Source organism: Homo sapiens, chromosome 10 (genome assembly GCF_000001405.40).
Source record: "Homo sapiens chromosome 10, GRCh38.p14 Primary Assembly".
NCBI classification, from domain to species: domain Eukaryota; kingdom Metazoa; phylum Chordata; class Mammalia; order Primates; family Hominidae; genus Homo; species Homo sapiens.
In genome coordinates, this window is record NC_000010.11 from 122929988 (window position 1) to 123200679 (window position 270692).

The following is a 270692-nucleotide window of genomic DNA, read 5'->3' on the forward strand; positions in this document are numbered from 1 at the left end:
CATTTGAGGTCAGGAGTTCAAGACCAGATTGACCAACAGTATTTTGTACTAAAAATACAAAAATTAGCCAGGCATGGTGGTCTGCACCTGTAATCCCAGCTACTCGGGAGGCTGAGGTAGGAGAATTGCTTGAACCAGGAGGCAGAGGTTGAAGTGAGATGAGATCGCACCACTGCACTCCAGCCTGGGCTACAGAGTGAAACTCTGTCTCAAAATAAATAAATAAATAAATAAATAAAAACAAATACTTTCAGGGATATTTTGTCTTTGATTTTTAACATAAACACTAAGCTAATTCCAATAACAGTTCCTCTGTTATGCTGGCACTGTTCCAAATAACAAATGCAGAGTATGTAGAGAAATCACATATTTATCAAATTTCAAATTGCCAAATATTACTCTTTAAGATGATTGTGATCTTGCTTCCCAATTACTTCATCATCAGATACATGCAGAAGGAACTCAGAATTGGCCTTTGTACTGTCTGCCCCTAACTTCATTCATCATCCTTGCTTGGAATACAGTAATTGCTACCACATCATAGTGAGGCACTTTGTGAATCAATGAACAGACCACAACTACCAGAAGATGCAGGACTATTAACTAATGCAGGACTATTAACTAACAGATTCAAACTTGAGACAGACTTCTCAATGAGAACAGAGATACTATCTAATATATGTTATGAATGTCCCATAAATAATGGCCCTTCAAGGACTATCAAAAGGGATATGCAAATCCTGACATTACTATGGTCACAGTTTGTTCCATATACTGTGTCACCTTTGTAGTATGATAAAAATGAACAAACAACATATAAATTAGCCCTCCTTTTGTTACCAACAAAGCTGGTCCTCCAAAAGATGGGGTCTTTCCCTGATGGGTGTCACAAAGCCAATACGTGAAACCAAAAAAGAGTGACAAACACTGCAGGTTTTATTCAATCGCCACTGAATTGAGAAGCAGGAGTATGGCTCACAAATCAACTTTTCAACTAATGAGGAGTGAGGGGGTTAAAATATAATTTTTCTAATAAAGGTGTTTCACATTCAAGCAAAGGGAGGAATATTCCTGGATTTTTCAGAAATGGGCAGTGAACTTCCTAAAACCAGAGTGCTGCCTTCCTTTTTGTCCTTTCATGGCTTCTTCTGGTCACTGTCATGGCGATTGTCAACTGTCATGGAGCTAGCAGGAGCGTTATTTAGCACAGAAATAAGATTATAAAAAGGCTGAGGTCTTTTTAAAGTCGTTTGGTCAGCTATCGTGGTTGTAACCAGTCTCCTCTGGACTGGTTACAAAAGGAACTTTTCATCACAGGCATCCTGTTTCTTAAAGATAAGCAGAGTTAGGGCAGGGTAAAAATTCAGCTATGTCACGCAGGAATTACATCAGGTAACATTTTTAAAGAAGAAATTTGCCAAAATATTAAATGAGTATGAGATACCCTTTTTCTAAAAAATAAGACATTTGAAGTAAAGATTAGTTGAAATAAAACAGTTCTACTAACTAAAGACAAGTAGTTCCCAGAGCAGGTGCATTTATTTTTATATGCAAATATATCACCCTTCAATGCATATACAATAGTTATAAGGTCTGAAAACTAAGTCTATCAGAGAGAATTGCAATCCCTTGACTCATATGTGTTCATCCTTCCATGGAGAGCCTCATTATTTCATACAATAAACATGCCAGAAAAGGATTCTGGGGAAAAAACCTGTATCAGCTCAAAAGGAGAGGTTTTCTTAAACTGTCTGGGGTTACTGAGGTCAAACAAGATGACTGCATCTGTTTTACAGGAAAAATCAAATCCAAAGTACTAATCGTAACAAGGACTAGGCTAGTTCTGATGTTTACTTTCCTACCTACAGCTACTCTGTAATGAAACAAATAATATTAACAACCCCAGAGTGAACTAAGTTTACACATGCCAAATATCACATCTTATTCATTATCTCACACAAGCAATACAAAATGTAAACTGGTAATCTGAAGTAAAGGCTCCAAGTCTTAAGTATCCAATTTTCCAAGATAATTAGAAAAAGAAAAAAATCAAATACTCTTAAGCATTATTTTTCATACTTCTAAGACTATAAGATCTTTGTATAAATAAAAATTATACTTAAACACATATACAATACAAACTAATGAACTGTATTAGAAATCCTCAAGCATTTTAAACTCTTAACACAAATATACATACATTTCTGTAAGACTGAAAAATATCGTGAGCAAAAATAATTTGACTGTATCATATTAACTCAGTGTACAGTACTGGATTTAAAATAACAAGTGTAGTAAAAACGAAAACTGAGGTCACTTTGTGTAAGACAATGATCCCTCAAAGGACATTAAATACTTGCTTTTTATAAATATTTTTGGGTTTTGGCTTTGTAATAAATATGTAATAAATATCTGCAGTACACTGTTTATGTTGAGAGCTTATCTTTCTCCATTTGAAAGTCTTTCTCCAGAGTCATAATGTCTTAGAGGTATCCCAGTGGGCGGGGAGTTAGGATTTTGCAGCAAATCCAGTAACAAAGCAATCTTATCATCAATGTGCTCCTGGAGTTCATGTATTCGCTGATCAATGTAATCCATAAGTTTCTTTTCCATCAGTTCCATATTTTTAGAAAGAATCTTTTCCAAGTAGGAGCAAATAGATTGCTCTTCCATTCTAAAAATACATTTTTAAAAATGTGTAAATTTTCCCTAATAACAAAAACAACCAAGCTTATAAAACAAGCAGCCAACATATATTGCTGAGATTTGTCTCCACAACTGTGCTCTGTCTTCTTACAATGCATTTCTAGGTCCTAATACACATCCACAATAGGCAACCACAGCCCTAAATGCCCAACACATTATTAATTCTTTTTTAGTATACAATTGAACAGAAATGTAAAAGTGAAAAGGAACCCTCAAAGAGCAAGTCTTTAGAAAGGGTCTTTTTGATTTTGAGGTCCAAATCAAAACTGATCTGGCCCAATTTTCTTCTAAAGTCAACATGCATATTTTCAAATACTTCCCCAACCAACTCTATAAAGTTTTTCTTCCTTCATACAAACAACCTTACTAAACTACTAGAAGGTTCTTTTTTTTAACCTGGTATAAAAACACTTCAGAATTTAACTAGAATGGGCAAACTAACAAAATAAATAAAAAGCACACCAATTTCTAACGTTCACAATGAACATTAGAACAGTAAGTCTCAGGGCAGGCACGGTGGCTCACGCCTGTAATCCCAGCACTTTGGGAGGCTGAGGTGAGTGGATCACTTGAGGTCAGGAGTTCGAGACCAGCCTGGCCAACATGGTGAAACTCTTGTCTCTTACTAAAAGTACAAAAATTAGCTGGGTATGGTGGTGGGCGCCTGTAGTCCCAGCTACCTGGGAGGATTGCTTGAACCCGGGAGACAGAGGCTGCAGTGAGCTGAGATTGCGCAACTGCACTCCAGCCTGGGTGATAAGACTCCGTCTCAAAACAAGAACAGTAACTCTCAGAATGTGGTCCACAGAACCTTGGGGTCTCCATGATTCTTTTGGGAATTCACTGAGGTCAGAAGTATGTTTATACTAAGATGTTATTCGACTTTCTCATCCTCATACTCATGAATTTTCCAGAGGCTACAAAATCTATGTTATTGCCCTGATGACTAACAGAATCTGTAGTTGTGTATTCTTCTTTCCTAAAATTTCAAGGTAGTAGAGATTTAGTGTATAAATATATGCTTTTTCAGAGATTAATCCACTCTGTTCTCAGTATTCCTACTGTGCTCTTACTAGCTATATTTCACTATACATGCTATAATTCAATATACATGATAATGCAGCCAAAAGCTATTATGTATAGATTCATGTACATTTAAAATAATACTATTCTCAATAAAATTTTAAAAGAAAATCTGGCTTTTTTTCATAAAGACTGTTATTTATGTTAATATACAGTGGGTTTATTGTTATTTTTAAACAAATATTTTTATGTAGCCTACATAAGTTTATTGGAGTCCTCAATTAAGAGTGTAAAGACCAAAAGTCTGAGAGCCACTACTCTAGAATACACCAAAGACAGTTTTTAAGAAACTCTGTATTTTGAAATAATTATGGATTCACAGGAAGTTGCAAAGATATTAGTTTCTCAGTGCCCTTTATCCAATCCTCCCAATGGTCACATCTTATCTACCTATAATCCAATATCAAAACCAGGAAATTGATATTAATATGATGTGTGTGTATAGTTCTATGCCATTTTATCATATGTACACATATTTATTTAAACACCACCATAATCAAAAGGCAGAACCATTCTTTAACTGCAATGATCTCCTCCCTGCTACCCCTCTATTGTCATACCTACTCCCCTAAAGTCTTCTTTCCCTAATACCTGGTAACCATCAATATGTTGTTCATCTCTACAGTTTTATTATTTTGAAAATATTATAAAGTGAGATCATACAGTATGTGACCTTTTGAGATTCTCTTTTGTCACTCAGCAAAATGCCTTTGAGAGATGTCCAAGTTGTTTTTTACTGCTCATCAGCACTGCGTGATATGGAGGTACCATAGTTTAACCATTCACCTATTGCTAAGACATTTTAGTTGGGACTTCTGGGATATTACAAAGAAAGCTTTTATTAATAACTGTGTACAAGTTTCTGTGTGGACCTGAGCTTTCATTTCTCTGGGATGTCCAGGAGTATAATTGCTGGGTTGTACGGTAACTGTATGTTTAGTTTTTAAGATATTGCCAAAATATTTTTTAGAGTGACTGTACCATTTTATATTCCTACCAACAATGTATGAGAGATCCAGTTCCCAAACATCTTTGTCAGCATTTGGTATTGTTACCATTTTTAAATTTTAGCCATCCAAATATGTAGTGATATATTGTGGTTTTAATATGCATTTCCCTAATAGTCACTAAGTCAATGTTGATCAACTTTCCTTGTGCTTATTTGCTATTTGTATATCCTGTCTGTTGAAATGACTATTCTTTTGCCCATGGTTTAAATTGGATTGTTAGGTTTTATTTTTATTTGCTTTTAACATAGAGTTTTGAGAGTTCTTTATGTACTTCAGAGACAGGTCATTTGCTGGATTTGTAATTTGCAAAGAATTTCTCCCAGTCTGTATTTTAATTCCCCTAACAGTGTCTTTCATAAACAAAAGTTTTACATTTTGATGGGGCCCAATAAATCAGTTTTTTATTTTATGGATCACGCTTTTGATGTCATATCTGAGAACTCATTTCCTAGTCCTAGGTCCCTAGAGTTTCTCCTGTAGAAAAGCTTTATAGTTTTATATTTTACATTTTAATCTATAAGTAATTTTGTGTTAATTTTTGCATAAAGTATAAGATTTAAGTCACAATTCATTTTTTGCCTGTGGATATCCAACTGTTCCAGCACAGGTTAAAAAGACAATTCTACCTGTATTGAATTATTTTTGCATTGTCAAACGTCAGTTGGTGTACTTGTGCAGAGTTATTTCTGTGCTATCCATCTATAAGTCTATGCCTCTGACAATAACACAGTCTTGAATACTGTGGCTATGTCTTGAAATCAAGTAGTGATTTCTCTTACACTTTTTCAAAATTTTTTATAGTTCCTTTATTTTTCCATTTTAAAAAATTCTCCATTTCTAAATTTTAGAATCATCTCATTCATATTTATAAAAAATCATGCTCGATTTTTCATAGGAATTACATTAAATTTATATATCAACTAGGAGAGAATTGACGTTTTTACTATGCTGTGTCTTCAAATCCATGAATATGGTATGTCTCTCCAGTTTTTAGGGCTTTTCTTTTCCTTTGTCAGTATTTTATAATTTTCATTTCACATATCCTTATATATTTTGTTAGGTTTATAAATTTTTTCATATATTTTATAAGTATTTTTTATAGATTTACATATTTTACATATATTTACATGCATTTTTGTGTATTTTAATTTTGGGGGGCAATCTAGTTTGGTGTCAGGCTAATACTGACTTCACAGAATGAGTTGGAACATCTTCCCTCCTCTTCTAGTTTTTAAAAGCATGTAAAATTGATGTTCTTTAAATGTTCAGTGGAAACCTTCAGTGTAGCCATCTGGGCCTGGATATTTCTTTTTCATGAGCTTTCCAATCATTAATCAAATATTTTTAGTGGTTATAGGACTATTTTATTACTTATTTCATGTTGGCTGAGTTTGGTTGGTAGTTTGTGGTTTTGGGGAAATTAATCCATTTCTCCTAAGTTGTCAAATTTATGAGCATAAATTTGTTTGTAATATTCCCTCCCTTGTTATCTTTTAACGGCCTTAGGATCAGTAGTGACATCTCATTACATTCCGGATACTGATGATTGCATCTTCTTTTTATCTTTTGATAGTCTTGTTTGAAGTGTATCAATTTTATTGAAATTTTCAAAGAACTGGCTTTTGGCTTCATTGATTTTGTTTGCTTGTTTTCAGTTACACTGATTTCTGTTATTATTTCCTTCTTTCTGCTTGCTTTAAGATCAGTTTGCTTGGCTTTAAAATTGTAAATTCAATTTCTTTAATGGTTATAGGACTATTCAGATTATTTTATTTTGGTTGAGCTGTAGCTTTACGCTACTGATTTAAGAACAATCCTCTTTTCTAATGTAATCATTTAGTGCTATAAATATCCTTATCAATACTTCTTTAACTGCATCCCACAAATTTTGATGTGTTGTATTTTCATTCATTTCTGTGTAATAGGTTTAATTTCTGTCAAGACTTTTTCTTGAACCATAAATTTAAGAATGCTGTGTAATTCCCAAAAATCTGGAAATTTTGTTGTCTTTTATTGGTTTCTAGTTAGATTCATTTATGGTCAGAAAACACACATTGTATTATTTCAATCCTCTTGAATTTGGTCAGATTTGCTTTGTGACTCAAGATATAATCTATCTTTGCAAATCTTCCATAGATGCTTGAAAAAAGTGTATATTCTGCTATTGTTGGTAGAGTTCTCTATAAATGTCAACTCAATCCTGTTGGTTGGTGGTGGCGTTTAGTTACAAAATCATCCAACTACCTCATTTTCAAATAAAATCTCTTAGGCTAAAGAATACTAAACAGTGTGGCAACATGTTTAAGCCAAAACCACACCTAGAGTCCTGAATTCTAGTCTAGAACACCATTTTGACATACTATATCTACTTAAGCAATTAGGAACATAATACTTAGCTATCTCTTAATCAAATATGTACTGCCAAAATAAGGGATTAAGAGACTGGGGATAATAGCTTGTAAACTACAAGTGATTATTATCCTAATATAGTTTTTTAATAATCAGGAATTTGCCTAGACCAAACATAATCTTCAAGGAAAATGTCACAATGACATGCTTAACATACCCAGGCACAAAATAGTACAAATATATAAAAACAACATAAAGATTATAATTCCCACAGCTCCTTTCCATTCATGCAAATCACTTTCTATTCCAACTGTGAACTAATACTTGTGACCCTTCCACAAAATGCCTGGGAAGTGTGCAAAACCTCCAGTTATAGGGACTTCTTTCAAAGTAATCCATTCTACTCTGCAGTTATCCCCTTTAAGTGTATTAATGGTAAAATGTAAAAGTTGCTAAAATTTTCTCTGGAAACAAATTTTAGGCAGTACTCATTGAGACAAATCTGTTTCCTTTCATCTGATTCTTCCACCTACCAAATCGAAACTCGTATGTCTTAAAATAATACTTACCCAACACCAAGAATGCGTTCACCATGCTTGGTGATGTTTTCCTGACACTCGGTCTTATTTCCCACATGGAGATGATTAACTTGACTACATAAATTCTGGAGAAAAGGCAGCAACTCGGAGTTGGGTATATTTGAGTTGTCACTTACTTTCTTTGGTAAGAAAGAGGCCATTGCATTTTTAAGATCATTTTCAAGAAAGGAATGGTTTTGAGGCATAACTTTACACTCATCAAGCTTGGTAGAATTCTCTCCACCAGGCAGTTGTGTACTTTTATCAATGTAAGTTTGTAAGTTTTCAGTCACGTTCCCAGATGTCAATCCAGTTCTAAAAGGAAAAGGTGTGGAGGACGACTTGTTTAAGGTTCCTAAGGTAGATGAGGATTGTAGTCCAATCATATGCTTGTATCCAGAATTGCCCAACACCGACTGAAGCTGCTCTCCAATGGGAATACAATTCTAAACAAGGTAAACAAGTAAATGTTAATATTAATAACACTGACAGCTAACTTTTGGAGTAATTACTATGAGTCAGGCACTGTGCATTGTTTCATCCAATCCTCAAAACATCCTTATAAAGTAGGCCACTAATACTATCCCAATATTAAGCTGAGGAGACCAAGGCTAAAGGTACCTAGCCAAGGTAACCAGCCAGTAAGTGGCAGAACTGGAACATGAACGCAGGTCACTTAACTCCACAGTCATGACTTTCAATCATTTCATTGTAGTTTTTCCCAAAAGAAATTAAATAAATACTAGCATGAATAGTCAAACTGCACTGACACTAATGTTTCCACTACAAATGTCTCTTTATGATAATAAAATGTACTACTCTCAACTGAGTCACAAGAACCGGTAAGTTTCTTAAAATTCAATTATATCATTCCCAACTGTCAAAATACGGTAAGTTACTCACTTTCATCTAGTAATATCTTTTGCAATGAATTTTTCCTGGAAACTACACAGATAGGTATGCTATTTAAAGTTAGATGCTCTATGGGTACATTTGTGACATTTTCAATGACTGAAATTAGCTACTTCTGGCTGTGTTTGCTCTAAGAATTTCCAGGATAATGAGAGTTGTTTTGCAGCCTCAATTCAACTGGTTATGCAGTATTATTTCCTGAGAAGATTCTGGCTTACCTTGAAGGGATGATTACAGTATCTCCCTTTTATGCTCTTTAATTTTTCCATTGGATAAAAGAAAATATCTCTAGCCTAAGTCTTAAGGCATATGGCTCCACTCTAAATTCAAAACATAAAAGTCTACTATAGATTCTTATCAGGGGTTATCATCCCACACTTATTGCTGTTCAACAGCTGGTGAAACAGACTGAAAAAGCAATATGTAAATTAGCTGAAGAAACTCAGTTCATATACTTATAGATATTCTAAAAAGTTATTACTAGACTAAGCCGGAACAACATTAATTTATTCAACAAATATTTACCAGGAATCTACTCTGTGCTAGTATTGTTTCAAGCACTGGAAATACAGCAGCGAACAAAATAAATTAAAATCCCTGACCTCACAGAGCCTATATGACAGGGGAGCAAGGAGACACAAACTACAAAAGAAAAGAAGGAAAAAGGGGAAAGAAAAGAAAAAGAGAAAGTAAGGGAAAGAGAAAAGAAGTGAAGAAGGAAGAAGAGAAAAAAGTCAAGAAAAGAAAAGAAAGGAAAAAATGTATCATGAAATGGAGATGGTGATAAATACTTTAGGGAAAAATAAAGTGAGAAAGGAGAATAATAAGGGCCAGGGAAGCTGGGGGAAGATTTGTAATGTCATGTCCCCATCTAACTTTTTACCAAACTGCACTTTGGAAAAGTGCTCTTTATAGAGAAATGTTAACCTACTGTAAGTTTATCTTGTTTTATAAAATGCAAGTTTTGAATAAACTTGAATATTTAAATATTCCTGGAATAAGATGAATTATGTAAAATTATATTTATAAAATGTTAACATTGGACAACTCCCCATAAGCTCAAAGAAAGTTACTCAGTCATAACAGGAAAGCCCATTTATTTCTCTATGACATTTCAAAACAAAATGTACAGTGGAAAACTACATTAAGAGTAATAATATTTACACTACAGTCAATGTCAAAAGTATGGGTGAACATTAAGTAGGCAGAACATTTAAACAGAAAAATCTAAATGTAAAGGTATTTGCTATGTAAATTTTTCCTTTCTGACATATAATATTCTGTTTATAAGAATTCACTGATTATGAAAATTAGTCATTGGTTAAGAATGTAAAATAGTATAGCAGTGATGAAAAACAGTATGGAGGCTCCTCAAAAAATTAAAAATAGAACTACCATATGATCTAACAATCCCACTTCTGGGCATATATCCAAAATAACTGAAACTGGGATCTCAAAAAGATTATCTGCACTCCCATGTTCACTGCAGCAGTACTCACAACCGCCAAGATACAGAAACAACCTAAATGTCCATTGACTGATGTATTGATAAAGAAAATGAAATGAAATATCATTGAATGAATATCATACAATGAAATACCATTCAGCCTTTGAGAAGAAGGATATTTTGTCATGTGACAATATGATCAATCTGGAAGACATGCTAAGTGAAATAAGCCAGGCACAGAAGAATAAATAATGGATGATTCCATTAACATGACATATCTAAAATAGTTAAACTCAGAAACAGAGAGTAGAATGGTGGTTGCTAGGAGATGGGGGGAAGGAGAAATGAATTGCTATTCAATAGGTATAAAGTTACAGCTTTACAAGATGAATCTGTTTTAGAGATCTTCTGTACAACAGTGTCTATAGTTAACAACACCATATTGTACATTTAAAAATTTGTTAAGAGGGTAGATCTCATGTTAAGTATTCTTACCACAATTTAAAAAAGGTCACATTTTCTGAGATGAGAGCTCTTTAGATGATCTTTTCTCTTTGGAATAAATATCAAGAAATTCAGATATGTCTACATGCCACTATAGGAAATGAAGAAATCTCAGGTGCCTGGTAGCTAATCCTTTATTTCTCTTTATGTGAGCCTCCACTGTTAACATGCTATTAAAAATTTTGAAGAAACTTAAATATCCATGAATAGGTAACTGCATAATATTCATAAAACCATAGAAAGCTGTATTTATTGATATCCTTTCAAGTGAAAAATGTTCCTGAGCAACATATGCAGTATGAAAGCATTTAGAGAGAACTGTGTCCATATACTTACAAAGATATGTGTATGTGTATATGTATAACTACATATATTCTGTATACACACAATAGAGATTTCTGAAAAAATAATAGTTTATCTTTAAATATATTGTAGGATTTAGGAAAGTATGAATTTCCTATACCTTTTTGCTTTTTAATTTTTTTGTATCACCTTTAATAATCAGAAAGAAATTAAATAATAAAGTCATTTTTATTTTGAAGGAGAAAAAAGCAAGAGTATAACTCCTAAATAACTGAATATGTTTTCTTTGAGAAAATGGGTCATATCCTTTCATTCAGATAACATTAAATGACAATCATATGCTACACCCTTTGATATAGAATTCCTATTCAAGAATTCTAAATTGCTAAAGCAAAAGCAAATCAAAGCCAGCAAACTGAACTTCAAATAGAAGGAAATAAAAAATAATCTTAATACTTATTGAGAAATCACAAAGGTTTGGATTGCATTTCAGACTCACAAAACTTGGCGTGTTGAACTTTAATCAAACTTTCGAGAAAACAAGTAATTCCAAGGCACAGGTAAGCCAGAGAGAAGCCAAAACTTCTGAGGTCCTTCCTTTCCCCCAAGAGAAGTCCTGCCCAAACAACATGTGTGATCACACCACTTACACGGAAGGAGTTGATTTGGTCATGAAACATTCCCATTTTATGTGCAGAAAGTTACACAGCTTATATGACATTCTCTATGCCTTAGAATGTATAGATGCCTAGTTTGTCATCAATAAGCAATCCTAGAGAACCAGGTACATCCTGTAAGAATCACTCCATAAATAAGGACTTTTCTTACTAGGAAGGAAGTCTTCCATTAGCATGTTTAAAAGGACACAGAACTGTTTATCACCTTCTTTCTTCCCCAGGGTGTCCCAGAAATGTCCCTGCATTAGTGGTGAGAAGAAAGTAAGTTATTGTACAGTGTACATAGCAGTAACCCATGAGTGTTGGCTGAGGGTGGGGTGGCATGGGGGAGAGCCTTCTGTGTTGCTACATGCATAAAAAAACTCTACAAGGATACACGCCAAACTGTTAGCTGTGTATCCTCTGGGGTATAGAATGACAGCTGGAAAACATTTTTAATTTTTACCTAACACTTCTGTATTGGTTAAAATTCATGGCAAAGAAAAATTATTTATAAATAAAACTATAAAAATTTAAAGACACAGCCAAAATAAAAATATATCTAGTTTCATTTTTTCCTAGTGTCAAGATTTTAAAATAATCAGACAGTAAACTAATTAATATCCTCTAATCGTTACCAAAATTTGTTCACAAACAATTGCTTCCTTTTTAAAATCTTCCATTAAAAGAGTTATTATCATGTAATCCAGCACATAAACAGAACCAAAGACAAAAACCACATGATTATCTCAATAGATGCAGAAAAGGCCTTTGACAAAATTCAACAACCCTTCATGCTAAAAACTCTCAATAAATTAGGTATTGATAGGACATATCTCAAAATAATAAGAGCTATCTATGACAAACCCACAGCCAATATCATACTGAATGGACAAAAACTGGAAGCATTCCCTTTGAAAACTGGCACAAGATAGGGATGCCCTCTCTCACCACTCCTATTCAACATAGTGTTGGAAGTTCTGGCCAGGGCAATTAGGCAGGAGAAGGAAATAAAGGGTATTCAATTAGGAAAAGAGGAAGTCAAATTGTCCCTGTTTGCAGATGACATGATTGTATATCTAGAAAACCCCATCGTCTCAGCCCAAAATCTCCTTAAGCTGATAAGCAACTTCAGCAAAGTCTCAGGATACAAAATCAATGTACAAAAATCACAAGCATTCTTATACACTAACAACAGACAAACAGAGAGCCAAATCATGAGTGAACTCCCATTCACAATTGCTTCAAAGAGAATAAAATACCTAGGAATCCAGCTTACAAGGGATGTGAAGGACCTCTTCAAGGAGAACTACAAACCACTGCTCAAGGAAATAAAAGAGGATACAAACAAATGGAAGAACATTCCATGCTCATGGGTAGGAAGAATCAATATCGTGAAAATGGCCATACTGCCCAAGGTAATTTACAGATTCAATGCCATCCCCATCAAGCTACCAATGACTTTCTTCACAGAATTGGAAAAACTATTTTAAAGTTCATATGGAACCAAAAAAGAGCCCGCATCGCCAAGTCAATCCTAAGCCAAAAGAACAAAGCTGGAGGCATCACACTGCCTGACTTCAAACTATACTACAAGGCTACAGTAACCAAAACAGCATGGTACTGGTACCAAAACAGAGATATAGATCAATGGAACAGAACAGAGCCCTCAGAAATAACGCCGCATATCTACAACTATCTGATCTTTGACAAACCTGAGAAAAACAAGCAATGGGGAAAGGATTCCCTATTTAATAAATGGTGCTGGGAAAACTGGCTAGCCATATGTAGAAAGCTGAAACTGGATCCCTTCCTTACACCTTATACAAAAATCAACTCAAGATGGATTAAAGACTTAAACGTTAGACCTAAAACCATAAAAACCCTAGAAGAAAACCTAGGCATTACCATTCAGGACATAGGCATGGGCAAGGACTTCATGTCTAAAACACCAAAAGCAATGGCAACAAAAGCCAAAATTGACAAATGGGATCTAATTAAACTAAACAGCTTCTGCACAGCAAAAGAAACTACCATCAGAGTGAACAGGCAACCTACAGAATGGGAGAAAATTTTTGCAACCTACTCATCTGACAAAGGGCTAATATCCAGAATCTGCAATGAACTCAAACAAATTTACAAGAAAAAAACAAACAACCCCATCAAAAAGTAGGCAAAGGACATGAACAGACACTTCTCAAAAGAAGACATTTATGCAGCCAAAAAACACATGAAAAAATGCTCACCATCACTGGCCATCAGAGAAACGCAAATCAAAACCACAATGAGATACCATTTCACACCAGTTAGAATGGCAATCATTAAAAAGTCAGGAAACAGCAGGTGCTGGAGAGAATGTGGAGAAATAGGAACACTTTTACACTGTTGGTGGGACTGTAAACTAGTTCAACCATTGTGGAAGTCAGTGTGGCGATTCCTCAGGGATCTAGAACTAGAAATACCATTTGACCCAGCCATCCCATTACTGGGTATATACCCAAAGGATTATAAATCATGCTGCTCTAAAGACACATGCACACATATATTTATTGTGGCATTATTCACAATAGCAAAGACTTGGAACCAACCCAAATGTCCAACAATGATAGACTGGATTAAGAAAATGTGGCACATATACACCATGGAATACTATGCAGCCATAAAAAATGGTGAGTTCATGTCCTTTGTAGGGACATGGATGAAATTGGAAACCATCATTCTCAGTAAACTCTCACAAGAACAAAAAACCAAACACCGCATATTCTCACTCATAGGTGGGAATTGAACAATGAGAACACATGGACACAGGAAGGGGAACATCACACTCTGGGGACTGTTGTGGGGTGGGGGGAGGGGGGAGGGATAGCATTGGGAGATATACCTAATGCTAGATAACGAGTTAGTGGGTGCAGCGCACCAGCATGGCACATGTATACATATGTAACAAACCTGCACATTGTGCACATGTACCCTAAAACTTAAAGTATAATAATAATTAAAAAAAAGAGTTATTATCAAATCACAATGTACATAAAACTCACTTAGACATGACTGTTTAAAACACTGATTCCTGGACCCCACCCTCTGGGATTGAGTAGATAGTGAGGGCCAGGAATCTGCATTTTGAAGACCTTCCAAAGGATTCTGACACAGGTGTTCAATGGAGTGTACTTGAAAAAATACACTGCCCTAAATAAATTCTTAATAAAGCTCAAATCTCACAAGCTTTTCAAATTCCTTATTTATCTTCAATATTCCTTTACACAAGTATCTAATTTCCTCTTTATCTCTAAACTTGAAAAAAAAAAACCTGTGTGCACTTAGTAACTCCACATCCCAAATACCCAGTTACTACCTAATCCCTCACAATTTGGTTTACATCTCATCACTATTCAAACTTACTCCCTGAGGATCTCCAAGAAATAGCTGATCAATCCAATAGGTGTGTGTGTATATATATGTGTATATATATATATGTATATAGATATATGCGTGTATATATGTGTATATATATATGTATATAGATATATGCATGTATATATACGTATATATATATGTATGTATAGATAGATATATGTATGTGTCACATTACAATGTTTTGGTCCACAATGGACCCACATATGACAGTGGTCCCATAAGATTACAATGGAGCTAAAAAATTCCAGTCCCCAAGTGGTATCATAGTAACACATTACTCACATGTTTGTGGCAATGTTGGTGTAAACCAACCGATTGCACACTGCCAGTCATATAAAAGTATAGCATGTACAATTATGTATACTGTATACTACTTAGTAATAATAATCAATGACTATGTTGCTGGTTTATGTATTTACTATACCATATTTTTAGTCTTAAAGTATATTCCTTCTGCTTATATGTTTTAAAAGTTAACTGTAAAACCACCTCAGGCAGGTCCTTCAGGAGGTCTTCCAGAAGAAGGCATTATTATTATACAAGATGACAGCTCCATGGGTATTACTGTCCCTGAAGACCTTCCAGTGGGACAAGATATGGAGGTGGGAGACAGTGATACTTATGATCCTGACCCTCTGTAGGCCTAGGGTAATGTGTATGTTTGTGTCTTTGTTTTAAGCAAAAAAGTTTAAAACTTAAAAAAAAATTAAATACAAAAAAAGCTTAATAGAAAAAGGATATAAAGAAACCAAATATATTTGTACAGCTATACAATGAGTTTGTGTTTTAAGCTCTTTACTACAAAAGAGTCAAAAAGTTTTTTAAAATTTAAGTATATAAAGTTAAAAAGTTACGATAGGCTGGGCATGGTGGTTCACGCCTGTAATCCCACCCAGTACTTTGGGAGGCCAAGGCAGGTGATCACCTGAGAACCTGGAGTTCGAGACCAGCCTGGCCAACATGGTGAAACACCGTATCTACTAAAAATAAAAAAATTAGTCTGGTGTGGTGGCATGCGCCTGTAATCCAGCTACTCAGGGGCCTGAGGTAGGAGAATTGCTTGAACCCAGGAGGCAGAGGTTGCAGTGAGCTGAGATCATACCACTGCACTCCAGCCCAGATGACAGAGGAAGACTCTGTCGCAAAAAATAAAAAAAAAAAAGTTACAATAAGCTAAGCTTAATTTATTATTGAAAAATAAAAAATGTTTAAAGAAATTTAGCATAGCCTAAATGTGCAGTGTTTATAAAGTCTACAGTAGTGTACAGTAATGTTCTAGGCCTTCATATTCAGTTACTGACTTACCTAGAGTAACTTCTAGTCCTGCAAGTTCAGTTCATGGTAAGTGCCCTATACAGGCGTGCCATTTTTCATCTTGTATACTATATTTTTACAGTACCTCTTCTATGTTTAGATACACAAATCCTTACCATTATAACTGCCTAGAGTATTCTGTAAAGTAACATGCTATACAGGTTCGTAACCTAGGTACGTAGTAGGCTATATGATCTAGGATTCTGCAAGTACATACCATGATGGTTTCATAACCATGAAATCCCCTAATCACCTTTGTTCTCAGAACATATCCCCACTGTGAATTGATGCATGACTGTGTATAATACTTGGAGCCATAAACAAGACAGATAAGTCTTGTTTACATGAAGCTTGTCTTTTAGTGAGATAAACATGCAACCAATACAAAAACAACAACAAAGTGGTCAAAAGGGCACTGATGAAACTGATACGGATTTGGAGGTACATGCTACTTTACACTGGTTGGCTAAGAAAGGTGTCATTAAAGATGTAACATTAAAATGAGATCTGAATAAGAAAAATGCAGATACAGAAGTATCACAGGGAGGGAGTTCTGGCCACAGAGAACAGTTATGAGTGCAAAGGTCTGGAGGTGGGAACATATCTAGATATTTACGGAATACACATATCAGAATGTCTGGAGCAAGCTGCCCAAGGAAACATGGCAGGAGATGAGGTTGAGAAGGCAAGCAGGGCCTACATTTTAGAGATTAAGGTAAGGAATCAGGATTAATTCTAAGTACAAAGGGAGGCAAGCAGTCAGGGGGCTTTGCACAGGAGAAGGATGAGATCCAATTATCCTTTGAGGTCATTCTCGGTACATTGTGGAAAACAGATTGTAGCAGGACAGGTGGGCCAGTTAGGAATCTCCTGAGGTATCCAGGTGAGAACATGGTGTGGGAGGAAGAAAAGTATACATTTCCATCTTTTTTGAAATTCTTCTTTCTGTGGTTTCCATAATCTTCAGCTCTCCTGGTTCTCTTAACTCAGCCCATATTATAATACTGGTACTACATTAATATTTGTGAACCACACAACATCTACAAGGAGTTCTTTACTTGCATTACTTATTTTAAATTTTCACATCAATTCTGTGATCCTTACAGTGTTATCATTTAGATTTTGTACATGAGGAATTCATATTGAAAAAAATATTAATTAACTTGCCATAGGATGCAGAACTAAGAAGAGGCAGGACAAGAGTTTGAAGTCACTTTACCTGACATCAAATCGTTTCTCTTGCTACTCTATCACACTGCTGCCTTCTATGTTTCTGGTTCCTTTTTCCTCTCCCTTCACCACCCTCCGTCAGCTACTGTGGGTACACCCCTAAACTTCCCTTCCAGCCACTGAAGGTTCATTCCATTTCTCCTAATCCTCTGTTTCCAGATGTTTGCAACATCCTTCCAGGGAATGTCTTATTCACAGCTAAAAGTCAATGTTCCCAAAATTAAATTCCTTTTTCCTCCAAGCATCCTCCTCCTTTGGGCTGCATTTATATTATTAGTATCACCATCTTCAAAGCCTCAATTTCATGTTTAACTTGATTTTTCTATCATAATACCAATATTAAGTTAGCTGTCAAGTCCCAATGGCTCCATCATTTTAGCATCATTTAGCATCCAGCATTATGTTACTACGTCCAATCTTAGACCTCATTCACTCTCATCTGGACGAGGGGAATGACGTGCAGCTCATCTTCTCCTTGTAGTCTCACTTTCTTCAGATTCACCTTACACTTGACAGTGGCTTAAAATTTCTTGAAACATAAGTCAAAAACATCTACAAATTTAAACCAGCATCCCAAGCTGTTTATGATCTAGCTGAAATCTACTTTAAACTTTGCCTATTACTTTTTTGCTTCAGAGAAATGAACTACCATTCATTTCCCAGCTATATCAAATTCTTCTAGCATTGAAGATTTTATTCACCTTATTTTTTGTCTGAAATGGCCTTCTTCCAAATTTACTTGTCTAATCCCACCCTACATTTTAAAGGCCTAGATAAAATACCACTTCTTTTAGTGAGCCTTTCCTTAGTGTTTTCATCATTCCCCACTTACATGCTCCAGAATGTAAAAATTCTTAAAGACTACAGATTAACTGACCATCTTCGCACACTCAAAATTGCTCAAACCAGTGCCTTGTTTACTGCAAGAAAAAAATCTTGCTGAATGAATGAATGCATTCATAAAAAGTGTGAAAATGTGTAGTCAAAACACTTTGTAGAAGGGCAAATCTAACAAATGTTAACTTCTACAAAACTAAAAGATAACAGTTAAATCAGTATGAAAGAAAAATTTTAAGTCACTACATTTCTTTACTAAAAGCAATGGTTTTGAAATCATTAATGTTATCTGGAAAGAAATCCATTTCTACTTACCCGCTGCTGACACCTAACCATATCCATCAACTGCTGAGCTCCAGGAGATAACTTTGACCCCATGGACTCCATTATGGTTTGGACCTTGTCAAGGTCTATCCTTGATCCTAGAGCAGGAGAGCTTGTTGAAGAATTTGCAAAAACTGATCTCATGTGTACCACAACTTTACTGATGAACACACACTGCCTTTCGCCAAAGGAGAGCAACTATTATAAAACAAAAGTTCCAGAAAAGAATGATATTAAAAACAATAATCATTTAATGTAACTTCTTGGTATGACCTAAACAAGAGTGAAGTATTCAAGAATCTAAAAATTAACTTCAAGTATATTTTAAACTTTTCTCTAGAACAGCAATAGTCAGGAAAAATTCCAATTTATCATGAGGCTCAGATGAACTATTTAAATAAGAGTCCTTTCAAAAATTAAGACTTCATGTAAAATAACAAATGAGGTGATTAAATAAATGTTTACCTATTTAAAGAACTAAAAATAAACTATAGTAGTTCCTCTTTATCTGTGGAGAATGTGTTCTAAGACCTCCAGTGGCTCCCTGAAATTGCATATAGTACCAACCCCTATATTTTTTCCTATACATACATACCTATGATAAAGTTTAATTTATAAATTAGGTATAGTAAGAGTTTAACAATAGAGTAATTTTGACAACATAATAAAAGTTATGTGAATATGGTCTCCTCTCTCTAAATCTTACTGTGCAATACTTACCCTTCCTGTAATGACGTGACATGATAAAATGCCTACATAATGAGATGAAGTGAGGTGAATGACACAGGCATTGTAATACAGGATTAGGCTACTACTGACCTTCTGATGATACATTTGGCTAGTAAGTGGCTAATGGGCAGTAACATATACAGCAGGGACATACTAGACAAAAGGATGATTCATGTTCCAGACAGGACTGAGCAGGATGGCAGGAGATTCGATCACACTACGCTGAATGAAGCACAATTTAAAACTTATGAATTGTTTATTTCTGAAATTTTCCATTTAATATTTTTGGACCTCAGTTGACTGTGGGTAATGGAAACTGTGGAAAGTGAAACTGCAGATAAAGGAGAACTGCTATATACCAATCTGAGACCTTAACACACCACAACTTGCTACTTAACACAAAATAAGTCTGTCCAAATGCTCATGTAAAACGTTTACTGAAATAAGTAAAATGCAATCCTTTCAAATTCAGAACTATAAGAGAATATCAAAATGATGTAATATAGCTTGCTGGATTACACATAGAAATGATGACTTCAAGGGTGATTTTTCTAACTTGTTAAAGGACACTCAATTAGTAAAGAACCAGCTTGAAACCTATCTCTTCTGGCTTCTATCCCTGTAGTTTATCCAACATTTTATCCTGTCCATATTTCTGAAACGAGACATTTCATGTATGGTACAGACAACAGAGTAGCAAAATGGAAAGGGAACGGACTTTAGAATCAGACAAACCTAAGTTTAACTTACGACTCTGGTACTTAACAACCTGTGTGACCCTGGGCAAATGCTAAATCTGAGTCAGGATAAAAATGAGAGAAGACAGTAGCAATGATTTCACATAGTTGTTGCGAGGATTATATGTTAAAATTTCCAGTAGCTACCAGTAAGTAAGTGCTCAAAAACCTGTATAAGTAACCATTTTTTTATTTGAACTTCCATATACTATTGCCTCAGAACAAGCTTTCATATCAATCCTAGAGCTTCCCTGAAATAACCCTTTGCACTCCCATGTACCTCCATTGAACAGTTAAAAAAACATTCACCTTCAGAGAGACACACAGGTCCACATGTCAAACAAGGACATAGGTCAATACAGACTCATGATCCAAGAACTCTTAAGTGTTGAACCAAAGATGTGACTGTCTTCAACATTTTAAGGAAACACTCTTATTAACCTCCTACCTCTCAACCTCTCTATTATCCCCCTTTCTCTTTTTAACCCCATAGCCTTTTTCACCATTAAATATAGTATTTATTTTACTCATTGAGTCTCCTTATTGTCTGTCTTGCCCACTAGAATACAAGCAACATAAGTTCAGGCATTTCAGTTTATTTTCTTATTGCTAATTCCTAAATGACTGGTATAGTACCTGACATTAAGAGGCACTCAAATCTTTGTTGAATGAAGAAATTACTTTATTCAAATGGTTTTAGAAGCTATTTAATATATACTATCCAAAACAACATCTTGGGATAATCAGTCCTGTGAGTTTGCTATCTGCCTGTAAAAATCACTTATTTTTTCTTATTGTAAAAATAGGTTTCAATCTTCTATAAGTAATGATAATAAGTACAGAAGTTTAGAGATAAAAAGAATCCAAGAATTTTCTTCAGCTCTCTAATTTTACCCATGAGATAGGTCCAAAATCTGCCCAAGACTAATCCACTAGTCAGGACAGAACTGAATTAGCATTCAGGGCTTAAGACTTCCAATCCATTACCTTATCCCTAGACTCTGAAGACATAACTAACAGTTACCTTAACAATATTTTTCATGCTGAAGACAACAGTCCAATCCCTTTAACTTATTGGTTCTCTTGCTTGAAACTTCTCTAATTTTGTTCTTTTATAAATGGGTTTTTGCCATCACAGTTTATATAGTTTTTAAAAATGTTTTTTGCTCAATTTCCCAACACTTCAAAATACACAGCACTACCATATTAACAATACATTATCCAAGGTTAATAAATAGTCAAATTTTATTTTTATTATTTTTTTAGTGAGATGGGGTTTCACTCTGTTGCCCAGGTTGGTCTTGAACTCCTGGGCTTGAGCAATCCTCCCACCTCAGCCTCCTGAGTAACTGGGATTATAAACATGTACCACTGCACGTGGCTCATGGTTAAATTTTAAGAGAAAAAGTCTACTCACTGGTCACCGGGTGAAAAATTTAAAAAAAAAAAAATTTCTTAATTCAATGTTAAAAAGGGCTGATAATTTTTTAGAAAAGTAATTTCTTTGTACATGTTTACTAAGTATTTCTGAGCCTCATCTCTACTAAAAATTTAAAAAATTTGCCAGGCATGGTGGTGTATGCCTGTAGTCCCAGCTACTTGGGAGGCTGAGGTAGGAAGTTAGCTTGAGCTGGGAGATGACGTTGCAGTGAGCCATGATTGTCCCACTGCACTCCAGCCTGGGCAACAGAGCAAGATACTGTCTTGAAAAGAAAAAAAAAAGCAAGCAAGCAAGTTGGACTAATTGTATTACTAATCCAAAAGAAAACAAGCATACACAGAGTACAAAAACAACTTAGTTGTCAAATTAGTTTACAACTGACAACTTACCTTTATTTTACAAGCATGTGTGGAGGACTCCAATTTTAGATTTTTTTTATACAAAATGATCTTTTCATGTTCACTAAAAATAAAAAAGAATTAATTTTTTTTACTTACATATATTGTCACTTTTAATAGTTACACTTAAAAATAAATGTTTCCAGAACAATATTGAAATCCTAAGATTCAGTTTTCCTGGTGAGGCATGAAGAGTTGGGCTCCATAACTGAAGCACACTGCCTATGATTACATCTACCACTTACTAGGCTCAATGAGAAAATTACATTATATAACATATGTACAACCATGTAGCCAGACTGTATTTTAAAGCTCAATAAACACAGCAATTGTTTCCAACATGCAGGATATAAAACAGTTCATATTTTGTGTTAAAGACAGATTGGAGAAAAATCTTCGTAAGAAAAAAAATCACAAGTTGCGTTACAGGTTAATAAATAGGTTTATGTAGCACAGTCTTAGATCCCTCCACCATTTCTAATAGGCTTCCAAGAAGAAAATGTATTCAAAGTTCCAGACTGACTACCAAATTAACTTTCGGAAGACAGACTGCTGTGAGTTTAAGGAAAGAGACACACTTCTCAAAATTTCATTCTAATAAAACTCTTCCACTAACTAGCTATGACCTCCTACCAATTCACCTTGATTGTTAGTTCTAAATTTCAACATTTATAAAAATAACTAGGCTGATCTACACTGTCTTTTAAGATCTCTAAAGTTGTAAACTTCTATGCCTACTGGCACATTTTTATCTTCTCTCCCATAACATATGGTATCAATATCAGAGAATCAATAATTATTGCAAAAAGTGAGAAAAATCAAAACACTACTTCAGAAGAACACTTTCCCGTGTACAAGTCACACACCTGTCATCCAGGACAGTACAAACATTCTTGCCCCTACTGGTTCCACAGTACTCCTCTCCTAAGTACACTTCCATATTTCTTGCTGAACTTAAAATGCCAATAGAAGCGATTTCTTCACCTCCATCAGGGCCACACCTCAGGTAAAGGAAGCAGGGGTTTTCATCTTTGTTGTTGTGGTTTCTCTTCAAAATCACCAGATCCTGACTGAGAAGAAAATTGGTGAAAACATCACACAGTATAGTTCTCTGAACATGACTCTTCTTTTTTGAGACGGAGTCTGGCTCTGTCGCCCAGGCTGGAATGCAGTGGCTCCATCTCGGCTCACTGCACGCTCCGCCTTCCGGGTTCACGCCATTCTCCTGCCTCAGCCTCCCAAGCAGCTGGGACTACAGGCACCCGCCACCGCGCCCGGCTAATTTTTTGTATTTTTCGTAGAGACGGGGTTTCGCCGTGTTAGCCAGGATGGTCTTGATCTCCTGACGTCGTGATCCGCCCGCCTCGGCCTCCCAAAGTGCTGGGATTACAGGTGTGAGCCACCGTGCCCGGCCGGGGCTTCTTTCTTCTAACTCACTTCCACTTGCCCTTGAGGTCCAAGCACCTTCCCAAGCATCCAAGAAGCGCTCAACACAGAATTCATACGGAAATGAAGGTGTCACACATCAGGGCTTTCCCAAACTCTATTTTTTCCTCAATCAACATTCTACTCAATCCCCTGCAATTGACTCTCGGATAATTACATAAATCACTGGGCACCTACTGGGTGCAGGGCACAATGAAAGACAAAAGTGTATCTTTTTCGAAATTAAGTCGACAGCGATCATCTATAGCTGGACTTTTTACACAGCCTGTTTTGGTGGACAGGAGGTGTCTTGTTTGAGGGTAGAGGGGCGGACTGACTTTGACAGCAGCCCTGAGGGGCTATCACGCCTGATGGGGACGTTATATGAAATTCCGAGTCCGGGTCACCTTCCCCCTCTCACGCCCAGGAGCCTCGGCCCCTTCCCGGCCGGACCCACCCCCCTCCGCCCACCCCGGACGACCTCGCAGCTCCCCTCCCCAACTAGAGACCTGGTACCAACTGCTCTCCCGGATCCCGGGCTCAGACCCTCTCGCCTCCCCTCACAGCTCCCCTAGAAGCGCGGCAGTTGCCGAGCATAGCGACCCCGTCCCCGTCGGCCCGGCGCACCCTGGAGCAGGCGGTGCCAGCAGCTCCTCCCAGTCGAAGTCACCGGGGCCGAGACCGGCCCGGGTGAGGAGGAGGCTGTGGGTCAGGGCCCCGCCTGCAACATCCCAAGAAGAGGCCAGCGTGGGGCGGCGGGTGAGGCCCCCGTCCTCGGTCCGCGTCTCCATTCCGCCGCCTTCAGTCAGGCCAGCCCAGCCCCGGAACCTCTCTTCCAGTGCTTGAATTTCCGCCGGTACAGCGTGGAAATGGGCAGGCAAAGCGACTTCCGGCTCACTCCGCTTCAAGTACCCGCCGCTTCTTGCTTTGGTGGGGAGAGCAGGCACCAGAGACACGCATGCGCATGTGCCAGCTGGCCTCAGGCGCGGCGTTCAAAGTGTGCGGGGAGGAGGTCGAGAGCGGAGCATGCGCACTGGCAGACCCTTGCTCTTTCGCTGGAGACTATGCGCAGGCGCGGTGCACTGCGCGCCGGCACGAGGGTGTTTTCGACGTTGGCTGTGGGGAAACAGCAAGCGGCGTGGACGACCGTTGCTGAGCTGGTGTGGAACGTCTGTGATCAGGTAGGTGTAGTCTCGTCGCTCTACGCTGCGTGCAAGACCGACTCCTGACCTCGTTCTTTCCCAAGGGGACGCCAGGGCCTTTTCTGCTTCCATTCCGTCGGATCTGCAGCATTTGTGGCAGCTAGCGCGGCGGACGCGCTGCCGATTCGGGTTATTTTTACTTCGAATTCTCCTAGCCTCCCTCACACATATTCTCGCTTTAGAGGGGGGCTGAAGCGGATGATGGGGTTTTGGGGTTGAAGGGCATCTGTGATGGGCATTGAGCCACGCTGGCCTTCGCCGGGTGCTGTCTCAGCTGACGCCCCCTGACCCCATGTGCAACCCTCAGGCCGCAGGAACCCGGGCATCCAGGGCTGGACGCTCTAGGTGACAGAAATTTGAAATGCAAGAAAGACCCAGACACCGAAGGCAGGGGCTGCCCCATGAGATCGCTCCTCATGGCACTGGAAACAGCGAGTGGAAAGGGGGGGTCTCAGAACTCTGTTGAAGTAGAATATGAACTCAGTCTTGAAGGAACTTAAGGCTACGGATGCAGAACAGTGGGAGCAGATGGAACTTTCTAGATGCCCCACGGGATGGGACTGTATATAGTGTGCCCCCTCATCCTCCTCCTGTAGAGGCTTGTGCAGATTATTTTTCTGTCTTTTGAAAAAAGCAAACTCTGAAATTCCACTTGTCTATAATCTAGAGTTCCAAAGTTGTGTTTAAGGTGGTATCCTCTCTAGGAAATAACGTTTTTGCTCACCCATACTCTAATTTTCTTTCAGAGCTGTCTATTCTGGGTTCATGACTCAGTGCGCATTACTTTAATCTTTTTGCTTATGTTTTCGTTTGAGTTTATGTACTAGGACTTGTGCCCTCTAGCTAAAAATGAGAATAAACTTTGCATTCTGTTTACCTGTGTCAAAGCAAGAAAAATGATGACCAAATGTATTTTTCTATAAGTAATCACCAGAATGTACGTATGGTAGGTGAATTCACCAAGATTGAAAGAGAGAAATGTCACCAAAGGTCTATCATAGCAGAATTGTAAAGTCCTCGTTTGCAAAGATTTTTTTAATATTTCAGACTCATTCTAAGTTGTCCTTGTCATTATTTTTGTCCTGTATGTCCTGCTTCCTGTGGTTGTAAGTTAACTTTGATCCACATTAATACATGTGGACAATCCGAAGGAAAATAGGCTCTTCAGAAACTAATCTGCAATTTCATGAGCAATAGCAATATTATAAACTGGATTTTGACTTCCTTAAATAAAGCTGAATGTCCAGGAATCAGAAAACAAAAGATTCCTATGGTCTATCCTTTCCTTTATTTCCATACAGCCAATAAACCACCAAGTCTTCATTTTCTTAAAGAAAAATTTTCCTATCTCTGCTTCTTCTGTTTCCAAGCACTAGCTTTATCTGAACAATTCCAGGAGTTTGTCAGTAGCTTTCATTTTGATTCCTTCCATTTCAGTCTTTGCACTGCCCTCTTCTCCTTCTGGTGATCAATGTTCCTGACTGAATCAACACCTTCACTCCTTAGCATAGCATGCAGAGTCCTTTGTACTTTGAACCCTGCCTACCTTCCAGTTTCCTCTACCTAGAATGCCATTTTTTTCAATAGTAGGAAAAATCCTATTTATCATGCGAAACCAAGCTTACTTCATCCTGCTACAGAATTAAACAAATTCCTCTGTGCTACAATTACCACTTTTTTAGGTAGTATAATTCTCCTTTGATGTCAGACTTTGCCTGTTTATATATCTGTGTTCCCTACTATCTGCATGCTTGCTGAGATAGACATTATGTTGAGTACAGGTTTGTTGTATGGAATTGATAGGTTGGTGACAGCTTTTATCACATAAACTAAGAGCAGCAGAAAAAGGAAAATTAGTACATTCAATCTTAAGCTTTTTTCCAAAGCCAGGATGGTTATGGTTCAAAGCTGACTTCAATCTTAATATGATACATTATTCTTGTCATGAATTACAAGTGAGTTTTTTGCTTTACTTTTCTCTTTGAAGTAAATCAGAAAATATAGTTGGTGATATGGTTGGCTGTGTCCCCACCCAAATGTCATCTTGAATTGTGGCTCCCATAATTCCCACTTGTTGTGGGAGGGACCCCGTGGGAGATAACTGAATGGTGGGGGCAGTTTCCCCCATACTGTTCTCGTGGTAGTGAATAAGTCTTGGGAGATCTGATGGTTTTATAAGGGGAAGCGCCTTTCGCTTCGCTCTCATTCTCTCTTTCCTCTGCCTTGCTCTTCTGCCATGATTGTGAGGCCTCCCCAACCAACCACATGGAACTGTGAGTCCATTAAACCTTGTCTTTATAAATTACCCAGTATCAGGTATGTCTTTATCAGCAGCGTGAAGATGGCTAATACAGTTGGAAATTTCCCACCAGTAATGATATGCAAGAACTCAATATTTAGGAGCATATTTCAAATCTGTTTTCAGAATATGAGCCAACGCACATTTGAAAGGTACATTTTAGAAAAAAGTAACTTAGGATACTAATTTTCTTGAGCACATTCATTTAGTAATGCCACAGTTTAGATGTTTTGACTATCTTAAGTAGATTGAGTTCTTACTATATATGCCCTGCCTTTTACACAGGAGTATACTTCCCAGCAAGGTGGTTATAGGAACTTAACTTCCTTCTCAGGACCACTTGAGTTGTACCTTCTCTCCTCCTTTCCCTCTCTTCTGGTCCTTGCAGGTCCCACAGTTGCCAGGAATTCCTTCTCACCCTGCCTCAATACAGGGCCTGCAATTTTAACAGAGTGGAAAAGAACAACCTTCCTATCTTTTTCTCCCAACTTCATTTATAGCTGCTTTCTACCTCATTTTAACTAGAACCTCTGTTCTAGTTAGAAACATTGTTAGACTGTATATCATTTTCAATACAACCTTTCTGAGGAAATGTAGAAATGCTGCAGAAGCTCTCGAACTAGAGCTGAATCTGTGCCCGCATCCATGATTATCACCTGTATGACGCTTTCTTATCCTAAAACTCTTATGCAATAGTCGATGGCCATACCACCCTGAACATGCCCAATCTTGTCTAAAACTGTTATGCAATAAAGGGTTAACTCAGGAAGTCTGGGAGGTTCAAACCCTGCAGCTTCCAAAGAAGTTGGCTCTTGACCAGCTCTGGGAAGATGACCGCTAACCTATTGGAATGTCCTGCCTGATAAGAGTGTCTTTGTATACCTAGCTAGCTTATATCAACAGTGTGATTTATATAGTAAGGCCACACTTGAGACACACTCTGTCAGTTTGATCTCTGGAGCTCAATTTTAAATAATTATTTAAAATTAAATAAATAATACTCTATACCTATCTAGATACAAAGAAAGGTTTTTCAGGGTGAGGTAGGTGGGAATCACATAACCATATCTTGCTGCTAACTGTGGGCTTTATAACAGAGTTCCTTAACACTTCGGTTTCAGAACCCTTTTACACCTTTATAGCTTTCTAATTAAAAAATCAACAACATTGTTCTTGAGTCTGTAGTAACGTACACTAATAGGAATGAGTACTTAAAGAATGGATTGAAAAGATAACCACTGGGTCCCTCCCACAACAAGTGGGAATTATGGGAGCTACAATTCAAGATGACATTTGGGTGGGGACATAGCCAAACCATATCACCAACTATATTTTATGGTTTATTTAAAAGGGAAAAAGGAAAAATCCACTCCAGCTTCAGGACACCTGGCTTAAAATAAACTTTCTTAATGGACCCATTTCGTAAAAATGGTTTTATCCTGTTTCCTTGGGAACTTGGCAATAACTTAGAGGGTTTTAGAGTCTTAAAGGAAGGTCTGGGTGAATAAACTCTTTTTTTATGTTAACAAAGGAAAATAGCATCCAAGCTAAATCAGCTGTAGGATTTGTTATGTTTCGTTATGCATTCATGGCACTTGCACCTTCAGAAGAAGTAACTCATCAAAAATTCTGCATAATATGCTGTCAACTCATTTGTAATATTGCACGTTTCCTACAGAAATAATCCATCTTTGTGCAGAATGATAGAATTTTGAGGTAAGTTTATTAACATCCCTTCAGGAATATGTTGTACTGTTGGGTTGCAGGTTAAGGGGAAGCCACAGAATCCTTTTTACCAGTTTTACTTTTGATAGCCGTGCTTTTGTATACAACATACTATGATGTAGTGTAAATACACCTGACAGCAATAACTTAAGCATACCCTTAGAATGACCCTCTATGGCAGATGTACCTGAATGTGTGTTCTGAGCTAGGGAATCCAGGGCATGGCCATCTTGGGGATTCGTTTCTTATCTATGATAAACATCTGATGCCCCAGACTTTCCCGTAGAACTTGGGCAGCACAGGAGATTGAGGCCCTGAGTTTTGAGTTAGATGAAGGTTGCCAGGTAGAGGTCATTATGGGGAGATTGTTAAGTGAAAATGCTATATAAACTGCATGCTCTTTGCAGGCAGTTGTAGTTTTCATGCCCAGCCCCTGCCACTGGGCTGTGCAATTATGTTGTCTAGTCTGCCGCCACTGGACTCTCCCATTTGTAAGCCCCTAATAAAACCCATGTCTCGTTTGCTGGCTCTCGGTTTCTTCTTTAGCTTCTTGAACCTGATGCCTTCTCTAGTGAGGTTAATGGGGCTTCTGCACAACATATGAACAGCCAAATGTAAGTTTTATTAATTTTTAATTATATTTTTCTTTACTTATTGTGGACATTTTACTTTCCTCACTTTCTCTCTTCAAATCAAGTATGAGCTTTTTAAATAGCAGCAGCTGTCTTTAGTTACATGTGAATCCCCAGCATTTAATGCATTGTCTGGTACACAAATATAAAGTGAATATTGAATAAGTAACAGCCTTAAAATACAAGGCCCTCTTATTAAACTGTTAAATTGTTTATAATTACTTTATAAATTATAATAATTTATAATTATACATTTATCTTTATAATTACTTTAAACATATAACAGTGGTAGGAAGTAAGAACACAGTGAGGAAGACCAGTGGAAATCTGTGGGAACTGCTTTTTTCCAAAGTTGTGTTGAAAGCTTCAGAAACCAAGGAATTGAAACCTATTTCATCATTGTTTCTAAATAGCAGGGATTGATAATATGCAGATCCTCCATTAGCAGAGATGGATCTTGTAGCTTTGTTCTTTCCTCAGACATTTTGGTGGTTCTTAGGGTTACTGAGATTGATGATTCTTCTAGGTCTACCCGCTTTCAGCGGATTTCATAATTGCTTTTAACCTCACAATACCAGGAACAGAGTAATCTTGGGGAAATAAACACTAGATATTGTCAGATTAGTTAAAGATATAGTAATGTTTGAGTATCTGGCTCACATTTTAGGATACCTTTATTACGTTTTTATAAAAATTCAATAAGAAGATCAGACTGGTGACTTGAAAATGACATTGATGTTGAGTTTTAAAAAAAAGGAGCCAATTGGCTTATAAATTTTATATGGACCTGTATTTTGTAGGAGGAGTTGTTGAAATGGGTGTAAACAATACCTCACTGGAGAGTAAAATAGGAAAGTTCATTTTCACAGGCCCGTGAATTTTTGGCGGCCAAGGGGACAAACATTTATTAAATGTCTACTAAGGTATAAATAACATGTTTTAGACCATCTCAGCAACTAGAAGTGAGATTTTTGCAGAGGTTGTGAATAAGTCGTGCTGGCAAAGCAAAGGTGAAACAGTTCGAGGTAATTTTTTTTTTTTTTTAAACAGAGTCTAGCTCTGTCGCCCAGGCTAGAGTGCAGTGGCGCGATCTTGGTTCATTGCAACCTCTGCCTGCTGGGTTCCAGTGATTCTCGTGCCTCAGCCTCCCGAGTAGCTGGGGCTACAGGCATGCACTACCATTCCTGGCTAATTTTTGTATTTTTAGTAGAGATGGGGTTTTGCCATGTTGCCCAGGCTGGTCTCAAACTCCTGGCCTCAAGTGATCCACCCACCTGGGCCTTCCACAGTGCCTGGATTACAGGCGTGAGCCACTGTGCCTGGCCATCCAAGGTATCTTTAAAGGTGAAATTCTTTTTGTAACTAGAGTTTCAGAAAGCTTAGCTCTATAAATTAGTAAAGAAGGGAAAAGATGGGCAAAAGTAGTGAGGGGTGGAGTTTTACTTGCCATTGCTGTGATTAAGAAAATCTGGGCTTCGGCAGCTAGACTGTTAGCAATTTCTGTTACCAATTACAGAACCCAATTGCTGAGTTGGTAGAATACTATGAAAGAAACTAGAGGAGAAAGCCTTCTTCTAAAGATACTGGGGATGGCAGAGGTGGAATCTCAGATTTTCTAAGATGTCTGAGTGTCCTTTTGAGGATGTCATTCATTATAGATATCAGGGTATTTAGACTCAGAGTTGTCTGTCACCTTGCTGTTTCTGCTCACTTATTCCCGGATGAATACAATTCCCCTTAAGGACAATTAACATGTTTGGAACAGGAATCTGGATCAAAGTGAATTGAAAGCTGTCTTAGGAACAGCATGGGAAAATTTAGCTGAGGCTGAAATTGGAAGTAGGTGCTGGGTACTTCCTGCAGCGTATGCGGTAGTCAGAAGACCTAATAGGTAAGGCAAGAACCTCATGCATTGCCCAGGGCTCTAAGTGACAGCACTGAAAGAACAGCCAGTAAGGTGAGGTGGGTCAAGTAGCCCTACCCTGAGTTCAAAGCAGAATGACTATTCCAGCATGAAGCATTACTACCAACATCATTGCTTCTCTGAGGATCAGAAGGGACAGAGTGATGACAACTGAAGCTGAACTTATTCAGTGACAATGCCTATGTGACTTAACCAATCTAATATAATTGTGATTTAAATCAACTTTAACAACAAATCTTTAATAGGAGTGATCTGTGCCCCTTCAGGTTATATGTTTGTATGTGAGGAAAGTTGGCCTCATCTCCACTGGGGATGAGGATTGCTTTTTGGCTCATTTATTGCCCCCTATAATTAATGGCAATGACACCAAAGACCAGGTTAGTCCAAACATGAGTACTTGTACCCAACAGAGTGATAAAAGTTTGAATCCCTTTTCTCTGCAAAGTTCCTTAGCATACTCAATTTTTTCCTTAAAGCAGCTGAGGTTTAGGTAAAGGGAGAGGCAAAAGGCTGCACAAAGGGGCAGAGTCACTCAGTGCCAGGAAGCAAGATTTACTTTAAGATTCAGGCTGGGCATGGTGGCTCATACCTGTAGTTCCATCACTTTGGGAGGCTGAGCCAGGCAGATTGCTTGAACCCAGGAGTTGGAGACCAGCCTGTGCAACATGGTGAAACCTCATCTCTCCAAAAATACAAAAATTAGCCGGCATGGTGGTGTGTGCCTGTGGTCCCAGCTAGGAGGATCTCTTAAGCCCAGGTGGAGGTTGTGGTAAGCCAAGATCGTTCCACAGCACTTCAGCCTGAGTGACACAGTGAAACCGTGTCTGAAAAAAAAAAAAAAAAAAAAAAAAAAAGCAGCAAGCAACTGCCTGCTCAGGCACACAAAATGAACTGCTTTACCTCTGCCCAAGCTGTATATCTTCATTGATAACACCACTTATTTGAGCTTTGGGCACTCCATGGCACAGTAGCCACAACCACATTGCCTATCAGCTGGGGTAAATAGGGATTGCTGTCCCTTTGTCCTGATAACATTCCTTCCTCTTCCCACTCAAAGAAGCAACAACCAAGTTGCCATTTAGGCACCTTGTTTCAATCCTGCCTCTTACCACTCAGCCAATATAAATTTAACAGATAGCATGCTGGTGGACTTTTACCCTTCACCTACCTACGACTTGGACAAAAGCATTTGCTTCTAGGTCTTGGGTAGTTTTGAATCTTCTAGCTTGGCCCTCAGGACCTTTTGTTCTTTCTTTTCTAGAAAGCAACTGCATTCTGTCTTCATCATCATCATCACCAAAACTGTCATGAACTATATAAGCTCTGAGATTTTACCCTATATACTTAGCTTACTCACAAGCTAATCAGCTAGAAGCTGTTACTCTTTCATGATTAGTGGCAGAAGATAAAAGACTCCTGGGTCAGAGACTAAGGACTTTATTACTCACAGCAAAGCAATAACCACAGCTTCATGTCGGCTTTTTCTATTTCCCATTCCTTTACTCCCACAGTGATGACACACGGGGCCAGTGATGGGTACCTATACACTCAGGGAGTTGTACTGCAAAACAGGAACACTGTTTTTTTGCAAGATCCACTGCGTTTGTAGCAAACAGAAGCAAGCTTGCTTTCTGTCTGGAGGAAGACATGATTTCATTTCTGAAAATTGCTCACTGCACTTCATCTTTCAAGATTGCTGATTGAAACATAATCCTAAGAAATAACTTAGGTAAAGAGCAGTCAGCATTTTATTATTGCCATACTATGGGCAAAGGGACACTAAGGGCAAAGGGACACCAAGGGCACATGGAAAATTGCTTCAATCAGCAGGTATAATCTTTAATGGAGGGGAATTTGGCAATATCTAACAAAACTACATATGCATTGGCCTTTTGACTCTGCTCCTATTTCTTAAGATTTTAACCTGAAGATATGGGTTAAGTAATACAGAAATATAAACACTCAATATTTTTTATTTCAGAATCATTTTAAAATGTTGGAAACCTAAATGTCCAGACATAGGAGAGTGGTTGAATTAAATATTGTACGTCCACACAATAGAGTACTATGCTGCCACAAAAAAGAATGAAGATTTCTATGAAGTGATACAGAGTGATTTTCAGGATATACTTTATGAAGGGGAAAAAAAAGTAAAGTGAAAAAAATTTATGTAATGCTACCTTTGTATAAAAAGGAAAGGGAAGGTTAAATACACATGCCTATTTTGTTTTGTTTTTGAGATAGGATCTCGCTCTGTTGCCAAGGCTGGAGTGCAGTGGCACAATCACAGCTCATTGCAGCCTTGACTTTCAGGCTCAAGTGATCCTCCCACTTTAGCCTCCCAAGTTGCTGGGACTACAGGGATGTACCGTCATGTCTATATATTTAAAAAAAAAATTGTAGAGACAGGGGTCTTGCTGTGATTTCAGAGTTGGTCTCAAACTCTTGGGCTCAACCAGTCCTCCTGCTTTGACCTCCCAAAGTGCTGTGATTATAGGTGTGAGTCACCACACCTGGCCTCACATGCCTATATTTGCAAAAAGAAATACAGGAAAGAAATGAAAATCAAATGTGATTGGTTACCTACAAGAATTGGGTAGGAATGGCACAGATAAGATGGAAGGTAACCATGTTAATGTTTTGTGTACTCAAATATAATAAAAATCAACAAATATAAGGAGAAAAAATAGCCCAGGGAACTTCTGAAGGCACTGTTTTGAGCATCAAGCCATGCATGCATGGGGGAGACATTTCAGCCAAAATAAATTAACTGAAATTTGAACAACTGCTCATTGCAGGTAAGACAGAGTGAGTTTTTAGTTTTATTTCTGCCAGGTTAACTGTTATCTTTAAAAAAAAAAATCAATTTAAAAAGTCCAGAATCTCTACAGCATATCATCCACAATGTTGAGAACATAATCCAAAATTACTTGGTACACAAAATGCAAGAAAATGTGGCCCATTCTTAAGCAAAAAGACAATCAATGGAGAAAAGTGAGAAGACAAGGGCTGTGGTTTGAATGTGTTCCCCAAAGTTCATGTGTTGAAAACATGATCCCCAATGTGACACTATTAAGAGATGGGGTCTTTAAGATATGATTCGTGAGGCAGATCCCTCATGAATGAATTAATGTTATTATTGCAAGAGTGAGCTATCACAGGAATGGGCTCCTACTGAAAGAATGTTTGGCCCACTATTCTCTGTCTCACATGTTTGCTTCCTCCTTCTGCCATAGGATTACCCTCTCCAGATGCTGGTGCCATGCTCTTGGACTTCCCAGCCTCCTAGAACTGTGAGAAAAAAAATTTAAAGAATTAACAGGAGGTGGCCAAGATGGTCAACTAGAAGTAGCTAGTGTTTGTGGCTCTCACAGAAACAAATGGAAGGAGAGAGTAAATAACAGCACCTTCAACTGAAACATGCCGGTAGTCACTTTGGGAATAATCAAGGAAACAACCCACAAAGAACAGAGAAAAGCAAGGCAGGAAAATGGCCCATCTGGAAGCAGCACAGAGCCAAGGGAGCCTCCCCTGCCCAGGGAAGTGGTGAATGAGTGTGTCACCCCGGGAACCCACACTTCTCTCACAGATCTTTGCAACCCTTGGGTTGGGAGATCCTGTCGTGAACCCATTTCACCAGGGCTTTCAGTCTGACTGACACACAGAGCTACAGGGAGTCTCAGCAGAGGCCCCACAAAGGGACACATGGAGACTTGGGAGCCTTAGATACTAGATGGCTTTCTGGGCATCCCAGCAAAAGCAGATGCAACTCCAGCAAACTGGGAGATGAGACACCCCACCCCGTACATACCCCTAGGAAAGAGGCTGAATCCAGAGGGCTGAGCAGCAACAGTCTACAGGCCCCACTTCCAAGGCACCTCACAGGATAAGACCCACTGGCTTGGAATTCCAGCCAGCCACCGGTAGCCAAGTTGGAGCTCCTGGGGGAGGGGAAGGGCACCATCTTTGCTGTTTGGGCAACTTAACCATACCAGCCTTTGGGCTTTGGAAAGTCCAAGCCAACCAGGGGTGGAAGGGATTCCCCAGCATAGCACAGCTGCTCTACAAAAACATGGCCAGACTTTTTGCAAAGATCTGTGAGAGAAGTGTGGGTTTCCAATCCTGTTTCTCCTTTCTGGGTGGGACCTCCCAGCTGGGGTCTCCAGCCACCCCTGCCAGTCAGAGTTTTGAAACCTCCCTGGGACTAAGCTTCCAGAAGGAAGGGCAAGCTGCCATCTTTGCTGTTTAGGTGACTTAGCCATTCCAGCCTTCATGCCAACCACAGGGTAGAAGCGGTACCCAAGCAGAGCACAGCTGCTGTATGAAAATGTGGCCAGACTGCTTCTTTAAGTAGGTCTCTGATTCTGTTCTTCCTCATGGGGCAGGACCTCCCAACTGGGGCCTCCAGCCACCCCTGCTGGCGTTCTCTGGCCATGAACACCTGCAGGGAGACAGGCACCCCCATATCCACTAGCACTCTGCTGCAGCTGCCACGCCACAGCACTTCCCAGCACAGTGGACCGTAAACCACGAGGAGCCACGGGACAATGGCAGGGTTCAATATGAGTCCCCCAGAGTTAGAGAACGCAGTCCAGGAGTTGGAATCTGAGCTTTGGCCCCCTAAAATCTCTCAAAAATGAAGCCAGTTGACAGAATTCACCTTATACCACAATCAAACCCTCAAGGTCATCAAATAGGATAAAACAAACAAACAAAAAAACCAAAGGTCAGCAACCTCAAAGATTGAAGATCAGCGCAAGAATGATGAAAACTCAAAAAGCCAGAGTGCCTTCTTCCCTCCAAAGGACTGCATCACCTCCAGTAAAGGTTCAGAACTGGGCTGAAGCTGAGAAGGCTGAAATGACAGAAGTAGAATTCAGAGTATGGATAGGTACAGAGTTCATTGAACTACAGGTATATGTTGTAACCCAATACAAGGAAGCTAAAAATCATAATAAAACATTGTAGGAGCTGACAGACAAAATAGCCAGTATAGAGAAGAACATAACTTAGCTGATAGAGCTGAAAAACACATTACAAGAATTTCATAATGCAGTCACAAATATTAATAGTAGAATAGACCAAGCAGAGGAAAGAATCTCAGAGCTTAGGGACTAGCTTTATGAAATAAGGCAGACAAGAATAGAGAAAAAAGAATAAAAAGGAAATGACAAAACCTTCAAAAAATATGGGATTATGGAAAGAGACCAAATCTATAACCAATTGGTGCACCTGAAAGAGATATGAATAAAACCAACTTGGAAAACATATTTCAGGATGGCATTCATGAGGACTTCCTTAACCTAGCTAGAGAGGCCAACATTCAAATTCAGGAAATGCAGAGAAGCCCCAGTAAGATACTTCACAAGAAGATCATCCCAAGGACATATAATCATCAGATTCTCCAAGGTCAAGATGAAAGAAAAAATGTTAAAGGCAGAGAAGAAAGGCCAGGTCACATATGAAGGGAAGCCCATCTTACTAATGGTGGACTTCTCAACTGAAACCCTACAACCCAGAAGATATTGGGGGCCAATATTCAACATTCTTAAATGCCAACCCAGAATTTCATATCTGGCCAAACTAAGTTTCATAAGCAAAGGAGAAATAAGATCCTTTTCAGACAAGCAAATGCTCAGGGAATTTGTTACCACCAGACCTGCCTTACAAGAGCTCCTAAAGGAAGCACTAAATATTGAAAGGAAAGACTATTTACCAGCCACTTCAAAAACATGCTGAAGTACACAGACCAGTGACACTATAAAGGAGCCACATGTAAAAAGTCTGCAAAATATCCAGCTAACATCATGATGACAAGATGAAGTCCACACATATCAACACTAACCTTAAATGTAAATTGACTAAATGCCCCCAATTAAAGGACACAGAGTGGCAAGCTGGATAAAGAGCCAAGACCCACTGGTATGCTGACTTCAAGATACCCATCTCACATGCAGTGACACACACAGGCTCAAAATAAAGGGATGAAGAAAAATCTACCAGGCAAATGCAAAACAGGAAAAAGCAGGGGTTTCAATCCTAGTTTCTGACAAAACAGACTTTAAACCAACAAAGATTAAAAAAAAAGAGAAGGGCATTATATAATGTTAAAGGGTTCAATATAACAAGGAGACCTAACTATCTGAAATACATATGCACCCAACACAGAAGCACCCAGATTCATAAAGCAAGTTCTTGGAGGCCTTCAAAGAGACATAGACTCCCACACAATAATAGTGGGAGACTTTAACACCCTACTGACAATATTAGATCGAGACAGAAAATTAACAAAGATATTCAGGACCTGAACTCAGCACTAGATCAAGTGCTCCTGATGGATATCTACAGAACTCTCCGCACCAAAACAGTAGAATATACATTCTTCTCATCGATGCATGGCACATACTCTAAAATTGATCACATAAACGTTAGCAAAACACTCCTCAGCAAATGCAAAGAACTGAAATCATAACAGTCTCTTGGACCACAGTGCAATTAAATGAGAAATCAGGACTAGGAAATTCACTCAAAACCATACAATTATGTGGAAATTGAATAACCTGCACTTGAATGACCTTTGGGTGAATAATGAAATTGTATTGGAATTCCTAGCCAGGGCAGTCAGGTAAAAGAAAGAAAGAAAAGGCAGGAAGAGAGGAAGTCAAACTATCCCTATTTGCCGACAACTTGGTCCTGTATCTAGAAACCCCCATAGTCTCAGCCCAAAAGCTTCTTAAACTGATAACTCAAGCTCAGTCTCAGGATGCAAAACCGATGTGTAAAAATAACTAGCATTTCTATGCACCAACAGCAGGCAAGCCTAGAGCCAAATCAGAAATGAACTCCCATTCACAACTGCCACAAAAAGAATAAAATACATAGGAATACAGCCAACCAGGGAGGTGAAAGAGCTCTACAAGAACTGCAAACCGCTGCTCAAAGAAATCAGAGATGACACAAACATGAAAAAACATTCCATGTTTATGTATACAAAGAATCAGTGTCATGAAAATGGCCATACTGCCAAAAGCAATTTATACATTCAATGCTATTCCTTTTAAATTACCATTGAAATTCTTCACAGAACTGGACAAAAACTATTTTAAAATTCATATGGAACCAAAAAGCTCGAATAGCCAATGCAATTCTAAGCAAAAAGAACAAAGCTGGAGGCATCACACTACCTTACTTTAAAATATACTACAGGTCTACAGTAACCAAAACAGAATGGTTCTGGTACAAAAACAGACATGCAGACCAATGGAACAGAATAGAGAACCCAGCAATAAGACTGCACACCTACAACTATCTGATCCTCAACAAACCTGACAAAAACAAGCAATGGGAAAAGGTTCCCCTATTCAATAAATGGTGCTGGGATAACTGGCTGGCCATATGCAGAAGATCAATACTGGACCCCTTTCTTATACCATATACAAAAATTAATATGGAGTAAAGATTTAAATGTAAAACCCAAAGCTATAAAGATTCTGGAAGACAACCTAGGCAATACCATTCAGGACATAGGCATGACAAAGATTTTTGACAGACACCAAAGGCAATTGCAACAAAGGCAAAAATGGACAAATGGGATCTAATTAAACTAAAAGAGCTTCTTCACAGCAAAAGAAACTATCAACGGAGTAAACAGACAATCTACAGAATGGGAGAAAAGGGAAGTGCTACACACTTTAAAACAACCAGATCTCGTGAGAAGTCACTGTCATGAGTACAGCAAGGGGAAGTCCACCTGCATGATCCAGTCACCTCTCATCAGGCCCCTCCTCCAACAATGAGGATTACAACGACATGAGATTTGGGTTGGGACATAGAGCTAAACCATATCAGACATGAACACTTTTCAAAAAAAGATATACATGCAGCCAACAATCATATGAAAACAAGGTCAACATCACTCATCATTAGAGAAATGCAAATCAAAACCATAGTGAAATACCATCTCACACCAGTCAGAATGGCTGCTACTAGAAATAACATGCTGGTGAGGCTGCAGAGAGAAAGGAATGTTTATACACTGTTAATGGGAGTGTAATTAGTTCAACCATTGTGGTAGACAGTGTGAAAATTCCTCAAAGACCTAGAGACAGAAATACCATTTGACTGAGCAATCTCATTACTGGGTATATAGCCAAAGGAATATAAATTGTTCTACTGTAGAGAAACATGCATGCATGTTTGTTGCAGCACTATTCACAAGAGCAAACACATGGAATCAACTTAAAGGCCCTTTAATTATAGACTGAATAAAGAAAATGTACATATACACCATGGAATACTATGCAGCCATAAAAAAGAACAAGATCATTCTTTTTCTTGCAGGACATGGATGGAGCTGGAAGCCATTATCCTTAGCAAACTAATGCATGAATAGAAAACCAATTACTGCTTGTTCTCACTTGTAAGTGGGAGCTAAATGAGAACACATGGACACATAGAGAAGAACAACACACACTATCAGAAGGGTCCTATCAGAAGGTGGAAGGTGGGAGGAGGAAGAGGATCAGGAAAAATAACTAATGGGTAGTAGGCTTAATAACTAGCTGATTAAATAATCTGTACAACAAACCTCCATGACACAAGTTTATCTATGTACAAACCTGCACACATACCTCTGAACTTAAAAGTTTTTTTAAAAAAATATAAAAGGTTGGCCGGGTGCGAGTGGCTCACGCCTGTAATCCCAGCACTTTGGGAGTCCAAGGCAGGTGGATCACAAGGTCAGGAGTTCAAGACCAGCCTGGCCAATATGGTCTCTACTAAAAATACAAAAAAAAAAAAAAAATTAGCCCGGTGTGGTGGCAGGCGCCTGTAATCCCAGCTTCTCAGGAGGCTGAGGCAGGAGAATCACTTGAACCTGGGGGGTGGAGGTTGCAGTGAGCTGAGATCGCGTCACTGTACTCCAGCCTGGGCAACAGAGTGAAACTCCTTCTCAAAAAAATAAATAATAAAATAAAAAGTTACCAAGTCTGTGGTTTTCTGTTATAGCAGCAGAAAATAGACTAAGACAGAAAATTGGCACAAAGAACTGGGCATCATTGGTCAAGCCTGTAGTCCCAGCTACTTGGGAGGCTCAGTAGGCTTGAGGCCCTGGAGTTCGAGGCTCTAGTGTGTCATGTTCTTGCTTATGAATAACCACTGCACTTCAGCCTAGGCAATGTAGCAAGATCTCTTCTCCATTTAAGTAAATAATTTTTTTGTGACAAAAAAATGGTACCTAGAAATGGGGCTCTTGCTGTAACAAATACCTGAATATGTGGAAGTGGCTTTGAAACTAAAGTAATAGGCAGAGGCTGGAAGAGTTTGGAAGAGCAGCCTAGAAAAATGACCGTATTGCCATGAATGGAGCATTAGGGGCAATTGTAATGATTGTTTAAAAGAGGCAAGCTATAGGGGAAGTCTGAATCTTCTTTTAGATTACTTACATGGTTGTGACTGGCATGTTGGTAGAAATGTGGACTGTAGAGGCCATTCTGATGAGGTCTCAGACAGAAATGAGAAGGTATTGAAAACTGGAGTAAAGGCCATCCTGTTACAAAGTTGCAAAGACCTTGACTAGGTTATGTCCATACCCTAGGGCTTTATGAAATGGAGAATTTAAAAGCAATGAATTAGGATATCTGGCAGAAGAAACATCTAAGCAGCAAAGCACTCAGCCTGCTGTGTGGCTACTTTTAACTGCATTCAGTGAGATGTGAGAGCAAAGCCATGATTAAAGACAGAATTTACAATTAAAAGGAAAGTAAAGCAGAAAGATTTGGAAAACTCAGAGTCCAGCTATTACAGAGTGAACTTCACAGACTGGAAAACTTTGGGAGAGATTACTAAGCGTGTGGGCCAAGTGCTGTTTGCTAAAGAGATGACTGCTATAAGGGAGCCAGATATTCATCAAGATCATGGGGGAAAAGACTCAAAGGTATTTCAGAGATCTTTGAGGCTTCCCCTTCTACCACAGTCCCAGAGCTCTAGGAGGGAAGGATGTTTCTGGAGGCAGACCTGGGACATCTTCCACAGGCTCACTCTTCAGAGCTGCCTTGGGCCCCTGCTCCCCACATTTCATTGCAGCACCTCTTGGCCACCCCAGCTGTGGCTCAAGCAGGCCCAGGTGTGGCTCATGATACCATTCTGGAGGTTACAAACTGTAAACTTTGGTGGCATCTACATGGTACTAATTCTGCAGGTACACAGAATGTAAGAACTGTGGAGACATGTCTTCCTTCACCAAGACCTCAAAGGAAGGCATGGACAGCCTGGGTGCCCAGGCAGAGATGTATCACCAGGGTGGAGCCACTCAGAGGCTCACCAGGGCAGTGCCTAGTGGAGCTGTGGAAGTGGGGCCACCCCTAAGATCCTGGAACTTTAGGGACACCAGTCTGCAACTCCAGCCCAAGAGAACTGAAGCATGGACTGAGCCCTGCAAAGCCATAGGAACAGACCTGCCCAAGGTTTTGGGGGCCCAACCCCTCACCCCCAACAAGTTATAAGCTGTGTCCAGCATACAGGACATGGAGTCAAAGGAGATTATTCTCTGGTTTTAAGATTTAATGCTGTTTTTACTGTTGAGTTTTGAACTTAGGACCAGTTACCCCTTTCTTTTTGCTTATATCTCTATTTTGGAATGGGAATGTCTATCCTGTGTCTGTCCCACTATTGTGTTTTGGAAGTAGATAACTTGTTTTGATTTCACAAACTTAGAGCTGGAGGGAGTTTGCCCCAGGTGAATCAGGCCTTGAGTCTCAACCATATCTGATTTAGATGAGACTTCAGACTTTTGAGTTGATGCTGGAACAAGTTAAGACTCTGAGGCTATTGGGATGTAATCACTGTATTTTACATTGTGAAGACATAAATTTTGGGGGTTGGGGAAAAATGCTACAGTTTGTATGTATGCCCCAGAAGTTCATATGTTGAAAACAATTAATCTTCGATGTAACAGTATTAGGAATGGGGCTTTTAAGAGGTGATTAAGACATGAGGGCTCTTCCCTTATGAATGGATGAATGCTTTTATCATGGAAGTGGGTTAGTTACAGTGAGAGTGTGCAAAATACATTGAAATACATTGAGCATTTCACAGGAGAGTAAATATACACAGCCAAAAAACTGAAGGAACAAGTGAAGAGGTGTTCAACATTGTTAGTGATTAGGGAAATGCAAAGCAAGACCACAATGATACTTTATGTCCATTAGATTGGTAAAAATAAAAATCAAATGTTAAAGAAGATGTAGGTCTACTGGATTTTTAAAATGTTAATAGGAATGTAGATTGATGGAATCATTTTGAAAAATAGTTTGATATTATCTCCAAAACTTCAAGTCTAGCAGTTTTACACCTAAACATATACACAATAGTAATTGATGCATACATACAACTGGGGACATACACAAGAATGTTTATTGTAGCACCATTCACAATAGCAAAATCTTGAAACAACCATAATGCCCACCAACAAGATGAATAAATTATGATATATTTACATAATGAAATATTCAGCAGTCAAAATTAATGAACTACATCAATATACAGTACTATGGGTGACTCCCATTAATAAAAGTGAAAAAAGTTACATCCTAAAAGGTTACAAATAGCATACCATTTTTGTAATTTGTTTTAAACATAAAATTTTTCAGGACTATAAGTACAAAAAGAGGATGAACATGGGATTTCAAATGATGGTTATTTGGGGTGGATGAAAATGCATAAATTTCATTGCAGAAATATTAATTTATTTGATTACTAATATATGTATTATGTATTAATGTATTTTTATTAGACACCCACTGAGCATGTAATGTATTATATGTATTGCCTACTAAACTCCAAAATATTACTAATTTCAAACTACATCTGGATACAGTGGTTTCAGTTAAGAGCTTGTGAATCTGTAGAGGCCTGGAATGAAAGGCAGAAATGGAGATATATTTTGAAGATAAAATGGAGGAGACTTGCAGATAAACTTGATTTGGGGGTGAAGAAGAGGGAAGGATCGAGGATGACTGCTAGGTTAGCTGGGCTAAAGGTAGTGTCCTTTCTTGAAATGGGGAATGGGAATGTGGACTACATAGGTTTGGGAGGGTAATCACATTGATCTGGTATTAATAAATGCTTAAATCCGTAACAGTTGCAGTTTGACTGACCTTGATGTAATTTTCAAATACTATTTCCCTGTACATTCCTTCTCAGCTGCCCTGACTCTGGGAGATGGCTGTCAATCTCTGGTCCATTTTCCCTCTGTGGATAAATAGAGTTTCTAATTCCTGGCTCAGTTGATTCTTTTGTTCCACACAGGCTCTCTTGGTAGGGAGTAGGTTGTCACTAGCCTCTTCCACAGTCACTCAATTTCTGTTGTTTTCACTTAATTTTCCCACCAGGCTTTCTTCTGACATAAAGGTTTTTTGGAAGTGTCAGTCCACCAAACATATACTGAGCTCAGAGGGAACAATGGAAGCTACGACAGTTGCTGGCCTGGGAAAAAGACCTCTGCCAACAAGGGGTGATGGAGATGTCTTGACCCATTTAATTTTGCTATAGACAATACCTGAGGCTGGTTAGTTTACAAAGAGGCTTATATGGCTCATGATTCTGTGGATTGTGCAAGAAGCATAGAGCCAGCATTTGCTCCTGTTAATGGCCTCAGGCTGCTTCTACTTGTCATGGAAAGTGGAGAGCCTGCATGTGCAGAGATCATATGGTGAGAGAGGAAGCAAGAGGGGAGACACCAGGCCCCTAACAACCAGGTCTCATGGGAACTAATAGAGCAAGAACTCACTTCTCCCTCCCCAGGAAGGGAATTACTCTATTCCTGAAGGATTCATCCTTGATGTAGTTTGAATATATGTCCCCACTAAATCTCATGTTGAATTGTAATCCTCAATGTTGGATGTGGGGCCTGGTGGGAGGTGTTTGGGTCATGGGTGCAGATCACTCATGACTTGGTGCTGTCCTCATGATAATGAGTTCTCACAAGATCTAGTTGTTTAAGTGTGTTTCACTTCCCGCTCAACTCTCTCATGCTCCTGCTTTCACCATGTGACATGCCTGCTCCTGCTTGGCTGTCTGCCATGAGTAAAAGCTCCCAGAAGCTGAACACATGCCGGTGCCATGCTTCCCGTACAGCCTGCAGAACTGTGAGCCAATTAAACCTCTTTTCTTTATAAATTACCCATTCTCTGGTATTTCTTTGTAGCAATGAAAGAATGGCCTAACAACGCCCGACTCAGATACCTCTCACTAGGCCACATCTCCAACATTGGGGATCAAATTTCAACATGAGATTTGGAGAGAACAAATATCCAAACAATAATGGGGATGACCATTTTTACATGATAAAGAAGAATTTTTCCCATATAACTCTTCTCATCCTAAACTACACAGAACACCCAGCCTTGACCCCAGTGCATGCAGGGACAAGTGAGTAGACTACAGAAGGCAGCCACGCTGAATATGCAGAAGGATGATTTCTGGGGCATCCCAAGCTAGAGTGAAAGGAGCTTGAAATGCAGCCAAGAGTAGCTCCCCTTCCAGAAGGGGGAAGTGGGCAACCCTGGGGCTAAGAGAAGGAGGGAGTATGCAAAATGGGACCTAAGTTCACATCCCCAATTGCTCTGGGCCCCATTGTTGGTCCCACATCCACCCACCTAGACCCTGTATCAATCTCCAGTAGTAATGTGATGATGTCATGTTGCTAATTATTTTTGTAGAGGTGGGGTCTCGCTTTGTTGCCCAAGCTGTTCTAGAGCTCCTGGCCTGAAGTGATCCTCACACCTCGGCCTCCCAAAGTGCTAGGATTACAGGCATGAGCCACCATGCCTGGCTACACCCTGCTGATTTAAGAGAATCATATATCCAGTAAATATGTAATCACACTATTGTCCTTTTCTGAGCCTCAGGTGAGATTGAGGTCTGTAAAGGAAAGCTTTACAAATTTAAGAGCAAACTATAATTAAGGCTATATGTCAATGTCACATGCTTATATTTGAACCTATTATTGGGAAGCATGTCTTTTTAGATAGTAGACACCTAACTTTGAAGTTACAATAGTTCATTTTGGAATTCTGAAATACAAAGCATTATGTTTTTACAAAAAACTTTAAAAATGGTTTTTCCAAAATAGATTATTGGAAAGTTAATTGAGGTTAGATTGATAACCTGGCAAATTCTACAAAACATTTGAGGAAATTATACCAATTCTCTACAATCTCTTCCAGATGGTAGAAGCAAAAGGAATACTTTCTAACTTGTTTTATGAGTCCAACATGACCCAGATGTCAAAAACAAAGACATTACAAGAAAAGAACACTACAGACCAATACTTCTCTTGGACCTAGAACTATCTGTTTTGTATCTATATAGATGCCAAAATCCTTAACAAAATATTAGCAAATTGAATTTTAAAATGTATAAAAATTATACACAACAACCAAGTGGGTTTTATTCCAAGCATGCAAAGCTGGTTCAATGTTTGAAAACCAGTTAATGTAATCCATCATATCAAGACATTAATTAAATCACATAATCATATCAATCGATGCAAAAAAAGCATTTGACAAAATTCCACAGACATTCATGATACAAACCCTCAGCAAAGTAGGAATAGAGGAGTGCTTCCTCAACCTGATAACTATCTACAAAACACCTATAGCTTACATTATACTTAATGGTGACCAACTAGAGACTTTTCCATTAAGATCAGTAACAAGGCAAGAATGTCCTCTCTCACCACTTTTTCCACATTATACTGGAAGTCCTAGCTAATATAATAAGACACAGAAAATAAAAGGTATACATGTTGGGAAGGAAGAAATAAGACTGTCTGCAGATGACATGATTGTCTATGTAGAAATCCAAAAGAATCCATAACAAAAAATCTGGAACTAATACATGATTATTGCAAAGTTTTAGGATACAAGGTCAAGACATAAAAATCAACCACTTTCTTAATTCCAGCAATGAACAAGTGAAATTTCAAATTAGAAACACAATACCATTACATGAACACCCCCCAAAATGAAATACTTAAATTTAAAGCTTCTTTTTATTGGGTATAAAATTTTTAAAATATGCATGAAATCTACATGATGATAACTACAAAACTCTGTTGAAAGAAATAAACTAAAATATTTCGTGTTCATGAATAGAAATAATATTGTCAAGATGTCATTTCTTCCCAACTTGATCTATAGATTCAACACAGTCTCAACCCCAGCAAGCTGTTTTGTGGATATCAACAAAGTGATTCTAAAGTTTATGTGGCAAGGCAAAGGATCTAGGCTAGCCAGCACAATATTAAAGAAGGAGCAAAACTAGAAGACTGACAGTAGCCAACTGCAAGACTTACTATAAAGCTATAATAATAAAGATAGTGTCATATTGGCAAAAGAATAGACAAATAGATCAATGAACAGAATAGAGAGCCCACATAAATACAGTCAACTGATCTTTGACAAAGGAGCAAAGGCAATGCTATGGACAAAAAAATAGTCTTTTCAACAACTGGTGCTGAAACTAGATATCTACACACAGACTTTACCTCCTTCACAAGAATTAACTCAAAATGGATCATAGAACAAAATGTAAATCCCAAAACTATAAGACTAAAGGATAACAGAGAATCTAGAAGACTGGGCTTGGTGACGATATTTTTGATAAAACACCAAAGGTATGATGCATGAAAGAAGTCATTGGTAAACTGGGCTTCATTAAAATTAAAAACTTCTCTCCAAAAGACACTGTGACAAGAATGAAAAGATAAACCACAGACTGGGAGAAAATGTTTGCCAAAGGGATCTTGTAAAAAGGACTGTTGTCCAATATATACAAACAACGCTTAAAACTGAACAACAAGAAAACAACCCAATTTAAATATGGGCAAAAAGAAGCTAGGCATAATGGTGCATGCCTGTAACCCCAGCTACTCAGGTGGGGGACTGCTCAAGCCCAGGAGTTTGGGACCAGCATGGGCAATGTAGTGAGACCCCATCTCAAAAATGGTAAATAAAATAGGCAAAAAGATCTGAACAGGCACCTCACCAAAGAAGATGTACAGATGGCAAATAAGCATATGAAAAGATGTTTGGCTGTGCATAGTGGCTCACGCCTGTAATCCTAGCACTTTGGAAGGCTGAGGCATGAGGTTTGAGCCCAGGAGTTTGAGACCAGCCTGGGCAACATAGGGAGACCTCATCTCTACAAAAATGAAAATTAGCCAGGCATGGTGGTGCAGAGGTTTGTTTGAGCCCAGCAGTTTGAGACCAGCCTGGGCAACATAGGGAGACCTCATCTCTACAAAAATAAAAATAAAAATTAGCCAGGCATGGTGGTGCATGCCTGTAGTCCCAGCTGCTCACGAGGCTGAAGCAGCAGGATTGCTTTGAGCCTGGGAGGTTGAGGCTGTAGTGAACCATGATCTGCCTCCAGCCTGAGTGACAGAGCAAGATTCTGTCTCACAAAAAAAAAAAAAAAAGAAAAAAGATGTTTAACATCATATGTCAGTAAGGAAATGCAAACTAAAAGAACAGTGAGATACCACTACACACTTACTAGAATGACGAAAATCCAAAACATTGACAACACCAAATATGAGGGAGGATGTGGAGCAGTAAGAAGTCTCATTCATTGCTGACTGGAATGCAAAATGGTACAGCCACTTTGGAAGACAGTTTGGCAGTTTCTTACAAAACTAAACACTCTTACTGTATGATATAGCAGTCACGCTTCTTGGTATGATATTTACCCAAATGAGTTGAAAATTTACGTCCACACAAAAACCTGCACATGGATGTTTATAGCAGCTTTATTCATAATTGCCAAATCTTGGAAGCAACCAAGATGTCCTTCAGTAGGTGAGTGGAAAACTAAACTGTGGTACCTCTAGACATTGGAATATTATTCATGGCTAAAAAGAAATGCACTGTCAAGCCATAAAAAGACATAGAGGAGCCTTAAATGCATATTACTAAGTAAAAGAAGCAAATTAAAATTGTGTGATTACAATTATATAATTGTATGTTATTCCGGACAAGGCAAAACTACAGAGACACACACACAAAAATCAATGGTGTCAGGGGTTAGAGGAGAGGGAGGATAAACAGATGGAGCACAGAGGATGTTTGTGCTCTGTGCTCTGAGGATGTTTGGGCTGTGAAACTATTCTGTACTGATGGATATGTGTCATTATACATAGCCAAAACCTACAGAATGTACACCAAGAGTAAACCCCAATACCAATAGTAAACTATTTTACACCAATAGTAAACTATGGCCTTTAGGTGATAATGATGTGTCAATGTAGGTTCATTGATTATTGATTGTAACAAATGTATCACTCTGGTGAAGGATGTTGATAGTGGGGGAGGTTATGAATGAGGAGGGGAAGGAGTATATGAGAACTCTACTTTCTGCTCAGTTTAGCTGTGAACCTAAAACTGCTTTAAAAAATAAAGCCTATTTAAAAAAAATACATAACCAAAACAAAAATAACTATGATAAAAAGAAAAAAAAAACCGGTTGCCTGCAGGGGTTAAATGGGTGTGGATGTGGAGGATGGGAGATAAAAGACAGTGGAGCCAGGCTCAATGGCACATGCCTATAGTCCCAGCTACTCAGGAGGCTGAGATAGGAGGATTGCTTGAGCCTAGAAATTCGAGGTTACAATGAGCTATGGTTCCACTCCAGCTTGGGTGACAAAGCAAAACCCTGTCTCTTAAAAAAGTGGGGGAGGGGCAAATTAAGGAGAGGGACCTTATACTGGACCAATAATGATAAAATGTCATGAAATAAAGAGTTTAACTCATTGCTCTTCACTTTCAGTCCAAAGGAAAATGAGATTATTTGTAAGTGCTTCATACAAATTATATCAGCTTTAGCAGGTTACTCGTCATATTTTGACACAGTATACACTGATTTTGTCCTTACGTCTTCACATTTTGAACATACCCTTTACAGGTAAGAAGGAATTATCCCCTAAAATATAAGGATAAAAGAATCTGGAATCTAGGCCCGACGCGGTGGCTCACGCCTGTAATACCAGCACTTTGGGAAGCCGAGGCGGGTGGATCATTTGCGGTCAGTTCAAGACCAGCCTGTCCAACATGAGGAAACCCCGTTCTTACTGAAAATACAAAAATTAATTGGGCAGTAGTGGTGTTCGCCTGTAATCCCAGCTACTCGGGAGGCTGAGGCAGGAGAATCCCTCGAGCCTGAGAGGCGGAGGTTGCGGTGAGCCGAGATCGGACCACTGCACTCCAGTCCGGGCGAGAGAGTGAGACGCTGTCTCAAAAAACAAAAAACTGTAATCTGAATTCAATTTTTCTACAACACACCCCCAGACAAAAAAAACTTGGCCAGCCGCGGTGGCTTGCGCCTGTAATCTTTGGGAGGCCGAGGCGGGCGGATCACAAGGTCAGGAAATCGAGACCATCCTGGCTAACATGGTGAAACCCCGTCTCCACTAAAAATACAAAAAGTTAGCTGGGCCTGGTGGCAAGCGCCTGTATTCCCAGCTACTCGGAGGCTGAGGCAGGAGAATGGCGTGAACCCAGGAGGCGGAGGTTGCAGAGGTTGCAGTGAGCCGAGATTGCGCCACTGCACTCCAGCCTGGGCGACAGAGCGAGACTCCGTCTTAAAAACAAACAAAAAACAAAAACTTGTTTTGTACCTCTCCATAGCTTAGTATTACTTTTTAACACAAACACCTATTGTTCTCTGTCTGCATGCACTGGAATTGAGGTCTGTGGATGTGCCTTTCCTGACAATATTTCTTCACGCTTGCTGCCCACTGGTGCTGTGAGGGCACAATAACGAATGTTTACTTTGCCCTTGCACTCTTCACATCTGGGAACCGCAAAGGAGCGCGGTGGTCGGACTGTCAGCCTCGCCTTCTATTCTTTGATTTCCAGTAACTTATTTTCGAAAGATTGCTGGAGGGAAAGGCTCAACGTCTCTTTTGGGATTTTCCTAAGCAGAAAGACCTCATCCTAACAAAACTGAGGCGCCAATCCTACTGGCTGGCAACTTTCGGCAGGGAGGGTGATTCTATTTGAAGATCAATCCTAACTCTGGGACCCCTTGGGAATGTCCAGGAGCTAGGAACGCAGCGCCGCGGTCTCTCCAGCCTCTGGTCCCTGGGAGCAAGCAGGGCACCGGTGGAGCAGGTGCCTCTGGGGCCGCACGGAAACCCAGCTAGGCCAGTTCCTCCACTGCGCCGGTAGGCGGCGGAGACGCTGCGCGTGCGCGCAGGGCAGACGGTAGAGCGGAGACGACGCTCCCAGACTCCTCCGGTCTCCCCGGGCAGCATGAAGACCGCCGAGAACATCAGAGGAACCGGCAGCGACGGGCCGCGGAAACGAGGCCTCTGCGTCCTCTGTGGCCTCCCCGCGGCAGGAAAATCGACTTTCGCGCGCGCCCTCGCCCACCGGCTGCAGCAGGAGCAGGGTTGGGCCATCGGTGTTGTCGCGTATGATGACGTCATGCCCGACGCGTTTCTCGCCGGGGCAAGAGCGCGACCGGCGGTCAGCACGGAGGGGCGGGGCCTGGGCCGCGGGGCGGGGCGGGGCGGGGCGGGGCGGGGCGGGGACACTCGCGTCCACGCGGTCCTGGGTGATTTGCCATGAGCGCCCATTGCTTGGTGTGGGAGGTGAAGTTCGAGAAAAGTGGAGCTGGGTTAACATAGTTACTGCAGAGGGTGAATGCGTTGGCTGTAGAAAGTGGTTACAAAGCCAACTGTTAGAACGATGCATTTTAGATGCTTATCTGTATATTTGATGCATGTATATGTTGTATATTCTATACAGTTGAGTCTTCAGACAGGGTCAGGTTCTCAAGTCAGCGTGCAAGGTGGAAAGCCCCTATAGTCAAATGCACTGTCGAAAATCCCTTAGGAAGTTTCTCCTTAGGAGAGGGAAAGAAGTTCTAAAACTTGAACGTCTAGCTACGGGTGGATTCAGGTTTTGTAATTTGAGGAATCCTCTTTAAGAAAAGGAATAAAAACTATAAGTAACAAAATTTCTGGGGTCCCTCAGAACGATAGAAAGAGGCTGTACAAATGCATTATCAGACCTATGAAGCTTAATCTTTGTTCATCTCAAAGTAAATCTGCCTCTGCCAGCTTTGGGAAGGATGGCTGTTTCTTAGTTGACCACCAGAGGAAGTAATGGGTTTGTATTTACGGAAAAACTTGTATGTTCCAAATACATCTCTTTAAGCCCTCCTCATCTCACACTCAGCACAGTGAGATACATCCTCTTGGAGAAGCATGTGGAAACTGAGACCACTGGGGGAAGAGTAGATTACATTCGTGTTTCTCATGCTCACTCTTGAGTAAATACTCTTTGAAATATTCTGAAATGTTAACATTATTATTTTTGTTGTTTAATGCCTAATGTAGATGAATTTACAGAAATCAAATGCAAATGTTATGTGACTCTACTTTCTAAGTATATATACAAAAATACAGTACATTTGGTGCATGGGCTCTCCAGCAAGGTGTATCTACTTTCTCATTCTTGGTTAATTGTGAAGTAAGTGCAGTGTCAGGATAGCGCAGGATTGACCTGGATGATAGTATTTTCAACACTTCGGAGAAAGCTGAAAGTTGTCGATAGGGATTGTTGTATTTGCTGGCTTTCCCTTCACTTGTATTATGTTGTTTTTTCCACGCTTTTCCTATGGACAAAGACTGTGGGACTCATCTGCTCACTTAGGAAGTGATATGTGTTTCCAATTTAGTGGGTTTAGCTGATGTGTTTGTTGTATGTAGTGTAATCTCAGTGGTGGTAAGGCATGGGCAGGCAAGTGAGAGTTCTCACTCCCCTGTCCTCGTGTTTTCCCTCCAGCTTAGATTTCTTAACTATGTCAGGATTCTCCACAGCCCTTGACCAGCACAAGATTACTTGTATTCTCAAGCTGTTTATTCCCCTCAGTTTGTTTCCTCCATCTTTCCCCATCCCATATCAACTCATTTGTTAGCCTGAGGTCTTTTCTTCTTGACCCAGAGACTTTTCACCTGATCTTTTTGCTGTCTACTACCTTTCCCATTTCAGGGGAAAACCTGCATTATTATATCTTAGCCAGACTATTTTGACTCCACCTTTCTCTTGGATGATAAATAAGTTCTTTCATTTATTCACTTATTCAGTCAGTCATCCATTTAATATACATTTCTGGAGCACCGACCCTCTGCTGGAGGCTGAGTATGCAATGGACAGTGATCTAGCAGAGAGAGAAGTGTAAACAAATGCTTAAACTGTGTAAGCACTGCTAGAGTGGAGATATATGTATAGAATGGGGTTTCATGATGGGCAAGGGAGAGGCTGAGCTGCCTTCTGCATGGTTGAGTCTGAGAAAGCTTTACACAGCACTAGTAACATTAGTTTTCCAGGCAGAAGGAATGGTATATATGGAGTCATGTGAAACCAGGTGTGTTAGAGAACTACAGATGGTTCCGTATTGTGAGCTGAAATTTTCATATGGGGCAGGGTGGCAGTGAGGCCAGATGACTGACCACCCTAGTGGCCTAATATGAATTGCAATTCTTTGGTCTCTTGTAGCCATCCCAATGGAAATTGCTTCGACAGGAACTGTTGAAGTACCTGGAATACTTCTTGATGGCTGTCATTAATGGGTGTCAGATGTCTGTCCCACCCAACAGGACTGAAGCCATGTGGGAAGATTTTATAACCTGCTTAAAGGATCAAGATCTGATATTTTCTGCAGCATTTGAGGCCCAGTCTTGCTACCTCTTAACAAAAACTGCTGTTTCTAGACCTTTGTTTTTGGTTTTGGATGACAATTTTTATTATCAGAGTATGAGATATGAAGTCTACCAGCTGGCTCGGAAATGTAATTAAAACTTTTTTTTTCTTACACATGGAGATACTTATTCACGTATCAAAAACACTATTGTCTTCAATGAGAATTTAACTTGATTAGGAGGTTATGTAGATTTACTTAATTTTAAAAGCTAGATGTTCAGTATTGCAAACGGAGTTTTTCCTACTATAATTGTCATAATTTGTCTAATATATGTTTATTTCATATTTTGGAAAAAGAGTATACCAGTAATTCTATCATTTTAAACTGTTTTCAGATTCGTTGGGCTTTTGCCAGCTCTTTTTAGATTGTCCTCTTGAGACCTGTTTACAGAGGAATGGCCAGAGGCCACAGGCACTGCCTCCTGAGACCATCCACCTGATGGGAAGAAAGCTAGAAAAGCCCAACCCTGAGAAAAATGCTTGGGAACACAACAGCCTCACAATTCCGAGTCCAGCATGTGCTTCGGAGGCCAGGTATTCCACTCAATCATCCCTCCCTGGATGCTCCCCTGTGCCAGGTATCATGGTCAGTGCTTTGTCTATGTTGGTTTAGTTAGTCCTCACACAGGCATTGGAGAGACATTATTCCCCACTTTGTGTGGAAGCTAAAAGTGAAATGGGAAAATTTAGTTTGTCCAGAAAGATTTGAACCCAAGTTTATTTGCAAATGTCTGCTCATAACTGTTACGATTATACTGTCTTCCAGTAGTTGGAGCAGGGAATTCAGAGAACACATCTTTGATTCTCTTGCTAAAATAGATAGTCTAAATAGGTTGCCTGGTAGTTTTCTTATAGAAAGAGATCTGTGAAAGAGTGCAACAGGTACTGGGTCCTATTTGCCTTAGAGCTCACCATAGTTACACTGCTTTTGCATATGTGAGGCTTGTAGGCTATGCTGTCTAATGCATTTCATTCATTACGTATGTCTTGAGAGTTCTAGAGCAGCATATTTCTAGCAGAAACTTCGCTGGCGATGGAAATGTTCTATATTTGCACTAATATGGTAGCTGCTAGCCACATTTGACTATTGAGCCCTTAAAAGTAGCTAGTGTAACTGATGACCTGAATTTTTTTGTTTAACTTATTGATTTAAACTTAAGTAGCCTCATGTGGCCAGTGGCTATTTATTGGACAGCGCAGTTCCAGAGGTATATTGCCCACACTTCCTTAGTTCCTGCATATTGTCCACGAGGGATCGGTATCAGCTCACTGCAGGCTTGACCTCCTGGGCTCAAGCAGTTCTCCTGTCTCAGTCCCCTAAGTAACTGGAACTACAGGCCCACACTGCCAAGCCCAGCTAATTTTTTAATTTGTTGTAGTGACAGGGTCTCACTATGTTGCCCAGGCTGGTCTGAAACTCGTGGCCTCAAGCAATTCTTCCAACTTGACCTCCCAAATTGCTGGGATTACGAGCATGAGCTATCACCCCCGGCTAATATTTTCTTAAATTTTGGGTTACATTGGGAACAGTGTCTATAATTCCTTTTGAAATTCTTTTTAGGAATCTTATCTTAAGGTTATAGTTCCCTTAAAAAAATATTTGCTATGCTTTACCTCTTTTAAGACTGTAAACAAACTGGGTGCAGTGGCTCACACCTGTGATCCCAGCACTTGGGAGGCCAAGAAGGGAGGATCACTTGAACCCAAGAGTTTGAGGTTGCAGTTGAGCTATGATAATGCCACTGCACTCCAGCCTGGGTGACAGTGAAACCCTGTCTCTAAACAAACAGACTAAATAGAACAAAAGGGCATGGGTATGAAAATTAGCTAGTGATCACTGGCTGAATAGTCACTAAAACTCAAATTCTCTCCCAGTTCTGAACACTTTATATATATGGTCTCATTCAGTCCTCACAACCACCCTTTAAGGGTAGAAACTACTATCCCCATTTTATAGATGGGATAACTGAGGCCCAGATAAGTAAAGTAATATACCCAGGTAGGAAGTGGCAGAGCCAAGATCTGGACCCAGTGAGATCGCACTCACTCCAGAACCTGGGCTCTTTTCAGTGTGAGGAAGATCATCTTGAGGTTGAGCTTTAACTTGATGAGCTCACTCGCTTAAAACTTTTTAGTGCCACTCCCATAATCTGAGTAAAATTCAAACTCCTTACCCTAACTTAGGTGATCTAACCCAGATTAATTCTCCAACTTCATATTCTGCCACTCTCCTCCTGGCTTCTTTTCAGCCTTTCTCTTGCACGAACACAAGGAGCATGTTCTTGCCCTGGGGCCCTTGTACTTGCTGCCCCTCTGCCCTTCCCACATTCTTATACTTGACTGCCTTCACTGACCATCCTAACTAAAGCAAAGAACATTAGTTGGGCTACCCTGTCACTCTTATCATTGTCACTTTATTGTCTTTGCTCACTTATCTACTTACCACCATCTGAAATTATTTTTTGCTTTATTTAACTGTTTATCTGTCTCTATTACATTATCAGCCTTGGCAAACGCAAGGATCTTGCTACACCCCCAGCTCAGCATGTGGTTGTACAGTATTTTTCATATAAGACGTTCAATACATATTTGTTAAATCAATGAATGAATTCTACCTGAAACCTTCATGGACCTTTGCTCAGTGAGAAACTTTGCTCATCCATATCCAGTAAATAAGCGGGAGCCAGAAAGTAAAGACCAGGCATCTTTCCATAGAGAATAAAGTTGAGCTCTTGTGGCCCCCGGTTCAGCCTTAAGAGGGGAAAAGAGAATGACTTTTCAAAGCTTATTGACATGAGTCTTAGGAAATTGGTATTTTTTAATGAGGGGTCCTTAGCTTATCATTTGTTTTGAGCTACTGCATTTGGATTGTCTACATGGAAGCTAGCTTCTAAATCATTTAGTTTTTTTCCTTTTGTTAAGAATCTTGGGTTATAGCAGTTTCATTCCTCTAGAATTCAGTTTAATATTCATAAATACAAGTTCCTTAAAAGTCAGATGTTGGCTGGGCATGGTGGCTCACGCCTGTAATCCCAGCACTTTGGGAGGCTGAGGCAGGTGGATCACGAGGTCAGGAGATCTAGACCATCCTGGCTAACACGGTGAAACCCCATCTCTACTAAAAAATACAAAAAATTAGCTGGGCGTGGTGGTGGGCGCCTGTAGTCCCAGCTACTCGGGAGGCTGAGGCAGGAGAATGGCGCAAATCCGGGAAGCAGAGCTTGCAGTGAGCAGAGATCACGCCGCTGCACTCCAGCCTGGGTGACAGAGCAAGACTCCAGGACTCCATCTCAAAAAAAAAAAAAAAAAAAGTCAGATGTTGGATATAAGGATCTATTGTATTTTATCCCATTTTCTCTGTAGCCTGGAAGTGACTGATTTATTGCTCACTGCTTTGGAAAATCCAGTAAAATATGCTGAGGACAATATGGAACAAAAGGTAAACTTCCAGTGTAAATTTAATGTAAATGAGAAGGAACAACTTTTTGTAGGAAGATCTTTTGAGCCGAATATAAAATGTGAGTGAAACGGGAGATGCGTTGTCATTGGCTTGGCCTCTCACCAGCACTCACTGCTGACAGCTCATGCCGGCTGGGCAAAGCCGATTGTTAAACTTTCAAAAGTGTTGGAGCCTGTTGATGGTTTGTTGGTAGGAATGTTTACATCACAGAAATTGGCAAACACTACAGATAGGTCTGGGGTTTTTTTCTGGGAGAGTCAATTATTAGACATTCACCAGCATATCACCGCCTAGCTGGAACCCAGTTTACCACTGGATCTGATTTGGTTGGACTCTCTTGTAGGGAAGAATAACAAACAGAAAAGCCGCTTAAACTTTTCTTTTAGTCCTTTCAAATACATGTGACCTATTCTTTAGCCATTTATTTTATAAAACTATGTGACTTCTAATAACAATGTCTGTATTAACATAGGACACAGACAGAATTATTTGTTCAACTAACATTCTTCATAAAACTGATCAGACACTCCGAAGGATTGTATCTCAGACAATGAAGGAAGCAAAAGGTATGATGTGTCAGTTATGTGTTGAGTTGGTATGATTGTGACTTTCTACTGCTACTGTTATTCCCGACACTCAGAGTTTATTAGTTTTCAGTCATAAAAGTTCACATCATGTTTTCAATTTAATTATGCAATTTGACTAAATGTAACTAAAAATTCTACCTCTGGAACTGAGTGTTCATCCATCCAACAAATTTTTACTGAGTTGCCTTACTGTACTAGGCCTTACTCTAGATGCTGGGGAATCGGCAGGGAGCAGAACATTCTAATGAGGAGACAGACAAAACATGATTACATGAGTATATGCCCATGCTCTGAAGAAAATTTAAGTAAGGTAAGGCAGTGTAGTGATGGGAGGATTTATTTTTAAAAAGGTAATCAGGAAGCCTTCTCAGAGATGACATTTAAGCAAAGATGGGTAAGAGCGAACCATGCAGCTATCTGGAGGATCATTCTAGGCAATGAACACATCAAGTGCAGAAGCGCAAAGGTTGGCTGGTTGCAGTGTTGCAGAATCGAGAAGAGGCCATTGAGCACGGGGTGAGGTAAGAAGGGGGGAAAGGTAGTCAGGGGCCAGGTGTAAGATCAGCATGGAATTTGAGTAAAGTCAATGTATTATAAATCTGAATTTATATAATAGATGAAATATGTGGTAACTAGAGTTTTACACAGTAATTCCATTAGGTTTTGAATACTGTATTGCTATATTTAAAATTGTACCTTTAAAAACCAGCAATGAACATTTTTTGAGCACCTTTCTATACGTTAAGCGCTTTACAAATACTGTTTCTAATCTTCACAGTCCTATAAGGTAGGTGTAATTTTACAAATGGGGAAATGGAAGTTCATAGAGGAACAAGTAACTTGTCCAAGACTGAACAGCTACTAAATATTTGGGTAACCTGGGGTCCAGAATTACATCCAGTTCCAGTCTGTGCTTCCCATTCTGCTCCCCTGCATCACCATCATTTATTACCTTTACAAAAGCTTAGAACACTGGAAAAGGAAACAATATACCAGCCATACTGTTTTTGAATTTGTATAAAACTATGATCTACCAGTTGATTTTATATTGTAACCCAGGGTATAACCCAGTACACGAACTCATGTGTGGAAACAAGTTTCACAAAACACCTTCACATGTTTAATGAACTCTGTGTTCTACTTGATTTCATTTTAGAAAAATACCGATTGCCACTTATTAATGGGTAACATTAATAAGTTTGAGAAACAGAGGACCGGAACAGAAATGGCATCATAAATAAAATAAGACAAAAAATAGTTCCAGGAGTTCTCACTCAACCATTTGCCTTTCTTCTTTTCTGTCTATAAAATGAAGCAAGGTCCTGGGGGATTGTGGGGGGTAGGGTTATGCCCAAATCACTCTTATATCCCACCTATTTAAAAACATACAGATAGAGAGAGAGCCATATATATATACATATATTATATATATTTTTTGGGGTCAGGGGAGGTAGTAGTAGTTTTTAATTTGTGCTTAATTAAAAATTCAGTTCCTCTACCATCAGGAAAGTGAAAAGACAACCCATAGATGGGAAAAAGTATTTGCAGACATATATCTCATAAGGGACTTGTATCCAAAATATATAAAGAACTCTTACCACTCAATAATAAACACAACCCAATTTTTAAAAGGGCAAAGGATCTGAGTAGACATGCTCAACATGATTAGTCATTGGGGAAATACAAATCAAAACCATAAGATAGCACTTCACACCCACTAGGAGGTCTAGAATTAAAACGTCCAAGTGTTGAGGATGTGTAGAAATGTTAGGAATGTCAGATGGTACAGCTGCTTTGGAAAACAGCTAGCAGTCCCTCAAACATACCGTTAGCACATGACCCAACAATTCCATTCTCAGGTGTATACCCAAGAGAGATGAAAACATGTTCACATAAAAACTTGTACATGTATGTTAATGGCAGCATTATTCCTAATAGCCAAAATATGAAAATAACCCACATGTCCGTCAGCTGACCAACAAAATTTGGTGTATCCATACAACAAAATATTATTCAGCCATAAAAAGGAATGAAATGCTGATATGTGCTATACAATGTGGAATAACCTTGAAAACATGATGCAAAGTGCAAGAAGTCAGTCCCAAAGACCAAGTGTATGTATACTTCCAGTCATACGAAATGTCCTGAACAGGGAAATCTTGAGATAGACAGTGGATGTGTGGTTGCTTAGAGATGGGGGGCGGGGGGTGGGCGGGGTGGGCAGAAGGGAAGGTGGTAAGGAGGATGATAGCTAAAGGATATGGGTTTTTGTTTTGCTTTGTTTTTGAGATGGAGTCTTGCTCTGTTGCCCAGGCTGGAGTACAATGGCACGATCTTGGCTCACTGCAACCTCCACCTCCCGGGTTCAAGTGATTCTCCTGCCTCAGCCTCCCGAGTAGCTGGGATTACAGGGATGTGCCACCATGCCCCGCTAATTTTTGTATTTTTAGTAGAGGAGGGGTTTCACCATGTTGGCCAGTCTGGTCTCGAACGCCCGACCTCAGGTGATCCGCCCACCTCGGCCACCCACAGTGCTGGGATTACAGGCTTGAGCCACCAGGATATGGGTTTTTGAGATGATGAAAATGTTCTAAAATTAACTGGTGATGGTTGCACATATCTGTGAGTATATAAAAAAAACACTGTATCATACAGATTAAATGGGTAAACTGTATGTGAATTATGTCCTAATAAAGCTAACAGAAAAATAAAGTTCAGCTTCTCAGTAACACTGCCCACGTGTGGCTATTGGCTGCTGTATTGAATAAAGCAGATATAGAACAGGTCCATCACTGCAGAAAGTTATGTTGGACAACTACTGTTCTAGATATTATTTATCAGGTTCAAAACTAAATTGTCATCTATTTCTGCTTTTTTGCCTTTCTGCTTAATTCAGTAAGGTAGTAAGTCAGCTGTCTTGAGTTTTCTTGGCAACAACAACAAAAAGTCCCTTTCAGGTTAGTCTTTTCTGCTCACACGTTTCCTAACAAGTTATTTAAATTCTTTGACGTGTTTCAGATGATTTTTGAGTATCACATTGAGACCTTTTTTCTATATATTACACTAACTCAATTGTGATTGTTTATAGAATCTAACTGGTTTGTTTAATCAAATTAATTTCCTAATGTCATTAGACACCCCGGATTACTTTAATTTACACCAGTAATTTGAGAATATCTTTTTATTTTAGATGAACAAGTGCTTCCTCACAACTTGAAGCTTCTAGCAGAAGAACTTAACAAGCTCAAAGCAGAGTTTTTGGAAGACCTAAAACAAGGAAACAAAAAATATCTGTGCTTTCAGCAAACCATTGACATACCAGATGTCATTTCTTTTTTTCATTATGAGAAAGATAATATTGTACAGAAGTATTTTTCAAAGCAGCATTAAAATTTCTGAACTGCCAATCAAATGTCTCATTTTGGTAAGCTTTTACAAATTTGTTAAAACAACGGTGTTGTATTACGATGTTTTCTAGGCTAGTAATGCCAGAGTGAGTCAGTCACTTGTCAGATGTGATGTGGATAATTAAGCACAGAGGCAGCCTTCCTCATGTGCCAGGGCACTTAGGGTAGGGCTTGGGGGACGGGAGTCAAGTTAAATGGATCTTGAATAAAGAGAAGAAACTAGGAGGGGGACAAGTTGCGGATGTATGGAGCTGTTTTGTTTTTTAACTCGTGATAAATCTTCTCAGGTAAGGTATTTTAGAAATTCAAAGCAGTGTAGTCATAAAATCTATTTCTTTCATTAACTTAACATTTCACTAGTGGAAAATTACTAAAACACTAATTTGATCTTATTTTCCAAAAAAGAAAAACCAAGGTCATTAGAAAGTCTTATTTATTTATTACAAAAGCAAAGCTTCATTCACAATATGAACTGCATACTAGATATAGTTATTTCTGCATTAAACTGCTTTCCGGAATCCCTAAACAATATAGTGTATTGTACAACCATAATGCAAGTTATGTTTTGCATACAAAATATGTTCTTTACATCAAAGCACATGTTAACAAAAACAAGTTCTAGAAAGCATATACCCTCTAAGACTAATGAAAACGTCTTTAGCAGGGAATTAAAAAAAAATTAACATTCATTTGATAAATATTTTGTAGAACTTGAAATGAGGATTTTATCTCTGAGTATTTTTTGTAGTATTCCCCTTGTCCAGTTTTTGCAGAAGAATGGCAAACACTTATTTCTAAAATGAAATAGCCCTGGAAACACCCAGTGGAATTTTTTCAAAGTAAATGTCTAGCCTTAACTTGAAGTTCAAGAAGTTGTAGCTACATACTACATTAGTAAAATCTGAAATAAAATTATTCCCAGTTAATCTCTTCACAGTTTCTTAAAAAAATATTAGTGGAGATAAATTATCTACCAACTTTAAAAATCTAAACTTATGTTCACTGAACAAAAATAAATTTAGTTTCAGAACATTGCCTGTTAACGGCAAAGTACTATAAATAGTGCATGTTAAACTCTTCCCAACAACTCATTTCTATAAAATATTTGATTAAAAATAAAATGAGTGAAACATTCAATACAGAGGGGAAGACACGAACATCTTTTCAAATACAGAATAACTCACAGGAAATTTAAATAAAATCTAAATATTTTAAAAAATACCATACCAAAAAAGCCTCTAAGGTAGATTTGCCTCAAACATTTTAGTGCATTTAGAATAACTGTAGCTTCTTAGCATCAAAACCTTTGGGATATCAACTGTGCTCTTTAAGTCATGGCAAAATTATAATTTTACATTCTAGTATGTAATTATGAAAAAAATCTTTTCCATGTTTAAATTAAAATGCACCTTCACAACATCCATGGTCAGTTGTTAGAAAAAAATGCATTTGACAGAATACAGAGTTAATAAGCTGGTTTTAACAAGGGAGTTCTCTTTGTTTCATGAAAATTTTCATTTTCTATTTTGGGGTACTGCTTTTATCTGAAGAATAAAAATGGGAAAAAATAACCACAAAAACTTCCAAATGACAACCTGTTTCTTTCTGGCAACTGATAAATACTAAAGCCAAGTTACACACTTGGAAACTACTGCAGTAAAATGGATCTGAGCAGTCTGTGATTTAAACAACAATGTAACAGAATTGTAGAATTTTAAAGTACAAGATTTGACAAAGAAGAGAGTTCCAGTTTGGAGAAAGTGTCCTTGATGCTGCTCTTTAAACAATGCAGTAGCTTAGACTGGATGCTAAACTGCAAGAACTCATTACAGTGGCTTTCTAGCATCTGAAAGGGAAAGCAGAGATTCCATTAACTTGGCACTTGGGGGTTTTGTGGGTACATACCACCAATATTTCCCTTTCCTTTACTATTAGAGTTCTTTTTTGGTTAATAGATGCTTACTATTCTCTTTAAGATGCCAATTAGGGGCACATTCAACATATGAACAAAATTAAAAATAGAATTTTTGCAAAGTACACAGAAAAGAAACCAAGTTAGTAACAATGTATTTTATTGTTTGACCAAGCTCTCTTCAGAGTACGTGAGTTATTACACAATATAAAAACAATAGCCTCCTATTCAAAATGAATTACTCTATATTTAGTAAGTCTTATTTTTATAAACAAATTAAATGTCATGTTTAGATGCATTTTATATTCACTTCCACACCTTTTTATCCTTTCTTACTAAAGCGATGATTTAGTTTCTACACAGTTTCGTCACTGTACATGAAGACTGGTAAAACTGCAAATAAGAATTACAATTTGAAGTCACAGAAAATATTTTAAATGGCTAATTCTGAAGAGGAGACAAGAATCCATTTTGGACATGTTCTCAGTTTTGTAAATATGACTTCACTATCACATTCTCTCATGTGTTTCCATACCCACCTTTTCTTGGAAATTATGGGCAGAAAATGGATAGAAGGAAGGAAAAGGAATCTTGAGAAATTTGTTTGGAGGCTGCATTTTAATAATAAGGATGACTTCACTTTATCTCTTTGGTCATCAAAGGAATAGGAAGAATAAGAGATTCTCATTATAGTTATCCACCTCACCTAACAGTAATGATATCAGAATGAAGGATTTAAATGAAAGTCAAACTGACAGGGGAAAAAGGCATCTAGCACTCTAGTGTATTTACCTGTGAAAATAAAAATCCAGTGGAAAACTGACATGTGTTTAGACATTGAATAAACAAGTTATTTTAAATATTAAAAGAATTTTCAATTTCAAGTCTTAACTGTTTTACATTTCCTCTTGTGGAAAAAAGAAAATTTTTACTAAACTGAAATAGCTTTACTATTATCAGTTGAAATGAAACTACCGATTCAACTTAAGGAATGTGAACTAAATGATATTTCAATTAATAGCAATTTTTAAGGCAATTTCTGTACTAAACACTGAAATGAGTAGTAATAAATTCTGTAATTTATTCTACCATTTTGAAATATGGCAGAAATAACATCCAGTTCAATGCATATTGAAACATCAAAAGTATGGATAAGCCTTGAAGTTTTTATGGACCATAAATGTGAGAAATTCAAATGAACATCTTGTAAGATTATGACTGCACTCCAATTCTCCAATGTCGAAAGGAAAGGAAAAAAGAGACACCAATGTGTCTAACTGTTCTAATATATAAATGACCCTGACCAGATTTTTATGAAAAAAAGGGGAAATTTTATTCCACTGACAAATTTATATTCTATAAATATAATGTATAAGCCTTGAATTAGCAGACACTTTATTAGGGATGACCAAAACAAAAAACAAAAAAAACCAAACCACAAAAACAGCAAAACTAAGTAAAATATGACTATTTTCAATCAATGTTGGTTATGTTGCCCTCTTGCAAAATGACAGGCAAAATCATACTTGTTTTTACATTTGCATCCACATATATTACACTGAAAAGGATTTTCATACCCATGACATCCCATATGAATAGTGTAAAGGATGTTGTCTGCAAAGTACATATCACAGTGCTGGCAGTGGTGCAGAAGCTGAGGGTCCTGGACCGGCAGGGCTGGGGCTGGGGTGCTTGGCTGGCTGTTTCCTATGCTGGGAGTGCTCGTGTGGGCACTTGGCTCACTGCTTGGACCTGCCACTGGACTATAGTTCCTTTGACTATGGGATGGCCGAGGTTCTGGGCTTGTGGGAGAGGAGCTCTGAGGAATACTTGCTGATACGGCAGAAACTACTGCTTGGGTAGAGGGCTGCTGAATCATGAAAGGCTTTTCATCAGGGCAGGGAACTACATCAGGGGATGCAGGGTTTTGGTTTTCGGGTGGCAGACTGGACAACTGCCCTGCTAGAGTCGAGAGCTGATTCAAAGGGTTATCAACCATGAGTTCTTGGGGGTCCCTTGGAAGGCCACCAGTTGGTGTGGTTTTTGCCATACTTTCATAGGAGTCAGTCTGGATATTTGGGATTTCGTGGGTAAAATCGTTAAGGTAGTCTGGTTTCTGAACCACCATGGAAGGTGGACTTAAGTTGATTAGTGCTCTTCTGCTATAGCCCAGATTGCTTGTTTTCTTCTGTAAAACCCCCCACATTTTCTTGCTGCTTAAGGAAGACCTAGTACCTTTAATTGGTACCATTTTATGCTTGCGCCTTCGATGATGGGACAAGTTACTTCGATCACTGCAGCGGAAGGAACATAATTCACATTTGTATGGTTTTTCTCCAGTATGAGAACGCATATGGGCTTCCAGATGACGCTCATAAGCAGATGCAAATGGACAAAGATGACATCGATGAGGTTTTTCACCTGTTTCAAAAGAAAAATGATGGAGAAACTACAAGAGTAGTTCATTTATGGAAAGTTTTGCTTGTCCATTCATTGGACAACTGGAAATTGATCAAAAAGAAAATGCTTTCAGAAAGTCATATTTGCATAGCATATGAGATTGTTAAAATTTGTAAATAAACCCACAAATTGAAATAAAGCTTAAGAACTCATCAGCAACAACCTGAAATATGCATTGATGTTGTATTAGTCAATACAGTATAAAAACTGTTATGGCTTCGAATGCATTTAGAGAGAAGAAACAGTACAATTGAAATATTCTAGTAATAGTCTTACATAATAATGAGTTTATCAAAAGTATGTCTCAGTTATATATTCATGTATACATTTATATACATTCATATTCACACACACACATATGCATACCCTTTGCTCACAGAAAAAAAAATACAAAAAAAGCTTTTTTTAAAGTCCTTATATGAAATAGAAAGCTCAGAATTGAAATGGGCTTGCTAGTCTGAGTTATGCAAAGCATCCCTTCAAAATTGCTAGTGCTTCTCCTCCATCTTCCTACTCTTCAGCTGCCAGAAGGAACAACTATAGTTAATGTTGTTAACTGAAGACTGCCCAATTATGTGAAATAAACATTTGGAATATGAGATTTAGAGTCATTCATCTAGTAAGTATGTGTCACATGCCCTCCTAGGCTCTGGGGGTACAAAGATGGTCTTGTCACAATTGCCCTGTCCTCAAGAGGCTCTCAGGCTACAATGATGTGATGAATGAGCACAGGATGCATGAAGCACACAGGAAGGACGTCTGACCTGGTCTTGGGCAGAGGGCAGATGTAGTTGGGAAAGTTTCTCAGAAGGGACAGCTAAAGTGAGATCTGGGATTAGCAGTACCATCTGCAACTGTATACTTTCTGAAACCTTTCCCCCTTTCGGCAAATGAAACGTAATAGGATAAAGATTAAAACATTTTATCACATCGCAGTGCTTTAGCATTATTCCTTCCCAATCTGAGAGGCAGGCAGATGTTGAGAGATTATTTGGATCAAGAGGGAAACACGGCTAAGGAAGGAGAGGATCTACAAAGGGCATCACTTCTGACCTGTTTGTATGTTGTTATGTTGTTGCTTTGAAAAATGGAGTAACTTTCCCATTTATTCGAACTTTACATAAACCTTCATTTTTGAATATTAAAACTATTTCTATGACAAACCAACCTGCCCCCCTTGGCCCCTCTCCTGCCCTCACAGAAATGCTTTTTCCAGCTGTCTTTCCATTACCTGTGTGGATTCTGATGTGTTCAATAAGCCGGGCTGTTCCTTTGCTGGCATAGTTGCAGTACCGACACTTAAGCTTCCCATCAAAGGTCCTTTCAAACCCGTCTACTAACATTCCTGAGTTTTCATCCAAGGAAACTTCAACAGATGGGTGATCAAGTCCATTTTGATCACCATCTGTTCCAGCTATAAACAAAGTACCGCAAAAGAAATTATGCATCTCAGAATCAACTCAATTTAGCATTTCAGTTTTAAGTGGTTGAAAAATCTTATAAATTGACAGTTCACTTCTCACAAAAGTTAAGTCCATTTTATAACAGACTTTCTGAACTGAGGCTAATTTTATACAAAAGCAGTAATACATTCTGTATTATATTCTGAGAACCTTTTATTGGGGGATCTCAAATTATTTACACAAGGCCAGTGCAGTGGCTCATACCTGTAATCCCAGAACTTTGGGAGGCAGAGGTGGGGGGATAGCTTGAGGCCAGGAGTTAGAGACCAGCCTAGCCAACATGGCAAAACCCTGTCTCTACTTAAAAAAAAAAAAAAAAATTACAAAAATTAGCTGGGCATGGTGGTGCACACCTGTAGTCCCAGCTACTCAGGAGGCTGAGGCATGAGAATCGCTGGAATCCAGGAGGCAGAGGTTGCAGTGAGCCAAGATTGTGCCACTGTACTCCAGCCTGGGCGACAGAGCAAGACTGTGTCTCAAAAACAAAGAAAACAAAATTACTTACACACACATTGTACTGGTCCTTAACATGTTTTTGAAGAAGTGAACAGGTGAGGAGGGAGGGGAATAAAGAGATTCACTGGAGAGTGATGGCACAGTTACACACAGGTGTTTAGCACCCTCGCTATTTCTACAACTGAAACTGGCAGTCAAAGAATCTCCAAAACCCTAACTCTATTTATTTTAGTCTGAAGCAGTGAATAAGTTTTCCACATCCCAGTGTTTATATGTACGTTCTAGATCTCTGTTCCATTTAGGATCTTAAAATTCTAATTAAGCCCATAAAGGAAAGTATCGTCCCTGATACCTCTGAAGGTTAAGGTTTTAAGAATCTCAGAGATAAAACATGTTTGGCTGTTTGCTTTTAATCTAATCTGACTACTTTTTTGTAGAAAGAAACTGAAGAGACCTGATGCTCATAATCAGGAAAATCGGCAAATGGCTGGGACTACAACCCTGGTCTCTTGAATCCTGTTTGGAAATCTGTGCGTTAGGAGGGAAATTTCCATTCCTACAGCTTCATGGGAAAAGGTCTACTCCATTTCAGGAGGTAACAGTCCTGGCATGCACAATTCAAGCCCCCTGCTTCACCGGTTCCTCACTCCTCACTAGGAGAAGTGATTCTGCTGGTTGAGACAAGACCAATATCCAAGAGGGCTACACTGCATTCGAGGGACAAGGCTCAGTGTCTTCCTCTCTCCCACTGCTTTCCCAAGCCAGTCACTATCACATTTTAATGTGTATGTGAATTACTTGGGGGATCTTATTAAAACACAGATTATAATTCAGTAGATCTGGGGTGGTGTCTGGTGTTTTGTATTTTTAACAAGCTCCCGGGTGATGCCTGGTCCCTGCTGCTAGTCCCTGCATTATAAGGCCGTACCCAGACTATCTAGGTCAGGGGTCAGCAAACTTTTTCTATAGGCATGAAATAGTAAATACTTCAGGCTTTGTGGGCCATATGGTCTCTACCACAACTGCTCAACTCTGCTGTTTTAGCAAAACAAACAAAAACAGCTACAGAAAATATGTAAACAAATGAGCATATCTGTGTTCCAATTAAATTTTACTTATGTGGACTCAAGTTTGAACTTCACAGAATTTTCATGTATCATTACATTATTCTCCTTTTGACACTTTTAAAACCATCTTTAAATGTAAAAACCATTCTTAGCTTGCAGGCCATACAAAAACAGCAGTCCAGATGGGGCCCACGGGCTATAGTTTGCTGACCTCCGAGCTAGGTTAGGAATAAATTCCAGTTTTTTGTGGCAAGCAAATTAGACAAAATTTACCTCTAGCAGGCTCAAGGAGGTCACCACTTTCTCTATTTTCATTTCTCTTCTTGGATAGGTAAACATGGTCAGCCCTTTCTTCATTTTAAGAGAGAAGAAACTGAAACCCCTATTTTTATCTCAGGTCGAATCCAGATTTCCTGATGGCCTAATGGTTTGTATAGTGAAGCTGATATTCCAATCCCCTTTGGGTTCTTTGTGTCTAATGGTAGCTCATAAAAACTGGAGGACAGGAAGGGTATTTGGAGCCCCTAACCTTCCAACAAGACCATAATGCATCTCCAGACCATGTTAAGTACTCTCCAGCAGAAGTCTGATATGTTTAAAAAAGGGGGAAAAAATGCCCTGTATCTTTCTAGAAAAAACAGAATGATTCACATTAATGCGCAGTGGTCTTCACAGTAACAGCTACACGCAATCATAGTACGTGTATAAAAAGTGAATTACTTAGTAGTATTAAAATGAGTCTACCTCCCTGAAGAGCCTCTGCTTCTTTGTCCCCACTAACTGATCCAGAAATCATGTTCACGTGATGGGTCTGCTGAGTCAGGTATTCCTGAAAATCTTTCACGAAGTCCAAAGGCTCTGGTTTTTTTTCACCCATCTTTGCTTTTTTAACATTTACAGTTTGTTAGACCTAGAAAACAAAACTGAAACAATTTTACACTATTTAGGGAGATCTAGTACATAGCAAACAAATGACAAAAGCTATTTTGTGCAAGACACTATATAAAGCAAGAGAAAACACAGTGCCTGCCTTTCAGCATCTTATAATCTTACTGGTGAACTAAAGACATACACAAAATGGTAAAAAATCAATATATTTAATAATTAAATATAAATACGGATTCAAACTTAGTCACAGAGGATGGGAAGAAATTTCAAAGGCAGAAAAAAAGAGAAAACAAGTTCAGATTAAATAAATAAGAACACAAGCAGAGATTATTGATGAAGAAGACAAGAAACCAAGGAGACCGGAGACCAACATAGGGAGAACTTGTCCCTACAAAAAAAAGTGTTTTTAATTAGCTGAGTGGTGGCACATGCTGATGGTCCCAGCTACTCAGGAGGCTGAGGCAGGAGAATTGCTTGGGTCTGAGTGGTCAAGGCTGCAGTGAGCCGTGATTGCACCACTGGACTCCAACCTGGTTGACAAAAGGAGACTATTTTCTGGATGATGGACATGTTTCTTATCTGTGCTATTCCTACGCAGTTGCTACTAGCCACATATAGCTACTGAGGCACTTGAAATTTGGCTAATACATATGACCTGAGTTTTTAATGTTATTAATTTAAATAGAAATAGCTGCATGCAGCTAGTAACTACCAGCAAAGGCTCTTAAGACATAGTGTTCACATGAATGAGTAGTCTGCAAATAAGTGGTCTAGAACTAGGGGTTGCAAAGTTTTTATGAAGGGCCAGTTAGTAAATATTTTAGGCTTTGCAAGCCATGCTCATCTTTGCTGCAATTACTCAACTGTGTCACGGTAAGAAGCCACAGACAATAGGCAGCCACAGACAGTATGTAAACAAATGGGTGGGGCTATGTTCCAATTAGACTTTATAACAACAGGCGTTGAGCCAGATTTGGCCTACAGGCCTTAGCTTCCCAACCCCTGCTCTAGAAATATCCAAATCACCACCTCTACTACCTATCATCCTATCCACTCCAAGACTAGGGAAAAATAAAAAAGTAAAAGAAAATCCCTGACCGTAGTGTAGAAAGGGAAAGTCTCTTGTGTGTTCTGCAATCACAAGCTGGTCTTCACATAGGTTTATGGCCCAAATTCACAAATAAAATAGCCAAAAAAGTTTTCTAGTAAGAATAAGATGAAGTCTAGCACCTGGGATAAAAAAGGTCTTTTCTTCCAGGAAAAACAATTTTTATGCAAATAAGTACAATTCTCTGGTAAATATACCTTATAAAATCTTCTTTTTCTAAACTCAAACTATTTAATGAATAATTTTCCATCTAAACAAGCTTCCATCTTTAGTAGCCAGTGGTAGACAAAAAATTACTCACTTTCAGCATATATGCTTAACTTTTTGTTGAAGTCTTGTACATATATAGAAAAGCACATAAATCATAAGAGCAGAGCTCAATGAATTGTCACAAAATGAACACATTCATAAAATCAGCACCACAATCAAGAAACAGAAGGATGCCGGCATCCCAGAAACCCCCCTCGTGTACCCTTCCAATGCTAGGACCCTCTGCCCTGACAAGGGTTACAGCCATCCTGACTTCTGACTCTGTAGATTAGTTTTGTCTGTTCTTCAGCTTTATGTAAATGGAATCACACACTATGAACCTTTGTCTGGCTTCTGTCACTCAACATTGTAATTGTAAGATTCATCCATATTGTTGCATGCAACTGAAGTTTGCTCAAATTTACTGCTGGAGTCTGTTGTATGACCATGCCACAACTCATTTATCTCTTATACTGTTTTTAGATCATTTGGGTAATTTCCAGTAATTGGCTGCTGTGAATAAAGTTTCTATGAACATATTACTACACGTTTTTTGATTACGTACATATTTCTGTTGGTTGTATAGAAGTGAAACTGCTGGATCAAAGGCATGCATATATTCAGTTTTAGATAATGTCAAATAGGTTTTCAAAGTGATTATAGCAATTTACACTCCCACTAGCAGTAAACAAAACTGCTGCTGCTCCACATCCTTGACAATACTTGGGCATGTTTTGCCTTTTTCGTTTTAGCCGTTCTGGTGGGTGTCTAGTGGTATCACATTACTTTTAATTTACATTCCTTGGTGACTAATGAAGATGTAAACTTTTTAATATATACTAATTAACCACTTAGATACCCTCTGTTGTATAATGTCTGCTCATACCTTTTGCTTATTTTTCTATTGTGTTGTCTTTTTCTAATATGGAAGAATGCTTTATAATGAGTCCTTTATTAGGATATGTGCATCTTAAGTATCTCCCACTGTGGTTGCCTTTTCGTTTTCTCTTCTTTTCTTTTCTTTTTTTTTTTTTGAAACAGAATCTCACTCTGTCGCCCAGGCTGGGGTGCAGTGCCGTGATCTCGGCTCACTGCAAGCTCCACCTCCCAGGTTCACGCCACCTGCCTCAGCCTCCCGAGTAGCTGGGACTACAGGTGTCCGCCACCACGCCCAGTTAATTTTTTTGTATTTTTAGTAGAGATGTGGTTTCACCGTGTTAGCCAGGATGGTCTCGATCTCCCGACCTTGTGATCTGCCCACCTCGGCCTCCCAAAGGGCTGGGATTACAGACGTGAGCCACTGCGCCCGGCCTTCACTTTCTTAATGGTAATTTTTGATGAACAGAAGTTCTTAATATAGTACAATTTACCCATTTTTATCCTTTACATTTAGAGTTGTTTGTGTCCTAGTTAAGAAATCCTTGCCTACATCTTACTTGAAGATGTTCTCCTATACTTTCTTCTAAATGCTTTTTATTTTACCTTTCATATTTTTATCTGGACTTGAGTTTTGTGTATGGTGTGAGATAAGAGTCAAAGCATACTTTTTTCCAAAGAGATATCCAACTGTCCCAGCAATGTGTACCTAACAGATCGGCCTTTCTCTACTAAGCTCTGATGTCTTCTTTTTAAATCAAATGGTTATATGCACGTATGTGGCTCTGCTTCTGGATTCTCTGTTCTGTTCCACTAGCCTATCTGTCCTTGCTGCCATACCAGATACTCTTAATAATAAGTCTTGCTATCACAGTAATTTAAGTCCCCCTGCTTTGTTTTTCTTCTTCAAGAATAGGCTGTTCTTGGGCCTTTTCAGCCTAAGTTTTTAAATAGTAGAACTGTAGGGTTGAGGAATGAGGGGGTTCTGCAAAAGCAGATTTTCCAATTTACAAAAATATGACCAACTTTTTAAGAATCAAAACTTCTTCTTTGACTTAACTCGAAATCTACTGGAAATAGACCAACATTTGACATACCATTAATATGAATTATTGTACTTTACAACCACTCAGTAACAGGGCTGTTTTTGTTTTCCCTGTTTCCTGGCTTCAGACTGATCTATCTTATTTTCGTACTTCTTGTCTTCTCTCTTCACATCTAGTCTCTTCTTTGTTCCAAACATATTTAGCCAAATAAGGACTTACAGGTAACTGAATTCTCTTTTCTTAATTCAATACTTGTGAATCGTTCCTTTCCTCCCTTTTTAGAAGCTACGGTAGTTCTAGGGGCTTTTAAAAATTATTAGTGGCCGGGCGCAGTGGCTCACGCTTGTAATCCCAGCACTTTGGGAGGCCGAGGTGGGTGGATCACGAGGTCAAGAGATGGAGACCATGCTGGCCAACATGGTGAAACCCCATCTCTACTAAAAATACCAAAAAAATTAGCCGGGCATGGCAGCAGGCGCCTGTAATCCCTGCTTTTCGGTAGGCTGAGGCAGGAGAATCGCTTGAACCCGGGAGGCAGAGGTTGCAGTGAGCCCAGATCGCACCACTGCACTCCAGCCTGGCGACAGAGCAAAATTCTGTCTCCAAAAAAAAAAAAAAAATTATTAGTGCCAGGCACGGTGGCTCATATCTGTAATTCCAGCACTTTGGGAGGCCGAGGCAGGCAGGTCACGAGGTCAGGAGTTCGAGACCAGCCTGGCCAGCATGGTGAAACCCCGTCTCTACTAAAAATACAAAAAAATTAGCCAGGCGTGGTGGCAGAAGAATTGATTGAACCCAGGAGGTGGAGGCTGCAGTAAGCTGAGATTGTGCCACTGCACTCCAGCCTGGAAGACAGAGCAAGACTCCGTCTAAAAAAAAAAAAAAAAAACCAAAACATTATTAGTATTACTACCCCTTTTCAGGTAGAAAAGCCTATTTTTTAGAAAATTGTCTAGGAAGTTGAGACTACTGAAAGTTTATCCTCTGGACAAGTAGAGTATAGTCAACTCTATATCCACAGGTTCTGTTATCTGTTGATTCAACCAACTGCAAAACAAGATTATTTGGAAAAAATGGATGGTTGCATCTATATTAAACACGTACAGACTTTTTCTTTTCTTTTTTTTTTTTTGAGACGGAGTTTCGTTCTTGTTGCCCAGGCTGGAGTGCAATGGCGTGATCTCGGCTCACTGCAACCTCTGCCTCCCAGGTTCAAGCAATTCTCCTGCCTTAGCCTCCAGAGTAGCTGGGATTACAGGTGCCCGCTACCACACCCGGCTGATATTTTTTGTATTTTTAGTAGAGAGGGGGTTTCACCAGACTTTTGTGGGGGGGGGGGTCATAATTCCCTAAACAATACAGTGTAACTATTTACATAGCATTTACATTGTATTAGGTATTATAAATAATCTAGAGCTTAAAGTATGCAAGAGGATGAGATTGTGAGTTATATGCAAATACTAAGCCATTTTATATAAAGGACTGGAGCACCCGCAAATTTTGCTATCTACAGGGGTCCTGGAACCAGTACCTACCAGATATGGAGGGACAACTTTAAGACTATGAACAGGGACCTCTCTCAGCCTTAGTTTCCTATTTTGTAAAATGGAATCATAATCCAACTTGCAGTGCTATCTTAAGTTTTATAGGTAAGTATACATAAAGCATATTGTGACATGTATCACATATGGTAGGCTATCAGAAAATGGCGGCTATTTTTCTAATAATTATTTTTGTAGCAAATAGAAAAAATGGTTATAACTTAGATTTTAAAATTCTCACCACCCCTGATTCCGTTATTCCCCTTTTTCTATGGGTTCATCAACGTGGTTGAAAAATATACTGAGCATCTGTTTCTTAGTTACAACGAAACAAACATGTTCCACCTTAGTCTCAAGTAATTCCAATTTGCAATTTTTCAAATCACTTTGCAATTTCTCAAACAGATCTTTGCTTATTTTACTTATAGGCCACCTCTTTAAATCACTTGCTTTAGTCTGGCTCAGCTTTCTGAATCTTAAGGATTATTGTTGGCTTTTGAACACATTTGTTTCCGTTGTTTTTTTCCCCATCTTATCATGTTTATTTGAACTAGTTCTCTGTTTCTTTATCATTGTGTTACTATTTGTTTTGTGACTACAGTTGATTGTGCTGATTATCTGTCCTTTAAATTTGCTCTTGGTGGGAAAATGTAAGCTAGTCAGCTCCAGTGAAAAAGACTATCAAGAATAAGATCTGGGAAAATATTTTTTTAATTTGTAAAAGCTGTATAGCCCTACAGATTGTCTGCGTTCTAATTATAAAAGCTATAATTAAGAAAGAAATCCCAGTATTTACATTGTAACTTAGCATCACTTCTTGCCAATCAGTTCACATGAAAACTATACATTTCTCCTGGAAAATGTCTGAATATACTTTGACAGGCTTCTGGAAGCAAGATAATCCTTACCAAATCTTGATTAGAAAGCATAACGTTGCTACAGTACAACGTGACAGTGCAGTAAAAACACACAAGACTGCCAGAAAGCAAGCAGAAGAAAATGATATTTTTATACATGCATCTCAAGTTTAAGAACACAAATGAGCCTAATTACAGAGGATGGCTGGCATATTTTGACAGTCTTGGCTATTATCACATTGTCACATTATAAACTTCACTGTGTTCCTTGCCATAAATTGTGTGCTGCTTTTCAACCACAATGCATGATAAACTTAAAAAAAAAAAAAGCATGTCTATGAAATAGAGAACACTGTAACATTGCAAACATGAAGAAAAACTCTTCTTAAATTAGAATTTTAAATATATTAGTATGCTTTATAACCTTAAACATCCTGTCATGATTTAAAAATTAGGTGTCATTTCGTCCCTAAGCATTTTTGTGCCCACTTGACCTGTATGGCCTCTATCCCATATATCCATATACACAGGGTATGACAGGTGCTTGCAAAGCCCTAGTCTATAGTAGAGACATATATGAATGAAAGGTGCCTAAAGTGAAGTAGAGTCTTCGGCTCAAAACTCAGCTTTCTACATCTCAAGTCAATATTTCTAAGCATAATAAATTGAAAAATAGTAATAATTCTGAAACTGGGCTGGACATGGTGGCTTATGACTACAATCCCAGCACTTTCAGAGGCTAAGGTGGGAGGACTGCCTGAGCTCAGGAGTTCAAGACCAGTCCAGGCAACAGAGCGAGACCTCATCTCTAATTTTTAAAAGAAAAAAAAAATTTCTGGAACTACAAAAGACTTCCTCTTATAGAAAGAAAATAAAGGTTTTCTATCTGAGCCATTTTCCTGTCTTTGATGTAATTATCATCAGTCTCAAGTCTCAAAGTTTAATCTAGGAACTCCACAAATTAACTGATACCCAGAGATGCCTCTAAGGCATTGATAAATTTTAAAACCTTTGCAAACATAACAAAATATACTTTAGAAAATCCACAAGCTATAATTTTTTTAGTGGTATCTTTCCTATACTGGACATGAACTCAATACCTTGGTGTTTGTTAGCCAAAAAATTACTTACTTAACACAAAATTTCAATGTATGATATCATGTCATCTGAACAAGAAATATACTTAAGTATTCTCCAGTATTATTACAGATGTGGGTGGTGTTATTACAACTCAGATGTACTCTTTCTGCTGGTATCGTCATGGACTGAATGTTTATGTCCCCAAAAGCTGATATGTTGAAATTCTAACCCCCAATTTGATGGCATCTGGAGTGGGGCCTTTGAGAAATAATTGGGTTGTAAAGGTGAAGTCCTCTAAATGGGATTAGTGCCTTGTGAAGAGATCCAGAGATCTTGCTTCCTCTCTGCTCTTTGCCATGAGAGGATACAATCAGAAAGCAAGCCCTCCCCAGATACCTGATCTGCTGGCACCTTCATATTAAGATTTCCCAGCCTCCAGAACTGTGAGAAATAAATGTTTGTTTAAACCACTCAGTCTATGGTAATTCGTTACAGCAACCTGAACTAAGATATCTAATCATATCAACCAAAGAGAACAATATCCCCATACTTTATGATGATTGTTCCTTATGATATAGCAAAATTCCCAAATCCTTCCTGTGATTATTCTGATTAAAGTTAAGTTGAATATAGTATGGAATTCCATGGGGTGTAGGTGGATATCTATATAGAAACTGGCTAGGGTATACCTAAAGTATTGTCATGCCAGTAGCGTCCCCCAATTTATTATTCAAGGCTCAAAATCAATGCTTTCAGAAAACAACCAGAGGCTATGCAAGCCGGTAGGGGGAAAAGAGGTATAAGAGAATTAAGCTTTGATATCCCAAAGAACAGGAAAACCTCTACCTCAAGTAGGTAATTTAGGCTAATTTCCGATCTTCCTTGGTTTCTGATAAAGGATTTATTTTGTATGAAGTCGTCTGATCTTTCTTCTTCAGTCTCATAAATGGGAAGCTGTTGATCAATGCAAGCATATATACAAGCACACACACACAATTACATGTGTGTATATATGTGCACCCCCCCCAGCCTCTTAACCAGTAGCTAATAATTTAAAACACAGGCACTGAAATGCAAATTAGAAGGCATTCACAACTATGAAACAACCAGAGAAGAAGCTCTCTAACCTATCTTCCTTCTTCCTTCTATCTTTTTTATAAACTGTGGGAGAATTTTGAGAACATGATTAGGGAACAGCAGGATATGTTTCGTTCACCTAGCATTCATGAGAAGTCTTACTTCTCATAGGTAACCATAAGGAAGAATACAATATTAGCAACTAATTTACTTACATAATAATTTATGGGTAAGGCAGGCCTATACACATAAAGTGATTACAGTTCAATAGATGTGTTTACCCTCCATAGCCTAATAATTATGGTCACTGAGATTTACTCTGCTATAGAACACATATAAACAGACAACGTTGACAAATAAGGATTGGTTTCTATGGAGTAACATGGGCCTTCCAAAATAATTGGAACACAATTCCTGATTTCAGAACTGTCAAAAACTCTTGAAGGCAAAAAAAGAAATTATGAGGCTCTGAGAAATCAGAAATCAAAACATAAAAATAAAACATAAGTAAAACCATGTTGAAAGAAATCCAGAAGAGAAATTATACAATCTAACCTTTTCACCCCAAATCTGTTCCTCCTTTTTCTTGCCACTCCAACATTGATGAAATGTAGAGTAATTGAAATTTACTTCGGAGATACAGCAAGGGACTCCAAAAGGCCATGGAGAGAGAATTTCAACTAAAATTGAAAAGCCATACAGAGGTCTGCATAAAAAACAAACAGCACACCACAAATCAAAACCTTTAAGATAAAAACTTAATTAGCATCTACAGGTTGAATGAGCTAGTAACTTATGCCAATCTTATCATTACATTAGCTGAAAAGAAAACGAACTGACAGATTAATCAAAGAACAAAGCAGTAGCTTCACTTCAGCAAAAGCTCCATAGGATCACCAAAGAATAACTGGTGTGACTACCGTTTTCTCACTGGTGGATTAGTTTTTGGCAAGATTTTTAATGTCTAAATTTAAGTTAAACTTCAGTTTAAAGAAATTAAGATTAACTTCATTTAGTCACAGCACACTTCCAAAACGGTCAAGCTTAGTACTGCTGAACAGCTGTAGTTGCATAAAAACAACGCATAGTCCTAAGTAGGGAAATGGGAAAGGGCTTTAAATACAAAAACAAAAAAAACATGCACACCCGATAAGGGCACATCTGAATCCCATCCTTCTTATCCTATCATAACACAAAACAGCTACGGTTTTCTGGGAAACATCCTGGACCGCTAGGGGAAAATAACACCAGACATTTCAATTCACTGTAACGAACTCTCATCAATAATAATAACCTTTAGCTGTTGTGACAACACGACATAAATCAAAATTAAATTGAATTTTTAAAATTGTTAGTTCCTACGTTTAAAAAAAAGTTGTTTTAAATACATTCTGTTCTTTCAAAACTGAATTTCCTCAGATCACACAATTTAAGACGCCTTTATGTCTTCTTCCGCTTGTCACACGTCTTTCGGGTTCTGACCAGCACATCAAGGGGACTCTAAGCAGGCCACGTGGTTAGTGTTTGCTAGAACTTGTTTAGCTTCAGATCCAGTCATCGAGCATGCTAGGCTTGGCTACTCGCGCTCCACACAGTTTATCCAAAGATCTAAACCCCGAATGAACCTGAATAGTTATTTGCTACAATGTCTTTCTCAAATCTCACATGTTCCTAAAATAAGGGTGCCCATGCAGTAGAGACGGATCCGGGCAGGATCATTAGATAAAATACGAAGGCTTTAAACGTCCTTCTCCCAACAATCAGCCTGGGACCGGCGTCGGGGCAGCAGCCTCACCAAGATTCGGAGCGACATCCTCGCCAGGATTCGAAACACCTAGGAGACCCGCGCCCGGCTGACTCCCAGCCCCTGGGACCCCGTGAAGACGCAAACCTCGGGACGCCTCCCGCAGAACCACCTGTCAGAGCCAAGCAACAGTCCCCGCCCCGGAGCCTCCGAGCTCCTGCTCGAAGGCAATGACAGCAGGAGACCCCGCTCCCTCGGGGTTCTCGCGGCCATAGGCGCCGCAGTCCACTGCCCTCCGGCTAAAGAGGTCCCGGGCCATCACCTGCCCGCCTACCGACCACGCCCGACCCTCCACTGAACTGAGTCTCCGTCCGGATCAGCCGGCCCGCCACGAACCCAGCTCCAGTCTCCGGCCGCTCCTTCTTATCCGCCCTGTCCTGCCGCGTCGCCGCCGTCCGAGCCGGCAGCCTGCTACTTACCTCCTGACAACTGCATGGAGTAAACCACACCGCCTTGTTAAATGCCGTCGCCGCCGCCGCCGTCTTCGTCACCGTCACAGTCGCCGCCGCCATCTTTGTTGTGTCTCCGACTCCCTTCCCGCCCCCCTGCCTTGCTCAAGTCTCGCGTGAGCAGGATGGAGGGCGAAAGCGAGGAGGGGCCTGTTTGTCTCTCTTGGGGTTCCGTAGGCAGCAGGGGGCAGGGATTAAGGGGGGGTGTGTGCGGGGCGGGTACTGAGTGGGCGGGGCCTTGCTCGGGTAACTCCCAGGGGCTGGCTAGAGACCCAGAGGCGCAGAGCGGAGAGGCCTGCGGCGAGGATGGAGGGCCTGGCAGTGCGGTTGCTGCGCGGCAGCAGGCTGGTGAGTGCGTTCGAGGCTGGCGTCCTGGGGGCCCAGGGCGACCTTGGCCCCTGGAATCGCAGCTGGCAGAGCCTTCTAACGGGCCTCGGGGCGCCGGCCTGAGCCCCGCTCCACGTCCTGGGTCCCCAGACTCTTTACCCGCGGGCAGTCTATGACCCCGACCCCCTTCAGGCCTCTGGTGGAGGCAGCTGGTGGCAAGGGGGTCGGGGCTGTCTAGAAGCTGCTTTGGCGGAGCAAGTACCTTGAGTGGAGTCGGAGGGTCGCGTCCGCAAGATGTCCTTTGCAGGCCGTTGCGTCCTGAGAGCCACCGAGTCTGGATCTCTGGATCTCTGGATGCATTTTGCACAGATGTCACCTCCCTGATGCCCTAACGCACCTTTCCCGAGTGATTACATTTCACACCCCCTCCCCCAAAAAAGATAGTTAAAATATAGGCCCAGTCTCATTCTGAGCAGGTGTCTCCCTGTCCTTCCTTCCGCGGCCCCGCTCAAAGGTAGTAAGGGACTTCGGAGTTGTTCGGGCTTCCCGGCCAGGGACAGAGTTCCCTCTGCCCCTTATCTCATGTCTGGAGCCTGGGTATCTTCCGTGGATAGACTCACCGCCGCCCAGGGGAGCCGGAGCCGGTGCCGGTCCCTCTTCCATGAACTTAAGCTGAAACCAGCCTCTTGTTGTGCTTAATTCTTATCTGTGCACCCACACAAACTGTTAACAGCCCCTGTGTTAACATCCTATGCTCTTCACCCCTTGGACCTATTATATAGCATGCTTTTCAGAACATACACATTTGGATACACTTGTATTTGTCAGTACACTTCACTGGGAATTTTCCCACTGCTTACGTGTGCTTTTAATGTTTCCTTTGCATTTGCTTTAATGAGTTAGGCTTTCCAACTGCTGCTTCAGTCTTATGCCCAGAGGCAGAACTCTGACCCTTTTTCTTATTAGAGATAATTAATGTTATTTGACTGTTTTACAGGCCTGAAGTGCAATAAAAAACAGTAAGTGATTATTGTTTAATACTGTTTATAATTGTTGGTTAATAACTTAGCAAAGAAAATTTCTTTGGTTTTACAATTTGACTCTGTTTTAGAGCCAAAATTTATTGACCGCATACTCTGTGGTAGGCACGTTCTCGTTCTACCTGAGTCATCTCAATTCTCACAACCATCTTAACAAGTAGTTTAATCTTGCAGATGCTGAAAAAGAATAATAGCTTGCCCACAGATAGAAAGGGATAGAGCTGGTGGTATTCGAACTCTGGTCTGATTCTAAACTTAACCTTCATATACTACTGTCTCCCCGTCCTTAGAGATATCAAAAACCTATTTTGTTTGAACTTTTGGTTTATTGTGGCTTATAGTCCTTTATAGTTTTTGAAGCTCTTTTACATAAATTAGCTAAATTGATTGAACATCGACTGTAGCATAGTGGTTAAGAACGTAGGTTCTGTAGCTAGGCTGCTTGGATCTGAACCCAGGCCCTCTCACTTCCTAGTGGTATAACCTTGGACAGGTTATGCTTTGGGTCTCAGTTTCCTGGTCTGTAAATGGAGAGAATAATTGTGCGTATTCCAAAATTGTTGTGAAAATTAAATGAGCTCATATGTTCATGTAAGGCACTTAGAATAGTGCTCGGAATGTAGTCAGCTCTCGGTAAATATCAGCTCTTACTGCCATGCACGAAGCATTGTGTGCTATGCCAGATGTAATAATGAATAAAATACTCTACCTCCAAGAAGTTTATCTTTTAGAGGAAAGGTTAGAACTATGTGCAACTAACCCCATGTCATGTAGGTGTGGAACAAATCCTAAGGGGCTACAGTCTGCGTGCAGATTCAGAAGATAGAAATGACTAGGACCATTGGGGAAGTGATAGGCTCTTTGGAAGCTGGGTTAGAGTTTAGGAGGGGAAAGGAGTGGTCAGAAAACTGCAACAAAAGGGGACTGAGGCCACTTTAGGGAATTGGGGGTTGATCCTTTTGGATTGTTAGGAGCCATTGAAGGTCAAGAGCTTTGGAGTTTCCTCATGCCACAGTGTAGGTAGATGGCTGTGGACACAAGTGGCATGGAGTGGGGAGAAATGCAAGGTAGGGCTAATTTTGGTTTCTATCCAGAGGCAAATGGAAAGCTAGCATTTACTCACTTATTGTAGACCAGGGACAGCATTTTACACCCACTACCCTATTTACTCTTCCTGTAAACCTCTGAAGTAGGTATATTAGTGGCTTCATCTTGCAAATGAGGAACTCGGAGGCAATAACCAGTGTTCCCAAGTCACATAACAATCAGATTGCAATGCTGACCTTCAGCCTACCCCTGCCTTCTCAGAAGGTCTCTCCTAGTCCTGCAGATGGATTAGAACTGTCCTGCCCATTTGGTCTAAGCAACCCAATTAGTGGAGAATTGGACCTTGTAGTTAACCTGTGGTTCCAAAGCATTTTAATGTAGCTTGATATCTTTTTTTTTTTTTTTTTGAGACGGAGTCTTACTCTGTCGCCCAGGTTGGAGTGCTGTGGTGCGATCTCAGTTCACTGTAACCTATGCCACCCGGATTCGAGCGATTCTCCTGCCTCAGCCTCCCGAGTAACTGGGATTACAGGCGCCTGCCACCTTGCCTGGCTAATTTTTGTAGTTTTAGTACAGATGGGGTTTCACCATCTTGGTCAGCAAGATGGAAATGGTCTCAAACTCCTAACTTCATGATCCACCCGCCATGGCCTCCCAAAATGCTGGGATTACAGGCGTGAGCCACCACACCAGGCCGCTTGATGTCTTTTAAGAGATGATTTTTTTTTTTTTTAGACAAGTTTTCACTCTCTTGCCCAGGCTGGAGTGTAGTGGCGTGATCATAGCTCACCGTAACCTTGAACTCCTGGCTCAAGTGATTCTCTGACCTCAGCTCCCCGGGAGCTAGGACCACAGGCATGTGTCACTGCACCTGGCTAATTTTTAAAGTGTTTTGTAGAGATGAGGTCTCACTGTGTTGGCCAGGCTGGTCTGGAACTCCTGGCCTCAAGCGATCCTCCCACCTCACCCTCCAAAATGCTGGGATTACAGGCATGAGCCATTGCACCCAGCCAAGAGGTGATTCTTGACAAATATCCTTGACGTGAATTCTTGTTCAGTTAATTCTCTGGACATCTGCCAGACAGCAGCTGCCAAAATACATATAATTCTTGTTGTTTAACTTTTTGCTCTTCAACAAAACCAGAAGTATTTTTTCTGGACATATATTTGGCATCCAGGTAGAGAGAACACAAATGGTTTGAATGTGTCCCCCAAAATTCATGTGTTGGAAGCTTGATCCCCAGTGCGGAGGTTTTGAGTGGTGGGGCCTAATGGGAAGTGTTTGGGTCATAGTGTGTCCAGAATTGGTGGGTTCTTGGTCTCACTGACTTCAAGAATGAAGCCACGGACCCTCGCGGTGAGTGCTACAGTTCTTAAAGGCGGTGTGTCTGGAGTTTGTTCCTTCTGATGTTCGGATGTGTTCGGAGTTTCTTCCTTCTGGTGGGTTTGTGGTGTCACCGGCTCAGGAGTGAAGCTGCAGACCTTCACGGTGAGTGTTACAGCTCTTAAGGCGGCACATCTGGAGTTGTTCGCTCCTCCCGGTGGGCTTGTGGCCTCGCTGGCTTCAGGAGTGAAGCTGCAGACCTTCGCGGTGAGTGTTACAGCTCATAAAGGCAGTGTGGACTCAAAGATTGAGCAGCGGCAAGATTTATTGCAAAGAGCTAAAGAACAAAGCTTCCACAGTGTGGAAGGGGACCCGATTGGATTGCCACTGCTGGCTCGGCAGCCTGATTGGTCTGTTTTACAGACAGCTGATTGGATTGGTCTGTTTTGACAGGGTGCTGATTGGTGCATTTACAATCCCTGAGCTAGACACAAAAGTTCTCCACCTCCCCACTAGATTAGCTAGATACAGAGTGCTGATTGGTGTATTTACAAACCCTGAACTAGACACAGAGTGCGGATTGGTGCATTTACAAACCTTGAGCTTGATACAGAGTGCTGATTGGTGTATTTACAATCACTTAGCTAGACATAAAGATTCTTCAAGTCCCCACCAGATTAGCTAGATACAGAGTACCGATTGGTGCATCCACAAACCCTGAGCTTGATACAGAGTGCTGATTGGTGTATTTACAATCCCTTAGCTAGACATAAAGATTCTTCAAGTCACCACCAGATTAGCTAGATACAGAGTACCGATTGGTGCATCCACAAACCCTGAGCTAGACACAGGGTGCTGATTGGTGTGTTCACAAACCTTGAGCTAGACACTGAGTGCTGATTGGTGCACTCACAATCCCTTAGCTAGACACAAAGGTTCTCCAAGTCCCCACTAGACTCAGGAGCCCAGCTGGCCTCACCCAGTGGATCTTGCACCAGTGCCGCAGGTGGAGCTGCCTGCCAGTCTCGCGCCTCGTGCCTGCACTCCTCAGCCCTTGGGCGGTTGATGGGACTGGGTGCAGTGGAGCAGGGGGTGGCGCTCGTCGGGGAGGCTCAGGCCGTGCAGGAGCCCACTGGCGGTGGCGGGGAGACTCAGGCATGGTGGGCTGCAGGTCCCGGGGCCTGCCCCGCGGAGAGGCAGCTAAGGCCTGGCTAGAAATCGAGCGCGGCGCCGGTGGGCCAGCACTGCTGGGGGACCCGGCGCACCCTCCACAGCTGCTGGCCTGGGTGCTAAGCCCCTCACTGCCCGGGGCCGCAGGGCCTGCCGGCCGCTCCGAGTGCAGGGCCTGCCAAGCCCACGCCCACCCGGAACTCTAGCTGGCCCACAAGCGCCACGCAGCCCTGGTTCCCGCCCATGCCTCTCCCTCCACACCTCCCCGCAAGCCGAGGGAGCTGGCTCCAGCCTTGGCCAGCCTAGAGAAGGGCTCCCACGGTGCAGCGGTGGGCTGAAGGGCTCCTCAAGCGTGGCCAGAATGGGCGCCGAGGCCGAGGAGGCGAGGCACCGAGAGCAAGCGAGGGCTGCCAGCATGCTGTCACCTCTAAATAGGGGAACTGGCCTCGTAAATTATTAATGCTGTTTTTGAGAGAATGAGTTCCTCATTAAAGGACAACTTTGGCCTTCTCTTGCTCTCTCTTTCTCTCCCCTCATTTCTCACTCTCACCTTCTCTCACCCTCTTGCCTTTCTCTTTGGAATGACACATCTCTTAACCTGAGAACTTGGAACAGCTGACTCATAATAAATGTTCTTAAGTACTTAGAGCAGCTGACTCATTATAAATAATCAGTAAACATTAGCTATTTTTAAAATTAATTAATTAAGTTAGTTTTTTAGAGACAGGATCTTGTTCTGTCACCCAGGCTGGAGTGCAGTGATACAGATCATGGCTCACTGAAGCTTCAAAATCCTGGACTCAAGTGATCCTCCCGCCTTGGCCTCCCAAAGTGCTGGGATTGCAGGCATGAGCCACTGTGCCTGGACAACACTAGCTATTAATGTAGGCAGAACACATTACCAATAACTTTGATAGGATGTTTTAGGGTATCATTGCCTTACGCAAAGTACACAGGTAAGTTTTGGGGATCTGTAGGTTTACAACAGGGTTCTTGACATCAAAAAAAATTACATTTTTAATTGGGGAGGTAGGGTATCTGTTTTAAAAATGAATTTTAGAACAGTAGAAGATAGCATGTTGCTAATGCTAAATAAATAATATGGGCAGATATGCTTATAGGAGATGGGGCTTCAAGTGACCATTCAAAGGAGCAGTTTTAGGTAAAGCAGCAGAGGGGTGCGGATTCCAGGGCAAGGAAATGTGCACGCAAAGGTGTAGAGGTAGGAATATGCTCAGCTTGTTTAAGAAATAATATGCCACTATAGGTGATGTAACAGTTTTGCAGAAGGGTGGAATGGGTTCAGATGGTAACTGCCTAAGGGTTAAGTTTATCCTTGATCTCAAAGCAGTGAGGAGCTGATAGCTGCCAAGCAGTTTTGGCTTCTCCAATCTAGGAAGCTAGAAAGAATCACAGAGTGAAGCAAGCCTGGATTTCTTCTGCCAGTTCCTACATGGGTGTTGCCCAGACAGGGTTGCCCACAGTCCTGGAGAAGAGCCCTTTTATTTACCAAAACACAAGAATTTATAATGTTTACTACTCAACACAGAAATGGCAGTTACTTTGCACATGCAAATATATCTTTGTCTTCCGTTGATCTCTCTCTGGTGCTAGGAAGACTAAGTAACCATAAAGACACTCTCCCTGGCAACCATCAAAGAGTCTTTCTCCTTTCTCTCGGGATCCTCACACACTTGCCCTGTCTTGGGCCTACATTGTCGTTTTTGTTGTTGTTGTTCCTCATGCCACCTTGTCTAAGAAGGCCCACATTATCTTGACTCATTCTCTGTAAGGGCTAGACCAGGTTTTCTGTGTTTTGTAGGATGCTAAGCAGTATCCCTGGCCTCTACTCATAAGAGGCCAATAGCTTGCCTGAGCTATGACAACCCAAAATGTCTCCATCCATGGCCAAATGTCCCGTGGGGGCAAAATTACTGGACTGAGAACCACGGATGTAGACCTGTGTAACAGTGTACTCCATGAAGGAGGGGAAAGGTGGCCTTTCTCCTTATAACCTGGTAGGGAACTTTCTCTCTAAAACTATTTGCCATACTCAGTTTGTTGGCTATAGAAATTGATCTACAGTTTCAAAGATTTTTGTTGAAAGATTTCAATAGCAGCCATTGAGATTTTAAGGTGCTGTTTGCAAAGGAGTTTACAAGATAAAACAGTCAGCAGCTCACAAAAGGAACTCATCACGTGAGACTCTGAAGCCACATCCCACTTAGACCATTTCACAAGTCCACTTTTAGAGTAACAAGGCCCTCAATGAGGGTGATAGCACCGATGATCAGAAAGGAAGACATGTTAATAAAAGAAGACTTGAGAAGATGTGGGAATTATCTTGAAATGGAGGAATTAGATGGACTACACATTTTCTAAATGAAATAGCTTAGTGATAGGCAAAGATTGGGACATCTGGAGAAAAAGTAATTTAGGGTGACAGAAGAAAGGTAATTCTGTTTTAGACACGTTTTAGGTATTAATAAAACTTACAACTGAAAGTGTCTTAGAAGCTGGTCAGAAATGGGTCTAGAAAGTGGACCAGTGCTAAAGCTATGGTAAAAGGAAAACTTCATCTGAATTAAATTTAAAGGAGTTTAATTGAGCAGCAAATTGGGCAGCCCCCAGAACCACAGCAGATTTGGAGAGACTCCAGGGATGCCTTGTGGTCATAACAAATTTATAGACAAATGAAGGGAAGTGACAAATCGGAAGTGAGGTACACAGTGGCTGGATTGGTTACAGATTTGCAATTGTCTTATTTGAACACAGTTAGAACACTCAGCAGTCCATGAGTGGTTGAAGGATGGCTGCTGGGATTGCCCAAGACGCAGCTACTGTTACAGGCGCATACTCCTAAGTTAGGCTTTCAATCTTGTCTACCTATTAAGCTAGGTTACAGTTCATCCACAAGGACTCAAATATAGACATACGGAGTCCTTCTCAGGCAATATTTAGTTTGCTTTAAGAGCTATAAATGCTAGCCAAAACCATAAATGGGTATGGGGCATCGGAAGGATAGTGAAGAAACAGGAGTGGACAAGTCAGCCTTTGGGGTACAGTTCAGACCATCCTGGGTAAATGTTGAGAAGCAAAGAAGCAAAAGGAGACTTAGTAGGATATCAGAGGAAATTCTGTGACATATGTGTTTTATTCAGAATTGGAGCAAAAGAAGGAAAAGGATATTTAAAAGCAAACATACAGAATTTGTGTCACATAAAAAAAACAAACCTGTGAGAGCAGAAGCGGTGTGTTTTGAGAAGTGCAAGACATGGCAGGGCCAGCTAATGGAGCTGGTGGAATGCATACTGAGGAGGTTGTGAACGTGGTTCATGCTCCCTTCACTCAATTTGGTAACCCCCTGTCCCCAGCCAGTGTTGAATATGCAACCCCTGATATGGAACTCTGGTCTTTTGGCATCTATTTAAGTGTTTCTTCTGACTATCTTCCCTGAAAAAGAGGGTGAGTTGAAGAAATTCCCAATGCCTGTTAAGTTGTTGGACCCAAGTAATTATGTGATTAAAAAAAAATTTAAACTCCATAATAGTCCTATCTTTTAAAATTTCTTTGAAAATAGAAGTGAGTGTCTTGTTTCATTTTTGTCCACTGGTAATTTGGGAAAGAGAAATTGTTGACTTGGCTAAGGTCACAATAAAGGCAAGCCCAACTCCTTTACCTTATATTTATTTATTTATTTTTTTGAGACAGAGTTTCATTCTTGTTGCCTAGGCTGGAGTGCAATGCGTGATCTCAGCTCACTGCAACCTCCTCTTCCCGGGTTCAAGTGATTCTCCTGCCTCAGCCTCCCAAGCAGCTGGGATTATAGGCACCTACCACCATGCCCGGCTAATTTTTGTATTTTTAGTAGAGACAGGATTTTACCATCTTGGTCAGGCTGGTCTGGAACTCCTGACCTCACGTGATCCATCCACCTAGGCCTCCCTAAGTGCTGGGATTACAGGTGTGAGCCACCTCACCGGGTGGACACAGTTTCTAATGGCCGGCATTTGCATGTCTAAGCTTGCTGTCCCAGCTTGAAGAGCCGGGCTTTCCTGCTAGACAAGAAACGTTCCTGGAGCTGCTTTAAAAGAAACAAAAACTTCCCAAGGACACCTTTTCCTCTCTATAGGCCTAAAATAATTTTTTAATAACTCCCATAATGAAAGTCGGGGGTGGCTTCCAGGCTATAGGTAAATTTAAACATTTTCTGGTTGACAATTGGTTGAGTTGGGCTAAAAACCTGGGGTGAATAGAAAGGAATGTCTGGGTTGTGATAAGAAGTTGTAGAGACCAAAGTTTAATCATGCAGATGAAGCCTCCAGGTAGCCGACTTCAGAGAGAATGGATTGAAATGCTTCTTATTAGGCCTAAAGTTCTGTGTTGATGTTCATGCTGGTGAGGTATAATGAGGTATGTTCGACCCCCACTTCCCATCATGGCCTGAAACAGTCTCTCAGGTGAAATTTTAAGACCCCTGGCTAGGGAGGAAGTCTGTTCAGCTGGTTTGGGGGGCCTTAGAATCTTATTTTTGGTTTACACATGATTAAAAAATACTTTAGCTCCATAATAATCCTATCTTTTAAAATTTCTTTGAAAATAGAAGTGAGTGTCTGGTTTCATTTTTGTCCACTGGTAATTTGGGAAAGAGAAATTGTTGACTTGGCCAAGGTCACACTACAGGCAAACCCATTTCCTTTGTGTTGATTCCCTTGCCTTGTGTCTTGTCTTGGCTTATTTAACCCTCTTTTGAGGGAATCACTATAATTCTTAAAAGGGCAAGGCATTGTTAGGAACTCCTAAAGACTAGAATGAAGAATCAGAGACTGGTAGATGGGAAAGGTTGCGTTTTTAGCAGTTTTGGAGAATACCTAGAACAGAAGCTATTATTTATGGAGAAAGCAAGCAGAGGTTGGACAGATTCTGGTATAGAAGTTTTGGCTTGGGGATATAAAATTGGGATCAACTTAAAATCTAATCCATTGGTACACTGCTAATAAAGGCATACCCAAGACTGGGTAATTTATAAAGAAAAAGAGATTTAATGGATTCGCAGTTCCACGTGGCTGACGAGGCCCCACAATTGTGGTGAGGAAGGTGAGGGAGGAGCAAAGGCACGTCTTACATAGCAGCAGGCAAGAGAGAAGTGCAGGGGAACTGCCCTTTATAAAACGATCAGATCTTGTGAGACTTATTCACTATCACGAGAACAACACAGGAACAACCCGCCCCCATGATTCAGTTACCTCCCACTGGGTCCCTCCCATGACACATGGGGATTATGGGAGCTACAATTCAAGATGAGATTTGGGTGGGGACACAGCCAAACCATATCAAGCAGGTATGAACAATTTGGCTTAGGAAATCAAAATCAAAACTGAATATAGTGTTAAGTATTTTTTCATTAAATTCTAATAAATTGTTGACACAATTCTCATAAGCCGTATCAATTCCTGTAATTTTAAAGCCCATAAAGTAGTTTAATTTTCCTTTGGGGGTGGTGAGAGAATTTGTTTAAACTTCATTTCAGATAATTGTAGATTCTTATGCAGTTATAAAAAGAAATACAGATAGATCCTGCATCTTGTTATCTGATTTGCCCCTGTGTAACACTTTACCAACCTATAGTACAATATCACAACCAGGAAATTGACATTGATACTGTCAACCTAAATAACAGAGAGAGGCTCTCTGAAAGAAAAGATGCTTCTTTGGGAATAGAGCATTGCCATGGAAATACACGTGCCATAGGATTACATAATTGTTTTAAAATAATTATAGTTGGCTACAAGATCAATAACAAGGATGACGCCAGTCCAGGATTGAACAGGCAGTTACTGGGGCAGATAGGCCTTGCAGAAGCATTTTTTCTGTAAGATTGTGATGGCCTTTGTGCAATATTTTGGTGTTTGCAGTCTTTGGTGATAGTTTTTTATCAGGCTTACAAATATGAGAACCCTTTTTTCATGGCCTTGCCTCGCTCTATTTGTCAAGGTTTGTTTGTTTGTTTTACATTACTGACTCCATTTTGATTCTGACAACTTTTACAATATGATACAGCAAGCTTTTTCAGATATTCCCAGTTTTACATGTATATGTGTGTGTAGGACTGTGCAGTTCTATCACATATGTTTGTGTATCCACTGCTATAGTCAAGCTACAAGACAGTTCCAACAGCATAAGGATCCCTTGTGTTGTTTGTCCTCTTATAACCACTCGCTACCCCTAACCTCCTGTCCTGGTCTCTAATCCTCGGTAAACACTAGTCTCTAGCTTTATAAATTTGTCATTTCAAGAATATTAGATAAATAGAATCATCCAGTCTTTTTTTTGTTTTTTTGCTGAATAGAATTTATTGTGAGGGAAGGAAAAAAATTTTCATCCACCCTCTTAGGTTCAGTGACTGGGGCTTGGAAATTAAATAACAAAAGACAGATTAACAGTAGTAAAAGGTTTATTTCCTATGCATAATGAGCAAGTACCTGGCTCATTAAATAGTTAAAGGGTTTTGTTTATATACCTACCTTAGGTATATAAAGGAAGGGGGAGAAAGGGCCTCTATAGGAAAAACAAATAGGTCTCTTTGGGAAAGACAAACAGGTAGTAAGAAATTGTGTAATGATATTTGCCTATTCATCTTCAGGGCCAAAAACTCCCCAGGAGGGGGAATTTCTAATAGCCTCATTTCCCAGAGGTTGCTGCTTTAGTCAGTTAAGGGAAGCTCCTAGAAGGCTTTTCCTCCACTTGTTGAATCTCAGATGTCTTCAGCTTAAAAGAAGCATTATGCCAACTCTGGGATTCCAAATGGGTCGCTGCACCATGATAGGGATGTACCACAGATGTTTAACCATTCACCCACTGAAGGACATCTGGATTGTTTCCAGTTTTTTACTACTGTGGCTAAAGCTGCTGTGGACATTTGTGTGCAGATCTTTGAACTTCTGTTGTTACTTCTCTTGAATAAATATAAAAGAGTACAACTGCTGGGTCATATGATAATTGCATAAGAAACAGCTAAACTGTTTTCCAGAGTGACTGTACCATTTTACATTCTCAAAAACAATGTATGAGAGATCCATTTGCTCATCTCCCTTGCCAGTGCAGCAAATCAAAATATTTTACCCCAAAATGTACTTTGACATATTTTGAAATGGTTGCCATAGTGCCAGCAGACCAGGCTGACCAACATGGTGAAACCCCGTCTCTACTAAAAATACAAAAATTAGCTGGGTGTGATGGCACGCGGCTGTAATCCTAGCTACTCAGGAGGCTGAGGCAGGAGACTCGCTTGAACCCGGGAGGCAGAGGTTGCAGTGAGCCAAGATCGTGCAACTGCACTCCAGCCTGGGTGACAGAGCAAAACTCCGTCTCAATAAATAAATAAATAAATACATACATAAGAAGACTTAGCTTTCCAAACAATCTGTCTCCTGTCTTCTTCTTCTATTTGGTAGTTTATTTGCAAGGCAAACAAGCATCTTTCATTATCCTTTACAATTAAATGAAAATTGTGTTCAAGGGAGAGAAAGCCAAATTTCACCCCTGCATTAGTCCACCATTAATATTAACCCCAGTATTTTATTTTTAAAATGAAACCTTATAGACAAATCCATTCAATCTTAATCAGTTTGACTATAAGATGGGATTCTCATAATCCCTTTACAAATTTTTGTTAAAGAGTACATCAGTGCCTTAAGAAAACCTTGTGCTTTTATTCCAATGCTCAATTTATGGAAAAATCAAATAATACCCTTTTGAATGTAGTCAATATGTTCACACAGAGAATTTCTTTTACAAGATTAATTTTTACAAACCTTCCACAACTTGTTCAAACCTTTAGCTTTATCTTACTTAACTGAAAACAATCCTTTAACCCTCTAAACTAGGCAAATATTTACATTCCCATGGCTTCTTATAATCTTTTACCAAAAACATATTTTACTTTCTTTACACACCTTGCATGTCTTTTTTATATAAACATCACACGCATAACACATATATAACTACACAGATAGACAAAACGTGCAGTAGTTGTAAGATTTTTCATTTGCCAATCTGCTAATTGGATTACTGGCCTCAGGGTGGAGCTCTTCACGCAACAGGGCCAGGAAAACATGCAGTTTCTATGACTTAATAAGCAGATATAGCTGGAAGACAAGAATAGATTTTGAGAGGGATCTATCATAGCACTTTTAATTCTTGGGGTTCTGAGGAAAACAGGGTTTTTCTCCCAAAATAGGGTCCTTGGTGACTTTTCTGTTTTTCCCAAAGAGTCCCATGCTCTCAGAAGTGATCTTAGGGCCTCTCATGTGTGCATTAAGAGTGGCAAGACAAAATGGAGAAAAATAACTCAGTCAACTGTGAAGAGAATTAAAAAAAGCTTCTTTCCAGCAAAACAAGATTCAAGAAGAGAAAAAAAATACATAAAGGCCTTTTAAGTATACATATAGCTTGGATATCCACTTTTAATTAGGCTTTTAACCATAATGCTCTTTAAAAACAAATTCTTTTAAATCTCCTATTACCCAACTCTAGCCATGCCAAGTGGCCAATATTTCTGGCTTTGAACTTTACCAAAGGTAACCTCCCAGGTTCTCAGAGAAAGGAATATTTGAAACAGTTCATGGAGGGGAAGAGAATCAGCAAATGGTAAATGTCACACAGATATCAAACCAGAAAGGACTCATTCCCCAAGCCAAGATTGAACCTATGACACCATTGTAAAATGATGAAGCCACAGCTACTGAGCCACTGCATTGGACAATCTCCACTGCCCCTCCCAGAAGGAGTCTAGAGTAGTTAATTTTGAGCTTGCAAAGACTTCCAACTACTTAAGATTATTTTAGAGCTAACTATGACATGAACCCCAAAATTCCTGGTCTGGGTAGTGGAGACTAAGAGAAAGTACCGCACGTGGTTATAAGGGAACCTTTTCAAATCTGTGATTTGAGCTAACTTTTAGATAACTTCTGAATTACACAAAATTATACTTTTTCTCACTAATAACACAAGCCTTTCTGGCATATTCTGTATTCAGAATTATGTGTTAATTCGAATTCTTATCCTTAGTAACCCAAGGATATCCTTAGTAACCTAAAACTTTAATGAAACCATAAAGAACAAGAAATCCTGAAGTATCAGATATGGGCATTTATACATAAGAACATTTGGACAATTTTAGAAACATATTTCCCCATATCACAACCCTTTCTTAATTGAAAATGAGTCAGATAGTAAATGAGCATCAAAATTAACTTTAAGATTTTAATTTACACAAAAAATTTACCTAAAACATTTATCCCATTTACTGTACTCAATTCCTTCATTTTCAACAGTTTATCTAGATTACTTCTGCAAACTGAGATATTAGACACTATAATTGTTTTTAATAGCCAGTGAACATCCAGTGCTCACCTAAACCTAAGTAAGAGCCTTAAAGTTAAATACACAGATATTTTTACCGATAACTCAGAAGACTTGGCTAACAACATTAAATTACTCTCATTTGTCAAAACAAACAAACAAAAAGGCATGCAAACGAAGATCATTTTGTTTTGGCTGGGTTTATAGTTTTATAACCTTCTATGCCAAACCCTGACACCTCAAAATATCTAGCAGAGACAAATATAAAATCCAGACAAAAATGTATGTTGACAATTCTGAAGGCATTTCTATTTTTGTTTTATCAATAGTTTTAAAACCAGCTTGTTTATACTTAAGTCATGTGAACTTGAAATTTGCTTAGACTTATGTACTTAATTTATGAGCACTCTTTTACTTAAAAGCCAATTTGGTAGAAACAACATATAATAGTAAGTATACATACAAATAAACACATCTAGACAGGTATACACACACACACACAAACAAAGATCCAGTAGCTTTTACCTTGGAACTCTAGCCATGAGATAGCAATACAGGCTCACCAGTTTTACTTTGTATGCCCCAATAGATAATCCAATGAAGGCTGTGAACCAAAACTGCGGGTAAAGCAGTTTCCATGGCAGTTTGGTTTTTAAAGGCCAAACCTCCCCAGGCTCCAAAGAACACTGGGGCCAAACAGCACTAAAGGAGAGCATCCCTCGCTAACCAGGCCCCCTGCTTAGAACAGCAGCACAAAAGCCTGGGTACATGCAATTCCATCCCACTTTCCCATTCAGCAGCAAACTCCAGATTCCAAACAATATTGGGACCAAACAGTATTGCAAAATTTCCCATTGTCATCTGTGAAAGAAAATTCTAAGGAGGGCTTAGTACTGGACCTCAGAACCTCTGCCTAGGGTGTCCCCTTTGGAGAGGTTGAAGTCTGGAGTTCGATCCCCTGAGGTGTCCCCCTTTGGGGTCCAGTCTTAGAGTGTCAGACATCTCTGACCTTAGGTGGGCACCAATCCCACTTTGCATGTTTTCCCTCCAGAGGCAATGGCCTACTATGAGCTTTCCTTTGGTTCCTGGATGTAATCCCCAACTTTTAGCATCCTCATAATTTGATAAGGCCACGCTTTCCCATGCTTCCCATTCCACTAAAGTGATAGCCATGAATGGTAATGATAGGAGCTGGAGGCTGAGTGGGTTTCTTTTGTCCTTAGCCAGTCAAATAGAGGAAGGGAAGAATTTAGTATAAGAAAAGAAGGTTTAAGTTAACTGAAACATGTTCGAGTTCTCTCCAGATTAGCTGCGCCACATGTAGGGATTAGGGACCATAGCCGGAAATGATAGAAGAGTCCTTACCTCTTCCAGGGAGGGCAGCTATCCTCAGTCACTCCTTGGCCTTCAGGCAACACTGGAGAGTGGCCCTGGCCAGAAACCTGCAGTTGCCTCCGTGTTTAGGTGCTGCCCACCAAGGATCCTGAGTTGGAAAGGAAAAGAGAGAGAGATTCCCCTGGATGGAGCAGAAAGGAAAAGGTGAAAAATAAACCCCAAACTTTGGGCTTACCACCTGGCTGGCTAACCAAACTATGCTACCAGTGTAGGGTGTCCAGGTTCTTGGCATTTTGAACAAAGAGTTGGACAAAATGCACAAACAAAGGAAGAAAAGAATGAAGCAACAAAAGCAAAGATGTATTGAAAATGAAAGCACACCTAACAGGGTGGGGCCGGGCCCAAGCAAGCAGCTCGTGGGGCTGGGCCCAAGCAGGCAGCTCAAGGGCCCAGTTACAGAATTTTCTGGGGTTCAAATACACTCTAGAGGTTTCCCATTGGTTACTTGGTATATGATGTTTCCTGCCATAGCTGAAGTATAGTTACAAAATTATTTACTTGGCTTTAGAAGGTTAGAGGCTTTCCATTTAATTTAGTTCTAGGAAACCCTTAGGTTCCCTGCCTCCAGACCCTATTTCCTGCCTCAGTCCCAGCTATCCTGGAGGCTGAGGTGGGAGGATCACCTGACCCTGGGAAGTTGAGGTTCCAGTGAGCAGTGGGCGTGCCACTGCCCTCATGCCTGGGCGACAGAGTGAGACTGTCATGAAAACAAAAAGAAAACAAAACAAATGTTAAACCAGATCACCCTGAAGAAAAAGTAATTAATGAAAATAAAAGGCTTTTAGGCCAGGCACAGTCGCTCATGTCTGCAATCACTGCACTTTGCGGGGGCCTAGCCACAAGGATCGCTTGAATCTAGGAGTTTGACATCAGCCTGGGCAACATAGCGAGACCTCGTCTCTGCAACAACAAGAACAACAACAAAAAATTAGCTGGGAATGGTGTGCACGTATAGTCCCAGCTACTTGGAAGGCTGAGGTGGGAGGATCATCTGAGTCCGGGAGGTCAAGACTGCAGTCAGCTGTGATCACATCACTGCACTCCAGCCTGGGTGACAAAGTGAGACCCTGTCACGAAAAATAAATAAATAAATAAATAAATAAAATAATGTGTTTGCATGGCAAAATACCCAAAACTATAAGCGAAGTCAAAAGACAAATCACAAACTGGCTTTTTTAAAAGTTGTAATTCCTGCCATCAAAGAGCTAATTTCCCTAATTTGTATAAAGCTCCTGGAAATCAATGGGAACAGAAAAAGAAATTGAATAGAAAAATGGGCAAAGAACATGAATAAGCTGTATGCAGAAAAAGAAATACAAATGGTTTGTAGACATATGAAAACATGCTCAAATGCATAGGAAGAGAAGCACAAATATAAGAATGCCTGGCCCAGTGTGGTGGTGGCTCACGCCTGTAATCCCAGCACTTTTGGAGGCAGAGGCGGGCAGATCACCTGAGGTCAGGAGTTGGAGACCAGCCTGGCCAACGTGGTGAAACCCTGTCTCTACTAAAAATACAAAAATTAGCCAGGCGTGGTGGTGTGCACCTGTAATCCCAGCTACGCAGGAGGCTGAATCAGGAGAATTGCTTGAACCCAAGCAGTTCTTGGGGGGAGGTTGCAGTGAGCCAAGATGGCGCCACTGCACTCCAGCCTGGGAGACAGAGTGAGACTCTGTCTCACAACAAAAAAACAAACAAAAAAGAGAATGCCTTGTGATACAATTTTTCACCTATCAGATGGGCACAAAAATTTAAATATTAAAACAGCATACTGTTTTGGCCAAGGCTCTGAAAAACAGAACTAATAATAGTCCACCAAAGTATTATGAAAATTTTAAACTGAAAACATCCAATCAGTAGCCACAGGGAAAAACATTATTTAAACTTAAACCGAGCCTTCTGAAAATACAACTGCCTGTGTAAATAAACCTTGTCTCTACTATTGTTAATCTGTCTATAGTTAGTTCAGAGCCCCTCTATCATCACCATTTAACCTGGTTGGTTAGAGAAGTATGTAAATGTATCATTCTTTGGTATTTTATCACGTGTAGATTTGCATAACCACCACTACCATCTAGATGCTCACAAAGATCTCCCTCATTTCAGTTTACTTACAACAAAAGGAGTTTTGTTGTACCTTCCCCAGCCTACCCTACCCCCAGAGGTAATGACTTTTATTAGATTTCTATGCAGTCTAAGGTGGAGCCTAGTTCTAAAAACAAAAACCTTGGTACTTGTACACAGTGGACTATTTTGCAACTATTTAAATTTTAAAAAGGAGTGAAAAAGCTCTCTAAGTCTTAATATGCAAATATCTCTTGAATATATTGCTAAATGAAAAAAAAAAAGGAAGGCACAGAATAGGATACATAGTATGCTACATTTTTGAAAGGACAGGGAGAAAAATAAGAACGTGTATTCCTATTTGCTTATATTTGTTTTAAGAGAACACTAGAAGGATACGTAAGAAACTAATTTAAAAAAAAAAGAAACAGGTTGCCTATGGGAGAGGTTGAGAAGTGGGCTGGATGAGGATGTGATAACAGAGCTTTTTTGAGCCTTGTTTGTATGTTACCTATTAAAACCAGAAGAAAATATTAAAGCCAACTGGAGAAGGGATGTCATGGGGTAGGGCACGTTCATAGATTATTACTTGAACTCTAATAAGTTCAAGATTATTACTTGAACTCTAATAACCAAGCCATAAGTGAATGGTTTGGTTTTTGAAAATCATAAGATGGGTTGAATTTTCAGTCTCCAAAGTCAGGCATGTAAACCACAAATTCCAGCACAAGCTGCACAACAGAATGACCTGGGGTGCTTTTTAGCAGTAAGGATGCCCAGGGCAGAGTCTACTCTTGAATCACAATCTTAGATGTTGTGGCTATGATAGCTCTTTTTTAAGTTCTCCAAGTGATACAGCTATGCAGCTGATATGATTTGGCTGTGTCGCCACCCAAATCTCAACTTGAATTGTATCTGCTAGAATTCTCGCATGTTGTGGGAGGGACACAGGGAAGTAATTTAATTGTGAGGGCCAGTATTTCCCGTGCTATTCTTGTGATAATGAATAAGTCTCATGAGATCTGATGTGTTTATCAGGGTTTCCACTTTTGCTTCTTTCTCATTTTCTGCTGCTGCTATGTAAGAAGTGCCTTTTGCCTCCTGCCATGGTTCAGAGGCCCTCCCAGCCATATGGAACTGTAAGTCCAGTTAAACCTCTTTTTCTTCCCAGTCGCAGGTATGTCTTTATCCACAGTGTGAAAATGGACTAATACAGCAGCCAACATGGTAACCCCTTGTTCCCATACAACGGGTGTGTATGGCCCCTTGGCAGATATCAATCCAGTGTCCACAACTAGGGAGGATTTAGCAAGGGGATTTTATTACTTGTAACAAGTTAAGGAGAACACTGGGATTATTCCCACAACAGTGTCTTCCCTGAGCTTGGGGCTGGATCAGGTTTTGTAAGCATGGGGTAATGAGGTGTGATCTGATTTGATCCTGCAATGAGTTGATGCCAGGAGGCATGATCTGACCAGATCCTGCCAGGGTGTGACCCAGGAGCTCATCTGATTAGATCCTTGATCCTGCCATAAAGTGTCCACTTCTTATAATAATTAAGTCCTTACTCCTCAGTCCCAGCACTTAGGTTCTCTTTGTGGTTGCATGCTTGATTCATCTGGGTATGCCCAGTTTTATGTAACCTGAGGTCCATGACAACTGAAAAACAACTCACCACTTTGTTACATAAAAATGGAATCAGATTGGCCTGGGGAGGCTACACACTGATTTAAATCTCAGGGACATTCTTTCTCAGACACTAATAGATTAGTTGGTAAATGTTACTGTAATAAACTAGTTTAATTATTGTAACAATATTCAGCAGTTAGGATCTTATCCTTAAAATTGTTCTGTGTCATACTAAACACATTATCTAAAACCTACTCCTAGCTTTTAAAAGCAAGCCTACTTTGAATCCCTTTGAAAACAGGCTGGGCATGGTAGCTCAGGCCTATAATCCCAGCACTTTGGGAAGCCAAGGCAGAAGGATCACTTGAGGCCCAGAGTTTGAAACTAGCCTGGGTAACATAGCAAGACTGTCTCTACAAAAAGTTAAAAAATTATCTGGGTGTGGTGTCGCACACCTGGAGTCATAGCTAGTCAGAAAGCTGAGCCAGGAGGATTGCTTGAACCTAGGAGGTAGAGGCCACAGTGAGCCATGGTCCTGCCATTGCACTCCATCCTTAGTGACAAAGCAAGACCCTATCTCAAAAAAATAAAATAATAAAATGAAAATGAAATCCCAAAGCATACGTGGTTCAGGCAATTGTACATACTTTTAAGTCTTAAAATTTTTGCTGGGCATAATGGCTTACAATTGTAATCTCAGCACTTTGGGAGGCTAAGACAGGAGGATCACTTGAGGCCAGGAGTTCAAGGCCAGCCTGGGCAACATAGCAAGACCCCATCTCTATTTCTAAAACAGAAAGAAAAAACTATGTAAAGTTTCTTAATTAAAGTTTTTTCTTGTTAAATATTTCTAATATACAGAAAAGTCCAAAAACTAATATAACTGATACCCATATACACACAACCCACCTTTGCTACAGATTTGTTTTAAAGGTTAGTCAAGTGAAGCAATATTACATATTTTTTCAAAAGAAATAAAACAGACCAGTCATGGTGGCTCATGCTTGTAATCCCAGCACTTTGGGAGGCCAAGGTGGGCAGATTGCTTGAGGCCAGGAGTTCGAGATCAGCCTGGCTAACATGGTGAAACCCCGTCTCTACTAAAAATACAAAAATTAGCTGGGCATGGTGGCATATACCTGTAGACCCAGCTACTTGGAGACTGAGGCACAAGAATCACTTAAACCCAGGAGGTGCAGTTTGTAGTGAGCTGAAACCACGACACTGCACTCCAGCCTGGGTGATAAAGCAAGATTCTGTCTCAAAAAAAAAGAGAAGAAAAAAAAAAAAGAAAGAAAACAATGCTAACACAGAACTCACACTTCCACCCTCTCCTCAGATACAACCTCCATCCTGAAGCTCATCTGTATGCTTCCTGTTTGTGTTTTTAAACTTTTACTATATCTTTATGTCCTCATAAGAATATGTACTATCATTTGGTGTTTTAAAGTGTACATAAATGCTGTCATCCTGAACAAATCCTCTCGCTAACTGCATCTTTAACTCTATACTATATTTTCAAGATTTGTCCATGTTGATCCACGTAGCTCCCTAGTTCCCTTTAACTGCTATAAGATATTCTGTTGCATCAATATATGACAATTTATGCATGCTTTGTTGACAGGTAATTGGATTTTTAGTGTTTTGCCTTTACAAAAATCACTGCATCTTTTGCACATGTCTACTTGTGCATATGAACTGAGGTAAAATTGCTGGGCCTTACTGTAAATATGTTGTTTTAATTCACTTTGCGCTGCTGTAACAGAATACCATAGACTGGGTGCTTATAAAGAAAAGAAATTTATTTCTCATAGTTCTGGAGAATGGGAATTCCAAGATCCATTCACAGGTTCGGTTGTCTGGGGAAGACTTTCTTCACACATCCTCACTTGGCAGAACGGAAGGGCCTGGGTTGATGCTGTGTGAAACCTCTTTTATAAGGGCCTTAGTCTCATTCCCAAGGAGGAGCTCTCATAACCTAATCACCTCTTAAAGGCCCCCCACTCAATACTATGACATTGAATTTCAACATCTGAATTTTAGAGGGGACACATGCAAACCATGTCATATGTCTTTATCTTTACTATCACTAAATTGTCCAAAGTGATTGCAACAGTGATTTATATACTCAACCCACAGAGTATAAGAATTTCTCCTTTCTAGCTGGGCACGGTGGCTCACGCCAGTAATCCCAGCACTCTGGGAGGCCGAGATGGGCGGATCACTTGAGGCCAGGAGTTCAAGACCAGCCTGGCCAACACAGTGAAACCCCATCTCTACTAAAAATAGAAAAAATTAGCTAGCTATGGTGGCGCACACCTGTAATCCTAGCTATTTGGGAGGCTGAGGCAAGAGAATTGCTTGAACCTGGGAGGCTGAGGTAGCAGTGAACTGAGATCGTACCATTGCACTCCAGCCTGGGTGACAGAGCGAGACTCTGTCTCAAAAAAAAAAAAAAAAAGAAAAGAAAAAAAATTTTCTTCTTTCTCCCCACAACCTTTCCTAACTCTTAAGGGTCAAGTAGTTGGGGAGAAGCTTCAGGAGACAACACAATATCTCTGATATGTCTTCCTTTGCCTTTCATATATTGTGAAAGCTTCTAGGTTTAAAGCACTTTAAGAATGTTTAGAGCAATACTTCATTATGCTGGAGCATAGCGGAGGAAGGGAACTAACTCAATTCTTTTGGGTTTCACAAATGAGCCTTTACCAGAACATTCCACAGTCAGGAGTTCTTAACCTTCTTTGTGTCTTGAATGAAGAGTAAACCACAAGATTAAACAACAATGTAGTAAAGTTTATAGACCTTTTCTCAAGGATTCAAAATGCATAAAATATAGAGGGTTACAAAGGAAATCAATCTATTTTTTTCCCCAAAGACGCTAGATATAAAAATACTTTTTAATTGTGATATAGTAATGTGTGTTTGTTAATTAAATAAGATATAGCAGTAGTTCTATTCACAGATAACTGCTGTGAATTTGAAGTAGTGAAGAGCACAAATAATATTTCAAGATATTTGCACCAAATCAATGTGATATAAAAGTATCTGTAATTTCTTTTGATGACAGAGTCACAGATACTGCTAAAACTACTGTAACTTGTTGCTTACATTCATAATAGAAGGAAATGCTGTATTTTAGTTAGAGGTTAGTGAAATGAGGATGTAATTTTACCCACATCCAAGTTCATGGACTTTATTATTCTGTCCACGAGGCCCAGATTTGATCATCAACACTTCTAAGTGCAACAGAACTCTGGTCAGTTGAGTAAGAAACAGATCAGACTCAAGCTCTGGAAAGTATTTGGCAAGGCATAAATAGCCATTATTCCATTCAAGTAGCAATTGCTGTTCTATACAAAAAAATGTGATGATGTGGTACAATGGGTTATAACTGTGGAAAATCATTTTGATGGAGAGGACACCAAAGCTGCAAAGGCTGAGGTCAACACTGAAGGGCAGGGGACATTAGAAAATCAACATCAAAACATCAGGCTGTGCAGTCAAAGGCCAGGAAAAGAAAAGCTTCTTTTATTAAAGACTGTCATAGTATTAATAAATGGAAAATTTTTTCTGCCGAAAAATGTTAGGTAATATCTCTCAATGCTTTGGTTAAAAATGGATTCCATTCACTTAGCATATGTCACTGTATTTTATGAAGAGCATCTTCAATAATTTTACCCTGTGATCCTATACCATTTCTAACCTTTTTAAGTACAATTGTCTCTGTTATTGTGTCTATGAATCTAAAATCACTGCTATGTTTTGAATGGTCCTATACTTTGTCAGTAGCAATACTGAAATCAAGAGGCTCACAGTTGTGTCCGTGGGAAAAATAGGTATTAATGTAAGATCCACTGGCTTTTAAGTTTCTCAGTAGTGAGCTTTCTTTTCTTTTCTTTTTCTTTTTTTTTTAAGATGGAGTCTCACTTTGTCGCCCAGGCTGGAGTGCAGTGGTGTGATCTTGGCTCACTGCAACCTCTGCCGCTGGGGTTCAAGCAATTCTCCTGCCTCAGCCTCCCGAGTAGCTGGGATTACAGTTGCCTGCCACCGCACCTAGCTAATTTTTGTAGTTTTTAGCAGAGATGGGGTTTCACCATCTTGGCCAGGGTGGTCTTGAACTCCTGACCTATTGATCCACCTGCCTCGGCCTCCCAAAGTGCTCGGACTACAGGTGTGAGCCACTGCACCCGGCCTCGTGAGCTTTCTTTTAAAGATAAACTTAGGTACAAAGGTGATATATTAACTAACAGACACATAGAATTCTGTCACAGGTTTAGTGAAGTAAATAATCTCCCTTAGAAATAAGAAATGTGGGCAATGTATTATAGTTTTTGAAATGTAATAGGTAAGTTTCATGAGCATTTTGTGAAGAAGCCTAGTTGACACATTCTTTCATTCATTCAAATATATATCAAGAACCCCATTCAAGGCTCCACCACCAGCCAGTGAGCGGACTTGGCCCCCATGCTTACTTCTCTTCCTTCTCCAATTTCCATTCTTTTTTTTTTTTTTTTTTTTTTTGAGACGGAGTTTCGCTCTTGTTGCCCAGGCTGGAGTGCAGTCATGTAATCTAGGCTCACCGCAACCTCCGCCTCCTGGGTTCAAGTGATTCTCCTGCCTCCACCTCCCGAGTAGCTGGGATTACAGGCATGTGCCACCATGCCCGGCTAATTTTGTATTTTTAGTAGAGATGGGGTTTCTCCATGTTGGTCAGGCAGGCCTTGAACTCCCGACCTCAGATGATCCGCCCGCCTGGGCCTCCCAAAGTGCTGGGATTACAGGCGTGAGCCACCATGCCTGGCCTCCAATTTCCATTCTTTCCCCCCTTTCTTCCTTCTTTCTTCGTGCCAGCTGCCACTGACCATTCTCTCCTGCTGCTGCTAGCAGCGTTCTTCCCCTTCTTGAGCCCCTTTGCACTTCGATTCTTACCTCACTTCTCCTTTACCCTTCTTTTTAATTCTTCCTGTCCATCTCATCAAGGAGAAAATACCTTATGTCCCCTTTGTCCTCCTTTCTAGCCCAAAGTTTTCCTGTCCCAACTCTGTCTTTAATGAGAAAAAATGTTCCGTGCAACTTTGCCCCAAACTGACTCCTACTTCTGAAAACAAAACAAAACAATTAGCTAGGAAAATTGAGACGCATACCACTTTTCTTCTAACTGGCCAGTGTTTCTTGTTCCCGGGTGAATCCAGAGCAGAGTATGTCTGCTCCTAGGCACATAGTTGCAAAGAGTGACCAACATGCAGCAAAGATTGACAGTGGTTTCAAACGTAGTGACTCGTCCACAGTTTCTCTTTTTCTTGACTTTTCAGCGTGTAATCAAAACTACTCAGAAAACATATTTCAGTATTTTACTGCATTTGTTAAAGGATTTGGGACACTACAACAGGAAGGCACTCTCATGGCAAGCAATGATGGCTGGCAGTTTAACTAGATCGTTACTGCTGCTGTTTCTGTGATGACAACCTCCACTTCTGTGTTCTTAGCAGTTGTGTAGAAATAGTCATTACAGCGTATTGAGCTCTTTACTATATGCTCAGCCCTTTTATGGATGGTCTTACTAATCCTCACAAAACTCCAAGAGGTTGGTACCTGCATTTTACAGGTAAGGAAACTGAGACTCTGAGAGGTTTTAACTGAGAGGTTAAAAATCACTTGCCCAAGACCACATAAATTAAATATCAGAAGCTAGGATTTGAAACTAGTTCTTTCAGACTTCAGAGGTTATTTTCTTAATTTTTATGCTGCCTGTAAGATGCTGAAAAAAAAAATTAGCCACGGAAATTACAAAAGCCCAGCTGCCTGGGCTCTCTCAGCACAGGGCAGGTAGCTCTATGTCCTCCCCAGCTCCCTGGGCCCACTCAGGGCAGGGAAGGGCAGGTAGCTCTGTGCCCTCACAAGAGAAGGCTCTTGATAATGGTGAGTTTTAGACATCAGTGGTGCTATAGTTCCAGTTTCCCCTTCTAAAATGTCAGTGAAATGTGAAATACATTGGAGAATGAAATTTTTTGAGAAAGTTCTGTCTCCTTGATTGGTAAAAGTTAGTTATCTGGGAAATTTGTTTATTTAAAACAGCTCATAGCTGGATAAAGAAGGTATCACATCATGTTAACAACTAATTTGTGTTATGTTTAAAAGACTGAATTTAAAAATGCGCTAGGTTAAGTTTCCTTATTTTGGTGACATGAAATATAAGAATGGGTTATAAAGTCATTCCCAAAGAAAATGATATTCAAGTACCTTTCTTTCATGTGTGTATGTTCCCTACAGCTAAGAAGAAATTTCCTGACTTGTTTGTCTTCTTGGAAGATTCCTCCTCATGTCTCAAAATCTTCCCAGTCAGAAGCTCTACTCAATATAACAAATAATGGAATACACTTTGCTCCCCTGCAAACATTTACAGATGAGGAAATGATGATAAAGAGTTCAGGTAAGTAAATTTATCAGTGTCACCTTTTTCTCCCCAGACAGGATCTCTGGAGCATAGTGGTGCAATCATGGCTCACTGCAGCCCCACCTCTGGGCTCAAGCTATCCTGCTTCAGCCTCCTGAATAGCTGGAAAAATATCACCTTATTATTCCTCTGGTCATGAATTGGGTCTACAATATGAAGTCACATATGACAGGATTGAAAGATATGTTCATCTAAATTTGTGATGAAGAAAAGCAATGCATATCCAATATTAAAACAACAGAATAAAAGGCTATGTAGTTAAAAGTGAAGACTCTCCCACCCATGTTCTCTAGTTCCCCAGTTCTTGCCACCTTGTTACCAGTTTCTTATATAGCCTTGCAGAGTTAGAAGTACATTTATATTCCACTTTTCTTTAGATAGTGGGTTTTCTTTTTCTTTCTTTCTTTCTTTTTTTTCTTTTTTTTTTTGAGATGGAGTCTCACTCTGACACCCAGGCTGGAGTGCAGTGGCGCAATCTCGGCTCACAGCAACCTTTGCCTCCTGGGTTCAAGCAATTCTCCTGCCTCAGCCTCCTGAGTAGCTGGGACTACAGGCACGTGCCACCACGCCTGGCTAGTTTTTTTGTATTTTGTTTTTTAGTACAGACGTGGTTTCACCGTGTTAGTCAGGATGGTCTCGATCTCCTGACCTCATGATCTGCCCTCCTTGGCCTCCCAAAGTGCTGGGATTACAGGCGTGAGCCACCATGCCCAGCCTAGATAGTGGGTTTTCATACTTTACGTGGAATTTCAATTTTACCTTTATCTATGAAACACCTGTGGTTGAAACACGGAGCCCAAATGAAGCAGAAGTTGTATACCACTAAACCTTAAAGCAGTTTGCATTCATTTATTTATGGGTATAGATATAGGTGTAAAATTATGATATATTTAAAAATCCATAGCAGAACATCAGAATGTTGTTCTTAGAGAATATGGATGTTAAGTGTATTCGTTTTCTATTGCTTGGTATTGAATCACTACAAACTTAACAAGTTAAAACAGCACCGGTGTAGTGGCTCACAGTTCTGTAGGCCAGAAGTCCAGCTGGAGCAAGTCCAGGCGCAGGGTCTCAGAAGGTCAACATCAGTGTGTCAGTTGGGCTGTGTTTTCGTCCAGAGCTCAGGGTCCTTCCAAGCTCCCGTGGTTGTGTCAGTACGCAGTTCTTTGCTGTTGCAGGGCTGAGGTCTTGTTGCCCAGCTGGCTGTCAGCCAGAGGTTGTCCCCAACTCCTGGAGGCCTCTGTATTCCTTGCCATGTGGCTCCCTCCATCTTCAAAACCAGTAACTCTCCCTCCCAGCATCGAGTCTCTCTCATCCTTAAAACCTGTTTCACCAGAAAGAGCCCCACCTTTTTTAAGGGCTCACCTGATTAGGTCAGGCCCACCAATCTCCATGTTTTAAGTTCAGCTGATTTGGAAGCTTAATTGTAAAATCCCTTCACAGCAGCACTTAGATTCATGTTTGAATAACTGAGAGAGGACATGTATACACCAGCGGCTGGGAATCTTGGCACTGTCTTAGAACTCTGTCACAATAAGTAAATTTCTTTTCTTTCTTTTTTTTTTGAAAGGGAGTTTTGCTCTTTTTGCCCATGTTGGAATGCAATGGCACTATCTCGGCTCACTGCAACCTCTGCCTCCTGGGTTCAAGCAATTCTCCTGCCTCAGCCTCCCAAGTAGCTGAGATTACAGGCGTGTGCCACCACGCCCAGCTAATTTTGTACTTTTAGTAGACATAGGGTTTCACCATGTTAGCCAGGCTGGTCTCGAACTCCTGACCTCAGGTGATCCACCAACCTCGGCCTCTCAAAGTGTTGGGATTACAGGCATGAGCCACTGCGCCCAGCTAGTAAATTTCTTTTCCTTTGCTCCCTCGCCTTTTAGATATGGTCTCAGGGAAGTGAGTTTGGGATAGCTAAGGAAAAACAAGAGTGAGTGGTTAGTTTACATAAATCAAAGAATTTGCTTAGAGTATCTTGATTCTCTGTCTTCAGTCTTATTTATTTCTTTAGTATCCACCTAGTCTAAGCACAGAAGCAATAAAGATGGGCAAGAAAAAAATCACTGCTTTTAAGGAACTCAGAATCTAGTGGCAAAGACAGTCGAATAAAGGAAATAGTTTCAGAATAACATGGTAAATGTCATGGAGGTATTTGGGGAACAAAGCAGAGAACACCTAGACTTTGCTAGGCGTGGCAGAAGTGGGCTAAGGAAGCAGTCAGGAAAGGCTTCCCAGAGAGTGTGGAGCTTGAGCTGTACCATGAAGGACAAAGTGCAGTTGGCCAGCTGGACAAGGGAAGGGAAGAGATTCTACATAATGAGAGTCGCGTGTGCAGAAACGAAGGAATACTGAAGCAAGCCACATGCACTGAACCCGGTTGCCTTCTCTACCGACTTGGTATTACATTGGTAGTAAACTTAAGAAGGTGTTTTCATCAAAATGATTTATAAATGCATCTAAGTCTTAAAAACATTAAAAAATGAAACAGCGGTTTTCAGTGGGGGCAAGTTTGCCCCCAGCGGACATTTAGCAACATTTAGAGACATTTTTGATTGCCACAACTTAGAAGTAGGGGACGCTCCTGGCAGCTAGTGGGGCCGTGGCCGGGCTGCTGCTCAACATCCTGCAATGCACAGGACAGCCCCACAACAAAGACTCACCTGCCCCAAAATGTCAATAGTGCCAAGGTGGGGAAACCCTGTTCTGTATGACCAAGCAGCTATGAAAACGACCAGGTTAGATGGGATATGCTGACATAGAAAGATCATCAAGATATAGTTGAGGGGAAGCAAGGCACACACCAGTGTGTATCTCATGATTCCTTTGTGTGAACATGTATGTGTACAGTTAAGTATAGATGATTTTCAAAGAAAAGTTTTCAGAAAGAATACATAATAAATTTAAAATTAGTCACCTTTGGGTAGAGTGGAAATGGCTTTCATTTTTCATTTTGTGCTTTCTTTATTGCTTGTGTTTTTGCACCATCTACACATATCATTTATTTTGTGAGGTCATCAAGAGTTACAAAGGGATATGGGAAACTACACCTTTCTATGTTAAAAAGAAAACTTTATAAATTCTATTTTAAAAATATAAGAAGGGTACCTGTGTATATTTTAACTTAGTTAAAATGTAAAATTTTGTCAGCAAACTATTAATGTGACTGTCACTTTAACATAGACTTATCAGTAATTCTTTTTCCTACAGTTAAAAAATTTGCTCAGGAACAAATTGCACCTTTGGTTTCAACCATGGATGAAAATTCGAAAATGGAGAAATCAGTAATACAAGGATTATTTCAACAAGGGGTACATTTCATAATTCTTCCACTTTCAAGCTTCTATAATTAAATTCAGGGACTGTAATGATAGCATAATGAACCCTGCATTTCCCAGTCAAAATTATCTGTTTTCTTTTTTTGGTTGAAATCCTACTTGATATTTATGTACTTAAAAGTTCTTAAAAATGGAATTAACATTTTTTAATTTGAAATACTGTATATTTTAAGGAAAAGTTTGGAAGTAAGATGGTAATTTATTTGTATCTTTAGACCAGCGGTTCTCAAATGGGGGCAGTTTTGCCCTCCAGGGGACATTGGGCAACGTCTAGGGACATCTTTGGTTGCCACAGCTAAGGCGTGCTACTGGCATCTAGTGGGATAGAGACAAGGGATGCCACTCAACATCCTGTAGTGCACAGGACAACTGCCACAACAAAGAATTATCCAACCCAATGCCACCATGAAGAAACCCTACTTTAGATAGTGAAACTTCATAGCATAGTTTATATTCTACCTGAAGCTCTATATAAGTGATAAACTTAGAAGCAGAGGTGATACATGAATTCCACATAAACCGGGCAACAGATTCCCATCTTCTCAAGTCACATAGCTCTTTAATGGAAATACAACGTATGAAATAGATACAAGTAAAACCGCTCTCACTGTGAGTAGGGGGAGGGGCTATTAGCATAGGGGCTTCTAGAAGAACATTTTAAAAATCACTGCACGCATCATTTCTCACTTCCGCAGAGGTATAAAATATATTTTTTTTAATTTTTAATACTAAAGATGTCCCAGAACAAGTGGCTGCTATTCAGAGCCATTGGCCTAAATCTTGTCTGCCATCTGGTTTGAAAAATAACCATTGCCACTTAGCTAGATAGTTTTATTTATTTCTGTTTTAAAGCAACCAGCTTTTTTATACCGTGTGTAGTAGTGATTCTTCCATCTTTCTTTTAGCAGTCAAACTCTTAGGAAACTGGAATCTTATGTGGAACCATAGTGGTCAAACAGGAGGCCGATGTGGAGAACAGATGGACTCTGTGAGTCCATTTCTCAGCCAGGTTTTATTTCTATTGCTTGCAGACCCTCTAGGCTTCTGGGAGCAGTCTCACGGTTTCACAGTGTGAGATCTCCCCCGCGGTGGTCGTTCCTGCAGCGGGGCTGTCTGCAGAGTGATGCATTGCCTGCACCCTGCTACTCATCTCCACAAACCACTCCTGTGCAGATGCAGCCTCACCTGCCTCCTCACTCCCATTGTCCTGGGTTTTTGGCATAATGGCTTGCAAAAACACTATTTCCACGTTGGGAGAGATTAGTGACTTTTTTAGAGAAGCAATGTCTCTGATATCTGTTCGAGTCATTGTAATGAGGTTTCCGGAGTGCCCTCCTCAGTTCTCAGGCAAACCCAGATCCTTCCGTTCTTCCTCGTTTCTGGTTTTCTCACCATTCAGTCGCTCGCATTTCTGGTTCCCTTTTCCTGTTGTAGCCCAAAATGTAACAGCCACAGCCCTGACTGCAGCATAGTGTGACTCCAGGAATGTCTAGAGAGAGACTAAGAGAATTATCCTTCTGTTAGCAGCTGTGGGTTTTGAATTACACATGCACACATTCTCTTTGTGAAATTGAGAGTACTATGTGAGTTTCAGTAACGATGGAACTGGGTCGTTGGAAAGGCTTGGCTGGCACTGGTCGTGTTTACCAGGCCCTCGTGCTTTGGCTAGTGTGGCTCTAGCAAACACCACCACATGTTCTCTGCTAACCATCCTGAACTTATGAAGTGGCGTAAAAGGAATGGTCATTCAATTATTAACTTGGCTGAAAAAGTCAAGGTGAAAGAGCCTGACTAGAAGAAACTTTGCCAAATGAAACTATAGACATCCCATTGAGGAGTAGGTTATTTTCTTCTGTTTCCTTATTACATTGAAATCAGCATAAGGTGGGTAGGGCATGTTGAAAAATCAAAACCCCACCTACCTGCTTTAAGCAGGCAACAACAGTTCTTAGCAAGAAAGGTCATCTAAGTATATAAGATATTTTCTCATTCCATTAAGCTACCCTTTAAAGCATTTTACCTCTCATTATTTTTTGAATCCCAAAAGGAAGCAAATGATAGCATATAATTTTATCCTTTTCAAATATACAGTTTCTGTTACAGATTTTTTTGTTACTTATGGCAAAATTGCTATACCAAATTAAAATAAAATATAAATACAAAATTTTAAAATTAAGAATAATTATGGTGGCTGGGTACAGTCGCTCACGCCTGTAATCCCAACACTTTGAGAGGTTGAGGTGGGTGGATCACCTGAGGTCAGGGGTTCGAGACCAGACTGGCCAACATGGCGAAACCCCATCTCTACTAAAAAAAAAAAAAAAAAATTAGCTGGGTGTGATGGTGGGCACCTGTAATCCCAGTGACTTGGGAGGCTGAGGCAGGAGAATTGCTTGAACCCAGGAGGTGGAGGTTGCAGTGAGCTGAGATTGCGCCATTGCACTCCAGCCTGGGAGACGGAGCAAGACTGTCTCAAAAAAAAAATAATAATAATAAATATGGTTACAGTTTATTTTTTAACTTGTTCATGCAAGAAATTTCCCCATATAAAAATAGCTTTCTTAATCTATGTTGCCTTGTTTTTTCTTTAGTTGATGGGTATTGAAGTTGACCCAGAATATGGAGGCACAGGAGCTTCATTTTTATCCACTGTGCTCGTGATAGAGGAATTAGCCAAAGTTGATGCATCTGTGGCTGTCTTTTGTGAGATCCAGAACACATTAATTAACACACTGATTAGAAAACATGGAACAGAAGAACAAAAGGCCACCTATTTGCCTCAGCTCACTACAGAAAAAGTGAGTTGAGATGAATTGTTGATCTAATGGATCTAATCTTTAGTAAGTTTACAATATTTTCAGGAAAAAAGTAGCTGCAATGTCGACTTTACTATCCAAGACCACAATGCGGTATCATTAATTCAAGCAATGCTTGATAAATTAATGCTGCTGGAAAAGTACACTCTACCTCTTATTTGCCAGTTGGAAATTTAGAAAATAATCATCAGATAATAAAATTATTTCTTTTTGTCCTGATTATATTTTCTAATACGTTTGTTGATGGTTTCATTTACGTTGTGATGTCTTTCTGCTGTAATTATTCAAATCAATTTCAATGAGTATGTGTTCGTGAGTCTTTAAATTTGTCTTGGACAAATAGGGTATATTTTTTGGAAAATAATACTTTCAGAATACCATTGCTATTTTCATAAATATAGGCTTTTTAAAAAAGCAGCTAAAGATTTGATTTACAAATGTCCATTTTTCCATAAGTATTTGTTATACAGAGTATAAATACAGTTATTAATTTGGACATTTTTTTCTCCCATATGTAGGTAGGAAGTTTCTGCCTTTCAGAGGCTGGAGCAGGTAGTGACTCATTTGCTTTGAAGACCAGAGCTGATAAAGAGGGAGATTATTATGTCCTCAATGGATCAAAGATGTGGATCAGCAGTGCTGAGCACGCAGGGCTCTTTCTGGTGATGGCAAATGTAGACCCTACCATTGTAAGTTTGAAAACGAAATTTCTTTCTTTTTCCAAACCCCTTCTTTTCTCTTTCTTTATCTTTTCCTCCTTCTGTTTCCTTTTTAGGACTTCATCTTGAACTCTTTAGTCTTCTCAGTACTGAAAATGTCAGACTTGAGCTGGCATTTTTTCACTTCGTTAATCTCCTAAAGTAAATATTGTTGACAAAATTATTAATTAGAATTGGCCCACCATATCTGTGGATTCAACCAACTCTGGATTGAAAATATTTGATTAAAAAAAAATTCTGCAAAGTTCCAAAAAGTAAAACTTGAATTTGCTTTGTGCCAACTACCATATTGAATTCACGTGAATAAAGTGACATGCATGTATTATGTTAGGTATCAGATAATCTAGAGATGATTTAGAGTCTACCGGAGCATGTGCATAGGTTATATGCAAATATTACACCATTTTATGTAAGGTACTTGAGCACTGTCAGATTTTGGTATCCATGGGGGTCCTGGAACCACTCCGCCACAGATATGGAGGGATGACTGTTTGTGGAGGACCAACTGTTACTTAGCTCCTAATGGGTTATGTAGGAAGCTAATCTTTTTTCTTTTCTTTTTTTTTTTTTTTTTAATATGGAGTCTCGCTGTATCTCCTAGGCTGGAGTGCAGTGGTGTGATCTCACCTCACTGCAACCTCCTCCTCCTGAGTTCAAGCGATTCTCCTGCCTCAGCCTCCCAAGTATATGAGACTACAGGTGTGCACCACCACGCACAGCTAATTTTTGCATTTTTTGTAGAGACAGAGTTTCGCCATGTTGGCCAGGCTGGTCTCAAACTCCTGACGTCGGATGATCTGCCTGCCTCGGCCTCCCAAATTGCTGGGATTATAGGCGTGAACCACTGCACCTGGCCCTAATCTTTAATTTTGTTGAATTTCCAATTTCTGTTTAGTAATGAAGAATTTAAGTACCTATTTAGTACATTTATTTTTAAGAATATTTTATTCAGTTGGAAAATAGACATATAGCAAAATAATAAATACATTTTTTCACCAGTAAATACAGTATTTTCACTAATGTAACAATTGAATTAAATTGTTAAAACTTTTTTTTTTTTTTTTTTTTGAGACGGAGTTTCGCTCTAGTTGCCTAGACTGGAGTGCAAGGCTGTGATCCCAGCTCACTGCAACCTCCGCCTTCTGGGTTCAAGCAATTCTCCTGCTTCAGCCTCCTGACGGGTGCCTGCCACCACACCCAGCTAATTTTTGTATTTTTAGTAGAGACGTTTTTTCACCATGTTGGCCAGGCTGGTTTCAAACCCCTGACCTCAGGTAATCCGCCCGACTCAGCCTCCGAAAGTGCTGGGATTACAGGCATGAGCCACCGCACCTGGCCTAAAACTTTATATAGTAAAATTAAATTGAGAACATGACATTCTCATGATTATATAATAGTGTAATAATAATTTTAATATTTATGATGGTCTCTGAAAAAGTGAAACAAATGGTAAGGTTCTATAGTTTGGATCTAATGTCCTCTAGCTGCTCTCGTTTCATAATGCCCATGTTGCAATTCTGAGTCCATTAGTATTTATTACCAAAGTCCATTTTTAGTTTTCTTTTTACTTAAACTCTTCAGAAACAAGGCGTTTTATAAATCCAAGTGGTAATAGCGTTTTAATTCTTCTTTTTAGGGATATAAGGGAATTACCTCCTTCTTAGTAGATCGTGATACTCCGGGCCTTCATATAGGGAAACCTGAAAACAAATTGGGGCTCAGAGCTTCTTCCACCTGCCCGTTAACATTCGAAAATGTCAAGGTGGGTATCGTAGACTAATCAGTAAAAGACTGATGCGAAATAAGCCTTGCATGGAACCACAGGAGGTGTGCAAGACAGGTGTCAAAATACTAAGTGGCTATAAGCACACGCAGGAGAGTATTTTGTAAAACCCTGAACAGCGCTCTTTAGTCATGACCAGATAAATGTACTTTTCACAAAAGTGGAAACCTTTCTGCCAAGAAGCTGTCCTGGGAAGCAAGTGCCAAGAATTCATCCCATTTATGTTTTATAACTTATGTGCTTCTGACCACGTATACTTTATAAGCTTGAGACTTGTGAACCAAATGGGGCCGCAGAGAAGGAAGTCTGGTGTCAGTGCACTAAAGGCCACAAGATGGGGGTGTTGCTCAGTGAGAGCGGAAACAGCCAGGCTATTAAACGTGAGCAGCAGAAGATCCAGATAGTTAGTGCTGATGCTGGAGAACTCCCTGTAGGTGGGGCAGGTGGTGTCGGCTTTTCCACCACTCATCACAGAGCTTGATCTTTTTTTTGCATGGCTGTGGGGAGTGAGGGGGAGGATGTCTTTACAGATGTCACTGGGGCCTCATTACTTCACCCCAACTGTTTTCCTCATTCTTACTTTCCCATTTCTTTCTCCATTCTTCCCTGCTCTCTCCCCCAACTACCCATATTACAAAACTAAGTATAGTTTTTTATTATTCTTAATTCTTTATTTTTTTAAAGTATGAATAAGCATTTTAGTCTGTTTCTTCTCTCTTCCTCTTTCTTGTGCATACACCTGTGTACACACATGCACACACACATATACCCCACCGTTGATTTTTATGAGGGTGAATGGTCTCAACAGCAGAAAGGCTTACTACACTTGTTTTTGCAAGTATTTGCAGATCTTTGTAGTTCCTAATATGTTATCTCACACTGTAGCCTACAGATAAGAATTGGGGGGGAAAAGTATTAATTTATGTTATTGATGAATTCTATGAGATTCCCTTACTCTAGATTCACTCATCCATTCAATACCTGTGCAAGGCTCTGGAGGATGCAATCATGAACAGCATGGACTTGAGTCCTTTTCCTCAGAGAGCTGTGGAAAAACAGCGTAGAGGGAGACACAGATGCCGGCAAGTTCTGTGAGAGGGCTAGCACACGAATTGAGAGTCTATGTGTACTTACAAATATATAATCAAAATGAATCATGGAAAATGAAACTGAGAAATAAGTGCACATTTGTATTTTCAGGTTCCAGAAGCCAATATCTTGGGACAAATTGGACATGGCTATAAGTATGCCATAGGGAGTCTCAATGAAGGTAGAATAGGAATTGCTGCACAGGTAAGTCAGATTTAAACTCTTCCATGATGTGAGTCAATTAAACTGTGAAAAGAAAAAAATGCAATGAGACCAATGAATATTTGGAAGCTTATGGACACAAGATGGCACCGTTCCCTTACATGAGGGATAGAATGGCTTATTATTTCTTTCAAATTCCCTTTTGGTCAATTATGTAAGTGTCCATAGAACCAAACAATGGCTTGGTGGTAACAGTGTTTCTGCTTTGAGAACATTAAAGTATTATCTAATACCTGAACCGATAGCTTTTCAAATGTATTGTAAATTAAATATGGCACTTTAAAAAAAATCAACTTTTCAAAGCATGAAATTCATTCTGGAAGGAATTTTTTACATTAAGAATAAATAATATTCCTTCCACTGTGTAGTAAAGATATCTATAGTTAATAAAAGATTTGTTGCTTACTGTTTTGCATGTGAAAACTGGGCAAGTTTTTTGGCGGCACATGAAATAAAATAGCCACAGTTAAGTAGATACATAAAATGAGAACTATTCAAAATTTTTTTTTACCAAATTTGGCTTTTATAATGCATATTGCATTTTTCTATTAAGTAATATCAGTTATTTTCCAGATTAACAAAATGAATAAGGTCTTTGGCTTTACTTTAGTGTCAGTTTTGTAGAGTGTATATATATATATATATATATATATATATATATATATATATTTTTTTTTTTTTTTTTTTTTTTTTGAGATGGAGTCTTGCTCTGTTGCCCAGGCCGGAGTGCAGTGGTGCGATCTCGGCTCACTGCAAGCTCCGCCTCCTGGGTTCATGCCATTCTCCTGCCTCAGCCTCCCGAGTAGCTGGGACTACAGGCGCCCGCCACCACGCCCAGCCAATTTTTTTTGTATTTTTAGTAGAGATGAGGTTTCACCATGTTAGCCAGGATGGTCTCAATCTCCTGACCTCGTGATCCACCCGCCTCGGCCTCCCAAAGTGCTGGGATTACAGGCGTGAGCCACCGCGCCCGGCGTTTGTAGAGTATATTTTTAATCAGTGATTATACAAAACTCAAGAACTTAGAGCTTTTCAGTTTTGAAGATGTTACATATAAGCTATTGGAATAAATATTAGATTATTACTCTAGATTTTTTTCTGCTGCTGTTACTTTGCTAACTATTTTTAGACCAAAACTTAGTCTAGTTTTCCTACAATGCTTGACAGTGTGTCACTAAAGAATATTGTTTTATCAGTTCTCTTAAAAGTTTTTCTGTGATTCAACTTAGACATGACATTAGAAACTGCAATACTAGAGCTCATTTTTTTCAGACATATAAATAATATAGATGTTCTGGCAATAAAATACACAGCCTGGGCTTCAGTTTAATTACTCCAAGTTATATAATAACCTAATTAAAAGTTAAGATCAGGTAGTTACTATCTCAGTGGATACCTTTGAGAGGAAGAGGCACACGGAGTATAACAGTGAACTGAAGGCATCTGTCCTCGAAACCTTGCAGGCAGAGAGAATTCAGTTTTTCAGTGTTTGTAGTAGAAACATTTTACTGAGGTAGAAAAGCCCATTTTGATGGATAACTGATTATTTCAGTCTTCGTGTCAATATAGGGTATTATTTATGTACAAATTTTAGCTGTAAGGGTATAGTGACATCATCTTATCTCACAGCCAAGAGTGCAGTGAGTCTGCTGCCTCATTTGAATTTGGGGTTTGTGGTTTTCTTGTGCCTTTAATTTTTAACATATTATTCTGTTCTCTAGAGAGTTCAGAATAAAAGACTAAAAGAAAATGTGAATGAATACTAATGAAATAAATTGATAAGTCTGCTGGGCATTTCCCCCAAAAGCTTTAGCTATTGATTTTCTAAAACCATAATTTGACATAATTACTGATTTAGTGGCTACCTAATGTTGAAATTTAGAAACGATTTCTAAGCTTGAATCATATAATAGATATGAAAGTTGGTTAGCAGTGAGACAGTTCAGCTAAAATTGTCACCACGTCCTGTGTAAATTAATGTTTTTACTAGATGCTTTCTATCCATTGTTCTCAACCCTAGCTGTGTATTAAGTCACTAAGGAGTTTTACAGAGTTGAGGTTTAGGTCACACTCCTTCACCTACTCTACTCCCAAGATTTGGATTCAGTCATTAGGCCTGGGTATCAGTATTGTTTTAAATCAGATTCCCCAAATGATTCTATGGTACAGCTCGGATTCAGAACCACTGCTCTCTTATGTTCTAATGCCCTCCCATTGAAGCTCTCATTAATCCTAATCATATACAAAATAGACGGAAAGGTAGAAAGTTAAGAAGTGACCTTCCATATTTTACTTCTAGAAGAACTGGAGGGCCTTCCTCTATAGCCTTCAAGGCCAGTTCTGAGCAAAACTTCTATGGCTCATTTTATACCTGGAGAATCAAAGCTTAAGGAAGATTCCTAAAGAGTAATCTTAACCTAAAAAGGTTGTGTGAACACAGCCTTGCTGGGAGATTTACCTCTGCTAGAATTAAATGTGCTCATATTCACATGAAATCACTCAAAATTTTCTCCCAATTATTGGAAGTTCAGTTCTACAAATGCGGTGGGTGAGGATGTGTTATTAACACACACCTCACCACCTCAGCATCTCCAGTTCTTCCCCTGCCCCAATCATTCAATTTATGTTTAGAGGGAATTCACAACTTGGATAATTAAACTTATAACAAAATAAGAAATTCTGATCTTATTTTTTTGTTTTAACAGATGCTGGGACTGGCGCAAGGATGTTTTGACTACACTATTCCATATATTAAAGAAAGGATACAATTTGGCAAAAGACTATTTGATTTTCAGGTATGTAATTATTAGGGTCTTTCTGCTGTGTTAGACTTCCCCAGCTTCCTGTTAATGAAGGGCTGTGTTGAAATCCATGGAGGGAATCCCTTCAGGGGGATTTTAATGGGAGATGGGTAGGGGAGGAAAGAATAGGTCTCAGGGAGTGTACTTGTGAATGCCTTGATCTTTGCCAAGGGCAGAGCAGTAGTCCTTGAGGCCCAGCTATGGCATGATTCAGGATATCTCGGTGAGCACCGTGAAGCTGTCTCCTCACTGCTTCAGAAGCTCAGGGCAGGGGGTCTGGAGTCAGACTTCCTGGATTCAAATCCTGGTTCTTTCACTTACCAGCTTTAGGCCTTAGGCAAGTGACCTCATTCTAGTCTTAAACTGCCTCATCTGTAAAATAAAGGTAAAACTACTTACTTACCCCGGTTTAAATGAGGTATGTGTAAAGTGTTTCACACACTGCATTGGTATAGCATGTGCTCAGTAAATGGTAACACTTGTTATGGGTCCCCTATTCAGACCAGAACCATGTGGTAATCCTCAGAGGACTGTACTTTGACACCTACGTCTCATGGAAGATACAGTTTGCTGCATTAAATACAAATGAGGTGCAGTCAGCCAAGCACTTGGGTAATACTGATTTGGTCCAGTGCTGTGGCTTCTCAGAGCTCACCAGGCAATCTGGGGATTCCTTGGTGGCAGTGGTATTCTTCCTGCCCTCCTTGAGATCTTGCCAGGGTGGGGGCAGCCTGGAGTGGCAGCTTACCAAACCTTTTAGGCAACCTGAAGGCATGTCACCTAAAATTCCAGAATAATTACTTTACATGGTTGCAAAACCTCCCCTTAAGCAGCTCTGGGCTCCAAGTACAATTTATGATTGCATTGCCAACTGCATGTTGCATTGTCTTCAGGTTTATAATAATGACTAGGCATCCTACGAGCACACTCAGATTGCACATGTGTAGAGATACGAGGCTGTGGACATGCACAGTCAGTTCAAGACCCAGAAGGACTGAGAGTGGCAGGCCTGGCCAGTGCCTACCACAGCCCATGCTGTCATTCCCATCTTATGCCTAGGAACCTGAAGCACACGGAGGCTGAGTTCCCAAGGTCATAAAGCTAATATGGGGCCAAAAGTAGAGGTTTTTTTTTTGTCTTGGCTTCTAGTCGAATTTTCATTATACTAGAGTACTTTCTCAGCCAGCTACCACAAAGATTGCAGTGAAAGAGACAGAATGTAAAGGTTGTTTTGAAGGGAGGCTTTTGATCTTCTTTATGCACAGGAAACTATGTTCTTGTGCATATAGATAGATAGATCAATAGACAGAAGGGGTCAGGTATACTAACAGGTATAATCATAATGACATCTTTAGAGATGCCTAGTATGGATAGTTAGAAGAACACTTAGATTTTTAAAATTTATGTATTTATTTATTTATTTATTTTTATTTATTTATTTTGAGACAGAGTCTCGCTCTGTCACCCAGGCTGGAGTGCAGGGGCGCTATCTTGGCTCACTGCAAGCTCTGCCTCCCAGGTTCACACCATTCTCCTGCCTCAGGCTCCTGAGTAGCTGGGACTACAGGCACCCGCCACCACGCCCAGCTAATTTTTTGTATTTGTAGTAGAGACGGGGTTTAACCGTGGTCTTGATCTCCTGACCTCGTGATCTGCCCGCTTCGGCCTCCCAAAGTGCTGGGATTACAGGCGTGAGCCACTGCGCCCAGCCTAATTTATTTTTTAAAAATTTTGTGGGTACACAGGTACCCATAAACATTTATGAAGTACATGAGATGTTTTGATAGAGACATGCTATGTGAAATAAGCACATCAAGGAGAAGAAATTTTGATCTTAAAAAGCAACATTATTATAGCTGTATAATGCTTTGATTAAAGTTAGTGGAGTTTTTTCTAACACATTATCTTATGTTTGCTTTGCATGCATTCGTTCATATCTTTCTGACCTCAAGACTACATGGTCCTTGAGGGTAGAGACCAGCCTATTCATCTTTATTAATTTCAATTGTTTATTCAGTATAGATTTATTTAGCATGTTCTCCATGCCAGGCCTTGTGTTCACAATGTAGTTAGGGAACGAGTATTCAGCAATGGTGAGTTCTTGTAGAGGAGGAGACATGCCTCAGTCACTTTCCTGCCTCTCTCAGTACTTAATGTGGCAAAGGGAATAGACAGCATGGATGGTGACTGTAAGTTTAATTGAACTGAATGTAGTTTGCAAAAATAATCAGAATCTCTGAGTTCCACATAAAAAGCCAAATTCCTAGAACAGTGATACTTGTATAGAAACAGACAAATTCACTGATGGAACAAAACAGAAAAGCCAGAAATAGACCCATGCATGCAGCAGATTTGATGTATGATAGAAATGGCATTACAGATCACTGAGTGGGAACATTCTTTCTACGTGAGAAAATAATGAAACTGTATTCCTACCTCACACCATACATACAAAATAGATGTCAGATGTAAAGACGTGATCTTAAAAGCAAAACTTTAAAGATTTTAGGAGAAAACAGAGAATATCTTTATAACCTCATGGTAGGAAAGGTTTTTGTAAACAGACACAAAAAGGACTAATCCTAAAGATAAGATGGGTGGTAAGATTGGTAAGTTTTTTTCCTTGAAATATACCATAAAGTGAAAAGATAAATCACAGGGGAGAAGATATTGACTCTGCACATAGGTTTGTGGGTGTTTAACTTACTATTATGCTTTATAGCCTACATATACGGAACATCGTCTCTTTTTGTACATACGAAATTGTTGTGTGTATCACATATTTCAGAAAGAGAAAGAGAAGAATCTGTAGGGTATTAACAAACAGTGCTGTTTTTCTCCAACTTTTCCCTCCCTTTTGTTTAAGAAAGGCCATTCCTGGGATTCGTGTGTGATTGACTTAATCAAGGTTCACTGTCTTAATATTCATCACACATTATTATAATTATTTAATTGTCTGTTCTTCCTGCTGGACTATGTATTATAAATCATGAGAACAAGGAACTCTGGCTGTAATGTTCAGTGTGCTGCCTCTGTCACTCAGGGCGGTGCCTGCCATCTCAGAGGTGCCCAATAACTATCTGGGTGGATGGATAGGTTAGGCATGAGAAACATTTCAGTTTGTAGTAAACATCTGTGCCTGTTATTTGCAGGAAATTGTTTATAAATGTTAATGTTTGTATTCTGGCTCACTAAGTTAACTGTTGTTTCTTTCATTGGCAAACATTTAGTATGGACCTAATCACCCTCTAAAATTTCAGGGTGGTAGTAATTGGTGCTTCAAATATTCTTCATTACTTTGTAGCTAACATTTTTTAATGCCTGGAAGCCATATGAAAAATCAAAATTTTCTTAACTCAAGCAAATAAAGAATATATTCAAAGTTTTGCTGTGCCAGGATTTCATTTAAGCTCAATTTTGATCAAAAGAGAGTTGAAATAATTATTAAATATAACAGTCAAGTTTTTAAACCTAACTTTGTTATACTTTACTATTTAAATCTTGAAAATCATGAAGACTTACATGAACTTTGAAGTTTTTCTAGGAAAAGAGGATTTAACAATACTTATAGTGTCACATTTCATTTTAGATTACTCATTTTAAAGTATTTAAAAGACGTGAATGTAAATTTCCTTTGGGGTGTATTTTGAGTCTGTCAGTGTTGTGTATCTAGGCAGGACTTTGAGGTTGAGGTGCTTGCTTTTTTGAAATCATAATTCTCTAACTTGGGCCTGACTGTTACAGGGCCTCCAACACCAAGTGGCTCACGTGGCCACCCAGCTGGAAGCTGCAAGATTACTAACATACAATGCTGCTAGGCTTTTAGAAGCTGGAAAGCCATTCATAAAAGAAGCGTCAATGGCCAAATACTATGCATCAGAGGTAAAAAAAAAAAAAAAAAAAAAAAAGGAAAAAGTAATTCAGCCTTTTTTTTTTCAGATATATACTTATTAACATTTTCTCTTGGGAATGTTGATTGTACTTTGGTTGTTTTTCAAGTTAAGATAACATGGACTTTTATTTCTTATAATAGAAAAGCAAAAAAGGAAAACTGCCATAGGAAAACACTTGAATTCTGTGAGGTCTCAATGTTTCGTTGAGTAGCCCAGCTCAGCTAGACCACCCATCTCAAACTGCCATAGGAAAACCTTCAGTTCTGTGAGGTCTCCATGTTTCGTGAGTAGCCCAGCTCAGATAGACCACCCATCTCAAATCCATGGCTGAGCCTCCTCTGAATGAGGGTGTCATGCCTATGGTGTCAAGTTCGGGCAAAGTGAATGCCGTGGAAGATGATGGGTCCATCATGTGAACAAATCAGATTTAAAACACCAAGAAAAGATTGTCTAAAACTTTCTACTCATACATTTGCTTTCTAGAGCTAACACATTAGACTGAGGCTAGAGAATTTAGCCAAATCACTGGGCAGCTGTTTCGTAGCCTCAGCAGTATCTTATTCATTCCATGGCTTTAAATTCTCATTTAACCTCTCCAGCCCATAAATTAAATATCCTACCTCAACTTCTTTCTGAATTCCAGACTAACATGTCCAACTTCTGCTTCACCATCAGAACCTGAGCGTCATCTTGGCACCCTGCTTTCCCTCACCCCCCACATTGAGTCCAGCATCATTTCCTATGATTCTACCCCTAAAAGATTCCTTAAATGGTGTGTTTGTCTCCCTCTCCACTGCCACCTCTGTACTTCAGTCACCTCACTGCCCTCCTGGTCCCTGGTGCTTCCTCCCATCCAGCCTCTCTCCTTTTTCAAAGTGGCAGTGAGGCCATGTCACCTTCCAGCTTTAACCCTTCAGTGGCTTCTCACAACAAATGGAGCTCTATCTGTACTAGATTCCAATTGCTGCTATAACAAATTACCAAAAAGTCGGGGACCTAAAACAACGCAGTTTCATTTTCTGTCACTTCTAGAGGTCAGAAATCTGAAATGGGTCTCACTGGAATACAGGGGCTGCCTTTCTGTGGTTCTGGCAGACAGTTGTTTCCAGCTTCTAGGGGCTGCTCACATTCCTTGACTCGTAGCCCCTTCCTCCATCTTCAAAGCCAACAATGTGGCATGTTCAGATCTCTCTCTGACTCTGCTTCCTGTCTCCATGGTCACGTCACCTTCCATGACTAACTCTCCTGCCTCCTCCTTTTCCTTATAAGGATCCCTGTGATTATATCACAGCCACCCAGATAATTCAGGGTAATCTCTCCATCTCGTGTCCTTACCCACATCTGCAGAGTCCCTATTGCCATGGAAGGCAGCATATTCACAGCTCTGAGGGCTAGGATGTGGACGTCCTTGAGGGGCCATTCTGCAGGGTCTCTCGCTCCTCCATTCTCTTTTCACATTTCACCCCGATCCCAGCCCACTGGCTGTCTCAGGGGCTGGAAGTTGAAGAGCTCATTCTCCCCTTGGAGGATTTCGACGTGTTGGTCCTCAGCTTGAAATGTCCCTTAGCTCGTCCGTTAGGCCCCCAGTAAACATTTCCTGAATAAATGATATCTCTCAGCATGCAGATTCATGTGAACAATGCTCTAATTTCTTAAGAAAATGGGGATTCTGTGAATTAATAGGATGTTTTACAGAAATGGTATGGAGAATGGGACTGAAGAGACAATGCTAGTTTAGAAGATAACTTTAGTCCTTCCAGTGCCACTAACAGTAAATCCATGTTGCTGAAAATGTTACCCAGAAGTGTTTATCATGTATAAGTTATGTGGTTTCAGTGTGTGATTTGCACTTGCTTTTGGTAGATTGCAGGACAAACAACGAGTAAATGTATCGAGTGGATGGGGGGAGTAGGCTACACCAAAGATTACCCTGTGGAGAAATACTTCCGAGATGCAAAGATTGGTAAATAGATTTTTTTTTTTTACATTTTATTTTGTTTTATTTGCCTCTGTAGGTATTTTGGCTGTTTTATTTGTCGTTTTTTTCCTAGGTAAAAGCAATTTTAATTTCTTCAGTATATGTTTGGTGGCTCTATTTATGTGGCTGGATTTTTTTCTTACCTCGTCCTTCAAAAAAAATTGTTCTATATTTTTAAAAAATATCAAATTGCCTTTTTAAATGCCTCAACAGGCTTTTTAGTAAAACTGCCACAAATAACAGTCTGAGCTTATGCATCAATTGTTGAAGAATCAAAATCTTCAACTTTTGTTTACACCTTTAGTCAGTTTAATACTGATCCTGGACATCGAGAAACCAAATGGAAAATTGTCATCTCTTAGTCAAAATTACTGTGAAATAGTACCATATTCAGGGGACATGAAGTGATGTGACTAGTAACTGTTTTATAGCAAGCGCAGAGGTGATGTTTATAGAGCTATTTCTTGTCTTAACCATGCGCCAACTCCTCATTGTTCCTTCTGCTTCCTTTTGCTTAAGGTACGATATATGAAGGAGCTTCCAACATCCAGTTGAACACCATTGCAAAGCATATCGATGCAGAATACTGACGTCTATAGGAGTGGGACCCCTCCCTGGTGTCACTGCTGTAAAATTTTAAACGGTTGTGTCTTGTTGGGAGTAAGTGCCTTGCGTGGGAATAAACTTCCACAGCATTCGAATATTTTAATGAAGCCCTTAGTCAGGGTCCTGGTGTTGGCCTTTTTGGTTTTCTCTTTTCAGGCTGTTTAACTTAGGCACAGGAGATCCACTTTTAAACTTGGGAAATAAGCACCTGTATTTTTTTCCAAAACTGTTTTTAAAGCTGTATACGCATACATATATATATTTTTACTCTGTCTTACTCTGTCACCCAGGCTAGAGTGCAGTGGCGCGATCTCAGCTCACTGCAGCCTTGACCTCCTGGGTTCCAGTGATTCTCATGCCTCATCCTCCCAAGTAGCTGGAACTACAGGTGTGCACCACCATGCCTGGTTCATTTTTGTGTTTTTAGTAGAGATGGGGTTTTACCATATTGCCCAGGCTGGTCTTCTGGCTTCTGGATATCGCCCACCTTGGCCTCCCAAAGTGCTGGGATTACAGGGATGAGCCACCGTGCCTGGCTGGGTATTTATATTATCATTCTAGTTTCAGAGTATACAGAAGTTTCATCCCATCATTTGGAAAAATAAAGGCATCTGAAGTACAATATTACTTATAGAAATAGTTTATATTCCTATTAAATCTTAATCTTGTGGCATCAGGGAAATATTTGTTACATAGTAGGCAATTTTTATCCAGTACTTTATAGATTCAACTCTAAGTTGCAAGCGAAGTCAAAACTGATGAAAATTTATTTAGAAAAATCTAAAAATTCTGGTTTTAAATATGAGAATCAGTGGAAAATAAGGGTATAATTTTGTAGGTCATATGATTGAAGAAAATATTATTTTAACAATGTAAAGCAATATGATTTGTTACTATAATTAACCTGTATAAAAGATACATTTTATGGTGGTTTCAGTAGGTCATTTTAAAAACCAATGTGCATTAGTTTTCAAGTATAAGGTTTAAGTAATTTGGTTTAATAATCAGAAAATATTCAATACAGTGTTGGATATTCTGTCATGCACTATTTTTCAGTTGACAATTTCTGTATTTTAATTGAATACTGTTTCTTCAGTCATGGTTATTGCACTTTATCCTGAATAATAATTCAGAAATTGGGTTTTGGTTCAGTGATTCTCAAGAAAAAGATCTCTTGCCCATTAAGAAGTGTATCAAAATCTCATAAGGAATGAGGGAGAGAAGGGGGCTGTAGAGTTTGAAAAAGCATATTCAATATTAAAATAGTTTTATATTTGGGAAGGCAAAAATGAATCTATTGTTTTGCAATATAGGTTATAAACAGGCAAAATGCAATAAAATATATATCTGGTTGTATTAGTCTGTTTTCACGCTGCTGATAAAGACATACCTGAGACCAGGAAGAAAAAGAGGTTTAATTGGACTTACAGTTCCACATGACTGGGGAGGCCTCAGAATCATGGTGGGAGGCAAAAAGCACTTCTTACATGGCGGCAGCAAGAGAAAATGAGAAAGAAGCAAAAGTGGAAACCCCTAATAAACCTATCAGATCTTGTGAGACTTACTATCACGAGAATAGCACAGGAAAGACTGGCCCCCATGATTCAATTACCTCCCCCGGGTCCCTCCCACAACACATGGGAATTCTGAGAGATACCATTTAAGTTGAGATTTCAGTGGGGACACAGCCAAACCATATCATTCTACCCCTGGCACCTCCAAATCTCATGTCCTCACATTTCAAAACCAATCATGCCTTCCCAACAGTCCCCCAAAGTCTTAACTCATTTCAGCATTAACCCAAAAGTCCGCAGTCCAAAGTTTCATCTGAGACAAGGCAAGTCCCTTCCACTTATGAACCTGTAAAATCAAAAGTAAACTAGTTACTTCCTAGATACAATGGGGGTACAGGTATTGGGTAAATACAGCCATTCCAAATGGGAGAAATTGGCCAACACAAAAGGGTAACAGGGCCCATGCAAGTCCAAAATTCAGCAGGGCAGTCAAATTTTAAACCTCCAAAATGATCACCTTTGACTCCACGTCTCACAATCATCTCTCTCAAGTTCGAAGTTCCACAAATCTCTAAGGCAAGGGAAAGATGCTGCCAGTCTCTTTGCTAAAACACAGCAAGAGTCACCTTTACTCCAGTTCCCAAAAAGTTTTTCATCTCCATCTGAGACCACCTCAGCCTGAATTTTATTGTCAATATTGCTATCAGCATTTTGGGCAAAGCCATTCAGCAAGTATCTAGGAAGTTCCAAACTTTCCCACATTTTCCTGTCTTCTTCTGAGCCCTTCAAACTGTTCCAACCTCTGCCTGTTACCCAGTTCCAAACTTGCTTTCATATTTTTGGCTATCTTTTCAGCAATGCCCCACTCTACTGTTAGCAGTTTACTGTATTAGTCTGTTTTCACACTGCTGATAAAGACATTCCTCAAGATTGTGAAGAAAAAGAGGTTTAATTGGACTTACAGTTCCACATGGCCGGGGAGGCCTCAGAATCATGGCGGGAGGTGAAAAGCACTTCGTACATGGTGGTGGCAAGAGAAAATGAAGAAGAAGCAAAAGTGGAAACCCCTGATAAACCCATCAGATCTCATGAGACTTACTATCATGAGAATAGCACAGGAAAGACTGGCCCCCCTGATTCGATGACCTCCCCCTGGGTCCCTCCCACAACATGTGGGAATTCCAGAAGATAAATTCAAGTTGCAATTTCAGTGGGGACATAGCCAAACCATATCACTGGTGATGCCACTTCTTCAGTATTAGGGATTCTCAGTCAGAAGAGACCCCCTGTGTGGCCTGAGTCCCCTCAGGAGGAAGGTGGACAACAGAGAAATGAGAGTTTTGATATTTTCTGAAAGAGGAACATGTGTTAGAGATGAAGAATCTTCCAAGGCTCATGCAGTTGCTTAGAATAATCATTACTGTTATATGAGAAACATTTTAGTAATTTAATAAAAGGATAATGTTTATTTAAAAAACCTGACTTTTCCAGAGTAATTTTGTTTTGCACATTCATGTTTATTGAAGTGGACTAATTTCTATAATGCAAATCAGAGTTAAATATTAAAAATTGTGTAAATACAATTGACATAGGAATTACATTAAAATATTAGGAAGAAACAAGGACAAATTTAGACCTTGAATCCGAAGAGATAAAGCTTACTTGACTTTCAAATGGAGAGATGATGAAAACCCACTCATTCACTCTTTCAGAACAAAAAGACAGTCATCTGATAAGAGTATGACATGGATGAAATGCCCTACAGGGGCCTTGGACATCTTTAATTTCTGCGATTATGTGAAAGAGGTGGACTTTACAGATAATGGAGCAGAAGCCAACATTAGTAAAAGGAATCCCAACTTCTTCCCATAGAATTAGAAACATGTGAAAGTACAATAAACTTCTTGTTCAAATTACCAGCATCAGAGAGCTTCCCATTTGCATCTAGACCTTGAATTTATATTTATTGATCAAGTTCTAATTTGTATGTATATTTTGTGCATATTCACCAATAACAGTTAAAATTAATTATGTGTTATAGTTAATATATGCACCTACCTTCTTCCGTTAGTGCATCAGTAAATGTGTTATTTTGTCATTTTTCCAAAGAGAGTGTTGTAGGTTTTCCCTGTAGTTCTTCCTTTATAGCTTTTCTTCTGATAACCATGACTTCAGGAGCTTTAAAACTATCTATCTTGCATTTGTGTCTGGCGGAGAACTAGCCATCAGCCTCCTGAAGCCTGCCATCATTGTTAATTTGAGGACTGGGCTGTCTTGGGGCTCAGAAGATAAAGAACTATTTGAGCAGATGTGTGTGGGTGGCACTGGATTCCACCCAACTGCCAAGTTAGTATTGTTAGAGATTTCATTTTACAACACAAAAATAAGCCTGTGTCAAAGATTTTAAAATCATGGAAAGTTAAAATCTAGAAAGACCTTAGAGAACCAGCCAACCAACTCTCTCATTTTAAAAGTGAAGGATTCATAGCACAGATTACTTGCCTAAGATCATCCAGGAACGAAGACAAGAATCCAAATGTACTTGGGGACAAGAATTAGTCCCCAAATTCAGTGTTCTTCCTAGTATTAAACATTGCCCCTTTCGACAAATTTTGGATTTCATTCTTGTTATATTTCAGTACTCTTGCTGATTTATTTTAGGTTTAACTGGTAAAGAATGAACATTTCAGAAGTGTTAGGATTAGTCAGTGTCATCGCTTATGTATATGAATCACTTGCCAAAGACACTGGCTCTCCTCAGCTGTAACCAGCATGTCAAATGTGAAGATTATTGTGTGGGATCCTTTGGTTTCATTGTTATGATGTATTTTATAAATGTACTAGTTATATCCTTGTTTATGTATTTTTGCTGATCTTTCATAAAGCAGAATGGTATGTATCGGATTGTTTTAATGTTATATATTGGATTGTATTCGATGTTACAAAACCAATATTCTATGGAGAATGAAAAAAATAAAGGACTAAATTAACTGGAGATTTTTGGTACTCTTATAAAGCAAAATTGTTTGTTATACATACAGATGAAATAAGAAAATAATGTAATCTTTCTGTAAGATATATACATCTTTGTTTACCAAACCAATAGCTTGCCTCTCACATAAGCCAATTTTGTTTGTTTTCAGAGAAGAGGTCTTATAATGTAGACTGAGTTTAAATTCATGATACTAAAGAAAATGTTGCCAGAGGACCCTTTTTTTTAAATGGCAAAATAAGCAGCTCTTCAGTAGAGAGTTCACCTCTTTTGAGCGTATCCTTGCTGTACAGATATTATCTGGCTGATATGTATGCCTGTGCTTTATAGTGTTACTTTTAGAAAATGTATATTATTGCACTTTTTACTCAGTGGTACACTGTAGCCTAAGGCTATAGGAAATTTCAACTTATCTTCTCCCCATTATCCTCTACATCATTTTAGAAATCTAGGTATTAGTCCCTTTTTTTTTTCCTTTGTCATTCAGCAACATGTAGTGAGTGGTCGCTATGTCCAAAGTGCTGTGGACGCTGAGCCACCATGCAAACATGAATAAGAACAGCTCCTTGTTTAAATGTGCGCCCATTCAGGTGTCTTTTCTATTCATCACAGAAAGATTGAGTAGAAAGCTACCAAGGTCACCCCTATAAAGAAATATTTCTTTACATCCATTAGAATGATAACAGTAAGCGCTGACATCTCTTGAGCTCCTACCATGTGCTAGCCATGATTCTAGACTCTTGACACATATTAACTCACAACAGCCCTATGAGGGAGGTGCTCTTTGTTATCTCATTTCATAGGCAAGGACACTGAGGCATAGAGGTGTTAGATAAGATGCTTATTCATAGATGGCAGAAATGGAACTCAAACTCCAGCAGTCTTGCTGATGAAGGCCCTCCTAGATTTATTCTTTTGGGTCTAAGTCTTGTTTATCTTCAGGAGCCTTCCAGTAAAATACCACCACCAACTAGTCCTTTATTCATTAATAATTCTTCATGAATGAGTTTCAGATACTTTGAGGCAGAGAAACTAGCTGAGAATGGGACCTTCGAGACGAACGGGTGTGGTGGAAACGTGTGTTTGGAGAGAAGACCTGGCAGAGTAGGTAAAGCAATGGGAAGATGCAGTTAGAAGGATGAGAAAAGCACTGAAAAGAAAACTAAGGAAATACCAAATAATCTCACTCTAGAGTTTTGCCTGGGATTTGCTATGTGCCATGTTTGATTCTTGATCTTAAAAAGATAAAAATAAGTAATTTCTTGAGCCCAGGAAATTTGAGACCAGCCTGGGCAATGTGGCAAGACCCCTTTTCTACACAAAAACACAAAAATTAGCCAGGCATGGTAGCACATACCTGTAGCCGCTGCTACTCGGAGGCTGAGGTGAGAGGATCGCCTGAGTCTGGGAAGTCGAGGTTACATTTAGGTGTAATTGCATTCCAGCCTGGGAGACAGAGTGAGATCCTGTCTCAAGAAAAAAAGAAAAAGAAAGGAAAAAAAAAAAAGTAAAGACTCAAAGTTACCCTAGGGTGGGGAGAATGACAAAAAATCATGATAGAAATCTGAGTGGTGGCTACGCAATTATTTATACAGATAGCTCACAATATAAGGAAAAAACCTTATTTTTTTTAAAAGAAATCAAGGTAAGTAGAAAATAAGACGGGAAGATAGGCAAACATAGTATTATTTGTAGTTGCAAATGGGTTAAACTCAGATGTTCAGATGGTGCAAACGAAAAATTTAAATCCCAGCTACATAAAGTTAGAAACACCTAAAACAAAACAGCACAATAAAGTTGAAATAAAGAGATGGAAAAAGGCCATACAAATGCTACAAAAAGGAAAGCATGAATAGCAATGTTGATATCTAACAAAACGGAATTAAAGGCAAAAATAATTTTAAAGGATATGTCATAAAAAGGAAGAGTTCACCAAAAAAGTCCAGCAGTCACAAACTTTATGTCCCTAACAACATAACTGGGAACTACATAGAGCAAAGCGAATAGAAATACAATGAAAAAAATTGACAAAGCCATAATCATAGTTGCTGACTTAGAAATCACCAAGTCAAGTGGAAGGTAAGAACAGATGTAGAGGATTTGGGTGGCGTAATTAACAGGTTTGATAGAACTTTTTTGTTTCTTTTCAAATGCAAATGAATGATCATTAGAATTTTGTCTCAAAATTTCTACAAATTCCAAAAAGATAAATTTTACAGGCGGCACTCACTGTACACAATGATAAGTAAATATATAAACAAAAAAGATAGGATATAAAAAAGCTAACCACGCCGGGCATGGTGGCTCATGCCTGTAATCCCAGCACTTTGGGAGGCTGAGGTGGGCGGATCGCCTGAGGTCAGGAGTTCGAGACCAGTCTGACCAACATGGTGAAACCCCGTCCCTACTAAAAATACAAAAATTAGCTGGGCGTGGTGGCGTGCCCCTGTAATCCCGCTAGCTACTCGGGAGGCTAAGGCAGGAGAACCTGGAGGCGGAGGTTGCAGTGAGCCAAGATTGCACCACTGCATTCCAGCCTGGGCGACCGAACGAGACTCCATCTCAAAAACAAACAAAAAACTAACCCTAGACTTTAAATAACCTGGATTAATTAATAAATAAAAATATAAAATACAAATTGTTGGCCGAGCATGGTGGCTTACGCCTGTAATCCAAGCACTTTGGGAGGCCAATGCGGGTGGATCTTTTGAGATCATGAGTTCGAGACCAGCCTGGGTGGCGAAACCCTGCCTCTACTAAGTAAAATACAAAAATTAGCCAGGCGTGGTGGCTCGTGCCTGTAATCCAAGCTACTCAGGAGGCTGACGCAGGAGGATTGCTTGACCCTGGGAGGCAAAGGTTGCAGTGAGTTGAGATCACAGCACTGCACTCCAGCCTGAGTGAAAGAGCAAGACTCCATCTCAAAAACAAACAAACAAACAAACAAAAAACAAATATTGACAATGATGTGACAAGCCCAGGTCTCTTGAATCTTCAGTGCTTCTGGGAGGGGGTGCAAGAAGGCATGTCAGGGACATCCAGGGCAGCATGGTTTGTAGTAGTGAAAAGTTAGAAATGGCTGAGTAGGAGAATAAATAGGTAAATCATCGAAAACGCACACAAAAGCCGTTTAAAAAAAATAAGGAAGATCCGTGTATGGAGATGAAATCATCAAGTCATATTGTTTAAGGAGATAATAAGTCACGCAGTATTTGTGCAGAACAATACAAAGCTACATATATTTCTGTAAATACAAAGGTGTATAAATTCTTAGAAAAAAAACTTGGAAATTAGCCAGGCACAGTGGTGCACACCTGTAGTCCTAGCTACTCCAGAGGCTAAGGCGGGAGGATCACTTGAGCCAAGGAGTTCAAGGCTGCAGTGAGCTATGATCATGCCACTACACTCTAGCCTGAGCAAGAGAGTGAGACCTCATCTCTTAAAATATAATAAAATAAAATACAGAAAAAAGTGGAAAGTGTACTGCCACACCAATAACTGCATTTAACTCTGGGGGCCTGTGCTGGCACTGGAGGTCATTAGCATCATCTATACTATTTGAATTTTTATATTAGGAATATATTCTTGTATTACTTGTGTAATAGGAAATATAAAATTAAAACAACCTACTAGGCTACTGATATCTTTTACTTTTGTGCATCATTCTCCCTTTAACTGATTTTTCTACTTTTCTCAAATAGCCACAGTGAAATCGGCAGCTCTATTCAGCCTCACGGGAGAGTAGACTCTGACATAGAGAGCACAGAAAAGAGATCTGAAACCTATGAAGGTTTGACCTCCCTAGGTAAATAGCACTGTTCAGGTTTAAATGCTTGTCCTAAGCAAAGCAATGCATGGCTTGCTTTGCCAAGCAGAACTTCACAGAGAGGGCTTTTTGCTTTCAGGTATAAATTGGGCCATTTGCACTGGCTTGGGATTGGGATCTTGTCTTTAGTTGTGATTTGATTTTCTATGATTTGACCCAGAGTATTCAAATGTAATATTTCCTTGAACATGAAGCATTTGCATTAAGGAAAAAGGAAAAATTCAAAACTTCTACTCAAGTCAAAGGACACAGGTCCTTTGTTTAAATTGGATGGACAAAGTATGGCCCATGGGCCAAATCCAAGCCACTGCCTATTTTCGTTATGGCCTACAAGCTAAGAATGTGTTTTTATGTTTTAAATGTTATATAGTTATGTACAGTATCCTCAATTTTGCCACTTTCCCACAAAGCCTAAAATGTTTACTCTCTAGCACCTTTAGGAAAAAGTTTTCCAACCCCTGATTAAATGATTGCCTCTAAATCAAATTTTGACTGAAAAGGTTGGTCAGTCTGTCTTGATGTCATACCGAAAGAAGAGAAAGAGAGAAGACTTCCCCTAGGAACTTGAGCCATTATTCTCTCTTGATTTTCTTTGTAGACTTTCTAGCCCTATGGGCTCCCTGCTACAACCTACAAACATGATTGTCTTCCCTTACCCGCAGTTTCAGTTACCTGCATCAACTGTGATCTGAAAATATTAAACAAAACTCCAGAAACAAACAACATACAAGTTTTAAATTGCACGTCGTTCTGAGTAGCATGATGAAATCTTGCACAATTCTGCTCCGTCCCAATAAGAACGTGAATCATCCCTTTGTCCAGCGTATCCATGTTGTCTGCTCTACCCCCTTCTTGGTCATCAACACTGTCTGCTCTTGACATCCCGCCATCTTCATTGTCATGCTTGGTGATCTAGGATCACACAAAGCAGAGGCTCCATCTTCTGAGACGTTGTCAGAAGGTCGATAGTGGCTGAATCACTAGTAGGCACATCACAGTGCCTACGCCATTCACACAACTTCATCCTATCCCATACACATTTTACCATCTCACACCATCACAAGAAGGGTGAGTATGACAATGAGACAATGAGAAAGAGAGAGACCACGTTCATATAACTTTTCTCTTTCTCTTTAGAACCAAAACAATGTTCTCAAAAGCCATCTTTTTACCTTTAATTGGTGGCCTATTATATTTGTCCCAATTTATATAGTTTCAGACACCCCTCATCTTCCTACAGGCTCTGCTCCTTTGACAAAGCACCTCCTCTTTTTCACTGACTCTTCGTTGGCTTCTTTGGCCTTAAATGGAAATTTTTTTATCAAGACTCTGCTATTGTGCCTCTTCATTCTCTATACAATTGGTTCTAAACCTCACTGTGCTTTTAGAATAACTCCAAGAGACCTCAAAGTGCACACTGTGGAATACTATTCCCAGAGTGTTCCAGTCATTGGCTATAGTGTTTATTTTTAGATCTATCTAGCAGGCTTTGGAAATTTATATTTATTTATTTATTTACTTTTGAGATGGAGTCTCACTCTGTCGCCCAGGCTGGAGTGCAGTGGTGCGATCTCGACTCACTGCAACCCCCACCTCCCAGGTTCAAGCAATTCTCCTGCCTCAGCCTCCTGAGTAGCTGGGATTACAGGTGCCCACCACCACGCCTGGCTAATTTTTGTATTTTTAGTAGAGATGGAGTTTCACCATGTTGGTCAGGCTGGTCTCGAACTCCTGACCTCATGATCCATCCGCCTCAGCCTCCCAAAGTGCTGGGATTACAGGCGTGAGCCACCGCACCTGGCTGGCTTTGGAAATTTATGTCTAAAATGCAGGTGAAGGATGAGAGTAGGAGACAGAGATCAGGAAGTCTTACGTAAGTCTGGTAGTATAAAGGTCAGATGAAGTACTCAGGAAGGACTGGTCATCTCCTGGGCTTTCTGCCCCCAGATCACTTGAGATGTCTGTAGAAAGGCACATTTCCTGACCTATGAGTCTTATCTTTGGGGCTGGGGCCTAGGAATCTGCATGTTTAGTAACCTGCCAAGGGATTTTCATCGCACACTAAGACTTGAGTAGTTGCTCAAAATGATTCCATCCCCAAAGTCCACGTTCCTTTCCAACTTCTCCCCAGCACCCCAGTCCAGCAGGACCAACGAGGTAAACCCCAAGCTCCCTAGAGACCCACCTGCTTAGTGAAGAAGCAGAAGGGGAGCAGGCGAGCCCCTTCCCTCCATCCTCCTGAGGTCAGAGGTCCTTGCGGATCCCCATTCACTCTCCCAGTGTGAGGCAGAGAAGCCAGGCACCAACTGTTCTCCGAGTTCGGTGGAACCAAAAGCAATTTAGGGCAATGTGTTCACAGTTCTCCACCCCAAAATAGGAGCCTCCATGGGGCTTGCTTTAATGAGATTTTACTTTATTAGTTCAAGAGTTAATGAAGAAACTGCTGATAAGATAAATCACCTTAGGTGCGGTGTTTTGAAATCTAACCATTTCTCTTAGAAATTGATTTTTTTTCCTTTTGGATATGCAAACTAATGATGAAGTCATAGTAGGGATGTAAGTTTTGGTGCCTTTGGAGGGTCAGGACGTCTGAAGGGAGAACATCTGGCTGAGTGGACAGCTCTTCGAGCCTTACCTTATTTTACATTCTGTCTATAACAGAAACCCATCGCTGTAAAATGTACATACAGTTCCTTTACGCATTAATACTCCATTGTACCAACCCTATTGATTTTTCCAAGTAGACAAAGGCTAAGGATATGTTTATTGATTGTTGCTCAGTGCATTTTAAGTGTATTTTGTAATAAAGAGCATTTTGAGACTGAAACAAACTTTCCCTTAACCAATGGGCAAGTTGAAATTTTAATTAAATGTTACTAAATATTTTTTGTAAAAAATAAGACTATTCACAATTCTACATTCAATGTCCATCAGCTAATGTAGAGAATTACAATCACGTGCCATGCATGTTACAACTAGACCTATGGAGTTAATATAATGTAGGAGTAATGGGAATTACTAATATTGCAAAATGTTGCTCAGGCACCATGTGAAACTGTTGGAAAGACAAGCCAACTCATGGAACTTCTGGAACTGACCATTGGAACACAAAAAGACAGAAGGAGGGAAGAGAAGCCAAACCCTGAAGAGCTTTGGTGGAATTACCTAATTTGGGGTAAAATAGAAAGAACCTTCTCTTTCCCCAGCCCCTTTCTGGAGCAGCCTCCAAAAAGGCTGAGAGTAGGTGCTGAGAAAACATATCTGTCAGACGGATGGCCAGATAGGAAGCCCTGTTTGGTTAGTGCTTTTTCTTTAAAGAGTAGCTGCATAATAATGATTTCTCTTTTCGTTTACTCATTGTCTTTATTCGAGTGGGGGCAGCTAAGATTTGCTTGGGGACATTAAAACATCATTTGGAAAATCAACCTTTGGTATTTGCCAGCTCATATTAGTGGATTTGCAGTTTGATAAACCACTTGGATAGAGGGGGTGCCATCCTTGTCTCAGGTACCTCACGTGGCTTGAAACGGTGTCCACACTGGAAGAAGACATGTCCTCCATCAAGGGCATCCATGAAAATTAATGAGTGGTCCAAAACAATTCGTAAGGAGGGTGAGTCGGTTTAACTCCAAATGTGGTTTCAGAGTGGAGTGTGGCACCTGGGTCCCAGTCACCAGTGGGCTGCCACCACTGGTTCCACCTCCAAAGTAATTTTTAAATCTGTCCAGTCTTTATTCTCCACTAACACCATAGTCTGATCTAAGATATGACTTCTCACTCAGAACAGCACAATAAGCCTCTCAACTGGCTTCCAGCTTCCACTATTCCCACTGTTCGATCCACTTTCTATCTAACAGCCTGAGACATTCTTTCAAATGTAAGCTGGATTATACTCCTCTTCCATCATTTCTCTAGAAATGTGCTGTTCAATACAATGGCCACCAGCCAGCCATGTGTGTCTATTTAAGTTATTTTTTGGTCTTTTGCTATTTTATTCGGAGGATTATTGCATATATATTCATAATGAGAGTCATCTATTCTTCTTCTTTATGCTTTTAATCAGATGTTGGTTTTGTATTGTATTTCTTTATAAAACAATTTGAGAAATTATCTATATTTTTATGATTTCAAATACCTATCTAAATTTAAATGAGTTAAAATTTTTAAAAATGAACAATCCTTTCCTTGGTTATACTAGCCATGTTTCAAGTGCTCATTAGTCACATGTGGCCAGTGGCGACCATGTTGGGCAGCACAGACATCTAGCATTTTTGTTTTACCTGAAAGTTCTGTCCATCTGTACTGCTCTTGAAGATGCAGCAGTTTCTCCCTCAAAGTAGTAGGTGGTGCCCAGAGCTCCTGACCAAGCAAGCTGTATGGTCTCTAAGAACTTTGGGCTTTGAAGGAGTATGGCAAGCTTAATTTGGGGAGCTACTACTTTTTTTTCCCTTTTCTCTTCTCCCTATTCAAGCGGGCTCCAACGATTCTTGCCTCCATTGAGGTTGGTGGCAGCACCTCCTGACTTTTGTCTAAAAGTCTAAATCCATAGAGAAGGACAAGGTTTGAAAGGAAAGGAGGAAATTAAGTCCCATGTGAAGAATAAGGCCTGAGGAGAGAAGAATTTTCCCCAAATTAAAGAGAAATTTCCCTAGGTTGGGGAAAGAGAGAGAGAGATGATCAGGTCCCATAAGTAGCCTAGACTAGCACCCCAAGGAAGTGCATCAGAGGGCAAGAGGGAATGGCATGGGGGACACCAGGAAGCTGGGTCCTGGGCAGAGCCCTCCAGCCTCGCGAAAGATGTTGGACCTCAGGCACATCCCAAAGAAAGCAGAGAAGCTCGCCTGAAGAAAGCATCTGGGCCAGGAGAAGGGACCTCTCTCTCAAGGAGGTAAGGAGCATAGGAGGTGATGGAGGCTCAAGAGGCTCCTTTACACCATGGCCCTGGGCAAGGCCCCAGAACCCAGATAGAACTCCTGGGGGAAAGAGCCCTCACAGAGTTAGGTATTCCATGGAATTATTGGGTTGAGGGCTCAGAGTTGGTGCCACACTGATTGAGGGTGTAAAAGGATGTAGGGTGTGAATTTTACTCTTTCACAGAACTAGAGCTAGAGTTCAGAGCTGCTTATGGATCAGGCGGCCTTAGTCTTAGTATCCTTGGACAGTCCCCGCCTGTTATTCTTAAGATTTGCTTGCTACCCTCTTATTTTGTGTAGAAGGCATCTGAGCCCAGAGAGGCAAAGGCCCTTGCTCCCAAGTTCCCACAGCAGATGACTAAGAGCTTAGGCATTGACATCAGACTGCTGGAGTTTGGCTGTCTGCGCCACCACCTCTTAAGTGTACAACCTGCAGTGGGTGTCTCATGGCTGCCATGACAAAATACCTTATACTGGGCAACTTACAAGCAATAGAAATGTATTGCTCACAGTTCTGGAGGCTGGGAAGTCCAAGGTGCAGGGAGATAGGAATCTATCTGGTGGGGGCTCACTCCGCTTCATAGATGCTACTTTTTCACTGCTTCCTCCCATGGCAAAGGGGCCCACAAGCTCCCTCAGACTTCTTTTCTAAAGACACCAGTCCCATTGATGAGGGTGGATTCCTCACTGAGGCTCCACCTCTTACTACCACCACATTGGGAATTAGGTTTCAACATAGGGATTTGGGAGGAGGGGGACAAAAACATTCTGACCAAGATTGTGGTTATTTGACCTCTGTAAGGTTTTGTTTTCTTAAGGGTGAATGGGACATGATCATGACACTAATGCCCACTTTGAAAGGCTGCTGTAAGGTATAAGTTACACAGTGTGTATGAGCCTCAGCAGACTACTGAGTCGTTCCATAAATTACCAGCTGGGGCCACAGGCTGGCTCTCCTGGCTCCTCATTCAACATTCCTGCCTCATAATAAAGTCAAAGCAACTGCTAATGAGCAGATCAGAAAGTAAAGTTGTAAAACTTCTGAAGTCCCACTTTTTCTCAAATTACAGCAACTCCTTTAGCCAAGGGTAAAATACCCTGACCCACTTGGTTAGAGGTTTGCCATCAAGGCCACTGCCGCGTCTAGCTGTGCAGCCAGCAGAAAATGCGAAACCGTCCAAGCACTTTGGCTTCCACTCCAAGATGATCTGCATGACATTTGGGTCAATCAATCTAGAGATAATGATTCCTGCTGCAGAGCTGTGTGTGTCCAATCACACACACAAAATAAGGGTTCCCAATTGATTTTTGTGAACTGGTTTCATTTTCTCGGAAAGCATTTCAGGTCAATGGTGAAGCTAGGGTGCTGAGAGGAGGTGGCGTGTCTCCACCTAATTTTGCCCAGGAATGTCTGGCTCTCACTGTGCTCTGTGGAATAAAATTGGAATCATCAAGCCCTTTGAGGAATTACAAGGACATTTTAAAGCAGGACTTTTAATGCGGGGGAATAAGCATAGAGCATCTGCCTGGAGGAGATACACACATACACACACACATACACACACATACACATACATACACACACATACACACACACATACACACACACACACATACACACACATACACACACATACACATACATACACATACACACACGTACACACACACGCATACACACACACATACACACATGCCTACGTATACATATATATTCACATAGGTTTGTCTTTCCAGAATAAGTTTCTCACAGCAGCACAGTGACAGTTAGGAATCTGTGGGTACTCTTTTCCTGGGCTATTTTTCCACTTTAATGTGTGAACTTCATTTATAATATCCTCAAAATTAAAGCACAAGGAAACCTAAATGAATAGTTAAAGGGGTAATTAAAAATAGGCAACTGTCCTTGTTTCTCTCCTAAACTGGTTGATTTATGCCTTGTTGTGGTTTTTTTTTTTTTGAGAACACAAAACTATTAATTTATGTGTGAAAAGAACAGTGAATTAATCCTAAAGAGCCCTGCAGCCTTTAAAGACCTGAATCATATGTTGAGCTCATTTAAAACTTGCATAGGAAATTAAGGTAGAATAAAGCCCTTTAATTTGAAAAGTGCATCTATAGTTGCCATCCCTAGGATATCTGCAGGGTCATTATTCAGAAAGGTTAAGGAGGACTTTATTTTTTTATATTCACTATGTATTTCCCAGTTACAGCTCACCATGGTGCATTTCAACTTATAAAGAGAAGGAGATAAAAGGGGGGAGGGGAGCTTTTTATTCACTTTCCACTTAATTTCCTTGCCGCCACGCCAGTCCCAGCTTAATGAATGTAATTGCTACCTTTGATGAAAATACTATTATCAAGATCACACATTACATTGGAAAACAGTTTTTCTTTAAACACAGCTACTGCAGTCTCTAATTATGCATGTAACAAGTGTCTCCCAAACAAAAGAGCATGTTGTCTACAATTGCTAGGAATTGGAGCAAGGCAAATTCGAACAAAGGACAGATTAGATTTGCTCCCCGCTCCACAAAGCCCGTCCCTCTGATTAATTTCCTGCAAAAACTAAAACAATTCTCTTAAAAGGCGCTCGCCCCCTTCTTCAGAATGATCCATATGCCATTTGGGTCTTTCTATAGGATGATAATGGCCTCTGATTTGAACCCGTGTTAGAAAATAAGAAAGGGCTTTTATGAACTTCCTCTTTCATATGCAAATGGACAGCACAAGATCTTGAGGGATAATAAGCCCCCCAAAAAGTGACTTTTTAGTGGCTATAAAAGAGCTCATGGTAGGGGAAAGTCTGCATTGAGCCTGTTCAACCCAGTTATTTTATCAGCTTCAAGAAATGAGGCATCTCTGAGAAAATACCTCTGTGCCTGTTGAGACAGTGGCAACAGCTTTTCTGGGGTGGCCTTTCCTAAAAGACAGTTTCTTGACTTAGGAATAGAATTTTAAAAATGGATTCTGATTAAACAGCAAGTATGCTTGTTAAAGTCTTGTCTTAGGAGACCCTAGGTTTTAATTGCGCTTTGCTATTCATTTGGGAGACTGCATTGGGCAAGTTATCAGGCAAGTTGGGCATGATGTCCTGGGTCTTCATTTCTTTCACTTACCCAGTGTGAGAGGGGAGCGAGATGATCCTGAATGTGCAACTGCCACAATGTCCCCATTCTACCCCCAGCACTATTCAAACCCAGAAGGAAAAAACCAGCTTAGTCCCCAAAACAATATTAGTTATGAGGATGAGGTCTAGAGTCAGACAGCCTGGGTTCAAATCTCAGTTCATAATTTACCTCCTGTGTGACCTGGAAAACAATCATCTTTCTATGTCTTTATTTCCTTGACTTTATTTATTTATTTTTGGTGTTTCCTTTATTGTTTGTATTTATTTATATGTATCTCAACTTTTTTTTAGATTCATGGAGTACATATGCAGGTTTGTCACATGGGTATGTCGTGTGATGCTGAGGTTTGGGGTACAACTGATCCCATCACACAGGAAGTGAGCAGAGTATCCAAGAGTTAGCTTTTCAACCCTTGCCCCATTGCCCCCATTCCCCTCTAATAGTCCTCAGTTTCTACTATTATCATCTTTTTTTTTTTCTTTTTTTGAGATGGAGTCTTCCTCTGTCACCCAGGCTGGAGTGTGGTGATACAATCTTGGCTCACTGCAACCTCCGCCTTCCAGTTTCAAGCAATTCTTCTGCCTCAGCCTCCCGAGTAGCTGGGACTACAGGTGTAAGCCACCACACCTGGTTAATTTTCAGTAGAGATGGGGTTTCACCATATTGACCAGGCTGGTCTTGAACTCCTGACCTCATGATCCACCCACCTCAGCCTCCCAAAGTGCTGGGATTATAGGTGTGAGCCACTGCACACGGCCTATTGTTATCATCTCTACCTCCATGTTTACCCAATATTTAGCTCCCACTTGTAAGTGAAAACATGTGGTGTTTGCTTTTCTGTTCCCATGTTAATTTGATTATATTTCCTCAACTTTAAAATGAAATTAACACCAAAAGGACAGTGAGAATTAAATAAAAGCATACTTGTAAAATGTTTCCAACAATACCCAGTACCTAGGAAGTATTCAAGGAAGGAAGTATTCAATCAATTTTACTTGTTACTCTTATTATTTAAGACCTGGAAGACCACTGGTGCTTGATGAAATGAATTTCCCAAAGTACTGCCCGCTGTCTCCTTGAGGCCTGGGGAAATGGCAAAAGGGAAGTGTCATCTTGGATTGAACCTTATGTCTATCCAATAATGGGAAGGCTACCAGAACTCAATTTAAGGAGGTCGCAGTTAGGTCTGGAGCTGTTTTGGTAAAGCTCTACTGCATTAGACGTGAGTTGATTCTTTTCAGAGGCTCCTGCCAGATATGGTCCAGAGAGAATCAGCAGAGCAAACGCCAAATGAAGCAGGCTACCTGCACTGCTCTTTCTCATAGGAAAGAGGCTCTGGATGCATAAAAAGAGAAACACCACACTCCTGGCTCCTCATTATCTTAGGATTCATTACCTGCATCCAGATCATTTCCTTAGGGCAGTGAAAGCCATCATAAAGCTATGCTCACTAAAGAACCGAGTACCTATGAAAGTAGCACCCACCGGAATGTCCCCTTCTGCTGAACTCTAGCTGTCTTTGCTCAACCCTGATCATCTTTACTATCTGTCTCACTAATTGTCAGATGTTCCAACAATACTTTGCAAAGCCCATATAAATTGATGGCAAAACGAAACTGCAAATTGTGCCACAGTTGCAGGATTTCTTGGAGTTGTGAAAATGACGCTGGAGAGCCATTAGAATTCTATGAAAAGCCATTGACAAATGAGGATCTGGCCATTCTTGAGTTAAAGAAAAAAATGGGCAAGAGGGATGACACAGTCGACACTCAAAAGAGAATGATTTGAGTGCTGTGGGTGAAGATATGCCCTTGTGAAAATGCATGAAGCCTTTGGATAATTTTGCAAAAATGACACTCTAAGACCATGCTGTGAAAATCAACCACAAAGAATGGCCCACAGAGTGAGCCATCATACAATTTTGTACTGAAAAACGTATGCCCCCCTCCCAATTAACATTCGATTCATTCTTTGTTCAGTCTAAGATTATAGGTGCAATTATAGCCTTAGTCTAAAAATGAGATACATCTTTTTTCATAAATTTTAAGGCAAATTGTAAGTTTCAAGACGAACTCTACATCAAACCTCTTTTGTTTCCACCATTTATTACGAGAGGGTCCATATTTTAAAGAGATTTGTTTAAAGTGGAATTTTTCCTGCACCAATTTGCTAGTTCAGCAAGGACTTCATGTACCGTAGGTGATATCTTGGGAGCCGCAGGAGACAGTGCACACCCTTTTACATTAAGGCCTCAATGCTGCAGAGCTCCATCCCTTACATACTTTGATCAGTGTGAGCAGGACACACACACGCGCGCGCGCACACACACACACACACACACTTCACCTGCAGATTCCACACGAAGTCAGGCTCTCCAGGCCTGTGTTATCCTGGTAGGGAGGGCTTTCCCAGTTCAGGCGGCTTTCCCATAGCACAGGACTCTATGACTAGTGATCAGAAGGAAAGGGGCCAGGAGCACATCACAGAATATGAAGACCAACCTCCGCAAATCCCACCCTCGCCCACTGCCCCATGAGTCATAGAGAGAGTGATGGGGCTGAGAGTCAGCAGAGAGTCCAGAAATGCCCATTTGCATCCACAATTCTGTTCTCTCAGGAGTCTTCTGGCCCTCGAAGCTGTGTACCTGCCACCTGGTCCCGGCCACAGCCCTGGAGGAGGCCCCGGAGCACAGCAATCTCAATTTCTCAGAAGCAGAAGTGGAGGTGCTGGGACCAGCCCAAGGGTACCCAGTGCATGCAGAGAACCAGGGCAGCCTGAGCACAGATGGAGGGCTCCTCAAAGTACTCCCCGGAAAGCCCCACACATCCATCACTCTTCCCATTCCTCATGCTGCCTGGAACTCTGGAAATTGGCTGCTGAGATCGCTCTAAGGAGCCTCAATGGGGACACGGCATTACAGACAAGAGAGCTTTAAGGCGGCATCTCTGAGTCTCGATGGTCTCACAAATGACCGGCCATTTCCTGGTCCACTGGTCAGAGAATTAGCATACTGTGCATGGGAGCTGCCTCCATCTGTCTTCTGTGCTCCTCATTACCAGTGGCAAGGTGGAATCGGCACCTAACCTTTGAATCCATGAAGGGTAATGCCCCAAACACTCCTGAGTAGATGCACTCCCCTGTGACGGCCACATCGAGGGACTCTGGAACGTCCTCCGTGGGCCCATGCAGGCCACATCTGTGTCTGAGGCCCAGGGAGCAGGTGGACTCCACGAAGAGCAAGGGGTTGAGGAAGGAGCCCTGGCCTCTGCTGGTTCCATGCACTGTTTGTGGGGGACTCAGGCTGTTTGCTTGTCTTACCTGGCCTCATCAGTAAATCAGGGGTCTTCCTGGCAGGTCTGAGAGGTCTTCTGAGCTCCAGCTCCAGGGCTGCCTTCCCTAGAAGCCTTTTTTAACCCAGTCCTCACCTTCTCCCAGTCCTGGAAAACCAGCCACGACTCCATCAACTCCCCTCTGGCCTCTCACAGGCTCTGACCCAGCTCCCCCTGCCCTTAGCTGCATTCTCTGGCTCAGTTTCAGCAGCTTCCCCTGTTCACTCAGTGGGAGAAAGTGACCCTGGCTTCTTCCCTGTATTTGCTTCTGGCCACAGCTGCAGTCTGGGTTGGAGGACAGAATCTCCAGGGGAAGGAAAGGAAGATAAGGCTGAGAGAAGGCAGGGTCCCTAGGATGCCCTGTCTGCCAGAGGGCACCTTCTGACATTGGCTGGCTCCTGGAGCTGTGGCCTCTATCCTGCAAGGTGGCTGGTGTTTGTTGACAATGCAAACTGAGCCACCTGCGGCTCCCACCCTGGACAGGACTGGGGTCTGTGCAAAAGGACATTAGACCACTGCTGGGTGCCCCAAACAATTGGTTGCAAGGTGCTCTTTATAAATCTACCGGGTATGGTTTTTTATTGTAGATTGCACAGAAAGGCCCCATGGTGGGCCAGGAAGGCCAGGGCTCAAACAGAGCTGGGCTGGACCACGCTGTGGGATGTCACCTTGGACAAGTTCTTTCTAGAATTCAAAGCTCAGTTCATTCATCGGTTAAATGGGTGGTTGTACCAGATCGTGGCTACGAAACTTCCCAGCCCTGACCGTCCAGAGGACTCCAAAAATGCTGGAAGGGACTGGAGAATGTGCCAACTCAGGGGCTTTCCAGCCTTGTTTTGCAGAGTGGTAAGTTTTGGACTAAAGAAACTGGGCCATGTGATTCAAATGCCCAGCAGCTTGGGGCTGTCACAGTGAGGGTGTGACTGCAGCCTGACCAGAGGCCAGGAAACGCCATCTGGCTCCCAGGCAGCTCTGTCCACCCTGTGGGGATGCTGAAGGCTCCCTACATCTGACCTTCTCTCTATAGGGAGGAGAAGGGGGCCCATGGTTGAGGCAGGCCAAGGAAGGGGCAGCCTCATTGCTTAGTTAATTTCATCTACTTGTCCATCCATCCACGGCTGCATTCACGTCTTGCGCGCTCAGGGAGCTCCTGCTTTTCCCTCAAGACTCCACTCTGTTTTTGCCCTGCTGTCCCCCTGCCCATCCCCAGGAATAATGAGGCCCACCTCCCCCTGCCTGAACCACCATCGTCACACAGGCCATCCCTCTACAGTGGCACTTGGAAGGCTTCACGAATGACAGTGAGTCTGTAGACCCCCGGAGGCAGGGCTTTCCGTCCCCCAGCACTTGGCATAGCAGGTGCTTAATCAAGGTTTGCGGAATGAATTAATGAATGAGGGGAAGAAGTGAGATGAGGAGGCATGGAGATGACATTCCAGGGGGAGGGGCAGTGGAGGCAAAGGCCAGTGGAGGGAAACAACTCAGTGTCCAGGGACCTGGGATTAATCAGCACTGATGAACATGGGGACACCCTAATGCCCCATTTTGTTCCTCATCTCACAGGTACTTGGGTATTTGCCTTAATATCTGTATTATTCATTGGACTGCGAGTCCCATAAGCCCATCTGACTATCCCCAGGGTTTTGCCTGTGACCTAGCACATAGTAGGCACTTAATAAGTGATCCTTAAATGGATTAATTGGATAAGGTAGGAGGGCAAAAAGATGGAAACTACAGGGCCCGTATGGCAGCTCCACAACCATCAGAGACCCCATGGCACGGCAGGTGCTTAACCAAGTTTTGCTGAATGAATTAATGAATGAGAGGAAGAAGTGAGATAAGCATATGTGGTGAGCAGGTGTGATGAGCAGATGGGCCCCTTAAAGGGTTGCTATAAGAAAGGCAGGATGCTCAGTTAAACTAGAATTTCAGATAAGCAATAAAAAGTTGTGTTTCTTTTTTGTTTTTTTTTTTGTTTTGTTTTCATTTTTGTTTTGAGACAGGGTCTTGCTTTGTCACCCAGGCTGGAGTGCAGTGGCGCAATCTTGGCTCACTGCAGCCTCGACCTCCCAGGTTCAAGCGATCCTCCCACCTCAGCCCCCCAAGTAGCTGGGACTATAGGCATGTACCACCACTCCTGGCTAATTTTTGTATTTTTTGTAAAGATGGGGTTTTGCCATGTTGCCCAGGCTGGTCTGGAACTCCTGGGCTCAAGTGATCCACCCACCTCAGCATCCCAAAATGCTGGGATTACAGGCATGAGCCACCGCATCCAACCAATAATGAATAAGTCTTTGATAACTATGTCCCAAATATTGCACAGGACGTATTTATTAAAAAATTATTCATTGTGTTCTGAAACTCAAACTCATGTTTTTGGTGTTTTTATTTATTTGCATATTTGTTTTTTGTATCTTATTTTTAAAGTTTGTTTCTTTGTTTATTTTTTACTAATCTGGCAACCTACCATTCCCTCTTTTCACTTAGCCATAATCATCCCTGGCTTTTATCATCAGTATGACTGTGACCTCAGAGTCACAAGATGGCTGCTGGAGCGCCAGCCTTCATGCTTGCGATTTAGGAAAGCAGAAGGATAAAAGGAGAAGGGACGAAAGGACACCTCTCTCCCATCTGAGTCAGCTCTCTGTAAGAGATTTCCTCCACTAAATATGGGTTTGTGCTAGATTTGTTCTTTGATAATAATAAGAAATTATTGTTTATTTTGTTAGATGTAAAAGGTATTATGGATATATGAGAAAATGTTCTACCTTTTTGGAGATGCATCCTAAAATATTTAAAGATAAGATACGATGTCTGTAATGTATTTTTAATTATTTTCCGGAAAAAAGGAAGCAAATATGGCAAAAAGTTAACAACTATTAAATCTGTATGAGGGGTATATATGATGCCAATTACCCTTGTCTCTGGACCTTTTTTATGCTTGAAAATTTTCTTTGTGGGTTTTTTGTTTTTTGTTTTTTTTTAGATGTAGTCTCACTCTGTTGCCCAGGCTGGAGTGCACTGGTGCGATCTTGGCTCATTGCAACCTCTGCCACCCGGTTCAAGTGATTCTCCTGCCTCAGCCTCCAGAGTAGCTGGGATTACAGATGTCCACCACCACGCCTGGCTAATTTTTGTATCTTTTTAAGTAGAGACGGGGTTTTGCCATGTTAGCCAGGCTGGTCTCGAACTCCTGACCTCAAGCAATCCGCCCACCTCAGCCTCCCAAACATTCTCTAATAGAAAGTTTTGAGCTGGGCACAGTGGCTCACATCTGTAATCCCTGCACTTTGGGAGGACAAGGTGGGAGGATCACTTGAGCCCCGGAACTTCAAGCTACAGTGAGCTATAATCGCACCACTGCACTCCAGCCTGGGAGACAAAAGAAGACTCCAACTCTTAAAAAAACAAAAAACAAAAATAAACAAAAAATAGTTTTCGTTTTGTTCTTTTTAAAAATTATTTTATTTATTTATTTATTTATTTATTTATTTATTTATTTATTTATGTTTTGAGACAGAGTCTTGCTCTGTCACCCAGGCTGGAGTGCAGTGGTGCGATCTTGGCTCACTGCAACCTCCACCTCCTGGGTTCAAGCGATTCTCCCACCTCAGCCCCCTGAGTAGCTGGGATTACAGGCACATGCCACCATGACCAGCTAATTTTTGTATTTTTAGTAGAGACGGGGTTTCGTCCTATTGGTCAGGCTGGTCTTGAACTCCTGTCCTCAGGTGATCCACCCACCTCAGCCTCCCAAAGTGCTGGGATTACAGGGTTGAGCCACCTCGCCCAGCCTGTTCTTGTTTTTTAAAGGACAGATTACCCATAATCTTGCCCAACATTTGATTTCTTCTCATTCCCTTACAGAATGGGAGGCTGGGAAAGGAAGTCTTTGGGCTGGGTATACTGATGCCTGATACAATCAACATTCAGTCAGTGAGGAGGAAGGGCAGAATGGTTGTCAGGCAGGAGCTCACAGCCTCGGCCCAGGGCTCAATTTCTCAACCCCTCTGCACAGAGGAGCAGGGGCCACGGTGCCTGAAGCGCTGCCTTGCCTTCCTTGTTGGAACCAGCCCCTCCTGATCTCACCCAAACTCCTAGAGAATTTCTTCCCTTAGTACGGTGACTAAGGCACAACCAACCCCTCACCCCAGGGAGAGGAGACTTGCTGAGCTCCCAGTCTGTGCATGGTACAGCTTGTATGATCTCTGTGTCATACAGGTACCCTGTATGATCTTTGCCAGGGTAATTTAACCTCCTTGGAGCCCTGTGATCACCTCTCTAAAGAATACACAGCCCAGCCCCTTCCTTCCCTCATTAGATGGAGTTTAATTTCCCAGCTTACTGGCTGGGGCTACTGTCAGGGAGAAAAATCCTTGAACAGAGATCCTGAGCTGCTGTGTCAGGTGAGGCAGCCTATGCCACTTGCTTTCCTTTCTGCCTTGATGCCCTAGTTGTCACCTGCCGGAAACTGATAGTACCTGGCGTAGTGTTCAGTGTATAGAGGAAGACCTTGAAGCCATGGATACATATACGTGTTATTGCACTCTACATATGTGGCACGTAGTAGGCCTGCTATGAAGATATGTGGGGAGAGCAGGTCCACTGGTCTGTCAACTGACTGATGAACGGATAGATGAAATGTGGCACATCCATGCAATGGTATATTACTCGGCCATAAAGAGGAATAAAGTACTGATTCATGCTACACAAAGATGAACCTTGAAAACAGCGTGCTAAGTGATAGGAGTCAGTCACGAAGGAGCACATACTGTTTGATTCCATTTAGATGAAATGTCCAGAAGGGCAAATCTATAGAGACAGAAAGTAGATTAGCGCTTGCCTAGAGTCAGTTGCAGGATGGAGGAGAAATGGGGAGTGATTGCTAATGGGTATGGGGTTTCTTTTTGGCGTGATAAAAATATTCTGAAATTGACTGTGGGGATGGTTGCACATATCTGCAAATATATGAAAACCAATTGAATTGTACACCTTGCATAGGTGAATTGTATGGTATGTGAATTAGAGCTCAATAAAGCTTTTTTTTTTTTTTTTTTTTTTTTTTTTTTTTTGAGACAGAGTCTTGCTCTGTTGCCCAGGCTGGAGTGCAGTGGTACGATCTTGGCTCACTGCAATCTCCACCTTTTGGGTTCAAGCGATTCTCGTGCCTCAGCTTCCTGAGTAGCTGGGACTACAGGTGCACCCAAAACACTGGGCTAATTTTTGTATTTTTAGTAGAGACAGGATTTCGCCATGCTGGCCAGGCTGGTCTCCAACTCCTGGCCTCAAGTGATCCACCCTCCTCGGCCTCCCAAAGTGCTGGGATTACAGGTGTGAGCCACCAGGCCCAGTCAATAAAGCAGTTTTTTAAAATGAAAAAATCCTGGCATGGTGGCTCACAACTCTAATCCCAACACGTTAGGAAGGCCAAGGTGGGCACATTGCTTGAGCCCAGGAGTTTGAGACAGCCTGGGCAACATGGTGAAACCTCGTCTCTATAGAGAATATGAAAATTAGCCTGGTGTGGTGACGCACACCTGTAGTCTCAGGTACTTGGGAGGCTGAGGTAGGAGGATCACCAGAGCCCAGGAGGCGGAGGCTGCATTGAACCATGGTCACACTGCTGCAGTCCAGCCTGGACAACAGAGCAAAAGCCTGTCTCAAATAAATAAATAAATAATAAAAGTTAAAAAATGGGAGATGTTTATATCCATAGCAACAATATGTTGCCCAGGAGGCCCTGTGGCCACTAGCGACCTGGAAAATTCCCAGCGGCAGCCGGAATTCCAGAAGCCAAGTCCAGCTAGAACCATGGGTAGGGAGCTGGGGGAAGAGCCCTGTGTGGCTTCTGCCAGCGGTGAATGACTCGAGCTAATGTGCCTCCACTTACATGTATTGATCGTTTACCTCCCTCTGTTCCCCACGCTAGATCTATGAGCAAGGAGAAAGGAAAAAGGAGTTCAGGTTTAAACTCTTATCACTAAAGTGAGTCTCCTTCTACATTAAAAAACTATCCAGACCCTGTGGCAGGAATGGGCTCTGTTCTTGGGGCATAAATTTGTGTGTGTGGAAAAAAGACTTATTGGTGAACTTAGCAGTATTTTTCGTTGAACTGGCAGTTGCTAACCATTACACCAGTATTTATTTGATTCTTAAAGAGTACAAAACCATGGACCACAAATAAAGAAGATGGAGTAATAGTTTGTGGCTGGGCCACTAGCTTTAAACTTGAAATGAAGTGTCCAGTTTTGAGTTACTGTGTCCAACCACCATTTGTACAGTTTGAAAAGTGGGGGCATTTTTCCAGCCTGTCAGTGTGACTGTAGTTCATTCCCATGAATGATATCGCTGAAGGAGCAGTTGTTCTGCTATGAGCACCTCACTCATGACCAGAATATATTAAGTGTATTAATCTGTGCCTCCCGGCGTAATTTAGGAAGGCCCTCTATTTGACACATTCCTGTACATCCTTGTTTTATTGCCTGCTCCCGCAGGTAACAATGTCTCAAAAGTCTTGCTCCTGAATGAAGTTAAAATTACATGTCACCCAATAGCATATGCAGTTTTGTGGCTTATTTTGCTGTCAAAATTACCACCGTGCAACAACATGAGGCGTTAATGGGGACGTAGCGTGATTTACCTCTCGGGCTCTGGGCTCGGTGGTGAGGGAGGACTCCTTCGTCCACGTGGCCACATGCGAAGGGAAGCCCTGGTCACCTCTGCCCTTCCAATCTGCCTTCAGTACCCAAATTGTGTCTCTGACCATGGCAGGTCTTTCCAGAGATGAAAATAAGAGGTACTTGAGATTCTCTGCCAAATAATTGCTAAGCTTGTTTTAAGTCATGAAGGGAAAACTGCAAATTTCAAGCAGGTTAGTCTTCCACCAACAAACAGCATTCATAACTTGTTTCCCAGTTAGACTGGTGACTACTATCCGTTAAGAATGTGCCCAAGACTTAATGCAGAAATGTCTTAATTTTAAGGCTAATGGGAACAGCTCTGACTTACAATTTGACGCAATGTTTTTCTACCCTGCCAAGCCTATGTCTTTGGAATGTTTATTATTTTAGGTAACAAGAAAGCCACAAAGCCAGGTTGCATCTTTTAGTGAGATTATGGATTCCCCATCCAGGAAGAGTATGGAATGTAGCTTAAGCCAGCCTGCGAGCCTGGACTAGAGGCTGCGCTAGGAGGTTAATGAGTCCTAGGTACTTTTGCTTGTGTGGGTCCCTTCCTCCATAAGAAAAAATATATATATTTTATAACTTCTTGGGTATCAAGACAAATATAATCAATTGGGCATGGTGGCTCATGCCTAAAATCCCAGCACTTTAGGAGGTCAAGGCAGGAGGATCACCTGAGGCCAAGAGTTTGAAACCACTCTGGACAACATAGCGAGACCGTGTCTCTTTAAAAAAATAAAATTATTGTTTAAAAACGATATATTTTCCAAGTGGGAGAACAGAAAAAAATAAAAAATACAAAAATAAAAATAAAACAAAAAGATGGATATAATCTAGGCTGGACTTATTATTATATAGACATTACTATTATATTCATTTTTAATTTCTGATTTTAAAAGAAATGAAAATGAAAACATTTCTGTGGGCCCTAGGCACTGTGCCTGCTGTGCCTGATGGGTATGGCTGCCCTGACCTGTGCTGCAGGATTGAAGTTTCCAATCTTTCCCCGGGAGTTTATTTCAAGGCCAGGACAATCTGGCCAGGGCACCTCATGGAGGGACTCAGCCAAAAGGCATCCCACTTCCCCAACTCGGCACACAGTGTTTGCCAGGCCTCCCCCAGGGGCGACCCCAGGGCCTCTTCTTTCCCTCTCTCGTTGATTTGTCTTTATTTTAAATAAATAGGCCAAGGCCTCTGCTATGGATTTTCCCATGCATTTGAGAGCTGGGGACAATTCATGAATGTGAGAGCAGAACGCTCCACCTGCGGGTGTGGCTGGCCACGATGATGGGAAACGCGTTAGTAATGGGCCACCATGGCTGACCCCCGACCTCATCGACCGCCGCCCCTCTCCCCAGCCAGGTTCTGCTGTCCAGGCAGCTGCAGAGGAGTTTAAAGGGCAGCCATGGTCCCTGGTCAGCCAGCCTGCCATTAATAACGTTTGCATCTGTGACAATGACAAACCTGCAGTACTTGAGGAGAGTTTATTAAGGTCAGTCTATAAATAAGAATTAAAAATTTTAAAAAATCGGTTGACACAGATGAACAGACAGATGAAGAAAGTGATTAGGTGAAACAATAAATATAAAAGTGGATAAGGAGCTCCCAGAGCTGGCCTGGAAATCAGAGCCCAGCCCAGTCTTCCTCCGACCTCGCCTGAAGTTTAGATTTCATGAAGACACTCAGAACTTGTAGGTTTTGTGAATCTAGGCCCTGGCTAATATTTTGTCATTTAATGCCTGTTCTCTCAGCTAATAAAAAGAATTGCAGCCATTTCTCTATGTCAAGCCCATAACTGAGAGCTGGTAAAATTTAAATGTCTCATCTGTCCTCCAGCTTGCATGCAGATGCCCTTCCCCGGGAGCTTGGCTCCAGGCCTGTGGGCTAGTGACAGTCCCCCGGCTTGCCCAGCTGGCTCTTGCTGTCTCGGGATGGACTGCCTGAGCAAACTGGCCAGGGGGATTGGAAGCAAGAAGTGTGTCTTCCTGTAGCTTTGTCCCCCATCTCAGAGAGTGGGATTCTCCCCCGCAGTCCACAGGTCTTTGGGGTTTTGGTGCATACCATCCCAGTCCACTTTCTCAACGAAGTGGCTCCTGCTCTGTAGGCCTTTTCAACGATCGTGGTGATTTTTAATCGTATATTTAAGCAACTCTTTTCAAAGTTATTTTGCCTCCGTTAGCTCATTTGGCCCTCACAAGAAGCCCAGGAGAGACTCAGAGCAAATTTGATTATCTCATTTGGAAGATATACGGGGCACAGAGAGGTCAGGTTAGTCTGAGGTCGCTCCGCGTGTAGGTGCAGAACCAGGTCACTGTCCACTAAATGTACGAAGAGAGGGAAAGAAAGCAGTGGGTAGGAAGTCCAAGTGCTGCAAAGAAATGAAACTTAGCCAGCTTTCCACCCACCAGGAATGCATATTAGCATGAAAGTTAACTTGTCCTCACTTCAGTGACAACCAGGGAGCACTATGGTAGCTCTGCAGGGCTGTCAGGCCAGAAACAACCTTCAGAATCATCATATTATTAGGATGTGGTGCTTTATTCCAAATAAAGGAGTAAATGTCACTGTGTCTCATCCTTCAGAAAAGACAATTAGATGGAAATACTCAACTCATTCTCAGTTAAGCAGAATTATCAACAAGCCAGAATGTCACAATAAGAAAGCAGGCAGTAGACAGGATGGAGAGTTCTCCTAAATGCTCTGCCCTCTGTTAGTCCTTAGATTCCCCATGACTCAATTCAAGCTTGAGGGTCTTAGGGGTGCAACACAGATTGGGAGCTGTACAGAGCTCAGAACCACAGGCAAGAAAGAAGGAAGACTTCAGAGCTGGAGTCTAAAAGAGAGGATTCTGCCATTCAATTCCGCTTATCAAATGTCTGGTATTATGTCCCCCAAGCCAGACCCCAGACCAGGAGCACCAGAGTGGGGACAGAGTGAAGTGACCCCAGTCCCTGAGCTTCAGGTGGAGGACAGGCAAGTATGTGACTAATTGTGAGATGCAATGTGAGAACTGTGTCAGTAGTGTAGACACCATTCTGCCATGAAGATCTCTACCACAGGAAAGGAATTCTAGGAAGGCTTCACAGAGCAGGTGTCCCAAAAGAACTAAGCTTGAAGGAAAAGTGGGAAAATCCCATATGGGAAAGGAAATGGCATGCCAGGTGCTATAGGCTGTGTCCCCTCAAAATTCATATGTTGAAGCCGTTACCCCCAGAACCTCAGAATATGACTGTATTGGGAGGTAGGGTCTTTAAAGAGGTGATAAAATTAAAATGAGGTCATTAGGGTGGGCCCCAAGATAATCTGACTGATGTCCTTATCAAAACAGAAGATTAGAACACAGATGGGTACATAGGAAAGACCTTGTGAAGACCCAGAGAAGACGGCCACCTACAAGCCAAGGAAGGAGGCCTCAGAAGGAACAACCCTGCTGACACCTTGATCTTGGACTTCCAGCCTCCAGAACTGTGAGGGAATAAATTTCTGTCATTTAGGACACCTAGTTGGCAGTTATGTTTTACAGCCACCCTAGCAAACTAATAACACCAGGAAAGCAAAGAGCCGGGCACAGTTCTGGGAGTGGGAATGTGTCTGAGTGTTTAAAGCATGGCGGTGCTTTGAGGAGTCCAGGTGGCCAGAAGGGGACAGAACGTGCTTGCTGGAGGCACCAGGACGCCAGAGTTCTTGACTCATTACCAACCGTTGTCCTCATGGGAGTGCCACGGCAGCCTTTCCTGGCTGTGCCCTGCTCCACTCCTGTCTCCCAGGGGAAGGTGGGCACTCATATCCTTTGCTTTGCTTTAGTGCAAACTTAAAGGCAGCTTCCAGCTCAGAATCTCCAACTCCTTCCCTGGGGTCTCCCCAGTGGCAACCACGTGCCTCCCACATGTTTGTGGAGGACGGAGCCAACAGACACCTGTGTGAGTTCAGGGTTGCCTGCTCTCTTCCAACACCCTTGGCTTGCTAGCTTTCCACCCTAGGAGCTTCCCAGATCTCCCCTAGTAGATGGCTGCTGAGGGAAACCACTCAACTCAAAGCCACGGCCAGCTGGAAGATGTTTTGGAAACTCTCAGCTGACATTGCAGCCTCTGTGGTGTGGGAGAATGTGGTAGGCTGAATAATGGCCCCTCAAAAATATCAGGCCCTAATCCCTGGAACCTATAAAATTTTCATATACAGAGAATCTTTGCAGATGTGATCTTGACATGTGGGATTATCCTGGATTCTCACAGTGGGCCCTAAATGCAATCACATGTATCCTTATAGGAGGGAGGGAGAGGGAGATTTTATACACACAGAGGAGAAGGCACTGGGAAGACAGAGCCAAGAGACTTGAAGATGCTGGCCTTGAAGACAGTGTGATGCAGCCACAAACCGAGGAAAGCCAGCAGCTACGAGAAGCTGGGAGCGGCAAGGAAGACTTCTCCCCAGAGTCTCCGAGGGAACAAGGCCTTACCCACACCTTGATTTGATACTCATTTCAAACTTCTGGCCTTGGTAATGGTGAGAGAATAATCCTGTTTTAAGCCACCACATTCCTGGTCTTCTGTTACAGCAGCACAGGAAGCTCATGCAGAATGGCAGGCCAGGGATCCAGGTGGGGCTCTGACACCTGCTGGTTCCAGGCACTTTATGCTTTCTCCGATCTCAGTTTCCTCCCCTGAGCTCCCATTGTGTAATGCATCATTGCCATTGTGACAGCCAATCCTGGCCTGCCTGCATATGCATCCAGGTCAAGGGGCACCCACAGCACTCTAACCAGGCCTGGCAACTGCAGCGTTGCCCCACACGCAGCAGAATATCATGAACTTCGGCCTTGCTATCTGAGAGTCTGAGCAGCCCAGATCATGGGTGTTCGCCTCGACGTTCCCATTTGTTGCACCCAATCTGATGATAAACGTGGAGACCCCAGGAACACTGGCCTGGAAAGGCCCTGAAAACTGAGAGATGTAGCTGAGGCAAGAGGAAAGAAAGGAAATGGCATTTTCCCTCCAAAAGGCCTAGGCCTTCTTGAATGAGCCATAGCCAGGGAGCCCCAGTGTGTGCCTGGGAGGTGTCCACCAGCAGTAATCCCAGAGGCCATTGCCCCTGGTTTCACCCACAGCAATGGGCAGCAGTGATGGGGGCCAAGTCACTGAAAAAGAAAGGGAAAGTGGAAGTGGGGCTAGGGGTAGGAAACGTGTACATCTGGGTGGGTTTGCCAGGAGATGGGGAGGCTTCATGTTTGAAGGGAACGTCCAGATGCCACCTGCTCAGGGGAGCAGGCTGCTCTGGAGCCCTTACTGCAAGCCTGGGAATGGGTCCTGGCCAGAAAACATGCAGGTGTTGCAACCAGGTGCAGGGAAATCTTCCTACAGACACACCTGTGCTTCCTGGCAGCACATCCTCTTGGGGTCCTCATCTGGCTCGCAGCCACCCTCCTCCTTGATCTCACTAACTGCCAAGTCACCCTCTATGATATCATCCTCACTCTTCTTCACTGCTCCTAACCCAGTCTGAAATCGTGTACTTTGTCGTGATTTATTGTCGATCTCTCCTCATAAGAATTTAAGTGCCTGGGCCAGGCACGGTGGCTCCTGCCTATAATCCCAGCACTTTGGGAGGACGAGGTAGGCAAATCATGAGGTCAAGAGATCGAGACCATCCTGGCCAACATGGTGAAACCCTGTCTCTACTAAAAATACAAAAATTAGCTGAGCATGGTGGTGCATGCCTGTAGTCTCAGCTGCTTGGGAGGCTGAGGCAGGAAAATCACTTGAACCATGGAGGCAGAGGTTGCAGTGTGCCAAGATCATGCCATTGCACTCCAGCCTGGGTGACAGAGCGAGACTCCGTCTCAAAAAAAAAAAAAATTTTAAGTTCCTGGATAGACCAGGCTGTGACTTCAGTGCCTCGTCTCTGCCACAGAGAACTCACTCAGGAAATATTGAACGAACGGGTGAATGAGTGAGTGAATGAGTTGATGAATGAGTGAGTGAATGAATGAATGAGAGAGTGACGCATGAATGAGTGAATGGATGAGTGAGCAAATGGATGAATGAGTGTATGATGGATGAATGAGCAAATGAATGAATGAGTGACTGAGTGATAAATGAATAAGTGAATGGGTGAATAAGTGAGTGAATGGATGAATTAATGAATGGATGGGTGAATGACCGAATGGGTGAATGAGCGAATGGTGAATGAGCGAATGGGTGAATGAGTGAGTGAATGGATGAATTAATGAGTGAGAGAATGGATGAGTGAGTGAGTGAGTGAGTGAATGGATGAATAAATGAGTGGGTGAATGGATGAATGAATGAGTGACTGAATAAATGAATGAGAGAGTGGATGAATGCGTGAATGAATTAATGAGTGATCAATGAATGAGTGAATGGATGAATTAGTGAATGGACGGATGAATGAGTGAATGTGTGAGTGAGTGAGTGAATGGGTGAGTGAGTGAGTGAGTGAGTGAACGGGTGAATGAGTGACTGAGTGAATAAATGAATGAGTGAGCGAATGGATAAATTAGTGCATGAGTGAATGAGAGGGGGCACTCAAGCCCCCACACCGATATTCACAGATATTCCAGAAGCTCCACGGAGCCTCTGGGAGCTCAGAGGAGTGAGGGAGGTTCCTGTCCTCCTCTCTCTGATCTCCACCCTGAGGTCCAGGGCCAGGGAGACTCATCAGCTGCCATCGTACCACAGGCAGGTTATGGTGATGGCCGTGCCTGGGGGCCAGACAGGGTCACGGAGGTGGAGGTGGGAGAGATGGCCCTGGGGGACTGGGGTTCAGTGGTTTCTCACAGTGTTCAAATCAAAGCCCAAAGGCAAGGACTTGGGCTTCTTTCAAAGAATGGGAGCCTTATTTAATCCATAATCCCACCATAGCTGATGATGCCTGCAGACCCCACTCTCAGCTCCACGTGGCTGCCCCCCTCTCTCTCGTGGAGCCAGATGTCCCACGGTCCCACCCACCTCAGGGGCATGAAGGTGCCCCTTTCATTTCTTCTCTACATTCCACTCTCTCAGTGACGTTTTAATCCATTCAAACTGGAAGGAAATCTTTGCTAATCACCCTCTGAAAATCTTTAGTTGTTAAAATTCTTTTTGTTGTTGTTGTTGCTGCTTAAAGTTTCATTATTTTTAAACAATCCAATTTTACGGGCATTGCATCCTTAATGTGCCCTAATTATGGGGGATGTTTTGGTAAAGCAGTGGGATGCTTCATTCTGGAAGTTTCACCTTCTCCAGGAAGGGGCTGCTGAGGGTTTTTGGGGATTCCTACATCGTAATACATCATAATTGTGCATATTTTTACTAGGGGCTGTGAAGATGCTTTGTTACAAATAATTAAATTCAGCACAACCGGAACTGCACCCAGAAAACGCAAACCTTGCATAAAAGCAATAAAATTAGCAGCTTCCGATGAATCTTCAGAACTACCTGTGTTAGAATCCAACCAATCCCTTCTCTTCAGTCAGTCCCCAAGAAGGAGCAGAAGAATGCAACTCCCATGGCTCCATGTGTGTGGGATGGAGTCAGGAAACCTATGTTTGACTTCTGGCTCTGCTTTTTAACCAGAACTGTGGCCTTGGGTGAGTTCTTTTCTCCCTGAGCTTTGGATTTCTTATCTGTAAAACGGAGAAAATAGCAATGCAAGCTGTGAGAGTCCAATGAGATAATAGATCTAAACATGCCTTAGAAACTATGAAGGGCCAGATATACTACTCAGAGACCCAGCCTCTCCTGAAGAATGAATCGGAGGAACTGGAGGCCTTCTTACCCAAAACTGCTGCCTGCCAGCCAAGCCAGATTGTTCCATCCACCACAGGCACTCTGTCCCGCCCTTGGCCCTAAACAAACCTAACATTCCTGCTGCTATTTTGGGGCCCCCACTACCCTCAGGGCCCCAAGGTCAAACAAGCTGGCATCTCTATTTTCACTCCTGTTAGGAATTGGAGAGCCATAAAATGGATATTTCAGAAAGCCCAGTGCATGGGTCATGGGGCCAATACCAGCACTAGCAAGCTTCTTTAATTTTACTTAAAGGTAAAATTCAGTCACATAATGGGTGATTCTTTGAAATCCACCACTAATGTTTTTGGTGAATTCTTTTATGAAATAATCGCATAATTTCAGCAGGTTGCCCAGGGTCTAGAAAATAAATAAATAAATAAATAGTCATATAAGCCTTCGATCCACATTTCTTAAATAAAATGATTGACCGGAGGCATTTAAAAAACACAGTTTGAGAGTATCCATGGAGATTTGGTTGGAAAATCTTAAACTACAAATTCTACAAATGGCTCCTCCTTCCTTAAACCTGAGCCTGGTCTCTGTTCAAGCAAGAAGGCAGGATCTCAGCGTCTGCACTGCAAGCAGTCCGAATACCTGAGTGGGGACTCTGTCAACTGGCCCATTCTCCATGTGTCATGGAATTCTCAGCCCGTGCGGATTTATCCTCAGCCTCAGACAGGGCGTTTTGGGTTTAAATATGCATATGCATATTGACAGGGCCACTTTCCTTAAAGAAGGGGAGGGCACAGAACAGGCCATAGCCATCTTTGCCATCTATGGGTGCCCATGTGCCCGCCATCTGGAGTCATACTGGAGCCATGGTCACCTGGGCATACTGGCAGATTGTAGAAACACATGTTCCACTGCTTTCTTTCGATAGTACCTGCCGCTTGTTTATTCTTTGGTGTGAATAAAGATAACTTTTGTTCAGAGAGTGAGACAACTTACCAGAGCCCCCTTCAGATGCCATGAGACGGGCCTGGGGCCTTCTGGAACAATGAGGGGACACAGGCCATCGTCCTGTTGAACACTCTGGGGAGCCACTCTGGGGAAATGCTGCTGTTGGAATATGACCAGGGCCCACCGAGAGAAGCCTTGATGCTGAAAGCAAGAGTTACTCCTGCCATCAGGAGGGCAGATGGAATGGACAGGGTGGGCTCTGGGGTGGGGGTTCTGCTGAGGGGTTTCCTGCCCTGGCTGCTGTACTCGGCCAGTGGATGCCATTGCCAGATCTCCTGCTCCAGAAGCAGCAGCTTTCCCCCATGGTAGAGTTGGTTCCCAATTCCCTCAAGACAAAAGGCACTATGGCAACTAGACATGATTGTTGCGATTAATCACTCCTGACGTCTAAAGGGTTTTGCTCCTGAGGTCATCTGGCACAGTGGCAAAGCACACAGACCCGAGGGACAGCACTGCCACCTTCTTCTAGCTGGGGGAGATTGGGGACATCACTGTCATCTCTAAAACAGGAACAGCAATAATGATAATTACAATGGTAATTATATCATAGGGTCATCATCAAGATTAAATGGGATCATCTGTGTCAATTACCAAGCAAACACTAAGTGTTCAATATATTTTTTTATAACTTGCACTTATGTTAATCACATTTTATCCTCATGGTAATTTTGTAAGTTTGTAATTATTATGACTATTTTACTGGTAAGGAAATTGGTGCTCTGAGAGGTCCCATGACTTTCTTGTGGTCACTGAGCAGCAGGAAGTGGAGGTGGAGACAGTCCCAACATCCTCACGTGAAGCCCCCATCACTAGCGGAACCACCTTGAATCTTTCATGCATACCAGCACTTCATTTCCCCACCAAACCACCCCCAGAGCCCAGCAAACCAATCAACATGATCATCTAGACCAGTGCTGTCAATATGATGCTGTCAGTATACTGGATCCCAGTCCAATATAAGATTGTTCTTGCAATTAGAGCTCATCAGGGGATGAGCTCTCTGAGGAGGTAATGAGATCCTTGTCCCTGGAAGTGTTTAGGCAGAGGCCAGATGCCATGGGTCAGGTATTTCCCCACTAGTTGAGAAATTGGACAAGATGACGCTAAGGTACTACTATCAGGTTCTATGATACGAAGACATCAAAGCTTATCCTCAAGGAACCATTTCCAGTGGTGAGCTTTCAGACAATTAGTGGGCTAAATAATAATCTAATTATTGTTATGTGTGGCCACTTTTAATTAAAATTAAATCAAATTAAAAATTCCCTCCTCAGTTGCACCAGCTACTTGTGGCTGGGGGCTACCGCATTGGATAATGCCCCATTTGCATCACCTCTGCAGGGTCTCTTGGATGATGCTGATCTCTCCTCTCAGCTCTGCCTTTTTCTCCATGTACAAAAAACTTTATTTGGGTCCAAAGCAGAGCCTGTTTCATCAGCACCAGCCAACTGGGAGATAGGAGTGCTTCTCAAGCTGCATCCAATCTGACAGCAAAGACAGAAATGTTCCAATTTTGACCAGAAGGAAAAAAATCCTGCCAGGGCAAAAGGGAAAATTCACTCATCAAGTATTGTTTAAATTATTTGAAAATATACTGCATCTGTTTAATGTTTAAAGCAAAAGAAAGTGGCAAAGTAACCGAGCATGAGATAGCTTTCAATAAATAATCACGGAATAAATAGGAATATTCGCATGGGAGCCCTGGAAATGCACGAGTAGTTTGGTACCAATAAAATGCAAAGGATAAAAATAAAATACAATACAGCGGCAAAAGTATTTATATAAATCATGAAAATGTAGGAAAGAAAAAGAGCCAGCTGCTCCAGCTCACATTTGGAACAAGGTAATATGAGAAATATAAGTCTGCCACCAAAGACTGTATTAGAAGCTGGGAAATAACGAACATGATTGCATTGTAGTTTTTCCAAGGGTGAAATTTACAAACGATTTACTGTAAATGTTTACCCAGTGTACAATAGAGAAATGTGATCAGAGATAATTTATCTTAAAATTTTCACCACATTCTTATGTATTCCACTTGAGAAAGGGGCATAAGGTTTTTAAATGCGCTATTGTATATTCACCTCCTCCAGCTTCCCACCCTCTTTATTTATTTATTTTTCTTTTTGGCTTACCTTAAGCTACTGGACAAAGTTGTCTCTTTGATCCTCTGCTAAGAAAGTCAAGAATTGTGGCCTGCAGTGAGGTGCTAATTGATGACCAATCAGATCAATGCCTATTTCATTAATCAAGAGTTTCAGAGCAAAATCCACATGAAGGAAAGAAACTTTCCTCTCGTTCCCTCTATGGAAACAGAAGCTTGACTGATGGATTCCCCTCCATGAGTTTGCTTCCACTGAATATGGTCCAAACTCTCATTTGCTGGACAAACTATTCTGCAGCCCAGTTCAAATTAAAGGCAAAGTCTTTGGAGCTGGAAGACAGAGGTTCAAGTTCAGCTTCCCCAAGTTGTACAATGTCTTTGTCAATAAAATGGGGCCAATGAATGCAGTTTTTGGAAGCTCTTTTCTATCATGAAGCACTAGGTGAGGGTCAGGTTATTATTGTGACAGATTTTGCTGGGCATGGACCCCCAATTCCCTTATCTTCATCCTACCCACCGCCTCTCCAACCTTCTCCCCAAATGACCATTGCTGGAGAGGAAATCACATGCTCAACAAATCACTGCGACATGTTGGTGACTCCATATGTCACTCTTTCCAGTCCCACAAAAAAAGAGAAAATTATTGAAGGAATTGTCTAGTTGTCTCGTCTAGAGAAGAGAAGACTTGGGGAGCTTTGTTGATGCCTTCCAACACTGACATGGCTCCTGTGGGGCAGCCTGAGTAGGCCTGTTCTAGGTAGCTCCAGGAAACAGAACCAGGATCTATCGGGTGGAACAGATCCCAGTCCAGTATAAGATTGTTCTTGCAATTGGAACTCCTCAGCGGACGGGCTGTCTTGGAAGGTAATGAGATCCTCATCCCTGGAAGTGTTTAGGCAGAGGCCAGATGCCATGGGTCAGGGATTTCCTCACTAGTTGAGAAGCTGGACAAGATGACGCTAAGGTACGACTATCAGGTTCTATTCTATGAAGGCGTCAAAGCTTATCCTCAGGGATCCATTTCTAGTGGTGAGCTTTCAGACAATGAGTGGGCTGATATTTCTCAGCAAGTCACCTCCAGGAAACACTGAAAGCCTACATGTAGGTGACAGAGGCTCAACCTACACCCCATGTCCCCAACCTCATTAAGCACAGCCTCAACAACAACATGCTTTTCTGCAGGAAGATGTAGGTGGAAGCGTACAGGGAGCCTTTTCCCAGCTTGAAGCACCACTGGGGCAAAGGAGCTGTTCATCTTCCACCAGGGTCTGAGTGGAAGGGTCCCCTGAATACAACAGCCTTTCTTCTCTGAAGGTTATCTGCTAAGCACCAAACTTTGAGAGCTGCCAGCCATGACTGCCCCAGCGAGGGCAGACACAGGCCCAACCGCGATGGAAAGGGAGGCCGAGTTCTATTTTATCTCTGGCTGCGTCAGCCCCTTTAAATGTCCTCAATTCCCCTACTTGGAAAGTCCCTGGATAACACGTTATTTAAATGAACCTATTCCACATCTTCCATGGTTACTTACTTTTCTCAATGACGAATCTTAAAACGGATTGTCTGTAAAAGATCATCTGTACTTTACCAATATCCAGGCTCCCCCTCCCCAAAAAAACTGTCAGAGGTACACCACGTGTGTGAAACTAGTCGATTTCCTTAATTCATCCCTGGAGAATGGATAAGTCTATCAATCTATTAAATTGGAAAGCCATTAGGAGGCCTGGTTTATGCGTTTCAAGCTGTTAACTAGAAGTTGATTGATTGTTGTTCCTCTGATAGGATATGCTGATCTAATCTCACTGTGCTCCAGTTTGCAATAAATTACACAATTCATTTCCTCCATTTAGAGAGAGAAAATCACACCTCCAGGCATGCCTGCTTCAGAGGCAAAGAGCAGGAAGCCTATTTTATGGTGCCATTTAGCCTGCAAGCTTTCAGCAATCCTTGCCTCCAAAAAATCGAAGCATAATCAAGGTGTATGTTTGGAAAATTTATTGTTATAATTTTCCCCAAGTAATCTCCTCCATTTTCCAGGCGCTCCAACGGCATAAGTCATCATCTAAAAGAGAAAATGAATAGCAGTTTAAAATTTATCGGTCTTTGATTCTCAATTATACGTGTTTATGACTTCATCTGTCTTCAGTGACTTCAACCTTTTCCATTATGGTGGAATATTATTTGTACGGGATCCATTAAATTCACAATCCAGCCCTAATGGTAGGCTGTAGCGTTTCCAGAAGAAAATTTTTGAAAGGTGGTTTGCAGAAAGCGAAGCTGTTATGACACTAGAAATTGCTTTATTGATAGCCTCGCCTCTCGCCTGAACATTTTGCAATTTGTAACCTGGCCCATATCTATATTTCAGGCTGACGTTGATAAGAACCCTTCTGCCCCCCACACCAGATTACACTTTGTAATGACATGGAGAATGCAGGGTGGGGAGGGGGACCGAGAAGGGCAGCCACCTTCTTCCTCCTCCCTGTCCCCAGCTGTCCTCCTCCTCCTCTCCATTGAGAAGGAAGATGGTGGAAGGGGATTGTGTCTTGCTGTGCTCCTGGTCTTTGCTGGCCTTGATCCCCATGATGCCTCAGGCTCAGCCTCTCCATGAATGTCGACCAGGGAGTCTCTTGTAATGGAGGTCTCTTGGGCCCGACCCTGTCCAGCACCCGACCCTGTCCAGCACCATGGTCCTGAACCTCTGACACGGGGAGAGCCTGGGCCTTTTCTGGTGGAGTGGAAAGAATTGAGCTAGAGATGTCCAGTAGGCTGGACACTTCTCTCTGGATCTGATCTTTTGGTGACAGAATATACTTTGGGGAGAAGCAAGTTCAAGTTAAATTCAGGCTTAAGCCCCAATCTTGGCCTCTCCTCACACACATGCAGACTCAATGTGCTCCCTGCCTTCCCTGGCAACTTGTTCTTTGAGGGGAAAGATCCAATTCTTAGAAAGAATCTCCCAGCTGAGTCCAAATGCACCATGATTGGCTCTGAGCCAGACCTCAGCAGTTCCCCCCATGGCTTGCATTCAGCAGGGGTGTAACTCTCCTCACATGCCAGCGCCCCAGCTCTGAGCACTCTCCACCGTTCCCACGTCCTTCACAAGCAGCAATCAGAACAACTGCCACGCCATGCTCACGAATCCACCTGCAGCTTTGCAAAGAGTACATCATGCTTTCTGTTAAAGATGAAACACCGAGGCTCGGAAAGGGCACAGCCGTTCCTCGAGATCATGCAGCTACAGCCAGGGCTTAAGTGCAGGTCTGCTGACAACCAAGTTCTTGCCCTCTCTACACTGAACTCCTTGTTCAGTATCTACTTAAAGTCAGTTCTTCTTTCCTTATTTTTCTCCCTCCCTCCTTCCTTCCTTTCCTTCTCCCCTCCCTGTTCTCTTTCTCTTCCTCCCTCCTTCCCTCCCTCTCTTTCTCTTCCTCTCTCCTTCTTATCTTTCTCCCTCCCTCCCATATTTGTTGAGCATTTACCTCAGCCCAGAAAGTCACAAAGGTAAGAAAGGTTACAAAGCCCAGAAGGCTACAAAGCAGCTGCTCTTGAAGACCTTGTAAACAAATGAGACAGACAGACACAAAATTAAGTGCTGGGGGCAGCAAGGCAAGCCCCGTAATCATGGGGCAAACAGAGGGCCTGGAGGACCAGGCCATGGTTCCTTCTGCTGAGGCTGCTATGAAAAGCTTCACAGAGGAGGCCAAGTTTGGGTCGGGCACTGGGGGATGGGCAGCCACTTGCCAAGAGAAGGGTAGAAAGGCAGTCAGGTCAAAGGAAGAGGGGAGCAGAGACGTCAGCTTTCCCTGGGAGGAAACAGTGAGGAAGATTCTCCATGCCCTGCAATTTGACTTTATGTGCTTGGGGGTAGAGTCGTTAGGAAGCAGGAACACAGGCCACAGAGATAGAGCCCTGGGCTCTACAAGCCCATCAGGGAGGGGCTGGGGTCTGGCTCCCAACCCAAACCCAGTGCCGGGCTGGGGAACAGTGTGTGGCTCCTCTTGCCACAAGCACTACTTTGGGGTTTGACCTTTCACCATGCTTCCAAGTCCCCACCGGCTGGAATGCTCAGAATACATTCTGTCAGAGCTTGGTCCCAATTGCTCATGAATGTTTTCCAGGAAACACAGGCCCCACCTCAAACCTGCAGAATCAGGATCTCTGAGGTTGATACCAAGGGGCAAGCCCAACGCTTTCTACCAGCTCTGCCGCTGTTCCATGTTACAAAAGAGAATGACAGTCCTCGGTGTCCCCACACCCCCCTCTGCCAGCAGCCCAATGGTACCTTCTCCCAAGGAGTTGCTATTTCTAGTTAATAGTTCCAAGAAATTTGCATTTTGTTCCATTGAATTACAGAAAAAAAAAGTTTCCAAGAAAATCCAAGTATGAGAATCTGCATAACGCTAATGTTAGAGTGTTAGAACTGAAACAGACCCCACACACCACGTAACTTCAAGCCAGTTACACTCTACAAATATAGAAAAGGAGGCTCAGAAAGGTTGGTTGACTTGCCGAGGGTCACACAGTAAGCAGAAGAGCCAAAGCTAGAAGTCAGAACTTATCCTGAGTTTTGCAGTTATCAAGGACGACGTGCATTGAGGAAAAAAGCCCTAGAAACACAGCAATGTTCTTATTAATGACCCTAGAAAAGGGCCTGGTGCAGTGGTTCACAACTGTAATCCCAGCACTTAGGGAGGCCAAGGCAGGAGGATCACTTGAACCCAGAAATTCGAGATCAGCCTGAGCAACATACTGAGGGTCCATCTTTACAAAAAATTAAAAAATTGTGGCCAGGCGTGGTGGCTCATGCCTGTAATCCCAGCACTTTGGGAGGCCGAGGCGGGCAGATCATCTGAGGTCAGGAGTTCGAGACCAGCCTGGCTAACATGGTGAAACCCCATTTCTACTAAAAATACAAAAAATTAGCCGGGTGTGGTGGAGCCCACCTGTAATCCCAGCTACTCAGGAGACTGAGGCAGGAGAATCGCTTGAACCCAGGAGGTGGAGGTTGCAGTGAGCCGAGATCGCACCATTGCACTCCAGCTTGGGCAACAAGAGCAAAACTCCATCTGAAAAAGAAAAAAAAATTATCTGGGTGTGGTTGCACACCCCTGTAGTCCCCGATACACAAGAGGCTGAAGTGAGAGGATGGCTTGGGCCCAGGAAATCAAGGCTGCAGTGAGCCGTGATTGCACCACTGTACTTCAGCCTCGGCAACAGAGTGAGATCCTGTCTCAGAAAACAAACCAAAATGAAACAAAACAAAGAGCCTAGAAAGGGGCTGCCAGTGATGTAAGCAAAGGAGTTAATTATAGATGGCACCTAAATATTGGACCACAAAGGTCCACTTGGGGTTTCCAGTAACCCATAAAATCTAGTAGAAATGAGACAATTTGTGGGTTAACTGAAACAGTAGGGACGCCCCACATGGATCACGAAGACCAGCCAACCCTCTGCAGGGCTGGCCTGATAGCATCTCTTCACCATTGATGCTATTAGGTGGACTGCTGTGGCATTGCCATTGGCTCTGTGTTTCAGAGACCCGGCAGTCCCAGAGCCACTGGGAGCACAGCCACCATTCCCCAACGTGACCTGTGTGTGAGGTGAGGAAGCTTAGGGCCATTGCCAGCTCCTCCCTCTCTTGGCTCTTTGAGAGTGTTACACTTGGACATGCAGCCAAGGTCCTCAGTCTCTTCCAGCCTAGTGGAGATGAGGGGGAACTGGCTGCCCTCACATATGGGCGAGACTCAAAACTCGTGACAGTGACTTTTAGTTCAGCCTTGCAGATAATCACATGCAGACCGATCTACTGTTTATAACACACCTGCTTCTGCCACAGAAAGTAGTACATCATTGAGAATAAATAGATGGATAGGGAAATAATGTCTACAAACATATACAGAAAGTCAGCCTTCCCATTTTGGATTCATTGTCAAGTAACTGGCTAAAGGCTGGACCTGGCTGTTCTGAGAAAAAGGTGAGACCCACGGAGTTTTGGCGGAAAAAGAAAGGAGCCGCAGGATAGCCCATCACGTGTAAGGTCTCCTCCCTAGGTCTCTGTGTGAGGTGAGGGATCTATTTTAAGGTCCTTGTTGAGGCTCTCTAGGGTGCTCTACTGCTTCATCCCTCTCCAGGAGAACTGCCCATCCATGCCTTCATGGGGACACCCCTGCAGCTGCCTTCGTGCTGTTTACACAGTTAGCAGGTGCTCTTTCGCTGCTGACCGGACTTTGGGTGAATGCCTGACCCAGTGGGCGCCTCTCTATTGGCTGGCGTGGACCAATCAGAATCTCTGTTGTAGGTATCTGGAATTGGGACATTGTCAGCCTAGAGGTGATGTAGGATTTCTTTCCCTCAGATGCATAGAAAGCAGAGACATTCGGGGTGTTGGCAGAGCAAAGAATGACCAAGTTGGGTTTAGAGAGGTGGAAATGAGCGGCCACGGGGCCCCAGGAATGCAGAGAGCCTTGGCTTCCTGGTTTCTGGCCATCATGAGGACAATCAGACTCTTAACCCAGCAGGCTTGGTGGATTTCTCTGTTTAATAAATCCCTCGTTATTGAAGCTAAGTCTGAGTGAGCTTTGCTCCTGGCAATAAAGCCATCCTTAAGAGGGCTCCGATTTGCTACCGATAGTGTTTAAGATGTCAGGAGAATGGCTGTGGGAGGTGGAGGAAGGGGCATGGGAACAAGGAGGAAGTAAGGGAAGTTCTCCTGTTCATTCTCCTTCCTTGGACAGCCACACCTAGGAGGCAGACACTGGGTGTATTCTTAAGGAGGAACACATTGTTTTTCAGAGGACAAGAGTGTCTCTTGGGGCAGTCATTTTTTAAATGGACCTGGAAAAAAAACTGTGAAGCCAGTAAAGCTTTCCTGCACTCCCCAGGACCCTCCACTTCTGTCTTTCTGTGCCCTACTTTGTGATCCCTTCCTCTCCCACCAATGACAGGGATAGTGGGTTGGATAGTGTCCCTCCAAATTTCATGGCCACCAGAACCCCAGAATTGGGCTTTTTTTAAACATTGGGTCTCTGCAGATGTAACTGGTTAAGATGAAGTCATATTGGAGTAGGGCAGGCCCTCAATCTAATCACTGGTGTTCTTGTATGCAGGGGAGAAGATACACAGATACATGGAGGAAAGAAGGCTGTGGAGCCATCCAGTCAGACTGGAGGGATGCAGCTGCAAGCCCAGGGACGCCAAGGATTGCCAGCAATCCCCAGAAACCAGGACAGAGGCAGGGCACAGACTCCCCCTTGGAGCCTCCAGAAGGGACCAACCCTGCTGACACTCTGATTTCAGAATTCTGGCCTCCTGAACTGGAAGAGAATAAATTTCTGTTGTTTAAGTCGCCCCGTTTATGGTAATTTGCTATGGCAGCCTGAGGAAATGAACACAACAGGGAAAAGGACTGAGGGTCTCCCTGTAATGTTGGCATTTTTTTAGGTGACAATAGAGAAGAGGGCAGAGTTTCATACCAACGTATGAATTACTAATATCGACTCTTTATGCTCCACTGAGAAAGCAATTTTGGAATAAGTGTAATCAAAATGCAAACAAGTAAGCCTGCCTGTTCTGTTTACACTTATGTACGCTTTTGACAAAAGGAAACATATATTTATTTGGCACCCAATACGTGCTAGGCAATGCGATAGGTGCTTTCATATCTAACATTTCACTTAATTTTCACAATAATTCCGACCCTGTGAGGGAGGAATTACTATGCCCATTTTGCTGTTCAGGAAACTGAGGCTCAGAGAGCATGAACAACTGACTACCAGGCACAGAGCTATGGGGGCAAAAGTGGCTGCGCAGAGTGTAAGTGCAGGAGTCCCAGGGGTGGAGCTGAAACAGCCAACCTTTCTGTCGGCCTGAGCCCTCTACCTTGGAGTCCTTCACGTCTTCATGCGTCTCCCTGGGCTCGGCAAGGCTGTGCCGGTGAAGGATGCTAAGATCATTGCCACTCTGGAGGAGCAAGACATCTGACCCACTGTCACATGGCAGGGGCCCTGGCAGAGGGGCATGGTAGCCTTTCTCAGGGAGAGGGATGTGGCAAGGCAGCCCCTGGTGGTGAACCTTGCAGGGGTGGTGCCCGGAAATGACCCATTTACCTGTGCCTCTCTTCACAGCATGCCACGCCCTCCCACACATACTTTCTAACGTGACCCTGATACTTCCCTGGATGATGTGAACAGCCCCACTGAACAAATAGCCGAGGACAGAGCAGATCAGAGAGGATGAAGGCCTTGTCCCTGGTTGCACAGCTAAGAGCCTCATGACAAGGCCAGGCACAGTGGCTCACACCTGTAATCCCAAAACTTTGGGAGGCTGAGGCGGGAGGATCACTTGAGGTCAGGAGTTCGAGACCAGCCTGGCCAAAATGGTGAAACCCCGTCTCTACTGAAAATACAAAAATTCACCAGATGTGGTGGCACATGCCTGTAATCCCAGCTACTCAGGAGGCTGAGACAGGAGAATCACTTGAACCGGGGAGGCAGAGGTTGAAGTGAGCCGAGATTGAGCCACTGCACTCCAGCTTCCAGCCTGGGCAACAAGAGCGAAACTCCGTCTCACAAAAAAAAAACAACAAAAAAAACCAAAACAAACAAACAAAACACACACACACACACACAAAGCTTCAGGACAGGCCGGGCGCGGTGGCTCACGCCTGTAATCCCAGCACTTTGGGAGGCCGAGACGGGCGGATCACGAGGTCAGGAGATCGAGACCATCCTGGCTAACACGGTGAAACCCCGTCTCTACTAAAAATACAAAAATTAGCCGGGCATGGTGGCGCGTGCCTGTAGTCCCAGCTACACAGGAGGCTGAGGCAGGAGAATGGCGTGAACCCGGGAGGCGGAGCTTGCAGTGAGTCGAGATCGCGCCACTGCACTCCAGCCTGGGCGACAGAGCGAAACTCCGTCTCAAAAAAAAAAAAAACAAAAAAAAAACAAAACAAAAAAAAAACAAAGCTTCAGGACAGGCCTCCTTCTCACGTGATACTTTACTCCACTGCCAGGGGAAAAGCCAAATGATCTGTTAGCAAAATACTTCCTACCTCAACAAAACTCAAAAAGTTTAGAATAAATCAGTTAAGGGACAACTGCTGTGTGGGGCCATTGATTTTGGCTGCTCAGACCCCTTCTCTTCCCACAGCCAGAGGGGAGTGGCTGGCCAATCAGCGGGCCCCATCTGCTTGGCCACTATGATTGGGTGAGGAAGTGGCTACTTGACCCAAGCTGGGCCAATCACAGGTCATTAGTTTTCGGCTGGTGCTGGGAGTGGGTGGGGATTGGCTCTTGACAACGTAGAGAGAAAAGCTGACCCCAGAGCACGAAACTGGGTGGGCAGTGGGTAGGGGAGACCTTCTTCCTGGATCCACCTGTGGCTGAGACCAACCCATCAGAATCCTACCTATTACCTGGGCAGCAAATTCCTTTTATTCCCGAGCTGGTTTGAGTTGCATTTCTGAAAGAATTGCAATGAATACAGGCATTCTCCCACAGAACTGGACCACATACTTCTGGGTATTAGTTGAGATAAACTAACAGACCCAAAAATGAGTCATGGCCCCAACAAACAAGCTGATTTCACATTCATGTAAATAGTGCAGAGCAGTTCGGGTGGATGGTGGGGTAGCAGTTAAGGGAGGGAAGTCAAGGCTTTGTTCCCCACCATCACTGGGACAGAGGGCAGAGACCCTCACAATCTTGATGTGTGACCTGTCTGGAAAGACTTGACCGCTGAGGCATGTCCTGAGAGTAGGTCTCCAGGGCCTTCTGGGAGTAGTTCTGTGAAAGCCCCTCGAGAGAGAAAGAGCCCTCTCCACTCATTCTCCTGCAGGTCATCTCTGCCCAGCCTGCTCCAGCCCTCTCTCACTGCAGCACCTTGAGGAGTTCACCTAGGTGGTCTGGGACAATGGCAGGCTGGTGGGCATCCCCAGATCACCACCATACAGTCTGAGGCTTTTGTGCTTTTCTTGGTTCAGCATATTGAGTGCAAGGCTGAGCTTTGGGGCTCTGGGATGCCCACTCATCTCCAACAGCCTCCCTGAGCCCCGTGGAAAGTGCCTGGGGACCAGCCTTCCTCCCTTGGGTTGCTTTGAGGGCCTGTGGCTTTGCAGACTCGAAACAGTCAATCTTATGTGCAGAGCCTGCTGTCCCTCTCTACTTCCCACCAGGCCAGGAAGTTTTGACCAGGCCCTTTCTATCCAACAAGGAAGACCGTTTCCCATGATGCCTGTCATTTGCCTCCTGGCCCTGGCATGAGCACCAGACCTCCACCCCCAAAGCCACAAGAAGCAGATGGCTATGATCTCGTGTTGAAACCACCGGGACCCTCACCAGCAAGAACCCTGGATGCCAGAATATTGTGGCTTATCTCTCAGCCTGGCGGCACAGTGCTTTATCAGCATCATCCTCTTGGTTAAATATCTACAACATTAATTATTACAATTTATTAAATCTGGGGAAATAAAGTCTTACTGCAATCCCCTTGCCACTTCCCCATGCCCCCACCAAAATGGAGTATCTTATTTTGCTAACTGCTTAAACATAAAACTCCAGAAGAAAAAAATTGTCCCCACAGCTCATATTTTTCATCATTTGGTCATTAAATAGTGATGGATATAAACCTATAAAGAACCTAAACTGAACCTTTTAACAATCCATGAGCAATACTATCATTTCTTTAATAGAACCTGCTGACGGTGCCGCGCGCAGACACCATTTGTCATTTTCAGCACGCAATAATCAATAAGTTGGCTTGAAAATAAATAATATAACAGTCACAATATATTATCTTTCAGACTGGCCTTATACTAACCATAAAATGGGACTAAAACAAGACAGAAACTTTTACATGAATGTTAAAAAGTTAGAGACATCACAGTGAGGACTAATGCATGAATTAGACCCATGCCAAGGTCCCAAATTTGCTGTGAGTTCTGTTGAGCCAGGCTTCTGCTGCCGCCCACTGCCTGCAGTTAGAGTAAGGACGCAGCAGCCAGGTGGCGAAGTCACAGTCAGCACAGTGCATGGGGGCCAAAGGTGACAGCGTTCTGTCACAGGCTATATTACCCAGGTGCAGACTTCCCGACGTCATTCCAGGTACCCCAGAGCATGGCTTCAAACAGAACCACCTGACGGGTCATGCACCCAGTGCCAGGGCTGGGTAGAGGTTTGCTTAGTTCCAAGAGGAGGCCATAGCCCAGATTCAGCTTCAGAGATTTTCATTCCGTGGGAGAGAAAAACGCCACAAAGAATCCAGGCCAGCAGGTGACATTGGTGGAGAGTGGGTTCCGGAAGCAGCAAGGTAATGGCTGCAGATCACAGTGAGCTTGCCGTTATCTGGGATAGGGTGACCCTTAGCAGCCCTCAGCAACTCAGCTTTGAGTCTGCTGGCCATCTGGTGCTGCTCTTCAAGAGCAACAGAAAACCCCCTAGTTTGTTCATTTGTTCTTTCATCCATTAATTCATTCATGCATCCATTCATTCATTTAACAAAAAAGGTATTGAGAGCTTACGTAAGTTCCAGGCGCTGTGCTAGGTGCCAGGAACACAGCAATGAAGCAGACAAAATTCCCTCTGCTCCCCTCCCAGAGCTTATGTGCTAGTTGGCGCACTACAATAGACAGGATATGTAAATCCATCTCAGGGGGGTGGTCAGTGCTAGGGAGGACTGACCCCCTAGTGTAAAGCAGGGCAAAGGGACAAGGTCAAGTGTGTGCCCTTCAGAGCAGGTCTCTCCTGGTTCCCAGGTGCCCAGGCCTTCACTCAGAGTGCCCCATCCAGCCTCACACCTGCCTTTGGCTCCCTAGCTTCTCTGGTAACCAGTCTCCATGGCGTCCTGGTGACACCCTATGCTGCCACCAGAAACCATTGTATGGGAGGAGCCCCATGCCCTGCTGTGAGGCAGGCAGCGCCATCCCCACTGCACAGCTGGGAGCCCAAGGCTCAGAGGCAGCATGTCTTTGGTAAGCAGGTTGACCAAATGTCCCTGTTTGCCTGGGAATTTCAGTGCTTAAACCAGCACAGTCCCAGGCAAGCTGGGATGGTTGGTCATCCTCAAGCAAGTGGTAGAGCTGGATCTCAATCTCACCTGGGTCAAAGGACTTTCCACCACCCCTTGGGGGCCATCTCCTCACTAAGGCTGATGCACTCCTGGGAAATTCTCATAGCAATTTGGTTTCTTCTCTCATTTTTATTTATTTATTTTTGAGCCTCGCTCTGTCGCCCAGGCTGGAGTGCAGTGGCACGATCTTGGCTTACGGCAACCTCCGTCTTCCAGGTTCAAGCGACTCTCCTGCCTCAGCCTCTGGAGTAGCTGGACTATAGGCATGAACCACCATGTCTGGCTAATTTTTTTTTTTTTTTTTTTTTTTTAGTGGAGATGGGGTTTCACCATGTTGGCCAGGCTGGTCTCAAATTCCTGACCTCAAGTGATCCACCCGCCTCAGCCTCCCAAAGTGCTGGGATTAAAGGTATCAGCCACCGCGCCTGGCCTCTCATAGCAACTTAAAACAGCAACTGTCCCTAAAAGTTCTTAGATGATTTGGGCTTATCTGCACCGAATTTGGAGTCAAAGAGACCTAGGATTCCATCCCAATTTGGGCATTCAATAGCTGGGTGGCCTTAGTCAGGCTACTTAAACTCTGAGCCTCATCTGAAAATGAAGGTAAATATGCATATTTCAGCAGGGTCTTGATGCAAATTTGACATCTTGCAAATGACCTAGCCCATGGTAGGTATTCCATAAGTGGTGGTGTTATTAATACCTAGAGGGTTTTATCCCAGGAACTAAAGGAAAGAACTCCTATTCCTAGGGGAGGTGTGGAGGTAGAAACGAGTGCTGCCACATTTATTATGAATCAGCTAGCTATATGGAGCCAAAAATACTCTCCTTGGGTAGCGTCTCTGTGACTGATATTAAAAATGACTGATTTAAGAGAAAGTGCTTCACCCTTGTTGCAAACTAAGGAGGTAGGTCTGGAGTATTCTCAGCCTTAAATGCTGCCAGTATTTCATCTTTGGGTAGTCATAAAGTTAAAGGTTAATAGGCTGTACAAATGACAGAGTTTAAAGGGAAAGATGGGGAGGGGCCGGGGAGCTCCGGGCAGCTGCGGGCATGTTGGAGACAGGTGGCGACTCACCTGCAGGCAGGAAATACGGAGGTGGGGCTGAGCCAGCCTTCTCAGCCCCTTCTCATTCCTGCTCCCATATGGAAACTCCTTATTCCAAGAGCTCTTTTCCTCTACAGGGATTTCTTTCCTGGTAGGACCGGAGGGCACAAGGCCTTGGAGACGCAGGCTGGGCAGCGTCGTGAAAGCCAGTGCTTGATTTAGTGTCCTGAGAAAGAGTGCCAGGAAGCAAGGGGACTGAGCCCCTTGGAGGCATGAGAAGAAGGCAGAAGGGCTCAAATGGAATTGCAGTGAGCCCCACTTTCATGAGGCTGACCCTGGGGTCAGAGTTTTGGTTCTCAAATTTGGGAGCACATCAGGATCACCAGGAAGCTTGTTCCTCAAATGCAGATTCCTGGACTCCAGCCTGGAGATGGAGTTGGGGCCTGGGCATCTGTATTTTAGTAAATTCTTACCCATCTCCCGGGGTGACTGTAATGTGGCTCTAAGACAGATGGTCCATGGGCATGCCTTGAGAAATCCTGAATCAGTCAATGCACTGGAGTCTAGTTCTAGATCCAGATTCCTGGACCTTCAGTAATGAGGGTCTTTGGGGATTATTGAGCCACAAGCTGCACTCAAATCAGCCAGGCGCTGTTGAATCTGAGTCCCCACTGGGACTTCATTGACCACACAGAATCTCGAAGGTGCGAACAAGCGGCCAGGGGTGGGGACCTCTGCCTCCCACATGTTACCAATGGGGAAGCAGAGGCAATGCCCAGGAATGACCTGTCCAAGGTCAACCACATAACAGGGGAGCCAGCACTTGGACTCCCCAGTCTAGGGCTCTTTCTACTGCGCCACAGGCCTCTTCTTGCCATTGGCAGGGGCTTGCGCTCGCTTCACCAACCACTGCCATGGAGCCTGGTTTCGACCATTCCCGCTTTCTACACATACGGAGCCAGCTTTCTCCTGCACTCTGTCGGGACTGACAAAGGGTGTGTGTGAAAATATCCTGACTGCAAGTGCACACATAGAGCTCCTTAGAATTCACTGTTTACCTCCAGTCTGAGGTTCTAGATGAAGCAGGAACAGAGCTGTCTGTGAACACAAACTAGTTTGAGGAGGGGAAAAATGTTAAATTCAGTGAAGCAGAATCCTTGGCAGAATCCAGACCCTTCCAGAAAAGACCTTTTAACTTCAAATGCACCAAAATTATCTTTTCTTGCTAAGGAAATTAACAGATTACAAAGTGCGTTTATTGCTCCATCTCCTGAGATCCTTATAAAAACACCATGAGGTAGCGGGTACTGCTCCACTTTAAGGATAAAGAAACTGAGGCCCACAAAGGCCAAATGACTTGCCCAAGGTAACTGTGTAAGCAGAATAATGGCTTCTGAAAATGTTCACACACTAATCCTCTAAAGTGGTGAATATGTTACTTCCATGGCAAAAGGGACTTTGCGCACGTGACTAAGTTAGGTATGTTAAGACAGGGAGATTGTCCTGGATAACCCTTGTGATGACAAGAGTTTTTTTTGTTTTTTTGTTTTTTTTGAGACAGAGTCTCTCTGTGTCCCCCAGGCTGGAGTGCAGTGGCGCCATCTCAGCTCACTGCAAGCTCCGCCTCTCCTGGGTTCACACCATTCTCCTGCCTCAGCCTCCCGAGTAGCTGGGACTACAGGCGCCCGTCAACACGCCCGGCTAATTTTTTGTATTTTTAGTAGAAATGGGGTTTCACCGTTTTAGCCAAGATGGTCTCGATCTCCTGACCTCGTGATCCGCCCATCTCGGCCTCCCGAAGTACTGGGATTACAGGCGTGAGCCACCGCGCCCGGCCGACAAGAGTTTTTATAGGAGAAAGAGAGAGGCAGCAGAGTTTGTGATTGATGTGAAAAATACTCGACCCTTCTTGCTGGCTTTGAAGATGCAGGATGGACACTGTGAGGCAAGGAGTGTGAGCAGCCTCTGGTAGCTGGAAAAGGCAAAGACACGGAGTGTTCCCTAGAGCTTCTAGAAGCTCAGCCCTGCCAACACCTTGATCTTAACCCAGTGAGACCCACTTTGGACTTCTAACCTGCTAAACTGTAACATAATGCAATTGTGTTGTTTTAAGCCCCTAAATTTGTGGTACTTTGTTTAGAATAGCAACAGGAAACTGAAAGAAAGAAAACACACAGAAAGAAAACAGCAGAATTGAACCCAATTCTGTAGGCTCAGTCCAAGACCTCTCTATTGCAGGGACCAGTCAGGAGGTGTAGACACAGGGGAGGGGAAATATTTTGTGATGCCCAGTTACTGTTACCCTCTGGGAGCTAGGGATCACAGCAATGGGATGGTAATTATTCAAACGCCAGCTAAAGTCCGAAGCAGGGAGAAGTTACGTCCTCTCTCTTCTCTTCTCAGTCAGTCCTGAGCTCTCTGCTCCACAACCCCAGCCTCCATTGTGTCACTGTCTATAGGACGCAACTTGGAGGCTCAGACTTGCCCAAACCCCACATAGAGACACTGATCCCTTCCTCTTGTCCCAAAGCAGGCCTGATGGGGACCAACGCAGTGTAAAAATCCCGAGCAACCAGTGGCTCTCTGTCCTGTCTCCATCTAGGCCAGGGCAGTGGGTGGCCCCTCCCCTGGTCCGTCCTGGGTCTGGGGCCCTGGTTGATCCCCCAGTCCTGTGTCAGCCTCTCACCTCGAGGCTCCAGGACTGTCCTGGAAAGGAGCTTCTTACGATCAATCTTACCACAGTCTCCATGAATTTTAAATAATAGCGGCTTTGCTCTTTCTTGCTCACTCCCTGGGTGCGTCAGACTGCAGCTTTTACAAGATCATATTTCTTCACATTTTCATACAATTATTTTAAATGGACAAGATAATGTTGAAATTCTTATTTAAAATGTATGCAGGTAGAGAATGAACCTTCCTGCTTTTTATATTTAACACCAGACGGAGCAATAGAAGGGAATTTTAACAACAGAACTGAAGTGGAAGTGTCTTATGCGTTCATGATGGACTATGGTTTTAAGCAGCTGGTTTTCTTTGATGAATAAATAATTACACCCAAAATAGACAGGTTGGCCATTATTAATCTCATTTTAGACTGTGCACATTTTATTGATTCTTAAGTACAAGAATTTTGCCATTTTCACCAAAGGGTGACTTTCCTAATTAAAATGTAAGTTAAAAAAAAAAAAAAGCTTCAGCAGTCTTGTCAGAGCCAGGGTGGCAGAGAGCCTGGTTTCTTCCAGAATGAATCCTTTCCAGACTAATGACCCCCAGAGATACTTCACACAGCCAGCCCATCTCCTGAGCAGCCAATGAGAGCAGCAGAGACCCAGCCAAAATGGGGCACCAAGACACACGACCCAGCCTGGGTCCATTAGCCTTCTGTTTGGTTTCTGTGTAAGTGACCCCAGAAAATAGGGGTGCTTGACCTTCCCCCTTCCCCAGTTCACCTACTCATATGGGTGTCTCTTATACAAACATTGGGGCAATTATCTTTTGTTTTTTAATTTTAGAAAATTGTTTTACTTTCTTACTTCTTAGACATAGGGTCTCACTATATTGGTCAGGGTGGTCTTGAACTCCTGGCCTCAATCCTTCTGCCTCGACCTCCCAAACTGCTGGGATTACAGATGTGAGCCACTGTGCCTGGCCTCTTTTGTTTTTTAAATGCTTATTAGGATTTTATAAATAGAGAACATCATAAGGAAGAAAATTAGATAATCTTATTGCACAGTGATTTGGTTTGGCTCTGTGTCCCCACCCAAATCTCATCTCAAATTGTAACCACTATGCGTCAAGGGAGGGAGGTGATCAGATCATGGGCGCAGTTTCCCTCATGCTGTTCTCATGATAGTGAGTTCTCACAAGATCTGATGATTTTATAAGTGGCTCTTCCCCTCTTTGCTTTCCCCTCCCCCTTCCCGCCATGTAAGAAGTGCTTGCTTCCCTCTCTGCCATGATTGTAAGTTTCCTGAGGCCTCCCCAGCCATGGGGAACTGTGAGTCAATTAAACCTCTTTCCTTTATAAATTACCCAGTCTCAGGTAGTATCTTTATAGCAGTGCGAAAATGGACTAATATACACAGATAATACATATTGACCTTCTTTAAATAAATGGAGGAAGTACACTTAGAAAGTTCAAGAAGAGAGAGAGAAGTAGCTAATATTTATAGAGCACTCACTATGGTTTTAAGTATACAAAAATTGTGTAAGACAGACAAAGTTATTACCCTGGCTTTATGGATAAGAACACGGATGCACAGGGAAACTCAACATGGCCGAGATCACCCAGGTCAGAAGGGGCAGTGCTGGGATTTGAACCCCGCCTCTAGTGGAACAACTATGCCCTACTGCCTCTTACATAAAAGGATATTTTTAAAAATTATTAATTTTTTTATTGAGATGGAGTCTTGCTCTGTCACCCAGACTGGAGTGTAGTGGCTCCATCTTATCTCATTGCAACATCTGCCTCCTAGGTTCAAGTAATTATCCTGCCTCAGCCTCCTGAGTAGTTGGGATTACAGGTTCCCGCCACCACACCTGGCTAATTTTTGTATTTTTAGTAGAGACAGGGGTTTCACCATGTTGGCCAGGCTGGTCTCAAACTCCTGACTTCAGGTGATCTGCCTGTCCTGGCCTCCCAAAGTGCTGGGATTACAGGCTTCAGCCAAGGCCCCACCAGGATTTTTTTTGAAAAGCCACTCACTTCTCCACCCCATCCCACAGAAGGAATCACTGTCAACAGTTTCTGGTAATTTCTTCCAGAAAAAAATAAATGCTTGCAATTGTATCGTGTTCTGCTTACAGGCATCAGAAATGTGAAGCTGCCAGCATGTTTTCTCATCAGCAAAATGGTGAGTTTGTTACAAACTTCACCCACAGCCCAGCTTCCCTGGGGCAGCTCTCTGGTCTGTTTCATGGGTTGTGGTTCTGTGTATCTGTTTGTGAAGACGAGTCTCATTGCTAAGGGAAGCAGCTGAGTAATCATCTGCGAGGGTCATTTCCAGGCCCAATGCCTACTTTCTAGAAACATAACATTACCCAAATACAGAGCTGGGCCCTAGTTGCAGCTAGAGGAGATGGAGGCAAGAAGGGGATCTGTGTCCATTGGGGAGGCTCCAGCCAAGGCCAGATTTGAGCTGGACCTGCAAATTAGTGAGGGCAGAAGAGCGCGGTAACCGCCAGGAATGAGTGTGGTGCAAAGTGACAAAATCACTCTGGAAATTTCTTTAAATCAGCCTCAAGTGCAGATCCCTGCCATGTTTATTTGCCACGTAGAACACTGGCATGTCATCTCCCAGCAGGCCCAGCTCAGGTGTAGAGGATTTCCTTGGGCAGGGGAGCAGAGCACCATCATGAAATAGCTGACATTTAGGGGCCGGGTGGTAGGAAGAAGACAAAACTTGAAATCCGAGAGTCACATTCAACTTCGGTGTGATTCTCACACTCAGAGAGGGCCCCAGAAACAATACTTCGGAGGGAAGAACAGGATCAGGTCCTGGGTCCCACCCTCACCCCAGGGCATACACTCAGACAGAACCAATTTCCCTCACTGTCTGTCTCTTGCGGCATGTACTTATGTTGACCTTATACATGATGCAATTCCTCTGTGATGGAAAATAACCGCAGGTCATCAGGAGGCCGGGCCTCCTTGGGAGCCACCTACTTGTCACAATTCAACTTTTAAGAATTCTAATGGGTCACCAGATTTGCCATTAGTAATGATGACAATCCTTTGGTGAGCCTTCCTAATGCCAAATGTATCTGCCTAACTTATTTGCTATACCAGCAACCAGTGAGAAAATGGAGCACATATTCAGAGTTTTCCTTGATGTGTCAGCCACCTAGAAAGGGGAGTTTTCTTAGTTCTGTAGCCATTTCTACTTAAGGTGCTATCTCCTATGTTTGAGATTTACAACTAATTCTGATACAATTTCAGTGGAATTGGGATGGTTATGGCTGTTTTTCTTTGATGGTGAATCAAAACATGTGACTTGAGTGAGTACTTGCCTTTTATTACCCATCCCTATCTGTAAAATATCTGGTTTATGTGCCAAGGAAAGTATAAACATATGGCACAGTATTGGTTTTTCAGTAACTTGGCTTAAGCCAAAGGGGGGAAAAAAGTCTCATCTTGACACTATTTATGAAACAATTAATGTTGTCAACAGCCTTCCCACCTGCTGAGTTACACATAGCCTTCTAGACTATGAGGACACCAAGAAGTGTCAACAATTCTAATATGAACTGTTGAAGCAAATCCATTTGAAAGGACTTATTTCTACAACTTATAAAACCTGATGATAGATAGCCCTTCAACTGTAGAGCACAAAAGATGCCTTATTCTCCAGCAAAATCCCCTCATCATAAAGCTAATATCCAGGTAGCAAGCAACGACGATATGCCATCCATTTCTGCAAATGGTATCTCACTTAATCCTAACAACAGCCAGGTGAGGTAGGTATTGCTATTGTTATCTTCCATGTTATAGAAGAAGCTAGTTCTCATTGAGATTAAGCAACCTGTTCAACCTCATGAAAGTACTTAGAGGCTGAACAAGGATTTCGGATCTGATCTTTGGGATCTAAGGGAGTATATGGCCCAAAGGCATGTCACCCAGGAGGGCCTAGGGTGAACCTCACCTAAATAAACCAGACATTTCCAGATTTCTTTGTTTAAAACTCAGATTCTCAAATTCAGTTTTTTAAAAGACAAAATACTGTGAAATGCTTTCAAAAACGGTTTGGCAGTTTCTTATAAATTTAAACACAACCGTTGATATGGTTTGGCTGTGTCCCCACCCAATTCTCATCTGAATTGTAGTTGCGGTCATCTCCACATGTGGTGGGAGGGACCCAGTGGGAGGTAATTGAACACGGGGCGGTTTCTCCCATGCGTTCTTTTGATAGTCAGTAAGTTCTCTGATCGTTTTATAAGGGGCTTTCCCTTATAAAACCTTCCCCGTGTTTGCTTCCCCTTCCACCATAATGGTAAGTTTCCTGAGGCCTCCCCAGCCCCACGGAACTGTGAGTCAATTAAACCTCTTTCCTTTATAAATTACCCAGTCTTGGGTGTTTCTTCATAGCAGTGTGAGAATGGACTGATACAACCCTACTCTATGACCCAGCAATTCCACTGCTATGTATTAGTCAAGAGAAATGAAAGCAAATGTCTACACAAAGACTTGCACAAAAATGTGAATAGTCATCCTAAACTGAGAACAAACCAAGGGTGCATCAACAGATGAACAGGTGAACAAATAGTGGCACATCCATACAAAGGCATACTAGACTGCAAAAAAAAGGAGTGAACCACTAATACCAGCAACAATTTAGATCACTCCAAAAACATTCTGCTGAGCTAAAGAAGCCAGACACAACAGAGCAGACATCAAATGAGTCCATTTAAATGAAATTCTAGGACGGGCCAAACTAATCTATAGTGGCAGAAAACGGGTCAGCGGTTGCCTGAGGCTGGGAGAGAGAGGGAGATTGCAATGAAGCAGGAACTTTCTAGGGACCAGGAAATGCTCTTTATCTTGATTGTGGTGGTGGTTACAAGGGTATATGCATTTGACAAAACATTGCACTATGTACTTAAAATTGGTACATTTTATGGCATGGAAATTATACTCAATAATGTTGCTTCTTTAAAATGCAGGATGGGGCGGTTATATTGAAAAGTAGCACGATTCTCAAGGTTAGAGGACCTGACTGCATCAGCCTAGCAATTTCTTGGACTGGCTGCTTCATCCCTCTGAGCCCCAGCTTCACCTTGCATTAAATAGAGATGAAGATACTAAGGTTGTGCTGGGTAGCATGAATTTTGGCTTCACGGAACAGAAATCCTATAGCAGACTTTCCAGAGGCGCTTTCAACACCTCCACTTGTACCTGGTTGGCTAAAATCAAAGAGCTTGACAATCCTAGCTGCAAGGAAGGCTGGGATATATAGTTCTTTATTCCAGGCAGCAATGTGCCCTCCTAAAAATTGGAGTCTGTTACAGGGAAGAGGAAAGAGGGTGCTGGAAGAGGCATCCAACAGCCTCTGCCCCAAAGATCTCTTCTTCCCAATTAATCTGAGGATCCAAACACTTTCACTCACCTATTCTGCGGAGCACAGTGCACATAGTTACTAGGCTGGTTATTGATTAGATATTTATTGATTCGATCTTGTTGGTTATCCCTCCCCCCAATGGAATGTTTTCTATGCAAAAGCTGTCGCTTTAGAATTCCACTAAAATAGCGCCTTCTTCCACTGCTTTTGCACCAAACTTAATCATTCTCCCAGGAGTCAGAGATCCTGGTAAGATTATCCAGTTGGTCAAATCTAGGTCTCATCTACAATAATTATTAAAATAATAACAAATGTTGTAACAATGATCACAGCAGACTTAATGAGCCCCCCCTGTGTGCCAGCCCCCCTGTGTGCCACCTCACACTGTGTGCCAAGCACTTCATATGCATGTTCTCACTTAACTTTCTTCACAACACCCAGGGGTTTCGAGGGGACATTTACCATGTTTGGGCCACCTGACATGAGATACAGGGGAATCACACCATTGCGTGGATCCTGGAGGTGGAGGCAGAGGAAGCTGAAGTGTGGCAAATCCGCTATCTTCCCATCACTGGTGGCTGGGATGAGGCATGTCACCTAGGCTTGACCTATCAGATGCTCCCAGCAGAGACTTTGCACCTTGGGAGAGAGGTGCAGAGATGCGGGACAGTTGGTGTTGTTCCCAGCAGAGGCTGCAGAGGCTGGTGGCCGTGCTGGTGAGGTCCTGTGTTAGTGGCACCCACAGCAGCCATGTCCTAACTGGCAAGCCTGTCTGGTGGCACTCTGTGCCTGCTGCTGTCTGGACAGCCTTGGTTCCTGCTTTTTTCTGAGCCAGTTCTCCAGCTGTCCTCTCTCTTCTTGAATGGCCCCATGTCTTTCCAAAGAATTTATTTTGGCCTAATTCCACTGCCACTGCTGTCGAGACCCACCACGAATATTCTAGAGTCTAAGCCAGGGGGTGCTTGAGTCAACTCTGTAAAGAGGTGCAAGACTGGCCTCCTTCCCCAGTACGCCTGAGTCCCACAGCCATGCTGCCTGGGCCCAGAGTCTCTCAAATTCTGTGTGAAACAGCTCCTCATTCTGGCCTCCGTCTCTCTCCGTATCAGGCTCCAAGCCAGTCCATGGGGTTGGGAAGAATGGGGCAAACACCATGCCATTCTGTGTCTCTTCTCCTCTCATCTCTCCTTCTAGTTGAACAAAAACAAAATAAAGCAAAAAAAATCTTACTCCTCTTTCTATCAAAGCCAAAGCCTCCACCCACATCAACTTACTAAATAAGAGACCACCAGGTTGCCAGCTTAAAAAAGAGCGCTGGGCACAGTGTAATCCAGCATTTTGGGAGGCCAAGGCGGGAGGATTACTTGAGCCCAGAAGTTTGAGACCAGTCTGGGCAATATTGTGAGACCTGGTCTCTACAGAAAATACAAAAATTAGCTGGGTGTGGTGGCTTTGCCTGTAGTCCCAGTAGTCTTGGGAGGCTGAGGTGGGAGGATTGCCTGAGCCAGGGAGGTAGAGACTGCAGTGAGCTGTGATTGCACCACTGCACGCCAGCCTGGGCGACAGAGCGAGACCCTATTTTAAAATAAAATTTAAAAGAGCTACATTCTAAATCGCATTGTGCACCTAGCTAGGGACCACCATAATAATAAATACACTGTACTCATATGAACGCACACTGGTAAGTGTCCTCAGATGGAGTCTTCGGGAATACACATCCACGCTCTTTGACTGAGCTGGCTGATCTTGTCCTCAAACAACCAGTTTAATTTATTCTTTGGCCGGGCGTGGTGGCTCACACCTGTAATCCCAGCACTTTGGGAGGCCAAGGCAGGTGAATCACCTGAGTTCAGGAGTTCGAGACCAGCCTGGCTAACATGGTGAAACCCTGTCTCTACTAAAAATACAAAATTAGCCAGTCATGATGGCGCATGCCTGTAATCCCAGCTACTCGGGAGGCTGAGGCAGGAGAATCACTTGAACCTGGGAGGTGGAGGTTGCAGTGAGCCGAAATCACACCTTTGCACTCCAGCCTGGGCAAGAAGAGCAAAACTCCATCTCAAAAAAAAAAAAAAAAAAAAATTCTTAACCATCAGCTTCACCATTAAGTGACTTTCCAATCTACTGTTATTTGTTCAAACTACCATCATTTTGTCCTTAGATTTCAAAGCAAATTGATGCTTAGCAGAAGCCCACACTAGATCTTCTGTGTTCATTTTGTGATTTTATTACAAATAGCATCCATACTTTATCCTCAAATACTTTCCTTTAAATGCTTTATTTCAAATGTACTTTGCTTTTTTAAAAAAAGAACATTTTTTTCTGATTATAAAAATACTTGCTTATTGCAGAGAATTGGAAAATTATACAAAGTACTAAGACTAAAATAAAATTACCCATTATCTCATTATTAAAAAACAAAACCGAAAGTCTTATTATATTTTTCAGGTTCCCTGTCCCCTCCCGCAACACACACACACACACACACACACACACACACACACACACACACCCCTTCTCTGTCTCTGTCAAACACACATTGACACAGTATTTTTTTTTAAACTGTGTGAGAACTTTTCCTTGTCATTAAGCAGACTTCAAAAACCAGTTTTGTAAGTAAACAAACAAACAAAAAAAAAAAACAATTTTGATGGCTTATGTAACATTCTATTCCACTGTTTGGCTATACCACGATTTATTTAACCATTTGCTTATTTACATTTTATTGTATTACAAGTAATAATAGAATGTATGTCTGTGTATCGGTAGGTATGAGCGTGTGTTAAGAATCCAGCTATTTTTTTTTAGGATATACTGTATTCTAAAGGGAAACTCCTGGCTCAAGATGTTTGAATTTAAGAGCTCTTGATCCATACTGCCAAATTATTTTCTGGAAAACTTACACTGATTTATTCCCAATGGTGAGGTGTAAATATATCATTTACTTTTCATCCTCACCAGCATTAAGCATTAGCTTCTTTTCTTGGCTTCGCTAATTTAATAACAGACAGGTATTTCACTGATGTTTTAATATGCATTTATTAAATTCATAAAGATTATGATCTGCTCATTATTTCTGTGACTTGCTCCTTATATTCTTTGCCTAGACTTCTACACCTGTTAAATATTTTTGTAATGGCTCATAAATGTTTATTTATGTATTTATTTTGGAGACAAAGTCTCACTCTGTCACCCAGCCTGGAGTACAATGGTGCATTCATAGCTTACTGCAGCCTCAAACTCTTGGGCTCAAGCAATCCTCCCACCTCAGCCTTCTAAGTAGCTAGGACTACAGGTGTGCACCCACTCAGCTAAAATGGGGACTCGCTATGTTGTCCAGGCTGGTCTCAAACTCCTGGCCTCAAGCAGTGCTCCCACCTTGGCCTTCCAAAGTGTTGGGATTACAGATGCGAGCCACCATGCCTAGCCCTACATATGCAATATATATGTGTGTGTGTGTGTATATCTATATATCTATATATCTATATATCTATATATATCTTTTAGACAGAGTTTCACTCTTGTTGCCCAGGCTGGAGTGCAATGGTGTGATCTTTGCTCACTGCAACCTCCACCTCCTCGGATCAAGTGATTCTCCTGCTTCAGCCTCCCGAGTAGCTGAGATTACAGACATGTGCCACCATGCCGGCTAATTTTTTATATTTTTAGTAGAGATGGGGTTTCACCATGTTGGCCAGGCTTGTCTCAAACTCCTGACCTCGGGTGATCCCCTTGCCTTGGCCTCCCAAAGTGCTGGGATTATAGGCATGAGCCACTGTGCCTGCCCTTGCTTTTTATATATTAAGGATATTAACTATTTGTCTTATTTGTGGCAAGAAATTTTTCCAATGGTTTTTCTGTATTTGTAGGCATATTTTGGTTGCATATGAAGACCATAATTTTTTCTGAAAAATTCTAAACTTCCAATTTGATAATAGAAATAAATGCAGAATTTCTGGACTTGCTATGCAGACTCTCGATTTACAAAATCTGTTTCTTTCACAAAGTAGGTACAGGCTTAACTGACCATGATTTCTTCTACATAAAGTAACTTCTGAACTGAAGTCAACCTTTGTGAAAGACACAGAAGTCAGCTCTATGTCTACACTGACCTCCCCTTTTTGGAACTTTCTGTGTGCTTCCCTGTGGTTCTCATGCCTTCCCTCTCCACTGCCTTCCATTGGCCTTTGCTCTTACGTAAACTTCTTCCCATCTCACCTTAGTCCCTGCATTGGAGAAATCTTCCCTGCTTTGGGTGAATATTGTCTCTTATTTTCCTCCCTCTCTGTTAAATATCTGCTGTCAGAAAGGAAAGAGATGGCCCTTGTAGTCAGGCTGACCTGGGGTCAACTCCATGATTGCTGTGTGACCTCAGGCAAGGCCTCTGAGCCTCAGTTTCCCTCTTTGTAAAACATGATTATTGCAGGGTTTAGAGTTCAAGGGAGTCAGATCCAGCACAGAGCCTGGCTCAGTTAGCAGCTTCTTTTACGAGTTTGACTTCCTGAGTCCCTTTACATCGAATTTTTTTTTTTTTTTTTTTGAGACGGAGTCTCGTTCTGTCGCCCAGGCTGGAGTGCGGTGGTGCGATCTTGGCTCACTGCAAGCTCCGCCTCCTGGGTTCACACCATTCTCCTGCCTCAGCCTCCCGAGTAGCTGAGACTACAGGCGCCCGCCACCACACCCGGCTAATTTTTTGTATTTTTAGTAGAGACGGGGTTTCACCATGTTAGCCAGGATGGTCTCGATCTCCTGACCTCGTGATCTGCCCACCTCAGCCTCCCAAAGTGCTGGGATTACAGGCGTGAGCCACCGCGCCCAGCCTTCATCGAATTTTAAAGATCAGGAAAAGACATATCTTTTCCCCCAGAATTCTTCCCACTCCTCTGCACTGTAGCTGTTATTTATTAGCTAGGTAACTTGCCAGAGCACTTTCGGGTACAATGCTTATACTATACTATTAAAAGTGAAGTTTTCTTCTATTATTTAATAATGATTTTTTTTTGCTATTTTTAAATAATGAAAAATGTGTGAACTGTGTCTCTTGCCTTATTACCAGGTGCTCCATTACTGTAAATTGAAAAATAACAGTTTAGGGAGTAATATTCCTTCTTCAGGTTATACATCAAATATACGTCATCTTCATTGTTGAATTGATGCTTTAATCCCCCCATTAAGATACAAGCCGAAATAAATTTCATTCCCTTCTCTATAGATGCAATTTCATTTCGATCACGTGTCAGTTGGAGCAATAAAACATCAATTAAACAATGAATTCCTGACAAATACATGGCATTTGATGCATAATTACCTCCCCCACCCAATTTCATTTTCTTCAAGGCAAAGGCATCCTCAGCCCACTTATGTCCCAGGTTTCACCCCCTAAAATAGAGCATGAGCTTTGCACCTTTTTCCCCGCCCCCAGGACAGGAATCTTGGATGCAGCCCACCGAGGAGGAGCTGGGCTGGCAGGGATCTTCTTCTAATCATCATCTTGTTATTGAGATGAGTCTCGGGAGGCAAAAGCGTTGCACGACCCCACCGCCACCCCACCAAGGTGCAAGCCAGGGCTAGAGCTCAAGTGAGCTCACTTTCTGCCTCAGATTCATCCCAAGAAAGGCCAAGAATGCAGGGGGTGGGGTGCATGTCAGAGAAGTGAGGCTCCCTGGGGGTCCCAGCACCTGGCTGGGAGGTGGAGCATAGCAGCCCTTCTCTCCATTCCAAGCTCCCTGATGCATTCCACAAATAGGGTGGAGGGTTCTCTGTGTGCGGGGCTCTGTGCGGGTCCTGGGGACACTGGCTGTGTGTTCGGTGCCATGAGAGATGAATAAACCCAGTGCGGTGAGGGTAGGGGGAGAGGTGGAGCTCTGAGCCTGGGGAGCCTGGGGAGCCAGGGGAGGGACCTATGCGGGAACACCGGAAGCACGCCCCAAACGGAGTGTTGGATGGATCGGGACATTCGAAGTCAGTGACTGCTTCACCACCAGAGCCGCCACCCAGTGCCTGGACTGGGAGCAGCACTGCAGCAAGTCGGCCACCCGCCCGAGCTGGCAGGCAGGCCCCAAGCTGGACGGCCGAAACCATGATCCCAAGAACGCTAAATGTTTGGGGGCCGAGGCTGCCTCCTGGAACCTAACGGAGGCTCCTTTTTCAGGAAAGGCTGTCATTCGACTACAGTGTCTGGTGGAGGGGAGTGGAGGAGGGTGGAGGCGGGGGTGAAATGGGCCGTGCCTGAAGTGTCATTTAAGGGGATGTTTAACTTCCACTCCCTGTTTCTGAAGAGTAATTTTCGCAGAGACAGGAAGAATAATAGGAGGAACTTGGCTCATTTTGGCAAATTGCTCCAATTTTTCCACAATCTCAGCCCCCTGTATCACCTGCCCCCACCTGTCTATTTGGGCCACTTAATGCCCTGGATTCAGACCTAATAGAGGCTGTTTGTTTGGCCCTGGCTCAAAGGCTAGACTTGTTTTCAGGACAGAAGCTGGAAGAAAAACCAATCTGGACATCTAAATCACAGCCAGGACTCATTACATAAATGATATATTTACACAATTGATCCCTTTTCTACTGGGTAATTAATTCGGCATCAGAACCCTTAACGATTTAATTGTCATATGTTTAAACTGAAATGGTTGCCACAAATTTCCAAAGACAAGAAGCAGATTGAAGAGAGGGCCTTCTTTTGTCCTCAGAGTGGGGTGGCCTCCCTTCTTTCAATATTGCCATCAAAAGGAGAAAAACCTGCTGATAGCCCCAAAAGGGCTAACACGTGAGGACTGTGTCTGTTTGTGTGCATGCCTGTCTTGCCGGATTAGGCCATTTAAGGGATGAAGGGGCCAGGTGTGAAGAGAACTTAAATCCAGAAACGGTAGGTGGGGCCCTGCTTTCACACTGAATAGGACAGGCCTGTGCCTACCCAGATCCCCTGAATCCTGCTCATTCCATTCCACCTCTGCACCCCGGCACTGCTTGCTTCAGGCACTTCGGCTTCCCATGGCAAGCAGCTGTGACTGTTTTGGAGGACGACTGAAGCCATTTTCCCCTATGACCAGAGAGCCAGAGGAGCCTGGGAGCTCATGTTCCCCAGGGTGACCTTGACCACAGACTGCCTGGGAGCAGGAACATGAAAGGTCCAGCGCCCTTGCCTCTGAAAGGGACAACCCTGAGGCATGACTCGTCCATCAGGGCTCCCGGGAGGATCACGATGAATCCCCTCAACTGCAAAGCTGTGGTCAGGGGTTAGACAGGTTGGCTTCCCTTCCCTCCCTGCCCCGTGACCCCTGCCCCTTCCCAGTCTTCCTGGGGGCACTTCCTTAATAAACCAATCCTTCCCTCAGGGCCTTCTTTGGGGGAACCCGACTGAGGACAGCTACTCTCTAGCTGAGTGACGCTGGCAAGGCTCTTAACCTTCTCTGTGCCTCTGAGCCATGCTTCCTAATAGGGGGCACTTATGGAGTGTGTGCCAGGAAGCTGGCATGAAGGCACTTGCCACACTTTGTCTCACTTAATCCTCTCAGCAACCCCAAGAGGAAGCTACTTCCATTGTCCCCATTTGACAGATGAGGAGGTGGGGAGCAGAGGAGTTAAGCCCTTTGTCCATATTCACGCAGCCGGTGCAAGGGCTGAGTGTTTTGTGTCCCTCCCAAAATTCACGTGTTGAAATCCTAACCCTCAATGTGATGGTATTAGGAGGTGATGCCTTTGGAAGGTGATTAGGTCATGAAGATGGAACGCTCATGAATGGGATCAGTGCTCTTACAAAAGGGACCTCAGAGAGCTAGCCAGCCCTCTTGCCATCATGTGAGGACACCACAAGAGGATGGCCATCTGTAAGCCAAGAAGAGGGACCTCACCACATACCTGGCACCCTGATCTCAGACTTCCAGGCTCCAGAACTGTGAGAGAGAAAGAAACAAACCACAGGGTCTACGGTACTCAGCAGCCCAAACTGACCAAAACAGCTGGTGAGTGGCAGAGACAGGATTCAACCCCAGGCAATTCGGCTGCAGAGCGTACCGTTGACATCCCTCCCTCATGCATAGCACAGCCCACTCAGCAGAGATATGCTGAGGATCAAGAGAGAAGGTTGTGGAAGCACTGGTGACTCGCAGAGGGCCTGGGATCACCCCAGGACAAAGGAGGCCCACCTGGCACCTTGTCTCACCTTAATCCCTAGAGAATAAAGGGGAGAGTGTCCAGGTCTCAGGCATATTGCCACTGCCACGGTGCACACCTCATAGTTCTTCAGAGAAATGAAGTGACATGCCTTCCCCACTTATGTCCTGCAGCCTCTCCTGCCTCCGGAGGCTCCATGACCCATGGACACCTCTCCTCACACTCTCCTACTCACACACATATACACACATGGCCCCCAGAATGGCCAAGTTGGCCTGCTGTCTTTGTGGATTAAAAACATTTGTGCATACTCAGGAGGCTGAGGTGGGAGGATCACTTGAGTACAGGTGTTCAACACCAGCCTGGGCAACATAGCCAGACCCCTGTCTCCACAAACATTTTTTAAAAATTAGCCAGGTGCAGTGATGTGTGCCTGTAGTTTCAGCTACTCTAGAGGCTGAGGTGGGAGGATTTACTTGAGCCCAGTTTGAAGTTGCAGGGAGTATGATCGCACCACTGCACTCCAGCCTGGGTGACAGAGCAAGACCCTATCTCTAAAACAAAAACAAAAACAAAAAACAATAAGAACAACAAAAAACATCTGTGCAACATAAGGGAGTAGAGGCTTTGTCCTAATGTCATGACCAACATTTGGTGAAAGATAGAACAGGCATGAGGTCAGCCAAGGAGGCAGCGGTGGGGGTTTGATGGACCAGGGGGCCCTTGGCCAGTTCTATCTTCCTAGATTTTTTGTGACTCTGCAAACCCAGTTAACTGCTGAAGTGTAATATCCCAAGCTTTTGGCTTCATACCTATGGGCGTTGTCTACCAGGGATATGGTATAGCACAGGTGTGTCCAATCTTTTGGCTTCTCTGGGCCACAGTGGAAGGAAAAGCATTGTCTTGGGCCACACATAAAATACACTAACACTAGCAATAGCTGGTGAGCTAAAAAAAAAATCTCGTAATGTTTTAAGAAATTTTATGCATTTGTGTTGGGCAGCATTCAAAGCCACCCTGGGCCACGGGTTGGACAAACTTGGTATAGCATAAGTTTAAGAGCATGCGCTTAAAATCAGATAATGTACATGAAATGTTTAGCACCACGACAGGCTCCTGCTGTAAAACACACATGCTACAAATATTCTAAGGGGGTTGTTAGTCATATACACTTTAGTAAGAATCAGTAAAACTCTTCCCAAATTGACAGATAGGTGACATTAAGTTCTTAAGCTACCCTAATCAGAAAATGGAAATTTAGTAATAGAAAGACACACAGAGTCCAAAGACAAAAATGCAGCCAGGCCTCAGGAGGTGAGTAGAACCAAGTTCAAGAAAGTCCTCAGGGGCAGCCAGCCCCTCTACACTGGACGTTTTCTTACTTCTCTTTCTCCAGATCTACTTTTTCTGTTTCATTGTGCATATGGTGAGTAAAAGGTGTCCAAACATTTCCAGCCAGTGGGCATTATCATGTGTTACTGGGGATGAGAGAGAGAGGGAGAAGGAAGATCAATTCCCAGGAAAGGAGATGTCTCAACAAATTGAGAGCCATTCATGCTAGAAGTGAGAGCATAGAGGCCATGGGCATGAGGGAAGGCAGTGTGGCTTGCAAACAGAATGCTGTGCAATACTTGGAGTTCGTATCCCTGTGCCCCACTTCACTTATAGCTTTGGTTCCTTGGGCAGATTGGTCAGCCTCTGCTTTCCCAGATGCAATCCTCCAGAAAGATTAAGATGTGAGAGTACTGAATGAGATAGCATTCATGCAACGTGTGCCTCACACTACGCCTGCCCTCAACAGATGCCCAGGACATTTTGATGAAAGAGTGATGAAGGAAAAGGTCACTTTTTTTGCTTAAGGCTTACCCTGATCACTAGGCTTAATCTCTAGGTTTGGCAATCTGGAAATAAAATCTATAGTTGAAGTCAAATTATGTGGGAGGCTAAACACTAGAATTATTAAGTAAGAGAATTGTTCTACAATAGTATAGTATTTTTACAATTGCCCTTTTAAGAAACAGCATACCATTACCATTATTTTTTCCAAGTCAGAAATCTTGTTTATTTCATTTACTAATTTGTCTTCCCCACCAGAATGCGAATCTCAGGAGATCAGGACCCTCTGTCCTGTCCATCTGTCTCCCAGGGGATATGCTAGAGCCTGGCACTCAGAAACTACTTGATACATTTTCATTTTAGAGTGTGTGCCCAGGGTTGACTCATAGTGACAGTGGAACACCAAGTGGTGATGTGATAGTGACCTGGTTGACAAAATAGGGACCAGGTAGAGCTGGACACAGAAACATCACAAATCACTACAGTTTTAGGACATTTATATGTTTTAACAGAAAATACCTGCATTAGAGTTTTGAAATTATAATTTATATGCACACATATATATATAAACACACCAGCAGGTCATTTGTTCAGCATTATGCTTGAAACTTCAGAAATATTATTAATCTAGAATGGGTCAGGCCAAAAATATTCCAGATAAACTACTGTCCATCCTATACTATTATTTTCTCTTAATCTGATTATTCTCTATTCCACATATTTAAAACCAGATTCATCATGATTACCCTCTGTATCAATCAGCTCGTGCAGTGTAACAAACCATCTCAAACTCAGTGGCTTAAAGTAACAACCATTTATAACTACTCTCGTGAGCTGGCTGATCTAAGCTCAGTTCTGCTTCAGGCTGAGTGTCCAACTGGCCTTGGCTCCTCACCAAGGATTGGGCTTAGTTCTGTTTAGTCTGAGGCCCATCCTAAAATGACAGCAGCTACCCCAGGGAAATTCTCTTCATCACTATGGCACAGAAGGGCAAGGTCCATCATACAAGTACATGTCAAGCCTCTACTTGCAACATGCCTGCCACCATCTCATTGACCTAAGCAGATCAGGTGGCCAAGCCTGAAGTCAGGATTGGTCAGGTACAATTGCCCATTATTAGACCAAAGCAAGTCCAGGGCCAAGCTTCATATCAATGGAGTGGGAGGTGCAATCCTCCCACGGGGCGGGGAGAGGGGGGATGTGTGTGTGGCTGTTTTGAATAGCTATTTAACCTGTCACATATTCAAACCAAGTTTTCCTCTTATGTTCCCCAAACTATTGTGTTTTCTTAGTTCTAAGATATATGTGCTTTTATATTTACCATTTCTAAAAATGGGATATGAACTACACCTAATATATGCATTTATTGTAGTGATTTCTTTTTTTTCTTTTACCTGAAAAGCTGTAATTGAATTGATGGTGCATCTTGAGATTGATATTGTTTTTAGAAGTGTAGACATTATGTATTTATTTATTTTAAATTCTATTTGATTGGGGTAAGAACACTTAGTATGAGACCTACTCTCTTAACAAAATTTTAAGTGCACAATACAGTATTGATAACTATAGGCATGATGTTGTACAGCAGGTCTCTAGAATTGATCTTGCTTAACTGAAATCTTAGGCCCATTGATTAGCAACTTCCCATTAGACCCTAACCCCAGCCCCTGGAAAAATAAAATAGGGAACGCCATTTTACTCTTTTATTTATTTTTATTTTTTGAGATGTAATCTCGCTCTGTCACCCAGGCTAGAATGCAGCAGCGTGATCTCGGCTCACTGCAACCTCTGCCTCCCAGGTTCAAGCAATTCTCCTGCCTCAGCCTCCCCAAGTAGCTGGTACTACAGGCACGCGCCACCACGCCCGGCTAATTTTTGTATTTTTAGTAGAGACAGGGTTTCACCATATTGGCCAGGCTGGTCTCGAACTCCTGACATCAGGTCATCCGCCCACCTTGGCCTCCCAAAGTGCTTAGATTACTCACGGCATGAGCCACCGTGCCTGGCCTCTATTTCACTCTTTGCTTCTGTGCATTTGACTATTCTGGATACCTCATATAAGTGGAACAATGCAGTATTGGCCTTCTGTGACTGGCTTATTTCACTCAGCATAATGTCCTCCGGGTTCATCCATTTTGTAGCATGTGTCAGAATTTCCTTCCTTTTTAAGGCTGAGTAATATTTGCAGTATCTACCATGTTTCGTTTATCCATTCATCTATTAATGGATATTTAGGTTGTTAACGTATCTTGGCTATTGAGAATAGTGCTGCAATGAACATGAAAGTCCTAATATCTCTTCAAAATCCTAATTTCAATTCTTTTGGATAAATACCCAGAAGTGGCATTGTTGGATCGTAGGTAGTTCTACTTTTAGTCTTTTGAGGAGCTTCCATATTGTTTTTCTGTGATGGCTGCACTATTTTTGTGTTCCCACCAACAGTGCATAGGGCTCTCATTTCTCCATATCCTGGCCAGCACTTGTCCTTTGTTTTCCTTGAGAATAGCCATTCTAACAGGTGTGAGGGGCTATCTCGTTGTGGTTTTCATGTGCATTTCCCTGATGATGAATGACATTGAGCTTCTTTTCATACATCCGTTGGCATTTGCACATCTTTCTTTGGAGAAATGTCCATTCAAGTCCAAATTGGCAATTTACGACCCTCCTCCTGAATGTTCTTATCTCAAGCACCTTCAACTCCTCCCTCTCCCTGACTCCCATGGCTAATTAGTCACTAGTCCTGTGACTCTGCCTTCTCAGTGACCCTCCGATCCAGTTTCCTCTTCCATTCTCAGGGCCATTTCCCTGGCTCATATCCTCATGCACTCTGCTCTGAACTGTAGCCATAAACTCCTGCCTGGTCTCCCAGTCACCAGACTCTCCCTGCTCCCATCCAGCCTCACTCCATGGCAGATTTATCTTCATGAACTACAGCTTTGATCCTGCAGTCCCCTTACTTCCACATCTTCTCTGGCTCCCCATTGCCACAAGAATATCCCAGCTCCCTAGCCTGGTATTAGGATTCTCATGACTTGGAGACAACTTCCATTCTCACTGTCCCATCTCTCACACAGACTGTGCTCCAAGTATAGGAGAGGGCCAACCCCATTGTGCATTTGCAAGTCTCTGTGTCTCCAAACATGCTGCCCCCTCTGCCTGCTGCCTGGAATACACTCTCCTCTCTCTCCCATCTGTGCTTATTGAAAGCTCCATCTTAGAGACCTACACCATATCTCTGTGATAGCACTTATCCTGTTCTGACTTGACTTTTTAGCTTTCTGTAGCCTCTGTCTGGATCCTGCCCTAGATAGTAAAGTCCCAGAGAGCAGAGACTATATCTCAATTGAATTCTTGCCCCCTTACAGGGTTTTAACACATGGTGGGTGCCTGTACATGTTTTCCAAATTAGATTCTATTTTTAGCACTCTAGTCACCCCATATTCCAGACAAACAACGCACACCCCTGGTGGGATCAACATGCAAACCACGCAGATCACAGCATCCTGTGCATTTAAAGATAATCAGTTTATCTGATTGGTCATTACAATCCTTTCACAGTTTTAGAAAACATTTATGTCTTTCAGGGACAGATCTGCAGGGCTAGAGTTGCTCTTGGGCCTCCCATTTACGGAGAAAATTGGGGCAAACTCTTGTGTTGAAGTGACATCGTCCGTGCTGCCATTCCTGAGAAGACCAGCCTTATCGAAGGTCAGTTATGAACTGTGAGTATGAGAATGCTGTCCTCTTTCAATTCTGTCCAATCTACAGGAGTTTCTACAGGAAATGAGAAAAGCACACTACAGAATCATAGCACTTTCAGGCTGGATCTATCTACTGCAGCATTTCACTTTATGGATGAGGAAACAAGGAAAATTGAGCTCTTCAGAGGCAAAGGAGTCAGCCAAGCCACACAGGTGGCCAGTGATGAGCAGGACTGACCCATATTCAGCCTTCAAGCACTTCCCCTGTGTTAGGGACTGAATATCTGTGTCCCCTCTCCCAAAATTCATATGTTGAAATGTAATCTCCAATATGATGGTATGAGGAGGTGGGGCCTTTGGGAGGTGACTTGGTCATGAAAGTGGAGCCCTCAGGAATGAGATCTGTGTCCCTCTAAGAAGAGATACTGAGTGATTATATCTCTCTCTTCACCATATCAAGTTGCAACAAGAAGGTGGCCATCTGCAAACCAGGAAGACAGCCCTCACCAAGAACCCAACCATGCAGGCACCCTGATCTCAGACTTCCAGCTTCCAGAACTGGGAGAAATCAATGTTTGCTGTTTAAGTCACTCAGTCTCTGGTATTTTTGTTATAGCAGCCTACACTGGCTGAGACACACTGTCGCTGCCCTCCTGCCCTCTGTCCAGCCTTAACGTTTTGACAGTTGCCATTTACTGAGCATTTATTAGGCGACAGATTCCATGCTGGGCATTCTGCACACACGACCTCATTTCAGCCTCACAACTCCCCCGACAAGTGGCCTGTCATTTAGACAAGGGGCCTGAGACTTAACAGAAGTGAACAGCTTGCTAAAATTCATATAACCTGTAAGTGGCAGAGTTGGAATCTAAAGCAAGCTCTGTCTGATTCTAAAGCATTTATTCAGTAACTGCTTCCCACTTTCCAACCCAATTCCTATTCCCTGGCAAGTCCATTAGAACCCACACCAGGAGGAAAGAATTTTCTTTCATGACATCTCGGAAAAACTGAACCCTGTATGAAGATCTCAGCACAATCTGGCAGCCTCTCCGCAGCTAAGGGCCTGGTACCAATTTCTAATCAATGGATTTGAGCCAAGTTGTCAGGGAGGGTAAAGGCTTGGCAAACTGGATGAAGGAGATGATAGCAAGTTGCTTAGTATCCCTGGGCCTTAGTATTTGTTTTTGTTTTGTTTTCTGAAAGGGAATAATAGAGACCCCTGACCACAGAGTCAGGAGGAAGATGTGGGAGACTGAGTGAGAAAGTGCTTTTCAAAGTATATGCCTGACACTTACATGAGGCACATCAGGGGTGACCTGAGCAGTTCTAGGTACACCAGGATCCCCTGTGGGATGCTCAGCTTTCACCCTACACAGCTCCTTGCTTCCTGTTGTCATATGAATCTCTGTCACCTGGTTTTTCCCCTGTGTGTAGAAGGGAACAGAAATATATCCTATGGTCCATAATTCTACTCCTAGAGATGCTGAACAGAAATGCACACATATGTTTGTTAGAAAATATATATCTATCAGTTGTATGTATAACTGCCCCACACTGGAAACCGCCAATAAGTCTATCAAAAGCAAAATGAGTAAATACATTTTGTTGTATTCACCCAATGCAATACAAAATAGCAATGAAAAAAATTAAATTACCTGAAACAAAATGACTACATCTCACTAACATATTCTTGAGCAAAAGAAGCCAGACACAAAAGATAGAAAACTACATATGATTCTATTTATATAAAGTTCAAATGGACCGGGCATGATGGTTCACACCTGTAATCCCAGCACTTTGGGAGGCCAAGGCGGGGTGGATCACTTGAGACCAGGAGTTTGAGACCAGCCTAGAAAACATAGTGAAACCCTGTCTCTATTAAAAATACACCCACAAAAAAATAGCTGGAAATAGTGGTGCATGCCTGTAATCCCAGCTACTTGGGACACTGAGGCACAAGAATCACTTGAACTTGGGAGGCAGAAGTTGCAGTGAGCTGAGATTGTGCCACTGCACTCCAGCTTAGGTGACAGAGCAAGACTGTATCTAAAAAAAAATAATAAAATCTTTTAAAATAAAGTTCAAATGCAGGCAAAACTAATCCACGAATTGTGATTATTCTTGTTGCAGATGGGGGCAAGGATGATTGGATGGGAACACAAGGAGGCCTTCTCGGATTCTGGTATGTTTGGTTTCTTAATCTGGGTGCTGGTTTTATGGGAGCATTCAATTTGTTAAAAATTGCTGGTAGTTGAGGTCCTCATTAACCACCTCCTAACAAGCCTCCTAGCCTCCTGGTCCTCCCTGCTCTGACAAATCCTTCACTCTATTTAAATGGTCTTCCTAGAACATAATCTGATCGGGTCCTCTTGCCTTCCTGTGGCAAATCTTTCTATGGCTCCCCATTGCTTAGGTCTTCAGACCCTGGTAGGCATAAGAAATACCTAGAGAACTGTTCTATTAGTTATTGACTACTGTTTAACAAATTACTCCAAAACTTAGTGGCTTAAGACATACATATTTATTATCTCACAGTTTCTGTGGGACAGGAGCCTCAGATTCATGGTCTATTGCAAGGCTCCAATCAAAGTGTTGTCCCAGGGGCTGTGTTCTCAACTGAAGGCTTGATTGGAGAAAGATCCACTTTCAAACTCACAAAGCGGTTATTGGCAACACCGAGTTTCTCACAGGCTGTTTAACTTAGGAAGTCAGTTTATCACTGGCTGTTGGTATGAGGCCACCCTTGGTTCATGAAAGCATGCAAACTGAGAAGGGAATAGAGAGAGTCAGCTAATGCACAGAAGTTACAATCTTGTAACCCAGTCATGGAAGTGACATTCCATCACCTTTATTGTATTCTGTTGGTTACAATCAAGTTACTAGGTCCAGCCTGTATTCAGGGGGAGAGAATTACACAAGCACATGAATGCTCAGAGGTGGGGATCACTGTGGGCAGGTGTTGAATTGTGTCCTCCAAAAAGATATGCTGAAGTCCTAACTCCCAGTATCTGTAAACTGACCTTATTTGGACCTTGTCCTACCAGAAGCTAGGAGAGAGGTATCCTTCCCTAGAACAAATTCTTCTTTGGAAACTCAGAGAGAGCATGGCCTTACTGACTCCTTGAGTTTGGACATTTGGCCTCCAGAATTGTGAAACAATAGATTTCCATTGTTTTAAGCCCTCCAGATTGTGGCACTTAGTTAAGGCAACCGTAGGAAAGTGATACAGGGATGGTGCTAGAAATCAGCTTACTACATCTAGCAAAATTGCAGATTCCTGAGCCCATGCTCTCCTTACTGCTGCCACAATATGATATGATGGTCTTTGTGGAAAGACCTATTGATTTTGATGCAGGAATTCAAGGGCCCACAATCGCTGATGCAGGAATTCAAGGGAAGCAGTCTCTTTGGCCCAGCTCTGTTCCCCATCTCCAGCAATCTGTGCACCCTCCCCAGCACAAACTCTATGGCTACATTCTGACATTTCCTCAGCCTCTTTGTTCTTCTCCCTTCCCTACCTGATAACACACTCATCAAGACCCTGGTTGATCACCTCCTCCAGGAAGCCTCCACTGATTACACTAAACCACCAGACTGAATTAGTTGTTTCCTTCTCTGTGATCCCAAATCACTTTGTGCCTAAATGTGCTAGAGGTACTTTGCCTCTCACATTGCATTGCCATTATTCACTCCCTTTTCAGTTTTCATTTCTAGGCTATGAGCACCCCAAGAACAGAAGTTGTGACTGATTTAGTCTTATACCCCCAGAGCCTGGCACAATGTCTGCCCAGGCATGTTGCTAACTAAGTGAATAAATGAGATGACTCTTCAGGGCTGCTCAGGCATTGTTGGGAGGAAGCTTCAGCCACTCCTCTCCCAGTTGTCCTTAGGAGTCATCTTGGCTTATATGACATGACCTTTGATTGTTCTGATTGTGCCACATTCGTGTGGCAGAAGTGATGACTCAGGGAGAATGGGTCATTCCTCAGTCACTGAGGGAAGAAGCACAGAATCAAATTGCATCAGAGCTAGAAGAGAGACATCCTGGATAACAGCCCAATGTGGGCCATGGGGACAGGCTTCGCTATCGAGGTACTCAGCTCTGATGTGGCTTGCATGACCTCACTGAAGGCTACATGGGCTAGGCTTCCCCCTATTCTGTGGGGAGAGAGTTTCTCATACACAGGAGGCTGAGCCAATGATCCTTGCATCCCTCACCCCCTGCCCAGCCACCAGCAGAAAGAGGAACTATGCAGGGAAGGTTGGGGGAGCCCCAGCTGGGTCACTGGACCAGCTCCATCGGGCTCTCAAGACAAGAGGCATTGGAAAGCTTGTACCTATGCATGGTGGCTGGGAGGTGAATATTTTCATAACCACTTGACTGAGACAGCACTAATGTATTATACAACCTACTCACTGAAAGTTTTAGTACAGTCATGGAGTTGGACAACCATCATCACAACCAATTTTAAAACATTTTCATCACCCCCAAAAAGAAACCCCATACACATTTGCAGTCACTCTTCATTCCCCTCATCCCCCTAGCATCTGCTAATCGCTTATTTCCTTTCTGTCTCTATGAAGTAGCCTCCTCTGGACATTTCATTTAAATGGAGTCAAACAATATGTGGTCTTTTACTTTGGCATCTTTCAAAGGCTCATCCACATTGCAGCATGTATCAGTGCTGGATTCCTTTGTATTGATGAACAATTTTCCATTGTATGGATAGACCACATTTTCTTCCTCCATTCATGGGATGTGGAATTTCTTTAGGTTGAGAATCCCATTGGAACTTGATGAATCTAAAGTTGACTTAAATGTAAGGCAGATATGCCACTCTTCTGCTAAAAATACCCTGCACAACAAAACAAATGAATCACACAGATTCATTGACTCAAAGAAGCAGACTCAGAAAGAGTACATACTGGACGTGGTTATTTAATTGAACTTCTAGAACCAGAATAACTCGTCTTAATTCTAAAAGTCAACAGTGGTCTCTTAGGGTGGGGTTTGGGGGAATTGATTGCAAAGGGCCAGGAGAAAACTTTCAGGGTGGGGAAATACAGTTGATAATTACTCAGGGGTATATATTTGTCAAAGTTTATGAGGTTGTATTCTCAAAATTGTGGATTTTATTGCATTGTAAATTATACTTCTTCTCCCCTAATGAGAACTCTGAGGATAGAGAGCAACCTGCAAATAATTACACTTGAAAGATTCTTGGTTTGGGGAGAAAGACTTTTTCAAAAATGTTTTGTAGAGACAGGGTCTCACTGTGTTGTTCAGGTTGGTCTCAAACTCCTAGTCTCAAGTGAGGCCCTCCCACCTCAGCTTCCCAAAGTGCTGGGATTATGGATGTGAGCCACTGTGCCTCACTGTAAGAAGAACTTTCAAAGAAGACAAGGGAACCAGGAAGAGAAACGAGGACGTGGGAGAGAGCTGGCTCATTTCTGGATAGAAGAGTAAGGCCTCCTTGAAGCAAGGAAGCAACTCTTGGGGCATCTCTCCATTGCAGAACTGTGTTAGCTTTCTCAAGGCAACACTGCAAGAACAGACTTTGGCCTGTGGGTTCATCTTGAAGAATGAATGAATGAGGAATAACAGCACAATAGCTAGGACTTACATAGCACTTACTGTAGGCCAGCCCTGTCCTTGTAACAACCCTATGAGGCTAAATGTTTTAGTACTCTCTCCAGCTCTTCCTTGTCATACTTGGGACCTCAGTTTCCTCATCTATCAATCAGAAAGAATAATAGTACCTACCTCACCAAGTTATAGTGCCTGGCTTCTAATAAGGATTCAATGACCGTGAGCCGACATTACCTCCACATAACTGTTACCCTCACTGTCATGAAAGGGTAAGACATTCAGTCACTCTAAGGACATTGTATGTGATGCAGGAAACATATGTGATCAGGCACAGCTTGGCTGTGACCTGTCTCCCAGGGCTGTGTATTTTCTAAGGGTCAGTATTTAGTCAGAGGGAGACATCATTGGCAGCATTCCTGGTGGCATCGAGAAAGATGGGAGAGAACTTTCCAGGAAAGTCCCAGTAAAGAGCTTGTGTAGCATGTGTAGGTAGCACAGTTTCCCCAGGATCACAATTCCAGGCTTTTGTCCATTCTGCCTTCAAAGCAAGGACCTGCAGGTCAGAAGAGGTGGGTGGTAAAATGAGGCCATCAGGACCAGGGCAAACCCTCTATGTTAATTGTGGGGGCCTCCAGCCTGGGAGTTTTGCAGCTTTGGCTAGAAGCCTAAGCAGTCCCCACCCCGTCCATGGATAAGGAGGTGGGCTGTGCCAGGAAGCTGCTCCAAGGAGAAGGACCGTAGTATGGCTATGGAGGGAAGGAAGCAGCCTTCTCTTAGATGAAGTACTGAAAAATATGGAAAGCTCCCCTCCTTTGGGAAGCGCCTTGCTTACTGACTTGTGTGTGTGCACAAACGTGTATGTGCTTTGTGTGTGTGGTGGGCCTGGGGCAGGTGAGAATGCCATGCCAAGCACTCCTGTATCAGGCCTCATGCTTTTGTGTAAAAGTTGGGTGTTAATCACTGGCATTCTCCAGTCCCCTTCTGCCCTCTTGGCTCCTTGTCCCAAGGGTGGGTGGTGTAGAGACCCGCTCTCACAGCCCATCTGCCTGAGATTAGCCTGGGAAAGGTCCCCCAAAGGTCCTATTCCTTGGGCTCCTTTAGGTTTTGTAAAATGCAGCATCAAAAGATCTCAGATTTCATTAAACTCTTTAAAAACAGCTTTTGGGTATGATCAGGCTATCTGAAGGTCCCTAATCAAGTGGGCCAATTCTCTGTAAGGGAACTGTGAATCCATTCATTCATTCATCCATTCATTCATTCGTCTCACTCAGGCATTCAGGCATTAATACAAGCGTTTCCTGAGCACAAGCATTTCCTGAGCACAAGCGTTTCGTCCGCTGATCGGCCGGCGGCGCTGAGTCCTGGGAAGACGAATGAGGCAGGCCCGTTCCCTCCTTCCCTCCCCGAGTCCTTCCTGGAGAACACCTAGCCTGAGGTTAGGACCGGCACCTAAAGGATAGAACGAGACGGGGACCACAGAATGGGCCCTAAAACAGGCAGGAAAAGCGGGAAGGAGGATGACAGGCAGGCGAGACCACTTCCTGTCGTGGCCAGGTAGAGATCAGCAGAGATCTGAAGGCGATTTCACCCACTTCTTCTCCCGGGATCCAGAGAAAAAATGCTTTTGTTTTCTAACTGCGGCGGCGAAGGGCGAGACCTCAATGGCTTTTAAACGTCCTGCGCCGGGACAGCGGTTTCTCCAGCGGAACCTGCAGGCTTGGTTCAGAGGCTGTCCCATAGAGGGCGCTGTCTGCCTGACTTTGAATGGAGTCGTGAGCGCAAGAACGCTGGCAACACCTCTCGCCAGACGGCGAGTAAAGGGCTGAGTCCGCGCCCAGACCCGACTCCCACCAGCTTTCTCGAAGGGGAAGGGAAAGATCTACTCAATACATCCCGCTTTTCAAGCCCAGCAATCCCTAAAACTGAGAGGATGGGCTGAGAGTGCTGACACTGGAGAAGCTCCTCTCCCGGGCCAAACACAAGCACATAACAGCGCCCCTGCGCGCCCCTGGGAGGGGAGTCAACCGGAGAACTTGGGGCGACAACCGGAAAGCCGGGATCCGGTAGCCGCACAGCAGGGATGCGGGCGGCTGTCCCGGACTCTTCTCCCGCCACACTGGGCCTGTCCCCTCCCCATCTGAGTCTAGCGCTGGAGTTGTGATCAGCCACGAGTCCCCCTCCCCAGACTGAACCCTCAGCATTCCCAGTTTAAAGTCGACTTTCGTGCGTCAGAACTCTAGCCAAGTTTGCATGCGTCTGCGCTGAATGGCGAAGCTCCCAAAACACACAGGCATACACGCCGGGGTCTCTCCACGCATACTCGGCCGCGTGGCAGGCTGTGTGCAGGCGGTGCCCACCCAACCCTCATAGACCTACGTGCATCGAGCTATTTCTGCGGTTGGGGGAAAATGACCTCTGGGTATCCAGCAGCGATTGGGCGACCTAGGCCCAGTTTCCTCCTCTCTGGGCGCGGGTTTCCACTTACAAAATCCAAGTATGAGACCCACCCTGCTGGGGTCTCAGGGCAGTGATCCGTTCCAACCCAGATTTTGGATGGCGTAGCGTTTTGCATTCCAGTAAAGCCCTGTGTAAACTCAAGGGAGTAATAACAGTAATTGTTTATGGAAGCGCCATTTACGTTTCCAGATTTCCAAAGCAAAAATGGGGTTCGCTGCTGTAGATGAATGCAGAAAGAAACATTACATATGCCCGTCGAGATTTGGTGGGGGAGGGTCTGACGCCCCAGGACCGAAAAACAAAATCTACCTCTCAAGTGGGGACCCCACACGATCACGTCTGCCAATGCAGGGCGGCCTTGAATTAGGCGAGGCTCAATCTAACGAAAAAGAAAGCGGTGGGGAGGTGAAGGGATCCCAAAAAGCCCTCGTGTGCGGGAGCTTCACCAGGGTGGAAGAGGGTGAGGCCAGTTTGTCACCTTTCTCTGATAAGAAAGCTGTCTCTCGGGAGGGGACCTCACAAACAATTCTGATTTACTTGATGCTTAAATCATGAGTCTTAAATGTCTGCCTCATGGGCTTCTCGTGCGAACCGGGGAGCTGTTTTTAAAGCCAGTGGAGTGGAATGTCCTTTCACTAAGCCGTTCTGCAAAGGTCCAGTGTGGTTCTCTAAGGACTTCGCTGCCGTCGAGACGCGCAGCGGATGCCGCTGCTTGCCGCGGCGGAGGAAGCTACGCCGCTGCGCCTTCGGTTCACCTTGCCCCCATTAAAGCGTTAGTTAGACAGCTCCAAACGCCAGCTGGCCGGAGAGACTTCCTGGGAGAAAGTGCTGTCGTCGGGGTCACAGACTCGGAGTTGATCCGCGAGCCTTGGGCACCGGCGGCCAGAGCAGAGGGGTGCCCTTCCGAGAGCAGCCGTCGGTGCCGAGAAGCTGTTGCCCCAGCAGCCCCACCGAGTGACGCGCGGGTTTTGGCCGGGTCAGCGCGCATACGCACACAGGCACACCCACTCCTGGTCCCGGGGGAAGGCTCACTCTTCGGTTTTCCAGGGCTAAAGGCCAAGGCCACGCGGATTTCTGAGTCCGAAGACGCAGTGCGAGGACTTACACCTGGATTCCCTTACTATCGGCTGGATGGTGGGTGGGGAACCCAAATCCCTCTCTTCTTGGCCTCGCCCTTCCTAGCAGGCTTTAGGAAAAATACCGAGGTCGCCGGACCCCAAAGGGTAGGAAAATGATGAGTTCTCCGAGGGCCGAGGTCACGTCCTGCCTCTTGGGCCGGCGCTGCGTGGCTCTCCAGCTGCGTGGGGGCGGCGGGCCCCTGTCCAGCCCCAGGGGGCGGGGGAGCGGCAGCTGCGAGCGCAGATAACCCCGAGGTGACCCGGGAGGGCCTGGTCCGCCCCTCCCCCCTCCCGCAGGCCTGGCGGCGGGAAGCGGGTCCCTGCGCCGCAGGGGGGAGAGGCAGGCGCGGTCTCCGGGCTCGCGGCCGTTAGTGCGCTTCGGCCAAGGGCGCCGCCTGCTCCGCGTCCCTCGCTCGCCTCCTGCGCTCGCAGGAGCGCTCCGAGTGCCTCTTTAGCGGGAGCCAATATCCTTTTGTGCTAATAGGCTTGTCCTCATTTGCTGCCTAATTGGACTATATAAAGCCAATAACGGGCGGGCTCTTATAGCCCGAAGCCAAAGCGCCAAAATCCGAGGGAAGGCGAGGAGGGGGCGGTGGCGGAGGCGGCTGCGGGGCCGGGGCTCGGCTGAGCCTTCGCCTGCCTAATCCCATTTGCCATTGTACGCGCCCAATCGCCGTATACTCCCCGCATTTAACTTGGATGACATTTTGATTTCATCATTAGCATCCGGCGCCGGATTGACGCAGCCTCGAGCCGGGGACTGCTCTTGCTGCCTCCTCCGCGGGAGCCGCAGCCGCAGCCGAGCCGCCTCGATCCCTCGGTGCCGCGGCAGGGCCGCTCCCCGCCCCTCCGCACCCCTCCCTCATGCGAGCCCGCCCGTCTGGGTCCTCACTCCGCCCTCCCGCCGTTGGATTTGCGCCCGGGGCGGCCCCCGACTTTGCGCCCCGTAGTTGAGTTCCGTTTATGGTCTGATTTCCGGCCTCTCGCCTGCTCGCCCCGCCGCCCGCCTGTCCCGCTCCCTCCCTCCCGGGGACCCGGAGGAGAGGGGACCATGCCGGAACCCGGGCCGGACGCTGCCGGCACCGCCAGCGCACAGCCCCAACCGCCGCCGCCCCCCCCACCCGCTCCCAAGGAGTCCCCGTTCTCCATCAAGAACCTGCTCAACGGAGACCACCACCGGCCGCCCCCTAAGCCTCAGCCGCCCCCACGGACGCTCTTCGCGCCAGCCTCGGCTGCCGCCGCCGCCGCCGCTGCCGCTGCCGCGGCGGCCAAGGGGGCCCTGGAGGGCGCCGCGGGCTTCGCGCTCTCGCAGGTGGGCGACCTGGCTTTCCCTCGCTTTGAGATCCCGGCGCAGAGGTTTGCCCTGCCCGCGCACTACCTGGAGCGCTCCCCAGCCTGGTGGTACCCCTACACCCTGACCCCCGCCGGCGGCCACCTCCCGCGACCTGAAGGTACCGACCTCTCTTTGAACTTTCGTTGTCCCCCTGCGCGCCCGCCCCGTCCCCGCCCCGCGCTGCTTCCCTCCGCAGTTCTGGGACCCCAGCACCCGCAAACCCTCTGCTCGGTCAGTTTTTTTCGGCCCCTAGCCTGCCCTCGCGCTGGGTTGCGCTGCCCGTTAATCCAATCCCACTTGGTGAGAAAAGAAGTGGAATTGGAGCCCCGGGCACGGTGCTTCCCGGGAAAAGTGGCCTCGGGCGTGAATAGGGAGGCTTCGGACGGCCGGGGCTTGGGACACGGCCTGGAAGGAGGGGGTGATTCCAATGCGCCTAAGCCGAAAGGGAACCGTTCTGCCGGCCCCTGGCGAGGAAGCTGAGGGAATGGAAGGAGGTGGCCGCGCTACCACCATCTGCTTGCCTGTCCTCGGGAGGAGGGGGATCCCAGGACTCGGCGTCCCTTCTCTGGCCCAGCCGAGAAGGAGGCAGCCCGCGGGAATGGTGAGGCCTCATGGCCTGGGACCTGGAGGCCGGCGCGGGTTGAGCCTGCCGTCCCCAGGCGCCGGGCCTCGCTCAAGGCTGTGTCGGTGTGCATGTGTGTGCGTCCGTCTGTCTGTCTCCCCAGCCTCGGAGAAGGCCTTGCTGAGAGACTCCTCCCCCGCCTCCGGCACAGACCGCGACTCTCCGGAGCCACTGCTCAAGGCCGACCCCGATCACAAGGAGCTGGACTCCAAGAGCCCGGACGAGATCATTCTGGAGGAGAGCGACTCCGAGGAAAGCAAAAAGGAAGGCGAAGCGGCGCCAGGCGCGGCCGGGGCGAGCGTAGGGGCGGCGGCGGCCACTCCGGGCGCAGAAGACTGGAAGAAGGGCGCTGAAAGTCCAGAGAAGAAGCCGGCGTGCCGCAAGAAGAAGACGCGCACAGTCTTCTCGCGCAGCCAGGTCTTCCAGCTCGAGTCCACCTTCGACATGAAGCGCTATCTGAGCAGCTCGGAGCGAGCCGGCCTGGCCGCGTCCCTGCACCTCACCGAGACGCAGGTCAAGATCTGGTTCCAGAACCGCCGCAACAAGTGGAAGCGGCAGCTGGCGGCGGAGCTGGAGGCGGCCAACCTGAGCCATGCCGCGGCGCAGCGCATCGTGCGGGTGCCCATCCTCTACCACGAGAACTCGGCGGCCGAGGGCGCGGCGGCTGCAGCCGCGGGGGCCCCGGTGCCAGTCAGCCAGCCGCTGCTCACCTTCCCGCACCCCGTCTACTACTCGCACCCGGTGGTCTCTTCCGTGCCGCTGCTACGGCCGGTCTGAGGCCCCAGAGGGGTGGGGGAGGGAGCGCCCGGCCTCCTTGTCCGGACCCCGGAGGAGACTGGGCCGGGCCGAGGGCGCCGAGAAGTCCAGCGGCCTTCAGGAACTGGGGCTTGGGCGCGCAGCCTCTGCTTCCCCTCCCCCAGTCGGTAGCATTTTGTAAGTATTTGCAATGCATTTTCGTGCAATTCATCCCTAATGGATTGGAGGCGCTTCCCCTCTTACTTTTGGTTTTTGGCTTATATTAAGAGAAAGCAGGAACAAGACAAAATTTTCGGGTCAGAGATTTCGGCCGATAGTTTTTGTAAAATGTGCAGCCCTCCCTTCCAAATTTCCATTGCGCGGTGGCTTTTTGGTTTTATTTTTATAGAAGGAAAATAAGCGCAAAACCTAAATCCCTCTAGTTTATTCTTTTCTGCTTTTTTTTTTTTTTCCGAGACGGAATCTTGCTCTATCTATTGCCCAGGCTGGAGTGCAGTGGCGCGATCTCGGCTCACTTCGACCTCCGCCTCCCGGGTTCAAGTGATTCTCCTGTCTCAGCCTCCCGAGTAGCTGGGATTGCAGGTGTGTGCCACCACGTCCGGCTAATTTTTGTATTTTTAGTAGAGACGCGGTTTCACCATGTTGGCCAGGCTGGTCTTGAGCTCCTGACCTCGTGATCCGCCCGCCTCGGCCTCCCAAAGTGCTGGGATTACAGGCGTGAGCCACTGCGCCCGGCCTAGTTTATTCCTTTTCTATAGAACTGTTTTCAGAATCCAGAGAGGGAGAGAATTCATATGATAGTACTTTTATTTCTGGATTTCTGGGTATGTTTCTTCCTCCCAACCCCCAAATCAGTTATCCACCTTAATTTTCAAAATATGAGCAGCCTCTCATAAGAATCCCGACTCAGGCCGCTTTTCTCTTCTGGAGAGGTCTGTTGCAATTAGCCTCTTCATCGGTCTTACTTTGTGATGGAAGAATTCTCTAAGTGTCTAAAGAGAAAAGACAGCCAAAAATCAGAACTCTGACTATTTGAAACAGCTCCATATCTGGCCTGGTCTAAGTGGTCTTATTTATTAGTAGCATTTATTTTGAGAATTTCATTTGTAAATTATTATTAATATTACTATTATTACTTTGTTCCCTGTTTTGAGAGAGTAATTTCAGTATTTTTAATATGATATCTTTTATCCTCTCCTCTTACTTTTCATGTTCTGCAGTAATTATTGTACGTTGACCTGTGCAATATTGTACAAAATCTCCTGAGAAAGCTGTTTCCTCCTCCACCGTGGGAAACAGACCTTTTCACTGTATAATCATGGTCATTCATTTAGAAAGAAAAAAGTAGGCAGGGGAAAGGGGGGAAGAAAGAAACAAGCTTAGGTAGTGATGCTCAAAGGAGTAAGTTAGGCATACTGGAGCGCTTTAAGTGAAGGACAATCAATTTAGCAGAATTTTAACTTATTTGATAAATGTACAGATTTCTTGTAAAGTTCACCCTCTACTCCGCAGGGCTCCTGGCTCTGTCACCCAATCTGTTTTCTTTCTGTCGGTACACCTGTTGTTCTGTGATAGTTTGTTTCCCCTCATCTCCCTCACCTCTGCCTGGGTTGAGTCCCTTTTTAAGAAAAAGAGAAAAAAAAAACCCACAAAATATTGTTACACTAATGTTGTCGTGACATTGAATTAATTAAAAAGAAAAGAAAAGCTTTACGTGTTGCCAGAGTGTGTAAGTTTGGACGATTTTCCCTAGAGCAAATGTCTCCAAAACTCTTTTCTGTCTTGCTCGCTGACTGCCTCTGCGCTCTCTAAGTACAACCTGGACGCACAACCCTGTATTCCGGGAGGCGGTGGAGACAGAGGCGGCTTTGTTCGCGACCAGAGGCACTCTCTCCCCTGTACTTTCCGCGGCCTGAAACGCCCAGCGAGCAGGGAAGAATGCTGGGCGGAAGGGGAGTGGACTTAGGCTTATCTAGTTTGCGAAATTGAGCAAAGCGACAGCGCGCGAGGCGAGATACCAGAGACAGCTGGTATTTCCGAACACTGGTCTGCAGCCTCCCGTTCTGTTCTTAAACCTGGGTTCCTTCGGGAGCCGAGAGCTTTTGGGCAGGGCATCCCTGGGCATTCGTCAGCTGGTTAACTTCGGTGGGCTCTGGTTGGAGGGAAGAAGGGAGTGAGTTCAGAGTTTAGCTGCAGCCGTAGGCCGATTGCCAAGTCAGGCTAGGAAAGGCTGGGCCACAAGAGGACAACCCCAGGGACAGCCAGCTCTTGGGACAGCGGCTCCCACTACCAGGAGAGGGGAACTTCCTCAGGTCTTGCAGAGCTGAGATTCCCGGGGCGACTCGAGCATGGGCGCGGTCCTGATGTGCTAAGTGTGAGGGAACAGAGGCTACCTAGCTGCTGCAGCTGCAACAGAGAAGACCTTGTCTCTTCCGTGCCAGGCTCTTCTCTTTCCCCTGGCGCCCAACACCTCCTGGGCGGCATCTCTAGATCCCCGACCCTGTCCTGGCAGACGCCGAGAAGCGTAGCGCTCACCACACCCGCGCGCTACTGGGTTCCAGGCCGCCGCGCTCTTAGTGAGCAGCCTGCGGAGGCACAGCGCGCCGGAACCGCCTGGAAGGGTGGGTCCGCCCGACAGAAGCAGGTGCCTGGGCGACACTCGCTGGCCGGGTGTGGCCGCCTGCCTTTAAGCTGGGGGTCTGCACGTACAATTCCTGGCGGGGCACCTTTGAAGCTGGGGAGCCGAAAGGGGGAGATGAGGAACCCAGAGGGTGAAAAAGATTCCAGAGAGCAGCCATAGGGCGCGACCGCTGGGGAGCGCCTGCACGCCTCTCTTTCCTCTCGCAGTGCGTTGCTAGGCTCCTCAAATTCAATCGACACAATTGATTCTACTGTGGCTGAAACGTCCAGTATAGTTTTCTGTTAATGGAAAACTGCCCTCCGAATAAACCGACATGCGTATTTATGGCAAAATTTTAGCCTGGACCCCAGTGAAGATAGATCTCTCTTTATTTCCCTCTGGTTTGGAATAAAAACGAGGGCATGTGTCATAAATGAAACATAAACAGAAATTCGGGTCAAAATATGTTGTTCCTTGTGTTACCTACAAACATGGTGATGCCTTTTACTGTTGGCAATACCAACTGCAGGACAGGCCAATAACAGCTCATTAAAAATAATGTTGCAACAGCAAACACGTTCTTAGATTTTTACAGCCAGAACACGATGTTATCAAAGGCCAAGAAAATGCTTCTTTATTTGTGTTTGGATTCTAGAAAACGGTTCTTGACTGATCAGGTCTTTACAAAGTCGGGAAATAACTGGTTCTCCACAAGCACAGTTTATCCTTTGTCCTGCTCCTACAGCCTCCCTTTTCCTCCTGTTGGGGAGCCCCACTGCCCTGGACCCCCGAGCATTCCTCCTCCAAACAGTGATCTGCGCCCTGGGGGAGGGAGGTGGTGCCAACTTCGCCTGGGGACTGGTGGCTGTGTGAGCCTAGAAGCTGGCCCAGGTGGGAAATGTCCCCTTCCCTCCTGTCAGGGGTCACCATATTTATCCCAGGGCAAGCAAAGGGGTTGAGCCAGGGTGCGGGGCTGTGGAGCACAGAAGCCACTCTACACAAAGCATCCTAAGCTCAACTGCAAGTTTTTCTGTGGTTTCAAGCCAGGAGAATCCAAGAAGGCACTTAGTGGGGCTGTCACATCTCCAGAGCTGGCCGTCTTCTTCCCCCACCCAGAATGCCTCCCTCCCTGCTGCCTCTGCAAAGATTACTAGGAGCTGCTGCCACCACTCACAAAAAGGGGCCTTTTTTGGGAAAAGTGAATGTGCCTACACAAAATTCCTCCTGGACATTCCCTAGGGGAAGACAGGGCATCCCATGTCCTCTCTCCTAGGACACTGAACTGGCACTCTCAATTTTGTCTTTTCACCCCTCCTTCAGACTGTGGAGCCCAGCTTCTCTTTGCCAACCCTAGCTTTAGATTCTTCCCATCTGCACCCCAATTAATCTTCAAGTCAACGCAAATGACTTCAGCTTCCAGGCTAAATCCTTTCTGCATCACCCAAAGAGACACACATGGAAACAACACACAGGAGGATACACTCACATTTGATATAAACACTCACCATACACATCCACACACTGTAGACCTCCTAACACCATTTCCTTGGGTTCCTAGCATACCCAATCACAAATGTGTTTGGCATCACCACCATTGCTAAGGCACAGACGTAATTACACACATCTTGTTCGAAGTGACCCTTTACTCCGATGGCCTTAGGCTTAGGCAAGCTGGGGAGAATCCTGGGAAAGGACTGGGCAGAGTGAGGTGGCGCTCCCACCTCTGCTGCAGGAAGCCTTAGTGAACATCCTTTGGACCGGGATGCCTCGAAGTCCCTCCTCACAAGCCACCTGGGATACACTAGCGGAGCCTGCCACCATCCCACCGCAGACCCCCTTGCTCTTGTAGGCTGGGATCCTACTCAGTGTCCGCCTCCTTACAGTGCCAGGCTCTGCCGCTCTGAGCACCCCCGAGGCCTCTGGACCCTGGGAGACCACAGAGCCAGCACGCGAACTGTTTCTGTTGGCAACACAGATGTATTTCTTTTATTTGGTAGTAAATAGAGTGGGTGTGTGTACATCAAACAACAGAAAGACAGATATAAACTGCCCCCCCACCACCGGGCGCTCATTCTGAGCCGCGACGCCCCCTCAACAGGCTCCCGGCACCGCAGAGCCAGAGGCCACGCGGTGAGAACCCCAGTGCGTGCGCTCTTCTTGTGTGAGAGGCCGGAGGTAGAGTTGGGAGAAAGAGGAGCCGGCGAAAAGGTTAGTGGGATCTGCTTTCCCTTCTGCGGCCTTCTGGGCCAGCTAGGGCCTGGGAGATGGGGACCAGGGTCGGAGGCTTGGGGGCGGGAGGGCGGTGCTGCCGGCTGCTTCCTGCAAGCGGTTTGAAGAGGCATCGCGTTGTCCGGCCGCCTGCGCAAGGGCCACGCGCTGCTGCTTTCACCCCCTTGCGCCCGCGGGGCACCTGGACTCCCCTTAAGAGTCCCCGTGGGGCCTGAGCTTCTGCTGGGCGCTACGCTGCCCTCCACGATTCCATTTTGCCCCATTTACTCGGGTCGTCCACTTCCCGCGGCTCAGTGACCCAGCCAGGGGGCGTCTTCCGCTAGCGGTCCAAATGTAGACTCCGCAAAGAGGCTAAGAAGACCTGTCTACCCGGGTGCGCGCGATGGGGTCAGGGTGTAAGAACCAGGAGCCTCATAGAAACCTCTGCTTGGGGTCCAAAGCCCAGCCGGGCACTCCCAGAGGACAACATCCGCCCCCGCATGTACACGTGGCCCCGCAGGACCCAGCCGCAGGGCTCCCACGCTCGGCTCCCCGCCCTCTCGCTGTCCCCCACCCCCTAACCCGGGCTTTGAGGTGTGAGCGATCCCTTGCCTCTGGGCCTAGGACTCTGGAAGTGTGCACGGCCGTTGTGCAGGGTGGATGGTGTTGACCTTTTGACCTGAAAACAGTTGGGGGCTGGGGAGCGGAGGAAGGATGGCGGAAGAGAGGAAAGAGCCACGAGAACAACTAGGCGGGATGTACTTTTGAGCCCTGCCGGGTGTCTCCGATCGGAGTCTGGGGTTGAGATTTGGGCTGCACTTGTCCCCGGTGTGTCTCTCCGGCGGAGTACCCTGAAGGTGCACGAGGTGGGGAGCATAGGCTGAGGTGGGTAATCGGGTCCTGGATAGAAACACAACCCTCGTCCTCACTGGGGCCCATGTATGCGCCTGGGATTCCTCCCCACCCTTCCATTTCCAGGACCCCTAAGGGTATCACTCCAGCGACGGGGCGGTTCTGGAGACCCGAGGGAAGGGATAGCTGGAGACTGCAGCGCGCCTTCTCCGAGAGTCCCCTGGAGGTGCGCATGAGTTGTACTAGCGCAGATCTCTTCCTTGGCTGCTGCTCCTGGCGATGCATCTCCGGGGGAAACTTCCCAAAGTCTGAGTTGCCGGGGTTCCAAAAGGATCCCTTTGGGTTTAGGCCTGGGAGAGGTATAGAGCCAGCGAGAGAGCGCGTTGCGCCTATCACTGAGGCAGGAGCGGTGAGGTGGAGTCACCTGCTGTGCCTCACCCAAGCGCTAATGTCTTAAAGAAATATAAAGAATCCCCTTCTTTCGTGAGCTCCTTCACCGCCCTCGCCCCCGTTGGTGATGGAGTGCACGCATCAGATTTTCATCAAAGTTCTATTAAGTGAAACATAGGTTGCAGGGCACCCTTTGATTGAAACAGTTTAAATTTTAATTGTGTTTTTAATTTGACATATAGTTGCAGAAAGGAATGACACTGCGTCGCCAAGGGGCGGTCGATTTTCTTAATTTCTCCCAGAGGAATTGATGAGTCTATCAGGCCACTAGATTGGAAACCCATTAAAGCTCTCTGGTTAGGCTGTTAATTGGAACTTGATGGATGTGGGGGGGTGGGGAGGGGGGTGGAGAGTGTCGGGACTCGGCTATGCTGATCCAATCTTCATGACTTTCTGTTTTCCAATAAATTACACAATTCATTTTCCAGCAGCAGATTACATAAATTGTACACCTCTGGGGCTCTCTTTTTCAAATAGGGAGCCCTTTTCCCCAAAAGCCTATTGTGAGATGTCATTTGCACCAAAGAACGAACAGCAGAGGCCCTTGAACGAAAATCGAAACATAATCAACGTTTATACTTAGAAAATTTATTGAGATCATTTTCTCTGGTATTTCCTTATTTTAAAGTTTGGACGCGCCATATATCATAATCCACTCGCGTGGGGGCGGGGGGGCAGACTGTGTTTAATATTTATCGAAGCTTGATTCCAAGATCAAACTTGTTTATGACTTCATCTGTCATTTCGGAGGGAGCCTTCTTCTATTACCCGGCTCAGCCAGCCTATTTCCCAACTGCCGCAGAGCAGAGAGGATCAATTTTTATTAGGATCCTCGGCAAGTTTGCTCTGGGCCGCTTTAATATTGAGCAGTGGCATAATCTCGGGACCTAAACTTTAAGCGTTCTTTCAGGCTCAGAAAGTTTATCATTCCTTGGAACCTGGTTATGCCTAATTCCTAGGAGAGGGAGACAGGGGGTCGATCCCAAAGATGCAGAGGGGCCATCCTCCAAGGTGTGGGTATTAAACTGAGTAGGATTGGGCGGAGCTATCCCAAGGCTAGGGAGGTGGGCGGGGTGTGGGATAGTACTGAGTTGAAGGATTGCCACTCGTTAGGGGAGAGACATGAGGTGTCTGTGGGTGGTGGTTCCAGGAACTGAGTGTTCCTGGGAGTGAGTTTTGTAGCTACACTGGGCCCAGGAGAGGGCGTCTGGGCCTCCGTGCTCCCGGTGAAGATCCCCATATGCTAGAAAGGGGCGGCAAGGAAGGTTGTTTCTTGTCCCTCCCGTCCTTGCGGTGTGACGGCTATAGGTGCTGGAGGGGCGGGAGGTCCCTCGGGCTATCAATCGAGGGGAGCTCAGGGGAACTGCAGTCAGTCAGGCTGCAGAGCTGGGTCTCCACCACAGCCTTCCTTGCCCCAGCCCCGTGCCCACCACCATCTCTTCCCTGGTAAAGTGCACGCACTAGTAGGAGCTCAGTGAACGTTTGCTGAATGAATGTGTGAGTGTGCGCAGGCGTTTATGCAAGTGCCTTCATGCGAATTAATGCGTCCTTTGCCGGGTGTGGCAGCAGAGGAAGTGCCTCGGTGAAGATCAGACCCTCGAAGCGATTAGAGGGACGGGACAGAGGAAATACAAGGCAAGATGGATCTTTTTGACTTCCCAAACTATCCCTAGGGGAAGGAGAGATAGGGACGCAAGGCTTCATAACTTCCTTGTTTAGAGTCCGCAAGCCAGGCTTCTTGCAAGGGTCGACTCCCCAGTCTCTCACTGTTTCAGGGCCTGGGAGTTGCTTTTCCGAGGCCCACTTCGAGGTCCCCTGATCTGACAGAGATCACTCCTTGGGCTCTTGCCCCACCCATATACCCGCCCCCGCCATCCCGAGTCAGCAGGATCCTCACAGTCTTCCCCGCAGCCATCCTCCAAGCTCAATGCCTGTGTCTGCTCCTCTCTCCCTCCTCCCAAATGTGATGTATTGGCAGTGGAACAACCTTGAGCACGAGTCTTGCTTTGTCTGCCTGGGCTAGTCTCTTGTTTTCTTGAGCCTCAGTTTCCCGGCCTGTACATTGAGTGAATAGATCTGTGTCACTTGTTTGCCATCAGGATTAAAGCGAAGAATGCTGGGGAGCTTCCAGCATGTTCCCCGCACGACATATTTACAGTTCAGGAAGGTTCGACCAACTTTCCCTGCCTGCCCCCAGCTTTCTTCCCCAGCGGGGTGGCTGGCACTGCTCCCCGAGTTAGCTGGCCAGTTCCCCTCGGGGCTGCCTTGACCCTGGCTCCGGAGGCAGCGCCTAGCTCAGGATGTCTGCGAGAAGCGGATGGTTAGTGAGAATCCGACGATTCTTTCGCTGAACCTCCCGCGTACCCCCCAACAGCGCGGGAGCACGCGGGACCCGCTGCGACGTGGCCCAGGAGCCTGCGCCGCCGCGGCGCAGAGGAGAACGCACAAATTGTATTTCAGCGCCAGGTCCTTCCGGGTTAATGAGCTGACACCATGATTAAAGCTGACCATTTGTAATGTGTCTCGACCCTGCCGCTGAGCCCTGAAGAGGTTAATGCGGTGACGGAGGCCGGCACCTGCCCCTCGCTGGCCTCCCGGGCCGCTGCGCGCACCCCCTGGCCCCCGCCCCCTCGCCTGCCCCTGCCCCGGCTGCGCGGCCGACTCCTAATCAATTAGCCCATTAACGAGCCCCTCGAGGAGTTAAGTAGGGAAGAGTTCTGCCACGGGCAGGGCCGCAGTCGGTAACTCACCGCGGCTAATGATATTATAAGCGCTTTACTTAATAACCCGGGCGCGGTGCAGGCGAGGAAGGAACTGCACAGTCATGCAGTGTCTGGACATTTGTGGGGACTGATTCCAGAGTCTCCACTCACCCTTGGCTGCACTTGGGGGGCACCCTAAAGACAGGGCTTCTGGAATCTCTTGGCCAAGAGGTCTAGAGGTCACAGCTTGAGGGGACGGGGTTGCCTGAGCACTTCGGGCCTTGCCTCACTTCAGTTTCCAGGAAGCTTGTGCAGACGACTGTGGCCCCAAACCGCTTTGCTTGGCTGGGCTAATTCTAGCTCGGGTAACAGCTGATCTAGGAATTAAAGGGGCGAGAGCCAGGGCACAGAAGGGGGCTATGAGAACACAGAGGGAATCACTATTTACTGAGCACCACGGTGTGCCAGGCTCGGTGCTGGGTAGTTTGACCTCACAACAGCCTCTGCGAGGGAGGCACTGCTTCCTCCAATTTTAGGAATAAAGAAACCGAGCCTCAGAATTTCCAAATGTCTTCCCCCAAGATCACCCAGCCGAGAATTGAGTCGAGTCTGCTCAATTCTAAAACCGAGTCCTGTCACCAGTTCCTTATCTTCTTCCTGGGAGTAAGGCGTCTATTTCTGCAGCAGTTCGGAAACCTTCAAAATTTACAAAACAAAAACACAGATTCGCTTAAAACACGGGTGGGCCATGGGCTACCCGGCCAGGTTTATGGAGTACCTACTATGCGCTGCTAGTGCTTCGAGGCTTTTAATCCCTACCTGAGGCAATCCGAGAAGTTATTTTCAACTATGAGGGCAGAGAGGCTTTAATCGGCATGAGTTGTGCAAGTTCATGCAGTGTGTAAATAGTTGTGCCGGAATTTGAACCCAGATCTCTTGACTAGAGGTCTTAGGGCTTCCTCCCTCCCCCTAAAGATTCTGTAGGTCCGTAGAACCTGTGACAGGGATGAGGTCTGCAGACGGGGAAGGGGAATGTCTGCTCCCAAGGCTCCTGGCCATGCTGGAGAGGATGAGCGTCCGCCTGGAGACGCCTGCTCCTAACCCACCTCACCCCCACGCAGGGCGCCACGGTCCCAGGAGTGCCGGCTTTGCCCGCCCACTGGGGCTAGAAGGGGTGGAGGGCTGGGGGAGGATGGTGGAGCAGCCTGTACAAGCCCCTGGGAGGCGCGGAGACCCGTCGCCTGCGGAGGCGTCGAGCCACTCCAGCTCCGAGTCCCGCACCGCCCCTGCCTCTGGAGAGAAGGGTCCAAGGGGTCCAAGGAGTCGGAGTTGCCGCAGCCGCCAGGAACCCGGGCTAGAATCTGCAGCTGCTTTCAGCCCTGGCTGCCCCTGGTTAGACGCCGCTGATGCCCGCCAGGCCCTCGGCGCGCTCTGGGGGCGCACCGGTGCTGTGTGCCTGGCCGGAGCGTTTTGAAATTTTCCGGGGCCGCTCGGCGGCGCTGCGATTGGCCGCGTTCGGGTAACCTCTATGCAAATGAGGCCGCGCCGCCTCCGCGCCGCCGGAGACCCGGCGAGTTGGCGGGCGAGGAAGGGGCATTTGCACCGGGGCTGGGCGGGCGCACCCAGAGCCAGGCGGGCAGGAACCCCTGCGCAGCCATCCGGTGCCTGCATGTCCCTGGCGCGGAAGGGACGCCTCACCAGCCTCGGCGCCCCCTCCCCCTAGATTTCCTCCCCGCCCCTCCCCACTGCCTGCCTGCTGCACCACCTTCCACCCAGATCACCCAGATCGTCTCTAAAGGGAGTTCTTGGTTTCCTTCGATTTCTTATGAACCCAGGATGGGCAGCAAAGAAGATGCGGGCAAGGGGTGTCCGGCGGCCGGTGGCGTCTCCAGCTTCACCATCCAGTCCATCCTGGGCGGGGGCCCCTCGGAGGCACCGCGGGAGCCCGTCGGCTGGCCAGCCAGGAAGCGCAGCCTGTCCGTGTCCTCGGAGGAGGAGGAGCCGGACGACGGCTGGAAGGCGCCCGCCTGCTTCTGCCCAGACCAGCACGGCCCTAAGGAGCAGGGCCCCAAGCACCATCCCCCCATCCCTTTTCCTTGCCTGGGTAAGGATCGCACGTCGCCAGTGTGGCAGCGAGCGAGCGCGAGGGGAGGGAGGCTGAGCGCCCCGCCAAGACTCCCGCGCCGGGCCCCCTCTGGCCAGAGCTGCGGCAGCCGGGGGTTCGGGACCGCGGGGAGAGGGGCGCGCACTGTGGTGCCTCCTCCGCCCGGTGGGCCCCTGGGAGCAGGCGAACACAGACCCGTGCCGGCTTGGGCTTCCTGGGGAAGGTTGAGTTGTTGAGAGAGTGGACCACAGCGAGAGGGACACGCGGCCGGCCTTACACCCGGCTGTCCTCAATCACTGCACATCTGGTACTTTCTTTCCGGACACGAGGTGGAGATCTGCAAGTCGGGTCTGGGCAGTCTGTCTCCACCGTAATCTCTTTCTGAGTCTTCTTCCTCACTCGCTCCGTATCTCTGCCTTTCTCTCTCTCTCCTCCTTGGAATGATTAGCACTCCAAGATGATTGACAATGGTGCATTTCAGAGACGGTTCCTCTTTACAACATTTGACGAAGGGGAGTCCTGCGTTAGTCCTTAGCGTGATTTCCAAACAAACGGCCTGTGAAATGATGCCACCCTATAAAGCTCGAGGAACTCTTCCAGCTCAATTACCACCAAGCAAATTCGCCTTTTAAAACCATGCTAATGTTTCCCCCTCCAGACCTCCTCTCCCTGTTGCCCCTGGCCCATTCATAAAGGTGGGAGCACAGAGACCCCATACTCCAAGTAGCTGGGTCCCTCTCTTGTCGCTTTTAAAGGACGGGGTGCTGGGTTTGGGGGGCCAGTGAGAGGGATAAGAGGAGGGGATTGGTAAGGTGGGACCAAGGCTGCAGGCGCTTGCCAACCGCTTGGTCCCAGGGAGAGCTGGCGGTCTCCGAGGCTCCCCAACCAACTCCATGGCCTTTCTGTCTGTTCTCGCTCCTCAGGTACCCCCAAGGGCAGCGGAGGCTCGGGCCCGGGCGGCTTGGAGCGCACGCCTTTCCTCTCTCCTTCGCACTCGGACTTTAAAGAAGAGAAAGAGAGGCTCCTGCCCGCGGGCTCGCCCTCGCCGGGGTCCGAGCGGCCGCGGGACGGCGGCGCTGAGCGGCAGGCCGGCGCGGCCAAGAAGAAGACGCGCACCGTCTTTTCGCGCAGCCAGGTGTACCAGCTCGAGTCCACCTTCGACATGAAGCGCTACCTGAGCAGCTCGGAGCGCGCCTGCCTCGCCTCCAGCCTGCAGCTCACGGAGACCCAGGTAAAGACTTGGTTCCAGAACCGCCGCAACAAGTGGAAGCGGCAGCTCTCGGCTGAGCTGGAGGCGGCCAACATGGCGCACGCGTCGGCGCAGACTCTGGTGAGCATGCCGCTGGTGTTCCGGGACAGTTCGCTGCTGCGCGTGCCGGTGCCGCGCTCGCTCGCCTTTCCCGCGCCGCTCTACTACCCGGGAAGCAACCTCTCGGCCTTACCTCTCTACAACCTATACAACAAGCTCGACTACTGACCGGCCCGCCGCCCCGCGCCGCCCCCAGCTGCCCGCAGAGCCGGGCGCGTACTGTACTGTAAGCAGGGCTCCGGAGCAAGGCGGCGTGTTTCCAGAAATATGAAGAAATACACCATGTGTATTCATTAGCTCTTATTTATGGTCTCTGCCCTACTTTTTGTTTTGATTGTTTCGGGTATTTATTGGCATTCCCTAAGTCAGAGAGCCTGCTTCCTACCTAGACCGAACCAGTACGCTTTGAAAACCATTCGGAGTGAGATGTTCTCGGGTGGTGGTGGGAAAGGGAGTTTTGGCCAGACAGGCTGTGGTTGGTAGGGAAAAAAATCAGGAAAACACCTACAAAACCAGGTACACTCCTCCCCCATATATACACCTGTATATATGTACATGCATACACGCTCGGCCAAGCCAGGCCCTCAGAGGCTTTGGACAATTACTAAATTGCTTCTTTTCGTTTCCCTCATCCCGAGGATGGTAGGGACGAAAAGGGGAGAGTTCAGATCTGTAAATATTTTTAAAAAGAAAAAAAAATAAAACATTTTAAACATCTTTGCTAACTTTGGTGGGCTTGGTTACCCGGCATGATAACGCACGGAAGGTTTTCAGGTTTTTCGGTGGAAAGACTTGCATGCGTCTGTCTGTGGAAGTTTGGCTCGCTCCACGTGGAGGGTGGGACCGGGGTCAGGGGTTAAAGGTCGGGACCTTGGCGCCGCCCAGACTGCACGTGGCTGGAGCTGCCCGCCCACTCTCCCTCCTAACGCCCAGAATCGTCGCGCGGGCTGGGGCGCACCCCGGCTGGAATCCAGCTCAAGAGTCCGCGCGGAGAAAGACAAAGACTGGGAGGCAGGCCTCGCCATTTAAGCGATTGCCTTCTGGGAACAAGCGAGCTGGGTGCCCAGCGGCATATTCCCGGCACTGGGCTCGCCTTGAGCTTGGCCACAGCAGCTCCCGCTATGACATGCCCTGTGCCGCGCACTTCCTCTCCAGGGGTATAAAGCAGGCGATGGCGCTGCTTGTACCTAGTAAAGCCTCCACTTTGCTCGCCGCGAGCTTGGCGCGACCAGCTTGTCGCTGCGCCCAGCTACCCGGCCGGTGGCAGAGTTATGTGTCTCGCGCGGAGAGGGAACTGGGCGCGGTGAGGCAGTTCTGCGGCTCAGGAGAGATCCGAGGCCCGGGACCAGGCAAAGAAGGTGAGGGAGGCAAAGGCGCTTCCCTACACTCTTTTGTTGTTAATAGTTTGCATTGGTTCAGCGTGTGGCTGGATCACCGGCTAGCACGCGGCCGCTTGCTCTGAATGGAACCTTGACGCGCGGCGGGGGCGCCCACGGACTTCCTCGCCCTGACACCTGCGGCCGCGCAGGGGCTGGGAGGGCGCTGCACCGAGAGAATAGCCGCGGGAGTATCATGCAAATTGCAGATTCTCGCTCCCAATAGATTGCAGCCACCTGTTCTTGGCAAAACCTCGGAAAAGGAAGCCTGAGCTTGGAGGAAGCCGGTGGTTCAGCACCACCTGGGGCGAGCTCCTCCGGCCTCTGGCTGGGCAGAGCGGATGCAAAGGAGCCTGGAGTCCGCAGCGCTGAGGCCCTATCTCATCCGCTAGAAGGAAAACATTTGCGTGTGAGAGTTGACTCTGAGCTGCAAGGCATCGAAATCATCTACATTTTGTGAATATATACAGGATATCTGTAAACATCTATGTGACTCGCAGTATTTTTTGTAAACTGGCCAAACATATTCTATCTCATGTTGTCCATTTTGAGATCATGTTTTTTCTTCTCACATTAGATTTCATAAAAATCACAATCTATTCCAGGGTGATGTCAGAAGGATGTTACCCAAGAACACATCTGCCGACACTAGCTTAGTTCAATTACATTTATTTCAACTGAGCTTACATCAGTAAATATTTACTGGGCCCTAGTACATGCTGAGAAACTATGCTATTGGGTAGTCAGATAAAAGAGACAGTGGATTCGTTTTCTTGTGATTTATCGTATACATATACTTCGTTTCAATGAAATTCTTTTGCTTCAGATGACCCTTTTGAAATTTTTTCTAATGTTCTTGGAATATTCCACGAAAAAACCAAACTGCGTCCAAAGAACTGCTTCTATAGGAATATTCCATCCATATCATTTTTGTTTGCATTTCAATAGATTACAGTTTTTACAAGAGATCATGGTTTTAACAGTATTGGGTCACTGTATCCTCTGTAGGTTTCCCTTATAGGAAGTGGTTTCTTATAGCCATTTCAGTCACTTAATGACAGTGATTTGTGCCCTTAAAATTTTAGGGAATGATCCTTTTCCAGTTTGTCATGATGTGTATATTTCATTCTTTTTACTAATCCAGAAACTAGCTGTCAACCGTGATCCAACAGTATAATTAGTTCTTAGGAATTCCTCTCTCACAGGTAACTAGGTTTTACACACACACACACACACACACACACACACACACACACACACAACTTTGCATTTGGATTTAAATGTTCAGGACTCCATTGTTGCCAGATTTCCTGTCTCAAGACTATCAATTCATTTGAATAATCAGCAAAATCATCAGCCTCCTTTCAGCCTCTAAACTGGATTTAAAAGATTGACGTTTCTTAAAACTCAAATCGAGTCGGGCTGCAACTGCATGCCCAGAGGGACCTGAATCATACACACACTGGATAATGAAATACACTTAGATTTTATTAGTGGGTAATTCATGCTCAGAATCTTGGAACAATAATATAATTAAATAAACAACTGGGAGAAGGAACCAGATAAGTCAGGAGGTAAAATTATTTAGCTAAAGTTAGAATGGAAGTAAGGAACTGCATTTCAAAATTTTGAATTCAGCCATTAACTTGTGGAAAGAGAAGAGATAGAGAACCAAGTACCAGGACTGGCAAGGAAGGAGGGCAAGAGTCTTTCAGCAGTAATGTCATCAATGCAGTAGGCAGAAAGGTTGTTGTTGTATGTGTGTTTCTTGTGTCAGGAATCACAGAAAGAGGTGCATCCAATTCAGGGTGTGTGAATGCATAAAGATCATCAACACTTTCTCATTAATGTCCCTTAAAAGTTAATCACTTTAACCCCACAATTTTCTCTCACTTCACACAAAATCAAATAAAACGATATATATTTTTCTTTTACAAAAGGCAGTGAAAAAGCGGTTAAAGCATGGATTAAATTGAAATTTTTCAGTGAGCCTTTGACATTCAAGAATAACTCAGTCACTTCATTCTACTGATTAAGTATTGCTTTTCTTTCATGGAGATAAAATAATTTCTCATACTCAAGCAACCTTCTTGATCCTCATTTCTAGAGGATTCTAGAAAACAGCAAATGGAGCACACTGAGCCTGCAACTTTGGGGAGTGGCAGGACAGAGTGGAAGGGGAGAGGCTTGTAGCTGTCGTTTCAGGACCCTTCAAAAAAGAGCTCTAAAAGAAGTGGTGGGAGCTTTAACACATTGCAGAGTACTGTCTCCCAGGCTGTTCACCCTTCTGAAGGGGGGTTCCTGAAGGGCAAAGGCTGGTCTGATTACATGCATCTTTCCAGAGCCTCTCACCAGGCCTGGCGCCAGTGGAGGCTCAATAAATGTTTGTGGAAAGATGGGGTGGAGAGATAAAGCATAATATAAATATGAATGGGTTTCTTCAGCAGAACTTGAGACAATGGGAAATGGGAGACCCTGGTTTATAGGTGGAAATTCCCAAGAAATGAGAAAAAAAAAATCAAGGCAAAATAATGCAGTTGATAGAGCAAATATTTCCTCCTCTACATCAACTTTTGGTTAGCTTCACGGGCGTGTGCACGCCCAGGGATAGGGAGACAACTTTAGGACTATATAAGTATTGCCCAAAATGGGATTCTTGTGTTTCAGAGACTAACTTCAAGGGGAGGGCGCCATGGACAGAGCTGTAAAGATCTTTCCCGCTTTCTATGAAGAGGGCGGGCAGAGCGTCAGCCCCTAGAAAACTACATTTCCCAGAATGCCATACGCAGGCGGGAGAGGGCATGAACAGAGCCTTGGCGCGATGCTCCTTGGGAGGTGTAGTTTCCACGCGTCCAGCTCGAACGCTGATGCCCCAGCGCGGTGGTAAAATGAGCCCACGTGATCGGAAAAGCAGCGGTTTCCCTTTGAGCCGGAACAGGATGACTGGGTTGACCGATGCTGGGCAGCTGAGCGGACCAATCGGCCCCCTAGACTGAGACGTTGGCGTTTGAAATCAGCCAATGGCAGGTCTACACTGGAGCTTCCTCTCCGCCTCCTTCGCCTAGCCTGCGAGTGTTCTGAGGGAAGCAAGGAGGCGGCGGCGGCCGCAGCGAGTGGCGAGTAGTGGAAACGTTGCTTCTGAGGGGAGCCCAAGGTAGGGAGGCGAGGCGACGGTGTGCGGGAGCGGGCTCTCCAGGGACTTCCCGGGTCCGCAACTGGCAGGGCCGTTCGATTCGCAGGGGATCCCGTTTCGTTTCTGTTGTTTTCCCTTTATTTTTAGGAGTGCCCGGGGCGACGGGACCCCGGGAGAGGGGAAAGGGAACAGTCTGGGGTCCGGGCATCGCTGTGGGCCGGGCTGGGTTTAGGGGGACGGCGGTGCGGGCTGGGCCGGTTTGGGCGCGGCGGGGGCCGGATGATGGGGCGAGTCCGGACCTTGGCGGGCGAGTGCTCGGCGCAGGCGCAAGCGCAGAGTCTCCTCGCGGTCGTCCTCTCGGCCCCTCCCTCTGGGGGGACCCCCAGTGCCAGGCTGTCAGTGCGCAGCCCCAGCCCGCGGGACCCCTGGGGACTCTGGGCGCCTGTTCTGCAGATGACCGGTTCTAACGAGTTCAAGCTGAACCAGCCACCCGAGGATGGCATCTCCTCCGTGAAGTTCAGCCCCAACACCTCCCAGTTCCTGCTTGTCTCCTCCTGGGACACGTCCGTGCGTCTCTACGATGTGCCGGCCAACTCCATGCGGCTCAAGTACCAGCACACCGGCGCCGTCCTGGACTGCGCCTTCTACGTAGGTGCCCTCCCGCCCTGCTCCTGCCCTCTTACTGTGTTAACGATTCTCCACGTGAGGAGCGTTTCTTTTCCAGTGTTGGGTAGAGGCGTCTGTCGGTGGGGTTATTTGGACAGTTCTTTAGCTTTTCAGGAGCATCTGCCTTGAACCTGTACCGTTTTGGGTTGGAGACATGCAGACATTGGAAACTCCGTCTCCCCTTTTCTGTTACACGCTTGTGGAGTAACTCTAAACTTTCTGAAAATACGATCATTATATTTGCAACAATACTGTTTTGGCTGCCGTATTGAAAGGAACCGTTTAGGGGAAATGTATGTTTACCCTCAGCTAGCGTGTTGGCTAGGATAAAGCAGCCCTCCTTTAATTTCCAGACACAGGAGTTTAGTGACCACTTGCTTTTTTATGCTGTTTTTTGGTTTGTTTACCATGAATAGTTGAGCCCAGTGCATATCCCGAGCATAAACTGAACACTTGCTTGTAGAAATAAGAATGTTGAAACCCTTTCAAAAGTTCTAGTTTTTAAACGGTTCAAAACTATTTTATAGGATCCAACGCATGCCTGGAGTGGAGGACTAGATCATCAATTGAAAATGCATGATTTGAACACTGATCAAGGTAATGTGACCATATCTTTACCAGTTTGTTTTCTTGGCTAGTGTTCTTAAGTATAAATGTTTATGTAGGAAGAGTGGTTCCTAAATTGCTTAGTTACTAAGTTGCTTAAGTACAGGTGGCTTGAATTTAGGATTTTTTTAATTTAAATGATAACCATTAAGTTACTGATTACAGAATATTATGCATGTATTTTTGCAGTAAAGCCAGTTATGGTCGCCATTGTCAGTGTTTACATAAATTGACACTCAAGTATTTGGCCTTTATTTTGTCCTTAGAAGTGGGCTGGATCCCAGACTGGCCAGCGTTTCATTAGGATTTTCCACTACAATGCTGATGTTTTGAGAGTTCAGTTTTTAGAAGCTAATTTAGTTTTCAGAAGCTAAAGGTAGATTTAAAACCTGACAAAAAATAGGCAATCATGTCTATATTAATTGTGTTTGTTTTAGGTATTTAGCAAAATATGTTTCCGTTGCATTTTTTGAATGAGTAACTAGATGATACATTTCCTTTCGGTTAAGTAATTTCTTAGAGATCCAGATATGAAATGACTTACTCAAATTTTTTTGGTGACATTGGCACAGTGTTAGAGATTGGACTGGAGCCCAAATGCATAGAGCTCTCTAGCTGAACATTTGTTTGCATGTGTATTCATCAGACATAGGTATTCTAAGGAGATAGGAGGGTACAGAGATATGACTAGAGAGAAGATGAGTTGAGCAACAGGAGAATGGATGGAGGATGGCCACATTTTGTCAAAAAACTAAGCACCCAATTAGAAGAGGCTTTTGCATGAAAGCTACTTCTTCTGTAACTTATACTGCAGGTATTGGGTTTTGTTTGCCAGTAGCTTACCCTGTGTAATAAGTAAGCTTGTAAGTCTAGGTTCTATTTGTTCAGAAACTTGTAGGGGTAGGGAGAAACACTGAAAAGCAAACGTCTCGATTTTCAGTGTTACATAGAGAATTAGCTGTTTATTCTATGAAAGTCACTGCCAAACTTCATGAAATCCTTTCTTTTTCTTTCTTGTTTTTTTTTTTGAGCTAGAGTCTCACTCTGTTGACCAGGCTGGAGTGCAGTGGTGTGATCTTGGCTCACCACAGCCTCCGCCACCCGCATTCAGGCAATTCTGCCTCAGCCTCCCGAGTAGCTGGGACTACAGGTGTGCGCCACCATGCTCGGCTAATTTTTGTATTTTTTAGTAGAGGCGGGGTTTCACTGTGTTGTCCAGGATGGTCTTGAACTCCTGATCTCGTGATCCGCCCACCTTGGCCTCCCAAAATGCTGGGGCTAATCTTACTGTTTGCAGGTCAGGACCATATATTGTTCATTCCTATATCCTTAGCAGTTGGCACAGATTCTGGTACATAGTAGATGTTAGTTGAAGGAATAAATGAGATATAGTGAGAAGGTTCAAATTGAAAAGAAAATGTCTATTGAAAATTTGAACCACAGTGGAACCAAGTGCAGTAATGAGAGGACTTCACTCCCAGTTCTCATAACCCTTTAGCCATGTAAATAAGTTTCTTAGCAGCATTGGCTTAATGTTCAACATAAATGTTGTTGATCCAGAAGACCAGAGTTCTCCATTCATTTGTTTATTCAACAGATATTTCTTGAGCACCTAGCCTGTACCAGACCTTGCACTAGATACGGGCAGAGATCACAGAGGTAAACGCAGTTCCTGATAGGAAATCTAGAATCAAGTGAGGAAGATAACAGACATGCCACTATGTTAATGTAATCTGAAATTCAAGACAGCCTTTGGTATGTGCAATACTAGTGAGTCATGTGAAGTGTGCACTGTAAGGTGAACAGAGAGGAACGGATAACTTTGTAGTCATGGAGAGATTTTTCTGTCTGTAGTAGACATTTCCATGGGGTTGGATGAGGCAAATTCATTACAGTTGAATGAATGTTTCTTTTAATTGTTTATTTTAGGAATCTTTAGTAAAGGTAGTAAGCTAGATGTTGGGGTTTTTTCCCCTTTTTTTTTCTCTATAGAAAATCTTGTTGGGACCCATGATGCCCCTATCAGATGTGTTGAATACTGTCCAGAAGTGAATGTGATGGTCACTGGAAGTTGGGATCAGACAGTTAAACTGTGGGATCCCAGAACTCCTTGTAATGCTGGGACCTTCTCTCAGCCTGAAAAGGTAGGCTCTTTATATTCATTGCAGGAGTTGATGGTTTTGGGGTGATTTTTGTCTTGGTGCATGATTGTTGACTATGCTTGTTGAATTTAAAGGTGAAAAGTCAACATGGGGGGAAAAAAGGTTGACAGTTGGTTTTATAAATCCAACTACATAGAAATGCTTTAATGCAAAAGAAAATTAACTTTGGGATTTTGGGCCAACTTTTATTTGTCAGTTGTTATATTTGCTTCCATGTATTGTTAATGCTTTAAATCGCAAAATTGAGAAGCAACTCACTGCCTTTTCAGAGAAGTCATTTAGCAGACTGTTCGATTGTCTTAAATTGACGCTCCATCCCAAACCAGAAGATTGGATGGAGCATCACTTATTTTCATTTGTTATCTGAGGTTTCTTTGGGTTGACTGTTGAGAGGGCAAAATGGGTTATCATTTCAAGTTCAGTAAGAAAGGTGTTTTATGTTCCCTGGCTTGTACTGTTCGTATATTTATTTTTTAATACTGACAGATGTAGTTTCAAGGCACCTTAGTGAACAAAGCTTTTTAAAACCAAAACTTTGTGTATTATTCTAACCTTTTGATCTGTATGATAAAAGTGTAATTGAGCTTTCCTTCTGTATCCTCATCAGACTTTATCAGGTGGTAGTTAATTTTAAAGATTGATTGTTTAAGCAGTTTAAAGGTATCCCTCACTTGAGTCTATTTCCTCAGCGTGAATATACTATTCAATTCCTGTTAGCCATCATTATTTACAATAGTGCATCCAAAGAGCCATTATTTTTGTCACATCACAGTCGAATCTACTCCTGGCAAGACCTTTGTTCAGAATAAAATAATTGCATTGTTTCTAGTTTTGATTTATGGTTGTATGTAACATGTTAAGAACTGTGATAAATTGCTGACAGAATATCATATAATGGACAGCCACACTGAATCAAGCTGCTTATTGGTTCAGCAAGGTTCATTATGTCACTTTTTTTAATACTTTCTTTGATAAATGTATATACCTAGTCAGTAGCATGACAGTGGTTTCACTTGATTTATGATCAGTGGGGATAGAAAGCACTATTAGAAGCTTGTGTGTCACCTATATAGTAAAGATTTAAGATAAAATTCCCAGTATGATTGTACCATTATAAATCGATCTCTTTCTGGATTCTTTATTTTTAAAGTTTGGTACTTTATACATCTTAATTTTCATTTTACTGCAAACATTTTGTTTTCTGAGTAAGCTATGATAAATCTTAACATTTCTGACATTTATATCTGCTTATATTAAATCTATTGTTTTGAATCTTAATTTTAATTCCTTATTTTTCCCTTGGTCACATTAATTGTTGAATTTTAAGGCCAGATTCTAGAGAGGGGTGGGACATGGCGTTGTTAAAGCTAACTTGGTTCTTCAGCTGATGGTATGTGGTTAACATACTAGTGATTATTAACATATGGCTTAAGTACTGAATGTTGAAGAGACATCATCTTACCTTGCCATGGGGCCTCTCTGCATTTTTTATGGCAGTTCTTCAGGTTTGAAAATGCTAAGTCAGATTAGAGTTTCTTATTAATTGAAAATAATAGAGCACAGTTGTGAATCGCAAGTCTAGATTTTTAAAAAGTGACTGAACATGATCAGGAGAATATTTTTTTGCCACCTTTTTAATGAGTTGGCTACCTCTGTTTTGTTTCCAAGTAACACTATATTTGCAAATAAACCACTAAATGTTTGCTTGTAGGAAATTCTATGGTTTATTATAAAGGAATTTTTGTGGAAAGTTTAATATTGAAGAAAGACATTATAAGGGGAAAAATAGGGGATACACTACTTTTAAAAATTTTCCCTAATGTTGAACTTCTATCTTGAATGCATAGTATTACATCAGGGCACAAGAATTGCTTTGTCATATGTCAGACCACTATCTTGTCTTTTAATTTTGAGTTTGTATGCCACCAAAGGCTGCTAAACATCTAATTAGTGGTGGCTCCCTCACCCTTCCTGGAAAGGCCTATTTATTCCATGTAACAACTGGGGAAAAAAAATCAAGATTTTTAGAGTTGCAAAATGAAATATTCTAAAAGGTGGTTTTAGAAAAATAGTTTTGAAAATGATTGTTTTATGAAAAGCCAGAAACCCATTAAGCTCTACCTTGAATTATTTTATGGCTCTATTATCTCATTTTTGAATTTTTTTTTACACTTTTATGTTGTCTCTAAATGAAACATGAAGGCTAGGAAAAATAGTTTAATTTGTTTTAGTAATGGAGAGAATTAAGACTTCAAAAGCTCCTTTACAGAATTACTTAGAATGTACATTATATGATGCTTGGTGAAGTATGGAGAGCATCATGGGTTTGCTATTTTATGTGAATTACTTGGTTTGAATAATTGCAGTATCTAAAATTGTTATCTGTGATTGGGGAATTCAGTCAGCTAATTTTTTATGGTCTTATGATCAGATGGACTTTATTTTGGGGCAAAATGCCATTTTCAGGCAAGAAGGTGATTTTTAGCAAGTTTTGATCTTTTTTAAAAGGTATATACCCTCTCAGTGTCTGGAGACCGGCTGATTGTGGGAACAGCAGGCCGCAGAGTGTTGGTGTGGGACTTACGGAACATGGGTTACGTGCAGCAGCGCAGGGAGTCCAGCCTGAAATACCAGACTCGCTGCATACGAGCGTTTCCAAACAAGCAGGTATTGAACTATACCTCCTCTTCTTTCTGGAATTTGAAAATAATATGATCTTATATTATAATGATTTGGCCACTAGCCCCTAAAGCCTTCTTTTTTTTTTTCAGTAGTGATTTAGAATTTGCTGTTAGGTGTATTCTTCCTTGATATTTTTGACAGCCATGTGTTAACAGGAAGTGCGTTAACCCCCATTTTAGAGACGACCTTGATGTTCAGAGAGACCAAGTAATCTGCTCAGGAAGTGGTTTGAATAGAGGAGGTTTTCTGACCTTTTGTTGATCCTGGTCCAGGATGCTTCATAGGTATACAGTAATCAAAGAGCGCTTTGCAGATATTTCAGTTTACAAAATGCTGAATTAAAATTTATATCTGGATTTTAAGCTTATGGAATTTGCTGTTTTCTTTTTGCCTTTTTGTAACCCTAATGCTTATGGAGTTCTTTCCCCAGTTTGACAATAGAACTTTGATAGTTTTTTTTTTTCTTAAACTCAACTGAGATTAGAGAGGCAGGGCCCCTCTTATGACTGACTCTTGATGTACAGGGTGGGTCACCTTCCATCATCGCTAAATGATATTAGCCTGTTTATTAGTGAGCTCCCTCCTCCCTCAAGTCCTTAAAGTTCTAAGAGGAGATGGTGGTGTGGTCAGGTGCAATAGGAATTTTGCAAGAGGAAAAGTCATTAAAAACAGAAGGTGTCTCTGGTATCTTATGGCTGTCCTTTGGTGGTTGTAGAACTTGAAGCAGGTATGTTATTCTCTTTGCTTTTTAACCTGCAAAGGCCAGTACCTCAAATGGTGATCACAGTTCCTTTTTTTTTAGGAAATTGTAAGTTTCCATCGAAGATAAAGAATTGCAGTTATGTGAAACTTCAGAGATTTAGATATGTGATTAAAATATGCTTACATTGTGAACATTATTTTAATGCCATTATATCTAATATTTTATATAGGATTATTTCTACTTTGTAATGGAAGTTAAAAAGTAGGATTTTACTGACTTATATATTTCTTCATAAACAGTTTTCAGGAATAAATCTTTTTCATACCTTGAAGGATTAAAAAATCATAGATTTCATATTTGGTGTGTTAGCTCTTATTTTTTAAGATACTGTCATTTCAACGAAAGATGAAAAAACGTTTAAAATTGTAAACCACTTTTGAATGTCCCTGAAAGTCTTTGTGCAAACCTGACTTGCTGTATTAAATGCAAGAAGTAGTATGACTGAGATGGAAGACTGGTGTTCTAGTTGATTTGGATTATTGATGCCCCCAATGAAGGAAACACAATTCTTAACAGTTGTTCGCGATGAAGAGGCACAGAACATAGAAGAATATATTTTAACTGAGGGAACAAATTTGAGTCTGCTGGGCAGGACAACAAATAAGCGACACTAAAACACTTTAAATTTTTGTTTAGGTTTGATGCAGTAACTAGATATTTTTTATTGTAATGTGCAAGGCCCTGGTACCTGTGAGGAAAGCATGTGATGAGTCTTATTTTCTTTTTAAAGTCGTCATAACCATGTTAGTACAGCCTAAACACTTCATTAAAGCCTGCTGTACTTCTCATTTCTGAAATAATCACTCTTTAGTGTGGGTTGAATTTGGGAATTAGCACCTTGTTTTTGGAAGCTGGAATTTACCATTTTTTTCCTCTGGTTCTCTCTTGGCAGGGTTATGTATTAAGCTCTATTGAAGGCCGAGTGGCAGTTGAGTATTTGGACCCAAGCCCTGAGGTACAGAAGAAGAAGTATGCCTTCAAATGTCACAGACTAAAAGAAAATAATATTGAGCAGATTTACCCAGTCAATGCCATTTCTTTTCACAATATCCACAATACATTTGCCACAGGTAAAGTATGGCATGCTGACCTATATTTAATTATTATACTATTTGGTGCTTGCTTTTTATGGTATTTAGTGAAAAAAAATCTGTACAGTGCTTTAGGGAAATGTAACTTCTATGACCTTAAAAATTAACTGTTAAGAGAATGGTTATTTCTGTATCTGGTGTTAAGAACCATTTTAACTGTTTTGAAATTACTTCCAGGTGGTTCTGATGGCTTTGTAAATATTTGGGATCCATTTAACAAAAAGCGACTGTGCCAATTCCATCGGTACCCCACGAGCATCGCATCACTTGCCTTCAGTAATGATGGGACTACGCTTGCAATAGCGTCATCATATATGTATGAAATGGATGACACAGAACATCCTGAAGATGGTATCTTCATTCGCCAAGTGACAGATGCAGAAACAAAACCCAAGTGAGTATGCTTCACCTGTATTTGAGCCTTTTCTTGCATTCAACCCAGGATTTATTAATTTTTCTAAATTCATGAATAGCATTGTTGATGCCTGCTCGATATTACAGCTGACTGTAGGGTTGGAGTTGATGTTATCATGTTCTCCCAAGCTTTCAATATCCGTAGGTTGATAGACGTCTGATGGATAAAATTGTGCCTAGTTGTTTTGTAGAGAAGAATGTCAAACTCTTATTCTTCTTGAATAGGCTCTATTATTTGAATCTCTGGAGTTATTACCAGCTCATTGCTTCAAAATTAAGTTGAGGAATTCAAGAATAATTTATTTTAGTAAATTCTATTTAAGATGTTTAAGAATTTGAACTGCCAAAAATCTTTCCTCTCCACAGAGGTTGTTTCTTTAATATTAACACAAAGTAAGTGACCTTCAGGTCTTATTGGAAACTCAGAGTAATATGGCCTTGCCTGGAATTGCAAATTTCCTTAGTTTTGAAATTTTCATAGATGTCTTTGGTTCTTGGTTGTAACTGTTGACTGAGAAGAGCCATTTACATTTTTTGATACCAACAGGGCAAAGCTTTTTACTTAATTACCTCTACCAGGCTTTAAGGGAAATCTGATACTTCAGCATGTGTTAAACTATAAAATACCTACTCCAAGTATCTGCCCAGTTCCTTGTCCCCTCTCCCCAGGCCCTTAAAGGAAGTTCTCGATACATATTTGTAGAATAACTGAATGTTTTCAGGATTCCTGTACTTTGCTGAGTTAAAATGGATATGGTACCCTTGCTGATTGGTTGAGCCCCTAAGAGGGGGCAGAATATTAAATATTCCATATCAGATATGCTTTTACAGGTTTGACTTTAGAAAAGTCTTAGCATGTGAAGCCTGTTGGATAAAGGGCTGTGTTTGCATTTAATCTGTCACTTTTGTATCTCCTGTCCTGGCTGGCCATTTTGATCTCATGCTGTTCTTTTTTTCTTTTGAACTTGTAGGTCACCATGTACTTGACAAGATTTCATTTACTTAAGTGCCATGTTGATGATAATAAAACAATTCGTACTCCCCAATGGTGGATTTATTACTATTAAAGAAACCAGGGAAAATATTAATTTTAATATTATAACAACCTGAAAATAATGGAAAAGAGGTTTTTGAATTTTTTTTTTTAAATAAACACCTTCTTAAGTGCATGAGATGGTTTGATGGTTTGCTGCATTAAAGGTATTTGGGCAAACAAAATTGGAGGGCAAGTGACTGCAGTTTTGAGAATCAGTTTTGACCTTGATGATTTTTTGTTTCCACTGTGGAAATAAATGTTTGTAAATAAGTGTAATAAAAATCCCTTTGCATTCTTTCTGGACCTTAAATGGTAGAGGAAAAGGCTCGTGAGCCATTTGTTTCTTTTGCTGGTTATAGTTGCTAATTCTAAAGCTGCTTCAGACTGCTTCATGAGGAGGTTAATCTACAATTAAACAATATTTCCTCTTGGCCGTCCATTATTTTCTGAAGCAGATGGTTCATCATTTCCTGGGCTGTTAAACAAAGCGAGGTTAAGGTTAGACTCTTGGGAATCAGCTAGTTTTCAATCTTATTAGGGTGCAGAAGGAAAACTAATAAGAAAACCTCCTAATATCATTTTGTGACTGTAAACAATTATTTATTAGCAAACAATTGATCCCAGAAGGGCAAATTGTTTGAGTCAGTAATGAGCTGAGAAAAGACAGAGCATATCTGTGTATTTGGAAAAATAATTGTAACGTAATTGCAGTGCATTTAGACAGGCATCTATTTGGACCTGTTTCTATCTCTAAATGAATTTTTGGAAACATTAATGAGGTTTACATATTTCTCTGACATTTATATAGTTCTTATGTCCATTTCAGTTGACCAGCCGCTGGTGATTAAAGTTAAAAAGAAAAAAATTATAGTGAGAATGAGATTCATTTCAATGTAATGCACTAAAGCAGAACACGAACTTAGCTTGGCCTATTCTAGGTAGTTCCAAATAGTATTTTTGTTGTCAAACTTTAAAATTTATATTAATTTGCAAATGTATGTCTCTGAGTAGGACTTGGACCTTTCCTGAGATTTATTTTATCCGTGATGTATTTTTTTTAATTCTTTTGATACAGAGAAGGGTCTTTTTTTTTTTAAGTATTTCAGTGAAAACTTGGTGTAAGTCTGAACCCATCTTTTGAAATGTATTTTCTTCATTGCAGGTCCACCTAATCATCCTGTGAAAGTGGTTTCTCTATGGAAAGCTTTGTTTGCTTCCTACAAATACATGCTTATTCCTTAAGGGATGTGTTAGAGTTACTGTGGATTTCTCTGTTTTCTGTCTTACAAGAAACTTGTCTATGTACCTTAATACTTTGTTTAGGATGAGGAGTCTTTGTGTCCCTGTACAGTAGTCTGACGTATTTCCCCTTCTGTCCCCTAGTAAGCCCAGTTGCTGTATCTGAACAGTTTGAGCTCTTTTTGTAATATACTCTAAACCTGTTATTTCTGTGCTAATAAACGAGATGCAGAACCCTTGAATGTTGGATGTTTTTGAATGTTGGTAATTAATATAATTTACTTAAAAAGGCTTGTGTAAGGCAAAACTCGTCATCACAGGCATGTTGGGGGATGACATTTTACCTTTAAGTCCACTCTCCCTCGTTTAATTGTCTCCTCTGATGTGTGTTGGGGATTCAGTCCTGCATAAAGTGATTTGTTGGAGTTCAGCCATTTCCCTCATGCCCCCTTGTGCCCTCTCGGTGGATCAGCAGGGCCTTTGAGCCAAGTGTGCAGCTTCACTCAGGATGGGCAGAGACTATGTGGCAGCCTCTGGGGACCTTTTGGCTCAGTGCTTTACTAGTGCCAGCGCAGTAGTGCTTAGGTAGCTTGTGCATCCCCGTGTTGATGTAGTCATAGTCCACACAGAGCCAAATAACAGACCCTTCTGTACTTAGCCATCAAATACTAAATCACAGTGAAGCCCTTGGGAAGGTAAATAATGTAATAGCCAGGGACTGATGGTATTAGTTCTTTAGTGTGATTATGTGCTTCTAAAAGTCCCTAACCACTTGGTTGAGGACAGACCATAAGTTTAAAACATTGTATAAGTGAAAGAATTAATATAGTATTGTTATAGGTAACCAAATTATAGTAATGTGGACTTGTTTTTGAGGTGGTGAGGGAGGGCTTATTTTGTGGTTCCATCTGGATGTCCTCTTGTCTCTGGAAATCAAGTGTGCCTCCCTGCCATCTCTACATACCCCTTAACCAGCTCTCCACAATTTACTTGTTTATGGTTATAGCTACCTTTTCCCCAAGTTACCCAGGTGTAGTTACCTTGGCCTTCTCATTGGTTTCCCTCACCCACATTCTTTAAGTGTCTCTTCTGTTTATCTTTTCTTCCTACTGCTACCATCCCAGGGCCTTTTGGGTGAATGTGGCAGCCTCCAATTTCTGCCTTAAGTCCTCCATCTAATAGAGTAGTGACTTTTGAACCTTGTAGTTGTGACCCAAGTAAGAAATACATTTTGAACTACAGTTCAGAACACAGAGGTCAGTATATTATACATGACAGAAGGATCCTGAAATATGACTTGCCCTTCTTGCATGCGATGTATCTGGTGCATGTGTGCATTTTTTTCTTTGCTTTTTAAGAAATCCTGGCTATGTCACCTTGAATTGATTTTACAACAAATGCCTGTCACCTGTAATTTGCAAAAACTGCTTGATCAGATTCTAAAAAATTTCTAAAAGATTTTTAAAAAATGTATTCTGATGTCATACTTGGAATCCTCCACTGCTTCCTGTTGCTCATAGTCACCCTTCAGTGATTTCATAAGGAGGTGTGCTGCTTCCCAAGCTTCTAGATCATCAGGAAGGGGCCGCGGACTGTAAGGTGCTCTCAGAAGATGGGACTAACCTTTGTTGGGAATATAAATAAGTGGATGGGATGGGAAGTGACAGCAATATCTGGTTCTGAGTTCTGTTGTGTAAAAACTTAAAGGTATATTAGCAGGTTAGCCTTTGTTCTGTGGGAGATCCAGGCCTTGTTAGAAGGACCAAGGCCAGAATGCCCAGTTTAGCCTTAGCATTCAAACCCTTCATTGTTTTTCCTCCATTATCTGTTAAACTCCTGCTTTGCCAAAGGTATCTTCTATACCCTAATAACACTAGCTTCCTTCCCTCAGTGGGGACTCAACGCACATTAGCCTACTGAGAGCTTAGATCACTACAACGAATCCTTGTAAATTTGTTTAACTCAGTTTTCCCCAAATTCATTTAAGCCGGTTCTACTTTTTCTGGTCTTGTTCCCACAATCATTTTACCTTTTACCACTCCCCCAGAAAACACTGGGGTTCTTCTCTTACGCTGAGAGCCAGGTTACTTTCTTCACTATCACTCCGACGCTTGTGTTGATTCCCAAATCTCAGTCTGCCCAGGGTCATTCTCTTTCTGAATTGCTCTTTCAGGATTTAATTTGAATCCTGCAAAGTCCTGTTCAAGGCCCCCTTTTCCATGAAGCCCTTCTTCCTTGTTGCAGCTCACAAATAAGTGTGCCCTTTCTCAAAACACGTATGAAACACCTCCTGCTTGTATACCTTTAGCAGTAGTTCCTCATATTGCCTGGCATTTAAACATTTTTGTATGCGTACATCTTGCTTTCCTACTTAAAGCAAGAGCAGGACCACATCTTTTTGTATGCTCTGGCACATGACTGTTGGACCACTTTGATATTGCTGAATTATATAGACTCCTTTTAAAATAATTTGAAATATAATTTTGGAGTATAGACATCTTGTCCAGTGCACTAGACAGGTGACCTTTGGCTTTGTTCATTAAGCATTTAGTGTCTTAGAAGTGATATGTTTACTGCAGAAAAATTTGGATAGCATGCAAAAAATGAAACATACTATCACAATCCTATGATATAACTTAAAAATTTCTTTATAGCTTCATGGAGGTATTTGATGAAAATTGTATATATTTAAGGTATATAATGTTTTGATACATGTATACATTGTGAAATGATTACCACAAGGAGGTTACTAAACATCTCCATCACCTTGTTAAATTGAGTTAAACAAATTTACAAGTTGACAAATTACATTTACAAATTTATGTAATTTTTTACGCTTTTTTTTTTTCTCCTTTTTCTGGAGAACGGGGTCTCGCTATACTGCCCAGGCAGGTCTCGAACTCCTGGGCTCAAGCTATCCTCCCGCCTCTTGCCTCCCTAAGAGCTGGGATTATAGGCGTGAGCCACCCCACCCGGCCTATGTCATTTTTTTATGTGGTGAGAATAAATAATCTCAGCAAATTTCAAGTATACAATTCATTATTACTAAGATAGCCACCACACTGTATGTCAGGGCTCCAGAACTTACTCATCTCATAGGAGGCAGCTACTTTTAACATTCTTGGTGTATATCCATCCTTCAGGATTTTCTGTATATTTCTCTAACAGCAAAAGTTTTTGTTAGCTACATCATGTGAAATGCCTGGGTAGACAAATTTAAAGATGTTATTTGGGATGGTGTGACTTGCACAAGCCACACAGCCTGCATGGTGTCCACTTTGAGGGGGATGCCCATAGCTATACTTAGAAGTCATCCTCTAGAGCAAGCTTGTCCAATTTGTTGTCCATGGGCCACATGCTGCCCAGGATGGCTTTGAAGGTGGCCCAAAACAAATTCATAAACTTTTGTAAAACGTGAGATTTTTTGTGATTTTTTTTTTTTCGAGACACAGTCTCGTTCTGTCGCCCAGGCTGGAGTGCAAGTGGCGCGATCTCCGCTCATTGCAAGCTCCGCCTCTCGGGTTCAAGCAATTCTCCTGCCTCAGCCACCCGAGTAGTTGGGATTACAGGCACCCGCCATCACGCCCGGCTAATTTTTGTATTTCTTTTAGTAGAGACCGGGTTTCATCATGTTGGCCAGGTTGGTCTTGAACTCCTGACTTCAGGTAATCCGCCCTCCTTGGTCTCCCAAAGTGCTGGGATACAGGCATGAGCCACTGCACCCAGCTGTGACTTTTTTTTTTTTAAGCTCATCAGCTATTGTATTAGTGTATTTTATGTGTAGCTCAAGACAATTCTTCCAGTGTGGACCAGGAAAGCCAAAAGATTGGACACCCCTGCCCTAGAGCATCTGACGCCTGGATACAAAAGAGCCTGTGGCTATGACTATCAGGATTCTGGCCATGAGGAATTCCATGACATGGAGGGAAAATGGCAACTTCAAATTTGCACCCCCAGGTATCATGTGGGCAGGTGCTCCATGTGGCTGGTGATAGTTGTGAGTGAGCCTTGCACGGGCTTTCCCCCTATCGGCTGTTCCAGAGCGAGAGGCTGCAGGTGTCCACTTACGTACCTGTGGCTAAGATGCGCCTGAGCAAGTGAGGGCCAGTTAGTATACATAATTTTTACAAAATTTGGATCATATTACATAAATATCTTGCTTCATGCACTTAATATGAAATTTTGCCCATGATTTATTTTTTACCTTATTTTTAAGGGCCACCTAGTTAGAATTTGATTATTTGAGCAACTATTTAGTGCCTGTGATGTGCCAGCCACTGCTAGGTTCTGGGGCTCAAAACACTGTGACAGATGCTGTGATACCACAACGTGGCCACATTTTGTTTTCAAGACCTTGGCCAACCTTTGGTCTTCACAGCCACTGCCCTGGTAGTAAGGGACTTAGTTAAGTTTGGTGACTGCTTGAAGTCTAAGATCACCAAAGTGGCTAATGCAGGCACTGTGACAATCTGGGCACTAGGAAAAGCAATGTGGGCAGAAATTCCTTGTTCGAGAGCCTTCTGGTTATACTTTAAAAAGAAGGGAGCCTAGCATCTTGTCAAATCTTTGAGCCCACTCACTCAGAGGGCCTGTCACTCATCCAGAATTGAATCTGCTGGTTTAACAGGTCAGGCAGTGTGATTTGACAGCGTGAATCTTAGAGTCCAGCCTTTGAACCTGGCGCTGAATCCTGACTTTACTGCTTATTCAGGGGGCCACTAGCTAAGTTAATTTGTGAGCCTGGGCAACATGGCGTGACCCATCTCTACAAAAGATACAAAAATTAACTGGATGTGGTGGTGCATGCCTGTAGTTCATAGCTACTCTGGAGGCTGAGGCGGGAGGATAACCTGAGTGCGGGAGGTTGAGGTTGCAGTGAGCTGAAGTTGCACCACTGCACTCCAGCCTAGGTGACAGAGTGAGACCTTATCTTAATCTAAAAAATAAAATTTCTGAGCCTTATTTTCCTCATCTGTAAAATGAAGAGAATACCTAGCTCATGGAGTTAGGAACAAGTATGTTAAATATTTATCAGAGTGTGCCTGACAGTGAGTTGAAAATATCTACTCTCTTTGGATGAAAAATATTTAACACTTCACTCTCAGATATAATTATTAGCTGACTTTTTAGATTCTTTTTTCTTTTACATGATGTAGTTCTCAGATATATACGGGATTTCTAGTTCTTAAATGCCAGTATTTTTTTTCTGTTAAAATATTTATGAACTATTTCAAACATTCAGAAAAACTCAGGATCATACCCATAAACCCACTGTTTAGATTTTAAAAAGTTCAATGTTTTTCTGTATTTTATCTCTTCATTTTAAAATAAAGTTTTGCACATGTTTGAAGCCTCATTTGTACCCCTCCCTCGCCCCATTTCCATTTTCCACTTTTCTTCAGTGTTGTGCCCATTTATGCTTTTTTTGCTTATATAGTATCCATATAAAATACGGGCTTTGCATTTTTTGCAAGTTTGTATAAATGGTAACTGGTAACCGTTTCTATCCCAGAATAAGCCCACCCCTATTTAACATCAAGTGTGGTTAATAAGATGTAGGAAAGGGAAAGGGACAAAGCTACAATCCATCACTGACCGGGAAACAACTTAGCAGCAGCAAGGTTGGGCAGGGGAGTGGCGGAGCTGAGCGCCCCCTCCTTTGAGGTCAGCCACCATTTTTGTAATGGAATGGCAATTGTCTCTGACTTGGTGAAAACTGCATAATCAAACAGAAATTGTTCTTTTCCTCAGGAAACTATGTGAGCATGTTAGTATTCAATAGATAAGGTGGATTAAAAACAACATCTGTGTTGACATCTGAGGAGCAAACACAGCGCCAGTTTCATGGTTCTTCTCTCCTTTGACTTCCCCACTTCAGTCTTTGAAATGTCTCTGGGTAGCCCATCTTTCACTTGGGAAAGTACTGATTTATGCTATTAAGACTAGTTATAGCAGTTTCCTTTCAGAATGGCACCTGGCTATGTTGCCTTTGGAACTAGCACTGAGAGAAATGAAAGAAAGCTGCTGTACCTGTGGCCGCAAATACCAATTGCGCCATTGAGTACAAAGGCACTTTCCCCTTGATCAGTGGTGTGTTGTAACGGTGCTTTCATTTTCGAAGGATGCCCACAGAACTTGTCCTGGGGTGGTTGTAAGGCACTTAGTTGGGAATCATTTTGTGTCCTGATGAAAAAAAAATCAGAAGATAAAAACTAGACTGTACTGTGATTTATAGAGGGCTGTAATTGGGAGAACATGACGTGAGTTGGCCCACCCATTTAATATAACTCATGATTTGGCAACTGGTCTTCAGACTTATTTATTTATTTATTTATTTTTTAAGTACAATTTCCATTTTATTTTTTCTCCAGAGAATAGTCTGTCTTCAGTCTTTAAGGACTCAGCTCCTTATATGGGCTTTGGTAGGGGAGGTGGGGCAGCACCCGCAGGTCTAAATCGGGGTGGGGGTGTTCGGTCCTTGCGGGCTTCACAAGATTGATTCCTGACTACTTTGTTGTGAATTGCACAACTCACACAGTAATGTAGCTTCACATACAGCTTGGGAAGCACATAGGCATCGAAGATGCCCGCTTCAGAAATGTCCCTGACTGCTGCGGCCTCCACTATGTTTCGAATGACGAATTTCTTAATGGCCTTGTCCTTGGGCACGCATTGGGCACAGTTAGTGCAGCAAATAGGCTGCACGTGGCCATGGCCCTTTTTGGCACGACCGTTGTTCCTTCTTTTGTCATCTTGGAGGCACAGACTGGAGAGACTTCAGACTTATTTTAAATGAAAAGCAATTGGTTTTATTTTGTTGTTTTGCTTTCCTTAAATACACCACTGGTATGACTTTCCAAATCGCCTGACTTGAATAGAAAAAAGGAAAATGAAATGCTTTACTGAGCTTTATTTTAGCAGGTGTCAAATTTCAGTAATTGAAGGTTCATTTCCAATGGTTTACTTCATTAACTAATTTCCCAAGAAATATTCTTTCACCTCTGACCATACTAGCCAACTCTGTGCAGTTAACACAAACCTGAAGAAGCCATACAAATTATACCTACTGGTCTCAGAAGCACCTAAGTTTGCTTTTCCAATGTTGTAACAAAGTACCTTTCATCCCCTTTATAGGACTCTGTTATAGGCTATTGCAGTAATTTAAAACCTATGTACCTAGACTCCTGACCTTGTTATAACATCACTTTATAATTCTCAAAATACTTGGCTCTTGAAGATTTTCTTAGCACCAGCCATGTATTCTTAAAGAGCCCAGACGATTTGTCTTCAGTGTTATATTACCCTCCTCAGCTGCTAAGACCTAACATTCTTATTGAATTGTCTGACAAAAAATCCTTCAGTTCCTTCATCATTTCACAGGCTAACATGGCATTCAGTTATTAGCATTCTCCACGTAAAGAAATACCCTCGCACGGAATAGTAGCACTGTATGCCTTCATCAAGCTTTGGATATAGAAGCAACTCTCTTGATGGGTTCACTGTTAGTTCATCAAAATTGCTGGTCATATGGAGAAACACAGCTTTCCATATGTGACTCTAGCATAAAGGTGATCATGGAAATGGAGGACAAGTATACCAATAAGCTTCTCAACACAATACGTTTTGTTTCTCCTGTTCATCAGGTGAACGTGGACCTCAGTTGCTAGTAGAAGTCTAGAATGGGCATTATTCATTGAGAGCTTGTTACTTGGTAGCTTGGCTTTCTGGTCACTTTAGTTATACTAATGGAATACATATTGTTAATTGTGTACTGTTAGAATGTGGACTTCACCTTTGTTTTGCTTAGCTTTGCAATAGGACATACTATCTCAAAACATCCCGTACTTGTGTTGCCATCCATTACCCAGGGTTTTGCTTTTGTTTATTTATTTATTTTTTTTGAGATGGAGTCTTGCTCTGTCATCCAGGCTGGAGTGCAGTGGCACGATCTTGGCTCACTGCAAGCTCCGCCTCCTGGGTTCATGCCATTCTCCTGCCTCAGCCTCCCGAGTAGCTGGGACTACAGGCGCCTGCCGCCATGCCCGGCTAACTTTTTGCATTTTTAGTAGAGATGGGGTTTCATCATGTTAGCCAGGGTGGTCTCGATCTGACCTTGTGATCCGCCCGCCTCGGCCTCCAAAAGTGCTGGGATTATAGGCGTGAGCCACCACGCCCGGCCCAGGGTTTTGCTTTTGACTCAACTGTAAAGCTATTGAAAAGTTAGATCAGTTGCATTTATTTGGACTCCACTGACACAGAATATGATAAATTGACATGACAGGAAAAAAATCAAATGAGATTACAGAGGATATCCTAACTCCTAAATTGTGAATTCTTTATAGATTTTAACACATTGTTAATAATAATAGTGATATTTGACCTGTATATTGAACAAGACCTCTGTGTGGAAACACTTGACTAGCTGTCTGCATTACTGAGGTTGGACACATTTAATATTTCTAGGAAAACACTTTTTGGCTGAAAACAATAAATCAGTTTGATTCACCCAAGACCTCCAATTCAGGACAACCCTATGGAAACATGCAGGGAAACTAGCCTATGTGGATGAACTGGGAAATAATTGGACTAATGCAAAATTTAAATATGAAATTTTAATTTGGCCACTAGTCAAAACTTTAACAAAGGTTTTCTTATTTACTTTTGACTCCAAAATAAATAGAACTCAGGAAAAAGCTTTCTTTTCTCTTTTGGGCTGTGTTTAGATTTCTTTGGCCAACATTCCTGATCAATTTCATCTTTTTAATCTAAACTGGCTTCTCCCTGATTAGAGCTTAGTAAAATGGATGAGAAGAAAAAATAAGATTAGGGGAAATTGTTTTTAATACCTGTTGATATAAGCATCTAGTTATTGATTTGTAATTATGAGGACAGATATGCTTATAAAAGGTCCTGCTTTTGGGCAATCAGGAGAACCTGGTAAGAGAAGGAAGAGGACTTGTTGGGCAGATTGACAGGTGTGCCAGAGTATGAACCAATAAATTTGTGGGTGGAATTGTCATTACTTTTGTGAGACAGGGATTAATCTTTGTTTTTATTAGCTCTCCAGAAATAGAGATAAAGGTCAGGAATTGGTAACTGAAGGAATCAGTTTGAAACAAGCCTCCTCTGAGCTATTTTGAAACTTGCTGAATGTGGTACTCTCAGCCCTTTGGACGTCCAAGAATTGAGATCTAAAAAGCTTCTTAAGGCCCAGCCTCTTAACTGGATGCTGAGGGCCTCTGAGAAAACATGGAGTCATGGCTGTTCTAATGGAGTCATCCATCACTGCCAACTGCTTGCTGGAAAAAATAGGGGTCTTTCACAAGAGCCTCATAACCTTCAGGGATTAGAAGCCTGTGCCAGGCTGACTGTTACAATGGCATGCCATTGAAGGTCTTCTCTTGACCACTGCTTACAGGTAATCATGAAGGTCTGTAATTCAGGGCATACGGTGTCTTTTTCTTCTCTTTTTGCTGTTTCTGTGTCACTTCTTTCTTTGTGTCTCCCTTCCTTCTTTCCTTCAATCAATAAATAGTAAAAGGCATTTGTGCACAGCTTGACTTAGGAAAATGTGGCTGGTGGGGTTTTGAAATAGTTGTTTGCTACTCCATTATGCCATTTGGTCCAGGTGGTGGTGGGTGGCAATGGATAAATGAGCCTGTTGGCATGCCCATAAGCCCAAGAGTTGGATCTGATCTAGCATGCATATGCCATGAAGGAATTGTGTCTTTTGAAGGCATGGTGACAGGGCCCATTTTACTTATAGTACAGTGAAACCTTGAAACACATGTATTGTGGAGAGAATCTTCCAGGCAGTAGCTTAGGAGACACTCTTATCCTCACTTTTGGGCCCAGCTCAGGTTTAGCTGAACATGGAGTTTCAGAAGATAGGTATTTGGGGACACCACCAGGTGTTAAAATTGCATATTAATCAGGTGGTTATTGGGATACTGTAGAGATTTTTCAAGTCTAGTAATTTTGGAGGGAGGAAGATGGGAAAATATTGTGAGCTTGTTCTTGAAATTTTCATTCTGAAATAAGACTTCATGAGAGAATGTAGGGTAGTGATAATAGGTTTGGGCCAGTTGTCAGGAGACATGTGGCTTGGGAGATCATGTTTGAAGACCTTGAGTTACCTTTTGACCATATCTCAGTCATGATTTTAATCACATCCTCAGCCATTTGAATTATTTAGCATCTTTTTGAAATTACATATTTTACTCCTAATTATATGACAAAGATATATACCATGAAATATTTATCATGTAATTATGATTAAAATGTGCAGTCTCCCCAAAGATGTGAATAATCACTTTAAGTATTCTATATTTAATTAAAGGAGTCTGGTGGACTGTGCTGGGTCAACTTGGTTAAGCTGAGAACTACATTTCCCAGCATCCCCTTCCCTATATGCTTCTGAGTTAGAGCTGGCCAAAAGGGGAACACACACGGACAGGGAAGGCTGAAGAAACATGGTGGCCATTATCTTTTGGGTTTCTTTGCTGTCAGGTGCAGTGATGGATGGTTGCAGAGGTGCCTGATAGAGTTTAGCTTCTCTTTACTCATTGGCTTTGCCCAAGGGCCCGCCACCAGATGCTTGGCTACAGACCCACAGGACATTAACTACACAGCCTTTCCTCAGATCCTTTTGCAGTTCTGTGGTGGCTAAACGTGCCTGGCCTCTCTGACTGCTTGTGTTTGCCGATCCTCCAGCACCCCGTCCAGACCTTCATGCCTCCCCAACAGCTCCTCCCACAACTACAAGGTCAGATTCCTATAATCAAGCCCTATTCCATGAGCCCCTGGGACTCTGCTTCCCTGTCTGAACCCTGACTGGATACAAGGAGTAAGAGAGTTACAGGCAAGTGTGAATGAAGTCTGTTCAAAAGGGCTTTCGTTCTTTCAAAGCCTTTTGCTTTTAAAGTTGTTGTGAAGGGCAAATGTTTAGAGGTGGATGAAGGTGCTAAAACCTTTCAGCTCCTGTGGTCTCTAGAACATAATGGGAGTCTTTTTCATATGAAGATGATCCTTCTGACCCTCCACCATTTCTGAAGGTGGATTTGTGCTGATCAGACAAATTCAGATTTGTGAAACCTAAAACAGAATCAATACTCACCGCGTGTCTATTTCTGTCCTTCATCCCTTCGTCTCTCTTTCCCTCTCATGACCCTTATGCTTCTAGGACTTGTGGTGGGGATTTTTTATTAGAGGTGCAGGTTTTTTATTTTTTATTAGAGGTTCCTAGACAAGGAATACAGCAAATCCATGCCCTTGACCTCACTCAGGAACATGCCTTAATGTGCTTAGCTCACCAGTCACCACAGTACTGTCTTTGTGGATCACGTTTTGTTTTCCTAAAAGATTCATTCATTTGTCCATCCATCCATCCATCCATCCATCATCCATTCACCCATTCACGCATTCATTCATCTCTTGAACCTAACATTTCTGACCTAGCCTTGGACATAGCATTGAGTTTAGGAAGCTGGGCTCTATAGTGGACCTATCAGGCTTGAATGCAGGTGCTGTAACTCCCTAGCTATGGGATTTGGGATCATTATTTAACTTTTGAGCCTTGCGTTCTTACCTTTAAGTGGTGATAATAACAATGCCTATTGCATAGGGTTGTTATATGTATTAGGTGAGATAGCAGATATAAAGTGATTAACACCATGCACAGTGTTAATTGCTGTTATTGTTATTATTCAAAGATGAATCACATGTGACCTTTGCCTTCAAGAAACATATAGTTTACTGGGATGGGACAGGCATATAAATCAGCCAAGTGGCCTGAAGCTGAGAGAAAGGAGACATTAATTAGTGCTACTTAGAAAGAAGCCCTCTTTCCCTGACCTTGAAAGGGATGTGAATAAGCAAACACATTTGAATAAGTTCCAAAGTTACCCAAAGTCATTTCCAGTTCCCTCATATGTCATTTCTTTTGAGTTGTCATACATTTTTGTATTTGCTTCTTCCCTTTTATGTAAGCAGGCATTTTCTCTCTTAAGCCTAGAGATATTAGAGTTGTAGTGGATGAACATTATGTAGATACATATAAAATTTAAATACTTTGCATAATCATTATGAAAATCATTGTTAAGAAAAAGTTTCCCAAGCTATTGCTTTGCCACCATAATCTCTGCATGGGGGCTCTTTCAGTCCTGGACTAAGCCCCTTTTTGAGGATGGTACCCAAAGCCACAGAACTATGTACATGCCCCTCTCCACCCCCAACACCTCCCTAATATATTTAAGTGGACACCAGATGGATACTTGACTCAAGGGCATTTGATTTCCTGGTTGGCCTGAAGACAGTGACCTTGGACTTTAGTTGTCCTTCTCAAGAAAGATGAGCTGGATCAACTGGAATTCATTCCTAGGGCACTAAAGAGACTGAACCCATTGGTGGTGGTCTTTGCAGCTAGTTGGAGGGTCCTGTGGATTTGGGGGCTGGGGAAGCCACTTCTGGTCCACATGCAAGCAGGTGAGAAAGTTGAGAAGGGAGCAGAGGTATGCATTGAGGAGCAGAGATCTTGAGGCCCCTGAGAAATGGAGGTCTTGCCTTCATTGAGACTTGGTCTAGGGATATGTTTTGCAATGGCATCTGGGCTATATTTTCTAACACACATCCTGCATACCTAACTTTGTTGGGTATGCAGAAATGTAACCTTTGTTGGGAAACATACCCTTGGTTGGGTATGCAGATCTTGTAGAACTGGGATACAATTCTACAGGATCACTTGTAGGGCTTTTTTCTGTTCTGCATTGTAGTTAAAAATCAGTTGGCTAAAAATTGACAAATGTGATCTAATTAAACTAAAGAGCTCTGCACAGCAAAAGAAGCTATTATCAGTGAACAGGCAACCTACAGAATGGGAGAAAATTTTTGCAATCTATCCATCTGACAAAGGACTAATATCCGGACTCTACAAAGAACTTAAACAAATTTACAAGAAAAAAACAACCCCATCAAAAAGTAGGCGAAGGATATGAACAGACACTTCTCAAAAGAAGACATTTATCTGGCCAACAAACATGTGAAAAAAAGCTTATAATCACTGGTCATTAGGGAAATGCAAATCAAAACCACAATGTGATACCATCTCATGCCAGTTAGAATGGCTATCATTAAAAAGTCAGGAAACAAGAGATGCTGGAGAGGATGTGGAGAAATAGGAACACTTTTACATTGTTGATGGGAGTGTAAATTAGTTCAACCTTTGTGGAAGATAGTATGGCAATTCAAGGATCTAGAACCAGAAATACCATTTGACCCAGCAATCCTATTACTGGGTATATACCCGAAGGATTATACATAATTCTACTGTAAAGACACATGCACACATATGTTTATTGTTCTGTACTGTTCGCAATAGCAAAGACTTGGAGTCAACCCAGATGCCCATCAATGATAGACTAGATAAAGAAAATGTGGCACATATATACCATGGAATACTATGCAGCCATAAAAAAGGATGAGTTCATGTCCTTTGCAGGGATATGGATGAAGCTGGAAACCATCATTCTCAGCAAACTAACACAGGAACAGAAACCCAAACACCGCATTTTCTCACTCATAAGTGGGAGTTGAACAATGAGAACACATGGACACAGGGAGGGGAACATCACACACCAGGGCCTGTCGAGGGGTGGGGGGCTAGGGGAGGGATAGCATTAGGAGAAATACCTAATGTAGATGACGGGTTGATGGGTGCAGCAAACCACCATGGCACATGTATACCTATGTAACAAATCTACACGTTTTGCACATGTATCCCACAACTTAAAGTATAATAATAATAACAAATCAATTGGCTATTAATCACCAGATATATGCTATTCCATTTACATTTGGGAGCTTTATTTTTGGAGGTACAAACCCTACCCAATTTTCTGGTGAGTTTGTAAGGCAATCCAATCTTGCGCCTTCAGCATTTAATGTGTGCCACAGTTCAAAGAGGACCAGCTGGGTGTGTGCTCTTCATGGTTTCCACTGGGAGAAGAATTTTGTCAATAACTGGGAAGCAACAAGTTCATGTGAGAACTGCAGCATGGCTCATGAAGATCCTTTTCAGGGCAGTTCCCATTTTCTGAAGTGTGCGGGTGCTGTCTTAGTGAGCAAAGTGGAGCTTGCACTGAGGTTTTACTAGAAAGAAAATTGAAGCAGCACAAAAAACATCTTGAAATCGTATGACTTGTAGAATGGAAAATTCCAAATCAGGCAGCCCGTGGCTCGAATCCTAGCTTTGCCAGTGATTAGCTATGTGATCCGGGGCAAATTTTCTACATCCTAGGCTCCAGCTGCCTCATTTGTTAAAGACAACCCAAAATATTGTTAGGAAGATTAAATGAAAATGTATGTAACATATTTAATCCAGTGCCTGGCATATAGTGATAACTCAATACATGCTAATTATTGATATTTTAAAAAATATTATCGCTAGTATTATATATAAATATATTAAATATATGTAAATATATATTAATTTATATATAATACTAGCCATTATTTGTTTTCAAATAATATATATGGCATATATATGCCTTCAAAAAGAATATATATATTTTGTATGTATATATCTTCAAAAGGAGCATATATATTTTATAGAGAGAGATATATATATTCCTTTTGAAGATGGTCTTTGACCAAAGAAGCCAAAAAATAAATAAAAATTTCTATTTTTTTTCTTTTGGGCTATACGAATGTCATGTTATTCTGTAACATTAGATTCTTAGGGCATTCATTAAATCTAATATTCTTTTCCTAATGGGAGAGAACTTTTTATTTCAGGCAGTGCATTATGTAACTACATCTTCCTAATTTCCATTTTATTCTCCAGTCTCTTTCAAAACATAAGTTGAGTTATAAACTCTGAACTGCTAATGTGGGAGTGGGAGTCCACCTCTGAGGATGCCTACAGTGCTCTCTAGTATTAATAAAGTCCCTGCTACTGCAGTGAGATGCCACCTCACCCATTAGGATAGCCGTTATTAAAATTCCAGAAAATAGCAAGTGTAGGTGAGGATGTGGAGAGATTAGAACTCTTGTGTACTGCTAGTAGGAATGTAAAATGGTGCAGTCTCTACGTAAAGCAGTATAGTGGTTTCTCAAAAAAATTAAACAGAATTACCATATGATCCAGCAATTCTGCCTCTGGGTATATACCTAAAGGAAATGAGAGCAGGGACTTGAAGAGATACTTGTACACTCATGTTCATACAGCATTATTCACAACAGCCAAAAGATAGAAACAACTCAAGTGCCCATCGATGGATGAATGAATAAAGAAAATGTGTATACACACAATGGAATATTAGCCTTAAAAGAAGAGAAATTCTGACATATGCTACAACATGGATGAACCCCCTCAGAACAGTATGCTAAGTGAAATAAGCTAGATGTGAAAAGACAACTACTGTATGATTCCACTTACGTGAAGTGTCTAGAGTAATCAAATTCATAGAGACAGAGAGTAAAACGGTGGTTGCCAGAGGCTGGGAAAAGGGTGGATTTGGGGAGTTATTGCTTAATGAGTACAGAATTTCAGTTTGGGAAAATGAAAAAGTTGTGGAGTGGATGGTGAGATGGTTGCACAACTATGTGAATGTACTTAATGCCACTGAAATGTACACTTAAAAATGGTTAAAGTAATAAATTTTATGTACATTTTAACCCACACATCTTAACAAAGTGTTCAGCACACAGTCTGAATAAACACTGGCTGCCTTAAAAAAAAAAAAAAAAGGGCCTCTTGGGTTTGTGTTATTATGCCCTGGAGGTACAGCCTCATGACCAAGGTTTGACTGATTTCATCTCCACCTGAATCACCTAGTCGTACCCCACAGCAAGCAAAATACGGCTTTGCAGAAATGTAGCAGAGGGGAAAAAAGAATGTCCTTTCTGATTCTTGCTAGATTCTTGCTTGTCTTTCCAATTCTTCCACCTTCTTCTTTTTTTTTTTTTTTTGAGATGGAGTCTCGCTCTGTTGTGCAGGCTGGAGGGCAGTGGCGCCATCTCGGCTCACTGCAGCCTCCGTCTCCTGGGTTCAAGCAATTCTCCTACCTCAGCCTCCCGAGTAGCTGGAATTACAGGGGCCCGCCACCATGCCCATCTAATTTTTGCATTTTTAGTAGAGACGGGGTTTCACCATGTTGGCCAGGACAGTCTCGAACTCCTGACCTCAGGTGATCCACCCACCTCAGCCTCCCAAAGTTCTGGGATTACAGGCGTGAGCCACCACATCCAGCCTCAATTTGCCCACCTTCTTTAGGCTTATTCTTCTGTTCTCTTTCTGACTTCTTCTTTTTTTTTTTTTTTTTTTTTTTTTTTGAGGCAGAGTCTCGCTCTGTCGCCCAGGCTGGAGTACAGTGGCACTATCTCGGCTCACTGCAAACTCCACCTCCTGGGTTCATGCCATTCTCCTGCCTCAGCCTCCCAAGTAGCTGGGACTACAGGCGCCCGCCACCATGCCTGGCTAATTTTTTGTAGTTTTAGTAGAGACGAGGTTTCACCATGTTAGCCAGGATGGTCTCGATCTCCTGACCTTGTGATCCGCCCACCTCAGCCTCCCAAAGTGCTGGGATTACAGGCATGAGCCACCATGCCCGGCCTCTTTCTGACTTCTTAAGCTAAATACAATAGTCACAAATTCTCAATCTTTCTCATTTAAAAATAAATTTATATAAAGTTACACATTTACTTTCAAATACGTCCTTTACTACATCTCACACCATTTTTTTTTTTTTTTTTTTTTTTTTTTAAGCAACAGGGTCTTGCTCTGTCACCCAAGTGAGAGTCCAGTGGTGTGATCATTGCTTACTGTAGCCTCCACCTCTTGGGCTCAAGTGATCCTCCCACCTCAGCCTCCTAAGTAGCTGGGATTACAGGTGCACATCACCGTGCCTGACTAATTAAAAAAAAATTTTTTTTTAAATCTGTGGAGACAAGGTCTCACTATGTCGTCGAGGCTGGTCTCAAACTCCTGGACCCAAACAATCCTCCCCTGTTAGCCCTCCCAAAGTGCTGGTATTACACGTGTGAGCTACCATGCCTGGCCCATCTCAAAAGTTTTGATGTGAGATATTTCATAATTGTTTGGTTCTACATACTTATGATTTCCACTGAGATTTCCTCTTTTACCATAAATTACTGAGATGTATATTTTTAAGCTTACAAACATGTGGGCTATTTTTTATTGCTCATTTATAACTTAATGGCAGTGTAGTCAGAGTCATCTGAATGATACCAATTTTTGTGATTTGTTAAGTTTTCCACTGTAACACAATTAATCTTTATAAATGGCTTATAATACACTTGCAAATAACTTTCTCTATTTGTTAGGTACAATGATGAATTTTTATATTCATTAGATTGTTAATTGTGTTATTCAGTTATCTTCTGTTCTTATTAAATTTTGACCTACATTATCTATCAATTTTTCTGATATGTTAAGATCTCTCATTATGTTGATTTGTCAGTTTCTGCTTTAAATTCTGTTTTTGCTTTATGTAATTTGTTACTTGTTTTGCTTTAATATTTTTAATGTATGTAATGAATTATGTAATTTTGAGGCTGTGTTATTAGTTGCATACAAGTTTATGATTATTAATAATTATTATATCCTCTAGGTGAATTTTTTTCCTTTATTATTACAAAGTATGCCTCTTCATCCCTATTAACACCTTTGGCTTTACATATTAACTGATGCAACATTCTGTGAGCTTTATTTTGGTTAATATTTGCATGTGACATATATTTATGTTTTATTATTTTCAGTCTTTCTTGTGGGTTTCAGGTGTGTCTGTTTTTTTTTTTTTTTTTTGAGATGGAATCTTGCTCTGTTGCCCAGGTTGGAGTGCAGTGGCATGATCTTGGCTCACTGCAACCTCCTTCCCCTGTGTTCAAGCGATTCTCCTGCCTCAGCCTCCCTAGTAGCTGGGATTACAGGTGTGTGCCACCACATCTGGCTAGTTTTTGTATTTTTAGTAGAGACGGGGTTTCACCATGTTGGCCAGGCTGGCCTTGAACTCCTGACCTCAAGTGATCTGCCTGTCTTGGCCTCCCAAAATGCTGGGATTACAGGTGTGAGCCACCATGCCCGGCCAGGTGTGTCTATTTTAAGCATCATATAGCTAGATTAAAAATGCAAATGCAGTATAATAATTTCAGTCTTTAAATAGGTAGATTTAATCCATTTAGATTTCTTTGTGATTAGTAATATATATGAGTTTATTTCTTCAGTTCTGCTGCCTTATTTAGGTATTTTTACTTATAATGCTTTTGTTTTCTCTTTCTTCCTCCTCTGCCTTTTGTTGGATTGATAGTTTTTCATATTTCTCCCCTCTTCCCCACCTCACTTCTGGCTTGAAAGCTATAGATTGATAGTTACCTTTAAAGTATTCTATCTATTTTCCATCAAACTCTATAGTTATTCAATAATTCTAGCTTCTTTCCAATAGTAACAGTCATTTCTCACGTTACCTACTCACAGATCACTCCCTTTAACTATCTTATAATTGCTATTTATAGTTTTATTTTTCTTCAATTTTAAAATATCAAAGTTAGTTATTTTATAGTTCAGCAGTTAATTACTTATATTAATATACTATGTATGTATGTGTGTATGTATATATATCTGCCAATAGTTGCTCTTTACCTTTGAGTTACTTTTTTTCTTGCTGAAATGTATCCTTTAGTAATTTTTTGTTTTGTTTGTTTTGTAATGAGAATCTGAGTATGTTTTTGTATTCCAGATAATGTCTTTATTTTGTCCTCACTCTCAAAAGATAGTTTAGCTGGATATGAAATTCTAGGTTGATAGTTAATTTTCTCTCTGCATACTTTTTGTACATCTGTACTTCCTGTTGAGAAGTCCGCTGTGAGCCTAACTATTGTTCCTTTAGAAGCTATCTTTCTTTCCCTCTGTGTATTAGTTAGGTTTTGCCCGAGAAACAGAATCAATAAAATAATGTGTGTGTGTGTGTATGTATACATACATACATTTATATATATAGTTATACATACACATACACACATATATATGTATAAAGATATTTATTGTAAAGAATTAGCTCATGCAACACAGAGGCTTGGCAAGTCTAAAATTTGATAGAGGAGACTGGACAATCAGGGAAGAGTTGCAGTTCAAATCCAAATGCAGTCTGGTGGTAAACAAGGAATAGCCAATGTTGCAAATGAAGTCTGAAGGCAATCTGCTGACAGAATTCTCTCTTGCTTGGGGAAGGTCAGCCCTTTGTTCTGTTCAGGTCTTCAGCAGATTGGATGAACCCCACCCATATTATGGAGAGCAATTTGCTTTACTCAAAGTTGATTTAAATGTAAATCTCATCTAAAAACACCCTCACAGAAAAATCTAGAATAATTTCCAAATGTCTAGGTATCCTGGCCCAGCGAAGTTGACACATAAAAGTAGCCATAGCACTCTGGAAGCTATTAAGATTGTCTTTTTATTCTTTTTATTCTGCAATTTCATTGTGATATGTCTAGTTGTGGATTTATTTTCATATATTCTTGCTTAGTGCTGAAAATGTAATATACATCTTCAGTTCTTAAAGATTTTCAGCATTTGTATTTCTGAATAGTGCTTCCCCACCAGTCCCTACATTCTCTTGTTCTGGTATCCCTGCTTGGTGAATGTTGGAACCTTATAATTCTCTGTCTGTGTCTCTTAATTGCTCTTCCATATTTTAGTTTTGTTTTCTCTCCATGCTATGTTCTGGATGAGTTCCTCAGAACTCTCTGCAATTTACTAATTCTCTCTTTGTGTCTAATCCAGAATTTATTTCACCTAGTAAGTTTTCAAAAAAATTCTTGGATTTCTATTTTATTTCATATCCACCTCTTCTTGTTTTGCATTTGCTTATTTTTGATACATAATTTCTTGAATTTTTTGTTTGTTTTTTTCTTTGAGATGGAGTTTTGCTCTTGGCTGCCCAGCCTGCCCGGTTGCCCAGGCCGGAGTCCAATGGTGTGATCTCAGTTTACCACAACCTCCGCCTCCTGGGTTCAAGCAATTTTCCTGCCTCAGCCTCCCGAGTAGCTGGGATCACAGGCATGCGCCACCACACCTGGATAATTTTGTATTTTTAGTAGAGATGGGGTTTCTCCATATTGGTCAGGCTGGTCTCGAACTCCCAACCTCAGGTGATCTGCCCACCTCAGCATCTCAAAGTACTGGGATTACAGGCGTGAGTCACCATGCCCAGCCTCTTGAATTGTTTTCAATGAAGTTATACATTCATTTACCTCCTTGAATATTTTAAACATAAATGAAGGCTTTGGTACAGGGAGCTATAAAATTTTAATTTCATCTAGGGTAAATATAGATTTCAATTTTGATTTTGAGGGCTGACATACAATTTTGATTTCCAGGCTTTATTTTTTGAGACAGAGTCTTGTTCTGTTGTCCAGGCTGAAATGCAATGGCGTGATCATAGCTCACTGCAGCCTCGACCTCCTGGACTCAGGCAATCCTCCCACGTCTGGAGTAGCTGCAACTGCAGCTGTAGTGGTAAACTCCCTGCCACTGCTTCCTGCTTCCAGCCCCAGAGATCAGCTATTTAAGTCCACAGAAATGTTTATTTTTTACTTTGGAGTCTGACTGTGCCTTTTTTGTTTTCTCTTATGATTTAGCTGTCATTGCTGTGGTGTTTGGAGCAGAGAGTGTTCAATGTGAGCTTATTGTGTCAACTGGTTAACTCATATGATTAAAAATTTTTGCCTTACTAATGTCACAAGATAGATGATCTGGTGGGAAACAATTAGAAAATAAAAATAAAAGAAACAATTAGAAAGTAAAAACTTCTTTTATTGGTAAGCAATTAGTATTGCTTACATTGAGAAAATAAACATTTGTTGTGTTTGCAAATCTTAGTCCAGATGGACCTTCTTTCAGAATTTGTTCTACTCTCACTACCAGTATGATCATCAGTCGGGAGAAAGTATCACTGGTCTTGGCAGCTGGTGGCAGGATGACTTTGCCCTGATCATTTCAAGTTTTGGTATGAAATGGAGATTGTGCCATCCTTATCTACCTCATTGGCGAGAACATGTGTTAAAGCTCTTTGAAATACATTGGGATGCTATAGTATGGTGAGTGCTATTACTAATGCTCCTTGTTTATACTCATTGGAGAGGACAGCATTGTGTGGCCCAGGGAAATAGTTTTGGAAGCAGGTGGATCTGTGTTTTGATTCTGGGTTTCCCTTATTTTTTGTGTGATCTTAGCAGGCAAGTCAGTTAACCTGACTCATCGTGAAATGATATTATACTGTGTGCTTTTTTTTTCTGTTTACCTGGGATAGGACGTTGGCTTCCTCTTTGTTTCCTATCACCCAAACACTTCATTAGTGCCAAATTCCATCTCGGAGTTAAATGAGGGGACCTAAAATGCCCAGGGCACTTTGCCCATTATCAATCTTAAATGTGGTTTCTTTTTCCAGGGCTTTATCTATGTGAAGCTCTTCTCATATTTGCTTTGCCTTTCATTATTTCTTTTTATTTCTTGGGTATAGGGCCCTAGAACTTGAAAGTGTTTCTGAGGGACATGTCCAAGGGCCCAAGGGGACAGAGGAATAGATCAAGCTCAGCTATCTCCTGTCCTAGCTCTGCTGCCTTCTCCGCCTACCATCTCCAACCATCCCAAGGGCAGGTGTTTGTGGTGAGCACACCTATGGTGCTGGCACTTTGTCATCTCTTCTTACTATCATATTTACATGTACTGGACCAGGAAGCAATGTATTTAGACTACGGAACCTCTGTGAGGGGATAGAGAATTCAGATGAGGTATGGTAGGTAGGAATGTCATTCCTGCCCTGCTGAGAGGTGACTGTGCTTGACATATATGAATCTGGACTTGGCCACAAGGGACTGGAAGAGGGAACTCTGAGACCTTGGCTGGTTTTAGCTTCCTCATTGCTGAAAAGGGGTGTTGCTGTTGATGGTGGCTTGAAGTCCATGGCTGAGGGAATGGCACTTTTGGTTGCTCTGGCTTCCCCTGTTCCAGGGAAGGCCCTGGTCCTCATGCAGCGGTGGGGATTGGTGGCTCTTTGTTGGGTCTCAGGGCAGGATATCTCAGGATGATATTGCAATCCCTTCCCTGACTCATTTCTTCTTTAAAATGGCCTCTTGAGAGCCTTCTTTGGCCATCTGCTAGGAATCTGACCAATACCAATTACTTTCTGAATTTTTCTTGCTCTAAAGTCAAGAAACTAAGATGGAGTGACCAGTATCAATATACTTTCCTTTTCTGGTTTCTGGGTGAAGAAAGATTAGCATTGCTGGAAGGTGAGATGGTTATATTAAATTCATTGCTTCTATGCTAAATCTTGACAAATATGAAAAGCAAAGGGAAAAAGGGGAGGGGATCCTAACTCAAGCCTGGAAGCTTTTGAATGGCTGGAAAATCATTGCATTAAGACACAATAAACATCAATCTGCAGGTATGTTATAATTTTATTTTTTTAAGATAACATTGACTGGCTGTAACTGCTTTTGTATCGAAGCAGGGAAGCCGTACCCGAACTTGAAAATCTTTCATCTGTTATCCCTAATACATACTCACAAGCACATCGCAGTCTTGAGGAAGTACAATTAAAAAGGGGGTAATCCTTTTTTCAAGTCCTCAGGTTTAATTTTCCTGATTATGGTAGATTATGAGTCATTCTGGGTCTTGGTCTCCAAGAGAGACAGCGCCTTCCCTTCAGTCCCTTTCAACAGTTGTTTATGGCAGTTTCAGCCTCTTTCTGCCGCTCGGAGGCTCTTTATTTTTAAAGCAAGGCAGACAAGGCCTAAAATTATTCCATTAAAGAGGGGCAATTTTTGTAATGGGACTTAGAGTGCTTTGCAGAAGTGCAGGCAAGTTTCTTCAATATCCTGAGCATTATTCGCTCATTTAGTTAAATGATGTTTCTAATTCCCTGGTAATTACATGTAATGAGGCACTTTTTCTCTTCTTGATGAGACTTTAGCTTAATATGAGATGGCGTATTTTTTTCTTTTTTTCTTTTTCCATGGGGATAATTACCCCTTCCCAGGAAAAGCAGGGTTTGTTGTGCAGAATATAGCAAATTATTTTATTTCCTGCCATCTTGACTGCCAGTAAATTATAAAATTAAGTTTCAGTGGCGCATTAGCACCATTTTGGAAAAGGCTCAAGACTCCATTTTTTCTTTTTCTTTTTCTCTTTCTTTCTTCTTTTTTTTTTTTTTTCAATTCATGTACTGCTTTCCTCTGGGACTGTAGAGGCTATTATTCATAGAACAGATTTTTTTTTCTGCCAATTCCTAGTATTCAGATGTATTGAAGCAGCAACATAGGTTTAATTTTTCTGGATGGTATCCAGCGTAGAATGTTCTTATAAGCGTCTTTGTGTTCAGGTAATTATCATCATAAAGTTAAGTAATATGTCCCCTCTTTTCTCTGGTCTCCTCTCACTCCTCCTTTGGATGTCAAATTACCTATTTTTGTGCAATGCTTTAATTAGGCGCAAAGCAACTAAATTTGAATCACATGAAGGTGGTGACACCAACTATTAAAAGGCAAGAAACTCAGTTAATATAGTCACTCTACTTAGCTCTTTCTGTTGTTAAAAAGCAAATTCGAGGAAAGAAAAATATGGGGAGAGCATCATTTAATTAAGGACAATGTCATGCTGAACTTTGGTTTTCTGGATTTAATTATTTTTACCAATTTTAAGAATTATATGTTTGTGTGTGTGTTTGTGCAAATGCACACTTCTGCCATTTTTTATTTTTGTTTGTGCAGAAGAAACATTTCTTTGGAAGAAGCAGCCAAATGAGATGAAAAGAGGAAAAGAGAGCTTTGGCCGGGGAGCCAGGGGGCTGGAGTTGTAGGGTAGACTCCATTTACTCCCACCTGGCTGTGTGCTTCGGGCAAGACAATCTTTTTGAGCTTCAGTTCCCTCCTGTGTAAAATGTATGAGTCGCAGCAGAGGATCTCCAGTCTTTAGAAACTTGAAAGATCTTCCTATCAGTTAGCAAAAGAACCATGTCGTTGGGGTTATAGCAAAGTAGCCCAGATTTAAAGTTTGAGGTTGGATTGTTGTTGTCATTTTTTGCCCCCCACCACCTGCTCTATCATCCCTTGTAAAGATGCTGGTTCCCAGGGATCCAGGTGCCCCCATCTCCTGTCTTGCTGATGGTCGTATGGTTCCTGTTTGGGTTCTACTAAACTTCTAGGCCTGGAAAGTAGGGAGATGCCACCAGTGCCCTGTCCACGCAGGATCAGTGTTTCAGGTGCGAGTGAACCAGGGTCATTCGCTGCAGAGGGAGATGCCACCCAGTGCCCTGTCCACCCAGGATCAGTTTCAGGTGTGAGTGAACCGGGATGCCCTGTCCACACAGGGTCAGTGTTTCAGGTGCGAGTGAACCAGGGTCATTCGCTGCAGAGGGAGATGCCACCCAGTGCCCTGTCCACCCAGGATCAGTTTCAGGTGTGAGTGAACCGGGATGCCCTGTCCATACAGGGTCAGTGTTTCAGGTGTGAATGAACTGGGGTCCTTCACTGCAGCCCTCAGTTTCCCTTGAGTCATGGGTAGCCTAATATTTTCCTTTTCTTGAGGGCAGCCGGAGAATTTTTTTGTTTGTTTGCATATTTGAAATCAACAGCAGTGTTCTGAAAATAATACCGTCCTTTTCAGATAAATGTCAAAAGACTGATGTGAGCTGATTTCTTCATGTTTGGGGAATGGGGAATGTTTACCAAAATGATAAATCTTTCTCACTTGTATAATTAGCCTGCAATAAAAACCTCCCATCCGGAGTTTTTATTTTAAGAAACTGCTGTTTGGAATAATTCTGTTATAGGATAGTTATGTTGGTCACTTCACTGTTTCACTTGGGATCACCGAGGAGGCTCATGCCGGCTTCCTGATGGGTCCTCCATAGGCATAGCTCCAGGCACGTGCCTTCTCAGCTCAGCACCCTTCAGGAGCTCCATGATGACCACATCACAGTGTAAACTCTGAATCTCAGCGTGGACCAGAGGTGGGCCCAGAGTCAGATGGATTCGGGTCTGAGTCTTAGATCTGCCACTCACAGAGTCTGTGATCTTGGGCAAGTTGCTTACCATTTCTGAGCCTGTTTTCTCATCTTAAAAATGAGCATCGTAATAATACCTCGTCAGGTAAAATAAGATACATGTAAGGCACAGAGCTTGGGACTTAACTGCTGAGTAATGTGAACTGCTGGTATTATTGTTGTTATGATTACTACCTCACCTTTTACTGCTTGCCTAGATGTATGTGTGCCACATCCCAACCACTGGTTCCTAACTCACCCCAGGCTCTCCTGTCCTTGTGCCTCTGTTTATACAGGTTTCTCTGCCCAGCATATTTTCCCTTTCTTACTTCCCCTGCCATTCATTTATTCATCTCCATTCATTTATTCATCTCCATTCATTTATTCATCAAATACTTATGGGGAGCATCCATGATGTGCCAGTCCTATTGGCCTGTTGGGCTCATCTCAGACACAGCTTTGGTGACTGTCCTAGTGGGAAGGGCCCTCTGCATCCCCCACAGGCCTGCAGGCCCATGCTTTGCTGTGGCCACATATAACGCACAGGGCCCTCTCTCAGTCACTCCTGTTCTCCTCTTTTCCACGTTGGTCCTAGTACATCATTTCCCATGGAGGAGCTATGTGAACAGAGACTGAATTGAGGGAAATCACTTTTGGAATCCCAGCCCTCTCCTCAGGCGCCAGTGGAGCATGAGCTGTGCTGTGGATGAAGTCCGTTGGCACAGTGAGTCCCTGGGATGGAACCTGCACTCGCTGCTTGACCCATGGCTGGGTGAGTGGTGAAGCGGTCAGCACAAGCTTCTAGCCCAGGCTTCCCTCTTAGCAGCATGTGGCCTTGGGCATGTCACAGAGTCTCCCTTCCCTCTCCCCCATTTTCTCTTCTGTCAACCGAGCATAACTGACGCTACAATCTCACTGACAGATGGTGAGCGAGGATGGAGTGAGCGGGCATGTGCGGCTCTTAGCTCCATGCATGGCTCACCGACGTTGGCCGCTCTTGTTATCATTACAGTGATGATTATTAGCCTTTCTACATGACAGATTCTCAAACCTGGCTGCTACCCATGAGAATCATGTGGACAGCCCTTAAACAAAGATTCCTGGGCTCCCCCTTGAACTTCTGCACCAGAACTGCCAAGATGGAGTCCGGGAATGTGTTAGCTACGTGCTTTTAAGACGACTCTGGTGCCCAGCCTGGGAACCCACAAGGGGCATACTCCTGGCATGGGCAATGTCTGTGTTTAGTGGGGCCAAATACTGCCCCATTGAATCAAGAAGTGCACTCTATACTGGGCTGAATAGTGTCCCCTCCCAAAATTCCTGTCCACCTGGAATCCATGAATGTAACCTTATTTGGAAATAGGGTTTTTGCAGATATAATCAAGTTAAGATGAGGTCATGCTGGAATAAGATGGGCCATAAATTCAATGTAACTGGGTGTCCTTATAAGAAGAGGGGAACTTTGTACACAGAAACAGACATAGATGGAAGTTGGTCATTTGCCTGTGGAGGCAGAGATTGGAGTGATGCTGCCACAAGCCAAGAAGCGGCTACAGAAGCTGAAATAGGCAAGGACGGATTCTTCTCTAGAGGCTCTGGAAGGGGCAGACTTCTGACTTCCAGAACTGCGAGAGAATACATTCCTATTGTTTGAACCCCTCAAGTTGCGGATGATTTGTTACGGCAGCCCTAGGAAATGTGACAGGCTCCAAGTCACATTTTGAGAATCCTACACTGAGGCAGAAACTCTGCTGATGAGGCCCACTTTGTGAATAGTTGACATGCTTCCAGCTTTATAAACATCAATTCAAATCTTAGAAGAGAATTTCCCCCTCTGGGCAAAATGGGCGTTGACGTATTTTTTTAAAATGGGAGTTAAATGCTGAGGGTATAAGGCACCTCTGGCCCATATGGGACTGGCTGAGTCCCAGGTCTTCTGTCTTCCCGGCCAGGCCTGAGCATGTGCAGGGAGGAGGCCGACGACTGGCTGGGCAGATGCAAACCTCCATTTGTGTATTGCTACCTTTCCAGAGCCTCGGGGATGCTCGGTGGACACCTCACAGGAGGTGAGATTGACAGAGCCGGTTCTAGTCTTAGCTGTCTTCTTCCTTCCTGAAGGTTCCTGGACAAGTCACCTGATCTTGTGGAACCCAAGTTTCTCCACCTCTAAATGGAACACACTAAATTGTTATGAGTGAGCATCAGAGGAAATCAAGAGTGTGTGATTTAGCTCTGCATGCAACGGGCTCTGTAGATAATTTTCATTGCAGTTATTTTGACTTCACTTTGGTGAGTCGACTACCCCAGGTTTTGAAATGAACACAGGGAGGCAGAATACGTGTTGTAATCCCAGGCTACAGTTCTGGAGCCTTTATTGAAGGAGAAGACATTTTTTATTTGTAAGAATGAAAAACGGAAGGCGGGGAGCCTATGTGGCATGGAATTCAAGAAATGGAGCAACTGGCCACTGGCGATGGGAAGGCCCATGGCAGATTCTGCAAATCTCTCTGGAGTTTCTGCTTGAGTTCCTGTTCGCCGCTGTGAGCCCCTCACTCTTTCGTTGCTGAGACACCTTCACCATGGCTCAGGAGGCCACATGCTATTCCTCAGGTGGCGGAGGGCAGAGACCGAGGGAGTCGGTAAAAAGGAGAGGGCTGGAAAATTCCTCTTAGCATAAGAATAAACAGTGATTTGAATATTCAGTTGTGAGGGTTATAAATAACTGTGAGTTTTCATTGACGTGTAAGCGGTGATACATTTTGTACAATAATTAGTTATTTGATTACTTTTGTTTTAGCCTGAAGTAGAGGACAATTGACAAATGTGAATACCTCTGAGACTGATGGGGCGCAGTAAACTAACTTTATTTATTACAAAATGCAATTTTATTAATATGAATTGACAGTAATTAATTTGCTGGTGTTGATGTTGTTAATAATTGCATGTAATTTATGAAATATTCATGCTAGAGCAGAATAAAATAATGCACGGGTCCTCTGGCTTGTTTGTTAAGTCTGTGAATATTTCAACAAAGCCTTTCTAATTCAATGTATTCATAGTACAGTGGTTTAAAATCCCACAAAATTACCAAAAATATTTTAATTTCTTATTTGAGTGTTTCTTAACTCAACTTCCAGGCATGTCCAGGGATACTGTGCTTATACTTCAGGGCACCATGAAACTCCCTGAAATTAAATGGAGGAGGTGTTTTTTTGAGAGCCTCCCCCAGAAGATTAAGTACCAGTGCATTGTCTAACTTAATCTTCTTCAATGCTCCAAAAATACTTTACTCCCATTTCATAGATACAGAAACCAAGGCTGAGAGAGATGTCATTGTTGCTGGTCCCATGTAAGTTGAAGTGTCAGAGGTAAGATTCAACTCTGTCCTCTGGCTTCTAAATCCAGGACCCATGGAGTAAAATCTAATTTTGCCTTTATTCCAGTTTTTTTTTTTTTCTGAATGAAAGTATGGACTGTTTCCCCCTCCTAATTCAGTTTGGCCCTCTTGTTCCTAGAAAAGGATTGTAATTAGAGGGCATCACAATTGAATTCAGCTAATGTGATCAGCAACATGGGGGCCCCGCTGGAGCCTGTGGTCAGGCTCTGTGGAGGCGCTTCAGTCTGCTCCCTTGCTTTGGAGACCCCCTCCCCACTCTGAGGGCTGCAGGCCAGGGGCCAGGAAGTGGCTGTATTTCGGAAGAGGCAGCTGTGGGGTGCTGGCACATGCTCTAAACCCCCTAAGAAGTCAGGGCTCAGTTCCTAACTCCAGGGCTGACTTCCTGGGCCTGCACCGTGTTTGCGGGCTGAGAAGGCCTCCACATTTGGTTCAGTGCTCTAGTGTCACCAATCCTTAGTAACTTTTGAACAAGGACTCTACATTTTCAAGTTCCCTGGCCCCGCAAATTATGTAGCCACTTCTGTATTCCCTCTGGGACTCTAAGACAAGTTATTTCGCTTCTCCGAGCCTCAGCTCTTCATCTGGGAAATGGGGACGAGATGTTTTACTCTCTCAGATTCTAGAGGGCGATAAATGAGTGCATGCCCAAAATGCCTTTTACATTCTGAAGCCCGGGGCCAATGCCAGGGATTTGTATCAGAGTGTTGTCTTCCAGTGTCTGCACCTTCCAACTCTCCTGGGAGGGAGCAAGAGCTGCAGAAGGATGACCACAGGAAGACTGAGTCTCGAGAGCTCTTTGTCAGCCCCCTTGACCCGCATCCCAGGGCAGAGGCATCGAACAAAGACCTAAGTCCATGGATAATCCAAGGCAATAAATGCGCTCCACATTCTTGGCTGGGGGTTAGCACCAAAGCCATCACATGGGAAGGTTTAGGGTTTGAGAAAGCACCACCATTACCTATGTGTTTTCACCACCCAGGCATGTTCCCTATTTGTTTTGAGAAGAAAATGAAAGAAACAAATTTTCTGCACAAAGTTTCCAACTGGCAAACATTTTTCCAGCTGTGAGACCTTGGACACATTTTCATCTCAGAACTGTTTTTTCTTTTGTAAAATGATGTAATAATTGCAGTTATCTCCCTGGGCTGTGGTGGGTATTAGACAAGAAAATGCAAGTAGAACTCACAGAGATTGGCCTGTAGGAAGCACTCAGTAACAGCTTTGCTTTGTCTTCTTGTGATTGTTATTCATTAATAAAATTTATGCTGCTCACAGAGCTCTGTTACTTATTTATTTTTTTGAGACAGGGTCTTGCTCTATCCCTCAGGGTGGAGGGCAGTGGTGTGGTCATGGCTCATTGTAGCCTCTGCTTCCCGGACTCAAGCAGTCCCTCCATCTCAGCCTCCCAAGTAATTGGGGTTACAGTGGCGCACTGTAACATCTGGCTAATTTTTGTATTTTTTGTGGAGACGGGGTTTCACCATGTTGCCCAGGCTGGTCTTGAACTCCTGAGCAATCCCCATGTCTCTACCTTGCAAAATGTTGGGATTACAGGCATGAGCCACCACACCCAGCTAACTCTGTTATCTTTGACAGGGTGGATGAAGGGTTAAGGTTGGAGTGAGAAGGTGGAATTCGTCTTGTCACTCTCGGCCTGCCTAGCTCCTCTTGCTCACTTACCTCCCCCATTTTCTCACTCTGTTTATCCTCCCTGAGTATCTGGGGAGACTTGCACCCTACCACCTCCAACCCCCAACACCTGGGGAGGCAGTTCAGGTGGGAGCTTGGCTACCACACTGCAGGCTGCTTCTTTTCCCCGGAACCTTGATTTTTACTCCTCAGACGTCATCTCAGTGATCTTCCTGCACTGGGATTGTGGTTAAATGTCTGTACTCAGGATCCACATGAGGGTGAGCCGCTCATGGAGGGAGAGCACTTTTCCTCCACCTCATCCCAGGCCTAGCTCGGCATGGGGCCTGCCCTGGCTGATTCCCAGTGAACACCTATCGAATAAACAGGGAAACCGAACCTTGAAAGGAAAGGGGCGTCTGCATATAGACAACACCTCTTTTTCTTTTTTTCTTCTTTCTTATTTTTTTCTTTTTCTTTTTTAACTGTCTTAACCATTTCCAAGTGTAAAATTCAGTGCATTAAGCACATTCGCAGTGTTGTGCAACCATCACCACCATCTGTTTCGAGAACTTTCCTTCATCCCTTACAGAAACTCTGTACCCATTAAGCAGTAACTCCACATTCTCTCCTCCCCCAGCCTTTATTTTACTTTCCATCTTTATGAATTTGCCTATTCTGGATGCCTCACATAGGTGGAATTGTACAATATTTGGCCTTTTAGATCTGGCTTCTTTCATTTAGTATGTTTTCAACATTTATCCATGTTGTAGCAGATAGCAGAATTTCATTTCTTTCTAAGCCCGGATAATATTCCCCTGCATAGATTTTGGTTATCCATTTTGTTTATCCATTTAGTTACTGATGGACACTTGGGCTGTTTCTACCTTTTGGCTATTGTGATGAGTGCTGCTGTGAACATTGGTGTACAAATATCTGTTTGAGTGACTGCTTTCAGTTCTTTTGGGTGAAAATTACCTAGGTGTGTAATTGCTGGGTCATTGGTAATTGTATGTTTAACTTTGTGAGGAGCTACCAAACTGTTTTCCACATGAACCGCACCATTTCACATTCCCACCAGCAATGTCTGAGGATTCCAGTTTCCCCACTTCTTCACTGACACTTGTTATTTTAGACAGCACTTTTAATCATCGGGCAAATAATTGCCTCCTTCTTCACAGGCATCTTTGCTTGAAGCAGACTCTAAATCAGGAAGAGCAGGTGCAGGAAAGGAGAGGGCCTGGGGAGCCACAGTTATTTACTTTTGCTCAGAGACGCTGAGGGTACCCTTGTTCTTTAGAAAATAGCTGGGACAGTCTCTGGTGGAAGTTGCTGAAAGCCCATGTTCCTCTCTGCTCTTCCAGCAACAAGAGCAACAGGGAAACAGAGGACATTATATGAGTGAAGATGGCAGCCACCTTCTGATGCCATTCTTGGCTAATTCTGACTACATAATGTGGAGTAAAAGTTTGTCTCCATATGACGTGCTGCAACAAGTAATGAACCGTTATTCTCCTGGACAGAGGTGTGGTCAGGGTGTGTGGCTGGGACTGTCACTGTGGAGGCAAGATGAATGTACCAAGCACTCTCTATGCTGAGGACCCGGTTGTTTTGGAGTTATAACACCCTAGTCGCTTTAGTCATTCATGAGCTTCATGATGACATTGAGTCATCTGACACTCCCACCCTTTGTATGGGGCTCCACTGGGCGCCAAGCAGGGGCTGCTGTGTGCAGATGGTGTCCTGGGATTCTAAAAGACACAAAGTGCCCTCTGTCTCGTCAGGATCTCTTTCTGCAGCAGGGACCCTCGATAGAGGTTATCCAGCCTGGACAGAGGATGAGGATCCTGGATTCTCTGGTCTGAGAACCTCTCTGGGTCTGCTAGAGATCCCAGCCTGTCCTGCAGTGACCAGGGCACTGGGGTGGAGCTCATCTTCATCAGTGGAACTGGCCCCTCTTCTTGGTGGACGCTGAGGCCTGCAGGAGCATAGTCCCACAGGGTGGCAGGGCAGACCAGGGCAGCCACAGTTTACTGGTAAATGGGCCCTCAGCATTCTTACTTGCAACACTGGGTCAACAAGTGGGGATGGGCGGGGGGGCAAGCCCTTAAATGAAGGTAAATAGGCCGGGTGCGGTGGCTCATGCCTGTAATCCCAGCACTTTGGGAGGCTGAGGCAGGCGGATCACCCGAGGTCAGGAGTTTGAGAACAGCCTGGCCAACATGGTGAAACCCCCTTTCTACTAAAAATACAAAAATTAGCTGGGCATGGTGGCAGTTGCCTGTAATCCCAACTACTTGAGAGGCTGAGGCAGGAGAATTGCTTGAACCCAGGAGGCGTAAGTTGCAGTGAGATGAGATGACGCCACTGCACCCCAGCCTGGGCGACACAGTGAGACTTTGTCTCAAAAAAAAAAAATAGGGAAATGAAGAGAGAGAGAGAGTATATGTGTCAGGTTTCCTGGACACTCCCGGGACCGGTGCCTTGGGAGATGTGGTGGGCATGGAACCACCCTCTTGCCTTTCTGGACTTGGGCAGTCAGTGGCGCTTCATTGAGACCTTACTATATCCCAGGTACTATGCTTTGCACTTGACAGACCCCTCACCACCCACCCTATGGTGGGGATTACCAACTCCCCTTTGCAGTGTGACTGGCACTTGGGTTGTGGCTATGACATTTCCCAGTTGAGTGATCTTGGGCAAGTCAGTTTACCTCTGTGGGCCTCAGTTTCCTAGTTTGGGAAAGGGAGATAAATGTGAAAATACTCTGTGTAAAGTGGAAAACATGTTTTAAATGTTAGAGCTACATGGAGTGAGAAGTTACTGTGTGACAAATTTACGTTGACACAAAGAACTCATGAAGATGTTAGGATTCACATTAACAAATAAGGGAAAGTTGGAGTATCTTATGTGTTCAGGCACAAATATCGATGGTGAAGTGTGCAATTATTAGCAACACCAGCAGAATAACCACTGCACAGCTGGTAGGGTCTGAACAGGTATTCAAACTCTGATCCTTCAGAGATCAAAGTCCATGTCCTTAAGCACCGCACTGCAGGGACCCCATGAGCTTCTGTGAGTCTCACAGTGGTCTTGTTCAGCAGGCCAAGAAGCAAGTAATAATTCCCTTAAAAAATGAGGAGATGGAGGCTGAAAGAGAGGCGTTAAATGTGAGAACTCATAAAAGGGTGTGGAGCCAGAGGAAATTTAGTCTCAGATCCTAAGGTCTGGAGTTTATAATTCATTCATTTATTTAAGAAATGTTTATTGAGCAGCTGTTATGTACCAGGGACCGTTTGGGGAGCTTTGAACGCCATGATGAGCAAATTCAGACCTTATGGACCTTTTGGGATATGGGGGAGGCAGACAAGTAAATAACCCCACAAACGAGACACGTAGTTGCAGCTGGGCTAAGAATTTCTATTTGCTCCTACAAATGACAGATATGATGCAACAAGGGCCTGGGAAAGCCTATCAGGGAGCTTCCCTGAGGAAACACTGCCGGACTGGAGAGGAAGACAGAGGGGAGAGGATGCCTGAGCAAAGGCCCTAGGGAAGGCGCCAGGGACTGTGGGGTTGGAGCTGAGAGCAGGAAGTGAGGGTGGTATGAGGTGTGTGGGTGGTGAGGAGGGTTAGGGCCATGTTTTGAGGTCTTGTCTTCATCCTAAGAGCAGTGGGAAGCTTTCTGAGGGTAGGAGAGAGATCAAATTTGGGCTCCAAAAAGCTTATTCTGGCTTCAGTGTGCAGAGTAAACCAGAGAAAAACCAGTTAAAAATGGCAAAAGATGAAGAGCACGTCATCCAAGTAAAATCTTAAACAGCTTGTGCTTTCCCTAGACTAAAAAAGATACTCAACCTAGGTATCTGCATGTGTGCATGTAACGCACACAGCCTTGTCACATTGCACTTGGGCCAGCCAACAAGCTTCAGGAGGCACCTGATCCTCCCATTTTTGTGGGTCCCCTGAGCCGGGTCAGCACCTGTACTGAGTCCTCAAGAGCCCTCAAGACCTCTTGCTAAATAAATAAACACATTAGTGATAGTGCCATCCTTCCAGCCAGTCTCTGACACCTGAGATGAGAGGAGTTCAGGGTACCATTGCCCACCACCCCTCTAAGCTTGGGGGCCTCCTAGGTTGGTCCTCAGGGACTGGGCAGTGGAGTTGGAGGTCCTGGAAGTAGTACTCTACACAGTACCGAGAAGTCCAAGGGGAAGGCTGCTTAAAACCGTCCAACATTCTAACTCGTTCTCCTGGGAGACACTGAAGGCAGGGGAATGGGAGCTACCGTAGAGCCTGCAAGGTTACAGACTGAGAGCCCCTGAAAGCAGAGGAAACTCGAAGTGGAGTGGATGGGGTTGGGCATTTGTCTTCATAGTTGCCTCTCCATGTCATGTACATCTACCCCATCTCCCTGGAACCTCCAAGGGGCTGTAATGGGGCTATTCCTTACATCTGCTGCATCAGAATACAAGGTGGGCCACAGGAGTGGGTTTAATAGGGAGCCTTGGCTTTTCTGGCAGCAATCTAGGAAAAGACATGAGCAGGAGAGAGTTGAAAGGAAAGACCAGGAGTTTGCTGGAGTGAAGAGTTACTTTCATAAGTTGGAGTCCTGGACAGTGAGATGCACCATTTTCCTCCCATTCAGTGGTGGCCTCTGCGTCTCCACTTGGCCTGTGGTTTGAGATGGGCCAAATCATGATTCCTTGAGGACACTGAAGAAAAGGAATGTGTCATGAAGCAATTTAGTGGCAAATATCTGAGGGAAGAGGTGTCAAATAGAGACAGAGGAGTAGGGGAGGCTCATAGGGTATGTGAGGGCAGCATGACTGGGGTCCTTGGGATCAGGCCCAGATAAAAACTGGGATTTTCCAGTATGGAGTTGGGTTTGCCCACAACTTCAGAATAGCTGGGTGGTTCTGACTCAGGGTCTCTCATAAGGCTACAGTCAAGCTCTCAGCAGGGGCTCCAGTCATCTCAAGGTTTGAATGGGGCTGGAGGATTCACTTCCAAGGGAGCTCACCCATGTGCCTGGCAAGTTGGTGCTGGCTGTGGGCAGGAGGCCTCAGTTCCTCACCAGGGGGACCTCTTCATAGGGTGGCTTGAGTATCCTCACAACATGGCAGCTGGCTTTCTGGAGAGCGAGTGACCCAAGAGAGAACAAGGTGAAAGCAACGGCTTTTCTGACCCAGCCTGAGATGTCACACTCCAACATTTCCACAATGTACTGTTGCTTACACAGGGCAGCCTTATTTGATACAGAGGGGACTATACAAGAATGCAAGTATCCAGAGGCAAGGACCATTGGGGGGCATTTGAAATGCTGGCAACCACCCCTGGCCTCAGTGTCCTCACCAATAAGGGGCAATCGTGCCTGCTCAATTGCCTCACTGTAGGAATAAAAGGAGATCCTTTGTGGGAAGGATGGGAAGTGCCGTAGCAGTTAGGAGCTCAGGGATAAGACAGGTGTGATGG

General features: G+C 42.8%; 7 protein-coding genes, 2 long non-coding RNA genes and 1 pseudogene across 28 annotated transcripts, besides 38 other annotated features; 7 read left to right on the top strand and 3 right to left on the bottom strand.

Annotated features, from left to right (window-relative positions):
• Positions 1-913: 913 nt before the first annotated feature.
• On the bottom strand, positions 914-24240 carry C10orf88 (chromosome 10 open reading frame 88). The gene is made up of 6 exons (NM_024942.4): positions 24028-24240; positions 22842-23045; positions 21967-22039; positions 18662-18868; positions 7718-8172; positions 914-2674 (listed from the first exon to the last, which is right to left on the bottom strand). The coding sequence occupies exons 1-6, from the start codon at positions 24189-24191 to the stop codon at positions 2440-2442; spliced, it is 1338 nt and encodes a 445-aa protein (NP_079218.2). The 5' UTR covers positions 24192-24240; the 3' UTR covers positions 914-2439.
• Positions 23956-24035: a silencer, noted in NCBI's record as "silent region_2894". NCBI's record gives its function as "represses an Ori minimal core promoter by ATAC-STARR-seq in GM12878 lymphoblastoid cells {active_cell/tissue: GM12878}" and the evidence as "EXISTENCE:reporter gene assay evidence [ECO:0000049][PMID:35858748]".
• Positions 24241-24454: 214 nt separating the features above from the next.
• LOC124902519 (uncharacterized) lies at positions 24455-43318 on the top strand. Of its 2 annotated transcripts, XR_007062324.1 has the most exons (3): positions 24455-24581; positions 29173-29240; positions 34419-43318. It is a non-coding gene; the product is annotated as an uncharacterized LOC124902519 (long non-coding RNA). The 2 variants fall into 2 exon arrangements; XR_007062325.1 differs by lacking the exon at positions 29173-29240.
• Positions 50414-60403, top strand: PSTK (phosphoseryl-tRNA kinase). Of its 4 annotated transcripts, none has more exons than XR_001747018.2 (7): positions 50414-50708; positions 52746-53037; positions 53285-53483; positions 56313-56388; positions 56882-56975; positions 58935-59110; positions 60187-60403. XR_001747018.2 is itself a non-coding variant. In NM_153336.3 (7 exons), the coding sequence occupies exons 1-6, from the start codon at positions 50493-50495 to the stop codon at positions 57514-57516; spliced, it is 1047 nt and encodes a 348-aa protein (NP_699167.2). In that variant the 5' UTR covers positions 50414-50492; the 3' UTR covers position 57517; positions 60187-60403. The 4 variants fall into 4 exon arrangements, 3 of the variants coding, with proteins under 3 accessions (NP_699167.2, NP_001350460.1, XP_016871130.1); NM_153336.3 differs by lacking the exon at positions 58935-59110 and adding an exon at positions 57347-57517; NM_001363531.2 differs by lacking the exon at positions 58935-59110.
• Positions 50426-50745: an enhancer, noted in NCBI's record as "active region_4143". NCBI's record gives its function as "activates an Ori minimal core promoter by ATAC-STARR-seq in GM12878 lymphoblastoid cells {active_cell/tissue: GM12878}" and the evidence as "EXISTENCE:reporter gene assay evidence [ECO:0000049][PMID:35858748]".
• Positions 60819-78808, bottom strand: IKZF5 (IKAROS family zinc finger 5). 14 transcript variants are annotated; one of them, XM_047425647.1, is made up of 6 exons: positions 78707-78808; positions 77039-77163; positions 76253-76360; positions 68506-68684; positions 66007-66189; positions 60819-64736 (listed from the first exon to the last, which is right to left on the bottom strand). In XM_047425647.1, exons 4-6 carry the CDS (start codon positions 68636-68638, stop codon positions 63793-63795), a joined length of 1260 nt encoding a protein of 419 aa, XP_047281603.1. In that variant the 5' UTR covers positions 68639-68684; positions 76253-76360; positions 77039-77163; positions 78707-78808; the 3' UTR covers positions 60819-63792. The 14 variants fall into 14 exon arrangements, with proteins under 14 accessions (XP_047281603.1, XP_006718010.1, XP_047281602.1 ...); XM_006717947.5 differs by having other exon boundaries at positions 68506-68671; positions 77039-77189; NM_001372127.1 differs by having other exon boundaries at positions 60820-64736; positions 77039-77189.
• Positions 71210-71396: a silencer, noted in NCBI's record as "fragment chr10:124760713-124760899 (GRCh37/hg19 assembly coordinates)". NCBI's record gives its function as "represses an EF-1alpha promoter that drives an FKBP-Casp9 reporter gene in an ReSE screen in K562 erythroleukemia cells {active_cell/tissue: K562}" and the evidence as "EXISTENCE:reporter gene assay evidence [ECO:0000049][PMID:32094911]".
• Positions 78085-78314: an enhancer, noted in NCBI's record as "active region_4144". NCBI's record gives its function as "activates an Ori minimal core promoter by ATAC-STARR-seq in GM12878 lymphoblastoid cells {active_cell/tissue: GM12878}" and the evidence as "EXISTENCE:reporter gene assay evidence [ECO:0000049][PMID:35858748]".
• Positions 78595-78924: an enhancer, noted in NCBI's record as "active region_4145". NCBI's record gives its function as "activates an Ori minimal core promoter by ATAC-STARR-seq in GM12878 lymphoblastoid cells {active_cell/tissue: GM12878}" and the evidence as "EXISTENCE:reporter gene assay evidence [ECO:0000049][PMID:35858748]".
• Positions 79019-128303, top strand: ACADSB (acyl-CoA dehydrogenase short/branched chain). 2 transcript variants are annotated; one of them, NM_001609.4, is made up of 11 exons: positions 79019-79084; positions 104369-104528; positions 107760-107860; positions 110479-110685; positions 111222-111392; positions 113059-113184; positions 114406-114498; positions 117222-117311; positions 121062-121199; positions 123074-123173; positions 123708-128303. In NM_001609.4, the coding sequence occupies exons 1-11, from the start codon at positions 79043-79045 to the stop codon at positions 123776-123778; spliced, it is 1299 nt and encodes a 432-aa protein (NP_001600.1). In that variant the 5' UTR covers positions 79019-79042; the 3' UTR covers positions 123779-128303. The 2 variants fall into 2 exon arrangements, with proteins under 2 accessions (NP_001600.1, NP_001317103.1); NM_001330174.3 differs by lacking the exon at positions 107760-107860.
• Positions 87413-88279: an enhancer, noted in NCBI's record as "OCT4-NANOG hESC enhancer chr10:124776916-124777782 (GRCh37/hg19 assembly coordinates)". NCBI's record gives its function as "activates a minimal SCP1, AML or CMV promoter by ChIP-STARR-seq in naive and primed H9 embryonic stem cells {active_cell/tissue: H9 hESC(naive and primed)}" and the evidence as "EXISTENCE:reporter gene assay evidence [ECO:0000049][PMID:30033119]".
• Positions 91546-91840: a silencer, noted in NCBI's record as "tiled region #2783; HepG2 Repressive DNase matched - State 5:Enh". NCBI's record gives its function as "represses a minimal TATA promoter and a strong SV40 promoter by Sharpr-MPRA in HepG2 cells {active_cell/tissue: HepG2}" and the evidence as "EXISTENCE:reporter gene assay evidence [ECO:0000049][PMID:27701403]".
• Positions 113426-113720: an enhancer, noted in NCBI's record as "tiled region #13327; HepG2 Activating DNase unmatched - State 12:CtcfO, and K562 Activating DNase matched - State 12:CtcfO". NCBI's record gives its function as "activates a minimal TATA promoter and a strong SV40 promoter by Sharpr-MPRA in HepG2 and K562 cells {active_cell/tissue: HepG2 | K562}" and the evidence as "EXISTENCE:reporter gene assay evidence [ECO:0000049][PMID:27701403]".
• Positions 137951-140231: an enhancer, noted in NCBI's record as "VISTA enhancer hs1319". NCBI's record gives its function as "enhancer in: neural tube[6/8] | forebrain[5/8]" and the evidence as "EXISTENCE:transgenic organism evidence [ECO:0001131][PMID:17130149]".
• Positions 162310-163568: an enhancer, noted in NCBI's record as "VISTA enhancer hs329". NCBI's record gives its function as "enhancer in: limb[5/5]" and the evidence as "EXISTENCE:transgenic organism evidence [ECO:0001131][PMID:17130149]".
• Positions 188764-189265: an enhancer, noted in NCBI's record as "H3K4me1 hESC enhancer chr10:124878267-124878768 (GRCh37/hg19 assembly coordinates)". NCBI's record gives its function as "activates a minimal SCP1, AML or CMV promoter by ChIP-STARR-seq in naive H9 embryonic stem cells {active_cell/tissue: H9 hESC(naive)}" and the evidence as "EXISTENCE:reporter gene assay evidence [ECO:0000049][PMID:30033119]".
• Positions 189266-189765: an enhancer, noted in NCBI's record as "H3K4me1 hESC enhancer chr10:124878769-124879268 (GRCh37/hg19 assembly coordinates)". NCBI's record gives its function as "activates a minimal SCP1, AML or CMV promoter by ChIP-STARR-seq in naive H9 embryonic stem cells {active_cell/tissue: H9 hESC(naive)}" and the evidence as "EXISTENCE:reporter gene assay evidence [ECO:0000049][PMID:30033119]".
• Positions 202850-202959: an enhancer, noted in NCBI's record as "active region_4146". NCBI's record gives its function as "activates an Ori minimal core promoter by ATAC-STARR-seq in GM12878 lymphoblastoid cells {active_cell/tissue: GM12878}" and the evidence as "EXISTENCE:reporter gene assay evidence [ECO:0000049][PMID:35858748]".
• Positions 203026-203320: an enhancer, noted in NCBI's record as "tiled region #13916; K562 Activating non-DNase unmatched - State 4:PromP". NCBI's record gives its function as "activates a minimal TATA promoter and a strong SV40 promoter by Sharpr-MPRA in K562 cells {active_cell/tissue: K562}" and the evidence as "EXISTENCE:reporter gene assay evidence [ECO:0000049][PMID:27701403]".
• Positions 203400-203489: a silencer, noted in NCBI's record as "silent region_2895". NCBI's record gives its function as "represses an Ori minimal core promoter by ATAC-STARR-seq in GM12878 lymphoblastoid cells {active_cell/tissue: GM12878}" and the evidence as "EXISTENCE:reporter gene assay evidence [ECO:0000049][PMID:35858748]".
• Positions 205152-205271: a silencer, noted in NCBI's record as "silent region_2896". NCBI's record gives its function as "represses an Ori minimal core promoter by ATAC-STARR-seq in GM12878 lymphoblastoid cells {active_cell/tissue: GM12878}" and the evidence as "EXISTENCE:reporter gene assay evidence [ECO:0000049][PMID:35858748]".
• Positions 205152-206351: a biological region, named in NCBI's record as "H3K27ac-H3K4me1 hESC enhancer GRCh37_chr10:124894701-124895651".
• Positions 205198-206148: an enhancer, noted in NCBI's record as "H3K27ac-H3K4me1 hESC enhancer chr10:124894701-124895651 (GRCh37/hg19 assembly coordinates)". NCBI's record gives its function as "activates a minimal SCP1, AML or CMV promoter by ChIP-STARR-seq in naive H9 embryonic stem cells {active_cell/tissue: H9 hESC(naive)}" and the evidence as "EXISTENCE:reporter gene assay evidence [ECO:0000049][PMID:30033119]".
• Positions 205302-205431: a silencer, noted in NCBI's record as "silent region_2897". NCBI's record gives its function as "represses an Ori minimal core promoter by ATAC-STARR-seq in GM12878 lymphoblastoid cells {active_cell/tissue: GM12878}" and the evidence as "EXISTENCE:reporter gene assay evidence [ECO:0000049][PMID:35858748]".
• Positions 205812-205891: a silencer, noted in NCBI's record as "silent region_2898". NCBI's record gives its function as "represses an Ori minimal core promoter by ATAC-STARR-seq in GM12878 lymphoblastoid cells {active_cell/tissue: GM12878}" and the evidence as "EXISTENCE:reporter gene assay evidence [ECO:0000049][PMID:35858748]".
• Positions 205942-206351: a silencer, noted in NCBI's record as "silent region_2899". NCBI's record gives its function as "represses an Ori minimal core promoter by ATAC-STARR-seq in GM12878 lymphoblastoid cells {active_cell/tissue: GM12878}" and the evidence as "EXISTENCE:reporter gene assay evidence [ECO:0000049][PMID:35858748]".
• Positions 205983-209436, top strand: HMX3 (H6 family homeobox 3). The gene is made up of 2 exons (NM_001105574.2): positions 205983-206463; positions 207071-209436. The coding sequence occupies exons 1-2, from the start codon at positions 206064-206066 to the stop codon at positions 207742-207744; spliced, it is 1074 nt and encodes a 357-aa protein (NP_001099044.1). The 5' UTR covers positions 205983-206063; the 3' UTR covers positions 207745-209436.
• Positions 206362-206411: a silencer, noted in NCBI's record as "silent region_2900". NCBI's record gives its function as "represses an Ori minimal core promoter by ATAC-STARR-seq in GM12878 lymphoblastoid cells {active_cell/tissue: GM12878}" and the evidence as "EXISTENCE:reporter gene assay evidence [ECO:0000049][PMID:35858748]".
• Positions 207331-208295: an enhancer, noted in NCBI's record as "H3K4me1 hESC enhancer chr10:124896834-124897798 (GRCh37/hg19 assembly coordinates)". NCBI's record gives its function as "activates a minimal SCP1, AML or CMV promoter by ChIP-STARR-seq in naive H9 embryonic stem cells {active_cell/tissue: H9 hESC(naive)}" and the evidence as "EXISTENCE:reporter gene assay evidence [ECO:0000049][PMID:30033119]".
• Positions 209336-210105: an enhancer, noted in NCBI's record as "H3K4me1 hESC enhancer chr10:124898839-124899608 (GRCh37/hg19 assembly coordinates)". NCBI's record gives its function as "activates a minimal SCP1, AML or CMV promoter by ChIP-STARR-seq in naive H9 embryonic stem cells {active_cell/tissue: H9 hESC(naive)}" and the evidence as "EXISTENCE:reporter gene assay evidence [ECO:0000049][PMID:30033119]".
• Positions 209540-209589: a silencer, noted in NCBI's record as "silent region_2901". NCBI's record gives its function as "represses an Ori minimal core promoter by ATAC-STARR-seq in GM12878 lymphoblastoid cells {active_cell/tissue: GM12878}" and the evidence as "EXISTENCE:reporter gene assay evidence [ECO:0000049][PMID:35858748]".
• Positions 211867-212803: an enhancer, noted in NCBI's record as "H3K4me1 hESC enhancer chr10:124901370-124902306 (GRCh37/hg19 assembly coordinates)". NCBI's record gives its function as "activates a minimal SCP1, AML or CMV promoter by ChIP-STARR-seq in naive and primed H9 embryonic stem cells {active_cell/tissue: H9 hESC(naive and primed)}" and the evidence as "EXISTENCE:reporter gene assay evidence [ECO:0000049][PMID:30033119]".
• Positions 212804-213740: an enhancer, noted in NCBI's record as "H3K4me1 hESC enhancer chr10:124902307-124903243 (GRCh37/hg19 assembly coordinates)". NCBI's record gives its function as "activates a minimal SCP1, AML or CMV promoter by ChIP-STARR-seq in primed H9 embryonic stem cells {active_cell/tissue: H9 hESC(primed)}" and the evidence as "EXISTENCE:reporter gene assay evidence [ECO:0000049][PMID:30033119]".
• Positions 218019-218338: a silencer, noted in NCBI's record as "silent region_2902". NCBI's record gives its function as "represses an Ori minimal core promoter by ATAC-STARR-seq in GM12878 lymphoblastoid cells {active_cell/tissue: GM12878}" and the evidence as "EXISTENCE:reporter gene assay evidence [ECO:0000049][PMID:35858748]".
• HMX2 (H6 family homeobox 2) lies at positions 218149-220685 on the top strand. Its single transcript, NM_005519.2, has 2 exons — positions 218149-218659; positions 219583-220685. Exons 1-2 carry the CDS (start codon positions 218392-218394, stop codon positions 220134-220136), a joined length of 822 nt encoding a protein of 273 aa, NP_005510.1. The 5' UTR covers positions 218149-218391; the 3' UTR covers positions 220137-220685.
• Positions 218729-218858: a silencer, noted in NCBI's record as "silent region_2903". NCBI's record gives its function as "represses an Ori minimal core promoter by ATAC-STARR-seq in GM12878 lymphoblastoid cells {active_cell/tissue: GM12878}" and the evidence as "EXISTENCE:reporter gene assay evidence [ECO:0000049][PMID:35858748]".
• Positions 219966-220260: a silencer, noted in NCBI's record as "tiled region #2134; HepG2 Repressive DNase matched - State 4:PromP, and K562 Repressive non-DNase unmatched - State 23:Low". NCBI's record gives its function as "represses a minimal TATA promoter and a strong SV40 promoter by Sharpr-MPRA in HepG2 and K562 cells {active_cell/tissue: HepG2 | K562}" and the evidence as "EXISTENCE:reporter gene assay evidence [ECO:0000049][PMID:27701403]".
• Positions 220775-220844: an enhancer, noted in NCBI's record as "active region_4147". NCBI's record gives its function as "activates an Ori minimal core promoter by ATAC-STARR-seq in GM12878 lymphoblastoid cells {active_cell/tissue: GM12878}" and the evidence as "EXISTENCE:reporter gene assay evidence [ECO:0000049][PMID:35858748]".
• Positions 220895-220954: an enhancer, noted in NCBI's record as "active region_4148". NCBI's record gives its function as "activates an Ori minimal core promoter by ATAC-STARR-seq in GM12878 lymphoblastoid cells {active_cell/tissue: GM12878}" and the evidence as "EXISTENCE:reporter gene assay evidence [ECO:0000049][PMID:35858748]".
• Positions 221245-221464: an enhancer, noted in NCBI's record as "active region_4149". NCBI's record gives its function as "activates an Ori minimal core promoter by ATAC-STARR-seq in GM12878 lymphoblastoid cells {active_cell/tissue: GM12878}" and the evidence as "EXISTENCE:reporter gene assay evidence [ECO:0000049][PMID:35858748]".
• Positions 224086-224380: an enhancer, noted in NCBI's record as "tiled region #11829; HepG2 Activating DNase unmatched - State 1:Tss, and K562 Activating DNase matched - State 1:Tss". NCBI's record gives its function as "activates a minimal TATA promoter and a strong SV40 promoter by Sharpr-MPRA in HepG2 and K562 cells {active_cell/tissue: HepG2 | K562}" and the evidence as "EXISTENCE:reporter gene assay evidence [ECO:0000049][PMID:27701403]".
• Positions 224100-224269: an enhancer, noted in NCBI's record as "experimental_10624 CRE fragment used in MPRA reporter constructs". NCBI's record gives its function as "activates a minimal promoter by MPRAs in K562 erythroleukemia cells, with activity observed for both the introgressed and non-introgressed 10:124913688 or rs3808962 variant alleles {active_cell/tissue: K562}" and the evidence as "EXISTENCE:reporter gene assay evidence [ECO:0000049][PMID:34662402]".
• Positions 224106-224265: an enhancer, noted in NCBI's record as "active region_4150". NCBI's record gives its function as "activates an Ori minimal core promoter by ATAC-STARR-seq in GM12878 lymphoblastoid cells {active_cell/tissue: GM12878}" and the evidence as "EXISTENCE:reporter gene assay evidence [ECO:0000049][PMID:35858748]".
• Position 224185: a transcriptional cis regulatory region, noted in NCBI's record as "Neanderthal adaptively introgressed variant 10:124913688 (GRCh37/hg19 assembly coordinates) or rs3808962 in the experimental_10624 CRE". NCBI's record gives its function as "modulates activity of the experimental_10624 enhancer by MPRAs in K562 erythroleukemia cells {active_cell/tissue: K562}" and the evidence as "EXISTENCE:reporter gene assay evidence [ECO:0000049][PMID:34662402]".
• Positions 224415-240480, top strand: BUB3 (BUB3 mitotic checkpoint protein). 2 transcript variants are annotated; one of them, NM_004725.4, is made up of 8 exons: positions 224415-224498; positions 224931-225125; positions 225671-225740; positions 227742-227893; positions 230420-230578; positions 232249-232426; positions 232625-232841; positions 233833-240480. In NM_004725.4, the coding sequence occupies exons 2-8, from the start codon at positions 224931-224933 to the stop codon at positions 233846-233848; spliced, it is 987 nt and encodes a 328-aa protein (NP_004716.1). In that variant the 5' UTR covers positions 224415-224498; the 3' UTR covers positions 233849-240480. The 2 variants fall into 2 exon arrangements, with proteins under 2 accessions (NP_004716.1, NP_001007794.1); NM_001007793.3 differs by having other exon boundaries at positions 235060-235378.
• Positions 224996-225065: an enhancer, noted in NCBI's record as "active region_4151". NCBI's record gives its function as "activates an Ori minimal core promoter by ATAC-STARR-seq in GM12878 lymphoblastoid cells {active_cell/tissue: GM12878}" and the evidence as "EXISTENCE:reporter gene assay evidence [ECO:0000049][PMID:35858748]".
• On the bottom strand, positions 241475-241911 carry RPS26P39 (ribosomal protein S26 pseudogene 39; annotated as a pseudogene).
• LOC107984275 (uncharacterized) lies at positions 251897-263188 on the top strand. The gene is made up of 2 exons (XR_001747613.2): positions 251897-259411; positions 259534-263188. It is a non-coding gene; the product is annotated as an uncharacterized LOC107984275 (long non-coding RNA).
• Positions 263189-270692: the final 7504 nt, after the last annotated feature.

Excerpts from the sequence above, each read along its gene's own strand:
- C10orf88 (NM_024942.4), bottom strand. The coding sequence starts at position 24,191 with ATGGAGACGCGGACCGAGGACGGGGGCCTCACCCGCCGCCCCACGCTG. Across the intron at positions 23,046-24,027 it reads CTGGCACCGCCTGCTCCAGG|TCAGGATCTGGTGATTTTGA; the intron begins GTGCGCCGGGCC and ends TTTTCTTCTCAG. Across the intron at positions 22,040-22,841 it reads TGTACTGTCCTGGATGACAG|TGAACATGAAAAGATCATTT; the intron begins GTGTGTGACTTG and ends TTTTATTTTTAG.
- PSTK (NM_001363531.2), top strand. The coding sequence starts at position 50,493 with ATGAAGACCGCCGAGAACATCAGAGGAACCGGCAGCGACGGGCCGCGG. Across the intron at positions 56,389-56,881 it reads AGGACAATATGGAACAAAAG|GACACAGACAGAATTATTTG; the intron begins GTAAACTTCCAG and ends GTATTAACATAG. Across the intron at positions 56,976-60,186 it reads GACAATGAAGGAAGCAAAAG|ATGAACAAGTGCTTCCTCAC; the intron begins GTATGATGTGTC and ends TTTTTATTTTAG.
- IKZF5 (XM_047425646.1), bottom strand. The coding sequence starts at position 68,638 with ATGGGTGAAAAAAAACCAGAGCCTTTGGACTTCGTGAAAGATTTTCAG. Across the intron at positions 66,190-68,505 it reads AGCAGAGGCTCTTCAGGGAG|CTGGAACAGATGGTGATCAA; the intron begins GTAGACTCATTT and ends CTTTGTTTATAG. Across the intron at positions 64,737-66,006 it reads ACACATCAGAATCCACACAG|GTGAAAAACCTCATCGATGT; the intron begins GTAATGGAAAGA and ends CTTTTGAAACAG.
- ACADSB (NM_001609.4), top strand. The coding sequence starts at position 79,043 with ATGGAGGGCCTGGCAGTGCGGTTGCTGCGCGGCAGCAGGCTG. Across the intron at positions 79,085-104,368 it reads TGCTGCGCGGCAGCAGGCTG|CTAAGAAGAAATTTCCTGAC; the intron begins GTGAGTGCGTTC and ends TGTTCCCTACAG. Across the intron at positions 107,861-110,478 it reads AAGGATTATTTCAACAAGGG|TTGATGGGTATTGAAGTTGA; the intron begins GTACATTTCATA and ends TTTTTTCTTTAG.
- HMX3 (NM_001105574.2), top strand. The coding sequence starts at position 206,064 with ATGCCGGAACCCGGGCCGGACGCTGCCGGCACCGCCAGCGCACAGCCC. Across the intron at positions 206,464-207,070 it reads CCACCTCCCGCGACCTGAAG|CCTCGGAGAAGGCCTTGCTG; the intron begins GTACCGACCTCT and ends CTGTCTCCCCAG.
- HMX2 (NM_005519.2), top strand. The coding sequence starts at position 218,392 with ATGGGCAGCAAAGAAGATGCGGGCAAGGGGTGTCCGGCGGCCGGTGGC. Across the intron at positions 218,660-219,582 it reads CATCCCTTTTCCTTGCCTGG|GTACCCCCAAGGGCAGCGGA; the intron begins GTAAGGATCGCA and ends CTCGCTCCTCAG.
- BUB3 (NM_004725.4), top strand. The coding sequence starts at position 224,931 with ATGACCGGTTCTAACGAGTTCAAGCTGAACCAGCCACCCGAGGATGGC. Across the intron at positions 225,741-227,741 it reads TGATTTGAACACTGATCAAG|AAAATCTTGTTGGGACCCAT; the intron begins GTAATGTGACCA and ends TTTTCTCTATAG. Across the intron at positions 230,579-232,248 it reads GAGCGTTTCCAAACAAGCAG|GGTTATGTATTAAGCTCTAT; the intron begins GTATTGAACTAT and ends CTCTCTTGGCAG.